The sequence below is a fragment of the Hyla sarda genome, chromosome 1 (genome assembly GCF_029499605.1).
Source record: "Hyla sarda isolate aHylSar1 chromosome 1, aHylSar1.hap1, whole genome shotgun sequence".
Taxonomy (NCBI): domain Eukaryota; kingdom Metazoa; phylum Chordata; class Amphibia; order Anura; family Hylidae; genus Hyla; species Hyla sarda.
Window position 1 is genome coordinate 164884892 of NC_079189.1, and position 288358 is coordinate 165173249.

The 288358-nt window shown below is 43.4% G+C and overlaps 1 long non-coding RNA gene across 1 annotated transcript; it reads left to right on the forward strand.

Annotated features, from left to right (window-relative positions):
* The first annotated feature begins 39832 nt into the window (after window positions 1-39832).
* Window positions 39833-41247, forward strand: LOC130303025 (uncharacterized). Its single transcript, XR_008853158.1, has 3 exons — window positions 39833-39882; window positions 40900-40937; window positions 41027-41247. It is a non-coding gene; the product is annotated as an uncharacterized LOC130303025 (long non-coding RNA).
* The last annotated feature ends 247111 nt before the right edge of the window (window positions 41248-288358 follow it).

Sequence of the window (288358 nt, forward strand, 5' to 3'; positions counted from 1 at the left end):
CGGAGAGGAACTACTCCATCGGGGATCGAGAGCTTCTAGCCATTAAATTAGCACTTGAGGAATGGAGGCATCTGCTGGAGGGATCAAGATTTCCAGTTATTATTTACACCGATCACAAGAACCTCTCCTACCTCCAGTCTGCCCAACGGCTGAATCCTCGTCAGGCCAGGTGGTCTCTGTTCTTTGCCCGATTTAATTTTGAAATTCACTTTCGGCCTGCTGATAAAAACATTAGGGCCGATGCTCTCTCTCGTTCCTCAGATGCCTCTGAAATTGAACTCTCTCCTCAACACATCATTCCTCCTGACTGCCTGATTTCCACTTCTCCAGCCTCCATCAGGCAAACTCCTCCAGGAAAGACCTTTGTTTCTCCACGCCAACGCCTTGGGATCCTCAAATGGGGTCACTCCTCCCATCTCGCAGGTCATGCGGGCATCAAGAAATCTGTGCAACTCATCTCTCGCTTCTATTGGTGGCCGACTCTAGAGACTGATGTGGTGGACTTTGTGCGAGCCTGCACTATCTGTGCCCGGGATAAGACTCCTCGCCAGAAGCCCGCTGGTTTTCTTCATCCTCTACCTGTCCCCGAACAACCTTGGTCTCTGATTGGTATGGATTTTATTACTGACTTACCCCCATCCCATGGCAACACTGTTATTTGGGTGGTCGTTGATCGATTCTCCAAAATGGCACATTTCATCCCTCTTCCTGGTCTTCCTTCAGCGCCTCAGTTGGCTAAACAATTTTTTGTACACATTTTTCGTCTTCACGGGTTGCCTACACAGATCGTCTCGGATAGAGGCGTCCAATTTGTGTCTAAATTCTGGAGGGCTCTCTGTAAACAACTCAAGATTAAATTAAATTTTTCTTCTGCATACCATCCTCAATCCAATGGACAAGTAGAGAGAATTAACCAGATCTTGGGTGACTATTTACGACATTTTGTTTCCTCCCGCCAGGATGACTGGGCAGATCTTCTACCTTGGGCCGAATTCTCGTATAATTTCAGAATCTCTGAATCTTCCTCCAAATCTCCGTTTTTCGTGGTGTACGGCCGTCACCCTCTTCCCCCCCTCCCTACCCCCTTGCCCTCTGGTCTGCCCGCTGTGGATGAAATTTCTCGTGATCTTTCCACCATATGGAAAGAGACCCAAAATTCTCTCTTACAGGCTTCTTCTCGCATGAAGAGATTCGCAGATAAGAAGAGAAGAGCTCCTCCCATTTTTTCCCCTGGAGACAAGGTATGGCTCTCCGCTAAATATGTCCGTTTCCGTGTCCCGAGCTATAAGTTGGGACCACGCTATCTTGGTCCTTTTAAAGTTTTGTGTCAAATTAATCCTGTCTCTTACAAACTTCTTCTTCCTCCTTCTCTTCGTATCCCTAATGCCTTTCACGTCTCTCTTCTTAAACCTCTCATCCTCAACCGTTTTTCTCCTAAATCTGTTCCTCCCACTCCTGTTTCCGGCTCCTCGGACATCTTCTCTGTCAAAGAGATTTTGGCCTCTAAAAAGGTCAGGGGAAGAACTTTTTTTTTAGTGGATTGGGAGGGTTGTGGTCCAGAAGAGAGGTCCTGGGAACCTGAGGACAATATCCTGGACAAAAGTCTGATCCTCAGGTTCTCAGGCCCCAAGAAGAGGGGGAGACCCAAGGGGGGGGGTACTGTTACGCCGAGCGCTCCGGGTCCCCGCTCCTCCCCGGAGCGCTCGCTACACTTCCCTCACTGCAGCGCCCCGGTCGGTTCCACGGACCCGGGGCGCTGCGTTACTACCTCCGGCCGGGATGCGATTCGCGATGCGGGTAGCGCCCGCTCGCGATGCGCACCCCGGCTCCCGTACCTTACTCGCTCCCCGTCAGTTCTGTCCCGGCGCGCGCGGCCCCGCTCCCTAGGGCGCGCGCGCGCCGGGTCTTTGCGATTTAAAGGGCCACTGCACCGCTGATTGGTGCAGTGGTTCCAATTAGTGTTTACACCTGTGCACTTCCCTATATCACCTCACTTCCCCTTCACTCCCTCGCCGGATCTTGTTGCCCTAGTGCCAGTGAAAGCGTTCCTTGTGTGTTCCTTGCCTGTGATTCCAGACCTTCTGCCGTTGCCCCTGACTACGATCCTTGCTGCCTGCCCCGACCTTCTGCTACGTCCGACCTTGCTTCTGTCTACTCCCTTGTACCGCGCCTATCTTCAGCAGCCAGAGAGGTTGAGCCGTTGCTAGGGGATACGACCTGGTCACTACCGCCGCAGCAAGACCATCCCGCTTTGCGGCGGGCTCTGGTGAAAACCAGTAGTGACTTAGAACCGATCCTCTAGCACGGTCCACGCCAATCCCTCTCTGGCACAGAGGATCCACTACCTGCCAGCCGGCATCGTGACAGTGCTTTCAATATAGAAGTAATAAGAAAAGAAAAATGCAAAGACAATGTATCAGAAATAAGATCAGTTTCCCTATATTAGATTGTACACATTAATTTGCTTTACGGCCTTCGTTTCAAAATATCTGAAGGTCATTTCAGTGCTATTTTCTGCAGCTTACATTAAAATTGTCACACGGGAAATAATGGGTTCGTACTTTTTATGCATATATTATCAATAGACAATGAAACAGATTATTTAATTAAATGAAATACTCCTTGTAATGGGAATCAGATAGCTTTTTCTCTGTAACAAACACCTTGCATTTCAGCAGAACTAAGTATCATGTTTGCTTTTGAGGAACTAGTCATAGGAATCTATTAACAGAAAGTTAGATTTATTTTATATTTTCAATATGTTTTGGGGGATTCAGTAGTATAGGGTTGTCTAAATCATTTTTTTTTTTAAATAGTAATATATTTTATGCAATAATAGGAAAAATAATGGTGGTAAAGAATTTTAGCACACACTTTATATACAAAACAAAAATGAATGGGCACTACACAAATGGGACTAAGATGGGGTGCAATAATTTGCCAGTTATTTAGCACAAAAATAGTAACAAAGAGACAGACTAGCAAAGAGCAATTATAGCAACTAGCAATTATTATCTCATTTGTGATGTGCAAGCTTTGATGTTTGCTACTCTGTCTCTTTGTTACTATTTTTACCACACACTTTGTGACAATTCTACAATATTAATAATATGGTGCATGAACATGTCAAAACATCTCTAAGAGATCTACATATTTGGTTTAGGACGCTTCACAAACTCTCATTGCTTTCCATTCCACTTGTATGCATGTAAAGTGTACACTGTCACTTCCACACCTAGCATAGCTTATAGCACAGCAGCCCCTTTAAACAACAAGCACTGCTATCGCTCATGCAAGGATGGAGAAAAGTCATGAGCTTGGTGGACAAGAGCGGTGATGTGTATAGTCAAAACAGTGTAGGAAAGTGTCCCATGGTGAAAAGTGATGCTATTGGCAGCAGTTCTGAAGAGAGTAGTTGGGCAATTTATAAATGTTGTTTAGGCAACATTTAAAGAGAGTTGTATGACTATAGACATTTCCCTGCTGTGGATGTTGGCCATCAGGACCACCACAGTGGCTGCTGTAGCAGAGAGAATGAAAGGAAAATGCTGCCAACAGTAACAAAGCAAATGCTACACAGACTGTGCCAGGCCGCCTCTAGAATTGAGAGCAGGAGGGTAGAGGATCTCCTGTTTGTATGTGCTTTTTAGGGTCATCAAGAAGAAGACAACTGACCGGCTGTTAGTAGTGGTGAACTAAATCGTACTAGTAAAATCCATTAGATCTCCTCTGCTGAATTTTTCTATAATCTACCTAGATGACAGAGTCATATTACTCTTAGATACCAGTATTTTTATTTAGGATCATTTCTACAAATGCCCTAAAAATTCGATATACCGTGTAAGATTTTTACACTGAGCGTGAAGGACGTTTCCAGTTGGTAAGTGGACAGCCAATATTACAGAAAAAGCTGAAATGATGTGGGGTCCACGTGTATGTCCATGTCAATTAGCCATAGACATAAGTGCCATCCCATTGACATATGGGACTTCTCTCTCTGTTCAATCTTAAACCGGAATTCAACTCATTGAGAAGTTCGGAAGTTCAGCCAGCTCTAGCCTTTGGAAATTATAAAGAGCTTTAAAAAGTCAGTAAAAACTTAATACAATCAGGTGAACTACTTGTGAATTTTTTTTTCTGTGTTTTTAAATTTCCTCCCACACTTAAAAAAAATATGCTAATAGTGGACAGGAATCTTTGTGAGTAATGACTATCTCTGTAAAGTCCTGGGGAATATGTTGACACTTAACCCCTTAAGGACCCAGGCTTTTTCTGTTTTTTCATTTTAAATTTTTCCTCCTTAACTTTAAAAAATCTTAACTCTTTAAAATTTTCACCTAAAATTCTATATGATGGCTTATTTTTTGTGTCACTAATTCTACTTTAAACAAAACTTGAGAAAAAATAGATAATTGGTTTTATCAACCCAAAGATTGATAGAGATATCCCTTGGTGAAAATAAATAATATGTATCATGAGCGAAAATCACCAATAAGGCCTAGATATCAAACAATGCTTTACTTGGATATAAAAAATATTAAAAAATATTACAAAAAGTGTTGACTAATGGTGGGAAGGGGGTAGGGGTACAGGTGAGTGCCTACACTCGGAGCCCTACCTATCTGGAGGGGCTCCTAAACTAAGTGTGGATAGGGGCAGGGAACATAGAGACAATATATACAGATAGGTTAGCCTCTTTTACCAATGCGTTTTGCCTAATATGGATACATAGGCTTATCAGGGGACAAGAGGACAACAAATATAAACAACGATAAGAAGATTTAGTACAATAGAGCGTTAGTGGGTTAGCGTTAGTGGGTTATCCCCTTCCCACCGTTAGTTAGCACTAATTCTACTTTGTAATGACATTAGTCATTTTACCCAAAAATCTACGGTGAAACGGGAAAAAAATCAATGTGCGACAAAATTGATGAAAAAACACAATTTTGTAAGCTTTGGGGGCTTCCGTTTTTACGCAGTACATTTTTTGACAAAAATGATACCTTATCATTATTCTGTAGCTCCATACAGTTAAAATGATATGCTACTTGTATAGGTTTGATTTTGTATCACTACAGAAAAAAATCATGAATACATGCAGGGAAATGTATACGTTTAAAATGGTCATATTCTGACCCCTATAAATTTTTTATTTTTCTGTGTTCAGGGTGCTATGAGGGCAAATTTTTTGCGCCGTGATCTGAAGTTTTTAGCGGTACCATTTTTGTTCTGATCAGACTTACGCCATTGAACGTGCGGTTTAAAAAGCAGTATATTTTTATAATTCGGACATTTCCACATGCGGCAATACCACATATGTTTATTTTTATTTACACTGTGTTTTTTTATTCTTGGAAATGCCGGGTGATTCAAACTTTTATTAGGGGAAGGGATAATTGAAAGGGTTAATGATTTTTTTTACACTTTTCTTATGCGATATTATAGCTCCTATAGGGGGCTATAACATTGCATTAACTGATCTTTTACACTGATTGATCCATCTCCATAGGAATGGATCAATCAGTGTTTTCGGCGATTGAATGCTCAAGTCTGGATCTCAGGCTGGAAGCATTCATTCGGTGATCGGACAGCGCAGGAGAAGGTAAGAAGACCTCCTCCTGTACTACAGCTGTTCGGGATGCCGTGATTATACCGCGGAGATCCCAAACAGCTCCCTGAGCTAGCCGGGCACTTTTACTTTCGTTTTTAGCCGCACACTCAGATTTGAGCACGCGGCTAAAGGGTTAATAGCGCACGGCACCGCCATCAGTGCCGCGCGCTATTAGAGGCGGGTCCCGGCTTCACTATGACGCCGGGCCCGCAGCGATATGATGCGTTATATCGCAGGATCCGGACCCAGGACATACCCATACGTCCTGGGTCCTTAAGAGGTTAAGAAAATGTTAAAAAGTATTAATACGGCTGGGTTTTCATATGTCCGGCATAGGTGAAGTCAGCCTAAATCTTGACATAACTGATGCCGCAACTGATGACAACGTGCATCAGTTGTAATCAGTTGTATGGCTGTAACGGCGAGCGCTCCGGGTCCCGCTCCTCCCTCGGAGCGCTCGCTGACCGGGAGCGCTGCTCTGTGTCCCCCAGCGGGATGGGATCCGCGTGGTGGGACGTGCCTGCCTGCAGGTCGCATCCCGATCATCTCATCTGCCCCGTCCTCCTGCTCAGTCCCGGCGCGCGCGGCCCCGCTCTCTAGGGCGCGCACGCGCCGGGTCTCTCAGATTTAAAGGGCCAATGCACCATTAATTGGTGCCTGGTCCAATCAGTTTCTAATCACTCCCTACACATAAAAAGCCATTTTCCCATCCTGTCCTTGCCGGATCTTGTTGCCTTGTGCCCTGAGAAAGCGTTTAGTGTGTTCCCTTGCCTGTGTATACAGATCTTCTGCTGTTGCCCCTGACTACGAACCATTGCCGCCTGCCTTGACCTTCTGTTACGTCTGACCTCGCCTTTGTCTAGTCCTTGTGTACCATGCCAGTCTCAGCTGCCAGAGAGGTCAAGTCGCTACTGGGGGACACGACCTGGTAGTTACCGCCGCAGCAAGTCCATCCCGCTTTGCGGCGGGCTCTGGTGAACACCATTAACCAGCAAGCTGTGTTCCCCTGTCTGGTGCTGGATGATTGTGAACTGTCCCATTCAAATGAATGGGATCAGTTCTAGCATCAGTTTTCCTCCAGTGCATGCCGGAGGGAAACTATGCCGGACAACTTATATATGTGAACCTAGCCTACCACCACTCAGCAAGTAGTTAAGTATATTTTTTGTCATTTCTAAAAATTTGCTGCTTTTTTAACAAGACAACCCTGTTAAGCAATGCATGTGGATTTTTTTTATTAAGGATTTTTTTTTATAGACAAGGTTTATCCTATTAAGTATTGTTTGATTGCCTTACATCTTCATCCTAGTTAGATACAGAAAGTTCTTTATGAGTATGCTATCCTTCAAATTCTAAAATCCCTGTCCTTTATGCTGGGTTCACACATTGTAAAATCAAAACCAAAAATCTGCAGTAAAATACATTTTTACATTGTGTGAACTAAGCCTTAATGTGACATAGACTGTGGCAGTTATTATTTTAAGGCAATATTCTAACTGTGAACAGATTCATTATTTGTAGACAGCAGAAACTACAGTATTTTTAGGTGACAAAGGCAGACATATGCTTCAGTGTTAAATTCTACACTTTTAATTACATTTCTTATTTTTATTTGATGAATCATCACATTAGGACTAAAACAGTGTATGTAATGCTGGCACAAGATGTGATTTCTATGAGAACTACAAATACATTCATTACAGCTGTGAAAACAAATTTTATGTCACCGTTAATTACTATGCATTTTTCTATTATGTTTTCCATATGATCGTGTGAAAAATGTTTTGTTTTTTAACTAGCATGTGTTTTGCATAAATACACAAATTAGCCATTACATAACATTGTGCAGATAACCCTCTGGCTGCCAAAACAGCTCTAACCTGTTGAGACAAAGACTATTGAATGAGCGTATATTGTTGCCAAAAAGGAGTGTTTTTAGTCTGTAACAATATTTAGGTGATATGTGTCAAAGTAACATCTATATGACTGAAAGGATCAAAACATTGTCTAGAGCAGGGGTACTCAACTGGCAGACCGTGGTCCAGATCTGGAGCCCAGACACCAGTCATCCGGGCCGCCCGCCAGATTTCCCCTTATTCATTTGTAGTGGTCTCTTAAAGACACCGATACAAATGAATAGTGGCGGCTCGGAGCAAGGGAACACTGTGTCCTTGCCTGGCCATGCTTCTCCTGTGATGCATCTGTTCTGGCCAGGCTTGACAAGAAGAAGCCAGAGCAGTGGAACAGTGTGGGACCTGGGACGGCGAGCCAAAGCTCTCAGGTAAAAATTTGTGTCCCCCCCCCCTCACCTGTGACTCTCCAGTTGTTGTAGACCTGTGGCTCCCATCATGACCTTTTGTCTTTGCATGATGGGAGTTGTAGTTTTCAACAGCTGGAAAGTTTCAGTGGCAAAGTTCATGTGGGGGCACAGGCTATATGGGGGCACAGTAGCATCATTAATTTTGTGGCCAGAGTGGCATAATTCATTCTGTGGGGCACAGTGGCATCATTTATTCTGTGGGGCACAGGGGTGTCATTAATTCTGTGGGGGCACAGTGTCATTTATTCATTCTGGGGCACATTGGCATCATTCATTGTGGGGGCACAGTGGCGTCATTCATTATTTTAAGGGACATAGAGGTACAATTAGTCCGTGCAGGGCACAGTGTTTGTTGAAAATTTATTTGGGAGCATAATGTGTGGCAGTAATATAACAAGGGAATAGCATGTGGCAGTAATATTGCAGGTGAATAGTGTGTGGCAGTAATATACTAGGGGCATAGTTTGTGGCAGCAATATACTAGGGGCCCATTGTGTGGCAGCATTATATTCAGGGGGTGCAGTGTGTGGCAGAATTATTTTTAGGGGCACAGTGGGTGGCAGTATTATATTCAGAGGTACAGTGTGCGGCAGTAATATACCAGGGACACAGTGTGTGGCAGTTTTATATTTAGGGGCACAGTTTGTGGCAGTATTAAATTCAGGGGTAGATTGTGTGTCAGTAATATACCAGGGGCCCAGTGTGTGGTAGTTTTATATTCAGGGGGTGCAGTGTGTGGCAGAATTATATTCAGGGGGCACAGTGTGTGGCAGTATTATATTCAGGGAGTACAGTGTGTGGCAGTTAGATACCAGGGGCCAAGTGTGGGGCAGTAATATACCAGGGGCCCTGTGTGTGGCATTATTATATTTAGAGGGTACAGTGTGCTACATTACTCTTGTCAAACATACTCCACATTTTAGTCGCTCATTTGCTACTTCCTTCAATATTGTGATGGAATTATAAATAAAGTTGGATTTTATGCTATTTTTCATTCCATTGAGGGCCAGATACATTTTTCCTACCAGAATGATCCCATTTAGATGTGTCTATAATAAAATTTTGCATTCAAATGTACAGTGGATAATGTAAAATGCCAACATGTTTCTGGCTTAAACATCTCTTAGTCATGCATAAATAAAACAAGACATTTGGCCAGATTTATCAATCAGCCTGAAACCCTAATTGTCTGGTTTTGCCCATAACAACCAATCACAGCTCAACTTTCATATCTTAATGAGCTCTGGTAAAGTGAAAGTTGAGCTTTGATTGGTTGTAATGGTCTAAAACCAGACAATTTGGGTTTCAGGTTGAGTGACAAATCTGGGCCATTGACTTCCATATAAGCACAGACATGTAAATTAGTATCAGTAACACCTTTTTAAAGCAACAGTGTGCAATACTGGTGTAGTGTGTGCATAGACTAAATATATTAAAATTACATGATAAGACAAATTCACAAAATAGAATCCGTTTTAAATTAGAAAAATGTGCCTTAATATCGGAATTGCAGAGATACCACTTCCACACTTCAAATCCTAAATAAATGCAGATGTACATAAGGTACAAAAACACAAAAATACATGCAAGAGTTTACACCTTATGCACGTATTTAAAATTCCAAGTGGCAAAATGTAGAAGCTGTGTCCATGCACAGTGTTTTATATGGGCATATAAGGTAATCTAATAGCCCTCGTTAAGGAACTTACACATATAAGGCTGGGTTCACATATATCCGGCATCCAGCATAGGTGAACTCAGCCTAGATGTTGACGCAACTGATGCCACAACTTATGACAGGTTTTATCAGTTGAATGCCTTCCAGCATCCTTTGTTTCTGCATCGCGGACGAGGTAATGCAGTAAGCTCCGGCGTATCAAACCAATCGGTGTCAAAATTGAGACGCCGGATGATTGTGAATAGGGATGAGCGAATCAAATCCAAATTAATTTCAGGAAAAATTTGCTTTGCAAGGAATGTGAATATCACCATGATTCAATTGCACGAATTGCTTCATTAAACTCCATTTAGTGCGGTCCAAGCTCCAGGGCATCTAAGTCGGCGGCTGCACATGTCAGTACATGGGGCAAGGAATGCTGGGAAGGTGGGAACATGGGTAGGCGGGATGACCCTGAATCACTTGCAGCAGGCAGACTATAAGCAGCCAGCCACCCCTGTGATGTCACAGCCCTATTTAATCGGCAGCCATCTTGCGGCCACTTACATCAGCGTTCTATTGCAGAGAGATAGAGAGGGACAGAGAGCAGTGTGTGTTGCACAGAAAAGCATTTTTACAGCAGCGATTCACCTCAAGCCCAAATCCAGCCTAGAAGCACTGATAGGGAAGGGAGAGAGATTGAGAGAGAAAGTGGTGTACTATTTTGTTCCTGTTAAAGTCTTTATGACCTAGTTACCGTGAAAGGCTAGCCAAAAGTACACACCTGCTTGTGTTCTACAGGGTGGGTCATTTATATGGATACACCTTAATAAAATGGGAATGGTTGGTGATATTAACTTCTTGTTTGTGGCATATAAGTATATGTGAGGGGGGAAACATTTCAAGATGGGTGGCGACCATGGCGGCCATTTTGAAGTTGGCCATTTTGAATCCAACTTTAGTTTTTCAATAGGAAGAGGGTCATGTGACACATCAGACCTATTGGGAATTTCACAAGAAAAACAATGATGTGCTTGGTTTTAACGTAACTTTATTCTTTCGTGAGTTATTTTCAAGTTTCTGACCACTTATAAAATGTGATCAATGTGCTGCCCATTGTGTTGGATTGTCAATGCAACCCTCTTCTCCCACTCTTCACACACTGATAGCAACACCGCAGGAGAAATGCTAGCACAGGCTTCCAGTATCCGTAGTTTCAGGTGCTGCACATCTCGTATCTTCACAGCATAGACAATTGCCTTCAGGTGACCCCAAAGATAAAAGTCTAAGGGGGTCAGATCGGGAGACCTTGGGGGCCATTCATCTGGCCCACGACGACCAATCCACTTTCCAGGAAACTGTTCATCTAGGAATGCTCGGACCTGACACCCATAATGTGGTGGTTCACCATCTTGCTGAAAAACTCAGGGAACGTGCCAGCTTCAGTGCATAAAGAGGGAAACACATCATCATGTAGCAATTTCGCATATCCAGTGGCCTTGAGGTTTCCATTGATGAAGAATCCCCCCACTATCTTTGTACCCCATATACCACACCATACCATCAATTTTTGTGTTCCAACAGTCTTGGAGGGATCTATCCAATGTGGGTTAGAGTCAGACCAATAGCGGTGGTTTTGTTTGTTAACTTCACCATTCACATAAAAGTTTGCCTTAACACTGAACAAAATCTTCTGCGTAAACTGAGGGTCCTGTTCCAATTTTTGTTTTGCCCATTCTGTAGCACCTAAAACTACAGATACTGGAAGCCTGTGCTAGCATTTCTCCTGCGGTGTTGCTATCAGTGTGTGAAGAGTGGGAGAAGAGGGTTGCATTGACAATCCAACACAATGGGCAGCACATTGAACACATTTTATAAGTGGTCAGAAACTTGTAATTAACTCATGAAAGAATAAAGTTATATTAAAAAACAAGCACATCATTGTTTTTCTTGTGAAATTCCCAATAAGTTTGATGTGTCACATGACCCTCTTCCTATTGAAAAAACAAAAGTTGGATTCAAAATGGCTGACTTCAAAATGTCCGCCATGGTCACCACCCATCTTGAAAAGTTTCCCCCCTCACATATACTAATGTGCCACAAACAGGAAGTTAATATCACCAACCATTCCCATTTTATTAAGGTGTATCCATATAAATGGCCCACCCTGTAGACAAATGCGGTTTTAAGCGTAGTGGAGCTCATTGTACTCCCCTCATAAGGGCATACCACGTACGTAAATCTAAGTGGTCTACCATTTTGTTCCTGTTAAAGTCTTAAGGGCCTAGTTCTTGTGAAAGGCCAGCCAAAAGTACACACCTGCTGGTGTTGTAGACAAATACTGTTTTAAGCATAGTGAAGCGTATTGTACTCCCCTCATATACGCACTAAGTATGTCAGGCAGAGAAGTGCCAGGATGTCCACAAAGGATTGACAGAGGCCCAAATTAATCAGGCGCAGGCAAAGGTTGCAGCAGACTAGGGGCGAGTGGCAGCAGGCGTCACAGCGAGAGGCCTGAGCTCCCGATATCTGCTAGCGGTCATGTCTCGATCAGCAACTTATCTGCCGTCATTGATTAGTTAACACAGTCATCCCTTTCATCATAAGTGATATCTAATACCCCCAGTCAACAGTCAGTGGGTTCCTCAGACAACAACAGCAGTCCCTGTCCTCCCATTGCCTCTGTCCTATGCTGTTCCCTCCCCCACAGAAGTATGTTATGCTGTGGGTTCATCTCCACTATTTAGTGAAGACGATCCAGAGGACAGTTAGCAGCTACTGCCCAGCCAAGAAGTGGAGGAGACCTCGCCATTTCCTCTGCTAGGCGGACACGTAGTGATGAAGAGAGTGGCGTGGGAGGTGATGTTGCGCGTGTTCAGGCTCCTGAAGCAGACACTGTTGAGGAACCTGAGGAGGACATGCATGACGTGCAGACACAACTCGAAGTTGATGAGGACGATCGCATTTGGGAGCTGGTTGCAGAAGGGGCTTCATCATCATCAGGAGAAGAGGGTTGCAGGTTGAACGTGAGGCAGCAGCTGAGCCAGCAAGGTGGTAGCATGGTTGCAGAAGTGGAAAGTCTGGAGCCAAACATGCCCGGGGTAGACAACCTGCTTTGCGGCAGCCTACCTTCCTGGGAGGTAGTGGAACAGGGGCTCCTGGAGTCGGCGGCAGTAGCAGTCAATCAGTGCGGACTGTTGGTTGGAAAATCAGCTACTCGGCGATGTGGTGGTTTTTCATTAAGCATCCGGAGTAGGTTAACATGGCCACAGGCAAAATATGTCGGCAGAAAGTGTAGCATGGCAAAGGTCCCAATGTTGGAACCACGGCCCTGCGCCAACATATGCAGTGTCACCATAAAGTGGCCTTCGAGAACCATGGCTCCGATGTAGTGGTCCAGCCTGATGATTCACCCAGTGAGACACTGCTCCCTGTTTCAGCCAGCCAAGGCTCCATCACCTCAGCCGAAGGGAGCTGTGTGTCTTACCCATCTCCTGTCGCTCCAGATGCTCCTGCACCTCCTACTTCGAGTCAGTCATTCTGCCAGCAATCCATCGGCGAAGCCATGTCCAAGAGACATCAATATTTGCCCACTCATCCAACGACGCAGGAGCTGAATGTGCTCCTGCCCAAGTTGATGGTGCTGCAGTCCCTCCCTTTTCAAGTGGTGGACTCTGCACCTTTCAGATAACTGTTGGCTTGTGCCAAGCCAAGGTGGAGAGTCCCAAGATGTAATTTCTTTGCGGAAAAGGCAGTGCCAGCCCTGCACAGTTTTGTGGAACAGAAGGTGGACCAGTCCTTCAGTCTGTCGATGTGTACCAAAGTGCACGGCAGCGCCGACATGGGGAGCTGTAACTACTGTCAGAGACAATACATGGCCCACTGGATGAATGTCGTTCCTGCATAGCCACAAGAGCAACTTGGACAGGTCTCGCAGCTTCTGCCTCCACGCTCTCAGGCCGTTGGTTCTGTGACAGTGAACAACTCCGCCTCCTCCACCATCTCCACAACACGGACAAGTCACAGTGCCCCTCCAGCATACCATGTGTGCAGGGCATGGATGTGTCACGCTATTCTTCACAAGGTTCCCCTTGGCGAACGGAGTCACACAGGGGAGGAACTACTAAAATTCATTCATCAAGAAATCGATTCTAGGCTTACCACACTAAAACTAGAAATGGGTACCATGGTGACCGACAACGGGAAGAGCATCTTCTCTGCGCTGCGAAAAGGAAGCCTGAGCCATTCGCCCTGCAGGGCACACGTGTTCAATCTAGTTGTCAAGCGGTTCCTGAAGTGTTCCCCCCATCTGGGAAGGAAACTTTGCATGCACTTCAGCCACTCATACACCGCAAAGCACACGCTCCTTGAGCTGCAGAATCAGAACGGTATCCCCCAACAGAGTCTGATTTGTGATTTTCCCACAGGTTGGAATTCCACCCTCCATATGTTGGACCAACTATACAAACAGAGAAAAGCCATCACTGATTTCTTGATGATCCAAGTGGATTGGGGCACTCCTTTGTGTAACTTCAATGTCAACCAGTGGCAGCTCATACGTGACACCTGCTGTTTGCTCAGAACCTTTAAGGAAGCCACATTATTAGTCAGGATTACAGGATGAACAACATCATTCCACTGCTTCATTTACTACAACTTGTGTTGGAAATGGTGGCTGGTCAGGGCACTGGAGATGTGGCACCTACATCTCATGGCCACATGAGCCCTGTGGGGGCTGAACTGGAGGAGGAGTGGGGGAGGGGGGGGGAGCACAGTGGAGAACAGTTTAGGTTTCATGAAATGGGTGGTTTTTCTAGTCATCTGACAGGAGAGTAGGAGCAGGAGCAGCCAGAGGAGCTACAGGGTTATGAGGAAGGCAAGACAGAGGACCCAGACACACTGTAGCAGTTTGCAGTGGAGATGGAGGCAGGGAGTCCCTCCGAGTCACTTGCACAAATGGCACAATGCATGCTCAATTGCCTGCGCAGTGACCGCTAAATTGTCACCATTCAGCAGTGGGATTACTTCTGGCTCTCCACCTTATTGGACCGTCTCTACCGGCACAAAATGGGGGCCTTTTTTACACCCACTGAGAGGGAGGACATCCTACATAGTCAGTTAGCCGATGCCTATCTGTGCCATCCTCCATCCTCTCGCAGGTCTTACTCGGGGGGCCCTCTGTGCTCACCTTCCACTGCCATGGCTGCTGGGGAGGGGTGGGGTGGCAGGAGCAGTACCAGCTACAGTCGCTGATGAGTAGCTTTCTTCACCCGCATAGTGAAGCAACTCATCAGCAGCAGGTAGACCTGGACCTGAACCCGCAGGTGGTGGCATACCTTGACATGACCATGTCAACACACCTTGAAGATCCGCTGGACTTCTGGGCAACCAAACTTGATTTGTGGCCGCAACAAGCAGAGTTTACCCAGGAAAAGCTCTCCTGCTTGGCTAGTAGTGTGCCATCAGAGCGGGTGTTTAGTGCTGCTGGGGCCATAGTAATCCCAAGGAGAACTCATCTGTCCATGAAAAATGTGAAGATACTGAGCTTTGTGAAGATGAATCAGGCATGGATCAGCCAGGATTTCCACCTACCAATGCCTGATGCATCAGAGTAGATTGACCATAGTGCCACACCAACACTTCACAAAATTGGATAGTGCAAAACATATTTAAAGTGCTGCTCCTCAGTTAAAGACATTCCTTGGCATCACACCACAAGTAAGTATTGAGTATATGCATTAGCTAAAACTTAAAGGGGTATTCCAGTCAAAAACTTTTTTTTATATATCAACTGGCTCCGGAAAGTTAAACAAATTTGTAAATCACTTCTATTAAAAAATCTTAATCCTTCCAATAGTTATTAGCTTCTGAAGTTTTCTGTCTAACTGCTCAATGATGATGTCACATCACGGGAGCTGTGCATGATGGGAGAATATCCCTTGCATGATGGGAGAACATCCCCATAGGAGCTGGACAGCTCCTGGGACGTGAGTCATCAGAAAGCAGTTAGACAGAAAACAGCAACTCAACTTCAGAAGCTAATAACTGTTACGCCGAGCGCTCCGGGTCCCTGCTCCTCCCCGGAGCGCTCGCGGGGTTCTCCTCTCTGCAGCGCCCCGGTCAGACCCGCTGACCGGGAGCGCTGCACTGACACTGCCGACGGGGATGTGATTCGCATAGCGGGACGCGCCCGCTCGCGGATCGCATCCCAATCCACTTACCTGTCCCGGTCCCCGGCTGTCACGTCCTGGCGGGCGCGGCTCCGCTCCCTAGGGCGCGCGCGTGCCAGCTCTCTAAGATTTAAAGGGCCAGTACACCACTAATTGGTGCCTGGCCCAATCAGTGTAATTAGCTTCCACCTGCTCCTTGCTCTATATCCCCTCACATCCCCTTCCCTGTATAGCTGGATCTTGTTGCCCTTGTGCCTAGTGAAAGCGTTTCCTGTGATTGCCATACCAGTGTTCCAGACCTTCTGCTATTACCATTGACTACAAACCTTGCCGCCTGCCCTGACCTTCTGCTACGTCTGACCTCGCCTCTGTCTAGTCCTTCTGTCCCACGCCTTCTCAGCAGTCAGCGAGGTTGAGCCGTTACCGGTGGATACGACTTGGTTGCTACCGCCGCAGCAAGACCATCCCGCTTTGCGGCGGGCTCTGGTGAATACCAGTAGCAGCTTAGAACTGGTCCACCGATACGGTCCACGCCAATCCCTCGCTGACACAGAGGATCCACATCCAGCCTGCCGAATCCTAACAGTAGATCCGGCCATGGAGGTCCCGCTGCCAGTTGTCGCTGACCTTACCACGGTGGTCGCCCAGCAGTCTCAAGAGATAGAGCAACTAGGACAACAGTTCGCCCAACAAGGACAGCAGCTGTCGCAGTTGACTGCCATGCTACAGCAACTTCTGCCACAGCTACAGCAGCAACCATCTCCTCCGCCAGCTCCTGCACCTCCTCTGCAGCGAGTGCTCCTAGCCTCCTCTTGTCTCTGCCGGACAAATTTGATGGGGACTCTAAACTCTGCCGTGGTTTCCTGTCTCAATGTTCCCTACACTTGGAGATGTTGTCGGACCGATTCCCCACAGAACGGTCTAAGGTGGCTTTCGTAGTTAGTCTTCTGTCTGGAAAGGCCTTGTCATGGGCCACACCGCTCTGGGACCGCAATGATCCTGTCACTGCCCCTGTCCAGTCCTTCTTCGCTGAAGTCCGGATTGTCTTCGAGGAACCAGCCCGGGCCTCCTCTGCCGAGTCTGCTTTGCTGAACCTTGTCCAAGGAAGTTCCTCTGTAGGCGAATACGCCATCAAGTTTCGTACCCTCGCCTCTGAATTATCTTGGAACAATGAGGCCCTCTGCGCGACCTTCAAAAAAGGCCTATCCAGTAACATCAAGGATGTGCTGGCCGCACGAGAAATTCCTGCCCACCTGCATGAACTTATCCATTTGGCCACCCGCATTGACATGCGTTTTTCTGAAAGACACCAGGAGCTCCGCCAGGAAAAGGACCTTGATCTCTGGGCACCTCTCTCCCGAAATCCTTTGCAGTCTACCCCTGTGCCTCCCGCCGAGGAGGCTATGCAAGTGGATCGGTCTCGCCTGACCCATGAAGAGAGGTCTCGTCGTAGAGATGAAAATTTATGTCTGTACTGCGCTAGTACCGAACATTTCCTAGTGGATTGCCCTATTCGTCCTCCACGTCTGGGAAACGCACGCTCACACCCAGCTCACGTGGGAGTGGCGTCTCTTGGTGTGAAGTCTGCTTCTCCACGTCTCACTGTGCCTGTGCGGATTTCTCCTTCTGCCAATTCCTCCTTCTCAGCTGTGGCCTTCTTGGACTCTGGTTCTGCGGAAAATTTTATTTTGGCCTCTTTTGTTAATAGGTTCAGCATCCCAGTGACCCGTCTCGTCAAGCCGCTCTACATTTCTTCGGTCAACGGAGTAAAATTGGACTGCACTGTGCGTTACCGCACATAACCCCTGCTTATGAGCATTGGACTGCATCACGAAAAAATTGAATTTTTTGTTCTGCCCAACTGCACCTCTGAAGTCCTCCTCGGTCTGCCATGGCTCCAACGTCATTCTCCTACCCTTGACTGGACCCCCGGGGAGATCAAGAATTGGGGTCCTTCTTGTCACAAACGATGCCTCACATCTGCTCCCACTTGTCTAACTCGTGAGGTTCTACCCATACCGGCTCCTCCCAAGGCTTACCAGGAGATTTTCGGCAAAAAGCAAGCTGGGATTTTGCCTCCTCATAGCCCCCTTCCTGGTAACACTCTGCCCCGTGGCAAGCTGCACCCTCTACCCCCCCCTCCTCATTCCCACTTCTTCTGGATTGCCTGCCATTGATGAAGTTACCCAGGACTTCTCTGTCTTCCGGAAGGAAATTCAAGAAACGCTCCCAATGGCCTCGTCTCCTATGAAGGGACAAGCAGACAAAAAGAGGGGGAGACCTAAGGAGGGGGTACTGTTATGCCGAGTGCTCTGGGTCCCTGCTCCTCCCTGGAGCGCTCATTGCGTTCTCCTCTCTGCAGCGCCCCGGTCAGACCTGCTGACCGGGAGCGCTGCACTGACACTGCCGACGGGGATGCGATTCGCATAGCGTGACGCCCCCCCGCTCGCGGATCGCATCCCAATCCACTTACCTGTCCCGGTCCCTGGCTGTCACGTCCTGGCGTGCGCGGCTCCGCTCCCTAGGGCGCGCACGTGCCAGCTCTCAAAAATTTAAAGGGCCAGTGCACCACTAATTGGTGCCTGGCCCAATCAGTGTAATTATCTTCCACCTGCTCCTTGCTCTATATCACCTCATTTCCCCTTCCCTGTATTGCCGGATCTTGTTGCCCTTGTGCCTAGTGAAAGCGTTTCCTGTGATTGCCATACCAGTGTTCCAGACCTTCTGCTATTACCATTGACTACGAACCTTGCCGCCTGCCCGGACCTTCTGCTACGTCTGACCTCGCCTCTGTCTAGTCCTTCTGTCCCACGCCTACTCAGCAGTCAGCGAGGTTGAGCCGTTACCGGTGGATACGACCTGGTTGCTACCACCGCAGCAAGACCATCCCGCTTTGCGGCGGGCTCTGGTGAATACCAGTAGCAGCTTAGAACGGGTCCACCGGTATGGTCCACGCCAATCCCTCGCTGACACAGAGTATCCACATCCAGCCTGCCGAATCCTAACAATAACTATTGGAAGGATTAAGATTTTTTAATAGAAGTAATTTACAAATCTGTTTAACTTTCCGGAGCCAGTTGATATATAAAAAAAAAGTTTTTGCCTGGAATATCCCTTTAACTTTTCTTAGGATAAAATATATGGACCCCAATTTTTTTTTTTTTTATATCTAAGAAAAGGAAACATGCGCAAAAAACATCATGTGCCATCAACACCACCAAGTATGCAAAGACCTCTAAAAGGTGGAAGGGAACAATGTATAGTCCATTGTAACCAGTAGGGCTAAAAACTTCCCCAGTAGGGCCCTACTCTCGCATTGTTAATTCCCTTCTTGACAAGTGTTACTCGCCCTAAAAAGGGTGGCCCCACGCAGGAACCTCTCCCTATTTCTACTTACAAACACTGCCCTTTCCCAGGGTTTTAGGTGGAAATAGGGAGAGGTTCCTGTGTGGGGCCACCCTTTTTAGGGCGAGTAACACTTACCAAGAAGGGAATTAATAATGCGAGAGTAGGGCCTTACAGGGGAAGTTTTTACCCCCACTGGTTACAATGGACCATACATTGTTCCCTTCCTCCTTTTAGAGGTCTTTGAATCACATCAATACTTTGTGGTGTAGTTGGCACATAGTTTTTTTTGCACACCTTTCCATTTGTTTGATTTAAAAAAAAAAATGGGTACATATATTTTATCCTAAGAATATTATCAAAAGTTAAGTTTTTGTAATGCATATCCTTAACTCCTTAAGGACGTAGGGTGCACCTCTACGCCCTAAGCCCAGTCCCAGTGTTTAAAACGGGGTCAAGCCGTGACCCCGCATCACATCGAGTCGGTCCCAGCTGCTAATCATAGCCGGGACCCTGGGCTAACAGCGCGGCATCGATCATTGTGCCGTGCGCTGTTAACCCTTCAGACGCGGCGATCAAAGTTGACCGAAGCATCTGAAAACGAAAGTAAACGCTTCCCGGCAGCTCAGTCGGGCTGATCGGGACATCGCGATAAAATCGTGATGTTCCGATCAGCTGGGACTCAGGCGGAGGTCTCCTTACCTGACTTTGCGGTGTCCGATCGTCGATTGATTGCTCCAAGCCTGAGCTACAGGCTTGAGCAATCAAGCCCCTATCTCACTGATCCGTGAAAAGCTATGGCTTTGCAGGGATCAGCAAAGGAGATCAGTGTATGCAGTGTTATAGGTCCCTATGGGAGCTATAACACTGCAAAAAAAAAGTGGAAAAAAAAGTTAACAATGAGTCCTCATACTGGCCCATATTCGGAAAAATAAAAAAGTTATAGGGGGTAGAAGATGAGAATTTTTAACATATAAATTTTCCTGCATGTAGTTATGATTTTTTTACGAAGTACGACAATATCAAACCTATATAAGTAGGGTATTATTTTAACCGTATGGACCTACAGAATAAAGGTAAGGTGTTATTTTTACCAAAAAAATGCACTGCGCAGAAACGGAAGCCCCCAAAAAGACATTTTTTCTTCAATTTTGTCGCACGATTAATTTTTTTTCCGTTTTGCCGTGAATTTTTGGGTAAAATGACTAATATCACTGCAAAGTAGTATTGGTGGCGCAAAAAATAAGCCATCATATGGAATTTTGTGTGCAACATTGAAAGCGTTATGATTTTTAGAAGGTGATGAGGAAAAAATGAAAATGCAAAAACGGAAAAACCTTGTGTCCTTAACCTCTTAAGGAATAGGCCATTTTACACCTTAAGGACCAGAGCGTTTTTTGCTAATCTGACCACTGTCACTTTAAACATTAATAACTCTGGAATGCTTTTACATATCATTCTGATTCCAAGACTGTTTTTTCGTGACATATTCTACTTTAACATAGTGGTAAAATTGTATGGTAACTTCCATCCTTTCTTGGTGAAAAATCCCCAAATTTGATGAAAAAAATGAACATTTAGCATTTTTCTAGCTTTGAAGCTCTCTGCTTGTAAGGAAAATGGATATTCAAAATAAAAAATGTTTTGGTTCACATATACAATATGTCTACTTTATGTTTGCATCATAAAATGTATGAGTTTTTACTCCAGAGGGCTTCAAAGTTCAGCAGCAATTTTGAAATTTTTCACAAAATTTTCAAACTCACTATTTTTCAGTGACCAGTTCAGTTTTGAAGTGGATTTGAAGGGTCTTCATCTTAGAAATACCCCAAAAATGACCCTATTATAAAAACTGCACCCCTCAAAGTATTCAAAATGACATTCTGTAAGTGTTTTAACCCTTTAGGTGTTTCACGGGAATAGCAGCAAATTGAAGGAGAAAATTCAAAATCTTCATTTTTTACACTCGCATGTTCTTGTAGACCCAATTTTTTTATTTTTTTCAAGGGGTAAAAAGGAGAAAATTTTTACTTGTATTTGAAACCCAATTTCTCTCGAGTAAGGATATACCTCATATGTCTATGTTAATTGTTCGGTGGGAGCAGTAGAGGGCTCAGAAGGGAAGGAGCGACAAATGGTTTTTGGGGGGCATGTCACCTTTAGGAAGCCCTTATGGTGCCAGGACAGCAAAAAAAAAACAAACAAATGGCATACCATTTTGGAAACTAGACCCCTCGGGGAACATAAAAAGGGGTAAAATGAACCTTAATACCCTACAGGTGATTCACGACTTTTGCATATGTAAAAAAAAAATGCTTGGTTTCCCAAAAATTTTACATTTTTAAAAAGGGTAATAGCAGAAAATACCCCCCAAAATTTGAAGCCCAATTTCTCCTGATTCAGAAAACATCCCATATGGGGGTGAAAAGTGCTCTGCTGGCGCACTACAGGTCTCAGAAGAGAAGGAGTCACATTTGGCTTTTTGAAAGCAAATTTTGCTCTGGGGGCATGCCGCATTTAGGAAGCCCCTATGGTGCCAGAACAGCAAAAAAAAAAACCACATGGCATACCATTTTGGAAACTAGACCCCTCAGGGAACGTAACAAGGGGTAATGTGATCCTTTATACCCCACAGGTGTTTCACGACTTTTGCATATGTAAAAAAAAAAAAAAAAATTACCTAAAATGCTTGGTTTCCCAAACATTTTACATTTTTAAAAAGGGTAATAGCAGAAAATACCCCCAAAATTTGTAACACAATTTCTCCCGAGTACGGCGATACCCCATATGTGACCCTAAACTGTTGCCTTGAAATACGACAGGGCTCCAAAGCGAAAGAGCGCCATGCGCATTTGAGGCCTAAATTAGGGGTTTGCATAGGGGTGGACATATGGGCATTCTACACCAGTGATTCCCAAACAGGGTGCCAACAGCTGTTGTAAAACAGTCAGTGGCTATCTGGCAATACTGGGAGTAGTTGTTTTGCAACAGCTGGAGGCTCCGTTTTGGAAACAGTGGCGTACCAGACATTTAAAATTTTTATTGGGTGTATGTGTAGGGGTATGTGTATATGTAGTGTTTTTTACTTTTTATTTTATTGTGTGTTAGTGTAGTGCAGTGTTTTTAGGGTACAGTCGCACGGGCAGGGGTTCACAGTAGTTTCTCTCTGGCAGTTTGAGCTACGGCAGAAAATTTGCAGCAGCTCAAACTTTCAGCCGGATACTTACTGTAAACCTCCACCCATGTGAGTGTACCCTGTACGTTCACATTGGAGAGGGGGGAACATCCAGCTGTTGCAAAACTACAACTCCCAGCATGTACGGTCTCTCAGTGCATGCTGGGAGTTGTAGTTTTGCAACAGCTGGAGGCACACTGGTTGTGAAACACCGAGTTTGGTAACAAACTCAGTGTTTTGCAACCAGTGTACCTTCAGCTGTTGCAAAATCTACAACCCTCAGCATGTACAGACAGCAGAGGGGCATGCTGGGTCTTGTAGCTATGCAACAGCTGGGGGCATGCTACTTTGGCTGTGGATTGTAGTTATGCAACAGCTGGAGACACACTGGTTTGCTATTTAACTCAGTGTTTCACAACCAGTGTGCCTTCAGCTGTTGCAAAACTACAACTCTCAGCAGTCACCGACAGCCCACGGGCATGCTGGGAGTTGTAGTTATGCAACCAGCAGATGCACCACTACAACTCCCAGCATGCACTTTAGCTGATTATGCAAGCTGGGAGTTGTAGTTATACAACAGCTGAAGGTACACTTTTCCATAGAAAAAATGTGCCTCCAGCTGTTGCAAAACTATAAGTCCCAGCATGCCCATAAGGGTCTGCCTCCTGCTGTTGCGTAACTACAGCTCCCAGCATGCCCTTTTTGCATGCTGGGAGCTGTTGCTAAGCAACAGAAGGAGACTGTGACTCACCTCCTACTGCTGCTCCACACTGCAGGTCAGTCCCTCGCCGCCGCCGCCGCTCCTGGGGCCCCGATCCCAACATTGACACCAGGGATCGGGGTCCCCAGCTCCCGGGGTCTTCTTCCTGCACCCGCTCACGTCCTCCGGAAGAGGGGCAGAGCGGGTTGCGGGAGTGACACCTGCAGCAGGTGCCCTGATTGGTCGGCCAGTAAACCGGCCGACGAATCAGGGCGATTGTGAGGTGGCACCAGTCACCGGCTAGTGGCGGGGGGCCGGGAATGGACAGGACGTACTTCTACGTCCTCGGTCCTTAAGGACTCGGAAACGGGGGCTTAGGAGTACGTCCATTGATGTTAAGGGGTTAAAGGGGTACTCAGGGCGAAAACTTTTTTTTTTTTAAATCAACTGGTGCCAGAAAGTTAAACAGATTTGTAAATTACTTCTATTAAAAAATCTTAATCCTTCCAAATTATTTTATTTTTGGAACACAGAGATCTCTGCTGACATCACGAACACAGAGCTCTCTGCTGACATATCTGTCCATTTTAAGAACTGTCCAGAGTAGGAGGAAATCCCCATAGCAAACATATGCTGCTCTGGACAATTTCTAAAATGGACAAAGATGTCAGTAGAGAGCACTGTGCTCGTGATATCAGCAGAGAGCACTGTGTTCCAAAAAGAAAATCATTTCCTCTGTAGTATTCAGCAGCTAATAAGTACTGGAAGGATTACGATTTTTTAATAGGAGTAATTTACTAATCTGTTTAACTTTCTGGTACCAGTTGATTTAAAAAAAAGTTTTCCACCAGAGTTCCCCTTTAAAACTTGTGCGCACTAACACTTTTACAAAAGAGACCATTTCTACCTGCCTCAGCTACTATTCTGTTCCTGCTACCCACCTGATGCCACATATCTGATGCCAAGTTCACCTTTTTTTCACTCCCCTTCATCACCGGGTACTGGTTATGCCACCCACCACCCCACTATGTCACCGAGTCACTTTCAGGACTTCAGGGCTGTCTTATTCTGCCACTATATGGTCTCCTTGTGCTGCCGCCACCTCCACACTGTGTCATTCAGCCAATATATTGTCTCCTCATGCTGCCCCCCTCCACGCTGTGTCATTCAGCCACTATATGGTCTCCTCATACTGATGCCACCTCCAGGCTCTGTCATTGTGCCACTCTGCGACAGTGATTCTAATAGCTACGCCTCTAATCTGCATGTCATACTGAATAACAGTGTTATTTCACTAACCCAGCACACACCCTATGCGTGTTACAGAAAGACAAAGTGCAAAGTGTTCTACACCCATATTGGGGCTCTCTGTAGGCCAGAAATAACCGTTTTAAATAGCCGAATCAAATTTGTGGCAGAATTTTACAACGTCTTTGAGAAACCCGCACGTGCCTCTTCTGCTGAGACGGCTTTGCTGAACCTCTGTCAAGGGAATTCTTCCGTTGGTAACTATGTGGTTCAATTCCGCACTCTAGCCACATAACTTGCATGGAATGATGAGGCCTTGTGTGCCACATTTAAAAAAGGACTGTCAACCAGGATTAAAGATGCCCTCGCAGCCCGTGATCCTCCATCTTCTTTGACTGAACTTATCTACTTGGTAACACGCATTGATATGCGTTTTTCTGAGAGACAGGAGGAACTACGCTTAGAGAGGGAACCAGCCCGAACAAGGAGATATCCTCGCCTGGCACCTCTGTTTCAACGTCCACCTCTTCAGTTTCCTGCACCTCTTGCCGAAGAGGCATTGCAAGTGGATCGTTCTCGTATTACACAACAGGAGAGGTCATGACGACGCAGTGAGAATTTGTGCCTGTATTGTGCTAGCCAGGAGTGCTTCCTCAAGGACTGTACAGTTTGTCCACAGCGTCCGGGAAATGCCCAGACCTAGGGTACATTGGAGAGGCGTCCCTGGGTGTGAATACTACCTCTCCACGCTCAAAGAGTAGCTCCCACCATCCTTTTTTTTTTCTTTTTTTGTCCCTGCCTATTGCGCATCCATTCCTAACCCCCTCCCTGCCTTTAATTTTTATTTATTTTTTTACTATCTGAGAAATGCCTTTTCGTCTACCTGGTAGTGAGCTCACTTACCATGCAGACAGGCAGACTTCCCCAAGAAGGCGCGATGTCACTGATGCCTGTGGGGGGTCTGACTTCCGCCCTTAGCTCATCTATACAGGGTGCCTCCACCTGTTTCACGACTACAACTCCCAGCTTTCTGTGACTTCTTTTGGCTGTCAGGGCATGCTGGGAGTTGTAGTGGTGAAACAACTGGAGGCAGCCTGTGTTGAAAACAAAAACTTTATGGCCATGGCCGTGGCGGCCCCCCGAACCCTGCTCTCAGTCTCTCCCCCCCGAACCCCGCTCTCGGTCCCTCCGAACCCCACTCTCAGTCCCCGTCCCCCCCAAACCCCGCTCTCCATCCCCGCCCCTCCAAACCCCACTCTCAGTCCCCCCAAAACCCGCTCTCAGTCTCCCCCCCGAAACCCCGCTCTCCATCCCCGCCCCTCCAAACCCCACTCTGAGTCCCCCCAAACCCCGCTCTCATACTGAAGTGCAGGACAGCAGCAGCGGCATATATGTTGGGAGGTGGGGCCGGCGTCTGAGGCCAGGGAGTCAATGCGCGCATCCTCTGTTCTCAGCACTCACTCCCACCTGTCTGATTGACAGGCAGGGAGCGAGCACAGGCTGACTGAATTAGGACCGATTGCCCGGCCGGCATCGGTCCCAATTCACTAGTGACGTCTTGTCAGGCTGCAGCCGGCCATTAGGAGGGAGACCCCTAGTTGCCTTTTTTTAAATGTAAATTACACTATTTTAAAATAATGAAAGTATATAAGAGATATGTTGTAGTACATAAGTATTACAAGATATTAAAAAAAAAAGTTTGGTGACAGTGCCAATTTAAATATTTCTGTACAAGTCTTTGCTAAAGTCAAGTCTTCCTTCAGTGTCACAGCATTTTTGGATTCTGGATCAGCAGGTTACTTTATTGATGCGGCTTTAGTCCACAAGTATCATCTTCCTGTCACTCGGCTTGCCAAGCCCTTGTTCATCTCCTCCGTTAATGGACTGTATGGTTCACTTTCGTACAGAATCTCTCGTCATGCAAGTGGGTGTGTTGCATAAATAAAAGATTGAATTCTATGCTCTACCACACTGTACTTCAGAGATTCTTCTTGGCCTTCCTTGGCTGCAATGCCATTCTCCGCAACTGGATTGGAGAACTGGAGAAATAATTAGCTGGGGACAGTCCTGTCAAAATCTTTGCCTCCAACCAGTTCAGCCTAAAGTTGTTTCTTGTCTTCTTTCTTTACCTGGCCTGCTGCCACCGTACCAAGATTTCTCTGATGTATTCTGCAAGAAACAGGCTGAGTCCCTGCCTCCACATCGTCCTTACAACTGCCCTATTGGTCTTCTGCCTGGTAACACTCCTCCTCGTGGAAGGATATACCCTCTATTGGTTCCTGAGACCAAAGCTATGGCTTAGTATATCCAGGAGAATCTATAAAAGGGATTTATCCATCAGTCCTCTTCTCCTGCTGGAGCTGGTTTCTTATTTGTAGGGAAGAAGGATGGCTCACTCCGTCCATGCATTGACTACAGGGGACTTAACAAATTCAAATTGTCAAGATATCTTCTGTGATCTTCTCTACACCTGTTGTGTCGTATACCTAGATGACATCCTGATCTTCTCTTCAAACTTCTCTCCCAACGAACATCGTGCTCATGTTCGTCTGATTCTTCAGTGACTACGGAAGAATCATCTCTTCGCCAAACTGGAGAAATGCCTGTTTGAGAAAGTCTAGTCTTCCGTATCTTGGCTACATTGTTTCTCATCGGGGCCTGCAGATAGATCCAGATAAATTGTCTGCAGAATTGGAGTGGCCTCATCCTTCGGGCCTACGTGCTATTCAACGCTTTCTGGGATTCACTAACAATTATCGTCAATTTATCCCTCATTTTTAATCTTTAGTTGCTCCAATCGTGGCTCTCACTAAGAAGGCATCTAATCCTAAGTCTTTGCCTCAAGAGGCTGAAGAGGCCTTCTTCGGTTTAAAGTCTGTGTTTGCCTCTGCTCCTGTGCTTGCAAGACCAGATCCGGAGAGGCCCTTTGCTTTGGAGGTTGATGCCTCATCTATTGCTTACTCAGAAAAACGCCAAGGGCAAGACTGTAACTTGTGGGTTCTTCTCCAAGACCTTCTCTCCTGCATTACTCTATTGGAGATCATGAACTCCTAGATATCAAGCTAGCTTTAGAGGAATGGTGAAATTTATTGGAAAGTTCTTCTCATCCGGTCAACATCTACTCAGACCATAAGAATCTTCTATACCTTCAGTTGGCTCAGTGTTTGAACCCCCACCAGGCAAGGTGGTCACTGTTCTTTACTGGGTTCAACTTTTTTATCCACTTCCGTACCAGCATATAAGAACACCAGGGCAAATGCTCTCTCCAGGTCCTCGGATGTCATTGGTTTGGACTCCACGCCTACGCATATTATTCCTCCTGACTGTTTCGTTCCTGCCGCTCCTGCTGAAATTCAGCAAGTTCCTCCAGGAAAATCCTTTGTGCCCACCAGATTGAGATGCAAGGTACTGAAATAGAGTTATTCTTCCTTGACAGCAGGTCATCCTGGTATATAGAAAACTCTACTTGTAATCTCCTGGCATTACTGGTGGCCCCATCTTGAACGTGATGTTTCTGATTTTGCTAGTTCCTGTGAAACTTGTGCTCATGACAAAACTCCTCAACAGAGAGGTGCAGGACTCTTACAGCCGTTACCCATTCCAGAGACTCCCTTGTCCCACATCGCCATGGATTTCATCCCCGATTTGCCTCCATCTCATAATAACAGTGTCATTTGGGTTGTTGTAGATCGGTTTTCCAAGATGGCTCATTTTATTGGTCTAACAGGTCTTCCTTCTGCCCCACAGCTGGTGAAGTACTTCTTGTTGCATGCCTTTTGTTTACATTGTCTTCCTAAGCATATTGTTTCGGATCGGAGTGTGCAGTTTGTCTCTAAGTTCTGGCGAGCCCTTTGTAACTGTCTGGACATTCTGGACTTCTCCTCGGCCTACCACCCTCAGTTCAACGGTCAGATGGAGAGGGTAAATAAAATTCTTGAGACTTATCTTCGACATTTTGTTTCAGCCCGTCAAGATGATTGGGTCGACCTTCTCCCCTGGGCTAAATTCTCATATAATCATAAGGATTCCGTGTCCACAAGGTCATCTCCCTTTTTTATTATCTACGGACTCCATCTCCGTTATCCTCTTCCTCTCCCAGTTTCCTCCAGTGTGCCTGCTGTTGATGAGCTGGTCTGTGACTTCTCAACCATCTGGCAACAGACCTGACAGTAGTTATTCCAGGCTTCCTCACGCATGAAGTTGCAAACTGATAAAAGTAGAAGACCTCCTCCGTCCTTCTCTCCTGGTGACATAGTGTGACTTTTATCCAAGTACATCCACTTCAAGATACCCTGTTAAAAGTTTTGTTCTTGCTACCTTGGTCCCTTCCAGATTCTACAATAAATGTATCCTGTCTCCTACAAACTCCGTCTACCTGTTATATTATGTATTCCCAATTCCTTCCACGTCTCTCTCCCCACACCTGTCTCCGGCTCTTCTGATGCCTACAAAGTTAAAGAGATCCTTGCCACTAAAACTGTGAGGTAAACTATTTTTTCTGGTCAACTGGGAGGGTTACAGTCCTGAGGAGAGATCTTGGGAGTCTGAGGAGAATTTCCTGGACCGTGACCTTCTCAGCAGCTTTCTGAAATCGTAAAAGGAGGGGGAGACCAAAGGGGGGGGGTACTGTTACGTTATGCGTTCCAGCCGCACACGCTGGCCATGAGCGCATGGTCCTGTTACCTGCTGCTGCTGGCAGGGCTGGTATACACATCATGGAACGCACCCGCATGCAAATCCTGGCACGTCACTCACCTGTTGCTTTTCCTGCCCCCGCCTCTGCATCTCTGCTCGCGGGTCCCTGTCCACTAGGGCACGCATTAGTGAAGTAACACCTGTGGCTCATTGATAAATTCCTACACCTTCCACACTTCCCTGCCGGATCTTTGTTGCCTTAGTGCCTGACAGAAAGCGTTCCTGTGTATTGCCTTGCCGTGTATCATACCCTTTGCTCTGTGACCTGACCTTGCTCCTTTGCCACCTGCCTACTGACTACTTGCTACGTTCCTGACTACGCTACTGTGCCACCTGCCCTGACCTTCTGCTATCCTGACCACAAGTTGCCATATCTTACCTGTACCTCGAATTCCTCAGCCGCCTGTGCGGTTGAGCCGCGTTAGGGGTAGCGACCTGGGTGCCGCCTTCCGCAGCAAATCCATCCCACTTTGCGGCGGGATCTGGTGAAAGCCAGCAGCACCTTAGACTCCGCATCTGGTACAGTCCATGTCATCTGCCACACAGGTCCATCGGATCCACATCCACCAGTGTTCCTGTCTGCTGAAATGTGAGTGTTACACTCAGAAGTAAAAACGAATCAAAAATGGATTGAAAAAAAAAGGATGCATACGGATGGCATTAAAGGCTCATCCATTTTCCGTAGACTTCAATATAACATTTATTATATCTGTTTTTGACCATTGTAGCATCTTTACATGTGTCAGAAAGTTCAAATTGTTTTTGTACATGCAAGGTGCTATTGACACTTCCACAATATGAATCAGTGTGTGCTTATTATAGCTGTTTAATCTAGAAACATTTTAACATTTTATATTGTACATTTGTATACTGGATTTTATTAATGTGATTGAAATAAAGAAGTGAATTGTAGAAGTACTCAGTTCTGGGTGATCATTTAACACAGCTACATGGAATCAATGGGAGGACGATGCATGGGACAGAGCTTACGTTGCACTGCCAGTGTTTAGACACTGTGGAAATTGCATATCTGTTATGGTATAATCATTTTAGAATGAGATGGGTTTTCCTTTTTTTAAATCTCTCGGGAACAGTTAGAGGAGTCTTTAAATGATTTATGTTTCAAATGTCAAATGCATAAATGTGTGTTCTTACATGTAGTATGAGAATGCCACAAGGTTACTCTATTCTGGTCTAAAATTATTGAATTTCATAATCATAATTTCCAATGTCCCAGAGAGGTCTCTCTGAAAGTCTCTCTCTTGGGGATCAGATGTTCTGTACAAGGTTCATATAAAAATCAGCTTTTAGACTGGTCTTTTTTAATGTTGGAAATGAACAGTAGTAATAAATGCATTCAAGTCAGAAGATCAGCCTGTGAAGTCTTGTTTTTTAATACATAAGCTGCTGTATTTGAAAAGAGGCTGTACACCTTCATGGTAGCTTAGTCTGGATGTATTTCTAAATGTATATTTGATATGAGAAATGTATTCCTTATGTTATTACAATCCATATATTTTGATAATGTTGGTGGAGGAAGGAGAGGTTGCAAAAGTAGGTTATTTGTGGTATTGGTGGAACTGCTGGTGGGTATAATGTAAGCCATCATGGTGGATATTCTAAGGGGGAGCAAAGACCCCATGTGTGCCTTTTAACACCAGCAGGCATCTGCCAACAAAAAAGGATACTTTATGCAGCTGTATTTTAGTGTTAAAAAGCATATAAAATCCACTAGTGCAGTGTGCTTTTAAACAAGCTGTTACTTACCATGGGTTACCAAATGTTACCATTACTTTGACATTACCTTAGCCTCTAAACTGCTTTAAAACTCATTAAATACATTTCTAGGTGAGCCTAGCAGTATCATATAGGGCGTAGAGGTCATAGGCAGTGTTCTACACAGCTTTAGAGCTCTTAGGCAGTGTTCTACATGTGTTTTGAGGCTTATTTCCCTGCCCATTTGCAGAGAGCCAGTTTGCCACAAACCACATTTTTTGAGAGAATTCAGAGAGCCTGCCGAGCCGGACTTTTGAAAAGTTCCCTCAACTCTACTAGTGACTATATATATATATATATATATATATATATATAGATAGATAGATAGATAGATAGATAGATAGATAGTATTTCCCTAAAACATCAAATGCCATTTAGTTGCCAAAAAATGTTGAAACAGATTGCTTGAGTGAATGGTACATTAGCTTGTCAGCCCTTCAATTTGTAAGTACATATTTTAAATCTTGTTAACGTTCTCTCTTTTAGGCAGTAACATAAAATAATAAATTACATATGTGTGCAACAGGGCATATAACCAATTAAAAGTACTTCATTATCTTATATTAATTAGAGCCAATTAGAATATCATTTATTTTATCAAGGAGTTCATTTGGAACTATAGGCTGTTTTTAGTTTAGCTAAATTGAAACACATTTTCCATGTCTGTGCTGGGATAAACAGCTTCCCATTTTTTTATTGTATCATTTTTCTTAATACAATAAACTTATTGAGGGCTTGTATTGAGTTTTGTTTTTTATTTTTTATTTTATTTGCCTTATATTTCTTGAATTTTACATGTTGGCCCTGATTTACTATTGTAAACCCAACATGGAATTCTATCTGTGCCAGAATGTGTGCCAGAATTGAAAAGAAAACCCAACTAACTCAATTTTACTGAGAAAACACCAAAAAGGGGCATGGTCATTGGGGAAAGGGGGTGTGACCACCAAAAGGGACATGTCCTTGATATTTTCACAAAAACCCAACATATTTACTAAAGGTTTCCGTAGAAATTGTGGTGGATTTGAGCTGAGGAATACCCGATAGATCAGAGCAGGTGTAAAAAAAAAAATAAAAAAAAGCAAAATGTTGGAAAAAATGCAAAATGCAGGGAAACCTCAGTAAATATCATGGGAAAAAATTGTAGGGAATTAAAACCCACAAAGAAAACTACACTCCACTCTTAATAAATCAGGGCCATTGTGCCTGTAATAGCTTAGAAATTAGAAAAATTGTCACGATGCCGGCTGGCAGGAGGTGGATCCTCTGTGCCAGAGAGGGATTGGCGTGGACCGTGCTAGTGGACCGGTTCTAAGTCACTACTGGTGTTCACCAGAGCCCGCCGCAAAGCGGGATGGTCTTGCTGCGGCGGTAGTAACCAGGTCGTATCCACTAGCAACGGCTCAACCTCTCTGACTGCTGAAGAAAGGCGCGGTACAAGGGAGTAGACAAAAGCAAGGTCGGACGTAGCAGAAGGGCGGGGCAGGCAGCAAGGATCGTAGTCAGGAGGTCTGGAACACAGGCTTGGAACACACAAGGGAACGCTTTCACTAGGCACAAGGGCAACAAGATCCGGCGAGGGAGTGCAGGGGAAGTGAGGTATAGATAGGGAGTGCACAGGTGAAGACACTAATTGGAACCACTGCGCCAATCAGTGGCGCAGTGGCCCTTTAAATCGTAAAGACCCGGCGCGCGCGCGCCCTAGGGAGCGGGGCCGCGCGCGCCGGGACAGGACCGAGGGAGAGCGAGTCAGGTACGGAAGCCGGGGTGCGCATCGCGAGCGGGCGCCACCCGCATCGCGAATCGCATCCCGGCTGGAGGCGGTATCGCAGCGCACCCGGTCAGTGGATCTGACCGGGGCGCTGCCGTAGCGAGGATGTTGCGAGCGCTCCGGGGAGGAGCGGGGACCCGGAGCGCTCGGCGTAACAGTACCCCCCCCTTGGGTCTCCCCCTCTTCTTAGAGCCTGAGAACCTGAGGACCAGACTTTTATCCAGGATATTGTCCTCAGGTTCCCAGGATCTCTCTTCAGGACCACAGCCCTCCCAGTCCACTAAAAAAAAAGTTTTTCTTCTGACCCTTTTGGAGGCCAGTATCTCCTTTACGGAGAAGATATCTGAAGAACCGGAGACAGGAGTAGGAGAAATAAGTTTGGGAGAGAAACGGTTGATGATGAGTGGTTTAAGAAGAGAGACATGAAAGGCATTAGGGATACGAAGAGAATGAGGAAGAAGAAGTTTGTAAGAGACAGGATTAATTTGGCACAAGATTTTGAAAGGACCAAGATAGCGTGGTCCCAATTTGTAGCTGGGAACACGGAAGCGGACATATTTAGCGGAGAGCCATACCTTGTCTCCGGGAGAAAAAATGGGGGGAGCTCTTCTTTTCTTATCAGCAAACTTCTTCATGCGTGATGAAGCCTGTAGGAGAGAATTTTGGGTCTCTTTCCATATGGTGGAAAGATCACGAGTTATTTCATCCACAGCGGGCAAACCAGAGGGCAAAGGAGTAGGGAGGGGGGGAAGAGGGTGACGGCCGTACACCACGAAAAATGGGGATTTGGAAGAAGATTCAGAGACTCTGAAGTTGTACGAGAATTCGGCCCATGGAAGAAGATCTGCCCAGTCATCCTGGCGGGAGGAAACAAAATGCCGTAAATAATCACCCAGGACCTGGTTAATTCTTTTTACTTGCCCATTGGATTGAGGATGATAAGCAGAAGAAAAGTTTAATTTAATCTTGAGTTGTTTACAGAGAGCCCTCCAGAATTTTGACACGAATTGGACGCCTCTATCCGAGACGATCTGCGTGGGCAACCCGTGAAGACGAAAAATGTGTACAAAAAATTGTTTTGCCAACTGAGGCGCTGAAGGAAGACCAGGAAGAGGAATAAAATGTGCCATCTTGGAAAATCGATCAACGACCACCCAAACAACAGTGTTGCCACGGGATGGGGGTAAGTCTTTAATAAAGTCCATACCAATCAGAGACCAAGGCTGTTCGGGGACAGGCAGAGGATGAAGAAGACCAGCAGGCTTCTGGCGAGGAGTCTTATCCCAGGCACAGACAGTGCAGGCCCGCACAAAATCCACAACATCCGTTTCCAGAGTCGGCCACCAATAGAAACGAGAGATGAGTTGCAAGGATTTCTTGATGCCCGCATGGCCTGCGAGATGGGAGGAGTGACCCCATTTGAGGATTCCGAGGCGTTGGCGTGGAGAGACGAAGGTCTTCCCTGGAGGAGCTTGCCTGATGGAGGCTGGAGAAGTGGAGATCAGGCAGTCAGGAGGAATGATGTGTTGCGGAGAGAGCTCTACTTCCGAGGCATCCGAGGAAAGAGAGAGAGCATCGGCCCTAATGTTCTTATCGGCAGGGCGAAAGTGAATTTCAAAATTAAACCGGGCAAAGAACAGAGACCACCTGGCCTGGCGAGGGTTCAGCCGTTGGGCAGACTGGAGATAGGAGAGATTCTTGTGATCGGTGTAAATAATAACTGGAAATTTTGATCCCTCCAGCAGATGCCTCCATTCCTCAAGTGCTAATTTAATGGCCAGTAGCTCTCGATCCCCGATGGAGTAGTTCCTCTCCGCCGGAGAGAAGGTCCTAGAAAAAAAACCACAAGTAACAGCATGACCAGAATTTTTTTGTAGAAGAACCGCTCCAGCTCCTACTGAGGAGGCATCAACCTCCAATAGGAAGGGTTTAGATGGGTCAGGTTTGGAGAGCACGGGAGCAGAAGAAAAGGCAGACTTGAGCCGTTTAAAGGCGTCTTCCGCTTGAGGAGGCCATGACTTAGGATTGGCATTCTTCTTGGTTAAAGCCACGATAGGAGCCACAATGGTGGAAAAATGTGGAATAAATTGTCTGTAATAATTGGCGAACCCCAAAAAACGTTGGATAGCACGGAGTCCGGAGGGGCGTGGCCAATCTAAGACGGCAGAGAGTTTGTCTGGGTCCATTTGTAGTCCCTGGCCAGAGACCAAGTATCCTAGGAAAGGAAGAGATTGACATTCAAACAGACATTTCTCCATTTTGGCATAAAGTTGATTGTCTCGAAGTCTCTGAAGAACCATGCGGACATGCTGGCGGTGTTCTTCTAGGTTGGCAGAAAAAATCAGAATATCGTCCAGATACACAACAACACAGGAATATAAGAGATCACGAAAAATGTCATTAACAAAGTCTTGGAAGACGGCAGGGGCGTTGCACAGGCCAAAGGGCATGACCAGATACTCAAAGTGTCCATCTCTAGTGTTAAATGCCGTTTTCCATTTGTCCCCCTCCCTGATGCGGATGAGATTATAAGCACCTCTTAAGTCCAGTTTGGTAAAGATGTGGGCACCTTGGAGGCGATCAAAGAGTTCCGAGATAAGAGGTAGAGGGTAGCGGTTCTTTACCGTGATTTTATTAAGTCCGCGGTAGTCAATGCAAGGACGTAGGGAGCCATCTTTTTTGGACACAAAGAAAAATCCAGCTCCGGCAGGAGAGGAGGATTTGCGGATAAACCCCTTTTTTAAATTTTCCTGGATGTACTCAGACATAGCAAGAGTCTCTGGGGCGGACAGAGGATAAATTCTGCCCCGGGGTGGAGTAGTGCCCGGGAGGAGGTCAATAGGACAGTCATAAGGCCTGTGAGGAGGTAGAGTCTCAGCTTGTTTCTTGCAAAATACGTCAGCATAGTCCATATAGGCCTTAGGGAGACCGGTTACAGGGGGAACCACAGGGTCACGGCAGGGAGTACTGGGAACCGGTTTAAGGCAGTCCTTGAAACAAGAGGTACCCCAGCTCTTGATCTCCCCTGTGGACCAATCCAGGGTTGGGGAATGGCGTTGAAGCCACGGTAGTCCAAGGAGAATTTCGGAAGTGCAATTGGGGAGGACCAAAAACTCAATTTTTTCATGATGAGGTCCGATGCACATTAGGAGGGGCTCCGTGCGGTAACGTATGGTACAGTCCAATCTTTCATTGTTAACTCAATTGATGTAGAGGGGTCTGGCGAGACTGGTTACCGGGATGTTGAACCTGTTGATGAGAGAGGCCAAAATAAAGTTTCCTGCAGATCCGGAATCCAAGAAGGCCATAGTAGAGAAGGAGAAGGTAGATGCAGATATCCGCACAGGCACAGTAAGACGTGGAGAAGCAGAGTTGACATCAAGGACTGTCTCACCTTTGTGCTGAGTCAGCGTGCGTCTTTCCAGGCGGGGAGGACGGATAGGACAATCCTTCAGGAAGTGTTCAGTACCGGCACAGTACAGGCAGAGATTCTCCATGCGGCGTCGTGTCCTCTCTTGAGGTGTCAGGCAAGACCGGTCAACTTGCATAGCCTCCACGGCGGGAGGCACAGGAACGGATTGCAGAGGACCAGAAGAGAGAGGAGCCGGGGAGAAAAAATGCCTCGTGCGAACAAAGTCCATATCCTGGCGGAGCTCCTGAAGCCTTTCGGAAAAACGCATGTCAATGCGAGTGGCAAGATGAATGAGTTCATGTAGATTAGCAGGAATTTCTCGTGCGGCCAGAACATCTTTAATGTTGCTGGATAGGCCTTTTTTAAAGGTCGCGCAGAGGGCCTCATTATTCCAGGATAGTTCAGAAGCAAGAGTACGGAATTGTATGGCGTACTCGCCAACGGAAGAATTACCCTGGACCAGGTTCAGCAGGGCAGTCTCAGCAGAAGAGGCTCGGGCAGGTTCCTCAAAAACACTACGAATTTCCGAGAAGAAGGAGTGTACAGAGGCAGTGACCCAGAGCGGTGTGGCCCATGACAGAGCTTTTCCAGACAGAAGGCTGACTACGAAAGCCACCTTAGACCTTTCAGTAGGAAACTGGTCCGACATAATCTCCAAGTGCAGGGAACATTGTGAAAGAAAGCCACGGCAAAACTTAGAGTCCCCATCAAATTTATCCGGCAAGGATAGTCGTAGGCCTGAAGCGGCCACTCGCTGCGGAGGAGGTGCAGGAGCTGGCGGAGGAGATGATTGCTGAAGCTGTGGTAGTAGCTGCTGTAGCATCACGGTCAGTTGAGACAGCTGGTGGCCTTGTTGCGCTATCTGTTGTGACTGCTGGGCGACCACCGTGGTGAGGTCGGCGACAACTGGCAGAGGTACTTCAGCGGGATCCATGGCCGGATCTACTGTCACGATGCCGGCTGGCAGGAGGTGGATCCTCTGTGCCAGAGAGGGATTGGCGTGGACCGTGCTAGTGGACCGGTTCTAAGTCACTACTGGTGTTCACCAGAGCCCGCCGCAAAGCGGGATGGTCTTGCTGCGGCGGTAGTAACCAGGTCGTATCCACTAGCAACGGCTCAACCTCTCTGACTTCTGAAGAAAGGCGCGGTACAAGGGAGTAGACAAAAGCAAGGTCGGACGTAGCAGAAGGTCGGGGCAGGCAGCAAGGATCGTAGTCAGGGGCAACGGCAGGAGGTCTGGAACACAGGCTTGGAACACACAAGGGAACGCTTTCACTAGGCACAAGGGCAACAAGATCCGGCGAGGGAGTGCAGGGGAAGTGAGGTATAGATAGGGAGTGCACAGGTGAAGACACTAATTGGAACCACTGCGCCAATCAGTGGCGCAGTGGCCCTTTAAATCGCAGAGACCCGGCGCGCGCGCCCTAGGGAGCGGGGCCGCGCGCGCCGGGACAGGACCGAGGGAGAGCGAGTCAGGTACGGAAGCCGGGGTGCGCATCGCGAGCGGGCGCCACCCGCATCGCGAATCGCATCCCGGCTGGAGGCGGTATCGCAGCGCACCCGGTCAGTGGATCTGACCGGGGCGCTGCCGTAGCGAGGATGTTGCGAGCGCTCCGGGGAGGAGCGGGGACCCGGAGCGCTCGGCGTAACAAAAATATTGCACTCCAACATGCCCCTTTACATTAGAATGGAAAGGTGCAAGAGCACCCAGTCTGGTAAATGAAGTGAGCAGTGAGGCATACAGGACTGGGTGCATTGCCGCTGAGCTTTTTCATCTGGGCCATGCACTGGGTCTACTAACCACAATGTAGAGTCTCCCCGCTTAATGGTGGGTATTAAATCTATATGTAGCTTTGAAATACATTACCTTCACCAGTATTATTCTGATATTTTACATTCTTGATATATAATAGTGGTCCAAACTGACCCAAGGAAAGGGATGTGTTTTTAGATTAAATGTAAGTAATTGTGAAAAACTAGGTTTTATTAAAGGCGATCAAGCTGTATGTAAATATATAACTTCAACTGTATATAGCTCTTTCATTTTTGAAAAGGCCTGTGAAAAATGAAAGAAGCGATCTGATTGGTGGCTATGGGCAATACAAATTTTCTGCTGGACAAGTTTTGATAAATCTCCCCCTTTGTCATAATTTTTTTGTTTTTTCCCCATTTATATGCTTTTTGATGTTTTTGATGGTATATTCACATATACAGTATCCTGCACCTATTTGCTGCAGATTTTATGCTGAAGATTTCCATATAAACTAAATGACTGAATACAGCTTAAAATCCTGTGCATCAAATATGCGCAGGATACTGTAGATGTGAATGGACCCTAAAAGAGTTTATTATCACAATGTAGTGTACTAGAATATAATTATGTTTCTACTTTTATAATATTAAATAAAAGGACTCAATATTCCAATCAAGGAGGGGCTGGGAGGGCAAGTGAGAAGGCATGCTAGGCTGTGGCATTTGACCAGCTCAGCTCCGCCATCTCTCCGTCATCTCCAGAAAAGGCACAGTTTGCTTTCACACCCTAACAACTATCCAGTAGTGTCTAAAACTCTTAGCAGCAAATAGAGTTGACAGATTCCCTTTATACAAGTGAGATCTGTTTGATATCCTTACTGTGAAAGCGATGGCTTTATTCACTTACAATTAGAAATTAGTGTACAACTTGCCAATATTCAGAATTGCTAGCCCACTTCTTTTAATTAGCCCTCTGGTCTAACATGTTTAATAATAAGCTGAATATTTAAAAACTGCACATAAAAGAGATTAGAGCTTCTGAGTTCATTTATGTTACCCTGATTGTTTCTTCAACTAATTCTAAATTTCTCAAGAGAAGGCAAGAACACAACAGTGGCTTTCTGTCTGTCAAAATGTAAAGATAATTCACATGCCTCTGGGTATAAAACAACAAACTGGTTATGTAATTATGCAGATTAATTTGTTTTTACACAACATGTTAAGGTAATGAAATTGTTTTTCTTTTTGTAATTTTACTAGTTAAGATGCTAAATGTGAAAAATCCCCCATGGTAAAATATTGATTTAAGAGTTTTCAGATATAATAGTAGCATATACAATAGTATCTAGTACATAAAATGAATTTATTGATGTTGTATGAATAAAATGAAAATATAGATGTTAGAAAGTAATGTTAACCCCGCAGTGCATGCATTCACTTCTTCTTGGCAATCGCAGCCAGTTGTTAGTTCAAGTGTCTGACAGCTGTTGATAGCTTAGGGGTAATACTATACATAAATCACACTTCTGAGGCTTGTTGTACATCTTATAAATGGTGTAGAACAGAATAAGGATGGACACTGCCACAAGAACATTGATTAAATAGCCATTAGATTGACATAGCAGTATTACATAATCTTCCGTTAGTGCCTTGTTTATTGACCGCCTGTGCACAAGTAAAGCTAAGACTGCTTTCAAACTAAGATATTTTGCATCCATATTTCATCCATTTTTGCAGACAGTTATATGGAGCTAATGTAAATATCTGCAGCTAATTACCATTTTTGAGATGAAGAAAGCTTATTAAGATCCATAGAGACTAAAATATAAATGCACAAATGCATCTATATATGATCCCTATTTAATCTATACTGGATCAGTATGTCACCACCAGTATTTTGTTATCTATATTTTTTAGTGTAGTTTAACTTCCTGCCTAGAAGACTGTCCATGAAAGAAACTTACCTGTCCACACTCCTGTACCACTCCCAGTCCTAGCTCCTGCAAGTTGCCTAGCTTCTGCAGTGTGCTTCAAGAGACATCCCCTGGTTGTCAGGGAAATGAGTACCATTCAACATGGCAACACTAGTCCGTGTGATAGGCAGGCCATACTGGCCAATCCGGAGGCTAGGGTGCCGGGCCAATCAGAGCCAGAATTGGTGTCCCTTGCTTCCTAACTGTAAGTGTATTTAAATTGGTGTCTGTTGGCCACCATGATTGTTCTTTCTCAGCCTTCACTAGTGTTTACCAGGTATTCAGCTTTCCCTGGATCCTAACCATCTGCCTTGTTCTCTGACTCTTCTTTGTGTTTTTGCCTCCAGTTCCGTTTCTGTACTGTGATTCTATCCTCGTTCTGACCCCTTTGTTTTCTGGTTACACTCTTTTGTCCTGCCTATTATTTACCTGGCTTTTCTTTTTTTTTTCTGCCTCCCTGTGTCAAAATGGGATGCTGACATAGACGAGCATAAATAGTAATGGGCCCCATAGACAGAAAAGGACCAGAGCAGCTTACCCCCATCCTTCTGTCCTTAGTATGAATGATATGTGTAGTGCATAGATCAAAGCTCCTGTCATGTCACTGGTGATCACAGGGAAACAAGGAGGAAATGATCAATTTTATAACCAAGTATGCCTTTTTTGTCAAATGGAAAAATAAGGGTGATTTTTTTTATTTATTTATTAGTGGTGAGGGTTTTATATAATTTTACTAACATTTTTTAAAATTTATTTTACACTTATAGGGGACTTTTATTTGCAATCATTAGATTGCATCTACTTTATAATGTTATGCCTGTGCATAGCATTACACAGTATGATCAGTGATCCACTGATATAGCCCGGCTAAACCCAGGCTACATCATTGGATTGGCGATCGGCGGCAGGATGACGTAAGGGAACCCTCCTCCGTTATTTTAGCCCCATTGACCCATTGAGCAACCGACAACTATCACTTTCAGTTTAGACGCTGTGATTGGCATTGATCATGACGTCTAAAGGGTTAATTGCGATCTTGCCCAGCATAAGCAGTGAGTGTCTGGCTACTCACTGCTCTGAAATGAGCACAGCTCCTGCGCTCACTTCAAACCTGCTTAAAGACTCAGGGTGTACAGGTGTGCCATTTGTCCTTAATACCAGGACACAAGTGCGTACCTGTACACCCAATGTCCTTAACGGGTTAAGCTTACATGTTTTTCAACCTATATACTTCAATACAATACAGGGAACATTTTACCTGTTGTATCTGAATAAAACTTTGTGTCATTCCCAGTAGGCAAGAGTACCTGGGCATAGCACTGCTTCTGTCAAGTAAGTATACATACAATGAGATGGTCTGTCAAAGATTATTCACAGACTCCAGAAGAAGTGATCTTCAGATTCTTTTTTATTGCTTTCAGACTTTCTTCAAACACACGGCATGCATGATTCCATAGGTATACAAGATGTAAACCCACAGTCAGATGACTAACGACAGCTCCAGCCTGCTGCGTGATGCTCCAGGGGAACACTATTTATTAAAAAGAGCATTGTTAATTCAAAAACATATACGGTTATATATGTTTCCCATAAGAAAAAAGGTTAATTGTAACACCTCATGTGTAATCTACTAAACCAAGTATACAATAAACATATTGCAATATATACATGACCGCATGCTCTCTGCAATTTTACCTTACATCAGAGATGAACACCATGGTAAGATTTAATCTATTTTTGTAGACCCGGTGAAGAGAGTTTTAAGACCAACAAGTGACTAGACCAGTAAACTTTCCAATAGAGAGGCTTACTTAATCATGCAAATGGATACCCATGCCCCACTTGGTTTTAGTAAGCACACAGGTATAATACATATCTATTACGATAGCATTTAAATGCATAGTACTTGTTGGTGACGCATTGGGCCGGATCTCCTTGCTACAGTTCAATTGCAGCCATGAGATTCTTTGTCCCAACACATATTAATAGAGCCTGCGGCACACTCAACCTATAGAGAGTAGATTTCATAGATCAATGCAGTACTGCATTGATCTGCATAGGCCATCTATTGATGGTTCATACGAGTCTCCTATTTGACAAAACTACCCATTTGTCAAATAAAAAAGTGTAACAAAAAATGTCCCATTCGTCCAATAAAAAAATGTAACAAAAAAAAAACCATATTTGGTTTTGCTACGTGTGGAAATGTCCGAACTACTAAAATAAAACATTAAAAACTGCAGGGTGAATGGCATAAGTGTAAAAAAAAAAAAAAATTATATATGTGAAAGGTTGAATGACAACCTGGGTTTATGGGAGGGGCCTGGGTGGTATAAATACCAGCACGTGCAGGTTCAGGTGCACGTTGGACGTCACGCTGTAGGGGATCAGCTGACACGCCAGTCAGCTGATGCACAGGAGTCACGGTTTTCAGGGTAATGGTAAGCGGCCGGGGCCGGCCGGCGTGCCGACATCTGCGGCAGCCCACTCTCCGGAGGTAAGCCGGAGCACGGAGGGCGCCCTTGGTCAGCCCCGGCCACGGTTTCAGCACCTCCAGTCTTTTTATTATGTTCCCACTTACGCACCGGGTTCCCGTACTCCGTCCCCGATTCCCCCGTCCCGAACTCTCCTCCGCTCTCTTTGCGGTGGCCCCTGGACACCCCCCCCCCCCGTTGCCGTTTTAACTCTGCTGGAAGGTGCATGGGGAGGGGCCTTGGCGGCTACAGGGTTGCCGGAGCGGCGGAGGAGATTCTGACCTCTGCGGGTGGGCCCGAATCCCTTGCCTGGGAGTTTTACCGGGGTTCCCGCCACCCGTGAGTGGCTGAGTGGCAAGATCGGTTTACCCCCTGCCCCCCCACCCCGATCACCAGTGCCGTGCCGCCGGGTCACATGGTGGGCGGGGGGGCGGTGCCCACTGCCGTCTCGGTGCCCGGCTGGTCCTTCACCTGGATTTCTGCGCCGGGTCACCTCCTCCTCTTGCTCGGCCTCGTTCGGTCGCCCGGCCGCGTGGTCCGGGGGGGCGGAGCCCATGACTGTCATGGTGCCTGGAATGGTTCTCGTGCCGGGCTCTCCTCCTCCTCACTCCCCGTGGCTCAGGGTGGCAGGATCGGCGTCCTCCCCGTTTGCTGGGGGCGGCATCGCCGGGCCGCGTGGTATGCAAAGGGGCGGAGCTAAAACTGGCAAGCGGGTCAATACACCGGCTTCCCTATAGACGGGGGACTCATCTAAGGGCCCGGCTCCCCGCGACCACAGGGCCGCGGGTATGCCAAGGGGGAAGTCTCCGGTGCAATTCCCCCCTCCACTTATCACACCCGAGGTTTCCCTGCCGGACGCAGGGTCCCCACGGACCATGTTTAATGGTGGCTGACGGTTCACGTAGCGGCCATGCCATGCAGCCGCTCACAAAGTTGTGCCATACAGTCACTCATAACAGTTGGTAATGCACAGTCGCTCACAGAATTTTATTTCGTACAGTCACTCGGCATTCATACCTGGCAGTCACCTAGCATTTATACCGTCCAGTCACTCATAGCTTTCACTCCGTGCAGTCACTCAAAGCATTTACACCGTGCAGTCATTACATGTTACCATACAGTATACACGCATATATTTTAGTTCAGTATACACTTACATTTACTACACGGCATACACACTTGCATTTACCATATAGCATACACACTTGCATTTCCATACAGTATACACGCTGGTATTTTCCATACAGTATACACGCTTGTATTTTCCATACAGTATACACGCTGGTATTTTCCATACAGTATACATGCTGGTATTTTCCATGCAGTATACACGCGTGTATTTTCCATACAGTATACACGCTGGTATTTTTTCCATACAGTATACACGCTGGTATTTTTTTTCCATGCAGTATACACGTTTGTATTTTCCGTACAGTATACACGCTGGTATTTTCCATTTAGTATACACGTTTGTATTTTCCATACAGTATACACGCTGGTATTTTCCATACAGTATACACGTTTGTATTTTCCATACAGTATACACGCGGGTTTTTTTCCATACAGTATACACGTTTGTATTTTCCATACAGTATACACGCTTGTATTTTCCATACAGTACACACGCTGGCATTTTTCCATACAGTATACACGTTTGTTTTTTCCATACAACATACACGCTTATAATTCCTTACAATATACACGCTTATATTTCCATACAGTATACACGCTTGTATTGACCATACAGTATGCACGCTTGTATTGTCCTTACAATAGAACATGCTTGTATTTTCATACAATAGAACATGCTTGTATTTTGTTCAATAGAATACGCTTGTATTTTCGTACGATAGAACACACGTGTATTTTCATACAGTAGGACACGCTTGGGTTTTCATACAAGGACACGCCCGCATTGCCATACAGTATGACACGCTTGTATTTTCAAGAACACGCTTGGATTTTCATACAGGGTACACGCTTGGATTTGCATACAGTGTGTACGCTGTGCGTCCTACAGTGTAAGTGCTTTTATCATCCAGGTAGAATGCACGCTTGTCTTGCATACAGTATAGATGCTTGTATTTGCATACAGTATACACTCTCGTTTTCTCTAGAACATGTGATGGTATTTGCATACAAATATGCGATTGTACATTTACACAGTATACGCGCTTGTAAGGTAGGCACGCTTGCATTTTCCATATAGATTACACGCTTGGGTTTCTTACGATGTACACACTCGTGTTTCTCATGCAATATTTACACTGGTGTTTCATACGGTACACATGACTGTAATTCGTACAGTATGAACGCTTACTCTTTCACACAGTGTACATGCTCGTATTTCCAGTACAGTATACATGCTCGTATTTCCAGTACAGTATACACGCTAGTATTTCCAGTACAGTGTTCTCGTATTTCCAGAACAGTATACACGCTCGTATTTCCAGTATAGTATGCATTCTAGTATTTTCAGGTCAGGATATACGTTCGTATTTCCAGTACAGTAGACACACTCACTTTTCTATATAATATACGTTCGTATTTTCTTTATACAGTATACACGATTGTATTTTCTGATGGTATTGTCTGAACGGTATGCATGATTGCACTTTCCATAAAGAATACGCGATGGTATCTTCGGTACAGCAGGCACAATTGCATTTTCTGTACAGTATACATGATTGCACTTTCGGTACAGTATACATGATTGCTTTTTTCCGTACAGTATACATGATTGCACTTTCCATACAGTATACGCAATTGTATCTTCTGTACAGCAGGCACGGTTGCATTTTCCGCTCAGTATACATGGTTGCATTTTCAGTACAGTATACATGATGGCATTTTCCGGACAGTGTACATGATGGCATTTTCCGTACAGTATACACAATCGCATTTTCCGTACAGTATACACGATGGCATTTTTCCGTACAGTACACACGATGGCATTTTCGTAACGGTATACACGATGGCATTTCCATTCTGTAGGCACGCTCGTGGTTGCCATGCGGTGTGAATGCCGGTGGTTGTTGTGGGTGCATTCCGGCAGTTGTTGTTGTGGGTGCGCGCACTGGGGTCTACTGTACGGCGGGCATGCCGGTGTTTTCTGTACGGTGTGCCCGCCTGTGGTTGGCATACGGGGTGCGCGCGGGTGTTTTACCTTTCGGTGTGTGTGCTGGTAATTAGCACACAGTATACATACTTGTATGTTCCATTCAGTTACACGCTCAGTTACCATTAGGGATAACACGATTATGGTTTAGATGGTGTGACTCTCAGGTTTCCGATGGCTTAAAACGTTGATGTTGCATTACGAGATTTCATTCATATTCCCATATGCCATGGCATACTATTGTTCACCATAGGGTACAACACGCTCATGTCACATACGTGGCATACGCATAGGTTTCCACACGTTATCATACGCTTAGGTGTCTATACGGCATAACACGTGGTGTTCCATACGATTAATGCGATCAAATTCCATATAGCTTACACATACCCGTAGGCCTTCCATACGGTATTACACGCTTACCGGGCTATAGTATAACTGGATCATGTTTTCTCACCGTGGTAAGCATAGGTGTCTATGGTAGTTGGGTTAGACATGTCTTACTGAGTGCATTTTCACCATTTTGGGTCATGTCCCGTTTACAGGTTGTGGATATTCTAAACCTGCCTGCCACGTCTGCAGGGGAATACATCATTTGGGCTATTGTTTCAGACACATTTTCCTGAGCAATAGCAGCAGCACACATAGAGGAGTATATACCTGATATGCCTGACTCATTCTCAGGTGGGATATACTACTTGGTTATTGTTGCTGACACGTTTTCAGAGCAATAACATCACCACACATAGGCAGCTGTATACCTGTTATGCCTGTCACGTCCTCAGGTTGGGATGCACTGTATAGTCGTATGTTCTGACACGTTTCCAGGATACGACTGCCATACCGGTATTAAAGGGATCATTTACGGGTGTACTGAGTCTGGTTGCTATAATATGGGTATGTATACCTTATGTAATTTGGCTTACTATCATAGCATTTACTACGGCACATGCGCCACGTAAGTTCGGGCATTCTACGTATAAGTTACTACTTGCATGACGCGATGCTTATCTGCCCTTTTGTTTCGGGTACCCAGTAAAGGTCTTCGTACACGTACGTTATTTTAAGCAGGTTACTTAGTCCTGATTCTACGTTCATGAATAGGTCAGGTTACGTTAACATACCACCGTTATAGGTTCTACGTCAAGCTATCTTACTTTGCATACAGTAGTCATACGCTTACGTCATTGTTGCGGGTATGACACTACGTGCTAGGCATAGTGCTTACTTTCATGGTAACCACAGTGCACGGATATTACACGTGATGGTCATTTGCATCAGGCACATAGGCGCATTATCAACCATTTTGAATCGGGTTACGTTTACAGGTTACGGATATTCTCACACTGCCTGCCACGTCTGCAGGGGAATATATCATTTGGGCTATTGTTTCGGGCACGTTTTCCCGAGCAGTAGCAGCAGGACACATAGAGGAGTATATACCTGATATGCCTGACACGTCCTCAAGTGGGATATACTACTTGGTTATTGTTGCTGACACGTTTTCAGAGCATTAACGGCACTACACATAGGCAACTGTATACCCGTCATGTCTGTCACGTTCTCAGGTGGGATGCACTGCATAGTCGTATGTTCTGACTCGTTTGCAGCATACGACTGTTATACCAGTATTAAGTGATCATTTACAGGTGACCTGGGCACACATGTGAACATGGTTCAGTTAGTTGTTTTCTCCCATAGTTATGGTCGTTGATTTAGGGAATAGTTCGTGGTATCGGCAGTATACATCTGCAATGTTCTGTGTCTCATGACACTTGGGTTTCTTTTTAGGGCTCCCTACGGTTGTCAGGTTTTGGCCATAATCCTGGAAACTACATACTAGGTTTACGGATAGTGGGTCATGTGGTACAGTAGGATAGGGAGCGGGTTGGTCAGTCCATTCAGCAAGTTCGGGTGGCGAATATGCACATGGTGTCTAGATGGTAGCTAGGGCTTCTGGTGAGGTAGGTGTCATCATAGGGATGTCCGCAGTAATATCGGATATTCGCTGAGGGGGTTGGGAACATGGCCTGAAGGCTGGGTCGGCAGCTCAGGCTCTGGTATCACAAGGGCATATTATACCACTCCCCTAGGCATGCTGTTTTTTGCCCACTTAAGGTGTACCCTCCGACGGCGGCACGGGCACACCTCTGCCGCAGATTAGATAAGGTAGGTTATGTCCGGTATTCTTGTTACAGGATAGGAAATAGGGTTATAGTTATCATGGTATGTTAGGTTAGGTAGGCGTACGTTCCATACGCACTGAAAGGCCCTGACCATAAATATATATATATATTTGTGGTCGGTGCTCATAGAAATAGCGAGCCTACCTAACAGAACCTCATACCAAACTCCTATTCCTATTAATCCTGTAACCTATCTAGGCAGTTAGATGTGTGCCATATACTGCCGCGTAGGAGTACACCTGAAAAATAGAGGGCATACCCTGATGTGTAATGATAGTCATGGAGTGAAATGATATTGAGGGAGGGTTGGGTGGGACGTGAAGAACCCGCGGCATCAGACACAGGAGCTGCCGCGGGTTCTTATAGCGAAATCCCCGCCCCTCCCACAAACACAGGCTAATAATAATTAGCCTTCACACTTGTGGTCGGTGCTCATAGAAATAGCGAGCCTACCTAACAGAACCTCATACCAAACTCCTATTCCTATTAATCCTGTAACCTATCTAGGCAGTTAGATGTGTGCCATATACTGCCGGGTAGGAGTACACCTGAAAAATAGAGGGCAAAACTCATAATGAGAACAAAGCGCTATTAACTCACATAGTAATCACCACACCGATAATTGAAATGCATCATCCATTTCTGACTATGGTCTGGGGGTGCAGTGCACGTAATAATGGATTTCTAATGCCCCCTATTTCTTATTCACGTTAGCTGGCACATCATGACGTGGCGTTGGAACAGCTGCCCCAAAGCCTGGCGAGTGGCTGAATACAATGGACGGATCACAACCAAATGATTTAATAAGAATACGTACATGTTTGACAAACCGCGTAGTGGTGGTGAGTGCCGCCCCCCTAAACAACTACAGCGGCGGCAGCTCCCCGTCGAATCCTTGACGTGCTGAAAGCAAGCTGCAACACTCGAGCTGAGCGCCACTTGTGTAATTTGGAAATACCGTATGATGATAACTTGACCGAGCAATGACGTTTCGCTACTACACAATTTCAATGCGTAATGATCTGCATCCCATCAAAGTGCATGTAACTTCTGCCATGCATCTGCAAGTAAATTCCTCAGGCCTTAACTTTAGCCGTCCGATAGCCAAATGGGGAATTACCTAAGGCTACAGCTAACCAACCAGCCAAAATCATGCGAACCTCCCTCTTTGTGTACCCATCAAGGCAGAATGATGCATGGGACACAAATAATGATGTCCTGTCAGGGCAAAACAATGTGGTATTATTCTGGATACCTTGAAGAGTGGCAAAACCCGATGAATACAAATAGGAATGGAATGGCATGCGAGACATCATCTGGGTATCGATTGCAAAAATGTAGCGTGAGTATTCAAGGCTGCGTGTAGGAGGCTCTCTGTGAGCTGTAGACGTGACAAGCCTAAGAGAACAAACCCTATGCCCGTATGCACCACGTGAAGTGGCAACTTTTTTTTTTTTTTTTTTTTTTTTAAATAACTACCTAGTCGCCAACCTAGACCTGTGACAGGTTGTCACTGTAACCAACCTGTGAATGTGATCGGCAATGCGACCACTTAAGCCGAAAACGTGACGATGAGACTCAACCAACATGTAATTACTACCATCGTCAACCTAAACCGATACAAACAAAGCTCTACTGAACCAAGCTATGTCCCTGTATGCAGACCCGAATGCTAATTAAACAAATGAAAACGTAATGATGTTGTCACCCACCTGAAGTCGTGTCAGGTAGAAACTGAACCGACCTGTGACAAGCCGAAAATGAAAGACTCAACCAAATATGTAACTAATAGTACAACCGTTAACCTGAAGCCAAGACAGGTTTTAACCATGATTAAAATATAGACGAGGCAACTCACAATGAAAATAAGCTATATCCCTTGTAGCACCACCCGACTACTGAATAACACAACACATAACATGACATTGCCGACAACCTGAAGTCGTGTCAGGTTACAGCTGAAGCGACCTGTAGACGTGACAGGCCGAAAAAACGAAAGACTCAAGCAAATATGTAACTAATAATATGACCGTAACCTGAAGCCACGATGGGTTGTAACCACGACAGTAACAAACTAAGCAATTCTCAATGAACAAACGCAATATATAATGACATTATTGCCAACCTGAAGACGAGTCAGGTTGTATTCGGACTGACCTGTAGACGTGACTGGTCTAGCCGAATAAAAGCCTCATCCAATATATATAGCTACTAGTATTTACGTGGCAAATAATAAACTGAAACCTATACCCTCGTATACACGACCCAAATGTTAACAAAACATGGTGACCCACTGAATAATGCGTGCCCGGACTCGCACAATGCTGAAAAACCTGCTCAGTCTCAAAGACATGGGTAAATTGCCTAAACATCATAACATAACATATGCATGAGCGAGCATATGTAGTGAAAAATTATGAGAAGATACACCGAACAACTTAAATCAACTACAAGAGCATATCCATAGAACAGATTAAGTGAGTACGCACAAAACTTTGAGCGTGTGCACTTGACAACTATGTAAGCGAATATACAGAACAAACTATTTGCGCGCACGCACAGGACTAAATCAACGTATGCCAAAACAACTATGCTCGTATGCACAGAACTAAGTGAACATATGCCGTACAAATGTGTGCGCGTATGCATAGAATAACTCGGAGCGTACATACAGAACAAGCTATATGGGCATAAGCACAGACTAACTATGCGAACATGCAGGAACAAACTACATGCTGGTATGTACGGAACATGCTATGTGGGCACCTAATAATCATGTGAGCGTACGCACCGTACAATATTATGTGCGCGTATCCAAAAAATGAACTATGGATGTATGCCCGAACTACTGTGCACATATACACCGGATGACCCGTATGCGGGTATGCAGGGCTGCCACGACAACTCAAGAACAGGGCGATGAGAGTATGCACTGAAACCCTGAGCGTATAGACCGAATAAATTATGTGCGAATACACAAACAAACTATATGAGCGAACGCCCAGAATAAACTATGCACGTAAACCCGGCGCTACTATACACAAATATGCACAGAACAATTATGTGCATATGTACAGAAACTATGTTGTAAAACAGCCATGAGCGACTGTACCAACAAACTTGACGAACTTATAGTCATGCTAACCACATGCGCACATGCACAACCAAAGCGCATGCACGTTTGGTCAACACCAATAACCAACGAAATGCATGGATGCAGTAATTATATGACCACATGCCTACGCACAAGACAACACTCCGTGCACTGTACGAGCATGTGTGTGGTACAAATGCTACAAGCCCAATAACCCGCGCAAACACTGCAGTGTATGTAGCACGCATGCCACGAGCGCACGCACAGCATGGCTCCCACGAACACCCGTGCAATACAACCCTACGAGCGTGCACCATAAAAACTTACGAGCGTGTGTACCGTACAACACCTATGAGCGAGTGTACAGTATAAATACTACGAGCGTGTGTACCGTACAACACCTACGAGCGAGTGTACAGTATAAATACTACGAGCGTGTGTATCGTACAACACCTACGAGCGTGTGTACTGTCTAAATCCTACGAGCATGTACAGTACAAAACCCTACGAGCGCGTATACAGTATAAACCTACAAGCGTGTGAAGCATATATATATCCTACGAGCGTGTGTACTGTATAAATCCTACGAGCATGTACAGCACAAACCCTACGAGTGTGTGTACAGTATAATCCTACGAGCGTGTGTACAGTATAAACCTACGAGCGTGTACACAATATAATTCCTACGGGAATGTGTACAGAATCAACCCAACAAGTACGTGTGTAGTATAATCCTACCAGCATGTACAATATAAACCCTACAAGCATGTGCAATTGTGTACAATATAAACCCTACAAGCATGTGCAATTGTGTACAATATAAATCCTACAAGTATGTGCAAGCGTGTGTACAGTATGAATCGAACGAGCGAGTGTACAATATATATGCTATGAGCGTGTGCCGTATAAATGCTACGAGTGTCTGTACAGTATAAATGCTACGAACATGTGTACAGAATTAATGCTACTAGCGTGTGTACAGAATAAATGTTGCTAGTGTGTGTACAGTATAAATGCTACGAGCGTGTGTACAGTATTAAAGTAGTGAGCGTGTGTACAGTATAGATGCTACTAGCGTGTGTACAGTATTAATGCTACTAGCGTGTGTACAGTATTAATGCTACTAGCGTGTACAATATTAATGCTACGAGCATGTACAGTATTAATGCTACGAGCGTGTACAGTATTAACGCTACGAGCGTGTACAGTAAAAAATGCTACGAGCATGTACAGTATAAGTGCTACTAGCGTGTACAGTATAAACGCTACCAGCGTGTGTAGTGTGTAAATGCTACTAGGGTGTGTACAGTATGAGAACTACAAGCGTGTGTACAGTATATAAGCTACTAGCGTGTGTACAACAAAGAAATGCTACGAACATGTGCACAGTATTATTGCTAGGAGCGTGTGCACAATATATAATTTCTACGAGAGTGTGTACAGTATAAATGCTGCAAGCGTGTGTACAGAACGCCCACTGCAACCTAACAATAACCTAACTTACACAATCAACTGACAAAAGCGAAGATCGCACCACGATGGAAAGACCACCTACTAGCGCCCCCCTTTTTTTTTTTTTTTTTTTTTTATACCCCTACTGTAACGTGCAAAGCGGAGCAGTCAGAGAGCGAGCTGACATATAATTAACCCCTTACAGAAATGCGCAGAGCAGAGCAGTCAGAGAGCGAGCTGACATATAATTAACCCCTTACAGTAATGCGCAGAGCGGAGCAGTCAGAGAGCGAGCTGACATATAATTAACCCATACTGTAACATACAGAGCAGAGCAGTAAGAGAGCGTGCTGGCATATATTTAACCCCTACTGTAATGTGCAGAGCGGAGCAGTCAGAGAGCGAGCTGACATACCATAAACCCCTACTGTAACGAGCAAAGCGGAGAGGTCAGAGAGCGAGCTGACATATAATTGACCCCTTACAGTAATGCGCAGAGCGGAGCAGTCAGAGAGCGAGCTGACATATAATTAACCGCTTACAGTAATGCGCAGAGCGGAGCAGTCAGAGAGCGAGCTGACATATAATTAACCCCTTACAGTAATGCGCAGAGCGGAGCAGTCAGAGAGCGAGCTGACATATAATTAACCCCTTACAGTAATGCGCAGAGCGGAGCAGTCAGAGAGCGAGCTGACATATAATTAACCCCTACTATAACATACAGAGCGGAGCACAGTACTACCAGCGTCCACGCAGATACTATAAGCGCATGCACTACATGAACGCTACTAGCACAACATTGAGACGTGGCCTGAACCAGCCCATATGTGAATGGCATAGCCCTAGCTGGCTATCCAGCCCCAGGCCCTGTCATATAACAAAACATTATAGCATGGCCCGAGCTGGTGACTACCCCACATTGAATGCCGTGTTTATGTAGCGTGGCTCAGGCTGGCAACTACCCCATATTAAATGCCGCGTTTGTGCAGCGTGGCCTGAGCTGGCAACTATCCCATATTAAATGCTGCGTCTATGTAGCGTGGCCCAAGCTGGCAACTACCCCATATTAAATGCCGTGTTTATGTAGCGTGGCTCGAGCTGGCAACTACCCCATATTAAATGCCGTGTTTATGTAGTGTGGCTCGAGCTGGCAACTAACCCATATTAAATGCCGTGTTGGTGTAGCGTGGCTCGAGCTGGCAACTAACCCATATTAAATGCCGCGTCTGTGTAGCATGGCTCGAGCTGGCAACTAACCGATATTGAATGTTGCGTTTATGTAGCGTGGCTCGAGCTGGCAACTAACCCATATTAAATGCCGCGTTTGTGTAGCGTGGCTCGAGCTGGCAACTAACCCATAAAAATGCCGCGTTTATGTAGCGAGGCTCGAGCTGGCAACTAACCCATATTAAATGCCGCGTTTATGTAGCGTGGCTCGAGCTGGCAACTAACCCATATAAAATGCCGCGTTTATGTAGCGTGGCTCGAGCTGGCTACTAACCCATATTAAATGCCGCGTTTGTGTAGCGTGGCTCGAGCAGGCAACTAACCCATATTAAATGTTGCGTTTATGTAGCGTGGCTCGAGCAGGCAACTAACCGATATTAAATGTTGCGTTTATGTAGCGTGGCTCGAGCAGGCAACTAACCGATATTAAATGTTACGTTTATGTAGCGTGGCTCGAGCTGGCAACTAACCAATATTAAATGCCGCGTTTATGTAGCGTGGCTCGAGCTGGCTACTAACCCATATTAAATGCTGCGTTTATGTAGCGTGGCTCGAGCTGGCTACTAACCCATATTAAATGCCGCGTTTATGTAGCGTGGCTCGAGCAGGCAACTAACCCATATTAATGCCACGTTAGTGTAGCGTGGCTCGAGCAGGCAACTAACCCATATTAATGCCGCGTCAGTGTAGCGTGGCTCGAGCTGGCAGTTATCTATTTACTAAACACTGCGCTATGTAGCGTGGCCCGAGCCGGCCGCAGAATGGGCCGGGCTGAACGGGGGGACCCCCGTGCTCTGACTTACCTTCAGAGCAAAAGGAAGGCCAGGATTCGCTACCCCCGCTCAGTCCGGCCGCTTAACCACACCTCTAATAATCGAGCCCCCAGAAAATTATAAACACCAGGGCTGGACTGACTGAGGTCCCCCCGAAGCTGCGGCTTACCTCCGGAGCGAGGAGGGCGCCGCCGCATGCCTCAGTCAGTCTCAGCCACTTACCCACGCCAACTCGGAGCGAACTTCCGGTCAGCTGACCCGACAGTCAGCTGACTATCGATGACGTGAAGAACCCGCGGCGTCAGACACAGGAGCTGCCGCGGGTTCTCATAGCGAAATCCCCGCCCCTCCCACAAACACAGGCTAATAATAATATATATATATATGTAATTTTTTTTTTTTTTTTTTTTTTTGTTTCAGAGTATATGTTATATAAAAATGAAAGAAGTCTTTACAAAGTACAATTGGTTCTGCTTTAAGTAAAAAAATAAAAGAATTATAGCTATTAAAAGGCAAAAAGCCCAATAGACTTAAAGGGGGTTTTAGTACATACCTGCCAGACAGTAATGGACATGCTTAGAATGGATTTGCGCTTGTCTTGGGGCTAAATGGCTATGTTGTGAGATTACCATAACATTTTGGCTAGCTTTTATGTGAACTGGTATTTCCTGATTGAGTTTTTTTCTTTGCCTACAAATCCCATAATTAAATTTTCCTCCCTCCCACACATCAGCCACCCCATCCATCGAAACATAAATGAGCTGCATCCATTCAAAAGACCTGTGTTTTTCAATCAAGGTGCCTACAGCTGTTTCAAAAATAAAATTAGTTGCAGATTGATCTCTCTCTCCCACCAAGCGATCACTCTACCCTTTGAGGCAGACAGGCTCCTTGTCATCAGCTGACAAGTGATGTCATGTCTCTGCCGCATTGCAACCTGGGAAAAATCTGAGACGACAGTCATTTTGTATGCTGTTAAAAATAAATATTGGGGTGAAAATCACAGAATTGTGAGACCACCGTCACACACAGGTACAGACACTATATTATGAACTACTCTAACTTTACAGCCCCTGTAGCATAGTAATACATAAAATCCTGAAATACACCTTTAACCCCTTAAGCATGCAGCCCATTTTTACCTTAAATGGGCACTGTCAGATACAAAATGTTGTAAAGAATGCAAAACCAATAGGTTTTGCAATTGCCTTCATTAGAACATTTTCCTTATTTCATAATGAAAAACCCAGTCAAACAACTGCCCCCCTGCCTGCTTGGACACATACTAGTCCTGCTGTGTCCATGCGTCATCACCTGTGTCATGGACCCACTTCTTTGATTGACAGCTGTGAGCGCAGGGCTCACAGCTGGAGGAAAATACTCCCACTGTCAGCTTGTGTCCCGCTACTGTCAGTGAGCACAAGCTGGGAGTTGTAGTTTTTCTAATGCTAGGGGAGATGTGAGCAGACAGCATACTGAGGGAGGGGCTGGAGACCTGCACAGTAAGGCTATGCCCCCTCAGTTTATGTTAGTGGTAAATGTTGATACTTCCATGATTTCTTGGTGAAAAATTCCAAAATTTCATTAAAACAATTTATTTTTTGCATTTTTCTCAGTTTGAAGCTCTCTGCTTGAAAGGGAAATGGACATTCCAAATAAATTATATGTTGATTCACATATACAGTTTGTCTAGTTTATGTTTGCAAGCATAAAATTGACATGTTTTTACTTTTTGAATCCATTAGAGGGCTTCAAAGGATAGCAACAATTTTCCAAATTTTCAGGGGACGGTTCAGTTTGAAATGGATTTGAGAGGCCTTTCTTTAAGAAATCCCCCATAAATGAACCCATTATAGATACTGCACTGCTCAATGTATTGAAAATGACATTCAGAAAGTATGTTAACCCTTTAAGTGTTTTAGAGGAATAGCATCAAAGTAGAGGAGTAAACTCAAAATCTTTATTTTTTTAAATGTTCTTATAGCCTAATATATATATATATATATATATATATATATATATATATATATATTATTTTTTATTTTTTATTTTTTTTTTATTTTATTTTTTTTTCCTTTTTACAAGGGCTAGAAAAAGCCCCACAAATTTTGTAACACAATTTCTCTTGGGTAAGGAAATACCTCATATGTGGATGTTTGGTGGCTTTAACTCAGCGTTCTTGTAACTATCTTACTCCCGGCCAAATCCGTATACAGAATGTATTATGTATTACGTGTCTCTCAACTTCCTGTAACTGTTTCACAAGTCACTTTTGTTCAGTCTTCACACGATGGTGGGGGCCAAGATGGTGGGAGCAGAGGGGGAAAACATATGGGGAAGGGGCCTCCTAAATGAAATTTTTTTTTACATAGATAAATCTATTACAAGCCCCCCTAAAAATGGTCATTCTACCTTTCCCTAATTTCCATCATCCTAACTCATCTGCCCCAATGTGTTTTCTTGAACGTTTCACTGTACTTTAAACGACCCATGGCTTATCCATGGACCCCCTTAGCCTCAGACTTTACACATATGGAGTCAGATGCTGTCCCTATGGGTCACTGGTGTTATAGATGGCATTGAAGCTCTGTAATGGGGTATAGGCTTCTTCTGTAATCTCAAAGTCCACATTTGTCATCACTGGCGTGGCATTCTTGTCGGTCGTCTCACACTTTTTCTTTAGGCAAGGCAAAACACAACACACAACAAAGCAAGATTATTAGAATTATAAGGATGGTTATTTTACTGGTCCTATATTGGCTGAGATATATGCGTAACAAGTCTCCCAAACATCTTGTATACCCCCCTTTTTCCTTTTACACCATACATCATATCTAATGCCTTACCATTTTGTAATATTATAGCGGATGTGACTCTTAGTTGTTCGGTCTAACCTTGAAGAGCATTTACAAAGAAATGTATTCATCTTTGTTGATTATAATAGATATAATTAATTTCACTCATTGAAATCTGGGATATTATTGACTGAACTCCGGCTTTTTACTTGACCTATAACTATAAAACTCATCTGGGGGCCTCCTTGGGACTCCTTTAACATCAATATACACAAGGGATCAAAACTCCCAGCAGGGGCTGCACATTTACCTCTAAGGTGTGGTTTAGATTTCTTTGTAGCTTCAGCAGTGGAAGTATGTATAGGCAGACGTGTCTTGACTAATGTGTATCCCCCAGTTTAATTCCTTTCTAATTTAACTCTAAACTTCATATCCCCAAGTATCCCATACTTTACGATAGTTACCACTTACTCAACCCGCTAGCTAGGTCTATCCTTTCTATAATCTTACACCAAGTATTCCTTTCCTTTATAACATTATTACTCACTGAAATACTTGTTGCACCCTGCTATTTGTACATGTTCACCTACTGATTCTCCTCATACGTCACCTTCTAACAATCCGTTATGATTATCTTTCCCTTTGGAACAACCATGGTTATCAGTTATCAGAGATACATCTATACGGGATCATCGTATGCAATCTTCTCTTTCCTCACTTATTTCCTGCATAGGTTTTGAAGAAAGGGGTGACAATTACAGAATCTGAACTAGGTACAGTTTTACAAAAGGTTCTTAATTGTATACTTTACTGTATCTATGGTTAGGGAACAGTACAATTAGACAAGGAGATACTGATATTGACCTACCCCAGGCAGTTAGATGAAGTCTACTCATAGTCTCTGAAACAGGTAACATGTTTATGGAGCGTGTTGGTCAGGTACCTTTATTGTTTTTTACCTAGGTCATATGTCAGATGTTAATGATGCCGTCTGTACAAACCTTCTTTCTGCATTGTTGAATCCTGAGGCGACCCAATGTACTGATATTACTATGCACATAGCTCCCCATTGCTTAGTGTATGGAGTCATATATGTTACCATGGGGTACAAGACTGCTGGCACATTCATTTTCTTACCAACTCTTTCCGGATGCCGTCTTTGCCCTGTACCACCTCTTTCTTCTTCCATTGGTCTCTCTCAGCATGTGTAGCTGGTTCCTGCAAGAGACCTAACCAGAAAATTCCACATTGCCCATCCACCTGTACACTTTGTATCATCATTGTGGGGGAACAGGAGTGCTGCAGCCTTGGCAGCCTCCTCCCCCATTCAGTCTCCTTGGCTTCTGGGGCTGTTTCCTTCATGTGTCTCTGATCTTTATGATGGCCACTTTCTCTGGACGCTCTCGGACTTTGAACACTTGAATTACAAATTTACAGATTGGTTCGCTCAAGGATTCAACAACACTCTTACTTCAATAGGCCCATACTTGTGGGCGATAATTAAAGTGTACCCGTACGCATTGTGTCATACCTTCAGATATCTTTCACATCTCAGTGAACCACCAGCTCAGATCGAGTGGTTTATTGCAGTAGAACTTCATTCTGCGTGTGGTCACCATATATCCTGTCTTATGTATTACATCTTTACATTACTTAGAACAAACTTACATTTATCACTCAGCATTAACCATGGATTCTCCGATATCCTATCAAGGCTCTTGACATTTTTTTTTTTTTTATCTTATAAGTTCAAGACAATCAGCATGTTCGTATTGCACTAAATATGATTATAAAGTTATCCACTTAAAATTGATGTTATTCAAATAAATACAATGTAGAATGTATAGTTATATCACGTTGTGTATGCAGGTACTATAACACATTCAAGTTTAAACTGTAGTTTCTTCAATTTAATGTGACTGTGTTTCATTAGACCAAGGCTGTTCTGTCAATCTTCCTATAAGCCCCGCCTTTCTCCTCCCACTCTTCTATGTCACTGGTCACCACCCCTTTGAGTCTGGCTTTTTGTCTTCCTTTCAGTTTGGCATTCCTCAAACATTTTTGAGCAATCTGTGCCTACATGGAGACATAACATACACATGTAACATGTAATAATGCCAACATTTAAAAATACGCGACATACAACACACACAGACAGGGCCCACATTCTCACCAAAAACAAAATGTAAAAGAATAAAAATATACAGAGCTCTTTCAAAAATTGGGAAAAAAAATCATCTTCAATGCGCATTATTTATACTCAATAAACCATTAGCTGATTTTAAATGCTTAAAGTAATATTCATTAATTAAACAGTGATCACTTTTTCATTTATTTTACATTTTATTTTATTCTCCTTGGCCAAACTTCTCTCATTACTCCTATATTATAATCAGACAGTTAATTGCATTTCCTTATAAATTTCCTTTTTTTTGTCCATCTTGCACTCCTGCAAAAACAAACTTATTGAGAGATTAATAAAATATCATCAAGTAGTTTAATTATGACATAATCATGTACATACACAGTTTCACCTAAATCCATTCACTGGTCATACTCCGTGTATTCCTAATTTATCATATGTTTCACTTGACTAGGTGTGTTAAAATGGCTGCAGGGGAGTGGAGGTGAGAACTAATTGCATGAGCTAAAATGGCTGCTGGGGGAGGAACTTCACTTCTGGGAGTGGTAACATGGCTTCCCTCCATACAGAATAAGCATGTGGCAGAGGCTAGCAGCCTCATGGCTAACTCCAGAAAGCGAGAGAGAGAAAGAAAGAAAGAAAGAGAGAGAAACATGTAATAAAGAAAGGTAAAATCTGGGTTATGATCTTAAGGTGTCACTCCATAAGGGATTCTTAGCTCCATAATAATAATAATAATAATATTATAGAGACAGTTCAATTTTCACACTCCCTCCCCCTGCTTAATACAAAGACTCTCTTAATTGAAAATATGATAATTTTCACCATCCTATGACCAGTTTATAAACAAATGTATGTCTGTACATCGGTGTTAACTTCAATACCTAAATAGTTGCATCATACTTTCAGCCAACACCTTTTGCCTATCTATTCACCTTACATTCTATTGCCTATCTATATTCATTCAGAGAACTACAACATAACTAAGTCAAATCCCAATTGTTCTCAAGAATCACACTGTTATATATAACTGTATGTCAAACCTTCTTGGTTCCTATCAACCATCAATATATTTCAAACTTGCAACTGCCTTAATATCTATAATTTATCAATTTGATTTAACCCCTTAAGGACCAGGCCATTTTACACCTTAGGACCGGAGCGTTTTTTGAACATCTGACCACTGTCACTTTAAACATTAATAACTCTGGAATGCTTTTACCTATCATTCTGATTCCGAGATTGTTTTTTCGTGACATATTCTACTTTATGTTATTGGTAAAATTTTGTCGATACTTGCATCGTTTCATAGTGAAAAATTTCAAAATTTGCTGAAAAAATTGAAAATTTTGCATTTTTCGAACTTTGAAGCTCTCTGCTTGTAAGGAAAATGGATATTCCAAATAAAAAAAAAAATTTATTCACAAATACAATATGTCTACTTTATGTTTGCATCATAAAATTAATGAGTTTTTACTTTTGGAAGACACCAGAGGGCTTCAAAGTTCAGCAGCAATTTTCCAATTTTTCACAAAATTTTCAAACTCACTATTTTTCAGGGACCAGTTCAGGTTTGAAGTGGATTTGAAGGGTCTTCATATTAGAAATACCCCACAAATGACCCCATTATAAAAACTGCACCCCCCAAAGTATTCAAAATGACATTCAGACAGCATTTTAACCCTTTAGGTGTTTCACAGGAATAGCAGCAAAGTGAAGGAGAAAATTCACCATCTTCATTTTTTACACTCGCATGTTCTTGTAGACCCAATTTTTGAATTTTTACAAGGGGTAAAAAGAGAAAATTTATACTTATATTTGCAGCCCAATTTCTCTCGAGTAAGGACATACCTCATATGTCTATGTAAAGTGTTCGGCGGGCGCAGTAGAGGGCTCAGAAGCGAAGGAGCGACAAGGGAATTTTGGAGAGTACGTTTTTCTGAAATGGTTTTTGGGGGGCATGTTGCATTTAGGAAGCCCCTATGGTACCAGAACAGCAAAAAATCCCCACATGGCATACCATTTTGGAAACTAGACCCCTTGGGAAACGTAACAAGGGGTAAAGTGAACCTTAATGCCGCACAGGTGTTTCACGACTTTTGCATATGTAAAAAAAAAAAAAAAATTTTCACTAATATGTGTGTTTCCCCCCAAATTTCACATTTTTGCAAGGGTTAATAGCAGAAAATACCCCCCAAAATGTGTAACCCCATCTCTTCTGAGTATGGAGGTACCCCATAAGTGGACCTGAAGTGCACTACGGGCGAACTACAATGCTCAGAAGAGAAGGAGTCATATTTGGCTTTTGGAGAGCAAATTTTGGTCGGGGGGCATGTCGCATTTAGGAAGCCCCTATGGTGCCACAACAGCAAAAAACCCTCACGTGGCATACCATTTTGGAAACTAGACCCCTTGAGGAACGTAACAAGGAATAAAGTGAGCCTTAATACCCCACAGGGGTTTCACGACTTTTGCATATGTAAAAAAATATATATTTTTTTTCACTAAAATGTGTGTTTCCCCCCAAATTTCACATTTTTGCAAGGGTTAATAGCAGAAAATACCCCCCAAAATTTGTAACCCCATCTCTTCTGAGTATGAAGGTACCCCATAAGTGGACCTGAAGTGCACTACGGGCGAACTACAATGCTCAGAAGAGAAGGAGTCATATTTGGCTTTTGGAGAGCAAATTTTGCTCGGGGGGCATGTCGCATTTAGGAAGCCCCTATGGTGCCAGGACAGCAAAATAACCCCCACATGGCATACCATTTTGGAAACTAGACCCCTTGAGGAACGTAACAAGGTGTACAGTGAGCATTTACCCCCCACTGGTATCTGTCAGAACTTTGGAACAGTGGGCTGTACAAAATTTTTAATTTGCACAGCCCACTCTTCCAAAGATCTGTCAGACACCTGTGGGGTGTAAATTCTCACTTCACCCCTCATTATATTCCGTGAGGGGTGTAGTTTCCGAAATGGGGTCACATGTGGTTTTTTTTTTTTTTTTGCGTTTGTCAAAACCGCTGTAACAATCAGCCACCCCTGTGCAAATCACCTCAAATGTACATGGTGCACTCTCCCTTCTGGGCCTTGTTGTGCGCCCCCAGAGAAGTTTGCGCCCACTTATGGGTTATCTCCGTACTCGGGAGAAATTGCATTACAAATTTTGGGGGGCGTTTTTCCCTTTTACCTCTTGTCAAAATGAAAAGTAAAGGGCAACACCAGCGTGTTAGTGTAAAAAATTTATTTTTTTACAATAACACGCTGTTGTAGACCCCAACTTCACCTTTTCATAAGGGGTTAAAGGAGAAAAATCCCCCCAAAATTTGTTAGGCAATTTCTCCCGAGTACGGCGATACCCCATATGTGACCCTAAACTGTTGCCTTGAAATACGACAGGGCTCCAAAGTGAGAGTGCCATGCGCATTTGAGGCCTGAATTAGGGACTTGCATAGGGGTGGACATAGGGGTATTCTACACCAGTGATTCCCAAATAGGGTGCCTCCAGCTGTTGCAAAACTCCCAGCATGCTTGGACAGTCAACGGCTGTCCGGCAATACTGGGAGTTGTTGTTTTGCAACAGCTGGAGGCTCCATTTTGGAAACAGTGGCGTACCAGACGTTTTTCATTTTTATTGGGAGGGGAGGGGGGCTGTGTAGGGGTATGTGTATATGTAGTGTTTTTTACTTTTTATTTTACTTTGTGGTAGTGTAGTGTAGTGTTTTTAGGGTACAGTCGCAGGGGCGGGGGATTACAGCGAGTTCCCGCTGCGAGTTTGAGCTGCCGCGCAAAATTAGCTGCATCGCAAACTTGCAGCCTGATACTCACTGTAAGCCCCCTGCCCATGTGAATGTACCCTGTACATTCACAGGGGGGGACCTCCAGCTGTTACAAAACTACAACTCCCAGCATGCACAGTCTATCAGTGCATGCTGGTAGTTATAGTTTTGCAACAGCTGGAGGCACACGGTTGGGAAACACTGAGTTAGTAAACAGACAATGTTTCCCAACCAGTTGTTGCAAAACCACAACTCCCAAACATTCTCAGGAATGCTTGGAGTAGTAGTTCGGCAACATCTTTAGAGCCAGATGTTGCCGATCTACAACTCCCAGCATGCTGGGAGTTGTAGTTTTGCAACATCTGGAGGACTACAGTTTGCAGACCACTAATACAGTGGTTCCCAATCTGTGCCCTTCCAGATGTTGCAAAACTAGAACTCCCAGTATGCCAAAACTGTCCAGGCATGCTGGGAGTTGTAGTTCTGCAACATCTGAAGGGCCAGATGTTACAGAACTACAACTCCCAGCATGCCTGGACAGTAAGGGCATGCTGAGGATGTGTAGTTTTGCAACATCTGGAAGGGCACAGTGGTCTCCAAACTGTGGACCTCCAGATGTTGCAAAACTGCAACTCCCAGCATGCCCAGACGCCAAGGGCTGTCTGGGCATGCTGGGAGTTGTAGTATACACGGTCCCATTACAGCAATGCATGTCGCTTTACGGCGACGTGCATTGCTGTAAAGGGCCTGACCGCGGCTGAAGATCTACTCACCTGTCGCCGCCGCCGCCATCTTCCTCGCCGGGATCCGGGTCTTCAGGGACGAGGTAAGTACCGGGGCCGGTCCCCAGCACTCCCCCGTCCCCCGCCGCGTCCTCCGGTCTTCCTCCCGTCCTCTCCGGACTTCAAGGGGCCGGGCAGGACGGGAGGAAGTAACCCCCCCCCCTCCTGCGATTGGTCGGTTAACTAACCGACGGATCGCAGGGGATCGGAGGAGGTGGCAGGTTTGCCACCTCGCTCCGATACTTCAGCATGGTCCTGGCTGTCTGTGACAGCCGGGATCATGCGAAATTACCGGGTGGTCGGGTCCAAGAGACCCGATCAGCCCGGTATCGCCGCAGATCGCAAGGGCGATTTCCCTTGCGATTTGCGGCGATCGCCGACATGGGGGGCATACATGGCCCCCCTCGGCGTTTGCCCTGGATGCCTGCTGAAGGATTTCAGCAGGCATCCAGTTCCGATCTCTGCCCGGCGAGCGGCAGAGACCGGAAATATAACAGGACGTTCTCTAACGTCCTTGGGCATTAAAGCCCAGGTAGTGAGGACGTTAGAGAATGTCCTATGTCCTTAACAGGTTAAAACTCACCACATGCTTTCCATCTAAATTCCATTTTCTTTCTATACAACTCCGGGCAATTCCCTTCTCCCACTTCCTCTCCATATGCAATTCTATCAGTAAAATCAGGTTACTTCTGCACATTCCAAAGTCCCCCCTTGCAGCTATAGCCCCCTCTGTCTCCAAAAAAACAGAAACCAACAAGCTCTAGGGTGTCACCAGCTGTTGCCAACTAAAGCCCTCTCAAAAACCTCTTACTTTTTAGGAGATATCCTTAAAACACTAATCCATTAGATCTAGTATTAGAAGGGAAGTTATTTCCTCCTCTTCGTCTGAATTAGCTAATTTAACAATAATCCATGGATACATTAAAGGGGTACTCCGCCCCTAAATATCTTATCCCCTATCCAAAGGATAGGGGATAAGATGTCAGATCACTGCAGTCCTGCTGCTGGCGACCCCCGGGATCGCCGCTGCGGCACTGCGCTATCATTACTGCACAGAGCGAGTTCGCTCTGTATGTAATGATGGGCGATACAGGGGACGGAGCAGCGTGACGTCATGGCTCCACCCCTCATGACATCACGGCCCGTCCCCTTAATGCAAGTCTATGGCAGAGGGCGTGATGACCGCCGCGCTCCCTCCCATAGACTTGTATTGAAAGGTGCGGGCCATGACATCACGAGTGGCGGAGCCATGACATAACGATGCTCTGGCCCCTGTATTGCCTGTCATTACGTGCAGAGCGAACTGGCTCTGAGCAGTAATGATAGCGCTGTGTCGCAGAGGCGATCCCGGGGGTCGCCAGCAGCGGGACCGCGGCAATCTGACATCTTATCCCCTATCCTAGGGGCGGAGTACCCCTTTAAGACAAGACAAGACACATATCACATATTCTATCAGTTATAATGGGACAAGGTCCCGAGGATATGTTATTTTTGGGGAGTCCCTGGAAACATGTTATTTTAAGACACACTTTCTTAGATGACAGTCTACCCCAAAAGTCAATTCCCCCAAAGGACATAGGCCCGTTTAATCGGCGTCCAGCACCAAAATTCCACTGATACCCTCTCTTCGGATCATCAGCTCACCACAAATAAACCAATCCCCCAAGGCGACCAAGGAAAGAGTCCCAAGAATCTGTAACTTTTGGGAGTCCCTGGAAATCCCCCAAGAGACCTCATACCCCAAAAATGCAATTCTCCCAGGCTGACTCAATCAACTCCTCCCCAACAGGATCCTGCTTACTCACTCACATTTCATACACACTCGGGCAGTAAGATACCTACATTATGCATTATGATAACAGGCACATGGGTAATTGGCTTTGGACGAGAATTTATCTATCTTTCTCTGTTAGGTCACATGTAAGTCGGCTAGATCAGCATGACAAAACAAAGGGGAGACATGGGTACTAGAGATGAGCGAATCGAACTTGACCAACCCGAATTCGTTACGAATTTCATGAAAAATTTGATTCGCAATGAAATACGAATATCGCCGTGATTCTATCGCACGAATCGCTTCATTAAACTCCATTTTATAGCGTTCCAGGCTATTGTAGAGCTAAGATGGTGGATCCACATGTGAGTACATGGGGCAGGGGATTATGGGAGGGCGGGAAACAGCGGCGGGAATAAAGGTAGGCGGGCTGACCCTGAACCACATGTGAGATGCAGCCTATCAGTGATCACTGACCCCTGTGATGTCACAGCCCCTATATAATCGGCCGCCATCTTGCCTCTCTTCATTTCATCTATGCACTCAGATGGAGAGGACGGGACTGTGTGTGTGTGAATAGCTCATACCACAGCATTACACTGCAACTGCTAGTCACATCAGCATTAGGGAAAGGCAGGAGTGCAGAGTCCTGTGCTGTTACACTGAGAAGGATCATTGATTGCTAAATCTCCTATTCACGTCATTGAGCATTGCAGCAGAGAGGGGCAGATAGCTGTCAGCTGCCTCATACAGATCTCCAAGCTGCCTGAACTTTCTAAAGCATCTTATCTCCTCATTTTTCAGCTCTATTGAGGTTTTTTTGCTCCACAAATCTTCTGCTGCTCAAAATTGTGTAACAGAGTGCAATTTAGGGTTTAATCCCTGTACTTTTTTTTGTTGGTTGTGCTGCACTGTTGGGTCCTGCTGCTGTTCAGAAATAAGTCATATTAGTGTGGACTTTAGTGCCTTTTTACCATTTTTCACCTGTTACTCTGTCTCTGTGCTAAATTCAGTGTTATACCACACGTTATACACCTGCCGGTGTATTAAAGAAAAAAAGGTTATCCTGAGTACAAATACGCTTAACAGTGGCCTTATCATTGCAAAGGGCCTAAATACAATCAAATATCGTACCATATACTACCTTTTTTTCTGGCTCTGTGCTAAATTAAGTGTAATACCACACGTTATACACCTGCCGGTGTATTAAAGAAAAAAAAGGTTTTCCTGTGCAAAAATACGCTTAACAGTGGCCTTATCATTGCAAAGGGCCTAAATTCAAGCAAATAGTGTACCATATACCACCTTTTTTCTGTCTCTGTGCTAAATTAAGTGTTATACCACACGTTATACACCTGCCGGTGTATTAAAGAATTTTTTTTTTTCCTGCGTACAAATACGCTTAACAATGCGCTCATCATTGCAAAGGGCATACATACAACCAAGTAGTGTACTATTTAGTACCTGTATTTCTGTCTCGGTGCTAAATTCAGTGCTATTCCACACATTAGTATACACTGGCTGGTGTATACAACAAAAAAAGAGTTTTTTTCTGCGTATAAATACGCTTAACAGTGCGCTCATCATTGCAAAGGGCATACATACAACAAAGGAGTGTACTCTTTAGTAACTATTATTCTGTCTAAGGCCTATATACTTTGAAAGGACAGCCATAAGTAATCGCCTGCTGCTGTTCTATACCCTCATAAACGCACTAAGTATGTCAGGCAGGGAAGTGCCAGGACGTGCACAGAGAAGGGGCAGAGGCCTACATACGTCAGGCAGAGTTGGCAGCAGACTTTAGGCGAGTGGCAGCAGGAGTTGCAGCAATAGGCCTGAGCTCCCGTTAACACCCAGCGGTCGTGTCGTCGACCCATCTCTCCTCGTCAATTGGTTTGCACAAACATCCCCATCATCACAAGCGACATCTGACAACCCCAGTCAAGAGTCGGTGGGTTCCTCAGACACAACCCTCAGTTGGCATGGCCCGGGAGCAGTCCCCGTAATCCCATTGCCTTTGTCCTATGCTGTTCCCTCTCCCAAAGAAGTATCTCATACTTTGGGTTCAGCTCCACTATTTAGCGAGGACGATGTAATAGAGGACAGTCAGCATCTAATGGGCAGCCAAGAATGTGAGGAGACATGCGTCCCTTGCTCCGCAAGGCGGCCAAGTATTGATGCGGAGAGTGACGTGGGAGGCGGTGTTTCAATTGTTCAGGGTACTGAGGTAGACACTGTTGTGGAACACGAGGAGGACATCAGTGACGTGCACACATTTTTTGATGATGATGAAGCCGATCGCAATTGGGAGCCGGGTGCAGAATCCGGGGCTTGATCATCATCATCAGGAGAAGAGATTTGCTCTTTGTCTATGAGGCAGCAAAGCGGTAGCACGGTTGGCAATCAGCGTGGTGGTGGCAGTAGTGGAAATTCAGGAGCCAAACGTGCCAGGGGGAGACCACCTGCTACCATTCAGGGAGGTAGTGGAACAGGGGTTCCTGGAGACGGCGCCAATAGCAATGAAATAGTGCGAACTGCGGGTGGGAAAATCAGCTACTCTGCGGTATGGTTGTTCTTCATAAAGAATCTGGAGGACCTTAGCGTAGTCACATGCAAAATCTGTGGGCAGAAAGTGAAGAGTGGCCAGGGTCCCAATCTCGGCACCACGGCCCTGCGTCAACACATGATTTGCCACCATAAAGCGGCCTGGGATAACCGTGGCTCCGAGGTAGTGGTCCAGCCTGCCGCATCACCCAGTGGCCATCCGCTCCCTCCATCATCCAGCCAAGGCTCCACCACCTCAGCCGAAGGGAGCATTGTGTCAAACCCTCCTTCTTGCGCTCCTGCTTCCTCCGCTCGTAGTCAGCCATTCTGCAAACAATCGTTCGGCGAAGCCATGTCCAAGAGACAACAGTATGCGCCCACTCATCCAACGGCGCAGAAGTTGAATGTGCTCCTGTCCAAGTTGCTGGTGTTGCAGTCCCTCCTTTTCCAACTGGTGGACTCTGCAGCTTTCAGGGAATTGATGGCTTGTGCCGAGGTGGAGAGTCCCAAGCCGTTATTTCTTTGCGAAGAAGGCAGTACCAGCCCTGCATAAGTTTGTACAAGAGAAGGTGGGCCAGTCCTTGAGCCTGTCGTTGTGTTCAAAAGTGCACGGCAGCGCCGAAGTGTGGAGCTGTAACTACGGACAGGGACAATACATGTCTTTTACGGCCCACTGGGTACATTTTGTTCCTGCAAAGCCACAACAGCAACTTGGACAGGTCACACCGCTTCCTCCTCCACGCTCTCGCTCCCAGGCAGTTGGTCCTTTTACAGTGTGCGCCTCCTCCTCCCCCGTGTCCTCGGCCTCCACTGCTCATCCAAATCTAGGTGGCCCTTCATCGTACCACATGTGTAGGGCACAGCGGTGTCAAGCCGTCCTTCACATGGTTTGCCTTGGCGAACGGAGTCACACAGGGGAGGAACTGCTGAAGTTCATTAGGGAAGAAATCCGAATATGGCTTACTCCACGAAATCTGGAAATGGGAACCATGGTGACCGACAATGGGAAGAACATTGTGGCCGCGTTGCGACAAGGAAGTGTGAACCATTCGCCCTGCATGGCACACGTGTTGAATCTGGTTGTCAAGAAGATCATCAAATCTTCACCCCATTTGCAAGATGTCCTGACAATGGCAAGGAAACTGTGCATGCACTTCAGCCACTCGTACACCGCTAAGCACACTTTGCTTGAGCTGCAGCGTCAGAACGGTATCCCACAACATAGTCTCATTTGTGACGTTGCCACACGTTGGAATTCCACCCTACATATGTTGGACAGACTATGCAAACAAAGAAAAGCCATCACAGATTTTTTGATGATACAAGCAGATAGGAGTACTCCCCTGTGTAACTTCAATGTGAACAAGTGGCAGCTCATACTTGACACCTGCCGTTTGCTGAGGCCCTTTGAGGAAGCCACATTTTTTGTTAGTCGCTCGAATTACGCCATGAACGACGTAATTCCACTCCTACATTTACTCCAAAATATGAATGAAAACATGGCTGGTCATAGCAATGGAGATGTTGTGCCTACATCAGAAGGCTACATGAGTCCTGTGGGGAATGAACTGGAGGAGGATGATGAGGGGCAGAGCGGAGCACAGTTTACGGTGGATGAGATGGCCGGTGTTTCTGGTCATTGGACAGGAGAGGAGGAGCAGCCAGAGGAGCTGGAGGGTTATTACGAGGGAGGCGAGACAGAGGACCCAGACACACCGTGGCAGTATGCAGTGGAGATGGAGGCAGGTAGTTGCAGCGAGTCACTGTCACAAATGGCATGATTCATGCTGAGTTGCTTGCGTAGTTACCCCCGAATTGTCAAAATTCGTCAGCGCGATGACTTCTGAATCTCCACCTTATTAGACCCTCGCTACCGCCCCAGAATGGGGGCCTTTTTTACACCCACTGAGAGGGAGGACAAACTGACCTACTTCAGGGAGCTTCTACGTAGTTGGTTGGCCGATGCCTATTGGCCACATGGTCCATCCACTTGTAGGTCTGACTCGGGGTGCCCTCTGCGCTCACCTTCCACTGCCACGGCTGCTGGGGAGAGGAGGGGTGGCAGGAGCAGTACCAGCTCAATCAGCAGCAGCCTGAAAATACAGTCGCTGATCAGTAGTTTCCTTCAGCCGCATAGTGAAGCTACTCATCAGCAGCAGGTGGACATGGAGCAGGACCTGAACCAGCAGGTGATGGCTTACCTCGACATGACCCTGCCAACAACCGTTGAAGATCCACTGGACTTCTGGGCAGCCAAACTCGATTTATGGCCGCAACTAGCGGAGTTTGCCGTGGAAAAGATGTCCTGCCAGGCCAGTAGTGTGCCATCACGGCCAGTTGTGTGCCATCAGAGCGGGTGTTTAGTGCGGCCCAAGGCGAACTCGTCTGTCCACTAAAAATGTGGAGAGACTGACGTTTGTCAAGATGAATCAGGGATGGATCAGCCAGGATTTCCAGCCACCAATGACAGATGGGTCTGAGTAGATTGACCATGCTCCTACAACATAATTTTCTCTATTGTGGTTGGTTATGAAACCCTCTGGGGCAGATCTGGGGATTGTACGGCCCGCTTGTCACATATGGCCCTTTGATTGGCTCTGACCGGCCCGCGCTGATTGGGGGACAACTATGCTGCCTAATCTGGGGGACAAGTATGCTCCTAATCTGGGGGACATCTATTCTGCCTAATCTGGGTGACATCTATGCTGCCTACTCTAGGGGACAACTATGCTCCTAATCTGGGTGACATCTATGCTGCCTAATCTGGGGGACAAGTATGATCCTAATCTGGGGGACATCTATGGTGCCTACTCTGGGGGACATCTATGCTGCCTAATCTGGGTGATATCTATGCTGCCTAATCTGGGGGACAACTATGGTCCTAATCTGTGGGACATCTATGCTGCCTAATCTGGGGGACAACTATGCTCCTAATATGGGGAAAACTGAAGCTTCTGGTCTTGGGCCTATAATTTTTTGAAGTTTAGCAGTAGCTTAATGCAAATGTCAACATTGATCTTTAAATGTAAGGGGTTATGAAACCCTCTTGGGAAACCCTCTTGTGTGGTTTATTATATTATAGAAGAATGCCTTTGGGTGGTCCACCATCCTGCATTACAGAGTCTTCTGAACTGCTGTTTATGCACTTTAAAAAAAAATAAAAGGTATTTTGTCAGACAATTTCGATAAAATGTTGCGTTTTTTTGGGGTGGATTGTGAAGCCCGGGTGATGGGTGTGTAGTGTGTACTCGTGCATCAGTCAACTCCAGTCTGTGTTCGTTAGGCAATATATGGGTTACTGATGCAGCAGAGGTGGGGCCTTGGTCTTGGAATTTCAATTATTAAAAAAAATTGAACATATTGTGTGTGGTTTATTATATTATAGAAGAATGTCCACCGTCCTGCATTATAGAGTCTTCTGAACTGCTGTATATGCGCTTGTTTTAACAAAAAGGTATTTTGTCAGACAATTTAAAAAAAATTTGCGTTTTTTTGGGGTGGATTGTGAAGCCCGGGTGTGTACTCGTGCATCAGCCAACTCCAGGCTGTGTCTTTCAGGCAATCTATGGGTTACTGATGCAGCTGAGGTGGGGCCTGGGTCTAGGAATTTCAATTAAAAAAAAAAAAATTCAACAATTGTGTGGTTCATTATTTTTGAGAAGAAAGTCTTTGGGTGGTCCACCGTCCTGCCTTATAGAGTCTTCTGAAATGTTGGATATGCGCTTGTGCTTACACAAAGTTGTAAATAAAATAAAAATAATTATACAATTTTGTTGATTTTGGGGCGGATTGTGAAGCACTGTGTGTACTGGTGCATCAGCCAACTCCAAGCTGTGTCCTTCAGGCAATAAATGGGTTCATGATGCCGCAGAGGTGGGGCCTGGGTCTGGGAATTTAAAATTTTTGGATTGCGGGTGCTACAAAAAAAGATGGACACACCCTAATCCGTTCAGTGGAGCGCGCCTGCGGCCCCTGACATCTGAGGGCATAACACACCTGTTATTGCTCGATCTCAGGAGAAGGTGGTTCATCATCGGGAGAAGAGAGTTGCAGGTTGCCCTTGAGTCAGCAAGGCGGTAGCACGGTTGGCAGTCAGCGTGGTGTGGCAGTAGTGGAAATTCTGGAGCCAAACGTGCCCGGGGGAGACAGCCTGCTTCGCGGCAGCTCAGCTTTCTGGGAGTTAGCGGGTTACCAGCACCGGTCGATGAAAGATAGAGACACGCTAATCCGTTCAGTGGAGCGCGCTTGCAGCCCCGGAAATCAGAGGGCGTAACACACCTGGTATTGCTCGATCTCGCAATTGATCGTGCAAAGGTAGGGGGTTATTAAAGCCTCTTGGGTACTGCTGAGGCCTACTCTTGACTGCTCCTGGTGCAATATATGGGGTAATTAAACACTCTTGGGTAGTGTTTTTTTTTTTTTTTTAATTTACTGATAATTTTATCAGTAATAAAATTTAATTTTCCAGAATGCTAATCATTACACAACGGAACGCTTGTTGCGTGTGATTTTTTAATGAAAATTAAAAAAATAAAATAAAATACGGACAGGGATTAACTCTGCTTCATCATTTTGGGCGAAAAAAGTCCTTTGGTGATCTGATCTTTTGGAGACAGATGCGCTTACACACATATTGAATTAGTTTTTGTAAAAAAATTTCAAACATTGTGTGGTTTATTATTTTTGAGAAGAATGTCTTTGGGTGGTCCACCGTCCTGCATTATAGAGTCTTGTGAACTGTTGGATATGCGCTTGTTCTTACTCAAAGGTATTTCTTTAAAAAAAATTCAAAAATGTTGTTGTTTTTTGGAGGGGATTGTGAAGCCCGGGTGTGTACTGGTGCATCAGACAACTCCAGGCTGTGTCTTTCAGGCAATATATAGGTTCCTGATGCCGCAGAGGTGGGGCCTGGGTCTGGACATTTCAAATTTTTGGATAGCGGGTGCTACCAATGAGAAATCTTTGACAAAAATTTCTCATTGTTTTTGATTTTGAAGGGGGGATTGTGTAGCCCTGGTGTGTACTGGTGCATCAGCCAACTCCAGGCTGTGTCCTTCAGGCAATATATGGGTTACTGATGCCGCAGAGGTGGGGCCTGGGTCTGGAAATTTCTCATTTTTGGATAACAGGTGCTACCAATGAGAAATCTTTGTCAAAAATTTCATATATTGTGTTGTTTTTTCAGGGGGGATTGTTAAGCCCTGGTGTGTAGTGTACTAGTGCATCAGCCAACTCCACGCTGTGCCATTCAGCCACTAAATGGTCTCCTCTTGCTGCCAACATGTCCACGCTATGTCTTTCAGTCACTATATGGTCTCCTGACACTGATGCCACCACCAGGCTCTGTCATTGTGCTGCTGTGCGGCAGTGATTCTAAGAGCGATGCCGGTAATCTGCATGCTATTCTGAATAACAGTATTATTTCACTACCCCAGCACACTCCATATGCGTTTTAGGACACAGCAAAGTGTTCTATACCCCTACAGAGGCTGTATGTAGGCTAGAAATAGCCTTTTTTAACATCGATTCGCCGCAAATAAATTCGGATCGAAACAAACTTTTCAGGAAAATTCGGCGAATCGGCCGAATCAAATTTTTTAAAATTTCGCTCATCTCTAATGGGTACTTTTGGCTAGGTACAAGTATGTCTTACCGTACGCCTGAAGTTAAATCCCATCTACGTCCGCCTTTGTTCAATCGTCTGGTCTGGGTATTGCGACTTGCACATGAGGCCTATAGTCCGAGCCCCACGTTGGGCGCCATCTGTGGTGGCTTTAACTCAGCGTTCTTGTAACTATCTTACTCCCGGCCAAATCCGTATACAGAATGCATATACCGAAATAAATCAGAAAGAGCCATTGTGCTTTAGCGTTCTCTGTGTGCTGTCCACTCCCTTTATTTCAAATCTTTCAAACTTATATCACCTTTGTCATTAACATAAGTTCCCACTCTCCCTAGTGGGCTGTTCTAGCATATAGGGAGTGAGCAAATAGCATGGGTTATGTGCCTTGTCCTCGTGTCTCTCAACTTCCTGTAACTGTTTCACAAGTCTCTTTTGTTCAGTCTTCACACGATGGTGGGGGCCAAGATGGTGGGAGCAGAGGGGGAAAACAGATGGGGTAGGGGGGCCTCCTAAATGAACTTTTTTTAAATAGATAAATATATTACAGATGTAAACTGTTTTGTGAGTTAAGGATCTAGTGGTAGAGAATAGGTTAAAAGATTGGAGTACACTAAAAAGGGAATATAACGTAAATCAGAAGAGTCACTTCCTATATTTACAAACGAAGAGCACATTTGAGAAAGAAAAAAATAATTCTAGATGGGTAATAGATAGACATACATTAATAGACTATATATTTGGTCTAAGGGCCTCAACCACAAAGGTGTTGGGTAAAGTATATAAGGGTCTGGTAAGAGCTTCCCTTGAAAAATCAGGCCCAAAAGATAGAGCAAAGTGGTCTCTGGAGGTATGTCAGGTAGGAATAGAAGAGTGGGAGGAGGTCTTTACCAACATTGCATGTTCCTCTTTAAATATGAACCACAGAATTTCGCTGATAAAATTGGCACCATTATTTTTATATAGGATAGGGAAGAGAGATGATTCAAAATGTCCAAAATGTCACACGGAGGGGGCAGATTTGATGCATATGGTGTGAGCTTGGCCTGCAGTAAACAAGTTGTGGGTGGGTAGAGATATATAGGAGAGTAGAAGAAAGGCTGGGAATAAAGTTAAAGTTTGATATTAGAACAGCTATCTTGGGGATTGGTTTAAGAAAGCAGGCTAGGAATAAGGTTATTATAAACATTTTTGGAATTACAAAAATATTAATTCTTAGGAGATGGTTTGCCCCGGAGGGACCATCCAGTCGCGAATGGCAGAGTGCAATAGAACAGATGAGAAGATACGAGGCTATTTAGTACAGAGGGAAAAAGAGCGGGCCAAAGATAGAAAATGAATGGAGAAAACTGAAAACTGGAGGAGACAACCTAGCTGGTAGAGGGTAAGGGGGGGGAGGGGATCAGGGGTATGTTTGTGTTTTCTTATTTATGTATTTAATGTTATAAATTTATAATAAAAATATGAAATATAAAAAATAAAAAAAAACTGCTTTGCGGGTGCACTAGAGGGCTCAGAAGGGAAGGAGCGACAATGGGCTTTTGGAGAGCGAATTTAGCCAAAATGATTTTTGAGGGGTGTGTCACATTTAGGAAGCCCCCATGGTGCCTAAACAGCAAAAAACTCCCCACATTGCACACTATTTTGTAAACTACACCCCTTAATGAACATAACAAGGGGTACAATGAACATTAACACCACACAGGTGTTTGAAGAATTTTCGTTAAAGTTGGACGTGAAAGTAAATTTTTTTATTTTTTAACTAAAATGCTGGTGTTATCCTATAATTTGTAACACCATTTCTTCTCAGTACATAAATACCCCATGTGTGGACGTAAAGTGCTCTGCTGGCGCACTACAGGGCTCAGATGAGAATGAGCGCCATTTGGAGAGAGAATTTGGTTGGAATTGAAGGCCATGTGCATTTACAAAGCCTCCATGGTGCCAGAACAGTGGACCCCCCCCCCCACATACACACACATGTGACCCCATTTTGGAAGCTACATCCCTCAAGGAATGTAATAAGGGGTGGAGTGAGCATTTACACCCCACTGATGTATGACAGATTTTTTGAACAGTGATACATGAAAAAAAAAATTTAGTTTTTTATTTGCAGAGCCAAAAGTCTGTAAAACGCCAGTGGGTGTAAATGCTCACTGTACCCCTTATTTCATTCTGTGAAGGGTTTAGTTCCCAAAATGGGGTCACATGTGGGGGAGTCCACTGCTCTGGCACCATGGGGGCTTTGTAAACGCACATGGCCCCTGACTTCCATTCCAAACAAATATTCTCTCCCAAAGCCCAATGGTGCTCCTTCTCTTCTGAGCCTTGTAGTGCTCCCCCAGAGCACTTTACATCCTCATATGGGGTATTTCCATACTCAGAAGAAATGGGGTTACAAATTTTGGGGGGCATTTTCTCCTATTACCTCTTGAAAAAAATTGTAAATTTCAGAAAAAAAAAGAATTTTAGTGGGGAAAAAATTTACACATCCGACTTTAAATGAAAAGTACTCAATCACATGTGGGGTGTTAAGGTTCACTATACCCCTTTTTACGTTCCTTGAGGGGAGTAGTTTCCAAAATAGTATGCCATGTGGTTTTTATTTGCTGTTATGGCACCATAGGGGCTTCCTAAATGTGACATACCCCCAAAAACCATTTCAGCAAAATTTGCTTTCAAAATACCAAATGGGGTTACAACTTTTGGAGATCATTTTCTCCTATTATCTCTTGTAAATGTGGTAAATTTTGTGAAAAAAATGAATTTTTGTGAAAAAAATTAATATACACATATGACTTTACCAGAAAGTCATCAAACACCTGTGGGGTGTTAAGGCTCACTGTACCCCTTGTTATGTGCCATGAGGGGTGTAGTTTCCTATATAGTATGACATGTGGGTTTTATTTTGCTGTTGTTGCACTATAGGGGCTTCCTAAATGCGACATGCCCCCCAAAAACCATTTTAGCAAAATTTACTCTCCAAAATCCCACTGTAGCTCCTTCGCTTCTGAGCCCCCACTTTACGTTCACATATGAAGTATTTCCTTACTCAAGAGAAATTGAGTTGCACATCTTGGGGGGCTTTTTCTCCTTTTACCCCTTGGAAATGTGGTGCTCGGGGATGTGGAGTGAACAGAGGTGTTGCAGGGTAGTGCTGCTGGGTATAGGATTAACCCTTGATTGTCGTGACGCCAGGGTGCAGGTTTTCTCAATGTATGTATATGTCCTACCGCCACCCGTCCCAGGAACGATAGGGAGGAATAAAGGATTGTCCACAGCCGGAATTGTATTGAACTTGAAATAACTTTACTGCAGCTTTTATGCAGGATGCAATTAACAACTGTCTGTACAAGAGGACCAGAACTTAGGCCCCTCACAGGTTGGCTGGGACCTTGTAGGGAATTAGCTTTGAATCCTTGCTTTACGCTGTTCCACTGAATTTAGGGGTATATTTTAGGTTCAGTAGTCACGTAGGATTTTAGGATGGAGTTGGATAAACTCATGGATTAGTATGCGGCATAAATTGGTAGGCTTCAGGCCTAATTTGCTTGTATAATTGTACAGAACTCTGCTCGCTGTCATATCCCAGAGGAAAGAGAGCGATCATTGGATACCATGCCCTTACATCTGAAGGGGCAGGCTCAAAGCTTATTGATTCCCCAAACCAGTCAGTCCTAGTACAAAGGATTGTGGTTATAACACATGACCTAGTCACATGACCCGAAGGTCCTTAACCTACAACATAACACAAATATCATTGATCACGTGACCTAAGGTCCTGTACATTACTTACACTATGTTATAATATATTAAATATATACAATTTTAAGAACACTAGGAGGTGACTAGGGACTATCCCACCAGGAGAGGCCTATTAGCATGAGGAACTCTGACTATGGGGACTTATAACCAAAGGTACGGGACCGAGTCCAGTTCCGGGACACCACATAAAAATTCAAAAACTGAATCTACAAGAACATGTTAGTGTAAAAAATTGAGTAAAAGTAAAAATAAAAATGTAAACATAAAGTAGACATATTGTATATGTGAATTCATATATAATGTATTTGGGATGTCCATTTTCATGGTGCAAGTATCTACAACATTTTACCACTAACATAAAGTAGAATATGTCACAAAAAAACATTCTCAGAATCAGAAAGAAAAGCAAAATTAAGCCAGAGTTATTAATACTTACAGTGACAGTGGTCAGATGTGCAAAAAATGCCTGGGTCCTTAAGGTGAAAATGGGGTGGTTCCTTAAGGGGTTAATAGACTTGGTGCTCCTACACATTGTCAGCACACAAAAAAAGGTGTAGAAAAATGCTTCAGTTACACCTGAAATGACGAATGCCTCCCAACATCCTTTTTAGCAGTCAGCAAAAACTATTAAACATTTTAAATGGAAAAAATAAACTTATTGTCAATTTAATGCTGCTGTAAGGGGAAATGTTCTCTGCATGGTAATAATAGTAGGTGGAGGACTCAAATGACAGAATGTCAGCTCTATTGTTCTCTTGATACGTCTAGATAAACATGGTCTAGACAGGCAGAGGCAATGACAAGTGGAAAAAATCATGGAGGAAAAGAAAGAATTGTGTTAAGGGAGTGAAAACATGACAAATATACCTAAAGATTGACACTGCTGTTGTATAACATTATATACAGTTGCATCGTATAGTATTATAGAAGTGAGATATTGCATGCTCAGACCCCCTAGTGTCACTTATAATGGTTAAAAATATTCAATTAAAAGATATGGAATAAAAATTACTTATCACCATATTTTTACTTATCACCATATTTTTTATTTAAAAAATAAAATAAAATCAGTACACCAAAGGATTTAAACTTTAAGATTAGTTTGAATCTACAACCTATGCCTCTGAATCTAAGGTTAGAATGTTTCCCAAGAAACATACTTAGGGGTTAATATATCAGTTAAGACTACAAAGAGTGCCATATTCAAAACTCTTCACGTCCAATATTTTCGGTGCAGAAAGTTATCAGATATTCAATGTGTTTTACATGAGAATGATCCAAGGTTTACACTAGTCATGCCAGTTTTGCAAAACATTGGCATGTTTATGTAAATTTAATGTTTTACATGATATTTTCAAAGGGGTGAGAGTTATTTTTTGATCAAAAATTTCACACCAACTCTTTGCTAGTGTAGAAATCACAGAAATGATTGTTGTTCTTTTAGTTTTGTCTTTTTCTTTAGTACTTTCAGAATTTTCCAGGATTTACAATTTGATACAAAAATTGAATATGGAGACAGAAAAAAATGTTGGTGCCAAATTCAACAATTTTTGGTGCAAAAAAAAAAAAAAGTGGCGAGAAAATAAATGCTCACATATTTTCATAACAAAAAAGAAGGGAGATCAGCTCATCCAGCGTAGACCTGCTGCAGCACGGACAGGTGCGGATTCACCAATGTGCAATCAGGAAAGGAGGAGGTCCAGCGCAGCAATTTCAAACAGATATGTGGTTTATTTTATCATGCAAGCAGCATACAGGACAGCTATGGAGGTGACGCATTTCACAGAACATTTATGATGAATTTGGCAGTTTTCGGACTTGAAGGAGAAAAGATTGTTTCAAATTATTACGGGCATGAAATATCCAGGGAGCAAGTAGTATGTGCATCTCTAGTAGTGTAAAATTACGTCTTATCTCTTGTTCATGCCTTTAGGGAACTGTGTATCAAGCTCTAAAATCCAGAATACTTCTCTATCTAGCAATTTCTGTTCATGGTCTCCTCCTCGGGTGGGTACATTAACTCTTTCAATTCCTTGCAATTTTATTGTTGCCGTACTACCGGAATGATGTTCGGGGCAGTGACATGTAATCATTGAAACATTCTGGAGTTAAAATGATTTACATCAGATAAATGTTTTCGGATTCTGACCTTTAGGGTGTAGGACGTGTAACCCACATATTGGACTCGGCAACCCTCACAAGACATCAAATATACTACAAAAGAGGTATTACAGTTGATGTATTGTTTTATGGAATATGCTCTCCCTGTGGAATAAGATGTAAAATGAGTGTTGATATTCATTATATTACAGCAGATGCATTTATTATGTCCGCATTTGTAGGAACCTGGAACATTAAAGGGGTTATCCAGGAAAAAACTTTTTTTTATATATCAACTGGCTCAAGAAAGTTAAACAGATTTGTAAATTAAAGAGGAAGAAATATGTGCAGCTCACAATTATATCACCAACCGAGGACAAATGGGTAATGCACCTATACCTATGGTGCCAATAATAAATCTTAGAAAAAGAGACAAAAATACCCAAACCTCAAGGAAAGTAAACTACATGAATCAATTGAAGGAAACAAGGATCGTGCTTCAATTATAATAGGATATACAGATTTATAAAAAATGTATATAAAATATAAAATATTCCGCCTCACAAGGGGCCCCTTGTGAGAGGAGTAGACAATGACCTAAAATAGACTATCACTGGTAACTAATTAATATAACAGAATGCAGTATTAAACTGGAACAGTTATAGACAAATTGCACTGAAATAGTGAAGGCAAAATATGCTGATATGGACTGAAAGAGTTAAAGACCCAAGAGACTTTCCAAGAGACTTTCCGGCAATTCAAAGGTCTTTAACTCTTTCAGTCCATATCAGCATATTTTGCCTTCACTATTTCAGTGCAATTTGTCTATAACTGTTCCAGTTTAATAGTGCATTCTGTGATATTAATTAGTTACCAGTGATAGTCTATTTTTGGTCATTGTCTACTCCTCTCACAAGGGGCCCCTTGTGAGGTGGAATATTTTATATCAATTTTTAATAAAATCTGTACATCCTATTATAATTGAAGCACGATCCTTGTTTCCTTCAATTGATTCATATAGTTTACCTTCCTTGAGGTCTGGGTATTTTTGTCTCTTTTTCTAAGATTTGTAAATTACTTCTATTAAAATATCTTAATCCTTTCAGTACTTATGAGCTTCTGAAGTTAAGGTTGTTCTTTTCTGTCTAAGTGCTCTCTGATGACACGTGTCTCGGGAACCGGCCAGTTTAGAAGAGGTTTGCTAGGGGGATTTGCTTCTAAACTGGGTGGTTCCCGAAACACGTGTCATCAGAGAGCACTTAGACAGAAAAGAACAACCTTAACTTCAGAAGCTAATAAGTACTGAAAGGATTAAGATTTTTTTAATACAAGTAATTTACAAGTCTGTTTAACTTTCTGGAGCCAGTTGATATATATATATATATTAAAAAATGGGTGGGTTTATTCTTAACATTTGATTGGAAGAGGCTAGGGGAAATGGCTTGTCCAATAGTGGGTGCACGTCTAGATACACATTTGTACCCCAATTTAAGAGCCGGAGAAATGGCCAGATCAGCTAGTATGATGGGCATATAACGGTGTATAATGTTCCAGATCTGTGCATAATCATCACTAAATTGTGTGGAAAAAACAATGGGATTGGATTCTGCAACATTGGATGTTTTTGTACGGGTATGGGAAGAGAGAAGTAAGTTCCTATGTTTGTTACTAGCTATTGTTTTAGCTCTCTCTATATTCCATAGTAGGTAGCACCTAGCTGTAAGGTGGTGAGTAATTTGTTCTGCTTCACGTTCAAACTGCAGCTCAGAGCTACAATTGCGGTGTGCTCTGATCATCTCTCCTGTTGGTAAATTTTTGGTTACATATCCTGGGTGGCAGGATGAGGCATGTAAAATAGAGTTAACTGCGGTTTCTTTACAGAAAGTGTATGTTATTATTGTGCCATCATTCTGTTTACCCACAAGGCATAGATCCAAAAAGTAAACTTGGTTGGAACTAAAATTAACTGTCAATGAGAGGTTGAAGGTGTTATTGTTGAGGAAATTGGAGAAATTGGGTATGACCACTATATCGGAGTTCCAAATAAACAACAAATCGTCGATATAGCGATCATAGCATTGAATAGATGAAAAGAATAAATAACTGGGGGAGAAGAGTGTCCCCCTCTCCCACCAATACATGTAAATGTTGGTGAGAGAGGGGGGGAACTTCACCCCCTTAGAAGTGCCCGTTATCGGCAGATAGCAATTGCCATCAAACATGAAGATATTATGGGTTAACAAAATTTCATGTTTTCACATTTTCAATGCAGCGCAAGAGACCTTTGAAAATGTGAGGAGAAAAAAAAGTCTGATTAATATTGCTGTAACAGAAATTGCAGCAGTTTTTGAATATCTCCCCAAAAACTACAAAATAGAATAACACGTGTACACATAAACAGTTCAAGTAATACATAATCATGGGTGTATCAATAGGGGTATAGATGCCCATGACAAGGAAATAATTCTACTGCTGTACAAATCACTAGTCAGACCACACATTGTACAGTACAGTACTGGGCACCAGTGTACAAGAAAGATATAGTGGAGCTGGAGAGGGTTCAAAGACGGGCAACCAGGGTAATACGGGGAATGAGAGGACTACAGTACCCAGAAAGATTATGAGAATTAGGGTTACTTCGTTTATTAAAAAAAAAGAAGGCTTAGGGGACAACTAATAACTATGTATAAATATATCAGGGGACAGTGCAGAGATCTCTCCCATGATCTATTTATACCTAGAACTGTATCTATAACAAGGGGGCATCCTCTACGTGTTCTACACCAGCTCAAACGGGGGTTCTTTACTGTAAGATCAGTGAGACTGTGGAATTCTCTTCCTGAGGAGAAGGTCATGGTTAACTCGGTATACTGCTAAAAAGGAAATCAGTATTCCTCCATCAACTATATCCAATTATGGAGTGCTTTAGTGTCATACAAGCACATCCATCCACATAAGGAGTGCTATGTCAAAGCACATCCAACCTGATTTGACTATCCTCCTTGGGTCACTCAGCAAATAACTACTCCCTCAGTCATCCAATGATAATGACTGAATCTCCCAACGCGTTTCTATCGCCTATTGCAGCAATGTCATCAGGGGGGTATTGACGCGGGAATCAATCAAAGACTGTCAGGGTATGATATCACCTGAGCAGACTATATCAAGGGACTACAGCATGTCCATATCCATGCCATGCGGCAACCCCTTAATCAAGTACTTAGATATATATAAAATGTCATGTAAAAAAATTTCATAGAGCCATATGGATGTATTCCTTGAAGTCCGGTACCAATGGAGGCCTATCTTGAATACCTCCAATATGCTGCCTGTTGCATGACTTCAAACAAAAATAAGCCGGGGCTCACACTCTCACAGTGGCGAAGAGGCTGGCTGACATCTGCACTGGGCTGGATGTCAGCCTGCCTCTTCGCCACTGCGAGAGTGCGCGCCCCCGGCTTATTTTTGTTTGAAGTCACGCAACAGGCATTTAAGATAGGTGTTTAAGATAGGCCTCCATTGGAAGACCTTGGAGGCCAATCAACTGGCCCACGACCACCAATCCACTTTCCAGGAAATTGTTCATCTAGGAATGCTCGGACCTGACACCCATAATGTGGTGGTGCACCATCTTGCTGGAAAAACTCAGGGAATGTGCCAGCTTCAGTACATAAAGAGGGAAACACATCATCATGTAGAAATTTCGCATATCCAGTGGCCTTGAGGTTTCCATTGATGAAAAATCCCCCCACTATCTTTGTACCCCATATACCACACCATACCATCAATTTTTGTGTTCCAACAGTCTTGGAGGGATCTATCCAGTGTCAGTTAGTGTCAGACCAATAGCGGTGGTTTTGTTTGTTAACTTCACCATTCACATAAAAGTTTGCCTTATCACTGAACAAAATCTTCTGCGTAAACTGAGGGTCCTGTTCCAATTTTTGTTTTGCCCATTCTGTAGCACCTGAAACTACAGATACTGGAAGCCTGTGCTAGCATTTCTCCTGCGGTGTTGCTATCAGTGTGTGAAGAGTGGGAGAAGAGGGTTGCATTGACAATCCAACACAATGGGCAGCACATTGAACACATTTTATAAGTGGTCAGAAACTTGTAAATAACTCATGAAAGAATAAAGTTATGTTAAAACCAAGCACATCATTGTTTTTCTTGTGAAATCCCCAATAAGTTTGATGTGTCACATGACCCTCTTCCTATTGAAAAAACAAAAGTTGGATTAAAAATGGCTGACTTCAAAATGGCCACCATGGTCACCACCCATCTTGAAAAGTTTTCCCCCTCACATATACTAATGTGCCACAAACAGGAAGTTAATATCACCAACCATTCCCATTTTATTAAGGTGTATCCATATAAATGGCCCACCCTGTATTTTAAATTGAGATACTAATAAAAGTGATGTTTTAAAGCCACCTCTATTCACTGGTGAAGGTCAGCTGGTGTTTATTATTTATTCTGATACTTTGCTTAGAAGCTTGATTTGATCGGTCGTGTACAGGACCTTATTTGTGTGCAGTCTTTTTCATTCTAGATCTATTGGGACAGAAGGTTGATCCAGGGATTTATTCTGACAGCCATATTTAGATTTGGGAAGTAATTTTTATCTCTAGTATCAGGGTTTTTTGCCTTCCTCTGGATCAACTCAGTAGGGACTCATTAGGGTTATAGGTTGAACTTGATGGACTCTGGTCTTTTTCCAACCTTATGAACTATGTTACTTTGTTACTATTACATCATATACATGTGTATTGTGCATAACTTAGGTGGTAAAAAAATAATATATAAAAAATAATGTCCAATTATTGAGAAACCATTTTCATAATATCAAGTCTGATGACATTTTTTTCTTTTATTTATAGGGTTTGTATATGGTTGGTTATGAAAAACGAAGGATATTATATTTTCTTCTAATCATTTATTTAGAAACAGCATTTTTTTTTTCATTTTTTTTTTTTATTAATATCAACAAGGCATCATCCAGAGCATTAAATTGCAAATCTGGAAGAAAGGATCAAAATACCTGGTCGGTTACAATGCTCAAACTATAAGAACAAATAGGCAAGCACGTTAATACAGAATAAACTAAAGTGAACATGGAAATGTAGCAGGCAATCGAAGGAAAAAAAACTGCAACCAATAGCAAGATGCTACCTTTTTTTCGACTGGTGCCAGAAAGTTAAACAGATTTGTAAATTACTCCTATTAAAAATTTGTAAACCTTCCAGTACTTATTAACAGCTGTGTACTACAGAGGAAATTATTTTATTTTTGATTTCTTTTCTGTCACGACACAGTGCTCTCTGCTGACACCTCTGTCCACTTTAGGAAATGTCTAGAGCAGGATAGGCTTGCTATGGGGATTTTCCCCTGCTCTGGGCAGTTCCTGACATGGACAGAGGTGTCAGCAGAGAGCACTGTGGTTGGGAAAGATAATAAATAGTATACAGCCGCTAATATGTACTGGAAGGATTAAGATTATTTAATAGAAGTCATTTACAAATCTGTTTACCTTTCTGGCATCAGTTTATTTAAAAAAAAAAAAAAGTTTTCCACCGGAGCAAAATGTTGTTTCTAGATGGCACTGAGGCATGGGAAGGTTATGAAGCGAGCTCAGGAGCTGAGCTCGCATCATACCCCCACGGTCCCGGCTGCTATTAGCAGCCAGGACCCGTGGCTAATGCCGGACATCGCCGTTAAGGCAGATGTCCAGCATTAACTCTTTAGACAAGGCGGTCAAAGTTGATTGCCGAGTTTAAAGTGAAAGTGAAAGCTTCCCGGCAGCTCAGTTGGGCTGATCAGTACCATTGTGGTAAAATCGTGATGTCCCGATCAGCTAGGACGCATCAGGAGGATGCCTTACCTGCCTCCTGTGCGTCCGATCGGTGATCAATTGCTTTAAGCCTGAAATCCAAGCTTAAGCAATCAACTGCCGATAACACTGATCAATGTATTTCAATGCAATGGCATTGATCAATGTATTGAATCAATGTACTGCATGATATAGTCCCCTATGTGGGCTATAACATTGCAAAAAAAAAAAAAATGAAACAAAAAGTTAATGAAGATGATTTAAACCCTTCCCTAATAAAAGTTTGGATCACCCCCCCTTTTCCCATAAAAAAAAAAAACTGTGTAAATAAAAATAAACATATGTGGTATTGCCGCGTGTGTAAATGTCAGAAATATAAAAATATATTTTAATTAACCCCTTAACGACCAGGCCATTTTACACCTTAGGACCAGAGCGTTTTTTTGCAAATCTGACCTCTGTCACTTTAAACATTAATAACTCTGGAATGCTTTTAGTTATCATTCTGATTCCGAGATTGTTTTTTCGTGACATATTCTACTTTAACTTAGTGGTAAAATTTTATGGTAACTTGCATCCTTTCTTGGTGAAAAATCCCCAAATTTGAAGAAAAAAATGAAAATTTAGCATTTTTCTAACTTTGAAGCTCTCTGCTTGTAAGGAAAATGGATATTTCAAATATATTTTTTGGGGTTCACATATACAATATGTCTACTTTATGTTTGCATCATAAAATTTATGAGTTTTTACTGTTGGAAGACACCAGAGGACTTCAAAGTTCAGCAGCAATTTTGAAAATGTTCACAAAATTTTCAAACTCGCAATTTTTCATGGACCAGTTCAGGTTTGAAGAGGATTTGAAGGGTCTTCATATTAGAAATACCCCATAAAAGACCCCATTATAAAAACTACACCCCCAAAGTATTCAAAATGACATTCAGTAAGTGTATTAACCCTTTAGGTGTTTCACAGGAATAGCAGCAAAATGAAGGAAAAAATTTGCATGTTCTTGTAGACCCAATTTTAGAATTTTTGCAAGGGGTAAAAAGGAGAAAGTTTTTACTTGTATTTGAAACCCAATTTCTCTCGAGTAAGCACATACCTCATATGTCTATGTTTATTGTTCAGCGGGCGCAGTAGAGGGCTCAGAAGGGAAGGAGCGACAAATGGTTTTTGGGGGGCATGTCACCTTTAGGAAGCCCCTATGGTGCCAGGAGAGCAAAAAAAAAACACATGGCATACCATTTTGGAAACTAGACCCCTCGGGGAACGTAACAAGGGGTAAAGTGAACCTTAATACCCCACAGATGATTCACGACTTTTGAATGTAAAAAAAAAAAAAATTTACCTAAAATGCTTGGTTTCCCAAAAATTTTACATTTTTAAAAAGGATAATAGCAGAAAATACCCCCCAAACTTTGAATCCCAATTTCTCCCGATTCAGAAAACACCCCATATGGGGGTGAAAATTGCTCTGCTGGCGCACTACAGGTCTCAGAAGAGAAGGAGTCACATTTGGCTTTTTGAAAGTAAATTTTGCTCTGGGGGCATGCCACATTTAGGAAGCCCCTATGGTGCCAGAACAGCAAAAAAAAAAAACACATGGCATACCATTTTGGAAACTAGACCCCTCGGGGAATGTAACAAGGGGTGATGTGAACCTTAATACCCCACCGGTGATTCACGACTTTTGCATATGTAAAAAAAATAAAAAAAATTTTACCTAAAATGCTTGGTTTCCCAAACATTTTACATTTTTAAAAAGGGTAATAGCAGAAAATACCCCCCCAAAATTTGTAACACAATTTCTCCCGAGTACAGCGATACCCCATATGTGGCCCTAAACTGTTGCCTTGAAAGACTACAGGGCTCCAAAGTGAGAGCGCCATGCGCATTTGAGGCCTAAATTAGGGACTTGCATAGGGGTGGACATAGGGGTATTCTACGCCAGTGATTCCCAAACAGGGTGCCTCCAGCTATTGTAAAACTCCCAGCATGCCTAGACAGTCAGTGGCTATCTGGCAATTCTGGAAGTAGTTGTTTTGCAACAGCTGGAGGCTCTGTTTTGGAAACAGTGGCGTACCAGACGTTTTTCATTTTTATTGGGGAGGGGGGCTGTGTAGGGGTATGTGTATATGTAGTGTTTTTTTACTTTTTATTTAATTTTTTGTTAGTGTAGTGTAGTGTTTTTATGGTACAGTCACACGGGCGGGGGTTTACAGTAGTTTCTCGCTGGCAGTTTGAGCTGCGACAGAAAATTTGCCGCAGCTCAAACTTGCAGCTGGATACTTACTGTAAACCTCCGTCCATGTGAGTGTACCCTGTACGTTCACATTGGGGAGGGGGGAACATCCAGCTGTTGCAAAACTACAACTCCCAGCATGTACGGTCTATCAGAGCATGCTGGGAGTTGTAGTTTTGCAACAGCTGGAGGCACACTGGTTTTGAAACACCGAGTTTGGTAACAAACGCAGTGTTTTGCAACCAGTGTGCCTTCAGCTGTTGCAAAAGCCACAACCCCCAGCATGTACGGACAGCGGAAGGGCATGCTGGGTCTTGTAGTTATGCAACAGCTGGAGGCATACTACTTTGGCTGGGGATGCTGGGGATTGTAGTTATGCAACAGCTGGAGACACACTGATTTGCTACTTAACTCAGTGTGCCTTCAGCTGTTGCAAAACTACAACTCTCAGCAGTCAACGGGCATGCTGGGAGTTGTAGTTATGCAACCAATAGATGCACCACTACAACTCCCAGCATGCACTTTAGCTGATTGTGCAAGCTGGGAGTTGTAGTTATACAACAGCTGAAGGTACACTTTTCCATAGAAAAAATGTGCCTCCAGCTGTTGCAAAACTATAAGTCCCAGCATGCCCATAAGGGAATGCTGGGAGTTGTGGTGGTCTGCCTCCTGCTGTTGCAGGTGGCCTGCCTCCTGATGCCCTTTTTGCATGCTGGGAGCTGTTGCTAAGCAACAGCAGGAGGCGGTCACTCACCTACTGCTGCTGCTCCACGCCGCATCAGGTCAGTCCCTCGCCGCCGCCGTCGCTGCTCCTGGGGCCTTGATCCCAACATTGACGCCGGGGATCAGGGTCCCCAGCACCCGGGGTCTTCTTCCCGCACCCGCTCACGTCCTCCGGAAGAGGGGCGGAGCGGGTTGCGGGAGTGACACCCGCAGCAGGCGCCCTGATTGGTCGGACGGTAAACCGGACGACGAATCAGGGCGATCATGAGGTGGCACCAGTGCCACCTCACCCCTGCTGGCTTTGACGGCCCCGATCAGCCAGTAATTCCGGGTCACCGGGTCACTGGAGACCCGATTGACCCGGAATCACCGCAAATAGCTGGACTGAATTGTCTAGCGATCTGCGGCCATCGCCGACATGGGGGGGCATAAAATGACCCCCCTGGGCGATTTGCCGCGATGCCTGCTGAACGATTTCAGCAGGCATCGGGCACCGGCTCCCCTCCGGCTAGCGGCGGGGGGCCGAAAATGGACAGGACGTACTCCTATGTCCTCGGTCCTTAAGGACTCGGAAACGGGGGCGTAGGAGTACGTCCATTGTCCTTAACGGGTTAAACCGGGCAGTCATAGGCGTATGCGCAAAAAAAATTCCAAAGTCCAAAACAGCATATTTTTGGCAACTTTTTATATCATAAGAAAATGAGTTAGGATTATTTAGGATTTTTTTCAGAAGTAATACAAAATCAAACCTATATAAGTAGGGTATCATTTTAATCATATGAACCTACAGAATAAAGATAAACCTACAGAATAAAGACAATGTTTTACCAAAAAATGTACTGTGTTTAAATGGCAGCCCCAAAAGTTACAAAATGGTGTTTTTTCTTCCATTTTGTCACACAATGATTTTTTTTTTCTGTTTTGCCGTAGATTTTCCGGTAAAATGACTGATGTAATTACAAAGTAGAATGTGCAAAATTGAAAGGGTTATGATTTTTAAAAGGTAAGGAGGAAAAAACGAAAGTGCAAAAATGGAAAAATGTCCTTAAGGAAAAATAGTAAATTACATGAGGACATAAACAAGCAACAAGGGACAAAGACACCAAAAATGCAGGTATGAGAAAGAAAAATTAAAGGAAAAACAGAAGAAAGAGAGAAGAAAGAGGGTGAGAAAAAGGAGAAATGTAAGGGGAAATAGAGCAGAACGAAGGGAGGGAGGGGAAGGAGATAATGGAGAACCAAGCAAGCAACAAAGCCAAAGGGGTCTAAAAGAGGCCGCTACTAGTGACCACAGCACACTGCTGGGACGGGAAAAAATTAAAAGGGAAATGCTAGATCATTGTACGATAACAATCTGACCAGGATAGCTGGGTGGAGGAGTATCGATCCATATCACTTAGGGCAACTGCAAGGAATTCCTCCATATGTTGAGTCAGGGCCACCTCAGCAAACTATTCATTTACATTGGGGGTGTTCAGAGGAGCTCCAATGTTGTGGATTGACAGTTTTAGCCACCTGGAGGAGATGACGTAATAGGGAGTTTTTTTTTATCTTGATACTGCCATCGAGAACATGAATAGCAAGATGATGCCAGCGTTCCAAGGGACCCACATTCTGGTTACAACAGTGACTATTGGAAGGACCGAATCCCACAACAAGGTCAGGGCCGGACAGCCCCACCAAATGTGCATCATGGTGCCCATGATAGATCCACATTGACAAAAAGAGTCCAGCACAATCAGGAACCAACAAGGAAGCACCGATGGCACCTGGTACCATTGAGAAAGGATCTTGATGCTGGTCTCCTGAGCCCTGGTTGCAATGACCGCTTTATGAGTAAGGCAGAACCACCTGACGCACTACTCAGGAGTGAACTGCCTACTCAATTCAGCCTTCCACGCCGCACAGTAGGGAGGGAGGACCTGTGATCTGGGACAGAGAAGCAGAGCATAGATGTGTGATATGGAGTGCCTGGGGCAGGACAAAGCTATACAAAAGGAGTGAGGGAGCGGTGCCAATCTGTATCACCAGGCAGATGGATAAAGAAGGGATCAGACAGGGACCCATTCATTTTAAGATAGGTCGCCAGGGACAGATTCAGCGCTAGAATCTTGTCCGTAAATATTGGATCAATCTAATGTGCTAGAGAGCCTGTGCCAGGGAGGACCAGGATATGTGACCAAAAGCTTTTTTCTGTGTAAAAGGATAGGACCGTCAAAGGGATCTCCTGCGTATGAACATAGTGAATGATATCTAAAGTTTTAATTATTGTCCCTGGCTTCCCTCCAGGAACAAAACCCACCTGGTCAAAGTGAATGAGTGAATAAAGGATGAAATTTAAGTGGCTGGCCAGTAACTTGGAATAGATCTTCACGTTTATGTTCAGAAAGTTTATGGAATGGTAGCTCCCACATAACTACGGGTCCTTTCCGGGCTTGGGGATTACTACATACGGAAGAGAGTAGAGGCAGACCGGAAGGGAGAAGAGAGAGAGAGAAAAATGAAAGTTGAAGACATGAGAGGGACAAAGAAGACTCCAAGACTTTGTATAACTTAGCCGTTCAGCCATCTGGGCCTGGGCTCTTGCCCCATGGAAGGTCCTTGGGATAGTTTCTCGGTTGAGACAGGAGCCTCCAGCAGATCCACAGTGTCTAAGTAAAGGAACAAAATAGGAGAAGGAAGGGGTGGAGGGGGGAATCTGCTGGGGTGGGAGGAAGGTTATAAAGATCAGAAAAGAAAATGTGAAAAACAGAAAGAATGTCAGCAATGGTGTAAACGGGTGGGCCTTAGGGTTGCTTAATGCAGGGGATATGGGATTGGACGAGTCTGGATCGCAATGCCCTGGCAAAAATATCACTCTTATTGTCATAGTCATAAAATTTGTTCCGGCCCACCTACAAAAGGCGATGCCAAAAGGCCTCAAGAAGGTACTTTTCCTCCAGCCTGGCGAGTTCCAGGCCTCTAAGAATCAACTGAGAGAGAGATCATTTGTGGGCCAGTTAGAAGGAGGAGACTTTGGAAATGGCAGACTGCAGGGTGTGGGCCTTCTGCTGTTTAAGTCTTGAGCCATGCTACACCAACAACCCCCTAAGTACACATTTGAGATCCTTCCAGCAGACAGGAGGCAAGGTCGTGTCCACAGCATGATCACTAACAAAATTGGAGACAGCCTGGGAAAGTTCAGCAACGCAAACAGTATCAAGAAATAAAGATTTGTTCGACCTCCAAGACCCCTCAGAGCCAGACAAGAAGGGAACCATGATAGAGCAGAATACACTTACATGATCCGATCACAGGAAGTTCCCATTAAAAGAGTCCGTAAACCAGGGCAGGGTGCTATGCTGGACCAAGACATAATTTATCCAACTGTAAGAGTCCTGTGGGGGTGATAAAAAAAACTGTAGTCCTTAACAGAGGGGTGCAAGAGACGCCAAGTGCTGAACAGCTGAAGGAGGGTTGTTTAATAGATGCATAGGACATGTCGAGTTATCCAAGGTGGTGTCAAGAGTCAAGTTCAAATTCCCGCAGAATACCATAGTTTTCTGAATCAGGGGAAGAACAGTATCAACTAACTGCACATGGAAGTCTGCCTGACAGTGATTAGGGGCATAGGAATTAATTATCTTGAATTCCCTTCCACCCAGAGACACTGAGAGGATCAGTTATCGAGCAGCAGGATCAGCAGTGACAACCAGAACCTGGTGCTCCAGGGACTTATGAATAGCAATGACCACCCCCTTAGACCTGGAGCAGGGCTGGCCTTAGGGATGTGCGAGCTGTGCGGCCGCACAGGGCGCCATAGCAACAGGGGCGCCGGGCGGCCGACACAGCTCGCACCAGGTATATGTAATTTGTATTGCCCAACGTGCAGTCCGAGCGTCCTCCGACATTTTGCGCTGCTTCGGGCAAGCAGCGCTAAATGCAGGTGTAATGAAGAAACTGTGCCCTGTAGCGGAATGTGACCATCTGCACAGGGACACAGTTTTCTGGTTTGCAGGCCACTCCCTCTCATTCCATTCCCACTACCCTTCCTCAACTGTGTCCCTATGCGGAGGGTCACATTCCGCTTCAGGGCACAGTTTTCTTCATTACACAGGGAGGTTTTACTTACCCCGCCCTCCTCCGCGTCTCCGGTTGGCTGGCTGGCCCGAGTCTGACGAGAGACGTTGCGCATGTGATGTACCTCTGCAGACCCGCACAGGAGGACGTGACGTCACTCGTCAGGCCGACGCCGGAGAGAAGCGCAGCGCAGGTGTCTATGTGTGTGTGCATGTGTGTGTGTGCGTGTGTGGGTGGGTGTCTGTGTGTGTGTGGGTGTCTGTCTGTGTGTGTGTGTGCGTGCATGTGTGGGTGTCTGTCTGTCTGTGTGTGTGTGAGTCCGTGGGGGGGGCGCTGTAACCTGCTACTTCCTAATGTGGGGAACCTGCTACTTAATGTGGGGAACCTGCTACTTCCTAATGTGGGGAACCTTCTACTGCCTAATGTGGGGAACCTGCTTCTACCTAATGTGGGGAACCTGCTTCTACCTAACGTGGGGAGCCTACTACTACCTAATGTGGAGAACTATACTGCACCTAATGTGGGGGAACTATACTGCCAACCTAATGTGGGGGAACTATACTTCCCCTAATGTGGGGGAACAATACTGCACCTAATGTGGGGGAACTATACTGCACCTAATGTGGGGGAACTATACTGCACCTAATGTGGGGAACTACTGTATACTACACCTAATGTGGGGAATTACTGTATACTGCACCTAATGTGGGGGAACTATACTGCACCTAATGTGGGGAACTCTACTGCCCCTAATGTGGGGAACTACTGTATACTGCACCTAATGTGGGGAACTACTGTATACTGTACCTAATGTGGGGGAACTATACTGCACCTAATGTGGGGAACTATACTGCACCTAATGTGGGGGAACTATACTGCACCTAATGTGGAAAGCTATACTGCATCTGATGTGGGGGAACTATACTGCACCTAATGTGGGGGAACTATACTGCACCTAATGTGGGGGAACCATACTGCACCTAATGTGGGGGAACTATACTGCACCTAATGTGGGGGAACTATACTGCACCTAATGTGGGGGAACTATACTGCATCTGATGTGGGGGAACTATACTGCACCTAATGTGGGGAACTACTGTATACTGCACTTAATGTGGGGGAACTATACTGCATCTGATGTGGGGAAACTATATTGCACCTAATGTGGGGAACTATACTGCATCTGATGTGGGGGAACTATACAGCACCTAATGTGGGAAACTATACTGCACCTAATGTGGGGGAACTATACTGCACCTAATGTGGGGAACTATACTGCATCTGATGTGAGGGAACTATACTGCACCTAATGTGGGGAACTATACTGCACCTAATGTGGGGGAACTATACTGCACCTAATGTGAGGAACTATACTGCATCTGATGTGAGGGAACTATACTGCACCTAATGTGGGGAACCACACTGCATCTAATGTGGGGGAACTATACTGCACCTAATGTGGAGAGCTATACTGCACCTAATGTGGGGGAACTATACTGCACCTAATGTGGAGAGCTATACTGCACCTAATGTGGGGGAACTATACTGCACCTAATGTGGGGGAACTATACTGCACCTAATGTGGGGGGGGACTGTACTGCACCTAATGTGGGGAACTATACTGCACCTAATGTGGGGGAACTATACTGCCAACCTAATGTGGGGGAACTATACTTCCCCTAATGTGGGGGAACGATACTGCACCTAATGTGGGGGAACTATACTGCACCTAATGTGGGGAACTACTGTATACTGCACCTAATGTGGGGAACTACTGTATACTGCACCTAATGTAGGGGAACTATACTGCACCTAATGTGGGGAACTCTACTGCACCTAATGTGGGGAACTACTGTATACTGCACCTAATGTGGGGAACTACTGTATACTGCACCTAATGTGGGGAACTACTGTATACTGCACCTAATGTGGGGGAACTATACTGCACCTAATGTGGGGAACTATACTGCACCTAATGTGGGGGAACTATACTGCACCTAATGTGGAGAGCTATACTGCATCTGATGTGGGGGAACTATACTGCACCTAATGTGGGGGAACTATACTGCACTTAATGTGGGGGAACTATACTGCACCTAATGTGGGGGAACTATACTGCATCTGATGTAGGGGAACTATACTGATAACCTAATGTGGGGAACTATACTGCACCTAATGTGGGGGAACTATACTGCATCTGATGTGGGGAAACTATACTGCACCTAATGTGGGGAACTATACTGCATCTGATGTGGGGGAACTATACTGCACCTAATGTGGGGAACTATACTGCACCTAATGTGGGGGAACTATACTGCACCTAATGTGGGGAACTATACTGCATCTGAAGTGGGGGGAACTATACTGCACCTAATGTGGGGAACTATACTGCACCTAATGTGGGGGAACTATACTGCACCTAATGTGGGGAACTCTACTGCACCTAATGTGGGGAACTACTGTATACTGCACCTAATGTGGGGAACAACTGTATACTGCACCTAATGTGGGGGAACTATACTGCACCTAATGTGGGGGAACTATACTGCACCTAATGTGGAGAGCTATACTGCATCTGATGTGGGGGAACTATACTGCACCTAATGTGGGGGAACTATACTGCACTTAATGTGGGGGAACTATACTGCACCTAATGTGGGGGAACTATACTGCATCTGATGTAGGGGAACTATACTGATAACCTAATGTGGGGAACTATACTGCACCTAATGTGGGGGAACTATACTGCATCTGATGTGGGGAAACTATACTGCACCTAATGTGGGGAACTATACTGCATCTGATGTGGGGGAACTATACTGCACCTAATGTGGGGAACTATACTGCACCTAATGTGGGGGAACTATACTGCACCTAATGTGGGGAACTATACTGCATCTGAAGTGGGGGGAACTATACTGCACCTAATGTGGGGAACTATACTGCACCTAATGTGGGGGAACTATACTGCACCTAATGTGGGGAACTCTACTGCACCTAATGTGGGGAACTACTGTATACTGCACCTAATGTGGGGAACAACTGTATACTGCACCTAATGTGGGGGAACTATACTGCACCTAATGTGGGGGAACTATACTGCACCTAATGTGGAGAGCTATACTGCACCTAATGTGGGGGAACTATACTGCACCTAATGTGGGGAACTATACTGCACCTAATGTGGGGGAACTATACTGCACCTAATGTGGAGAGCTATACTGCATCTGATGTGGGGGAACTATACTGCACCTAATGTGGGGGAACTATACTGCACTTAATGTGGGGGAACTATACTGCACCTAATGTGGGGGAACTATACTGCATCTGATGTGGGGAAACTATACTGCACCTAATGTGGGGGAACTATACTGCACCTAATGTGGGGGAACTATAATGCACCTAATGTGAGGGAACTATACTGCATCTGATGTGGGGAAACTATACTGCACCTAATGTGGGGAACTATACTGCATCATATGTGGGGGAACTATACTGCACCTAATGTGGGGAACTATACTGCACCTTATGTGGGGGAACTATACTGCACCTAATGTGGGGAACTATACTGCATCTGATGTGGGGGGAACTATACTGCACCTAATGTGGGGAACTATACTGCACCTAATGTGGGGGAACTATATTGCACCTAATGTGGGGGAACTATACTGCACCTAATGTGGGGAACTATACTGCATCTGATGTGGGGGAACTATACTGCACCTAATGTGGGGAACCACACTGCATCTAATGTAAGGGAACTATACTGCACCTAATGTGGAGAGCTATACTGCACCTAATGTGGGGGAACTATACTGCACCTAATGTGGAGAGCTATACTGCACCTAATGTGGGGGAACTATACTGCACCTAATGTGGGGGGAACTATACTGCACCTAATGTGGGGGAACTATACTGCATCTGAAGTGGGGGGAACTATACTGCACCTAATGTGGGGAACTATACTGCACCTAATGTGGGGGGGGGACTGTACTGCACCTAATGTGGGGGGGGGGCTGTACTGCACCTAATGTGGGGAACTATACTGCACCTAATGTGGGGGAACTATACTGCATCTGATTAAGGGGAGCAGGGGACTGGTGAAGGGGTACATGGGACTGATTAAGGGCAGGGGACTTATTAGATATAAAAATATTTGTCACAAATATATTTTTCCTCTTTGTGTACATTTATGGGGGGGGGGGCACAAGGTTAGCTTGCCCAGGGCGCCTGAACACCTAAGGCCGGCCCTGACCTGGAGTCAGGGTTATTCGCACAGAATGAACCAGGGTAGAATTTGTTCTTGAGGATGGGGGAGTGTCCTTTCTTAAAATGTGTCCCCTGAAAGCATGCAATGTGTACCTTATGGCTATGGAAATTATAAAGGCTAGCTTAGACAGGATATTCAGTTCCCTCGCTTTGAAAGAGGAGATGTTAGGGGCCGCCATCGGGATGCTGGAACATGGGCAACTATAGCCGCTGGGACCAGTCAGTCGTGGATAACTCAAGGACCCCCTGGTCAGGGAAAGGACAATAAAGGAAGAAGAAGAAGAAAAAAGAAGAAAAACAGAACTTGAGTGCAAAATAAGAACGGACCGGACAATTAGCAAAACAAACAGAAACACACACAGGACATGACAAGGATAAACAAATGGAAAATCATAAAAAAAGCAGAGGGACTGCCGCCATAGATACTAAATGGGACATAAATATATTAGGAAAGCACACACCAAGTCCTGGTGGTGTCTCCTACCTATGGGGGGAGAATGCGAAAATGATCACCCGGGAAGCACAAGTTATTGAATTAGGGGAAAAGGGCTTAGGGCCAAAGAGCATATGAAGGACGACAGAGAGACAGGGGAGAAAACTGGGAAAGGGTGACACCTACCAATTGTTCTGATGGAGGGGAGGCGGAAGCCTGTATAGCAGACTCCAGGGCCAGGAGGGGGTAAACCTAACAGGTGCTAGGTCAGGTAAAGGGTGTTCCCCAACTGCTTTTATAATCAGCCAGACACCAACCAAGCAGCAACAGCCTTATATTACCAGGGTTATAGATTTTTGTTATTTCCCCCTTAACCCCTTAAGGACACATGACGTACTGGAACGTCATGTGTCCACTCCCGATCTATAACGCGGGGCCACGGCGTGGCCCCGCGTCATAGCGGGTCGGGCCCGGCCTCTAACAACGGCCGGGACCCGTGGCTAATAGCGCGCGGCATTGATCGCTGTGCCGCGCGCTATTAACCCTTTAGACGCGGCGTTCAAAGTTGAACGCCGCGTCTAAAGTGAAACCGAAAGCATCCCGGCTAGCTCAGTGGGCTGTTCGGGATAGCCGCGGTGAAATCGCGGCATCCCGAACAGCTGACAGGACAGCGGGAGGGCCCCTACCTGCCTCCTCGCTGTCCGATCGCCGAATGACTGCTCAGTGCCTGAGATCCAGGCATGAGCAGTCATGCGGCAGAATCGTTGATCACTGGTTTCTTATGAGAAACCAGTGATCAACATAGAAGATCAGTGTGTGCAGTGTTATAGGTCCCTATGGGACCTATAACACTGCAAAAAAAAAGTGAAAAAAAAAAGTGAATAAAGATCATTTAACTCCTCCCCTATTAAAAGTTTGAATCACCCCCCTTTTCCAATAAAAAAAAAAACACAGTGTAAATAAAAATAAAAATAAACATATGTGGTATCACCGCGTGCGGAAATGTCCGAATTATAAAAATATATCATTAATTAAACCGCTCGGTCAATGGCGTGCGCGCAAAAAAATTCCAAAGTCCAAAATAGTGCATTTTTGGTCACTTTTTATATCATTTAAAAATGAATAAAAAGTGATCAATAAGTCCTATCAATGCAAAAATGGTACCGTTAAAAACTTCAGATCACGGCGCAAAAAATGAGCCCTCATACCGCCCCATACACGGAAAAATAAAAAAGTTATAGGGGTCAGAAGATGACAATTTTAAACGTATTAATTTTCCTGCATGTAGTTATGATTTTTTCCAGAAGTCCGACAAAATCAAACCTATATAAGTAGGGTATCATTTTAATCGTATGGACCTACAGAATACATATCAGGTGTCATTTTTACCGAAAAATGTACTACGTAGAAACGGAAGCCCCCAAAAGTTACAAAACAGCGTTTTTTTTTTCAATTTTGTCGCACAATGATTTTTTTTCCCGCTTCACCATAGATTTTTGGGCAAAATGACTGACGTCATTACAAAGTAGAATTGGTGGCGCAAAAAATAAGCCATCATATGGATTTTTAGGTGTAAATTTGAAAGAGTTATGATTTTTTAAAGGCAAGGAGCAAAAAACGAAAATGCAAAAACGGAAAAACCTCCGGTCCTTAAGGGGTTAAAGGGGTTCTCCGGTGCTTAGACATCTTATCCCCTATCCAAAGGATAGGGGATAAGATGCTTGATCGCGGGAGTCCTGCCGCTGGGGACCCCCGGGATCTTGCACGCGGCACCCCGTTTGTAATCAGTCCCCAGAGCGTGTTCGCTCCGGGTCTGATTACCGGCGACCACAGTGATAGCTGTCACGCCCCCTCCCATAGGCTTGCATTGAGGGACGGAGCATGACGTCACACGGGGGCGGAGGCGTGACATCACACGCCGTCGCCCCTGTGGTCGCCAGTAATCAGTCCCAGAACACGCTCCGGGGACTGATTACAAACAGGGTGCCATCGTGCAAGATCACGGGGGTCCCCAGCGGCGGGACTCCCACGATCAGGCATCTTATCCCCTATCCTTTGGATAGGGGAAAAGATGTGTAAGCACCGGAGAACCCCTTAAACCCCTTAAGGACTCAGGGTTTTTCCGTTTTTGCACTTTCGTTTTTTCCTCCTTACCTTTTAAAAATCATAACCCTTTCAATTTTCCACCTAAAAATCCATATTATGGCTTATTTTTTGCGTCGCCAATTCTACTTTGCAGTGACATTAGTCATTTTACCCAAAAATGCACGGCGAAACAGAAAAAAAAATCATTGTGCGACAAAATCGAAAAAAAAACGCCATTTTGTCACTTTTGGGGGCTTCCGTTTCTACGCAGTGCATATTTCAGTAAAAATACACCTTATCATTATTCTGTAGGTCCATACGGTTAAAATGATACCCTATTTATATAGGTTTGATTTTGTCGCACTTCTGGAAAAAATCATAACTACATGCAGGAAAATTTATACGTTTAAAAATGTCCTCTTCTGACCCCTATAACTTTTTTATTTTTCCACGTACGGGGCGGTATGAGGACTCATTTTTTGCGCCGTGATCTGAAGTTTTTATTGGTATGATTTTTGTTTTGATCTGACTTTTTGATCACTTTTTATTCATTTTTTAATGTTATAAAAAGTTACCAAAATACGCTTTTTTGGACTTTGGAATTTTTTTGCGCGTACGCCATTGACCGTACGGCTTAATTAATGATATATTTTTATAGTTCGGACATTTGCGCACGCGACGATATCACATATGTTTATTTTTATTTTTTTTACACTGTTTTATATTTTTTTATGGGAAAAGGGGGGTGATTCAAACTTTTATTAGAGAAGGGGTTAAATGACCTTTATTAACACTTTTTTTTTACTTTTTTTTTGCAGTGTTATAGGTCCCATAGGGACCTATAACACTGCACACACTGATCTCTCATCCTGATCACAGGCGTGTATTAACACGCCTGTGATCAGCATTATCGACGCTTGACTGCTCCTGCCTGGATCTCAGGCACGGAGCAGTCATTCGCCGATCGGACACCGAGGAGGCAGGTAAGAGCCCTCCCGGTGTCCGATCAGCTGTTCGGGACGCCGCGATTTCACCGCGGCGGTCCCGAACAGCCCGACTGAGCAGCCGGGATACTTTCAGTTTCACATTAGAAGCGGCGGTCAGCTTTGACCGCCACTTCTAAAGGGTTAATACCGCACATCGCCGCGATCGGCGATGTGTGGTATTAGCCTCGGGTCCCGGCCGTTGATTAGCGCCGGGACCCACGCGATATGATGCGGGATCGCGGCGCGATCCCGCTTCATATTGCGGGAGCCGGCGCAGGACGTAAATATACGTCCTGCGTCGTTAAGGGGTTAAAGGGGTTGTGCGCTGCCCTAATTTTTGGAACTCCGCTCACAGCATCCGGAAGTTCATTACTCCGTCATGCCCGGCCCCTCGACCGCCCCCTCGCCCGCCCCCTCGTGACATCTCGCCCGCCCCCTAGTGACGTCACGCCAGCCCCCTCTACCAAAGTCTATGGGAAGGGGGCATGGCAGCGGTCGCGCCCCCTTCCCATAGACTTTTGTTGAGGGGGCGGGCGAGATGTCACGAGGGGGCGGGCGAGACTTTGCGACGTCACGCCCGGCAGCTGCGAATACGGAAGCCCGCACACAGCGTTTGGAGTAATGAACTTCCGGATGCTGTGAGCGGAGCTCCGAAAGTCAGGGCAGCGCACAACCCCTTTAATAGAAATCCTTATGTAAATTGCAACATATGATAAACTTTATTTATCAATCATTATTAGTCATTGGTTTCCAGTTGGTTTTACCATATTTAATTAATTGCCATATTCTGACCTGTATGAAATATAAAAAAATTATTTTAGGGTAGGTCACATGTGCGGTATTTTGCTGCACTTTTGCTGCTGCATATTTTCCAACCAATTGAAGTCAATGGGTAGAAAAATCAGCTGTGTATTTTACCACCGATTGACTTAAATGGGTAGGAAAAAACGCAGCAACAAATATGCAGCAAAATACGGCATGTGTGACCCTACCATAAGACAGCTGTTTTGGGCTCTTTTTCTCGTTATAATGTGTAATTTTGCCATCATTTTGAGGTTGATTTGACTTTCTGATATATATTTTTTTTTATTTCATATATTATGGAATGCAAGGCAAAAAAAAAAAAAAAAACATTTTGACGTTTGGTGTTTTTTAACCCTTAAGGACGCAGGCTGTTTTTCCCCTTAAGGACTAAGCCCTTTTTCACAATTCTGACCACCGTCGCTTTACGAATTAATAACTCGAAAACGTTTTTACCGAATATTCTGATTCTGAGATTGTTTTTTTGTGACATATTCTACTTTATTTTGGTGGTAAATTTTCGGCATTACTTGCATAATTTTTCTAACTTTGAAGCTCTCTACTTGTAAGGAAAATGGATATTCCCAATAAATTTTATTTTTATTCACAAATACAATATGTCTACTTTATGTTGGCATCATAAAATTGACATATTTTAACTTTTTGCAAAAATTAGAGGGCTTCAGAACTACAACTACAAACCCCAGCATGCCTGGCAACATCTGGAGGGCTACCGTTTGGGCACCACTGTAACAGTGGTCTCCAAACTGTGACCCTCCAAATGTTGCAAAACTACAACTCCCAGCATGCCCAGACAGCCTTTGGCTGTCTGGGCATGCTGGGAGTTGCAGTTTGGCCTTCCTAGTGGTTGCCACAGTAAAGATCACTTTACTTTCACTTTCATTACCCCCCCCCCCCCCCCCCATGTAGTTTCCCTACCTGTGCCTGTCTCCGGCGACGATCGGTGGTCCCCAGGCATCTTCTCCTCCAGGTGCCGGCCTCCATCTTCTCCCCACATTCCCCACGACATCCAGGGGTGGGCAGAACGGGGGTTGCCATGGCAACCCACTGTCCTGCGCTGCCATTGGTCAGAATCAGTTCTGACCAATGGCAGGAGATAGGAGGAGATCGCAGCACTGCGACCTCGCTCCTAGCCCTCAGGATGATCGGGCTGTCACTGACAGCTCCGATCATCCCTATTTTCTGGGTGATCGGGTCACCAGAGACCCAATCAGACCGGAATAGCAGAAAATCGCATGTCTGAATTGACATGCGATTTTCTGTGATCGCCGACATGGGGGGGTCTCAGGACCACCCTGGGCGATGTGCCGGGATGCCTGCTGAATGATTTCAGCAGGCATCCCGGTCCCCAAGCGGCTAGCGGCTGGGACCGGAATTCCCACGGGCATATGCATACGCCCCACGTCCTTAAGGACTCGGGATGCAGGGTGTATGCATACGCCCGGTGTCCTGAAGAGGTTAATATAATTTTTATTTTAATAGTTCAGACATTTCCACATGCAGTGATACAAATTATAAATTCTTCTTATTATTTTTTCTTTAATTATTTTATTTAAAAATAAAGAGTGATTTAACTATTTTTGTATTTTTATTTTTTTTCTTTTACTTTTTTTCCCCATTTGATTATACAGTACACTGCAATACCAGGATCTCTATCTGCCATGGCACATTATTGGCACACTGGAAATGCATTGGAAGTTTGCTAATCAGGGGCGTACCTAGAGCATTTGGCACCCGGGGCAGACCCTTTGTTTGGCACCCCCCCCCCCCTGACACACACACACGCACCCCCCCCCCTTAATTACACCCCCTCCCTCCCCTCCCCCCAGGGGCAGACTGATAACACTCAAGGCCCCCGGACCAAAAAAATGCAAGGGCCCCTGCTAGGCTCTGCAGCTCCTCAATCTTCTGCCACACCCCTATTCTACCCAAATCCCACACACACACAATAAATTTAAATGTATATATGTAAGAAACACTTTAACGTAGGTAAATTTTCAATATCAATAATACTGGTATACAAGGAGCAAATATATATCACCACACAACAACTTGATAATACCGCCATACTGTACTGAATTAAACCACTATACACAGACCAGTATACTATAAAGAATCTGTATACAAGTGATTATATACAGGACCATATTGTGGTAGAGATCAGCTGTACACAGGATGTATATACCATATAAGTGATTACAGTTACATTTTGGGACTCACAATTGCGTCTTTTCTGATCAGCGGCATCCTACTTCCTTTTCTTCTCCGTCCGGATAAGACCGCCATGTGGATCTCTTAACATCTGCAGGAAAAACATGTCAGACTGCATTTTTTCTGTGCCCTCCCCTCCTCTACACAATCTTCCCATCTATAGGCCCACAAACTGTAATAATGCCCTCCTTGGTGTAGCCAGGTAACCTCCTCTTTCCTATAGGTATATGCAGTTACACCCCCCCCCCCCTCTTTCCCATAGGTATATGCAGAGTTACACCCCCCTCTCTTTCCCATAGGTATATGCAGAGCTACGCTGCACCCCCCCTCTTTCCCATAGGTATATGCAGAGCTACACCCCCCACCCTTTCTTACCCATTGGTATATGCAGAGCTACCCCCCCTCATTCCCATAGGTATATGCAGAGTTACACTCCCTCCTCTTCACCATAGGTATATGCAGAGTTAAACCCCCCTCTTTCCCATAGGTTTATGCAGAGCTACCCCCCTCTTTCCCATAGGTATATGCAGAGCTACACCCCCCCTCTTTCCCATAGGCATATGCAGAGCTACAACCCCCCTCCTCCCCATAGGTATATGTGGAGCTAAACCCCCTTCCCCATAGGTATATGCAGAGCTACACCCCCCTTCCCCATAGGTATATGCAGAGCTACACCCCACCCTCTTTCCCATAGGTATATGCAGAGCTACGCCCTCCCCTTTCCCATAGGTATATGCAGAGCTACACCCCCTTTTTCCCATAGGTATATGAAGAGCTACACCCCCCCCTCTTTCCCATAGGCATATGCAGAGCTACAACCCCCCTCCTCCCCATAGGTATATGCAGAGCGATACCCCCTCTTCCCCATAGGTATATGCAGAACTACACCCCCCCTCTTCCCCATAGGTATATGCAGAGCTACACCCCCCTCTCCCTCCCTTTCCCATAGGTATATGCAGAGCACCCCCCTCTCCCTCCCTTTCCCACAGGTATATGCAGAGCACCCCCCCTCTCCCTCCCTTTCCCATGGGTATATGCAGAGCACCCCCCTCTCCCTCCATTTCCCATAGGTATATGCAGAGCACCCCCCCTCTCCCTCCCTTTCCCATAGGTATATGCAGAGCACTCCCTTCCTGCCTTTCCCATAGGTATATGCAGAGCACTCCCCCCCACTCCCTCCCTTTCCCATAGGTAAATGCAGAGCACACCCCCCTTCCCTATAGGTATAGGCAGGGTTAAGAAAAAAAAAAGGATGCTCACCTGATATCCCACGCAGCGATCTCCTCAGCTGCAGGGCCCGCGTCTTCTCCCCTCCACAGTACAGGCGCCGATGAGTGACATCACCGGCGCCTGTACTGCGTGCTGCATGGGGGCGGAGGTCATGTCTCCTCTGTGTAAGCTGCAGAAGTGGCTCACACAGAGGGGACGGCTTCTCCTGTATGTGTGTGTATCGCGCATACAGGAGAAGGCACCGCTGTCTGCTGGGGATCTGGGACGAGTGTCCCGGACCTCAGCAGCAGCGGTGGTGGCGGGTCAGTCCGCCCCTGGCACCCCCCTTGAGAGTGGCACCCGGGGCCACCCCCCCCCCCCCTTGGTACGCCACTGTTGCTAATTGGAGCTCTGACAGAATTTGAACTCTTGACAGCACATTTCAAATAACCATCTAGATGCTTGGCCTGCAGGCTAGAGATCAAACATCTTATCCCCTGTTCTTTGGATAGGGGATAAGATGTTTAGGGACAGAGTACCCCCTTTAAAGCAATGCAAAAATGTTATTATACAATTCTTAAGCTTTACTTAAAAATAGCTTAATTAATATAATGGTCAATAGCCTTTCAACAATCAATAGTAGAAGCAGCTATAACAAGCTTTGTATTTTTCCTTATCAGGAAAAAAAAGTGTCTCTCCCCACTGAATTAATCATCCATTCAAAAAATTGTTAAAAGTCCATCTTGAATGACAACATAGACTAACAGCTCACTGTGGGTGCAAATTACAGCTGCCCTTACATGTCTACAGGGAAGGAGAAAGAGGAGTTAGGCTTCTTTCACACCACAAAATTACTCTGTTTTAAAGATCCGTACGAAGTTCCGTCTGAAAATCAGCTGAGAACGTCAGTTACAAAATCCTATAAGGACGTTAGAAAATCCCATTATAGTCTATAGGATTTTTCTAATAGCTGTTTTAACCCGTTATAGCCCGTTATTAATAACATCGGTTATTTTGTGACAGAAGATAGTAACGGGAGAAATAGTACATGCACTATTTCTCCCGTTACTATCTTCCGTCACAAAATAAAGTCTGTTATTAATTACGGGCTATAACTGGTTAAAATGGCTATTAGAAAAATCCCATAGACAATAATGGGATTTTCTAATGGCCGTATAGGATTTTGTAACTGCCATTTTACAAATTATTTTCATACGGAACTTCGTACGGATCTTCAAAATGGAGTAATTTTGTAGTGTGAAAGGGGCCTTAGACACACGGAGAGGAAACACACAGAGAGGTTGCATCAATGTGTAGTCATTTGTATACCTCACACCAGTGCTTGAATCACAGCTTTCTTGAAACACAGCTCAGTAGTGCTCAGAATTATATTTTATGCTGTTGCTCCTGCTTCTATTGATGAACTATTGAGATATTGTTATATAGTTAGGTAAGTACTACAGACCAAAGAGTTATCTACAGTCATCAGAAAACCTGGGGTGTGGCAAGAGCACATCCCTCACACCTTAATGCCCCATCTACCAGCTATAAGTGTTGACGGCTTATAGTAAGGGGTCATCATTACATGATATAACAGACATCTGGATTTATATGATTAGTCAATGTGTTTCCACTGCCAAGTGATACAATCCTTGCACTCTTTTGCCCACTGAATCCTTTCCTTCCTGTATCTTTAAACAATAATGATAATCAAATAGATTTTCTGTTGTCACATCCCATCTGTGCTAAGGAATGGCAAGTTGTGCATTTGAACATTTTAGATGAAGTAACAGTGTTGTATTTGTCCACCGTTTATTAAAGGGGTACTCCGCCCCTAAACAACTTATCCCCTATCCAAAGGATAGGGGATAAGATGTCAGATTGTCGGGGTCTCGCTGCTGGGGACCCCGAGATCTCGGCTACAGCACCCCGTTATCATTACCGCACAGAGCAAACTCGCTCTGTGCATAATGAGCGGCGATATAGGGGCCGGAGCATCATTATGTCACGGCTCCACCCCCTCGAGACATCACAGTCCGCCCCTTAATGCAAGTCTATGGGAGGGGGCATGATAGACGCCACGCCCCCTCCCATAGACTTGTATTGAGGGGGCGGAGCCGTGACATAACGATGCTCCGGCCCCTGTATTGCCCATCATTACGCACAGAGCGAGTTTTCTCTGTGCAGTAATGATATCGGGGTGCCGCAGCAGAGATCCAGGGGGTCCCCAGCAGCTGGACCCCGGTGATCTGACATCTTATCCCCTATCCTTTGGATAGGGGATAAAATGTCTAAGGGTGGAGTACCCCTTTAACTATGCATTACCTGTTCATCAGAAAGATTCTTGAATAGGGCCACGGGGTCTTATTTTACTGGATGTTTTTGCTTGATCACAACATTGTTGTTTGGACTCTTGAAGTGGTTGCATATAAAAGGTTGGCAGTTTGTTTAAGACTCTGGTTAGTCTAGTGCTGATGTACATGCGCCATTCAAAGCCACTTAGTTGACTTAATTTTCTAATTCCAATGTGGATTCATACTGAAACTGATCCACCAAAAAATGGCTTACTTGATGCTATGTTGCACTCTGAGGTCACTTGTCTTATATTCATACAGAAAAGTTCCAATCGGGAATGGGTAAAAATTTCTAATAGAGTAATAACTATAAGAAAAAGGTAAGTGGCACCAATACCTTAGTAATACAGCTTCCTGAGATTGATTGTGGCATGACACTACAGGTGACCAGGTGAGTCCAACCAGCGGTGGTGCTAGGACAATACGAAGTAGGTATCAGCAATAGTAATAAAAGAAACGGACAGGTGTCCTGCACTCACCGAAAAAGTTCTGGTCACTCCACTCCAATCTTGGGCAATTCCTCAGGGAGGGCTGGCAAGGTAACCAGCCCGCCCGGAGGAACAGCCCGAGATGGGAGCCCGGAGGAACAGCCCGAGATGGGAGCCGAGAGACCAGAACTTTTAATAGAGTGGCCAATCAGTGTAAATAATAAGTACTTTATTGTCAATTATGAAAATGTAAGCCTGTTAGATCATTAATCCTAAAATTCTTGCTATCATCTTCAATAACTCCTCTGACCCTAATTATTTATTATTATAATACAATGTTACTAAATAGCTACGGACGTTCATTAAAGTTAATAAAACTGACATAGAATTGACAGAGAATCTTCCACTTGCACACTTGAATACATATTAAATCTAATTATAGATATGAAATGTATAACTATATGTGTGTGTTTTTTGACTGTATATGTTGTATACTACACATAGTACCCAGACACACACATACACACACACAGGCACACAATTGTGCGTACTTTTCTTTCAATTATTTCTGGAAATATTCTCAAAGAATGTTTACTAACCTCCCTTCCTCTTTTCCTCTGGGTGAATGTTTCATCTTTTTCTCTAGCACACTACCAGTGCATGATGCGTTATTTGACAGATTTCTTTCTTTTTTTTTTTTCAAAACAGCTTTTGATAATTGAAAAAGAGAATCTGCTAATGGCCATTTGGATGGAACAATTTCACTTTTGGGAACTTAGAAAAAACAGTCAATCTCATCCTCATCATCAGTGTCTATAAATTGTTTGACAGTTTTGATAGACCATTATAACAGATAAAAATTCTTATTCCTGGTACATTTCAGCAAATATGACAAAGTTGTGACAATAAGTCAAATGCAATAGATCTTTTGGGCATTTTCTCTGTTCATAGATCATTATTTTGGTACCTATGATGTCGACTTTTTTATGATAATGTGCATTTAACAGACTTTTATTTTTCTCTCTATTTTATTTTTTTTATTTTTATTTAAACATCTCCTTGGTTACAAGTCTGGTGCTGAGTGAAGTATGAGAGGTTGTGAACAGCTCCGCAGCATTCAATATTTCCACATAATTGCAAAAGTTTTTATACTTCATTGGGCATTATTTATTTATTATTGAATGGTAAAATGTACACTTTTTTTTCTTAACAGAAATGTGATGGATTTGTTATTTTACTAACTAGAACTCAACTTCTTGACACAATGTTTTCAGTACCACCGAAGTGTACTAGATTGTGGTGTAATTCCATGTTAAATGCTGTAGCCATAATACTGTTTTCTGAATACAAAAATAATATTTTGGCCTGCCCCCCATAATTGTTTAGGAATACACAGCACAATGTTTATGTTGTTTACCTGTTCTTAAAATTTCCCAGATCTACATGTGATTGAATGTCTGTGGGATGTACTGTAAAAGCAAGGCTGGTTCAAGGAGGTCCCCCTATAAAGCTTGCTGGTCTCAAAGCTTCTCAACAAACATCATACCCTAGGACACCTTAAGAGGGCTTATGGAGTCCATGCCTTGACTGGTCAGAGCTGTCTGGTGGCAAGAAGTGGGATATACATATTATAAGCTATAGAACTATAGGGTCATGGTAAAGTTTTTGTTAACTGTCTACTTGGTGTGGGGTGGGATGAATTTAACCAGAGTGACATGGAACAGTGGGTCTGGTCTGAAGAAGTGTTGTTACAGCTCAAAATGTCTGTTACCAGTTTTGTTTTCCTGGTGTCTGTTCCTATTTTCCTAATAATACATTTGAGCATGTTGGATCAATAAAAAGTTCCATATAAAGGCTTCTCTATCCTGGATATACTACTTGTTACGCTGCAGGAAGATAGACAGATAGCTAGATAGATAGGATGACAGATAGACAGATAAACAGATAGCTGATGGACAGGTAGATAGAAAGATAGATAGAAAGAAGGAAAGAAAGAAAGAAAGAAAGATAGAGATGATCAACTGGTGCCAGAACGTTTAACAGATTTGTAAATTACTTCTATTTAAAAATCTTAATCCTTCCAGTACTTATCAGCTGCTGTATACTACAGAGGAAGTGTGACACTCACGTTTCAGAAGACAGAAACTCCCGTTGATGTGAATCTGCTGGACCTGTGTGGTAGATGACTCAGACCGTACCAGGGAGCAGAGTCTAAGGTGCCGCTGGTTTTCTCCAGAGCCGGGGTGGACTTTCTGCGGCAGGCGGCACCCAGGTCGCTATCCCTAGCACGGTTCAAGCACACAGGCGGCTGAGGAGATGCGAGGCACAGGAGGGATAAGGCAGCTTGTAGTCAGGATAGCAGAAGGTCAAGGCAGGCGGCACAGTAGCGTAGTCAGGGCGTGGCAGGGGGTCAATAGGCAGGCGGCAGAGGAGCAAGGTCAAGTCACAGAGCAAAGGATCAGATACACGGCAAGGCAACTCTCAGGAATGCTTTCTCTCAGGCACAAGGCAACAAAGATCTGGCAGGGAAGTGAGGAAGGTGGAGGAATTTATCAATGAGCCACAGGTGAATTACATTAATGAGCGCACTGTCCCATTAAATCTAAAAGCTCCAGCGCGCCCTAGGGGACGGGGACACATGCGCCGGAGCAGAAAGGCAGAGGCGGGGCAGGAGAAGCACCAGGTGAGTGATGGACTGGGGCTCGCATGTGGGCGCGACCCGCGATGCGAGTCCCACCCAGCCTCGACGGCAGCAGCAGGTAACGGGACCATGCACTCACAGCCAGCATGTGCGGCCAGAGCACATAACGTAACAGGAAGTTCTTTTCTGTTTGAATTGATTTTCTTTCTGACCACAGTGCTCTCTGCTGACACCTCTGTCCAGGTCAGGAACTGTCCAGAGTAGGAGCAAATGTCCATAGCAAACCTACAGCAGCTGTACTGTACTGGAAGGATTAAGATTTTTATATACAGTGGGGGAAAAGTATTTAGTCAGCTACCAATTCTGTAAGTTCTCCTACTTAAAAAGATGAGAGAAGCCTGTAATTTTAATTTTTGTAGGTATACCTCAAATATGAGAGCCATAATGAGAAGAAAAAATCCATAAAATCACATTGTCTGATTTTTAAAGAATTTATTTGCAAATTATGGTGGAAAATAAGTATTTGGTCACCTACAAACAATCAACATTTCTGGCTCTCAAAGACCTGTAACTTCTTTTTTAAGAGTCTCCTCCTCCCCTCATTACCTGTATTAATGGCACCTGTTTGAACTTGTTATCAGTATATAAGACACCTGTCCACAACCTCAAACTGTCACACTCCAAACTCCACTATAGCCAAGACCAAAGAGCTTTCGAAGGACACCAGAAACAAAATTGTAGACCTGCACGAGGCTGGGAAGACTGAATCTGCAATAGGCAAACAGTTTTGTGTGAAGAAATCAACTGTGGAAGCAATAATTAGAAAATGGAAGACATACAAGACCACTGATAATCTCCCTCGAGAACCACACAGGGGGACGTAGTGAATGACCTGCAGAGAGTTGGGACCAAAGTAACAAAGGCTACCATCAGTAGCACACCATGCCGCCAGGGACTCAAATCCTGCAGTGTGAGATGTGTCCCCCTGCTTAAGCCAATACATGTCCGAGCCCGTCTGAAGTTTGCTAGAGAGCAATTGGATAATCCAGAAGAGGATTGGGAGAATGTCATATGGTCAGATGAAACCAAAGTAGAACTTTTTGGTAAAAACTCAACACGTTGTGTTTGAAAGAGAAAGAATGCTGAGTTGCATCCAAAGAACACCATACCTACATGTGAAGCATGGGGGTGGAAATATCAGCAAAGGGACCAGGATGACTGATCCGTGTAAAGGAAAGAATAAATAGGGCCATGTATTGTGAGATTTTGAGAGAAAACCTCCTTCCATCAGCAAGGGCATTAGAGATGAAACGGGCTGGGTCTTTCAGCATGACAATGATCCCAAACAAACTGCCCGGGCATCGAAGGAGTGGCTTCATAAGAAGCATTTAAAGGTCCTGGAGTGGCCTAGCCAGTCTCCAGATCTCATCCCCATAGAAATCCTCTGGAGGTAGTTGAAAGTCCATGTTGCCCAGCGACAGCCCCAAAACATCACTGCTCTAGAGGAGATCTGCATGGAGGAATGAGCCAAAATACCAGCAAAAGTGTGTGAAAACCTTATGAAGACTTACAGAATACATTTGACCTCTGTCATTGCTAACAAAGGGTATATAACAAAGTATTTAGATGAACTTTTGTTATTGACCAAATACTTATTTTCCACCATCATTTGCAAATAAATTCTTAAAAAATCAGACAATGTGACTTTATGGATATTTTTTTTTCTCATTATGTCTCTCATAGTTGAAGTATACCTATGATGAAAATCAAAGGCCTCTCTGATCTTTTTAAGTGGGAGAACTTGAACAATTGGTGGCTGACTAATTACTTTTTTTTGCCCCACTACAGAAGTAATTTCCAAATCTATTTAATTTTCTAGCATCAGTTGATTTAAAAAAATGTTTTTTTCCACCGAAGTACCCCTTTAACTACTTCAGGACGCAGGGCGTACGCATACGCCCTGCATCCTGAGTCCTTAAGGACGCAGGGCGTACAGTACACACCCATGGGAATTTCCGAACTGGGATGCCTGCTGAAATTATTCAGTAGGCACCCCCCCCCCCTCATGTTGACAATCACCGGAAATCGCCGGTCAATTCAGACCGTCGATCTGCAGTGATTCCTGGTCATACAGGTCTCCGTTGACCCGGAAAATAAGACACCCCCAATCCCCCTGAAGGGATAGGAGTGAGTTGGCAGGTGTGCTACCCCTCCTATCCCTGCTATTGATCAGTCAGAAGCGACTGACCAATGGCAGATAGGGGGCGAGGGGATTAAAGTTTGGTTTCCCAGCTCTGTCCACCCACGTTAGTGAGGGCAGAGCGGGGGAACTGTGATGAGAGCGGTGGCGGTGGTAGAGGTCCCTTACCTGGCAGCAATCGGCGGTGGCAGGTGGCGATCCTCCAGCTTGCGTGGCATGCGGCGATCCTGCTGCAGGAGGTGAGTAGTTGCCTAGCAACATCTGCAGGGTGACAGTTTGGAGACCACTATGCAATGGTCTCTAAACTGTAGCCCTCCAGATGTTGCAAATCTACAACTCCCAGCATGCCCAGAGAGCTGTTTGCTGTTTGGGCATGCTGGGATTTGTAGTTTTGCAACAACTGGAGGACCACAGTTTTGAGATCACTGTGTGGTGGTCTCTAAACCGTTGCCCTCAACATCTTGCAAAACTTCAACACCCAGCATGCACAAACAACAAAAGGCTGTCTCGGCATGCTGGAAGTTGTCATTGCGTGCCTCTAGCTGTTGCATAACTGCAACTCCCAGCATGCCCTTCGGTGATCAATATATATGCTGGGAGTTGTAGTTTTGCAACAGCTGGAGGCACACTGGTTGGAAAATACTGAGTTAGGTAACAGAACCTAACTAAAGGTTCTCCAACCAGTGATTTTTCTCCTCATACACTGCTATATATAAATTGCTCAAAAAAAATAAAGGGAACACTTAAACAACACTTCAGGTACATATAAGAATCCGACCACAACTCCAAGTCAATCACACTCCTGTGAAATCACACAGTCCACTCAAGAAGCAACACTGATTGACAATCAATTTCACATGCTGTTGCGCAAATGGAACAGACAACAGGTGGAAATTATAGGCAATTAGCAAGACACCCCCAATAAAGGAGTGGTTCTTCAGGTGGTAACCACAGACCAATTCTCAGTTTCTATGTTTCCTGGATGATGTTTTGGTCACTTTTGAATGCTGTCAGTGCTTTCACTCTAGTGGTAGCATGAGATGGAGTCTACAACCCACACAAGTGGCTCACGTAGTGCAGCTCATCCAGGATGGCACATCAATGCGAGCTGTGGCAAGAAGGTTTGCTGTGTTTGTCAGCGTAGTTTCTAGAGCATAGAGGTGCTACCAGGAGACAGGCCAGTACATCAGGAGACGTGGAGAAGGCCATAGGAGGGCACAGCCCAGCAGCAGGACCGCTACCTCCACCTTTGTGCAAGGAGGAGCAGGAGGAGCACTGCCAGAGCCCTGCAAAATGACCTCCAGCAGGCCACGAATGTGCATGTGTCCACTCGAAGGGTCAGAAACAGACTCCATAAGGGTAGTATGAGGGCTTAACGTCCACAGGTGGGGGTTGTGCTTACAGCCCAACACCATGCGGGACGTTTGGCATTTGCCAGAGAACACCAAGATTGGCAAATTCGCCACTGGCGCCCTATGCTCTTCACAGATGAAAGCAGGTTCAAACTGCGCACATGTGACAGAGGTGACAGAGACATTGATGCTATGGACTATTCTGCCTGTTCCCCAGACCTGAATCCAATCGAGCACATCTGGGACATCATGTCTCGCTCCATCCACCAATGCCACGTTGCACCACTGTCCAGGAGTTGGCAGATGCTTTGGTCCAGGTCTGGGAGGACATCCCTCAGGAGACCATCCCCCACCTCTTCAGGAGCATGCCCAGGCATTGTAGGGAGGTCATATGGGCACGTGGATGCCACACACACTACTGAGACTCATTTTGACTTGTTTTAAGGACATTACATCAAAATTGGATCAGCCTGTAGTGTGGTTTTCCACTTTGATTTTGAGTGTGACTCCATATCCAGACCTCCATGGGTTGATAAATTTGACTTCCATTGAAAATGTTTGTAAAGATTAGTTTATTCATTCAGATCTAGGATGTATTATCTTAGTGTTCCCTTTATTCTTATATACATATATATATATATATATATATATATATATATATATATATATATATATATTTGATGCAGATAGGGTCAGGCTGCTCACCACTCTCGCGTTTGCTGCACTATCTCGTGCTGCGGACACCGGTACCGCTCCCGGCTTAGTAGAACTCTCACAGAAAAGAAAACGTCCGGCACTCGAGAAGATGCAGGTAAAACTTGTCAATGGCTTTATTCACACGCTTAGGCAGGACACAATCTGACGCGTTTCGCACCCTCAGGTGCTTAATCGTAGATAGACATACATTCAATAATGCAGGTTAAAATACACATGAGTTTGGTCACATGACCACATTCAAGTTTGAAATTTTACTTAAAATGTGAAAGCCGCATTGATTGCATCCTGGTGTGAACTCTCTTTGAACGATTAAATGTGATCATGATTCCCAATGCCATGTTTTGTAACCAACTGTTTTTAATTAAGATCCATGTGGTCATGTGACCAAACTCATGTGTATTTTAACCTGCATTATTGAATGTATGTCTATCTACGATTAAGCACCTGAGGGTGCGAAACGCGTCAGATTGTGTCCTGCCTAAGCGTGTGAATAAAGCCATTGACAAGTTTTACCTGCATCTTCTCGAGTGCCGGACGTTTTCTTTTCTGTGAGATATATATATATATATATATATATATATATATATATACACATTTGTAGACAAAATAGAAAAAAAAATATTGGGGGCGGTGTTGCCTCTGCACCGTGCATTTTTCAATAAAAATAATGTTATCCTTATTCTGTAGGTCCATAATATTACAACTAGAGATGAGCAAATCGAAGTTGACGAACCCGAATTTGTTACAAATTTCATGAAAAATTTGATTTGCAACGAATACGAATATCGCCGCGATTCTATCGCGCGAATCGCTTCATTAAACTCCATTTTACAGCGTTCCAGGCTATTGGAGACCTAAGATGGCGGATCCACATGTGAGTACATGGGGCAGGGGATTATGGGAAGTCGGGAAACAGCGGCGGGAATGAAGGTAGGTGGGCTGACCCTGAATCACATGTGAGATGCAGCCTATCAGTGTTCACTGACCCCTGTGATGTAACTGCCCTATATAATCGGCGGCCATCTTCCTTCTGGTCATTTCTCCTATGCACGAGATAGGGAAAGTAAGTGACTGCACGTCTGTGTGCTGATCGCATACAATGGCGTTATACAGCATATATGTAGCGGTGACATCAGCATTAGGGAAAGACACAGGGCACAGTGTTGCTGCACTTCTGACCGAGAATGATTCTAGCAAAACCTCGTATTCTTGTTACTCAATATAGCAGGCATAGAGGTGCTGCATAGCAGTCACCTGCGTCATAGATCTCACAGCTGTTTTACCTGTATGGAGCATCTAATCTCCTCTTTTTTCAGCCCAATTGAGTTTTTTCTGTTGCTCCACAAATCTGATTCTCACAATTGTGTGACAGAGTGCAATTTAGGGTTTAATCCCTGTAAAAACATTTTTTCTGTGGTGCTGCCCAGTTGGGTCCTGCTGCTGTTCAGAAATAAGTCATATTAGTGTGGACTTTAATGCCTTTTTATCATTTTTCACCTGTTACTCTGTCTCTTTGCTAAATTCAGTGTTATACCACACGTTATACACCTGCCGGTATATTGAAGAAAAATTTTTTTTTTCCTGCATACAAATACGCTTAACAGTGTCCTTATCATTGCAAAGGGCCTACATACAAGCAAATAGCGTACCATATACCACCTTTTTTTCTCTCTGTGCTAAATTCAGTGTTATACCACATGTTATACATCTGCCGGTGTATTAAAGAAAAAAATAGTTTTTCCTGCGTACAAATACGCTTTTTCAGTGGCCTTATCATTGCAAAGGGCCTACATACAAGCAAATAGCGTACCATATACTACCTTTTTTTTTTGTCTCTGTGCTAAATTAAGTGTTATACCACACGTTATACACCTGCCGGTGTATGAAAGAGGAAAAAAAGTTTTTCCTGCGTACAAATACGCTTAACAGTGCGCTCATCATTGCAAAGGGCATACATACAACCAAGTAGTGTACTATTTAGTACCTGTATTTCTGTCTCTGTGCTAAATTCAGTGCTATTCCACACATTAGTATACACCGGCTGGTGTATACATTAAAAAAAAAGAGTTTTTTTCTGCGTATAAATCCGCTTAACAATGCGCTCATCATTGCAAAGGGCATACATAGAACCAAGTAGTGTACTATTTATTACCTGTTATTCTGTCTCTGTGCTAAATTCAGTGCTATTCCACACATTAGTATACACCTGCCGGTGTATTTTTAAAAAAAAGTGTTTTTTCTGCATAGAAATACGCATACCAGTGCGCTCATCATTGCAAAGGGCATACATACAACAAAGGAGTGTACTATTTAGTAACTGTTATTCTGTCTCTGGCCTATATACTTTGAAAGGACAGCCGTAAGTAATCGCCTGCTTCTGTTCTATACCCTCATAAACGCGCTAAGTATGTCAGGCAGGGAAGTGCCAGGACATGCACAGATAAGAGGCAGAGGCCTACATACGTCAGGCAGAGTTGGCAGCTGACTTGGGGCGAGTGGCAGCAGGAGTCGCAGCAATAGGCCTGAGCTCCCGTTAACACCTAGCGGTCATGTCGTCGACCCATCTCTCCTCGTCAATTGGTTTGCACACTCATCCCCATCATCACAAGCGACATCTGACAAGCCCAGTCAAGAGTCGGTGGGTTCCTCAGACACAACCCTCAGTTGGCATGGCCCAGGAGCAGTCCCTGTAATCCCATTGCCTTTGTCCTATGCTGTTCCCTTTCCCAAAGAAGTATCTCATGCTTTGGGTTCAGCTCCACTATTTAGTGAGGACGATGTAATAGAGGACAGTCAGCAGCTAATGGGCAGCCAAGAATGTGAGGAGACATGCGTCGCTTGCTCCGCAAGGCGGCCAAGTAGTGATGCGGAGAGTGATGTGGGAGGCGGTGTTTCAATTGTTCAGGGTCCTGAGGCAGACACTGTTGTGGAACACGAGGAGGACATAAGTGACGTGCACACATCTTTTGATGATGATGAAGCATATCGCAATTGGGAGCCGGGTGCAGAAGCTGGGGCTTCATTATCATCAGGAGAAGAGAATTGCTCTTTGTCTATGAGGCAGCAAGGCGGTAGCACGGTTGGCAATCTGCGTGGTGGTGGCAGTAGTGGAAATTCAGGAGCCAAACGTGCCAGGGGTAGACCACCTGCTTTGCGGCAAGCTACCATTCAGGGAGGTAGTGGAACAGGGGTTCCTGGAGACGGCGCCAATAGCAGTGAAATAGTGCGGACTGCGGGTGGGAAAATCAGCTACTCTGCGGTGTGGTTGTTCTTCATAAAGAATCCGGAGGACCTTAGCTAGTCCCATGCAAAATCTGTTGGCAGAAAGTGAAGCGTGGCCAGGGTCCCAATCTCGGCACCACGGCCCTGCGTCAACACATGATTCTCCACTATAAAGCGGCATGGGATAACCGTGGCTCGGATGTAGTGGTCCAGCCTGCTACATCCCTCCGTCATCCAGCCAAGGCTCCACCACCTCAGCTGAAGGGAGCATTGTGTCAAACCCTCCTTCTTGCGCTCCTGCTTCTTCCTGCTTGAGCCATTCCACCAACAATCGATCGGCGAAACCATGTCCAAGAGACAACAGTATGCGCCCACTCATCCAACAGCGCAGAAGTTGAATGTGCTTCTGTTCAAGTTGCTGGTGTTGCAGTCCCTCCCTTTCCAACTGGTGGACTCTGCAGCTTTCAGGTAATTGATGGCTTGTGCCGAGCCGAGGTGGAGAGTCCCAAGCCGTCATTTCTTTGCGAAGAGGGCAGTACCAGCCCTGCATAAGTTTGTACAAGAGAAGGTGGGCCAGTCCTTGAGCCTGTTGGTGTGTTCAAAAGTGTACGGCAGCGCCGACGTGTGGAGCTGTCACTACAGGCAGGGACAATACATGTCTTTTACGGCCCACTGGGTAAATGTGGTTCCTGCACAGCCACAACAGCAACTTGGACAGCTTCCTCCTCCACGCTCTCGCTCCCAGGCAGTTGGTCCTTTTACAGTGTGCGCCTCCTCCTCCTCCCCCGTGTCCTCGGCCTCCACTGCACGTCCAAATCTCGGTGGCCCTTCATCGTACCTCGTGTGCAGGGCACAGCCGTGTCAAGCCGTCCTTCACATGGTTTGCCTTGGCGAACATAGTCACACAGGGGAGGAACTGCTAAAGTTCATTAGGGAAGAAATCCGAGTATGGCTTACTCCACGAAATCTGGAAATGGAAGTCTTCACCCCATTTGCAAGATGTCCTGACAATGGCAAGGAAACTGTCCATGCACTTCAGCCACTCGTACACCACCAAGCACACTTTGCTTGAGCTGCAGCGTCAGAACGGTATCCCACAACATAGCCACACGCTGGAATTCCACCCTCCATATGTTGGACAGACTATACGAACAAAGAAAAGCCATCACAGATTTTTTGATGATCCAAGCAGATAGGAGTACTCCCCTGTGTAACTTCAATGTGAACGAGTGGCAGCTCATACGTGACACCTGCCGTTTGCTGAGGCCCTTTGAGGAAGCCACATTTTTTGTTAGTTGCTCGAATTACGCCATGAATGACGTAATTCCACTCCTACATTTACTCCAAAAAATGATTGAAAACATGGCTGGTCACGGCAATGGAGACATTGCGCCTACATCAGAAGGCTACACGAGTCCTGTGGGGGATGAACTGGAGGAGGAGGATGAGGGGCAGAGCGGAGCACAGTTTACGGTGGATGAGATGGCCGGTGTTTCTGGTCATTGGACAGGAGAGGTGGAGCAGGAGCAGCCAGTGGAGCTGGACAGTTATTATGAGGGAGGCGAGACAGAGGGCCCAAACACACCGTGGCAGTATGCAGTGGAGATGGAGGCAGGTAGTCCAAGCGAGTAACTGCCACAAATGGCACGATGCATGCTGAGTTGCTTGCGTAGTGACCCCCGAATTGTTAAAATTCGTCAGCACGATAACTTATGGATCTCCACCTTATTAGACCCTCGCTACTGGCCCAGAATGGGGACCTTTTTTACACCCACTGAGAGGGAACACAAACTGACCTACTTCAGGGAGCTTCTACGTAGTCGGCCACATGGTCCATCCACCCGCAGGTCTTACTCGGGGGGCCCTCTGCGCTCACCTTCCACTGCCACGGCTGCTGGGGAGGGGAGGGGTGGCAGGAGCAGTACCGGCTCAATCAGCAGCAGCCTGAGTCTACAGTTGCTGATGAGTAGCTTCCTTCACCCGCATAGTGAAGCAACTCATCAGCAGCAGGTGGACATGGAGCAGGACCTGAACCAGCAGGTGGTGGCTTACCTCGACATGACCCTGCCAACAACCGTTGAAGATCCGCTGGACTTCTGGGCAGCCAAACTCGATTTATGGCCGCAACTGGCGGAGTTTGCCCTGGGAAAGCTGTCCTGCCCGGACAGTAGTGTGCCATCAGAGCGGGTGTTTAGTGCAGCCGGGGCCATAGTCACCCCAAGGCGAACTCGTCTGTCCACTAAAAATGTGGAGAGACTGACGTTTGTCAAGATGAATCAGGGATGGATCAGCCAGGATTTCCAGCCACCAATGACAGATGGGTCTGAGTAGATTGACCATGCTCCTACAACAAAATGTTCTCTATTGTGGTAGGTTATGAAACCCTCTGGGGCAGACCTGGCCGTTGTACGGCCCGCTTGCCACATACGGCCCTTTGATTGGCTCTGACCAGCCTGCGCTTATTTGGGGACAACTATGCTGCCTAATCTGGGGGACAACTATGTTCCTAATCTGGGGGACATCTATGTTGCCTAATCTGGGGGACATCTATGCTGCCTAATCTGGGTGACATCTATGCTGCCTAATCTGGGTGACAACTATGCTCCTTATCTGTGAGACAACTATCCTCCTAATCTGGGGGACAACTATGCTCCTAATCTGGGGGACAACTAAGCTCCTAATCTGGTGGACATCTATGCTGCCTAATCTGGGGGACAAGTATGCTCCTAATCTGGTGGACATTTATGCTGCCTAATCTGGGGGACAAGTATGCACCTAATCCGGGGGACATCTATGCTGCTTACTCTGGGGGCCAAGTATGCTCCTAATCTGGGGGACATCTATGCTGCCTAATCTGGGGGACAACTATGCTCCGTATCTGGGGGACAACTATGCTCCTAATCTGGTGGACATCTATGCTGCCTAATCTTGGGGACAAGTATGCTCCTAATCTGGGGGACATCTATGCTGCATACTCTGGGGGACAAGTATGCTCCTAATGTGGGGGACTTCTATGCTACCTAATCTGGGTGACATCTATGCTGCCTAATCTGGGGGACAACTATGCTCCTAATCTGGGGGACATCTATGCTGCCTAATCTGGGGGACATCTATGCTGCCTAATCTGGGTGACATCTATGCTGCCTAATCTGGGGGACAAGTATGCTCCTAATATGGGGGACATCTATGCTGCCTAATCTGGGGGACAAGTATGCTCCTAATCTGGGGGACATCTATGCTGCCTAATCTGGGGGACAACTATGCTCCTTATCTGGGGCACAACTATGCTCCTAATCTGGGGGACATGTATGCTGCCTAATCTGGGTGACATCTATGCTGTCTAATCTGGGGGACAACTATGCTCCTAATATGGGGAAAACTGATGCTTCTGGCTTTGGGCCTATAATTTTTTGAAGTTTAGCAGTAGCTAAATACATGCTTAATGCAAATGTCAACATTGATCTTTAAATGTAAGGGGTTGTGAAAACCTCTTGGGTACTGCAAATGCATGATCCAGACTCATTCTGTGTCTTTCAGGAACTACTTGCCTCCCTGGTGCCTCTGGCCTTGGGCCTTAAATTTTTGGATGTTTAGCAGTAGCTAAATACATGCTTAATGCAAATGTAAACATTGATCTTTAAATTCTCGGCGCTCTGCCAGGGCCTTCTCCTACCCCGCCTGGGCCGATCCGAGGACCTCACTAACCAACTCACTGCTGAGGCCTACTCCTGACTGATCCTGGTGTAATGTATGGGGTAATTAAACACTCTTGGGTAGTGTTTTTTTATTTTTTATTTACTGATAATTTTATCGGTGATAAAATTGAATTTTCCGGAATGCTAATCGTTACACAACGGAACGCTTGTTGCGTGTGATTTTTTAATGAAAATAAAAAAAATAAAATAAATACGGACAGGGATTAACTCTGCTTCATCATTTTGGGCGAAAAAAGTCCTTTGGTGATCTGATCTATTAGAGACAGATGCGCTTACACACATATTGAATTAGTTTTTTTTTTTTTTTTTTTCAAACATTGTGTGGTTTATTATTTTTGAGAAGAATGTCTTTGGGTGGTCCACCGTCCTGCATTATAGAGTCTTGTGAACTGTTGGATATGCGCTTGGTCCTACACAAAGGTATTTCTTTAAAAAATTTCTAAAATTTTTTTGTCTTTTGGAGGGGATTGTGAAGCCCGGGTGTGTACTGGTGCATCAGCCAACTCCAGGCTGTGTCCTTCAGGCAATATATGGGTTGCTGATGCCGCAGAGGTGGGGCCTGGGTCTGGAAATTTCTAATTTTTGGATAGCGGGTGCTACCTATGAGAAATCTTTGTCAAAAATGTCATATATTGTGTTGTTGTTATTTTTTTGGTGGGGGGAATTGTGAAGCCCTGGTGTGTAGTGTACTAGTGAATCTGCCAACTCCACGCTGTGCCATTCAGCCACTAAATGGTCTCCTCTTGCTGCCAACATGTCCACACTGTGTCATTCAGCCACTATATGGTGTCCTCATGCTGCCAACACCTCCATGCTGTGCCATTCAGCCACTATATGGTGTCCTCATGCTGCCAACACCTCCACGCTGTGCCATTCAGCCACTATATGGTGTCCTCATGCTGCCAACACCTCCACGCTGTGCCATTCAGCCACTATATGGTGTCCTCATGCTGCCAACACCTCCACGCTGTGCCATTCAGCCACTATATGGTGTCTTCATGCTGCCAACACCTCCACGCTGTGCCATTCAGCCACTATATGGTGTCCTCATACTGCCAACACCTCCACGCTGTGCCATTCAGCCACTATATGGCGTCCTCATGCTGCCAACACCTCCACGCTGTGCCATTCAGCCACTATATGGTGTCCTCATGCTGCCAACACCTCCACGCTGTGCCATTCAGCCACTATATGGTGTCCTCATGCTACCAACACCTCCACGCTATGTCATTCAGTAACTATATGGTCTCCTGACACTGATGCCACCACCAGGCTCTGTCATTGTGCTGCTGTGCGGAAGTGATTCTAAGAGCGATGCCGGTAATCTGCATGCTATTCTGAATAACAGTATTATTTCACTACCCCAGCACACTCTATATGCGTTTTAGGACACAGCAAGGTGTTCTATACCCCTAAAGAGGCTGTATGTAGGCTAGAAATAGCCTTTTTTAATATCGATTCGCCGAGAACAAATTCAGATCGAAACAAACTTTTCGGGAAAATTCGGCGAATCGGCCGAATCAAATTTTTGAAAAGTTCGCTCATCTCTTATTACAACGATACCAAAAGTATACAGATTTTATTTTACAACTTTTGGAAAATAACTTTTGTAAGAAATTAGTTTACCCAATTTGCCATAGTTTAATTAACATTATATTTTCAGACATTTGTCCACATGCAGTGATACCAAATATTTTTATGTTGGTCATTTTTGTTTATGTTATTCTATTTGAAAAATAGGAAGGGGGGATTTAAACATGTATTAAGGAAGGGGCTTATTCACATATCGTACTGATATTCTGAATTGTCAGACAAACTATGAATCCACATATCTTGGGAACAGAAGGGTCTATCAAGAAACTGTAAACAGATGTGTTATCAGAGCACTAAAGTGTACCTGTCAGATCCAACAAAAAATAAATTGATATATCACTCAGTACCTAATCCTGACCATGTACATCTATTTTTTATCCCTCTATTACCTATGTTTATTATGAAAAACACCTCTTTCCATTAGCTCACAGTGTTACAAATCCTCCCAGGGGAAGGGGTGTGTCCCTACCTTGTGGTGGGAGTTGATTGGTGTATCTGCTCATGCAGCATTGATCAAGAGTCATCTCTTGTCCATGACTCATGGACAAGCTTGATGCTGCTGCAGGACTGCTTAGTGTTCCAGTAGGTATGGGGTTGGATTTTCTGGAGCTGTTTTCTTTATTAAATATTCAACATTTTTGAAACCACCATAGTAGAACATGTCTTTAAAGGGGTACTTCACCCCAAGACATCTTATCACCTATCCAAAGGATAGGGGATAAGATGTCTGATCGCGGGGGTCCCGCCGCTGGGGACCCTCGCATTCTACCATGCGGGACCCACCTGTAACGGCTTCCGGAACCGCTGGAGGCCCTCAGGCTAATACCATCCCGACCATGAGGACGTAAGTTCGTGACGTCACGACTCCGCCTCCGTGTGACATCACACCCTTTTCTTTTCATGGGGATCCTGAATGAGGGATTTTTTCCTATTAACTTAACATACTCAAATAAGGTATTTATATTTGTTTCTAAACATAGAACACCTATCAAAGATGATTAATGAATCCCAACTGACACTTCCTTTTATTACGTCATGCCAATTTAAGTTCTGAAAAACAGATATGAGACAGATCCTCATAATCAAAACATTTTTAAAACATAACCTTTAATGTACTAATATAAAACCACAAAAAATCTAATAATTAAATCTAATGGTGCTACACCAAATCTAATAGTGCTACCTGCAGGGTCCACATGATGGACACAGATACACCAGTCATGACTTTGTGAATTGCAAAACTAGCAACGCGATGTATGTGTGCCAATGCCCATGCCCTCTGTTGTACATGGGTAAAACGAAGAGCGAATTGCATCGCCGAATTTTAGAACACGTGGGCGACATTAACCACCCGAGAGACGAACCTCTCTCAAATCATATGAGATCTGTACATGCGTTTTCACCTCGGGCAATCTCATTTCAAGTGCTGGAGGTTGTTCACGCTAACATCAGGGGCGGTCATTTAGATCGCCGACTTTTACAAAAAGAAACACAATGGATATATAGATTGGGGACTGTGTCTCCTGGTGGTTTAAACGGGTGCCTGTCTTTTTGGAAAAAATTAAAAATCAAAAACTTAAAAGGATATTGGAGTAAGTTTGCAGCTACCATCACACTCTAAAATCTGCATTAATTAGGCTACTCGCAATATCCCCCTTTAAATCCAGGATAATATAGTCCACCTTCTAGTATATATGCTATGTAGGTTTATTACCCCGTTTGTTTTATTCATCTATTTATATATACAATTTTTTATTTTTATCTTCTGACAGCATATTTAATATCCTGATATGTCCCATTCTCTATCACTATATCGTAATTGGATCGAATGGGCATTGCTACTGGCCATATATATTGTCCCAGTATATTCACTTTAACCTTAAGATGTACTCTATATGATTAATATATAGCAGCCTGTACTGTATGTTATCCAATGTGACATTCATAATACTGGCTCATTTCAGGTTCACCTGCACTATCTATTTTTCTATATTTTTATATTAATTATATATCCACAGTAATCTGACCGGTTGTCAGGTGATTCGCGCTCAATATAAAACACGCTGACAGAGATCTTTTTAGCCACATCGCAGCATGTCACCAGCCGGACGTACTTACCATCTGGTGTCCCAGCACTGCATCTCATGGGGGTGTTAAGTATCATTGCTGTTGGGGTGCCACTACACTCCACCAGTGCCTTCTTTATATTTACTAACACTATGTTAACCTTTGGCTATTATGCCATGAACATCTGTGTACTAATATTATCTGCTATCTTGAACATCCAGGTGTATGTTTGTTTATGGCTACCCCTAGACCCCTAGAGCTGTCTCGTTATACTGTGCTGGTGCATATATATATATATATATATATATATATATATATATATAATCCCCCTTTAACCCATTGTTGCAAATGTCATCTCTATTTACTGTGGATTTGAGTTAGTATTGTTATTACATATAGTGTATTTAAACAACCTCAATTATCTTTTTGAGCTATCATTGCTATACTGCATTGTGTACTGAGATACTTTTAAATATTTTTGTAATGATAGGCTAGTACTGTATTGGTGTGTTTGTAACATTGTGTATCCCCCACTTGGGGTGTTAATAATAGCCTGCCTTATCTGGCTATTGATACATTATCTCTCAAATTGTATGCTGCTTTTTAGGGTGCACTTTAAATATCATTAGCGCACGATATCTACACCTTTTTTTTCTTTGTTTGTGCCAATGTTTTTCCCTGATGATCCTGTATTGATATGACAGGTGAAACGCGTTGGAATTGGGATTTTTTTCTGGTTTTTTTGTGACTATTTTCACAATTGTGGACACTATTTTTTGGAGCCCCGGGGTGTGTATCCAATCCTCTTGTATTATCTCATCAATGTGGTTGTTTTCTCCCTCAATTAGTGAGCGCAGGGAACATCACCGTGGTTATGTCCATCCTGTTAAGGAGGTGGGTCCCTAAAAAGGCAGGGAAAGAGGGATGGGTATCTTTATCTTAGAGGGCACTTACCACTTCATCCTTCCAACCGATTGCCTCACAGCTATATAACAACTTATGTACTTTGCTGTTCAGTAACACCTCCAACCATTTTTTGGAAAGCTATCTGCTTCATCTGCTAAATAAGAGGTGTAATTATCTATCTCTGTTCATAAAAGATTAGGATAACACACCTCTGGGCTCCCCAGCACATTATTTTGGTGTAGCACTATTAGATTTATTTGTGGTTTTATATTAGTACATTAAAGGTTATGTTTTAACTATTTTTTGATTAAGAGGATCTGTCTCGGTAATATTCTTGTGTTAATATCCTTATGACTTTCATCGGTGTATAACTATAGGACCACATAACAAGTTAGTGGTCCCTAGGTTTTTGATTACAATTTAAGTTCTGCTCTTAACTTTGGAGCATGTTGGTATAAACTGACATCGGAAGCATTTCTCATCAATAACCGATGCTTCCAGCAAAGGAACTTCCCTGAATGGCTAACCTAGAAAATTCTTTTAAATGTATATATATTTTTTTTATTTCTACTTATAATTATATATTAAATGTATCTAATATTCAATTTACTATTAAGTGGCAAGGCAAGTATAATGTACTTAATATGCACAATAGGCACATTTCAGGTAGGTGTCCAAAGCGGTCAAACACAGTTGGGAATTAGTTAAAAATTTAAGTGTGCTATATTATGTTCAAGGATAATATCTAAGTTCTTCCTTGAATTTTCTTTATTGTTAGTACATTGTGATATCCCTATAATGAGGATATATAGTGATAATCATGATTTTAAAAAGATATTACAATGTACCAATACAAGATAGCATAATGATATTGCATATTAAGCCAGGAGCTTGAGATAACTGGAGTGAGCCATGTCATTCCATGTTTGTAAAACTGCTGGCACTTCTGTAATTTCTTGGCATCCGCTCATTCCAGGCAATTTAGTCATGAATTATAGGCATCAGTCAACAAAGTTTCTCCAGGCTACTGACAGAGGTGCTGGGACTGAATACAAGAACTCACAGCTACATCTGCTTTTCCAGTCAGCATTTACTGTGGCATAAGTTTAGACTGGCATTCTACTGAAGCCTGGAGTGTTATCTGCCAGCTCTGGAACCAGCATCATAACCAGAAACCATGCCACTCTCTACTGAGCAGGTCATCACTGACAAAGCCTGGTGGTTTTCTGATTTCATTTAGAATTGGGAATTCTAAGATACGCCAAGGCAAAATACAAAGCTTGAAGGATCCAAGACCCCAATAAAATGATTTCAGCAAACTCATCAACAGTGTTTATATGGAATGTATTATGTAGAGCTCTTTCTACAGTCAAGAAATCCCAAGCAAAGAGTAGTTATGAAGAAAACATTTAAGTAGTATACCCCTATGGCCAGTTATGTATATTTAAGTGCTAGAATATGTTTATTCTATAAAAGAATATTTGGAGACGAACACATATTACATTATTTGGGCAGACTGGATGGACCAAATGGCTCTTATCAGCCGACACATTCTATGTTTCAATGTTTCTATTTAAAATTACTTAAAAAATATAAAACATTGAATAAATATGAACATATATCTGTTTAAAAAAAAATCTGTTCATCGTTCACAGTATAAATATCAGCTCAGCATGTCATTAAAAGTAATCTGTACTGCACGAAACATTGGTGCCTGTATTAGTATAGACAGAAAGAGTTCTATTAAAATCATTTTTATTTAATATGTTGTCCTTTTGCTAACTACTAGATATATTTAGAAATTGAATCATGTTCATTTCAGTAAAGTTTTTTTTTTCCAATTTCAGAAAGTGATAAGATATTGCTGGGAAATGTCATCACTTTATGATAATTGGGAATATGACCTCTGGGATCCCAAGAACAGGACACGGTTCTGTGGTACAGATGCGTCCCCTTGTGCCGAGGGCTGCAGCTTGTACCAATCACTTCAATGGGATCATGCTGAAGTTCCCTGAACTGCATGGCCAGATAACTGGAGGCCACTGAGCAAGGTAAAACAGTTAACGGGTGATGTTTCCTTCTCAAGAGTTTAGATTGTTGGGAGTCTCAGGAGACCATCACAGCCATCATTTTACAAGATTAAAACACCATTATGTAGGAATTAAGACTAACTCTGCATGGATGGTAAGGCTTCATCTGTATATTCACAGTTTGCATGAGTTACGCACTTGGAATTTGACAATATATGGGTCTGGGTCATAATCAGCAGCAGGAGATATCTGCTAAGTAATAAAGGACATCAGAAATCGCTCCAATATCTGTCAATTTAATTGTTAAATGCTGTAATGAATAGTGATCATGGCATTTAAACATTAAATGCTGGTAATCCCTGGTGTCTAGGGGGACCATCAGCACCCCTACAATGTAGTCCTACATATCATTTATAACATAATGTACATTTTTTCATTTGATTTGTTTTTAACTATTCAAAAATTATTCAAGACTATCACAAAACACAAGATTTTTTTTAGCAACCCTCCCTTTCCTACTCTGTGTCTCCCCTCTTTACAATGGTTTAACTTTAAGCCGACGTCTCATCTTTCATAGATGCCATATACAAATAATATCATAAACATACCACTTCCTTGAGCTTCTACTCCCACAATTCCCTCCCAAAATGTAATCATTCTGAATGTCTATCAAGATTCTTACTGTAATTGTTCTAAGTATCCATCACCTCTATCTTGGCATCTATCTTGGCAACACCTGGAGAACCGGAGAGAGAGAGAAGTGGAAAGCAGAGGAAAGGGGTAGGCAAAGAGAAGGGAGGAAAAAAAGTACATCTACATATATAAAACTCATTGGGGGAGATTTATTGAAACTTGTGTAGAGGAAGAGTGGTGTAGTTGAAGATGTCAACCAATCAAATCACTTCTTTCATTTTTTACAGGCTTCTTTGAAAATGAAAGAAGCAATCTGATTGGTTGCTATCGGAAACTGCATCACTCTTCCTCTACACAGGGTTTGATAAATCTTTCCCTATGTGTGTGTGTGTATGTTCCAGCATCACTTCCAAACAGCTAAAGATATTTACATGAAACTTGGTACACAGGTTACTTATATGTCAACTACAATCACAGGATAGGTAAATTAACCCTTATTCACCCCATACAAGTCTATGGGAAATATATATTACTGCATACCTTCCAAACAGCTGGAAATATTTTGATAATACTTTGTCACGTTGCTTATATGTCCACTAAAAATATAGGATAGTTAATTTAATCCTAACGTACCCCAATTTGCAAGAGTCGAAGTTTTTGTTTAACCCCTTAAGGACACAGCCAATTTTATTTTCTTGTTTTTGTTTTTTCCTCCTCGCCTTCTAAAATTCATAACTCTTTAATATTTCCATTCCCAGACCCATATGAGGGCTTGTTTTTTGCATGACCAGTTGTACTTTGCAATGACATCACTTATTTTACCCTATAATGTATGGTAAACCCCCCCCCCCCCCCCCAAAAAAAAAAAAAATTTGTGTAAAAAAATGTAAACAAAAATCATAATTTAGCAAATTTGGGGGTGTTCATTTTTTTTTATAACTGTTTATGGGGGTGTTCATTTTCGCGCTGTACACTTTACGGTAAAACATGTTAATTAGATGCTTTCTTTATTCTCTAGGTCAATACGATTAAAATGATACCCATGGTTACATACATTTCTATTATTGTACTACTTTTAAAAATTCTTAAACTTTTTTTTTACAAAATTAGTATGTTTAAAATTGCCCTATTTTGACCACCTCTTACGTACTTATTTTTCTGTATTCATGGATGTGTGGGGGAACATTTTTTGTGCCATGATCTGTAGTTTGTTTTGGTACAACGTTTGCTTATATGTGAATTTTGAAAGCTTTTTATACATTTTTTTGCAGTTTGATGTGACAAAAAAGCAGAAATTTTTTACTTTTCTTTTTTTTACGTTTATGCCATTCGCCGTAGGGACATTTTTTATAGTTCGGACATTTCTGCACGCAACCATACCAATATGTTTATTATTTATAGTTTTTCTATGCTTTTTTGTGTTAATATGGGGAAAAGGGGTGATTTAAAACTTTATTCGGGAGGGGCTTTTTCAAATTTTTTTCAACTTTATTTAACTTTTATTTTACACTTTTTTAGTCTTCATAGGGGACTATTTATAGCAATCATTAGATTGCTAATACTGTTCAGTGCTATGCATCTTCTGCTCTGGTCTGCTGGAAGGCAGATCAATGCAGAAGAACCCGGGAGACAGACGGAAGCAGGAGAGGGGACCTCCTTCCGCCATCTTGGCTGATCTGATCCCGGCGGCAGCGCTGCGAGCGATCAGATCAGCCATTATAAGTGCTGCCGCACTGCCGCAGATGCCGTGATCTGTATTAATCACGGCACCAGAGGGGTTAATGGCAGACATCAGCATGATCGCTGATGTCCACCATTACCCATGGGTCCGCAGCTGCTGACTGCGGGAATGAAACGAGCACAGCTCCTGCGCTCGTGTCACAGCTGCACCGTAAATGTACGGTGCTGTGTGCTAAGCGATGCTATACAGCGCCGTACATTTATGGCGCATGTCCTTAATGGGTTAAAGTCCCATGCAAATCTATGAGAAATGTATGTTCCAGCACATCTTCTATACGGCTGGAGATATTTCAATACCTGGTACACATATTACTTATATGTCAAATAAAAATATAGCATAGTTAAATTAAGCCTAACCTACCCTCTTATGTAATGAATGAGGTTTTTATTTCAAGTCACATGCAAGTATATGGGATTTCTGGTACCTTACTCCACAAGCTCCTCTCTGCATCTTCTAGTGGGTGCGTCAGTCCGGCTGGCATTCCCCACCTTCCCGCATGCCACACCCATCTTTCAGAACCCACAGTTTAAGCTACACCCCTTTTTTTCTAACCTTATTGTGTATGGTCTGGTAAAAAATGCCCACTCTCACAAAGCCACGCCTACTTCTATTTTCGGCTTACAATATCTTCATCACAACTTAGCTCCACCTGAGGACAGGATATGAGGATGGGATATGAGGTCAAGATATGAGGACGGGATAGGAGGATGGGATAGGAGGTCAGGATATGTGGACGGTATTTGAGGTTGGGATATGAGGATGGCATAAAAGGACAAAATATGAGGATGGGATATGAGGTCAGGATATGAGGATGGGATATGAGGAGGGGAGTTGGGGTAAGGATATGAAGAGGAGATTTGATGTCGAGATATGAGGAGGGGATTTGGGTTCAAGACATGAAGATGGTATATGAGGACAAAATCTTTCTCCTTTGTTGCTTTTCCTCCCCCACAAGGATTAGGTAGGAAAAACCGGGCAACACTGTGTACTCAGCTAGTTATATTATAAAATAAAGCGTGGCAGTAAAATGTACAACTTGTCCCATAAAAAAGAATGTGAGAAAAAACCTAAGCCACAAATAAAAATTTAACCCCTTAAGGAATCATAACCCTTTCAATTTTCCACCTAAAAATCCATATTATGGCTTATTTTTTGCATCACCAATTCTACTTTGCAGTGACATTAGTCATTTTACCCAAAAATTCACGTCGAAGCGGAAAAAAAAATAATTGTGCAACAAAATCGAAGAAAAAAAAGCCATTTTGTAAATTTTGAGGGCTTCCGTTTCTACGCAGTGCATATTTCGGTAAAAATGACACAATATCATTATTCTGTAGGTCCATACGGTTAAAATGATACCCTACTTATATCGTTTTGATTTTGTCGTACTTCCGTAAAAAATATAACTACATGCAGGAAAATGTATACGTTTAAAAATATCATCTTCTGACCCCTATAACTTTTTTTATTTTTCCACGTACAGGGCGGTATGAGGACTAATTTTTTGCGACGTGATCTGAAGTTTTTATTGGTATGATTTTTATTTCGATCTGACTTTTTGATCACTTTTTATTCATTGGTATAAAAAGTGACCAAAAATACGCTTTTTTGGACTTTGGAATTTTTTTGCGCGTACGCCATTGACCATGCGGTTTAATTGAGGATATATTTTTATAGTTCGGACATTTACACACGCGGCGATACCACATATGTTTATTTTTATTTACACGGTTTTATTTTTTTTATGGGAAAAGGGGGGTGATTCAAACTTTTATTAGGGAAGGGGTTAAATGACCTTTATTAACACTTTTTTTAAACTTTTTTTTTGCAGTGTTATAGGTCCCATAGGGACCTATAACACTGCACACACTGATCTCTCATGCTGATCACTGGCGTGTATTAACACGCCTGTGATCAGTGTTATTGGCACTTGACTGCTCCTGCCTGGATCTCAGGCACGGAGCAGTCATTCGTCGATCGGACACCGAGGAGGCAGGTAAGGGCCCTCCCGGTGTCCTGTAAGCTGTTTGGGACGCCGCAATTTCACCGCGGCAGTCCCGAACAGCCCGAGTGACTAGCCAGGATAGTTTAACTTTCACTTTAGAAGCGGCGGTCAGCTTTGACCGCCGCTTCTAAAGGGTTAATACCGCTCATTGCCGCGATCGGCGATGTGTGGTATTAGCCGCGGGTCCTGGCCGTTGATGAGGGACCGACACGATGTGATGCGTCCTGAGTCGTTAAGGGGTTAAAGGGTTGTGAAGGGGTTATTAATCCCTTTAGGACTCAGCCCATTTTGGTCTTAAAGGGGTACTCCAGTGGAAACATTTTATTTTAAATGAACTGGTGCCAGAAAGTTAAACAGATTTGTAAATTATATCTATTTAAAAATGTTAATCCTTCCAGTACTTACCAGCTGCTGTATACTACAGAGGAAATTCTTTTCTTTTTGAATTTCTTTTCTGACTGACCACAGTGCTCTCAGCTGACACCTCTGTCCATGTCAGGAACTGTATGAAACACAAAGGGACAACACTCCTGGGGAGAAAATTGTAGTAAAGCAGTCACGCCAGCAGTGTGGCATTGGAAATATCATATATCCTATAGCACCCCAGTTACAAGTATGGGCCATAAATATGTGAACTCCATAAATAGAACACCAAAAACCAAAGAGAACAAAATGAAGTCACTTTTGAAACAAATTATGTGTCACATAGAACACCAGGTTTGTAATTTCTATAGAAAAGAGCAGTGCAAATACAATAAAAAAACATATAATGAGAAGAGGAATACAGCAAAAAAAACAAAAAATAAAAAAAACGGTGACATCACCAGCTCTGCACTTGTGATATAAAACGTAATATGTACAGAAATGTTGCATCCTAGGGCAACTATAGGGTTAAATATATCATGTGAACATAGAGAGTAATGGCTACAGCACACTTATTGCACATATAGGTTATTGCACATCTTCATATAGATATCCTATAAATCTCGAGTGAGGACAATGTGCTACATATAATAAAGGTGCACGGTGCATGTAAACAACCAATGTGAACGTGCTGAATGATAAAGCACAATGGCAGATACGGGATAGCACCATTCCAACGTATGTTTCGGTACGTCACCTTCGTCTGGGAGTTATCCTCACTCGAGATTTATAGGATATCTATATGATGATGTGCAATAACTTATATGTGCAATAAGTGTGCTGTAGTAATTACTCTCTGTGTTCACATGATATATTTAACCCTATAGTTGCCCTGGGATGTGACATATCTGTATATTTTACATTTTATATCACATGTGCTGAGCCAGTGATATCACCGTTTTTTTTTTTTTTTTGCTGTATTCCTCTTCTCATGATATGTTTTTTATTGCATGTCAGGAACTGTCCAGAGCAGGATAGGTTTGCTAAGGGGATTTGCTCCTGCTCTGGACAGTTCCTCAACGTATAGATACAAGACAAGGCTTCAGTATAGAGTGCAGGAGTAAATCGGCGCTGAACGGACCCAGGACACAGCAGGTAAGAAGGTAAAATCCAATTTATTTGATGCAACATGTTTCCCTGCGCAAGCGCAGATTCATCAGGCAATGCTTGATGAATCTGCGCTTGCGCAGAGAAACGCGTTGCATCAAATAAATTGGATTTTACCTTCTTACCTGCTGTGTCCTGGGTTAGTTCAGCGCCGATTTACTCCTGCACTCTATACTGATGCCTTGTCTTGTATCTATACGTTGTGGAATCCACACCAGGAGGGCTGCAGACGGACCATTGTATCCAAGCGCTTTCAATTGTTGTGTATGAGGCTACACAACTATCCAGGGTGAGCAGTTTAAAATTAGCTTTTACTCTCCCCTCCCCCCATCTCCAGTGGTATTACCCTATGGAGCGCCTTCTCTCCTGTTTTTAGAACTGGACAGTTCCTGACATGGACAGAGGTGTCAGCAGAGAGCACTGTGGTCAGACAGAAAAGAAATTCAAAAAGAAAATAATTTCCTCTGCAGTATACAACATCTGATGGAGCATACAGCAGATGATAAGTACTGGAAGGATTAAGATTTTCAAATAGAAGTAATTAAAAATGTGTTCAACTTTCTGGCTCCAGTTTATTTAAAAAAAATGTTTTCCACAGGAGTACCCCTTTAAGGACCCACTTTTTTTTTCCTCCTCCCCTTCTATAAATCATAACACTTTCAATTTTGCACCTACAGACCAACATAAGGGCTTGGTATTTGCATCACTAATCTTACGTTGTAATGGCATCCCTTATTTTATAACATAATCTGCATCAAAACTGCGGGGTGAAATAAAAAAAATTAAAAAACATCACTTTGTAAATTTTGGGGGCTTCTGTATCTAAACAGTGCAGGTTTCTGTAAATATTACACTTTATCTTTGTTTTGTAGGTCCATAAGGTTACAAGGATACACAATGTATGTAGGTTTTTATTTTACTACTTAAAATTGTTTTTAACTACATGCAACAAAATTAGTATGTTTAAAACTGTCATATTTTGACCCCTATAACTTTTTAATTTTTTCACATATGGGGCTGTATGGGGCTCATTACTTGTGTTGTGGTCTGCAGTAAATTTTTAATGTATATGAAGTGACCTGAAATGCGCAATTTTGAACTTTGGTATTTTGTTACATGTGCGCCATTGACCGTGTGGTATAATGAACCTTATGGTTTAATAGTCCAAACATTTACACACCAGGAGTACCAGGATGTACCAGGATGCAAGGACGTACCCATACAGGCCTTAACAAGTTAATAATAGAAAAATAATAACCATAGTAATAATACAATAATAATAATAATAACAATAATAAGGATTTTTCAGAGTTTACAATCTTTTATATCAAATACAATTCAGAATGCTGCATTTTTAGGGAAACTCTTTGAGCTAATCTTGAGGGGTTGTCATGGGATTTAGCTGGACTGTAACAGGACTTTTATTCTAGAAATAACAAAGCAATGAATTTTTTTTTTTTTTTTTTTTAAGGAATTCATTAGATGAGAGAGACATCATTCACTAGATAGACTTACTACATTACAGTCCAAGAGCTTGGCTGTTCTATAATTAACTCATAGGGGTAAATGAATAAACACATTTTGTCAGATTACTCTGCTGGGGGCATTGAGAGGTTAATGGGGGTTAGGATCATTAAAGCTAGGAGACTACAAGTTCCATTTTCTTTACAGGAAAGTAATGACTGGACCGCAAACATAAAGTATATAAATCATTAAAATAAACATGTATTGTAAACTGTATAGGTGACTTGCATGTACTGTAGATACAGTATCTGCATACAGCTTGTTATTTATACATTCTCTGATCAGTTTTACATACATATAGGTGATTGTGTGTCCTAAAACAAAGTTTTTATTTTATTGCCATATTGTTAGCTAGATCCCAAGCCACATTGTAAGGTAATGTTAGACCTCTCTAAAGATTATCATAATGCAATACTGTATTGTTAGAAACAAAGACAGTTTTAGATGTAACAGGTTTAAAACACATTGAATGGTTTATGTTATATACACTGCTCAAAAAAATAAAGGGAACACAATCAACACAATATAACTCCAAGTCAATCACACTTCTGTGAAATCACACTGTCCACTCAGGAAGCAACACTGATTGACAATCATTTTCACATGCTGTGTGCAAATGGAATAGACAACAGGTGGAAATTATAGGCAATTAGCAAGATCCCCCTTATAAAGGAGTGGTTCTGCAGGTGGTGACTACAGATGACTCCTCAGTTCCTATGCTTTCTGGCTGATGCTTTGGTCACTTTTTAATGCTGGTGGTGCTTTCACTCTAGTGGTAGCATGAAACGGAGTCTACAACCCAGACAAGTGGCTCAGGTAGTGCAGCTCATCCAGGATGGCGCATTAATGCGAGCTGTGGCAGGAAGGTTTAGTGTGTCTGTCAGCGTAGTGTCCAGAGCATGGAGGCGCTAACAGGAGACAGGTCAGTTCATCAGGAGATGTGGAGGAGGCGGTAGGAGGGCAACAACCCAGCAGCAGGACCGCTACCTCTGCCTTTGTGCAAGGAGGAGCAGAAGGAGCACTGTCGGAGACCTGCAAAATGACCTCCAGCAGGCCACAAATGTGCATGTGTCCACTCAAACGGTCAGAAACAGACTCCATTATGGTGGTATGAGGGCCCGACGTCCACAGGTGGGGGTTATGCCTACAGCCCAACACCATGCAGGACGTTTGGTGTTTGCCAGAGAACACCAAGATTAGCAAATTCGCCACTGGCGCACTGTGCTTTTCACTGATGAAATCAGGTTCACACTGAGCACGTGACAAATGTGACAAAGTCTGGAGATGCCGTGAAAAATGTTCTGCAATATCCTCCAGCATGACCGGTTTGGCGGTGGGTCAGTAATGGTTCGGGGTGGCATTTCTTTGGGGGCCACACAGTCCTCCATGTGCTTGCCAGAGGTAGCCTTTTGGTACCGAGATGAGATCCTCACACCCCTTGTGAGACCATATGGTGGTGTGGTTGGCCCTGGGTCCCTCCTAATGCAAGACAATGCTAGATCTCATGTGGCTTGAGTGTGCCAGCAGTTTCTGCAAGAAAAAAATGCATTGATGTTATGGACTGGCCCGCCCCCATTCCCAAGACCTGAATCCGATTGAGCACATCTGGGACATCATTTATCGCTCCATCCACCAATGCCCCGTTGCTCCAAATACTGTCAAGGAGTTGGCCAACACATCAGGAGCATGCCCAGGCATTGTAGGGAGGCCATACAAGCACATGGAGACTACACACACTACTGAGCGTCATTTTGACTTGTTTTAAGGACATTACATCAAAGTTGGATCAGCCTGTAGTGTTGTTTTCCACCTTGATTTTGAGTGTGACTCCATATTCAGACCTCCATGGGTTGATAAATTTGATTTTCATTGATAATTTTTGTGTTATTTTGTTGTCAGCACATTCAACTATGTAAAGACGAAAGTATTTCATACGATTAGTTCATTCATTCAGATCTAGGATGTGTTATCTTAGTGTTCCCTTTATTTTTTTTTTAACAATGTGTATATATATTGGTAATGCCTACTTACCTAAAAATGTCATATATTACATGAAAAGTTTTATATTATTGTGTCAAATGACTAACTTATATTTACTACTACCTGTATTACACTGGAAAACTAAACTCAGCAGTTCTCATAGTACTTGAGAGTAAACTTGCCAAAATAAGTTAAACATAAGCTGCATTAACAGATGTTTTTAGAATATACGTAATACATTTGAAATGTAAGTTTAAGTGTTTTGCGTGAATCTAAAACCAAGTAAACAAGTTTTCTGGCTTGAGGGTGACTTGATAGGGCCAAAGAAAATAATGGCATGCAAATCTTAAATCACAGGACTGTTCTATAAACAAACAATACTTCCTCCGTCTTTTCTATCTTAATTCCTCACACTATGCTCCAGTGGTTTGTAGACCCATGTGACATTTGAACTGTGGTCTGCAGTATCTTGTATGGCAACGGCTGATATCCTGGGAATTAGATCTTGCCAACAATCAAGAGGACAACAGACCTACACATCAGTAATCATATTTACAATGTTTAGCATCTGGTAGACTCATTTAATCTCCTCTGGCTTTGCCAGTCTACGCATTTATCTCTGGCCAAAAAACAAAATAGGATAATGATGTCAGAAACAAAACCCAACAGTTACTGAGAACAAAGTTTAAGGTACAACTTTATGACAGAAAAAAGAAAGCTAAAGAGAAAAGTATGGTAACTTTTCTCTTTAGTTTTCTTTTTCAGGAATAATGTATAACAGAAATATTATGGGTTCTTCCTCGCCAAAGTAAAATTATGTTCTTAAGATTGAAATAAGCACTTGGAGGCCTAAGCCAAAAAGGAAGCATTGATTATTCATTTTAACACATCGTACTGCGTAGATAGGTCTATCTTATCTGTTATACCGTATATACTCGAGTATAAGCCGAGTTTTTCAGCACGATTTTTCGTGCTGAAAACACCCCCCTCGGCTTATACTCGAGTGAACTCCCCCACCTGCAGTGGTCTTCAACCTGCGGACCTCCAGAGGTTTCAAAACTACAACTCCCAGCAAGCCCGGGCAGCCATCGGCTGTCCGGGCTTGCTGGGAGTTGTAGTTTTGAAACCTCCGGAGGTCCGCAGGTTGAAGACCACTGCGGCCTTCGACATCATCCAGCCCCCTCTCACCCCCCTTTAGTTCTGAACAGTACTTACCTCCGCTCGGCGCTGGTCCGGTGCTGCAGGACTGTCCGGAGAGGAGGTGGTCCGGTGGGATAGTGGTTCCGGGCTGCTATCTTCACCGGAGAGGCCTCTTCTAAGCGCTTCGGGCCCGGCCTCAGAATAGTCACGTTGCCTTGACAACGACGCAGAGGTGTGTTCATTGCCAACGTACTTCTGCGTCATTGTCAAGGCAACGCCTCTATTCCGGGCCGGAAGCGCGGAGAAGAGGCGCCCCCGGTGAAGATAGCAGCCCCGAACCACTATCCCACCGGACCACCTCCTCTCCGGACAGCCCTGCAGGACCGGACAAGCGACGAGCGGAGGTGAGTACTCAGAACTAAAGGGGGTGAGAGGGGGCTGGATGATGTCGAAGGCCGCAGTGGTCTTCAACCTGCGGACCTCCGGAGGTTTCAAAACTACAACTCCCAGCAAGCCCGGACAGCCGATGGCTGCCCGGGCTTGCTGGGAGTTGTAGTTTTGAAACCTCTGGAGTTCCGCAGGTTGAAGACCACTGAGGGCGAATGATGAGAAGAGGATGATGAAGGGGGGGGGGGGATGATGACAAGAGGATGATAGAGGGGGGGGGTGGGATGATGAAGGGGGGATGTGTGGGATGATGACAAGGGGATGATGAAGGGGGGATGTGTGGGATGATGACAAGGGGATGATGAAGGGGGGATGTGTGGGATGATGACAAGGGGATGATGAAGGGGGGATGTGTGGGATGATGACAAGGGGATGATGAATGGGGGATGTGCGGGATGATAAGGGGATGATGAAGGGGGGATGTGTGGGATGATAAGGGGATGATGAAGGGGGGATGTGTGGGATGATGACTGGCGGTGCTGATGATGAGGATGTTAATGACGGGTCTGGATGATGACAGGGGGGATGATGTATTTCCCACCCTAGGTTTATACTCGAGTCAATAACTTTTCCTGGCATTTTGGGTTGAAATTAGGGGTCTCGGCTTATACTCGGGTCGGCTTATACTCGAGTATATACGGTATATATATATATATATATATATATATATATATATATATATATATATATATATATATATATATATATATATATATATATATACATATATATATATATACATATACATATATATATATACATATATATATATATATATATATATATATATATACATATATATATATATATATATATATATATATATAATTTTTTTTTTTTTTGTTATTTGTTTTGTTTTGTTTCACATGCAGTTTGAAATATTATTATATTTTTCTAAAGGATTGACTTTAAAGTGATGAACCTCTCCTAACATAACTGTTTTAATAAAAACTTGAGAACCCCATGAAAAAATATTGAAATACCCTTTCTCAGAACTCCACATTGTGCCGATCCTCTGTGCCAATTCCTCCCAGAAATGAATAAGTTGACAACTGGGTTCCCTCAGGAATTAGGGTGGGTCCTCAAATGGTCTTGTTATGGCGAATGAAAGTATTTGCTAAAACAAATATGTCAGGAAACTTGACAGATATTCTTGCAGTTTCATTAATATGAGTTGCTTTCTAAGCTGAATGTTACAGGTCTAGCTGCTTAACCCTTTAAGGACTGAGTTTTTTTTTAACGTTTTTGCACTTTCGTTTTTTTCCTCCTTACCTTTAAAAAAATCATAATTCTTTCAATTTTGGAACTAAAAATCCCCATGATGGCTTATTGTTTGCACCACCAATTCTACTTTGTAATGACATCAGTCATTTTATCCAAAAATCTACAAGGAAACGGAAAAAAAATCATTATGCGACAAAATTGAAGAAAAAAGAATTTTTTTTTTAATTTTGGTGGCTTCCATTTCTACACAGTACATTTTTTGTTAAAAATGACACCTTCTCTTTATTCTGTAAAATGATACCCTATGTATATAGGTTTGATTTTGTCTTACTTCTGGAAAAAATCAGGAAAAGGAAAAGAAAAAATCAGGAAAATTTATGCTTAAAATTGTCATCTTCTGACCCCTATAACTTTTTTATTTTTTTATGTACGGGGCAGTATGGGGATAATTTTTTGCTCCATGAACTGAAGTTTTTATCGTTACCATTTTTGTATTGATTGGACATTTTGATCACTTTTTATTCTTTTTTTCACTATATAAATAGTGACGAAAAATACGCTATTTTGGACTTTGGAATTTTTTTGCTCATACACCATTGATTGTCAGGTTTAATTAACAATATATTTTTATAAATCAGACATTTCTGCATGCGGCAATACCACTTACCGTATTTTTTGCCATCAAGACGCACTTTTTCTTCCCCAAAACTGGTTGAAATCGCGGGTCCCGAACAGCTTACAGGACACCAAGAGGGACCTTACCTGCCTCCTCGGTGTCTTCTCCGTGCCGGGATCCCCTGCGCTCTCCTTCGACATCATTACGTCGTCACGCAGGCCGTCATCCAATAGCAGCGGCGTGCGTAGCTGCGTGATGACGGAGAGTGTGAATCACGGGGAAGAAGAAGTCCGGAGCATCGGGGACACCATGGGGACAGCGATGGAGCGACATCCAGGGCACCGGTGACGCATCCGGAGCGGCAGGGACGCGTGAGTACTACCTCCTATACCAGTGGTCTTCAACCTGCGGACCTTCAGTCAACGGCTGTCCGGGCATGCTGGGAGTTGTAGTTTTGCAACATCCTGAGGTCCACAGGTTGAAGACCACTGTTGGGTTCAGAATCTTTATTTTTTTGGATTTTGCACCTATAAATTGGGTGCGTCTTATACACCTGTGCGTCCTATAGGGAGAAAAATACGGTATGCTTATTTTTATTTACACAGTTTTTTTTTTTTATGGGAAACAGTTTTGCTGACTAAACAGACTTTTCCATCATTAGCAGTGCCACATCCACCTTCTATTTTATTTTATTGTTTTGCCATTATGGTCCAATGGCATAAGAATTGTAACTTATTCGCTCTAGTGATGTTATATTGCATGTTTATTTAAGGTAATTTTTAATTTAAATTTTAATAAATTTTCCACATTTTTCAAAGGAACTGTTTCCACTTATTTTCATTGTATGACCAGTAGGGCAGTGTCCTTGAGGTGCGGTTAATTTGTATGTATTATTTATTAAACTTTTGATCGATGGGGATCGATCTTTTAGCCGCAATAAGCCTCTGAGACTTGGTTGTGAACTGCACACATTCCTTTTCTTTTTGTCCATATTTGTAAATTACTTCTATAAAACATTATTTATCATTCCTGTACTTTTGAGCAGCTGTATGCAACAGAGGAAATTCTTTTATTTTTTAATTTCTTTTTTGTTTTGTCCACAGTGCAGAAATTTTCTCTGTAGCATGCAGCTGTTAATAAGTAACGGAAGGATAAAGATTTTTTATTAGAAGTAATTTACAAATCTGTTTAACTTTCCGGCACCAGTTCATAAAAAAAATATGTGCATACAGAGACAAAAAAAAAGACATGGTTGCACATTCACAACATGCACAAATGATCTAACGCTTCTCAGCAATATCTATAAAACAAACAGGTCGTTTGTGTACTTTATGATCATAAAGTGCATGAATCCTGCCAGCCTCGTCACGGCCACCTGGATGTGGCGGGTCCCTAACATCCCTATCATAAAATGGCTCGGCACTACGTGGCGACCACCACAGCCACGATACCAGTGCCCACGGGAGGGGGACAGCCCACTGACCGAGCAGCCCCAAATGCCACTCGAGCCAGCCCACAGGACGCCCCCCCCCCCCATGCAGACACGGGGCCACGGTGGGAGCAGCCGCCACGCAGTACCACACCAATGTGAACAGGGTGTAATGGTTCACTCACCATGTGCCTTCAGCCAGAGACTGGAAGCCTAGCCAGAAAGGGAGGGGCCCTAGAGCACTTCCTGCTCACTTATATGTGCAAGGGCTATGGAGGAAGGGTGAAGTGCAGACCAAGCAAAAACAAAAAAAATGGAAAGGAGAATACAAAAATGTGGATACAGAGACAAAAAAAAGACATGGTCGCACATTCACAACATGCACAAATGATCTAACGCTTCTCAGCAATATATATAAAACAAACAGGTCGTTTGTGTACTTTATGATCATAATGTGTATAAATCCTGCCAGCCTCGTCACGGCCACCTGGATGTGGCGGGTCCCTAACATCCCTATCATAAAATGGCTCAGCACTACGTGGCGACCACCACAGCCACGATACCAGTGCCCACGGGAGGGGGACGGCCCACTGACCGAGCAGCCCCAAATGCCACTCGAGCCAGCCCACGGGACGCCTCCCCCCCCATGCAGACACGGGGCCACGGTGGGAGCAGCCGCCACGCAGTACCACACCAATGTAAACAGGGTGTAATGGTTCACTCACCATGTGCCTCCAGCCAGAGACTGGAAGCCTAGCCAGGAAGGGAGGGGCCCTAGAGCACTTCCTGCTCACTTATATGTGCAAGGGCTATGGAGGAAGGGTGAAGTGCAGACCAAGCAAAAACAAAAAAATGGAAAGGAGAATACAAAAATGTGGATACAGAGACAAAAAAAGACATGGTCGCACATTCACAACATGCACAAATGATCTAACGCTTCTCAGCAATATATATAAAACAAACAGGTCGTTTGTGTACTTTATGATCATAAAGTGCATAAATCCTGCCAGCCTCGTCACGGCCACCTGGATGTGGCGGGTCCCTAACATCCCTGTCATAAAATGGCTCAGCACTACGTGGCGACCACCACAGCCACGATACCAGTGCCCACGGGAGGGGGACGGCCCACTGACCGAGCAGCCCCAAATGCCACTCGAGCCAGCCCACGGGACGCCCCCCCCCCATGCAGACACGGGGCCACGGTGGGAGCAGCCGCCACGCAGTACCACACCAATGTAAACAGGGTGTAATGGTTCACTCACCATGTGCCTCCAGCCAGAGACTGGAAGCCTAGCCAGGAAGGGAGGGGCCCTAGAGCACTTCCTGCTCACTTATACGTGCAAGGGCTATGGAGGAAGGGTGAAGTGCAGACCAAGCAAAAACAAAAAAATGGAAAGGAGAATACAAAAATGTGGATACAGAGACAAAAAAAAGACATGGTCGCACATTCACAACATGCACAAATGATCTAACGCTTCTCAGCAATATATATAAAACAAACAGGTCGTTTGTGTACTTTATGATCATAAAGTGCATGAAGCCCGCCAGCCTCGTCACGGCCACCTGGATGTGGCGGGTCCCTAACATCCGTAGCATAAAATGGCGCGGCACCACGTGGCCACGACACCAGTGCCCACGGGAGGGGGACGACCCGCTGGCCGAGAAGCCCCAAATGCCACCAGAGCCAGCCCCGAGTGGGCTTTGTACCTTTTGATCAAAACATATATACTAACAACCTGTTAATTTTTGTAATTATGCTGAGAAGCAATTAGATCATAATACAAAATTGTGAATGTGCGGCCATGTCTGTTTTTTTCTACCAGGATTCACATTCACAAAACAATGTTTCATGAATAAATAGTATATTCTATTTATGCAAAATAAGACAACTGTACAAGAGCAATATTGTTGAAATCAGATGTTACTCAGTATATACTCCATCATATGTATATGTAAGCATGTATATGTGTTTGTACAACTGTATAAAGATGCAAATCATAAAATGTTGCAGTATCTTGTAATACTTTTTTTATTGGACTAACAGCATTTTGTAGAGACAAGCTTTTGGGATTCCTCCCTTTATCAAGTCTAAAGGGAGGAATCCCGAAAGCTTGTCTCTACAAAATGCTGTTAGTCCAATAAAAAAGGTATTACAAGATACTGCAACATTTTATGATTTGCATCTGCATCACTGGACTAATACGGCTACTCAAATTTACTACAACTGTATAATAAAGATGTATATATATATATATATATATATATATATATATATATATATACCACTCCACAGTAGGGAAAAATCAACCAATCACAAAAGACAGGGGCATAGACCATGTCTAAAGCTATTTGTGTTTATGTTTAATTTTTAAAGTATAGACTTCTGGTTCTATAATACAAAGGCATTCCTAAATGTAATATGTATACAGGGGACAGTATGGGATGAGCAAAAGGCAATAACAATTATAAAATACATAAAGTTAATAATGCTAAATCACTTCTTGCCTTCTGTTCATACCCATGGGGTACCGGGTGCAGAGCTTCATGATCCAAAAAACCTTGTGGTCTAATAGTTTTTGCGTATGGTCTCCCCACCCCCCACCCCTTATAGGGGTACTCACTCTCTCTATTCCCTGCAAGGATAAGCTCTGGAGACTGCCATTATGGTGGTCTGCACAGTGTTTGCTAACCATATATATGTGCCAGGAGTTGAAATGTGGTATATCGGACAGATATTTACGTATCCTCACCTTTAGAGCATTTGTGGTACATCCCACATATTGAACAAAACACTTGGTTTCTCAAGCCTTCAGAAGCATCCTGGAGAAGCAGAGCACCATCGGGTTGAAGCAGAGGAAGGTGAGGTACCTCCAGCCATCTTGTTGGCTAATCCCACAATCAGGATCCCACAATTACACTGTGGAGGTCTTGATCAACTTCCCTTAGTGACTAACACTTTGATTATAAAATCTAAGGAGTTATTGCTGGCAATTGACGTGATTGCCGATGCCTGGCCATAACTCACTGTCTTTGAATCGAGCTCAGCTTATGAGCTTGCTTCAAAGTCCCCATAGTCGTAAAGGGTTAAATCCACTTATATATAAGTAAAACCGATAGAAGTGATACAGTACATTGTATTTCCAACCATAACTCTGTTGTGCATACCTCTGGGGACCTACAATGTAAGTTTGTTTAGTGAATTGTTGCAATTATTATGAAACTGCTTTCTATTTCTGTTAAAAAATACAAAAAAATAAATAAATTGCAATAAAAAGATTGAAAAATAAGTAACAGCAGTAGATAAAAAACAGATTTTTACAGGAAAATTTTGTGAAAGTAATTAGATTGCTTTAATTTACCTTGTTTTCAAGTTTAATAAATTATTTGACCGATTCTAAAAGCAATTAGAAAAACAGTTTAGAAATAATGACAGGATGTTTCAATTATCAGCCATGGTAATTTTAAAAGTTATAGACATCTTTGACAAGGAAAGACTTCAGGGTTCACATATATCAGTTGTCCGGCAAAGTTTCCCTCCGGCATGCACCAAAGGGAAACTTATACTAGAACCGATCCCATTCATTTGAATGGGACAGTTCACAATTATCCAGTGTTCAAATTTTGACACCGGATGGTTGGACACGCCGGACAACACCGGACAGCAGATGCCATAGAACTGATGACAACTAATGCACATTGTCATCAGTTGCGGCATCAGTTGCATGGAAATTTAGGCTGAGTTCACCTTACTAGATGCAGGACATATGTGAACCCAGCCTTACATATGCCTTGTTAGTGGTTACCAAAAAGGGGTACTTCGGAGGAAAAAAAAATTCAGGTCAACTGTTGCCAGAAAGTTACATTGATTAGTAAATTACTTCTATTTAAAAATCTTAAGCCTTCCAGTGCTTGTCAGGAACAGTCCCGTCGCTACAGGACAGGCAAACCAAGAAATTGCTTGGGGCCCCGAGCTGGCCAGGGGCCTCGAGCAGAGCCAGTGCTTTCCCGTCCTGTACCGACAGGGCAATTCCCCCATCACTATTAAGGACATCCTGAAAGATGTTTTCGGGACACAGGGATTCCCCCGCATCGGGACACAGGAATGCAGCCCCGTATTAAGTTTAAAAACGCAGGGGCACCAATAGCAATGGAGGCACAGAAGACCGGAGCATCGAGGAGGAGGAAGACACGCGCTGGCCAGCTTGGTAAGTGACCAGTGGGACGTCATCTGTGGTGTTCTGACCACCGCTTCTCCGGTCCCAGTAACTAATGCTATGGCCGGACCGGAGGAGCGATGGTCGGAGCACTGAAGTGGGGCAGTACACAGGTATAGAGCCTCCAGTCATACACTGTATATGGCTGGAGGCTGGATGTCTGTGGGGAACACTGCCTATGTAATGTGGGGGAACACTGCCAGCCTAATGTGGGGGAACAGTGCCAGCCTAATGTGGGGGAACACTGCTGCACCTAATGTGGGGGGAACACTGCTGCACCTAATGTGTGGGGGAACACTGCTGCACCTAATGTGGGGGGAACACTGCTGCACCTAATGTGGGGGGAACACTGCTGCACATAATGTGGGGGGAACACTGCTGCACCTAATGTGGAGGGAACTCTGCTGCACCTAATGTGGGGGTAACTCTGCTGCACCTAATGTGGGGGGAACTCTGCTGCACCTAATGTGGGGTGAACTCTGCTACACCTAATGTGGGGGCCTCGTATCGAAGTTCACTCACGTCGAGCTCCCAGAATTTAAGGGCCGGCGTTACTACGTCCTGACGCCAGCCCTAGAGCGTGACGTGAGTGAACATCGAGGGGGGGGGGGCTCCATGTCTATTTTGCTTGGGGCCCCCAAATTCTCACTGAATTTATGGACCACCAAATCCAATTTAGCTAAATTATATCAGAAAGCCAACCAAGAGTAGCTAAAAATGTACAACTTTTATTGAAATCATGTTAAAACCTACAACAGTCAATATAAAATGAATACAGAGTCAAGGGTCTCAAGGTAAGGGGACTCTACTCAGGGTCAATCCCCTATTTTACACCCTCTTTACACCCAACGCTTTTCCCCATAGGTTAGATACATCTACGGTTCATCAGGGGTTACAACTTCAACCCAGGACACAATGTGGAGTTATATGTGTTACAAGTTATTCCATTCTATAAATGATACACAATAGACAGACAATAAAGCAACACATAGCAAGCAGATTAGAATATAAAATAAATATAATGTGGTATATAAGTTCCTTCTTTGTGGGAGAGCTCCAGATAGATTTGGCATCCAAAAGACCCTAGGAGGTTTATGTATACTGTCCAAGGATAGTTTTAGAACCTGGATGCCAGACTTAGGCACTTCTATGTATATCCATACATAATAGAGTAGGTAAACAAATAGTTATTTTCCTTCTCATCAATGGCCCCTATTCACTCCGTGTGTATGTCTAGATAAAAAATATATTACTGTAACTCCCAAAGGGAACTTTACTACTGGTCTTCACTGTACATGGCTTGATATGACCAAATATAACCTTCACAGTGCTACTATAAGCCGGAGAAGAATGATCTTTTCCTCGACACTCCCTGACTGCAATAAATCCACAAAATACATGGAGAAGAGGAGACCTCTCTTGTTGCCATGTGACTATTCTGCCTTGCCATTTAATAGGCAGAATAGTTACATGGCAACAAGAGAGGTCTCCTCTTCTTCGTGTACTTTGTGGATTTATTGCAATCAGGGAGTGTCGAGGAAAAGATCATTCTTCTCCGGCTTATAGTAGAACTGTGAAGGTTATATTTGGTCACATCAATCCATATACAGTGAAGACCAATAGTAAAGTTCCCTTTGGGAGTTACAGTAACATATTTTTTATCTAGACATACACATGGAGCGAATAGGGGCCATTGATGAGAAGGAAAATAACTATTTGTTTACCTACTCTATTATGTATGAATATACATAGAAGTGCCTAAGTCTGGCATCCAGGTTCTAAAACTATCCTTGGACAGTATACATAAACCTCCTAGGGTCTTTTGGATGCCGAATCTATCTGGAGCTCTCCCACAAAGAAGAAACTTATATACCACATTATATTTATTTAATATTCTAATCTGCTTGCTATGTGTTGCTTTATTGTCTGTCTATTGTGTATCATTTATAGAATGAAATAACTTGTAACACATATAACTCCACATTGTGTCCTGGGTTGAAGTTGTAACCCCTGATGAACAGTAGATGTATCTAACCTATGGGGAAACGCGTCGGGTGTAAAGAGGGTGTAAAATAGGGGATTGACCCTGAGTAGAATCCCCTTACCTTGGGACCCTTGACTCTGTATTCATTTTATATTGACTGTTGTAGGTTTTAACATGATTTCAATAAAAGTTGTAACTTTTTAGCTATTCTTGGTTGGCTTTCGGGCCCCCAAATTCCTTCAAACGGCCCTGGTCAGGAACTGTTTAGAGAAAGAGCAATTTCCCATTGGAAATCTCTACTGCTCTGGACAGTTCCTGACATGGACAGAGGTGGCAGTAGAGAGTACTGTGGTCAGACTGGAAAGAACTATAAAACTTTCTCTGTAGTATACAGCAGCTGATAAGTACTGAAAGGCTTACGATATTTAAAGAGAAGTGATTTACAAATCTTTTTAACTTTCTGGCACCAGTTGGTTATATTTAGAGATAGCAGGTATTCAGTGAAGATCTCTGTGAGGGACACAAAGCAGTCTACAACAAATATAGGAGAAGGACCCCACATATATAATAATTGCAGTAAAGCAGCAGAGAGTGCCCTACATCTGTTCTTTCACAGCAAAATCTGTTCCATTTGGAAATTAATTGTGCCACTGTGCCAATTTTTTTTCCTTTTGTTTTACACTAATTGTGAAAAAGCAGTGCATGGGGGGTTTTGGGTTACTTTTGTGCACAGTTTAGGTCACATCTTGTTGCTATGCCCCAACTTAAAAATTATATGTGACCCAACAGCGTTATGCAAGGCTTTTAGGACTAGCTTTTTGGAGGATGGATTGTATTTTGTAATGATACCTGTCATTTTACCAGAAAAAATACTGTGAAACTGAAGGAAAAAAGAATTAAAGAAAAAACTATAAAAAAAATTGTGGGGCTTTTTCAAAGTACGCATTAAAACTGACATGTTATCTTTATTCGATGGGTCAGTACAATGACGAAGACACCCAATTTATGTAGCTTTTGTTAATTTTCAGGCTTAATAAAAAAAATCTATGATCAATATCTGAAAATTCTGACCTCTATAAGTTTTTTTTTTTTTTGTCTACAGTGTATCATAAGGGGTACATTTTAAAGGCTGTAGTTTTTATCTGTACCATTTTGTTAACACCATTCACTGTGTGGCATCAGTAAGATTATGCCCATCATTAACCTTTTGCATGTAGTGATTAATACATGGCATCTGAAGCATAAAAGGGGACTTTGAGAGACTCGTCGTACCACTCGAGGCACAATTGCAGGGGTTTGAAGAGTCAACATGGTGACTGGCGTGTCACCAGCTCCTCAGCCGCTCCAGTTATCTTCTTCTATGAATTGCTTTCTGACAGACCTTAGAGGTAGATTGCCAATTATACTGATCAGTGCTATGCCATCCGGAGAACAAAACAAATGTAAAAAATGCCAAAAAAGTCACACATACGGAAAAGTGGTACCAATGAAAACTACAGATACTCCTACAGCTGCCTATATGAAAAAATGAGAACGTTATAGGGGGTTAGAATAGGGCAATTTTAACCCCTTAAGGACCAAGGACGTACCGGTACGTCCTTGGTCCTGCTCTTCTGATATAACGCGGGGTTACACAGTAACCCCGCGTCATATCATGGCGGGCCCGGCGTCATAGTGAAGTCGGGACCCGCCTCTAATAGCGCGCAGCGCCGATCGCGGCGCCGCGCGCTATTAACCCTTTAGCCGCGCGCTCAAAGCTGAGCCGCGCGGCTAAAAGTGAAAGTGAAAGTTCCCGGCTAGCTCAGTCGGGCTGTTCGGGATAGCCGCGGCTAATCGCGGCATCCCGAACAGCTGACAGGACAGCGGGAGGGCCCCTTCCTGCCTCCTCGCTGTCCGATCGCCAAATGACTGCTCAGTGCCTGAGATCCAGGCATGAGCAGTCATGCGGCAGAATCGTTGATCACTGGTTTCTTATGAGAAACCAGTGATCAACATAGAAGATCAGTGTGTGCAGTGTTATAGGTCCCTATGGGACCTATAACACTGCAAAAAAAAAGTGAAAAAATAAAGTGAATAAAGATCATTTAACTCCTCCCCTATTAAAAGTTTGAATCACCCCCCTTTTCCAATAAAAAAAAAAACACAGTGTAAATAAAAATAAAAATAAACATATGTGGTATCACCGCGTGCGGAAATGTCCGAATTATAAAAATATATCATTAATTAAACCGCTCGGTCAATGGCGTGCGCGCAAAAAAATTCCAAAGTCCAAAATAGTGCATTTTTGGTCACTTTTTATATCATTTAAAAATGAATAAAAATTGATCAATAAGTCCTATCAATGCAAAAATGGTACCGTTAAAAACTTCAGATCACGGCGCAAAAAATGAGCCCTCATACCGCCCCATACACGGAAAAATAAAAAAGTTATAAGGGTCAGAAGATGACAATTTTAAACGTATTAATTTTCCTGCATGTAGTTATGATTTTTTCCAGAAGTCCGACAAAATCAAACCTATATAAGTAGGGTATCATTTTAATCGTATGGACCTACAGAATACATATCAGGTGTAATTTTTACCGAAAAATGTACTACGTAGAAACGGAAGCCCCCAAAAGTTACAAAACAGCGTTTTTTTTTCAATTTTGTCGCACAATTATTTTTTTTCCCGCTTCACCATAGATTTTTGGGCAAAATGACTGATGTCATTACAAAGTAGAATTGGTGGCGCAAAAAATAAGCCATCATATGGATTTTTAGGTGTAAATTTGAAAGAGTTATGATTTTTTAAAGGCAAGGAGCAAAAAACGAAAATGCAAAAACGGAAAAACCTCCGGTCCTTAAGGGGTTAAACACACTTATTTTGCTAAAGAAGAGTTGTTTTTTTTTTTTTGTTTGTTTTTTAAAGCAGTGCAATAACATAGACATCATTGTAATCATACTGACCCAAAGAATAAAGACAATGGCCCAAATTTATAAATCTGCCTGAAACTCTTTTTCTCACAGCAACCAATCACAATTCAACTTTCATATCTTAACAAGCTATTGTAACATGAAAGTTTAGCTGTGATTGGTTGCTATGAGAAAAACCCCAAAAGTTGCAATATTTTTAATGTGTTTTTTAATTTCCCACAAATAATATTTTTTTTTTTGTTGCATCCTATATTTTATGGTAAAAGGAAATTTGACATTACAAAGTATGATTGGTTGCACAAAAAACAAACACTTATAGGGGTCTGTAGAAAGGAAAGGAGGAAAATGAAAAAAGCTAAAGTGAAAATTATCTATGTCCCCAAGACAAAAATGGTCTGTATCCTTAAGGGGTTAATAGGGTAAAATGATATTAGCGTGATCGCTGATGTTGGTCATTTACATTTACTGCTGGTTGATGACAGTAGCTGGCACACTTCATTGTAAGGGCACAGCCTTCATATGTGTGTGTTAGGGGTTAATATGGTGGGCACTGTACTAGAGACAGATATGTTATAATGAAATTAGCTTATGGGATTCTAGAAGAATATAGGTATATAAAAACAGATAAAGCAGATCAAGATATTTGATGCCAAGATTTCCTTAGGGTATGTTCACACGTATGCAGATTTGATGCGCAGGATTTGATGCACAGGATTTTCTGCTGCAGATTTCAATGAAAACTAAATGACTGAGCACACCTTCTTAACTGCAGTTACAAATCCTGTGCATCAAATCTGTGCAGGATCCTGTATGTGTGAACGTACCCTTAGAGTTATTTTGGTGAGTCAGTTGGGTTAACAAACTACTTGTATTATTTCCTTTGTTAAAAATAGTTTTGCAGGGCAGTGTTTGATATCTTGTGTAGATGAAAAAGATTTGCTTGTCAACCTGGAGTCATCCTTGTTGATTGTCATCTCTGGAATCAACAGTATTGGTTTCGTACATTCTCGTACAGGGGCTGTGAGTTCCATTTCTCTCCTGTTAGATTCTTTTTTGATTAAAGAAATAGAAGAATGTGAGCATCCTTACTACTAGACCTTATGGAAGTAAGACACAATAGTTATAATAGTTTCTGTTGGAAAAAAAAAATAAACTTAATTGATCCAGAAACCTGTCCTGCTGCTCCATTGCTGACTGGTTGGCGCACTGTGCTTACACTATCATTCTGGCCAATACCTCACCTTTCACAACTACTGTCTGCCAACTGTGATGCTGCTTATGTGTTGGTGGATAGACGCACTTCTCTCCTTTTTAATAAGACCTCTGCAAAATGAAAGAAGCAATCTGATTGGTTGCTCTGGGCAACTCAGCAACTTTTTCTCTGGACAGGTTTTGATAAATTTCCCCCTATATCCTTTTCTAACTCTTCCAATCTCTCTTCCATAGGCTTCCTTTTCTTCTGTTTCTACTCTTTTTTTAAGGTGTTTCCCCTACTATATAAGCCCAAAATGGAGGAAGGCTTAGGGATACTTCACTTTGTGGCCTCTCACCTAACTCAGGTGATTCATTGGCAAATACACTCAACAACAAAAGTATGGGTTTTGAAGAAGGGCCCTTGTCACAGTCTCTGTTGGTGTCTCAGTGGTTGGACCTGAGCAATTCATTTTCCTCTTTGTCATGCTATTCGTTCTCCAACACTGAAACTCTGTGATAAGTTTGTAAGAGGTATCATCTGGTTCCACACCCATCCCTGATATATTTTACACTCTAGAAACCATGCTTTCCATAAGGGGTAACTACAGGCAGAACTACCTTAGAGATGGGTTGTGGCTTCCAGTTGAAGAACTTTTATGCCTGGGAGCAAGGGGTGGATTTAGGGGTGTTTTTTTTACCCTCTGAGTAGCCCCCTGTTCCATTGAGTAAATGCCTTGTTAGCGTGAGGCAGCATATACAGTAAGTTGCTTGCCTGATGGTACAGAATACCCTCCCACCTCCATAAAATCTCTCCGACAGTCTTGCTCAGTTGTTGGAGGTTGCAAAAATCTTCACCGCCCTGCATGCTCAAATCCTCACTTGGCTAAGTGATGAACGCTGCAAACAATAAGGAAGAAAATCTCAATTCATCACTGCTAAAATGTCTATGTTTATTGAAATCTTTTAAAACAACATGTAATGGAGACAACAAACCACCATGCCACACATACACTTCAGCTAGAATGGACACGTTGAATTTAAAGTGAAATGCTTCTAAAAACATGTGAGAATACAACACCATTAAAAAGCAACAAATACACTAATACAGATAAGGCTGCTTTCACACCATAAAATTCATCCGTTAAAAGATCCGTTATAAAAATCCGTTAGAAAAGCTTTAAAAAAGGATGTTAAACGTCCATTACAAAATCCAATTAAAGTCTATGGTATTTTTTGATTATCCGTTATGAACCGTTATAGTTCGTCATGACTAACGGACGTTAGTTGTGACTGAAGAATTCACAGAACATGCACTAAATTTTCTTCCGTCACAAGAAACGGATTAATTTACGGCCGTTATTTTTAAGATTGAAGTCTATAGCAAATGGATGAGCCTTTATGTCATTCGTTTGCACCTGGTTCGTAATATCCATTTTTACTACTGAGCATGCTCAGAAGAGGTGACATCAGCAGACTCCTGCAGTGCTGAGGGACTACTACTACTCCCATCATGGAACAGACTTGTTTTCTTGATGGGAGTAGTATTTCCCGGGCTGCAGGAGTCTGCAGACAGCTGAGGAGGCTACATTAGTGTTTGTACTACTATCCACAGAGTCTGTTCCATGATGGGGGTTGTAGTACAGGGGCTGAGGGATTGATCGCTCGGGTTCCACTTCTGAGACCCGATGCAATCCATTGTTATTAAGCAGGGGAGCGGGCGGCAAGCTCCACAACCCTGCGATGTATGGTGTGTTTCAACTTTCATTTTTGAATCCCCCACTGGGAGCCCTGAATGGTCGGTGCTGAGGAGCCATTCAGGGCTCTCCGCTGGGTTTTTAAAATGAACATTGTGAGTGGCAGCAGGGGCAATGGGGGGAATTTATCATTGTATATAGAGCTATTTTGTGTCAATTTTTTTGCGCAAAAAATTTTGATAGAATTCTTCATCACCTTTTCTACGGTTAATTCTACCATAGAGCATTTTCTACTGTAGAATCAATTTACGAACTGTGTTGTTTTTTTATTTTATTTTTTAGCGCAAAAAAATGCGCAAACTGCATTTTCTTGTGCAAATATACACCACCTCGGAGGACACGTACCAAAGTGTCTATTTTGGCATGGTAAGGACTGCTACTCCCATCATGGGAAAGACTCTGCCTATGATGGGAGTTGTAGTCCAGGGACTGAGGTGCAGATCGCACCTGGTCATTCTCCAGAGACCCGCTGCGATCCGCATTTATTAACTGTAAAAGTCGGTGGCACATGTGGCTACATCGCACTGCCACCGACTTCTATATTCACTGTCATAATTCATAATCCCCGCCGCCGGGAGAGGGGAGCTCTGATTGGTGGATAGCTATTAACCAATCAGAGCTCCTCTCTCCCGGCAAGGATTATGAATTATAAGAGCTGTATATAGGAGCCGCGGGCAGCGCACTGTAGACGCATGTACTGCTGGCTTCTATAGTTAATAAATGCGGATCGCAGCAGGTCTCTGGAGAATGATCTGCTGCGATCTGCCCCTCTGCCCTTTGACTACTACTCCCATCATGGGACAGAGTCTGTCCCATGATGGAGGTAGTTGTAGTATCGCGGTGCTGCTGAGGGATGACACTTGCACATCCCCCGGCTGCCGGGCATTTAGAACTACTACTCCCATCATGGACAGACTCTGCCCATGATGGGAGTTGTATTCCAGAGGCTGAGGTGCAGATTGCACCGGGTAATTCTTCAGAGACCCGCTGCGATCCGCATTTATTAAATGTAAAAGTCGGCGGCACATGCGTCTACACTGTGCACCCGCCGGCTTCTATATACACTGTCATAATTCTTAATCCCCGCCGCCGGGAGAGGGGAGCTCTGATGGGTCAATAGCTATCCACCAATCAGAGCTGCCGGCGGGGATTATGAGTTATGACAGTGTACTGTATATAGGAGCCAGTGGCAGCACGATGTAGCCGCATATACTACCACCGGCTTTTTAATTTAAATGCGGATCGCAGCAGATCATTCTGGAGATCTGCTGCGATCCGGGTTTATAAACGGCATTCAATTAACCCGGCGATGCGCGGCATCGCACAGGTTAACTGGCAGAAGTCCGTCTGTTTCCAGCAGGGGACAACTTCTGCAACACCCCCAGGACCATCTGTCGATGGTCATGGTCAACGATCACTGTGATTGGTCCCTGTGGACCAATCACAGTGAATGAGCTGACTGGGGGGTAAAGTTAATTTCCCCTGCTCTGCCCGCCGCTAGAAGTCAGGACACAGCAGGGGAGATGACGACGCCGAGAGCTGCGGTGGGGACCGCGACACTTACCAAACAGCTGGAGGCACACGGGTTGGCGGCTGCGGCGGCAGGTAAGTGGAGGAGGCGGCGGCGGCATCTGCATCAGAGGCAGCAGTGAAGCTCTTCACTGCTGCTTCTGGTAGTTTAAAAACTACAACTCCCAGCATGCCCGGACAGCCTTTGGCTGTCTGGGCATGCTGGGAGTTGTAGTTTTGCAACATATGGAGGGCCGCAGTTTGGAGACCACTGTGCAGTGGTTTCCAATCTGTAATCTTCCAGATGTTGCAAAACTACAACTCCCAGCATGCCCAGACAGTCCAGGCATGCTGGGAGTTGTAGTTCTGTAACATTGGCCCTTCAGATGTTGCCGAACTTCAATTCTCAGTATGCCTTGGCAGTCTGGACATGCTGAGAGTTGTAGTTTTTCAACATCTAGAGGGCTACGGTTTGGACACCACTACACAGTGGTCTCCAAACTGTTCTCCTCCAGTTGTTGCAAAACTACAACTCTCAGCATGCCCTTTGGCTGCCTGGGCATGCTGGGAGTTGTAGTTTTGCAACAACTGGAGGCACACTGGTTGGGAAACATTGTCTGTTTCCTAACTCAGTTTCCCTACCTGTGTGCCTCCAGCTGTTGCAAAACTATAACTCCCAGCATGCACTGGCATACATGCTGGGAGTTGTAGTTTTGCCACAGCTGGTGGTGCACGGGTTGGGAAACACTGAGTTAAGTAACAAACTCTCAGTGTTTTGCAACCAGTGTGCCTCCAGCTGTTGCTTAACTACAGCCCCCCATGATGGGAGTTGTAGTTTAGCAACAATTGGAGGCTCCCTTGTGCGCTCTTTCCAGGGGAGAGCACAAAAATGTACTAACCCATATTTCTTGTTTTTCTTCTCATTTCAGATACGTGAATGCAGAGGACGACGTCAGATTCGGTGGACTGCAATGATGACCAGCGTTTTTTTTTTTAATTTCAATAAAAGGGTTAACGAGGGCTGTGGGGGAGTGTTTTTTTAAATAATTTTTTTTTCAATGTGTCCGTGTTTTTTATAATTGAATTTTCAGGGTTAGTAGTGGAAGCTGTCTTATAGACAGAATCCATTACTATGCCAGGGCTTAGCGTTAAGCCCCAAAAACAGCTAGCGCTAACCCCCAATTATTACCCTGGTACCCACTGCTACACAGGGGTTCTGAAAAGAGCCAGTACCAACAGGCGTCAAAAATGGCACCCCTGGGCCTAGGCGATAACAGGCTGGCGTTATTTAGGCAGGGGTGGGCCAGTAACAATGGTCCTCCCCCACCATGGTAACGTCAGGCTGTTGCTGCTTTGTTGGTATCTGGCTGATACTGAAAATAGGGGGAACCCAATGCGTTTTTTTTTAAATTAAATAAATAAATTAAAAAAAGTGTGTGGTTCCCTCATTTTTTCAGTATCAGCCAGATACCAACCAATCAGCAACAGCCTGATGTTACCAGGGCAGGGAGGACCATTGTTACTGGCCCTGCCCAGCCAAAATCCTGTTACTGCCTAGGCCCAGGAGCGCCATTTTTGATGCTCCGGGCCTGTTTGTACCGGCTCTTCCCGGCACCCCTGTGGTGGTGGGTACCGGGGTAATATTTGGAGGTTAGCGCTAGCTGTTTTGGGGGCTAACGCTAAGCCCCGGCTTAGTAATGGATTCTGTCTACAAAACGCCTTCCACTACTGAGCCCGAAAATTCAATTATAAAAAACACAACACATAAAAAAAAAAAAAACACTCCCCCACAGCCCTCGTTAACCCTTTTATTGACATTTTAAAAAACGCTGTTCATTGTCGCAATCCACCAAATCTGACATAGTCCTCCGCATTCATGTATCAAAATTTCAAAGAAAAAAAAAAAGTTTAGTTCATTTTTATGTTTCCACACACCAGCTAAAACGCTAGTAAAAAAACACAAGAAAAACTGACAAAACACAGGAAAAAGCTGGGACAGTTTTCTGTCATTTTTGCTGATGGACAAAAAGCCTCAATGGAATCCGAGCCTGAAAGCAATAGAACAAAATCCCTACGTCCACTTTTCCTGTGAGGTAGAGAAGGAGTGTACGGTAGAGCGAGAGGGGGCATTTCTATATTTGCACAAGATTTATCAAAGGAGTGTACAGCCTTAGTAAATTCTGAGCAAGAGTGTACAATAGACAAGCAGTGTAAAGGGGTAGAGCTGTGTCTACAATAGACAAATAATGATAAATTCCCCCCAATATGTATATTTAAAGCGCTTTGGGGGGCAAGATATAGAGCGCTGCAGGGGGGGGGGGGGGGGCAGACATATAGCCTATATATCTATCCCCCAGCACATTTATAATATGCCCCCTGCAGCACATTAATAAAGATATGACCCCCGCCGGCACATTTATAAATATATACCTCCCACAGCGCATTCATAAATATATATCCCCCGCAGCACATGTATAATGTACCCTCCGCAGCACATTTATAATATACCCAGCGCAGCACATCTATATACATATGCCACCGCAGCGCTATATGTGAAAAGATTTCTAGCAGCAGCATCGGCCGGCCCAATGCGGCTGATAGAAATACTTTTCATACATAGCACTGCGGCAGCATATGTATATAGAAGCGCAGAGGGGGGCAGATTATGCTATATGTCTTCCCCCCCCCAAGCGCATCTATATACATATATCCCTGCAGCTCTATGAATGAAAAGTAATTCTATTAGCAGCGCATAGTACCAGCAGCTGGCTATATTATACATGCGCTGCGGGGGACACATTATATATGTGCTGCGGGGGGTTTGTATTTATTAAAGCGCCGGTGGGGGGTATATATTTATAAATGCTCCGGCGGGGGGCATATTTTTATTAATGCGCTGCAGGGAGCATATTATAAATGCGCTTGGGGGCTAGATATGTAGGCTATATGTCTGCCACCCCTGCAGTGCTCTATATCTTGCCCCCCCTACAGCGCTTTTAATATAGATATGCCCCCCCCCCCTCCCTGCTACTCACAATGTTCATTTTAAAATCCCCCAGCAGGAGCCTTGATCGGCTCCTCGGTAACGGGCATTCAGGGCTCCCCTGAGGGATTTAAAAATTAAAGTTACACGATACATCGCAGGGTTGCGGACCATGCCGTCCGTTCCCCTGCTTAATAACTTCTGATCGCATCGGGTCTCAGAAGTGAGACCCGATGCGATCAATCCCTCAGCCCCTGTACTACAACCCCCATCATGTAACAGACTCTGTTCCATTATTGGGGTAGTAGTACAAACACTAATGTAGCCTCCCCAGCCACCGGCAGACTCCCTCAGCCAGAGAAATAATACTTCCATCATGGAAAGAAGTCTGTTCCATGATGGAAGTAGTAGTAGTCCTGGCTGTGGGAGTCTGTAGGCAGAGGTGTTAAAACGGCCATAAATGAGGGATGTTATAACTGGCCTTAACGGATGAATATTTATTCAGCCATTAGCACCCGTTATTTCATCCATTACTATACATCTGTTTTCCCACAGAAAACGGATGTTTAATAACGGATGAATGCTCATAGTGTGAAAGGAGCCTAACAACTAAGGTTGTACCTTCTTTCTTATTGATGTATTGAGTATTGATGTAATGATGTACTGATGGTCTTTTTTTTTCTTACCCAGATTTCTATTTTTCCCTTTCTGATGGTCTTTGACCTCTGTCCCTTTGTGGAGAGACAGTTTTGTATTTTTTATTAAATGTTTTTGGCTTAAAAAAAAGGGGGGGGGGAAAGGAATAATAATAAAAAAGCTAGGTTGGCATTGTATCTGTTTGTCAACACTAATAGAATGCAGATCTATAAAATATATATTTTGATGCAAAAATATTCTATGCTAGTGTACAATAATCAGACAATAATATGTTGATTTGACTTCATTGATGGAGAATCCAATTTAGATTAAATAACAATGTTTATGAAGCAGCTCCGAGATGTATTAGTTCAGGCTGATAACTCATCATTGGAGTCGCAGGAATTTGAGCAGAAAAGTTAATTAACAATAAGTTTAAAACTGCCAAAAGCCACTATAGGTGCAGGACGAAATAAGCGTGCAAATGTGTTCTGAATAAAGAGAGAGCTGAAGACAGTTTCATCTTGCTTCGCCGGTCATTATGAAGATAAAATAAACACAATTGATTCTGATGTTTTAATCATAAATAAGACGAGTCTGGTATGCATGATTGCTAGTAAAATGCCTGTCAATCAGGGAAAGGATACATCTTCACGTTAAATTAGATCCTTAATACATTCATTAACAAAAAACACATTTTTAGGGCTGGGTGTAGAGAATCATTTCACATGTTGTGTCAAGTAGGCATAATGATGATCCAAAGATGGGCAAGATTAAATTCTTCTTTATGTAACACCGGAAAAAAGTCTCAATCATAAGGCCGAGCAGTTAAAGAGCATTCAGGGTGTGTTCACATGTACAGATTTTTAATCACAATTATTGAATACAAAGTCATAAATTAACGGGTTCTCCCGTGGAAATTTTTTTTTTTTAAATCAACAGGTGCCAAAAATACAGATTTGTAAATCACTTCTATTAAAAAATCTAAATCCTTCCAGTATTTATCAGCTGCTGTATGCTCCACAGGAAGTTCTTTTCTTTTTGAATTTCCTTTCTGTCTGACCACAGTGCTCTCTTGGACATTTTGGACATCTCTGTCCATGTCAGGAACTTTTGCGGCACTGATCGCGGTGCCGCGCGCTATTAACCCTTTAGTCGCGACGTTCAAAGTTGAATGCTGCATCTAAAGTGAAATTAAATCATTGCCGGTTAGCTAGAGAGCTGTTCAGGATCGCCGTGGCATCCCCAACAGCTGTGACACAGAAGGAGGGTCCCTTACCTGCCTCCTGGTGTCCGATCACCGAATGACTGCTCAGTGCCTGAGATCCAGGCATGAGCAGTCAAGCGGCAGAATAATCGATCACTGGTTTCCGATGAGAAACCATTGATCAATGTAAAAGATCAGTGTGTGTCCCTATGGGAGCTATAACACTGCAAAAAAAAAGTGAAAAAAGTGAATAAAAATCATTTAACCACTTCCCTAATAAAAGTTTGAATCACCCCCCTTTTCCCATTTAAAAAAAAAAAAAAAGTGTAAATAAAAATAAACAAATGTGGTATCACCGCGTGCGGAAATGTCCAAATTATAAAAATATATCAACAATAAAACCGCACGGTCAATGGTGCACGTGAAAAAAAGTTCCAAAGTCCAAAATAGTGTATTTTTGGTCACTTTTATATCATGAAAAACTTTATAAAAAGCGATCAAAAAGTCTGATCAATGCAAAAATGAAACAGCTAAAAACTTCAAATCATGGCACAAAAATGAGCCCTCATACTGCCCCATACGCAGAAAAAAGTTATAGGGGTCAGAAGATGACAATTTTAAACGTATACATTTTCCTGCATGTAGTTATGATTTTATTCAGAAGTACAACAAAATCAAACGTATAAAAGTAGGGTATCATTTTAATTGTATGGACCTACAAAATAAAGAGAAGGTGTCATTTTTACCAAAAAATGTACTGTGTAGAAACAGAAGCCCCCAAAAGTTACAAAATGGCATGTTTTTTTTCAATTTTGTCTCACAATGATTTTTTTTTCCGTTTCGCTGAAGATTTTTAGGTAAAATGACTGATATCATTACAAAGTAGAATTGGTCACTTGACCCAAATCAGTAATTTTACCCAAAAATCTACAGCAAAACGGAAAAAAAAATAATTGTGCGACGAAATTGAAGAAAAAACGCCATTTTGCTAATTTTGGGGGCTTCCGTTTCTACTCAGTAGATTTTTCAGTAAAAATGACACCTTGTCTTTATTCTGTAGGTCCTTACGATTATAGGTTTGATTTTGTCGTACTTCTGGAAAAAATCATAACTTCATGCAGGAAAATGTATACGTTTAAAATTGTCATCTCCTGACCCCTATAACTTTTTTATTTTACCTCTTATGGGGCGATATGAGGGCTAATTTTTTTGCGCCGTGATCTGAAGTTTTTAGCGGTACCATTTTTGTATAGATTGGACTTTTTGATGGCTTTTTATAAATTTTTTCATGATATAAAAAGTGACTAAAAATATGTTATTTTGGACTTTGGAATTTTTTTGCGCGTACGACATTGACAGTGCGGTTTAATCAATGATAACCCCTCTGATGCTGTGATCAGTACAGATCACGGCATCTGCGGCAATGTGCAAGTTAAAATAGATGATCGGATCGCCCGCAGCGCTACCGCGGTGATCCGTTTATCTGTAATGGCGGACGGAGGTCCCCTCACCTGCCTTCGTCCTTTTCCCAGTGTCTTCTGCTCTTGTCTGAGATCGATCAGACCAGTGCAGAAGATAGCCGATAATATTGATCAGTGCTATGTCCTATGCATGGCACTGAACAGTATTAGCAATCAAATGATTGCTATAGATAGTCCACCTATGGGGACATAAAAAGTGTAAAAAAAAAAGTAGAAAAATTTAAAAATAAAAAGTAATAAAAATGAAAATTGTCCGTTTTTCCCATTTTACGCCTCAAAGCTAGAAAAATGTTTTTATATAAACATATTTGGTATCGCCGCATGCGTAAATGTCCAAACTATCAAAATATAATGTTAATGATCCTGTATGGTGAACGGCGTAAATTTTTACATCTGACCACTGTCACTTTAAGCATTAATAACTCTAAGATGCTTTCACCTTTCATTCTGATTCCGAGATAGTTTTTTTGTGACATATCTTCATGTAAGTGGTAAATTTTCGCCAATACTTGAATCATTTCTTGGTGAAAAGTTCAAAAATATGATGAAAAAATTGAACATTTTGCATTTTTCTAACTTTGAAGCTCTCTGCTTGTAAGGAAAAACAGACATTCCAAATAAATTATATATTTTTTCACATAAACAATATGTCTACTTTATATTTTCATCATGAAGTTGACATGTTTTTACTTTTGGACAACATCAGAGGGCTTCAAAGTTGAGCAGCAATTTTCCAATTTTTCGCAAAATTTTCTAAATCGGAATTGTTCAGGGACCAGTTCAGTTTTGAAGTGGATTTGAAGGGCTTTTTTATTAAAATTACCCCATGAATGACATTATAAAAACCACACCACTCAAAGTATTCAAAATGACTGTCAGAAAGTTTGTTAACCCTTTAGGTGTTTCACAGGAATAGCAGCAAAGTGAAGAAGATAATTCAAAATCTTCATTTTTTACATTCGCATGTTCTTGTAGACCCAGTTTTAGAATTTTTACCAGGGGTAATAGGAAAAAAAGCCCCCCAAAATTTGTAACCCAATTTATCTCGAGTAATGAAATACCTCATATGTGGATGTCAAGTGTTCGGCGGGCGCAGTAGAGGGCTCAGAAGGGAAGGAGCGACAATGGGATTTTGGAGAGTGATTTCAGCTGAAATGTTTTAGGGGGGCATGTCCCCTTTAGGAAGCCCCCATGGTGCCAGAACAGCAGTAAACCCCCACATGGCATACCATTTTGGAAACTGCACCCCTCAAGGCACGTAACAAGGGGTCCAGTGAGCCTTAACACCCCACAAGTGTTTGACGACTTTTCGTTAAAGTCGGATGTGTAAATAAAAAAAAAAATTGTTCACTAAAGTGCAGTTTTCCCCCCAAATTTATCATTTTTACAAAGGGTAATGGGAGAAAATGCAACCCAAAATTTGTAACCCCATCTCTTCTGAGTATATAAATACCCCATGTTAGGACGTAAAATGCTCTGCGGGCAAACTAAAATGTCACATTTAGCTTTTTGAAAGCAAATTTTGCTGAAATGGTTTTTGGGGGGCATGTCGCATTTAGGAAGCCCCTATGGTGCCAGAACAGCAAAAAAAAAAAAAAAAAAACACATGGCATACTATTTTGGAAACTACACCCCTCAAGGAATGTAACAAGGAGTACAGTGAGCCTTAAAACCCCACAGGTGTTTGACGACTTTTTGTGAAAGTTGGATGTGTAAATGAAAAAATTATTTTCACTAAAATGCAGTTTTTTCCCCAAATTTTACGTTTTTACAAGGGGTAATAGGAGAAAATGATCCAAAAAATTTGTAACCCCATTTCTTCTGAGTATGGAAATACCCCATGTGTGGACGTCAAGGTATTGTTGAGTGGCATACGCCATATTCGAATTAGCGATATTTTGCGAATATATGGACAAATATTCATCATATATTTGAAAAATTTGCATACTCTTAACATCTGCGTTTTATATTCGCATATGCGAAAATTAGCATATGCTAAAATATGCTTATGCGAAAATTAGCATATGCAAAAATAAGGATATGCACATTTTCGCATATCTGAAAATTCACATATGCGAAAATTTGCATATGCAAATTTTTGCAAATGCGAAAATTCGCACGCCAGTCTCACACAGTAGTATTAGAGCCTTCTTTTACACCACCAAAGCTGGTAGCAGAGAGGGATGATCACTGTGATGTGTACTGTGAAAAAAAAAAAAAAAGAATATTCGTAATTGCGAATATATAGTGCTATATATTCGCAAATATGCGATGTTCGCGAATAAAATTCGCATTGCGAATATTCGTGAGCAACACTACGTCAAGGGCTCTGCTGGCGCACTACAATGCTCAGAAGAGGAGGAGCACTATTGAGCTTTTTGAAAGAGAATTTGTTTGGAATTGAAGTCGGGGGCCATGTGCTTTTACAAAGCCCCCCCGTGGTGCCAGAACAGTGGACCCCCCCACATGTGACCTCATTTTGGAAACTACACCCCTTACAGAATTTAATAAGGGGTGCAGTGAGTATCTACACCCGACTGGCATTTGACAGATCTTTGGAACAGTGGGCTGTGCAAATGAAAAATAAAATTTTTCATTTTCACAGACCACTGTTCCAAAAATCTGTCAGACACCTGTGGGGCGTAAATGCTCACTGCACCCCTTAATACATTACATGAGGGGTGTAGTTTCCAAAATGGGGTCACATGTGGGGGGGGGGTCCATTGTTCTGGCACTATGGGGGCTTTGTAAACACACCTGGCCTTCAATTCCAGACAAATTTTCTCTTCAAAATCCCAATGGTGCTCCTTCTCTTTTGATCATTGTGGTGCGCCAGCAGAGCACTTTACATCCACATATGGGGCATTTTCTTACTGTAAATGGTTTTACAAATTTTGGGTGGCTTTTTTCCTATTTTCCCTTGTGAAAATGAAAAATTTAGGGTAACACCAGCACTTAAGTGAAAAAAAAAATGTTTTTTTCATTTTCTCATCCAACTTTAATGAAAATTTGTGGGGTGTTAAGGCTCACTGTACCCCATGTTATGTTCCATAAGGGGTGTATTTTCCAAAATGGGTTCACATGTGGGTATTTATTTTTTTGCGTTTATGTCAGAACCGCTGTAAAATCAGCCACCCCTGTGCAAATCACCAATTTAGGCCTCAAATGTACATAGTGCACTCTCACTCCTGAGCCTTGTTGTGCGTCCGCAGAACATTTTACGTCCACATATGGGGTATATCCGTACTCAGGAGAAATAGCTTTACAAATTTTGGGGTCTTTTTTTGCTTTTACTGCTTGTGAAAATAAAAAGTATGGGGCAACACCAGCATGTTAGTGTAAAAATGACATTTTTTTTTACACTAACAGGCTGGTGTAGCCCCCAACTTTTCCTTTTCATAAGGGGTAAAAGGAAAAAAGCACCCCAAAATTTGTAGTGCAATTTCTCCCGAGTACGGAAATACCCCATATGTGACCCTAAACTGTTTCCTTGAAATACAACAGGACTCCGAAGTGAGAGAGCACCAAACGCATTTGAGGACTACATTAGGGATTGCTTAGGGGTGGACATAGGGGTATTCTATGCCAGTGATTCCCAAACAGGGTGCCTCCAGCTCTTGCTAAACTCCCAGCATGTCAGTGGCTGTCCGGAAATGCTGGGAGTTGTTTTGTAACAGCTGGAGGCTGCCATTTGGAAACACTGCCGTACGATACAGTTTTTCATTTTTATTGGGGGGGGGGGGGGATAGTGTAAGGGGGTGTATACGTAGTGTTTTACCCTTTATTTTGTGTTAGTGTAGTGTTTTTACATTCACACTGGCGGGCGTTTATGGTGAGTTTCCCACTAGAAGTTTGCGCTGTGGCGAAAAAAATTGCCGTAGCCCAAACTTGAAGCAGAAAACTAACTGTAAAACCGCCCGTGTGAATGTACCCTGTACATTCACATGGGGGGGGGGGGGGGCAAACCTCCAGCTGTTTCAAAACTACAACTCCCAGCATGTGCTGACAGACCGTGCATGCTGGGAGTTGTTCTTTTGCAACAGCTGGAGGCACACTGGTTGGAAAACCTTCGGTTACCTAACTCAGTATTTTCCAACCAGTGTGCCTCCAGCTGTTGCAAAACTTCAACTTCCAGCATGTACTGATCGCCGAAGGGCATGCTGGGAGATGTAGTTATGCAACAGCTGGAGGTGTGCAACTACAACTCCCAGCATGCCGAGACAGCTGTTTGCTGTTTGGGCATGCTGGGATTTGCAGCTTTGCAACATCTGGAGGGCTGCCGTTTAGAGACCACTGCACAGTGATATCCAAACTGTGGCCCTTAAGATGTTGCAAAGCTACAAATCCCAGCATGCCCAGACAGCAAACTGCTGTGTGGGCATGCTAGGAGTTGTAGTTTTGCAAGTTTTGGAGAGCTACAGTTTAGAGACCACTGTTGCAAAACTACAAATCCCAGCATGCCCAAACAGCTGTCTAGGCATGCTGGGAGTTGTAGTTTTGCAAAATCTGGAGGGCTACAGTTTAGAGACCACTGTATAGTGGTCTCAGACTGTAGCCCTCCACATGTTTCTAGGCAACTCACTGGCTTCCGTAGGATCCAGGGAGTCGCACAGCCGTCCTCTTCTTCCGCCGATCGATCATCGTCCTCTGCCATCTCCGATGGTTGAGTGGACCTCGCCCCCGGTCCTCTGTCGGTTTCCCTGTCCTTTCCTGCCTATTGTGGGTAGGGAGAACGGGGAAACCGAAAGTTAACTCCCCCACCCCCGATCTGCTATTGGTTATCGCGTCTTGACGACCATGAGCAGGGATAGCAGGGGTGGCACCTCTGCCATCTCACTCCTATCCCTTCAGGGGGATCGTGGGTGTCATGGACAACTGCGATCCCCCTTATATTCCGGGTCATTGGGGCACCATAGACCCGTATGACTCGGAATCGGCGCAAATCACAGGTGTGAATTCACTTGTGATTTGTGCCAATCGCCGACATGGGGGGGTCTGCTGACCCCCCTGGGCATTTGCGCGGGGTGCTTGCTGATCAACATCAGGGACCAGGGACCCGAAGGCGTACTTGTATGCCTTGGGTCCCTATGTGGTTAAGGACCAGGGGTTTTTCCATTTTTGCACTTTCATTTTTTCCTCCTTACTTTTAAAAAATCATGACTCTTTCAATTTTGCACCTAAAAATCCATATGATGGCTGATTTTTTGCACCACCATTTCTACTTTGTCATGACATCAGTCATTTTACCCAAACATCTATGGCGAAACGGAAAAAAAATCATTGTGAGACAAAATTTAAAAGAAAACACAATTTTGTAACTTTTGGGGGCTTCTGTTTCTACGCAGTACATTTTTTTTGTAAAAAATGACACATTCCCTTTATTCTGTAGGTCCATACGATTAAAATGATACCCTACTTTTATAGGTTTGATTTTGTCGTAATTCTGAAAAAAATCATCTTCTGACCCCTATAACTTTTTTATTTTTCTGCATATGGGGCAGTATGAGGGCTCATTTTTTGCGCCGTGATCTGAAGTTTTTGGCAGTACCATTTTGTATTGATCGCTTTTTGTAAATTTTTTCATGATATAAAAAGTGACCAAAAATACACTATTTTGGACTTTGGAATTTTTTTGCACGTACGATATTGACTGTGCGGTTTAATTAATGATTCATTTTTATAATTCGGACATTTCCACACGCGGCGATACCACATATGTTTAATTTTATTAATTTTTTACACTGTTGTTTTTTTAAATTGGAAAAGGGGGTGATTCAATTTTTTATTAGGGGAGGGGTTAAATGATCTTTATTCACTTTTTTTCACTTTTTTTTTTTTGCAGTGTTATAGCTCCCGTAGGGACCTATAACACTGCACACACTGATCTTTCACATTGATCACTGGTTTCTCATAGGAAACCAGTGATCAATGATTCTGCCGCTTGACTGCTCATGCCTGGATCTCAGGCACTGAGCAGTCATTCGGCGATCGGACACCAGTAGGCAAGGTAGGAGACCCTCCTCGTGTTCCAGAGCTGTTGGGGATGCCACGTTTTCGCCGCGGACATCCTGAACAGCCCCTGAGCTAACCGGCAGTGATTTACTTTCACTTTAGACGCGGCATTCAACTTTCGATCATTGCCGCGCGCTATTGGCCACGGGTCCCGGCCGGGCCCGACCCGCTATGACGGGGGGCCACGTTGTGGCCCCTAGTTATAGAAAGGGAAAGACTCAGGAAGTACGTCCTTGGTCTTTAAGAGGTTAAGGACCAGGCAAATTTTTGTTTTTGCACTTTCTTTTTTTCCTCCTCTTCTTCTAAAAATCATACTGCCTTCAATTTTGCACCTACAGACCTATATAAGGGTTTGGTTTTTGCGCCACCAATTGTACTTTGTAATTACATCAATCACGTAATAACAAAATCTACCGCAAAACCAAAAAATATATATTTGTGGGGTGAAATAAAAAAAAATGTGTAACTTTTTGGGGCTTCTATTTCTACACAGTGCAATTTTTGGTATCAATTACACCTTATCTTTATTCTGTAGGTCCATACAGTTACAAGGATAACCAATTTATGTAGGTTCTATTTTATTTTACTACTTTAAAAAAATCCTAACTACATGCACCAAAATTAGTAGGTTTAAAATTGTGATCTTCTGATCCCTATAACTTTTTCAATTTTTCCGCATACGTGGGAATGTGAAAGCGAATTTTTTTTTGCGCCGTGGTCTGTAGTTTTTATCAGTACAATTTTTGTTTTGGTGGGACATTTTGATCGCTTTTTATTAATATTTTCTATGGTATATGAAGTGACCAAAAATGCACAATTTTGGACATTGTTTTTTTTTTTTTTATACGTATACTACATCGACCGTGCAGTTTAGCTAACCTTATATTTTATTATTTAGGACATTTATGCACGTGGCGGTACAACATGATTATTTTTATTTTTTTTACATTATTTTATTTAACCCATTAAGGAAACAGGGTATTCAGGTACACCCTGACGTCCTGGTTCTTAAGGACACAGGGCGTACCTGTACGCCTGTGGGAATTCTGGTCCCCGCCGGAACAGGATCGGGATACCTGCTGAAATCATCTGCGATAGCCATTGAATTCACACCGACGATCTGCAGCGATTATGGTCATACGGTTCATGTGTGACCCGGTGACCTGGAATTAGAAGGTGATCAGCGGTGTACTATACACCAAAAAATCACCTCCTGTTGCTGGAGGGAGGTGGCAATCACTTCACCTCCCCAGATGAGCTGCTATTGGTCGGACCATCATCCAACCAATAGCTGCTGGCAGAGGAGGGGTTAATGTTCCCTTCGCTCAGTTCTGCTAGCCCACCAAGTTTAGTCAGTGGGCAGAAATGAGAGAAGGAGCCAGGGACCTCCCCTCTGACCAGATCAGTGCCACACAGGGCAGAAGAAGTGGCCTCCTGCCATCTGTAGCTCAGGGTGAATTTGTGTGCAGGGACAGGTAGGAGTTTAAAAAAAAGTTTAAAAAAAATGTAAAAAATGTAATAACGGTGTGTGATATTTTATTTTGCACCATACACACACACTTCCCTGTGTTCCAAGAAGATGTCCTAAGGGTCCTTTGGCTACTTGGAAAGAGCAGGCAAAAGTTCCCAAGGAACTTGAAATATAGGTGCTAGGATCATCCCGGGCCAGCACTTTCCAGGTGAGGTCCCCCACACTGGAAAGAAGGGACGATCACAGAAATAATGCAGTGTATCACAAGAGGAGGATACGGAAGGACACCACCCCTCAATGTGACACTTGCCCCGATCATCAGGGCCTCTGCATTAAAAATAGCTTCAAGGAGTATCACACTTCCATGGAGTACTACATTTTCCCTATTTATTTTAATTTCCCATAATTTGACCCCATTGTACCAAATCCAGAGTACATTCCAAATTTTAACCCAATAAACCACAAAAAACTCTTTCAAAAAATGGGTCATGGATACTGAGTCACTATCATTGGGGACTTTTTATGTTGCCTCAAATGCGCAGCGCTCTCTCTCCACCGGGACGGCCACACACATCACATTCCCAGAATGATGATTTAGAGCATAGGGTTTTGGGTGGGCATATTTTTTAATTTTGGCTAATTTTGGCCATCATTCTGGGAACATAATTGGCATAACAGTAGTAAAATTGCAATTTTCACCCCCCCCCCCCCCCCCATCCCATAGTACACTGCATCCATTCCTAGAAAATAAAATTAGGGAACGCTTGTCTGTTCGAATTCCCTGTGGCCCCCTATGCACCTTCCCCAAGGAATGTAGTGTGTGGAATGGGGTCACATGTGGGTGTTACTTTCTGTTATTTTCCGCTGAATGTATGTAACCGTCAGCTACTGATATGCAATAGGCTTAAAATGCAAACATAGCTCTATCCCTCTTGAGCCCTGTTGTGCGCCCGCACAGCATGTTACATCCACATATGGGGTACTTCCATACTCAGAAGCAATGGGGTTGCAAAATTTGGGGGGAATTTTCTCATATTACCCCTTGTGCAAATGAAAAATTTGCGGTAACGACAGCATTTTTGTGAAAAAAAAACTAAATTTGTCATTTCATGGCCCACTGTTCAAAACACCAGTGAAGTGTAAATATTCACTGTACCTCTTGTTGTGTTCCTTGAGGGGTGTAGTTTTCAAAATGATGGCACTTGAGGGGGGTCCTGCTGTTCTGGCTCCATTGTAGCTCTGTAAATGCTCAAAGCCACTGACAAAATTCTCCAAAAGCTGACTGGCGCTCCTGCTCTTCTGAGACCTGGTGTGCACCTGCAGAGCAGTTTACGTCCAACTATGAGGTATGTCCTTACTCCGAAGAAATGTATTTGCTAATTTACGGAGACATTTTCTCCTATTGCCACTTGTAAAAATGAAAAATTTGGGGTAACCCCATCATTTTAGTGTAAAAAATCAAATTTTTCCTTTGCATATCCCAATTTAATGAACATTTATCAAACACCTGTGAGGTGTTAAGGCTCACTGTACCCCTTGTTACATTCCTTGAGGAGTGTAGTTTCCAAAATGGTATGCCATGTGTTTTTGTTTTTGTTTTTTTTAAGCTGTTCTGGCACCATAGGGGCTTCTTAAATGTGACATGCCCCCCAAAAGCCATTTTAGCTAAATTTGCATTCCAAAAGCCAAATGTGTCTCCTTCTCATCTGAGCATTGTAGTGCGCCCGCAGTGCACTTGACGTCCACACATGGGGTATTTCCATACTCAGAAGAAATGGGGTTACAAATTATGGGGGGCAATTTGTCCTATTACCCCCTGTAAAAATGTAAAATTTGGGGGAAAACCAACATTTTTGTGAAAAAAAAATTTACACATCCGAATTTAACGAAAAGTTGTCAAATACCTGTGGGGTGTAAAGGCTCACTGTACCCCTTGTTACGTTCCTTGGGGGTGTAGTGTCCAAAATAGTATGCCATGTGTTTTTTTTTTTGCTGTTCTGGCATCATAGGGGCTTCCTAAATGCGACATGCCCCCTAAAAACCATTTCAGCAAAATTTGCATTCCAAAAGCCAAATGTGACTCCTCTTGTGAGCATTGTAATGCATCCGCAGAGCACTTAACTTCCACACATAGGGTATTTCCATACTCAAAAAAGATGAGGTTACAAATTTGGGGGGCATTTACTCCTCTTACCTTTTTTAAAAATGTAAAATTGGGGGGAAAACTGCATTTTTGTGAAAACATTAAAATTTTAATTTGCACATCCGACTTTAACAAAAAGTCTACAAACACCTGTAGGGTGATAAGGCTCACTGTACCCCTTGTTACATTCAATGAGGGGTGTAGTTTCCAAAATAGTATGCCATGTAGTATGCCTTACTCTAGAGAAATTGGGTTAGAAATGTTGGTGAGAATTCTCTCCTTTCAAAAACAAAGAACATGCGAGTGTAAAAAAATTTGATTTAGAATTTTCTCCTTCACTTTGCTGCTATTCCTGTGAAACACCTAAAGGGTTAACACACTTTCTGGATGTCATTTTGAATACTTTGAGGGGTTCAGTTTTTATAATGGGGTCATTCATGTGGTATTTCTAATATGAAGGCCCTTCAAATACACTTCAAAACTGAAGTAGTCCCAGAAAAATTCTGATTTGGGAAATTTTGTGATCAATTTGAAAAGTGCTGCTGAAATTTGGAGCCCTCTGATGTCTTCCAAAAGTAAAATCATGTAAACTTTATGATGCCTACATAAAATAGACATATTGTATATGTGAATCAATATATAATTTATTTTGGATTTCCATTTTCCTTATAAGCAGCTTCAAAGTTAAAAAAAAATGCTACATTTTCAATTTGTTCATAAAATTTTAGAATTTTTCACCAGGAAATGAGGCAAGTATCGACAAAAATTTACCACTAACATTAAGTAGAATATGTCTCAAAAAACTCTCTCGGAATCTGAATGAAAAGTAAAAGCATCCCAGAGTTATTAATGCTTAAAGTTACAGTGGTCAGATTTGCAAAAAATGCTCTGATCCTCAAAGGTGAAAATGGGCTTGGTCCTTAAGGGGTTAAAAAATGGGAAAAGGGGGATGATTTGAACTTTAAATAGGTTAGGGGTTAATGAACTTTAATTAACTTTTTTTTTACAGCTTTTTTTTTTAGCCCCCCACAGGGGCTAAAGCATGCAATCTTTTGATTGCATATACTGATCAATGCTATGCCATAGCATAGCATTAAAGGGGTATTCCAGGAAAAAAAAAACTTTCAACTGGCTCCAGAAAGTTAAACAGATTTGTAAATTACTTCTATTAAAAAATCTGAATCCTTCCAATAATGATCAGCTGCTGAAGTTGAGTCATTTTTTCTGTCTGGCAACAGTGCTCTTTGCTGACATCTCTGCTTGTCTCGGTAACTGCACAGAGTAGAAGAGGTTTGCTATGGGGATTTGGTTCTACTCTGGACAGTTCCCGAGACAGTTGTCATCAGAGAGCACTTAGACAGAAAAGAACAAGTCAACTTCAGCAGCTCATAAGTACTGAAAGAATTAATATTTTTTAATAGAAGTAATTTACAAATCTGTTTAACTTTCTGGAGCAAGTTGATATATACATTTTTTTTCCTGGATAACCCCTTTAATCTGTGTAACCGGCGCTCTGCTGCTCTAGCCAGCTGTGCAGGCACGGAACAGTAGATCGCCTCAGAGAGGCAAGTTAGGACCCTTTCATCGTCCAGTAAGCAGATTGGGACATCACGATTATGTCGCAATAGTCTCGATCAGCTCTGCTGAGCTGCCGGGACAGTTCCACTTTCATTTTAGATGCCACAATCATCTTTGATCACGGCGTCTAAAGGGTTAATACTGGGCATTGGCCCGATTGGTGGTGCCCGTCATTAGCCTTTGGTTCTGGCTGCCCGTAGCAACCGGGACCCACATGAATTAACACAGGGATTATCCAAAGGATATAGGATAAAATGTCAGATTGCCGGGGTCCCACTGCTGGGGACCCCCGGGATCTCAGCTGCGGCACCCCGCTATCATTACTGCATAGAGCAAACTCGCTCTGTGCGTAATGAATGGCAATACAGGGGCCAGAGCATCGTTACATCACGGCTCCGCCCCCTCATGATGTCACGGTCCACCCCCTCAATACAAGTCTATGGGAGGGGGCGTGGTAGCCATCAAGCCCCCTCCCATACACTTGCATTAAGGGGGGGCCGTGACATCACGAGGGTGCGGAACTGTGACGTCATGATGCTCCCGCCCCTGTATTGCCGGTCATTACGCACAGAGCAAGTGTGCTCTCTGCAGTAATGATAGCGGTGTGCCGCAGTGGAGATCCCGGGGGTCCCCAGCAGCGGGACCCTGGCAATTTGATAGCTTATCCCCTATCCTTTGGATAGGGGATAAGATGTATAGGGGCGGAGTACCCCTTTAAGCCTTCCAATACTTAGTACTTAAGAGGAAAAAAATATGTTTTTATATCAACTGGTGCCAGAAAAGTATACAATTTGTAAAGTATGTCTATTTAAACATCTTAAGCCGTCCAATACTTATCAGCTTTTGTCTGCTCCAGAGGAAGCTGTGGAGTACTTTCCAGTCGGACCACTGTGCTCTTAGGAACTGTTCAGAACATGAGCAAATCTTCATAACAAACTTCTACTGCTCTGGACAGCTTCTGATACAGTACTGGAAGGCTTAAGATTATTTAATAGAAGTAATTTACAAATCTGTACAATATACTGCCACCAGTTGATTTGAAAACATTTTTCCCTCACAAGTATCCCTTTAATTCCTATGATGGCTGGCCAACAAAAACCTGAGAGCAAGGGCGAGTAAGAGCATAGATACGACTCCTGGTACAACTTTCCATGTTTTTATCCCATGAATCATGGTTTATAAGACTCAATATATCAGTTTTATGGTCCCTTCAGAGAGGCACACTACTCCCTCAGTCCCAGATTTAACAACAAAATGTAATACACAAGTGCTCCAGACTTTTGTAATTATACAGTGCATGCCTACTATGCGTGAATAGAAATTCAAAAAGTTCCATACCTAAGAATTTCTTTTTAAGTATAACAAAATCACAGAAGCACCTTTCCACACCTTTGATGTGTGAATAAGCCCAAAGACTGAATAATAAATGATATCGTGAGAGCTTGACTATGACTTAAAATACAAAATGAAAATCATTGATCATATAAATATACTGAAAATGCAAGGCTCATAATATTTCTTTGTGATGAGAAAAGAAAGCACAGAAAAAAAATATTTAGATTCATTTGTGTGTATTAGCATTCATGAGTTCACAGTAGATGCACCTAAATATCAATGGCTGAGCAGTTCACTGTTTTTATGAACTGCTGCAATCTAATAAAGTAGGAATGTAGTGCACCAGCCATTAAAATTAATAGCCATTAGTAGGATCGAAAAAACATAGTCAGAAGTCTCACACAGCAGAGCATGAATATTAGCCTTCTTAGTAACAGTTATGACTGCATGAATTCATTTACTGCTACTTGCATGAGTTTATGAAAAAAACGTGCTTGAGTTCATTTCTGCTCATTTATAGTTTACTTCATATTTAATGACTACTCAATTTAAAATGCTTATTCATTTATTGATAGTGTTCATAATTTGGAAACAGTAAGGATTCCATCACACATAGGTTTTGTTTTTGCATTTAAAGATGTATGACAAATGCATTTAAAAAATAGGCACATACATTTAGCTGTATACAGCATGCAACTAGCATCGGAGGTTTGTGTACTAAGTTCTACTGTGTAATGGTGGTGGTTTCATAACGCAGTCAGTAAGTACAGTTGTGCAACTACTTGTCATCTGAAATCTGACAGACTACATTTCCTGCACAGTATGGTGGTCTACCTACAGATGGGGGCACAGTATAGGGGCATAGTATGGGGGCTAATTTACAGCAGAGGACACAATGTGCTGCACAAAAGGGAGGCAAATTACTGTTTGCAAGGCATTACTAGATCAAAATAGGTGATAACAGAGAGTTTTGTAAAAGTAAGGAACCTTGGTACCATCTTAAAAAAGTCTTCATGGTGGTTTCAAATGGATGGAGAAGAAAAAGAGAGAGAACTACTCTGATCACATAAGGTTTCCTCTGTAAGTCACTGAATGTAAATGAGCTGTAATAATTTACAGAGTCTTAATAACTTATGTAGTACTGCTATCTATCGCTATGTGTACAATGGTTCTTATTTGGTAACAGTATGGTTGTACTATTGAGTCACTATTAGAGATGAAAGAGCCTAATACGGCTAACCCGGATTAGACCTGAACTTTAGGATTTTTCTGGCTTGGTGAGCACTCAGGCTTCTACTGGATCGGCTTACGCGAGCCAGTAAATAGTGTGAAAAACCTGGAACCATGTTTTTTTGGAGGACTGGAGAAGCAGGGCGGGCAGGGGGCAGTGAGATGACGTAGGGACATCAGCAGGTCCCATGATAATCAAGATCTATCATGTGATTTGCTGCTTACTGTGTCAATCAGTACAAAGGAGAGAGAGAGAGAGAGAGAGAGAGAGAGAGAGAGAGAGAGAGAGAGAGAGAGAGAGAGAGAGAGAGAGAGAGAGAGAGAGAGAGAGAGAGAGAGAGAAAATAGGATTCAATCTCCGTACAAAAATCCTATAGGGGCTCCTATACAAAAAACCAGCATATAAGGGGACATCTTAATCACAGCTTTTAAAAGGCTCTTCTTTTGCTACCACAAATTCAAAGCCTTTTTAAAGACTCATACCGGCATTGAATAGTGTTCATACACCAGATACAGTTGCCAGTAAGGTGCATTGACCTGTGCCACCCACTCACATAGCGCATTCAAGTGGCACCTACATACCTATAGGGCCTGTCAGCACAGTGGTGAATATAATAGATTTCCACAAACACCTTTAATGCGCATTGTGCTGTCATCTCTGCAATGCAAAAAGTGTGTTAAAGTTACACATATCTAGCCTGTAATGTTATATGGTCCTGGTGCATCTAATATTGTTCTATAAACACTTTCAGTACTCATTGTGCTGTCATCCCTGCCATGCAAAAAGTGTGTTGAAGTTACTCATATCTAGCCTGTAGTGTAAACCCAGTTCTGGTGCATTTCATATTGCTCCACAAACACCTTCAGTACTCATTGTGTTGTCATCCCTGCAACACAATAAGCATGTTGAAGTTACACATATCTAGCCTGTAGTATGAATACAGTTATTGTGCATTTCATATTGTTCCACAAACACCTTCAGCACTCATTGCGCTGTCAACCCTGCCACTCAAAAAGCGGGTTGAAGTTGCACGTATCTAAGCTGTAGTGTTATACAGTTTTGGTGCTTTTAATATTGTTCTCCAAAGACCTTCAGTACTAATTGTGCTGTCATCCCGGTAATGAAAAAAGCATGTTCAAGTTACACATATCTAGCCTGTAGTGTTATACGGTTTTACGGCATTTAATATTGTTACACAAACATTTTCAGCAATCATTGTGCTGTCATCTCTGCAACACAAAACGCGTTAAAAGCGCTGAAACTGAGGCTGGTGAAAATTCATCCAAAAAGGATAAAACTAACAATAAAAATATAACATGCCTGGAATCAGGTAGAAGCAGCGGTCGAGCCCAGCACAAGCGGGACTGGTAGGATACTGTAAGGCGTCATGGTGGCTATGCTGAGGGTGAGCAAGGAGCCCAAGAGGTCAATGCAGAGAGGAGTGGCGTGAATGATGAGTAGTTTAATGTTGATGATGATGTGGTGTTGGACAGGATCTGGGAACCACCTGGGCATCAGCTGGTGTGTTCAGAGCAGGAGGGCAGTGGCAGTGTCAGCAAACAAGAGCATAGCCAAGTTTGGGGAAGGAAACCTGTGAAACATAACAGGCATAGGGCTGCTGGTCTGATGAGCTCGGGTGACAGCGACCCTGCTGCATGTTCAGGTTCTATTTAAAAAATAAACATCCAGAGAAGGGGCACAGTAAGGTGGTGCAGCTTCTTTCCTATATTCTGAGGTTTGAAACTTCTTTTATACCTTACCTGATACAGAGAATGTGGCAATATGTCATTTCTGCAAACAGAAAGTAAGTAGTGGCCAGGGTCCATGTTTAGGAACTACGACTCTTCGTAGGCATATGGAGAGTAACCACAAGGCTGCGTGGGACAGTAGAGACACCAAACAACATGAGGAAAATGTTGCTGCTGCTACTGATGATTAGTGTTGCTCGCGAATGTTCGCATATTCGCAAATTCGACAATATTCGCGAATATAGCACTATATATTCGTAATTACGAATATTCATTGTTTTTGTTTTTTCACAGTACACATCACAGTGATCACCCCTCTCTGCTTCCAGCTTGTATGGTGTAAAGAAGGCTCTAATACTACTGTGTGAGACTGGCGTGCAAATTTTTACATATGCGAAAATTTGCATATGCTAATTTTCAAAAAAGCTAATTTTCGCTTATGCTAATTTTTGTAGATGCTTATTTTCTCATATGTTAATTTTCGCATACGGGAATTTTCGCATATGCGAAAATAAAATGAGAATATTACGAATATGCGAATTTAGCGAATATATGACGAATAGTTGTCCATATATTCGCAAATTCGAATATGGCCTATGCCGCTCAACACTACTGATGATCCTACAGATCCCTCCCAACTGTCTAACAGCCTGGCCTCCTCTACAGACAGCACATTTTCGAGAATTGCCTCATCAGTGTCGTGCCCTCCTCTTCCCTGATCCTGTCAGTTATTCATTGGGGAATCCATGTTCTCTAGACAACAGTATTCCCCCAGTCACCCTGTTGTAGTGCACCTCAATTTGTACCTGGCCACGTTGTTGGTGGGGCAAGACCTCCCATACCATCTTGTTGACTCCACGGCCTTCAGCCACTTCAGCCAACTAATGGTGTGTGGCCAGCTCATGTGGTGTATACCTAGTCGCCATTATTTTGCAAATAAAGTCCTTTCTAATTTGCACAATCATGTGGTGGAGAAGGTGGGCAACTCCATTAACTTATCTGTGTGCAGAACAGTGCATTCTACAGTTGATACGTGGAGTAATAACTACGGCCAGGGGCAATACATGTCCAAAAAAAAGTTTTGCTCCATCACTGTGTTCTGTCAGGCCTGGGCTGCTTGGCTAGGGCAAAATGTTAATTTATTGTGTTTGCTTTTGCAAATGCCCTGCAGTCTGCCAGGGCTGCTGGCCAAATTAAAATAGATTTTTTTGGCGAACCTGTTACTTCTAGCCAGGCCTGAGCTGCCTGGCTGGCTGGAAAATATCACATTGATTTGAAGGTTTCTCAACCTGCTGCTGTATGCAGGATACTACTACTTCCTCCAGTAAACCACTGTGACATGCTGAAGATTGCTATTGCAACCTCCCTCCCTCCAGCCAGCCAGGCCTGGGTCACCTGGTTGGCCACATTTGAATTAATTTTAAAGGTGTCTTAACCAATACTACAACATCATCCAGTAAGTCACTATAACATGATTTGCTGCACAACCATTGCACGTCATTATCCCAAGTCCGGGAACCATATCATTGCATTTTTATGTCAATTTCAAAATTTGAAAAATGTAATTGAAACATTTTCAAATTGAATTTAAAAACCACCAACTTCCTGCTACTACCAGTCCGCCATCTCCCGCTGTATGCTATTAACATAAGACCCACCATCGCATGCTGTATACTAGTAACATCAGTCAGCCACCCCCTGCTGTACATTGGCTATTACTAATAACAACAATCCACCATTACCATATTCCTGCCAAGTCATCATCCACAAAAAAGGCATCATTTTTGGCACGCTTGAAAAAAGCCACTGCGTTTTCCCATTCCTCTGTGCGCATATTAACACTGGCAGACATCTACCGATGACCAGGGATACTTGATGCTGCTTTATTTTGGTGTGAATAAGCCTAACAAATGGGAAAGCTTTAACCCCTTGGGGACGGAGCCCATTATGACCCTAAGGACGGGAGCATTTTTTGCAAATCTGACCACTGTCACTTTAAGCATTAATAACTCTGGGATGCTTTTACTTATAAATTTGATTCCGAGATAGTTTTTTCATGACATATTCTACTTTATGGTAGTGGTAAATTTTCGTCGATACTTGCATCATTTCTTGGTGAAAAATTTAAAAATTTGATGAAAAATTAGAAAATTTAGCATTTTTCTAACTTTGAAGCTCTCTGCTTGTAAGGAAAATAGACATTCCAAATAAATTATATAATGATTCACAAATACAATATATCTACTTTATGTTTGCATCATAAAATTGACATGTTTTTACTTTTGGAAGACATCAGAGGGCTTCAAAGTTCAGCAGCAATTTTCCCAAAAAATTTCAAAATCGGAATTTTTCAGGGACCTGTTCAGTTTTGAAGTGGATTTGAAGGGCCTTCAAATTAGAAATACCCCACAAATGACCCCATTATAGAAACTGCACCCTTCAAAATATCCAAAATGACATTCGGTAAGTTTGTTAACCCTTTAGGTGTTTCACAGGAATAGCAGCAAAGTGAAGGAGAAAATTCAAAATCGTCATTTTCAAATGTTCTTGTAGACCCAGTTTTTAAATTTTTACAAGTGGTAATAGGAGAAAAAGCCCCCCAAAATTTGTAACCCAATTTCTCTCAATTAAGGAAATACCTCATATGTGTATGTCAAGTGTTCGGCGGACACAGTAGAGGGCTCAGAAGGGAAGGAGCGACAATGGGATTTTGGAGAGTGAATTTTGCAGAAATGGTTTTTGGGGGGCATGTCACCTTTAGGAAGCCCCTATGGTGCCAGAACAGCAGAAAAAAACCCACATGGCATACCATTTTGGAAACTACAGCCCTCAAGGCACGTAACAAGGGGTCCAGTGAGCCTTAACACCTCACAGGTGTTTGACGACTTTTCGTTAAAATCGGATGTGTAAATGAAAAAAAAATATCTTCACTAAAGTGCAGTTTTCCTCCAAATTTTCCATTTTTACAAAAGGTAATGGGAGAAAATGCAGCCCAAAATTTGTAACCCCATATTTTCTGAGTATGGAAATACCCCATGTTAGGATGTAAAATGCTCTGCTGGCGCACCACAATGCTCAGAAGAGAAGGAGCGCCATTGGGCTTTTGGAAAGCGAATTCGTTTGGAATGGTAGTCAGGGGCCATGTGCGTTTACAAAGCCCCCCCGTGGTGCCAGAACAGTGGACTCCCCCACATGTGACCCCATTTTGGAAACTACACCCCTCAGAGAATTTAATAAGGGGTGCAGTGAGTATTTACACCCCACTGGCATTTGACAGATCTTTGGAACAGTGGGCTGTGCAAATGAAAAATACAATTCTTCATTTTCACGGACCACTGTTCCAAAAATCTGTCAGACACCTGTGGGGCGTAAATGCTCACTGCACCCCTTAATACATTACATGAGGGGTATAGTTTCCAAAATGGGGTCACATGTGGGGGGGTCCATTGTTCTGGCACTATGGGGGCTTTGTAAACACACGCGGCCTTCAATTCCGGACACATTTTTTCTTCAAAATCCCAATGGTACTACTTCTCTTCTGAGCATTGTAGTTCGCGCACAGAGCACTTTACATCCACATATGGGGCATTTTCTTACTCAGAAGAAATGGGGTTACAAATTTTGGGGGGGCTTTTTTCCTATTTTCCCTTGTGAAAATGAAAAATTTTGGGTAACACCAGCATTTTAGTAAAAACTTTTTTTTTTCATTTTCCCATCCAAATTTAATGAACATTTGTCAAACACCTGTGGGGTGTTAAGGCTCACTATACCCCTTGTTACATTCCATGAGGGGTGTAGTTTCCAAAATGGGGTCACATGTGGGTATTTATGTTTTTGCGTTTATGTCAGAGCCGCTGTAAAATCAGCCACCCCTGTGCAAATCACCAATTTAGGCCTCATATGTACATAGTGCGCTCTCACTCCTGAGCCTTGTTATGCGCCCACAGAGCATTTTACGCACACATATGGGGTATTTCCGTACTCAGGAAAAATTGCTTTACAAACTTTGGGGGTCTTTTTTCCTTTTACTGCTTGTGAAAATAAAAGTATGGGGCAGGACTTCCAGTTCCGGCGCGGGGATGTGAGAACGCGTTCGCAACAGCTCCCACAAGTGGGACCGTCACACACCCTGCCACCGCTTTCCTACCCGCATCCCACAGCCACCAGTTCGGGGGAATTGTAGAGAGGAAGGTCCCGGTCAGTGATATATTGACCGCTTTCTCACCAGGCCGTCCTGCAGCCAGCACAACTCGGGCGGCTCTCCTTCGGCCTCAGATCACGGTGCAGTTAAGATGGCCGCGGCGCCCACAGTTCAGGGGACCGCTCCCGTCACGGATTCTCTGCCACACTCAGATGCCGCAGATGAACTACAGGGGTCTGACATGGACATTGCCATACCCCCCTACCCCAGATCTTTACCTCCTAACACCGGCTGATGATTCCGCGACTCCCTGCTTGAACGCTGAAGGTGAGAGGGGTACTGGCTTCAATGGCGTTGATTTAAAACAACATGCTGCAGCAGTGGCAGAGCGCCTTTTTCCTGAGTTACGTACAGCTATGATAGAGACACTGTCGGCTACGCTCCACAGCCTGCAGACGTAGCTCTCCCAGACCACACAGAGGGTTGCTACAGTGGAAAATAGAGTGCAGCAATTCTAACACTGCCTTTGTGCCTGCTGTTAAACATATCCTTCATGATACTGCATATTTGAAGGACCACATAGAAGATTTAGAGAATAGGTCCAGAAGGATTAATCTAAGATTAGTGGGCTTGCCTGAGACAGTGAAACCTCAGCAACTACAACAGCTTTGTGAGTCAGAACTAACTGCAGCGTTGGGTCTTACGCAACAATGAAGAGTGGAAAGGGCGCACAGAATAGGCCCCCCTTTACCGCCACAGAGTGATGGTGCTATGCAGAAGGACTCCCGTCCTAGGCAAGTGATCATGCGTTTTCTGGACTATAATGATAAGGAAGAAATACTGCTCACTTTCAGAGCTCGCAAAGATCCGCTGTTAATCAGAGGCTTCAAAGTAATTCTGTTTGCTGACTACTCTGTAGAAGTTACTAAGAAGAGAAAAGCATTCAGTGTGGTATGCTCATTCTTATATAAGAAGGGGCTCAAGTTCCGCCTACAGTACCCGGCGATACTTCATGTGCAGACAGCTGACGGCATTGCTCAAAGCTTTCATCATCCCAATGATGCTGCTGCATTTTTTCACCTTACCTCTGACCCTCAAAAGCAGCTGGAAGCCGTCTCTCAACTCATTAATCCTGTGGCTGTGGCATCTTTCATCAGCCCTGAGAAGAAACGGAGCAAGAGGCAACCACACTCCCTTCCGCCTAGAACCTACCCCTTCCAGTGGTCACAAGTGACTGTTCCTGATTGCGCCCCTGCTGTCCCACCTGCTTTGGGCCCACATCTTGATACAGGCTGTGCTCCGGCCTCACCAACTTGAACACATAACCTGGTTATGCTGCACGTAGCACTAAGCTACTTTCTACAGTGTCCTGAGGACTCTCCTACTGTATAGGCACCGGGTCCTTGATGGCCTTTTTTTTGAGAGGACGTATGTTTATGTTGATGTGATAGATCCCCGCTTTCACCATACGTGCCTTTCTTCTATGTTACTATAGTGGCTCTTACATAATCTTCCTTGTCCATTCTCGGATGCGACTATCCAGGTAAAGATATCAATATTATTTTAATTTATGAGGATAGTTTCATGGAATGTTAAGGGATTTCGCTCCCCCCAGAAGCGTATGATGATTCTTAGGCATCTCCATAAGCTGAAAGCAGATGTTGCCTTACTACAGGAGACACTACAGGAGTCTGATTTCTTTAGACTGAAAAAACTATGGGTCGGTACTGTCCTAGGTTCGGCCTCAAACAATCGTAGGGCTGGTGTGCTTACACTGATTAGCAAACATTTCAACCATAAGGTTCTGCAATCATTGACGGACTCAAAAGGTAGACTACATCATTTGATTATAGACTCCCCTAACGGAACCTATAGTATATACAATGTCTATGGGCCCAATGACGCAAATGAAATGTTCTTTGCTTCCTTGGAGTCCAGGATCCTGGTAGATTCTGTACCTGCGAAGATAGTTGGAGGTGATTTCAACTCTGATAAATTATCTAGAGGATAGATCCCTTGTCACAGATAGGACAGAGTGAAGGCGTGATCAGGTTCTAAAACCTATTATGGAACATACATCTTTACTAGATTCTTGGAGGGTCCATAATCCGGCAGAGAGACAGTTTTCTTTTTTCTCTCATGCACAGGACACCTGGTCGTGCATTGATTCGGTGTTGATCCACTCTTCTATGGGGTCTCGAGTCTTAGATACGCGCATAGAAAATATGGTTATCCCGGATCATGCTCCTATCATGCTTCATCTAGCCGACCGCCACCCACATGGCACTGATATCATCTGGAGGTTTCCAGCTGCTTTGTAGAAGGATGACTCTTTTGCAGAGTTACTGAAAGGTTGGTGGTTGGAATACGTGATGCATAATGGAGCACACTCTCAGAATACGGTTTAATTCTGGGACACCGAGAAAGCGGTTTTACGAGGTCATATTATATCTTATGTAGCTGGGAAGAAGAAAGAATTAACTATTAAATATGCTAATGCGAGTGGTTCCCTGCAAAAAGCATATACAGCTTTTTTATTGGACCCCTCTCCTTTGCACAAACAAATCTGGATTGCGGCTAAGGGTGACTTTGACAGCTGGCTGGCAGAAAAGAGAAAATTATTATCATATGCAATTTCAAGCTCTTTTACACAAGTTTGGTAATAAATCAGGGCGCCTCCTGACTTCTCTGGCTAAAGGTCAAAACCCACCTGCTTCCATATTATCACTTAAAACCTCTCAGGACACCATTCTTACTGATCCTAAACGCATTTCGGAATATATGGGTAAATACTATGCTGACTTCTATTCTACTACATCCTCCCACTTTCAACCTTTAGATACTATCCTTAGCAAGGTTACCCTACCGACTGTAAGTGAGGAACAGTTGGCATACCTTAATGCTCTCATTTCCCCGGAATTGGTTTTACAGACCATTAAACATCTCAAAAATTTGAAATCTCCTGGCCCGGATGGCCTGATCGGGGAGTTTTACAAACTTCTCCAGGAACAAGTCCATACAACACTCGCTGATTTATTTAACCAAATTTTACATGGGCGAGCTTCCTGGGAATCGGCTTCCATGTCTTATGTTAGACTTATACCTAAACCAAATAAGGATCCACTAGACCCTGGCTCGTATAGGCCTATATCCCTTATCAATGTAGATTCGAAGATTCTTTCTAGCATTATGGCAGATAGGTTAGGGGCCCTTATGCCTTTCCTTATTTCCCCAGCTCTGCCAGGCTTTGTGAAACAAAGAGCTGCTGTTACAAATATACGTACAGTCTTAGCTGTTTTGGATACAGTCCGACACTCTTGGTTGCCCTTCGTTGCTCAAGCTAGATGCCGAAAAGACATTTGATAACGTCAGCTGGGAGTGGTTGGATGCGGTGTTGGACGCTATGCAAATCAGGGAATCCTTCCGAACCCTGTTACACTCCATTTATCGCTCTCCTAAATCCAGAATACACTTACCAGGTTTTCTATCTCCCATTTTCCCTATATATAAAGGCACCCATCAGGGATGCCCGTTGTCCCCCCTTTTATTTAATATAGCATTAGAACCTTTGACGAGATACCTGACTACATCCACGCTGTTTAGGGGCATCAAGGTTGGGACTGCAGTGGTCAAAGCTTCTCTATATGCAGATGATGTAATCCTCTATATGCAGGATCTCGTAAGAGATGTACCTGGAGTTCAGGATGCCTTGGAGAAGTTTGGATCTTACTCAGGTTACAAGATAAATGCACATAAGTCCTCCCTTTTACTATTGAAACGACCACTTCCCAATTACTCCCGACACATACTCTCCTTGGGGCTTCCAGTTGATCCCCGACACATCACATATTTGGGAATTAATATTGGAAAACAGCCCCACTCACTATACACCCTAAACTACCCACCGTTGCTCCATAGGATTCAAATGGAATTATATAAATGGCATAGTCTCCCTATATCGCTCCTAGGAAGGTGTCACCTGATTAAAATGTGTAGCTTTGCAAAATTATTGTACCCTCTCCAAACTATACCACTGCTGCTAAAGCATTCCGATGTTAACCTGTTAACTTCCACGTTCACAAAATTCATCTGGGCTGGGAAGAAACAGCAGATAGCTTTGCGGAAATTAATGCTTTTTCCTGCTGCGGGTGGAGTAAATTTCCCAGACATCAGATCTTATAATCTAGCATGTTTACTAAGACATATTATGGACTGGTACCACAACTCGTCCTTTTACTCCAACCTACACTTGGAAACAGCATTCACTACACCATGGCATCCTTTTGCGTTACTTCATTGCCCGTTTTCGTCTCTGCCGCCAGCTGTCAGGCGCTACCTAGTGTTTAAAGACACGTGGGCCACATGGAGGGAGCTGAGAAGACAAATTACATTACCTTTTCTGTGCTCAAAACACTTATCCTTATGGGCTACACCTGACTTTACAGCTGGTCAGGAAAGTTATTTATTTACCTTGTGGTGTCAGAGTGGAGTCAATTATGTGGGTGATCTCATCCATCCTACTGAGAAGAGATGGCACACGTTTCAGGAATTGACCGAACGATATGCCATTCCTACCTCACATTTTCTCCAATATAACCAGATTAGCTCCTTCTGTAGGTCTAAACTTAGAGACCCTACCAAGGAAGCAGACCCTACTGAATTTGATTCCATTCTCACTTCCACAACGGATAGATCCATCTCCGTGTTATATCATAAACTACACAAATGGTACATCCCCCCTCCTACAAAAGCCATAGGATCGAAATGGGCAACCATTCTAAAAGATGCTGATGCCCCTGATCATATTTTGGTAGGATGGTCGGATTTTAGGAAGCATGTAACTAATGAGAAATGGAGAGATTCCCAACTTAAACTCATACATTCTGCTATATATGCATTCACTTTGCCACCTTCTATAAGTAACCCATCTAGGATTGATTATTGCCCGAAATGCTAATTACCACATGCTGATCTGTATCACTGAATATGGCTATGTCCGCAAGTTCAGGCCTATTGAGGACTAAGATCGAATTTCCTTATACCGCTGCAGGTGGCCGATGCAAATTTACCTATAGGCCCCTATGAAGCCCTTTTTCATATTACGGTAAAAAGGTTAAATGAAAGTTACACTTGTCGCCTTTGTCGCCTGTTACGCATACGGTCATATTTCTTGCTAAATTAAATTAACTGCGTGAATGGCTTTTGCCCTCAGTCCCTACTATTGCTCATTTAGTGGAAGCATTGAAACACCTTTTTGATTTGGAGAGGAGGGAGGCTCTACGTCATAAAGAACGAGAGGCAAAAAAATTGTTTAGAAAATGGCACTTATTTCTGACTAAAAGTTATACTGCCTCTGAAATTATACCTATAGTTCGCCCCTTTGCATCTACTCAATGGTATACTATGGCGGCTATGGCTGGATCTCTGGGGGCGTTAAAAATTCCTTGAGGCTCTATAAATCCCCATTACTAAGTATTTTCTGTCCCTTGTTGCCTTAGGCACCGATTCTGGATATACTGTTGAAGGTAGTGGGCGGTTAGGTACTGGATGGCGGCTGCTTGTCTGTCCTACCTGTTTGTATGGATTGTTTGTCGCGTGTGTCACCCCCTGTATGTCCTTTAATATTCTAGAATTTATATTTCTGGGAATTTTTGTTTTTGAGCTACTACAATTCTTCTGTTGTTTTTTCTCTATTTACCATCTCCCATTTTATGTCTCTGATATTCCTAAACCAAAAGAAGCAAACTAGAGTACATACCGAACATCACATATAACCATGATTGATCTGATTTCACCTAGTAGAATTGAGCAACGCCTACATATTTACTTATTTCACGACTGTGCTCTACATATATAGAAAATGGGAAAAGTCTTACTTATCATTCTCTATGCTTCTGTTTTGGAGGACCTGCGGGCCCTCTTTTTGTATTCTCATACTGGTTACACTCTTGACTGGTACTGCATTTTTGGCAATCTTTTATACTTACTACTTGAGAAAATAAAAATTGTTATTTAAAAAAAAAAAGTATGGGGCAACACCAGCATGTTAGTGTAAAAATTATTTTTTTTTTTTTTACACTAACAGGCTGGTGTAGCCCCCAACTTTTTCTTTTCATAAGGGGTAAAAGGAGAAAAAGCCCCCCAAAATTTGTAGTGCAATTTCTCCCGAGTACGGAAATACCCCATATGTGGCCCTAAATTGTTTCCTTGAAATACAACAGGGCTCTGAAGTGAGTGTCATGTGCATTTGAGGACTGAATTAGGAATTGCATAGGGGTATTCTACACCAGTGATTCCCAGACAGGGTGCCTCCAGCTGTTGCTAAATTCCCAGCATGCCTGGACAGTCAGTGGCTGTCCGGAAATGCTGGGAGTTGTTGTTTTGCAACAGCTGGAGGCTCCGTTTTGGAAACACTGCCGCACGATATGTTTTTCATTTTTATTGGGGGGACAGTGTAAGGGGGTGTATATGTAGTGTTTTACCCTTTATTATGTGTTAGTGTAGTGTAGTGTTGTGTTTTTAGGGTACATTCGCACTGGCGGGTTACAGTGAGTTTCCCGCTAGGAGTTTGCGCTGCGGCAAAAAATTTGCCGCAGCCCAAACTTGAAGCAGGAAACTTACTGTAAACCTATCCATGTGAATGTACCCTGTACGTTCACATGGGGGGGGGGGGCAAACCTCCAGCTGTTTCAAAACTACAACTCCCAGCATGTATTGACTGAGGAGTTGTACTTTTGCAACAGCTGGAGGCACACTGGTTGGAAAACCTTCAGTTAGGTTCTGTAACCTAACTCAGTATTTTCCAACCAGTGTGCCTCCAGCTGTTGCAAAACTACAACTCCCAGCATGTACTGACAGACCGTGCATGCTGGGAGTTGTACTTTTGCAACAGCTGGAGGCATACTGTTTTGAAAACCTTCAGTTAGGTTCTGTTACCTAACTCAGTATTTTCCAAACAGTGTGCCTCCAGCTGTTGCAAAACTACAACTCCCGGCATGTACTGATCGCTGAGGGGCATGCTGGGAGATGCAGTTATGCAATAGCTGGAGGTACTCAACTACAACTCCCAGCATGCCGAGACAGCTGTTTGCTGTTTAAGCATGCTGGGATTTGCAGTTTTGCAACATCTGGAGGGCTACAATTTATAGACCACTGCCCAGTGATCTCCAAACTGTGACCCTCCAGATGTTGCAAAACTACAAATCCCAGCATGCCCAGACAGCAAAGAGCTGTTTGGGCATGCTAGGAGTTGTAGTTTTGCAAGATCTGGAGGGATACAGTTTAGAGACCACTGTATAGTGGTCTCAAACTACAGTCCTCCAACTGTTGCAAAACTACATATTCCAGCATGCCCAAACAGCAAACAGCTGTCTGGGCATACTGGGAGTTGTAGTTTTGCAACATCTGTAGGGCTACAGGTTAGAGACCACTGTATAATAGTCTCAGACTGTAGCCCCCCAAATGCTGCTAGGCAACTTACCGGCTTCCGTAGGATCCAGGGAGCCGTCCTCTACTGCCCTCTACGTCCTCTACATCATCGCCGCCCGCCGATCACCGTCGCTCCATTGCCTCCGGACGGGTAAGTGGACATCGGCGCATGGTCCTCTTTGTTTTCCCCGTTCTGCCCCGTCTATTGTGGGTGAGCAGAAAGGGGAAAACAAAAGTAAACCCCCCCCGCCCACCGATCTGCTATTGGTGGTCGCGTCTAGACCAGCAAGAGCAGGGATAGGAGGGGTGGAACCTCTGCCACCTCACTCCTATCCCCTTCAGGGGGATTGTGGGTGTCTTAGACAGCTGCGATCCTCTTTGTATTCCAGGTCACCGGGTCACCATAGACCCGGAATGACCTGGAATTGGCGCAAATCGCAAGTGTGAATTCACTTGCGATTTGCACCGATCACCGACATGGGGGGGGGTTGATGACCCCCCTAGGCATTTGCGCGGGGTGCCTGCTGATTGATATCGGCAGTCACCCCGATCCGGTCCCCACCTGGCGCGCGACGGGGACCGAAATTCCCAAGGGCATATGGATACGCCCTTCGTCCTTAAGTACCAGGAACGCAAGGGCATATGCATACGCCCTTCGTCCCCAACAGGTTAAGAACCCAGCCCATTTTCACCTTAAGGACTCGTCCATTTTTTGCAAATCTGACCACTGTCACTTTAAGCATTAATAACTCTGGGATGCTTTTACTTTTCATTCTGATTCTGAGATTGTTTTTTCGTGATATATTCTACTTTATGTTAGTGGTAACATTTTGTCGATGCTTCAAAAAATTCCAAAATTTGATAAAAAATTTGAAAAATTTGCATTTTTTTTTACTTGAAGACTCTCTGCTTATAAAGAAAATGGACACCCCAAATAAATTATATATTGATTCACATATACAATATGTCTACTTTATGTTTGCATCATAAAGGTGACATGAGGGCTTCAAAGTTCAGCAGCAATTTTCCAATTTTTCACAAAATGTTGATGTGGATTTCAGTTTTGATGTGGATTTGAAGGGCCTTCATATTAGAAATACCCCACAAATGATGCCATTATAAAAACTGCACACCTCAAAGTATTCAAAATGACATTCAGTAAGTGTGTATACCCTTTAGGTGTTTCACAGGAATAACAGTGAAGGAGAAAATTCTAAATCTTCATTTTTTAAACTCGCATGTTCTTGTAGACCCAGTTTTAGAATTTTTACAAGGGGTAATAGGAGAAAAAGCCCTCCAAAATTTGTAACCCAATTTCTCCCGAGTAAGGAAATACCTCGTGTGTATGTAAAGTGTTTGGCGAGCGCAGTAGAGGGCTCAGAAGGGAAGGAGCGACAATGGGATTTTGGAGAGTGAATTTTGCTGAAATGGTTTTTGGGAGGCATGTCACATTTAGGAAGCCCCTATGGAGCCAGAACCCTATAGCATACTATTTTGGAAACTAAATCCATAAAGGCATGTATCAAGGGGTCTAGTGAGCCTTAACACCCCACAGGTTTTGGATGACTTTTCATTAAAGTCGGAGGTGTAAATGAAAACAGTTTTTTTTCCCCATAATTACCATTTTTACAAAGGGTAATGGGAGAAAATGGCCACCAAAATTTGTAACCCCATCTCTTCTGAGCATGGAAATACAAGTCACATTTGGCTTTTGGAAAGCAAATTTTGCTGAAATGGTTTTTGGGGGGCATGTCGCATTTAGGAAGCCACTATGGTGTCAGACCAGCAAGAAAAAAACATGGCATACTATTTTGGAAACCACAACCCTCAAGGAACGTGACAAGGAGTACAGTGAGCCTTAACACCTCACAGGTGTTTGATGACTTTTTGTTAAAGTTGGATGTGTAAATGAAAAAAATAATTTCCCCCCCCAAATTTAACATTTTTACAAGAAAATTACCCACCCAAATATGTAACCCCATTTCTTCTGAGTATGGAAATACCCCATGCGTGGACTTCAAGTGCTCTGCTGGCACACTACAATGCTCAGCAGAGGAGGAGCTCTATTGAGCTTTTGGAGAGATAATTTGTTTGGAATGGAAGTCAGGGCCCATGTGCATTTATAAAGCCCCCCCCCGTGGTGTCAGAACAGTGGACCCCCCACATGTGACCCCCATTTTGGAAACTATACCCCTCACAGAATTTAATAAAGGGTGCAGTGAGTACCCTTATTACATTACATGAGGGGTGTAGTTTCCAAAATGGGGTCATATGTGTGGGGGGGTCCATTGTTCTGGCACTATGGGGCTTTGTCAGTGGCGTTGCGACCCGGGTGACACTTAATGGGGTGACACCAAGACGCTCCGCAGCACCCCCCCCCCAGCTACACCGACACCCCCCGTCTGTACCCGAGCGGCAGCACCCCCCGCCTTCACCTGCGCTGTGCGCCCGTCCGTCAGCTGCCCCCCCGGCCTTCATCGCCGCTGTGCGCCCGTCCGTCAGCTGCCCCCCCCGGCCTTCATCGCCGCTGTGCGTCCATCCGTCAGCACCACCGCATGGGACGTCAGTGACGTCACTTGCAGGGAGCAAGGAGAGAAGGAGCGCTGCGCTGGATGGGTGAGTGTGTGTGTCTGTCTCTCTGTCTGTGTTTGACTGTCTGTGTGTAACTCTGTGTGTGTGTATGTATGTGACTGTGTGTGACTCTGTGTGTGTGTGTGTGTATGTGACTGTGTGTGAGTGTCTGTGTGTGTGTTGCAGGGGGACCCAGGAGCGCTACACCCCTGCCCACAATCATTTCTTGTATTGGAATTATGTAGGAGGCCTTCTGGTGTGCCAAATATGCCTAATTTTCTGTGTGTGTGTGTGACTCTGTGTGTGTGTGACTCTCTGTGTGTGTGTGACTGTGTGACTGTGTGTGTGACTGTGACTCTGTGTGTGTGTCTGTCTGTGAGTGTGTGTCTCTCTGACTGTGTGTGTGTTTGTGTGTGTGTGTCTGTCTGTGTTGTATGTGTTTTTTTTTGTGGGGGGGGGGGGGGGGAGTAAACAGCGATCTAATGTGGGAAGACTTTGACCCATTGTGGGGAACCTGCAAGGGAACCTGCGGTCTAATGTGGGGTAACTACTACCAAATGTGCGGAGTCTATGCTACCTAATGTGGGGATTCTATGCTACCTAATGTGGGGAAACTGCTACCTAATGTGGGAAATCTGTGCTACCAAATGTGGGGAGTCTATGCTACCTAATGTGGGGAATCTGTGCTACTGAATGTGGGGAATCTATGCTACCTAATGTGGGGAAACTGCTACCTAATGTGGGGACTAGGTGCTTCCTAATGTGGGGAAATTGCTATCTAATGTGGGGGAACACGTACCAAATGTGGGGAATCTATGCTGCCTAATGTGGGGAAAATATGCTACCTAATGTGGGGGAACTGCTGCCTACCTAAAGTGGGGGAACTGCTGCCTACCTAATGCTCCCCCCCTGGCAGTAGCACCCTCATCATCCACCAGCAACAAGCAGTAGCACCTCCATCAGCAGATCCTGATGGTGGACGATGGCGGTGCTCCTGCCAGGAGGATGATCCTGCGGATGGATGATGGGGGTAATACTGCCAGGGGGGATGGCCAGTTGCACCCTCATCATCCTCCAGCAACACCCCCCAGTAGTAGCACCCCCATCATCCACTAGCAACACCACCAAACCCCCCCTCCCGTGGTAATAGCATCAGCTAACGGATGTTGAGGGGTGTTACTGCGGTTGTGGTATTATATTCAGAGGGTGCACTGTATGGCAACGTTATATTCAGAGGGTGCAGTTTGTGGTAGTATTATATTCAGAGGGTACAGTGGGTGGTAGTATTATATTCAGGGGTACAGTGTGTGGCGGTATTATATTCAGGGGTACAGTATGTGGTAGATTTATATTCAGAGGGTACAGTATGTGATGGTATTATATTCAGAATGTACAGTGTGTGGTGGTATTATATTCAGAGGGTACAGTGTGTGGCGGTATTATATTCAGGGGTACAGTATGTGGCAGATTTATATTCAGAGTGTACAGTATGTGTTGGTATTATATTCAGAATGTAAAGTGTGTGGTAGTATTATATTCAGTGGGTATGGTGTATGGAAGGTTTATAATCAAAGAGTATAGTGTATAGTAGTATTATATTTAGAGGATACAGTGTCTGGCAGGTTTATAATAATACTTGTTTTCATATAGAGGATGAGAATGCGCTGACATAGTGAGGAGACGTCTGGGCGTCACATTCTGCAGACAGAAGTATTAGCTGGACCAATCGGTATGTACCATCTGAATTAGATAAGGAAAGACTATAGAGAAGACGTCACCTGTAGTCACTGATATCATTGTGTATTCTCCTCACAATAGAGAAGACATCACCTGTAGTCACTGATATCATTGTGTATTCTCCTCACTATAGAGAAGATGTCACCTGTAATCACTGATACCATTGTGTATTCTCCTCACTATAGAGAAGACGTCACCTGTAGTCACTGATATCATTGTGTATTCTCCTCACTATAGAGAAGACGTCACCTGTAGTCACTGATATCATTGTACATTCTCCTCTCTATGTCCTATCAGAGCTATAGTCACTTGTAAGTTCTACAGTTATGGTGAGTGAAACTACAACTCCCAGCCTAACCTCACCACTGCTCAAAGGGGTACTCTACTGGAAAACATTTTTTTTTATCAATTGGTGCTACAAAGTTAAACAGATTTGTAAATTACTTCTATTTAAAAATCTTAATCCTTCCAGTACTTATTAGCTGCTGTATAAGTTATTCACAGGAAGTTCTTTTATTTTTTAATTTATTTTCTGTCTGACCACAGTGCTCTGTGCTGACACCTTTGTCCATGTCAAGAACTGTCCATAGTAGGAGCAAATCCCCATAGCAAACCTATCCTGCTCTGGACAGTTCCTGACATATAGAGATAGAGGTGTCAGCAAATAGCACTGTGGTCAGACTGGAAAGAACTACACAACTTCCTGTGGAGCATACAGCAGCTGATAAGTACTGTAAGGATTAAGATTTTAAATAGAAGTAATTTAAAAATCTGTTTAACTTTCTGGCACCAGTTGATATAAAAGTAAATATATTCCAGTGGAGTACCCCTTTAAGTAATTCTGGGAGCTGCATATTTAAATGGTGAAAACATCTTTAACACTTTCCTATTCTGTGGCAACTGGTATATCTGATTATTATACTGGAATTTCTCACAATGCGCTACAACAGTGGTGTCTGTCACAACAGGCTAAAAACTTACTGAGGGGGGGGGAGGTATGGGGTGACACCATTTTCTACCGCACCGAGTGACACCAACCCTAGCAACGCCACTGGGCTTTGTCAACACATGTGGCCTTCAATTCCGGACAAATTTTCTCTTCAAAAGCCCAATGGCGCTCCTTCTCTTCTGAGCATTGTAGTGCGCCCACAGAGCAGTTTACATCTAAATGTATGTTCTTACTTAATGAAAATTCTTCAAACACTTGTGGGGTGTGAAGGCTCAGTATACCTCTTGTTACATTCCGTGAGGGGTGTAGTTTCCAAAATGGGGTCACTTGTGTTTTTTCTTTTTTGCATTTATGTCAGAACCGCTGTAAATCAGCCACCCCTTAGCAAATCACCAATTTAGGCCTCAATTGTGCGTCCGCAGATAATTTTACGCCCACATATGGGGTATTTCCGTACTCGGGAGAAATTGCATTACAAATTTTGGGGGTCTTTTTTTCCTTTTACTGTTTGTGAAAATAAAAAGTATAAAAATATTTTTTCCCCCCACTAACAGGCTGGGGTAGCCCCCAACTTTTCCTTTTCATAAGTGGTAAAAGGAGAAAAAGCCCCCAGAAATTTGTAAGGGAATTTTTCCCGAGTACGGAAATACCCCATATGTGGCCCTAAACTGTTTCCTTGAAATACGACACGGCTCAGAAGTAAGAGAGCGCCATGCACATTTGAGGACTAGATTAGGTATTGCATAGGGGTGGACATAGGGGTATTCTACGCCGGTGATTCCCAAACAGGGTGCCTCCAGCTGTTGCAATACTCCCAAGCATGCCTGGACAGTTAGTGGCTGTCCAGAAATGCTGGGAGTTTTTGTTTGCAACACTGCCGTATGAAACGTTGTTAATTTTTATTGGGGGGGGGGGGCAGTGTAAGGGGGTGCATATGAAGTGTTTTACCCTTTATTATGTATTAGTGTAGTGTAGTGTTTTTAGGGTGCATTCGCACAGGGGGGTTATGGTTAGTTTCGCGAAAAATTTGCCGCAGCTCAAACTTGAAGCAGGAAACTCCCTGTAAACCCGCCCATGTGAATGTACCCTGTTCTGTTACCTAACTCAGTATTTTCCAACCAGTGTGCCTCCAGCTGTTGCAAAACTACAACTGCCAGCATCTACTGATAGCCGAAGTGCATGCTGGGAGATGTAGTTATGCAACAGCTGAAGGTACGCAACTACAACTCCCTGCATGCCGAGACAGCTGTTTGGGCATGTTGGGATTTGCAGTTTTGCAACATCTGGAGGGCTACAGTTTAGAGACCACTGCACAGTGATCTCAAAACTGTGGCCCTCCAGATGTTGCAAAACTACAAATCCCAGCATTCCCAGACAGCAAACTGCTGTGTGAGAATGCTAGGAGTGGTAGTTTTGCAAGATCTAGAGGGCAACAGTTTAGAGACCACTGCACAGTGATCTCCAAATTGAAGCCCTCCAGCTTTTGCAAAACTGCAAATCCAAGCATGCCCACACAGAAAACAGCAAACAGTTGTAGTTTGGCAATATCTGGAGGGCTACAGTTTAGAGACCACTGTATTGCGGTCTCCAAATTGTAGCCCTCCAGATGTTGCTAGGCAACTCATCGGCTTCCATGGGATCCAGGGTGCTGCATCGCCGTCCTCTGCTGCCGCCGCCGATGGTAAGTGGACCTACGGTGCAGCTCACCGTCGATTCCCCCGCTCTGTCCGGACTACAGTTGGTTGGCAGAACGGGGGAACCGAAGGTTAACCCCCCTGCCCCCGATCTGCTATTGGTTGTGGCAACTGAATGACCAATAGCAGGGATAGGAGGGCTGGTACCCCTGCCACCACACTCATATCCCTTCAGAGAGATTGGACAACCCCGATCCCACTTATTTTTCAGGTCACCGGGTCACCGGAGACCCGTATGAACTGGAATTGTGCAAATCTCCGGTGAATTCATTCATTTGCGGTGATTGCCGACATGGGGTTCCTGCTGATAGATATCTGCAGTCACCCCGGTCCGATCCCTGTCCGGCGCGTGGTGGGACTGAGACCTGACTCACTAGTCAGCTGATGACAGGGAGACGGTCTGCTTCAATGGGTGGAGGGATCGCTTGGTGGGAGAGAGTTCAATCTGCAACTAATGCTACAGCTGTAGGCACCCTGATTGAAAACCACAGGTCTTTTGAATGGATGCAGCTAATTTATGATTCAATGGGTGGGGTGGCTGGTGTGTGGGAGGGAGGAAAATGGAATTTTGGGATTTGTAGTAAAAAAAAGAAATGTCAAACAGGAAATACCAGTTCACAAAAAGCTAGCCACAGTATTATGATAATCTCACAACATTGCCCTTTAGCCCCAAGACAAGCGCAGATCCTTTCTAACCATGTCCATTACTGTCTGTCAGGTACATACTAAAATCACCTTATGGTGGATAACCCCTTTAAGGGCAGACAAAGTAGGAAGAAGAAAAAAAAGAGCCATTAACATCCGTTTGCAACAGAGCCTCAAACACCATGTGAAAGAACCCTAACAGGGGGTTTAGAGCTTTTAGGCAGTGTTATAAACCTGTTTAGGGGCTTATTTCATTCCCAGTTCGAGTTGAACCGAGCTGAACCGAACTCTCGATTTCTGAAAAGTTCAGCGTGTCCGGCGAACCTAGATTTTTATAGTTGACTGTGCTACAGAGGCTTTAAAATTGGTGTAGTTCATAATATATTGTCTGTACCTGTGTTTGATGGCTGGTCGTGCAATTATTATGTGATGTGATCTTTACCCCACTGTATATTTTTAACAGAATACAAAATTAATGTTGTCTCTGGTTTTCTCAGGTTGCAGTGCTGCCTGAGACATTACATCACTACTCAGGTGTTGAAAGGGAGCCTATCTGCTTTAATGGGTGGAGTGACCTCTTAGTAGGAAGGAGATCCTTCTCCACAAGGATGCCTGCAATTGTCGTTTTATGAACAGCACACACAGCTCAACTGTGCTGCAAAGGGTGGGGTGACTAATGTGTGGGAGGGAGAAAAGTGACCTTACACTTACGGAGGTCCCTCACCTGCCTCCACCACTCTCCAGAGGTCTTCTGCTATGATCTGCCTTCCAGCAGACCAGAGCAGAAGATTGCCGCTAATATTGATCAGTTTTATGCCTATGCATAGCAATGAACGGTATTAGCAATCTAATGATTGCTATAGATAGTCCCCTAAAGGAGTTAAAAATAAAAATAAAAAAAGGTTAAAAAAAATGTAAAAAGCCCTCCCCTAATAACAATTTTAATCACCCATTTGTTCCCATGTTACTCAAAAAAGAGTAAAAAAAAATAATAATAATAATAATAAACATACCGTATTAATTGGGGTATACCACACACAGGCCTATAGCACGCACCCTCATTTTACCAAGGATATTTGGGTAAAAAAAGTTTTTTACCCAAATATCCTTGGTAAAATGAGGGTGTGTGTGTGCATGCTTATACCCCGATACACCCCCAGGAAAGGTAGGGGGAGAGAGGCCGTCGCTGCCCGCCAGGTAGACAGGGGTAGAGAAGGGGCAGCAGCACCCATTGCCGGCGCCGCTGCCCCATTGCCTCCCCCATCCCCGGGTGCATAATTACCTGTTGCCGGGGTCGGGTCCGCGCTGCTTCAGGCCTCCGGTGTGCGTCCCATGCGTCGCTGCTATACACTGCACGGCGCAGCGCAATGACGAGTGACGTCATTGTGCCACGCCGTGCAGCGCATAGCAATGACGCAGGGGACGCACACCGGAGGCTTGAAGCAGCGAGGACCCGACCCCGGCAACAGGTGATTATGCAACCAGGGATGGGGGAGGCAACGGGGCAGCTGCGCCGGCAATCGGTGCCGCTGCCCCTTCTCTCCCCCTGTCTGTCGGCGCCACTGCCCCATTGCCGGCACCGCTTCTCTCCCCCTGGCTATCGGCTCTGGCAATGGGGCGCCGGCACCAATAGTCAGGGGGAGAGAACGGGCAGCGGCGGCGATAGCCAGGGGCAGAGAAGCCGACAGCGCTGGCGGTCTCTGCACCTGCAAAGCCGCAGCAGTTCATTGATTTAAAGTGCCCGCTTTAAATCATTGAACTGCAGCGGCTTATCGGCGTATAACACGCAGGTAGACTTTAGGCTAAAAACTTTAGCCTAGAAAGTTTGTGTTATACGCCGATAAATATGGTATTTGGTATCGCTACATGCGTAAATGTCTATCAAAATATAATGTTCATGAATCCGTACAGTGAACGGCGTAATGTAAATGTAAAAAGAAAAAGTCCAAAATTGCTGCTTTTGGGTCACATCACATTCCCCCCAAAAATGTATAAAAAGGGATTAAAAAGTCATATATACACAAGTATACAAAAGTATACAAAAGTGGTACTAAAAAATCAGCCCTCATACAGCCCTGTATACATAAAAATGGAAAAAATAGAGGTGGTCATAATAGGACGATATTAAACATACTTATTTTGCAAAAATGTTTGCGATTTTTTAAAAGCAATACAGTAATAAAAAAAAAAGCATATATACATGGGTATCATTTTTATCGTATCGTAAAGGTCAATTTTACTGTATAGTATAAAGCATGAAAATGAAACCCTCCAAAATTTGCATAATTGCGGATTTAGATTACATTTCCTTACACCGAACATTTTATGGTAAAATGAGGGATGTCACTGATAATTGTAATTGATAACTGTAAGAGCCCACAATGCACATGATTATAAAAAGCAAACTAGTTGGGAGAACCAGCAATACCCATGGGTGAGCATTAAAGGGGTGTCCTGAGGAAATTGCTAGGCGATGGAAAGTGTGGGGTCTTCTTGTGGCCCCGTTCCTGCTCACCCATGTGTATTGCTGGTTCTTCAGACTGGTTTGCTTTATATCATCATGTGCATTGTGGGCTCTTACAATTATCATTATTTTGTTGGGTTTAGTAATGTATATATCCATTATCATGTGAATAACAATATTGCCTTCAATATTTAGTCTTTATGTTCTCTTAAAATATACATTTTTTGCAAACATTAGTCACAATACTGTAGGAATTGGGCAGCACTATTACCTTTGTATGAGAACATGCTGGTGGTCTATTTATAGCATAGTAATAGGAGCACCTCTATATTTATCATTATTCATCTAGCAGGACCGGGTCACTACCTTAGGAGGTGGGGTCCATGACCCTGCTCCGTGGTTGTGTTGTGTCTCTTAGTGAGATTTTTAATTGGTTTTAACTGTCCCTTTGTATGGGACTTATTGTTAATATTTTGATATTAAATAAAGCAATTTTGTAATTCTATATGTATTTGGTGGTGTGCACTTTATATTCAGTGATTGTTTATCTTGGATGTGGTATGTACATATTTTTTTCACTGAAAGGAGCACCCCGATGTTATGTTATATAGTGGTTGAGCCCCCCCTTATCTTTTCTATGTGAACATACACACATACATCCATACATATATCTATCATCTATCTATCTATCATCATACGTACATACATCTATCACACATACACATATTCATCACATGTATACACATCCGTTACACATACACACATCCATCACACATCCACACATCATACATACACACATCCATCATACATGCACACATCATACATACATCCACACATAATACATACATACATCACATGCACACATCATACATACATCCACACATAATACATACATACATCACACATACACACATCTATCCCACATACACACATCATACATACATACATACATACATACATCTATCATATACACATCTATCACACATAAATACACACATTCATCAAATATACATATCCCCCCATCCATCCTCTTACCCTAACCGAGATCAGCCCAGCGGCCCACCACTCACCAGGGTTGCAGTGGGGTCCAGTACAGTGAGATAGGGCAGAGACACTTGCACTTTAAGAGCAGCAGTTCTTCGTGAGCAAGCATGTCCCTCACGTCAAGGTTGTATCCCTTCCCTGGCTTCTCCACTCAGAAAAGGAGGAAAACCCAGAGACTCACTCGCCATCACCAAGAGCTGCAGCCTGCCACACACATTGAGCACCTAGCCTCCTCTACAAAAGGAGAAGGAGCATGCAGGGTTGGGGGGTCAGAGGAGTATGAACGAGAAGGGGAAAGAGAGGTCTGGGGGGCATAAAAGTGTGGAGGAGAAAGACAGGGAGGTATGGGGGGGGGGGGACAGGAGCACTTAGAGGTCTGGGGAGCAGAAGGTTCCAACTGCTGGGACACCCACCAAAAAATAATGGGTTGCATAATTTAAAATGCCCCGGCCTATTTTGGGTCCCAGTTTGACCCTGTAGATATCATATATTTAAGGATGTAAACACATTCATTCTAGTTCCTGTAGTACATTGATTGTACCTTTTTTTGTGAAAAATATGTTGTTCTACTGATTACAAAATTAACATTCTTTTGTGTCACACAGTTCACTGATATTTACTTGACATTGATTATCATTATGTATATATTTTGGCAGTTGCCACTTCTTAATTAAATTTTAATGATACAAATCATTACAGTAAATAGAAACACAGAGAGTAATAAAATGGATTTTAGCCAAGATGTTACAAGATCTAATTTGTCCAGGTATAATTTCAAAAGTTTAAGAAGGGAGCTACTTTTGTTTGCAAATCACCTTGGAATAAAAGGTCAGATACCATCAGATGCATTACAATAAAGGAAAAAGTACTTCAGTTCTTGTCAAAAATATATCAGTTCTCCTCCTTTTAACAAAGAACGGATGTTCAAGAAAATAATAAGATACAGTAAAGTTGAGTAGATATAAAATAATTATTATATACTTGTGCATTCAGGGCAAAACTATAGCAATGTATTGTAATTTTACTCTTGAGAAGATCTTGTTATCTTTTATGTAGACATATTCTTCCCTGATAAGAGATGAATAAATTGGTTTTTGATTAACAGATTTTGTTCTGAATTTCTACCAAAAAAATCTGATTTTTTAAAATCCGATTTTTTGGGATTTGCTTCAGGGAAAGGGTTACAGGAGTTAAATCTGAATTAAATAGTTGAATCTATTTTAAATTTTTACACAATACATTTTTGCAGATTTAGGGTGTGTTCACATGGCCATCTGTCCTTGTTTTCTTTTTCCCCATTTAGATTCCGTTGTTGCTGCTTGAAAACAGATTACAAATGGTTGTAAAATAATTCCATTAATGGGATTTTTTTTACAATCCTTTCACATCCGCTTGCACCCGTCTGCGCTCATTTCCATTTTATTTTTATGGAAGAAAAGACGGTGCATGCAATATTTTTTCTCCCATTAAAAAAATTGAAGAAAAAACAGATACAGTAAATTTAACATAGAAGTCTATGAAAAACGGCTGAGCCTTTAATGTCATCCGTTTGCATCAGTTTTTTCAATCCTTTTTTTACCTGTTTTTACTTCTGAGCATGCTCAGAACAAAAAAATGTTTTTTTTTGGTTAACTGAACAAAAACGGTTCCAAACATATTCAAATGGATAACATCCATTTGCATGCGTTATTGTCATTTTTCTTTTTTTATGGGAGAAGAACAGTACGGGTCTAGATGGCCGTGTGAACGCAGCCTTACTCTAGTTTTGATCAGTTATGTTATACAATCTAGTTTTAGCCACTACCTGCCAAACAGTAATAGACATGCTTAGGAAGGATCTGTCCTTATCTTGGGGATAAATGGCTGTGTTGTGAGATTACCATAACGCTGTGGCTAGCTTTTTGTGAATTGCTGCATTTCGTTCTCTGAAACTACACATCCCATAGTTTCTTGTTTGTAAGTTTGAGGACACTTTCCTCCCTCCAACACATCAGCCACCGCACCCTTTGAAAAACAAATGAGCTGCATTCCATTCAAAAGACCAGTGTTTTCTAACCAGGGTACCTACAGCTGTTGCCAAATGATCTCTCTCCCACCCATTGAAACAAGACAGACTCCCTCTGATCACCTGACTAGTGATGTCACTTCTCTACGCACTGCAACCTGGGAAAACCCGAGACCTGAGTAACTTTGTATGCTGTTAAAAAATAAATATCGGGTTGAAAATCACAGAAGAATTGCGAGAATATCGTCACACACAGGTACAGACACTATATTATGAACTACACTAAAAAAAATCATAATTACATGCAGGAAAATTTATATGTTTAAATTGTCATCTTCTGACCCCTATAACTTTTTTATTTTTCCGCCTACGGGCCGATATGAGGGCTCATTTTTTGTGCCATATTCTGAAGTTTTTATCGATACAATTTTTGCATTGATTTGACTTTTTGATCGCTTTTTATTCATTTTTTTATGCTATAGAAAGCAACCAAAAATATGCTATGTTGCGCGTACGCTTTTGACCATGTGGTTTAAGTAACATTATATTTTTTTATAGTTTGGACATTTACACACACGGCGATACCACATATGTTTATTTTTATTTACACAGTTTTTTTTAATGGGAAAAGGGGGGTGATTCAAACTTTGATTAGGGAAGTGGTTAAATGACCTTTGTTAACTTTTTTTTTCACTTTTTTTTTGCAATGCTATAGCTCCCATAGGGTTTGCAATTATAGCTTATTGTATGCTGCATCTGGACTTGCCATTGTTAATAGTTGCAAGCCCATGTGCAATTAGTTGTAGTCGCAAGCATCAACCACTACCTCATTGTGCATAAGAACCAGAAATGTGGATTTTATGGGGGTGTTTTCAGCCATATTGCTTTGGGCAGCATGCACCCTAAATACAGCCCTGACTCAAAAACTCATATTACAATAATTGTAAATATATTACAATTGTATTTCCACAGTGGCCCATAACAACCAACCAGATCAATTCAAGGAATCGAACAGAAATAATTGTTTACAGAACAAATTACATGGGAGAAGCTTATTTCCATCTGTCTGCTAGAAGAGTATGGAATGCACTTCAAATGAGAAGGCAAAAACCTCCAAAAAGATTAGTCTTTAGGAACCGGGGTAAGAATGAATAGGAACAGAGGCAAACATAGGCTAAGGATGATTGAAGCTTTTAAGATGATAGAATAAAAAGTTTTGGCTTTTTAACCCCTTAACGTCCACGGACATCCATTTACGTCCTGTACATGACCATGAGCATCGGAGCGGTGCTCGCGTCATGCTCGCATCAGCAGCCAGGGAACCACCAGTAATGGCGGAAATCAGTGATCATGCTGACGTCCGCCATTAACCCCTCAGATGCCGTGATCAATGCAGATTTAGCACATTTAAATAGATGATTGGGTCGCCTGTGGCATTGCCGCCGGGATCCGATCAGCTAAAATGGTGGCCAGTGGTCCCCTCACCTGCCTCCGGCCATCTTCTGGGGTCTTCTGCTCTGGTCTGGATCTTCTGCTCTGGTCAAGCAGACCAGAGCAGAAGAAAGCTGATAACACTGATCAGTGCTATGCCCCATGCATAGCACTGATCAGTATTAACAATCAAGTGATTGCTATGGATAGTCCCCTATGGGGACATAAAAAGTGTAAACCAAAAGTAAAAAAAAAAAAGTAAAAACAAAAAGTAAAATAAAATGTGAAAAATCCTCTCCCCCAATGAAAATGGAAATTGCCCCTTTTTCCCATTTTACCCCCAAAAAGACTAAATAAAAAAAATAATAAACATATTTGGTATCACTGCATGTGGAAATGTCCTATTTATCAGAATATAATGTTAATGATCCAATACAGTGGACGGCGTAAATAACAAAATTGCTGTTTTTTTGTATAATTTTATTCCCAAAAAATGAATAAAAAGTGATTTAAAGGTTTTATATAGCAAATGTGGAATCAAAAAAAGTACAGATCACAGCACAAACAATGAGCCCTCATACTGCCCTATATGTGGAAAAATGAAAAAAGTTATAGGTGATCAAAATAGGGGGATTTTAAACATACTGATTTTGTACAAAAGGTTTAAGATTATTTTAAGCAGTACAATAATAGAAAAGTATGTAACCATGGGTATCATTTTAATCATATTGACCCACCGAGTAAAGAAAACATGTCATTTTTTTTCCATAAAGTGTACAGTGTGAAAACGAAACCCTCCAAAATTAGCAAAATCGTGGTTTTCATTTACATTTTTTTTTTAAATGGGCTTGGTCCTTAATGGGTTAATTATATAGTGCAGAAAATCTTATGTAATATGGATTAACTCTTCGGGCATAGTGTAAAAAAAAAACAACCTATGTACCAAAATTTGGATATGGTTCAGGCCGCTGTACTTTCATGCATGTGAACATATTAACAAACTAATGATACATTAACATAAACCCATTAACATTTCAATTTAAAGGTGGCAAAAAACAATGGTCGTAGTATTCAAAAATCTTCACGTCATAAATTTTGTGTTTGCGCCAAAATTTTGGTGCAGAATTTTTTCCATCAGATATTTAAAGTGTTTTACATGAGAATGATTCAAGGTTTACACTAGTCACTAATGTATATTTGCAAGAAACATTCAAGAGCCTGCAAGGGGCTCAGTCCTCCCAGCATTAAACTAATATAGAAAATCCAAATAGGAAAATATGGGGGTGCTTTAAAACATAGCTTTTAATATTAATACACTAAAATCACACCTCAAAAGTATATTAGTGTATAATAATGCCCAACACCAAAATCATAAATTTAACTGATACCGAGATTCATACCACTGTATGTGGTTTTGTGTATGAACAGCCACACCACACTTGTTACTCCCTACGCGTTTCAGCCCCTATCTTGGGCATCATCAGGGGATTTACCATAAACAATATTTGTGTGGACTTGAAAGTAATTCTACATATAAAAGCAGTTACTTAATTTGAGTAGCACCCGATACAAAATGCTTTACCCGAAGGGTGTAGGGTTCCTGTAGCGGATATTGATACAAAGGACCTGTAAAAAATCCATAGAGCCACGTAAATATACAGCATCTTATCCAACACCATTATTGTTGTGCTTTGTATCTGACTCACAGTTCCTTATGGTGTCCCGAATACCTGTAAAAGAGGCACACAATGGACAACCTATAAATAAAGGTCCGATGTTCCTGTAAGAGAAACTAGCTGAACTGCCGCTAGTACGCTACTCACAGTTAACCGCTATTGCATCTGGGCCGGAATCCCGGATGGCGCACAAACCCGCAGTGGCGGGGAGCCGTACTGTCTGACGGCTACACTGTGCTCACCGTCCGGGATCCCGGCATCTGGCGTCATATCCGGTCAAACCCGGAACTACGTCAGTGGCAACGCCCCATAGTGACGCTAACAGGGGGCGGGACAATGCCGTGATGTGGGGCCGGAAGTAAACAAAGGTAACTACGGCTAGCTAAATAATATCTATGTCTAGTAACGGGTAACAATATGACAGGACCAAAGTGATAAGGTCTCTCTAGCTGTTACAGATCTCTCAAACATATAATTAGCAATTTATTCCTAAATGATGGAACATAATGTCCCATATAAAGTTGGTTAGGGCATATAGGGATGCTATCCGAACACTACTAGGAACAAACATTATAGGCTGTCAGACAGCCATCAGTGAACACCGGCATGGGGCCAGGACCAGGTATCCCAATTATCAGACGGATACAGGGTACCGTCATCTTACTTGTCAGTGACCCCATGCCCGTGAGCACCGATAACAACGTCTGACCCTATCCCAAATCATGTTCTAAGCATTATATAGGACGCAGACAGGGGCTATTCCCGGAATAGGATCATGTGATTTTCATTTTAATATATATATATATATATATATATATATATATATATATATATATATATATATAACTATAAATTCCCAAAGAACACCCAGATAAGAGTTTGAATTCTATGTCATAACGACATTCTTAAAGATGCAAAATAGAGTGATGTATTTCACTTTTAATCGCAGTGGTCCCCTCCAGGGAGGCCTATTTACTAGGGGGATTGGGAGCAAATAGGGGCTTAGGGAACCTTCATCATCCTACTATATCTCTCAAGCCCTAACCCTAGGCGGAGTAGACGCCCTAAAAAGGGCGGCCCCGCTCACCAACCTCCTGCTTGGCCTGTTGAACCCCTACATCTAGCGGTGACCCTTACTCAAGACCCACTAGGGTCTCCCCTAGCTACCTTACTGTCACCGAAGAAAGAAGGGGACCACTATCATCTAGATGAAACTAGCAAAGTTCAATTGGTCATTGAGACCATTCGGGGATAGAGTGCCCAACTCATAAATCCACCTACATTCTCGTTGCAGGAGGGTTTGATCAAAGTCCCCTGCTCTAGCTGGTGGATACATTTTTTTCAAGACCAAAAAACTTGAGTTCCTGTTCCCTGCCTCTATGACAGTGGTTCATGTGTCGGGCTAAGGGGGTGTCTCTATCTCTCTGTATGTCGCCCAGATGTTCCAATACTCTTTTTTTGATCTCTCTAAATGTTTTGCCCACATATCTTTTGGGGCATGGACAGACCGCCATGTAGATAACACCACGTGTATTACAATTCATAAAGTCACGGATAAGATATTTTCTACCAGTGTGTTCATTAATGAATTCCTTCGTTCTGATCATGTTATAGCAGGCCTTACAATGACCACATGGGTAACTACCTGGCGGTATAGGTCCTCTATTTAGCCAGGTGGTACTATTAGTGGTGTTTGGGGAGATATGACTGTGTGTTATTAGGTCCCCAATATTTTTACCTCTGCGATAAGTAATCTGGGGGAACTCCGGTACAATTTCCCTCAGATCTGGGTCCATCCGAAGGACATTCCAGTGTTGCCCCAAAATATCCCGCATGTATGTAGCTCCACTGTCAAATGAAGCTATAATTCTCATAGGGTTTGTTTGGTTTTCTGGTTGTTTGGACGTTAACAAAGTCTCTCTGGATGCCCTCAGGGCATGATGATAAGCTGTACGCAAAACATGGTCGGGATAACCCCTATCTAGAAATCTGCGTTTCAAATCCCTTGCCTCTTTTTGGAAATCGGCTTTTTCAGAACAGTTCCTCCTGAGGCGGAGATACTACCCACGCGGGATCCCCCATTTCAGGGGTCCCGGGTGGCAGCTCTCCCACCTCAGGAGGCTGTTCGTAGCTGTACTTTTCCTGTGTATGGTAGTCCGTAGATACCCATCTGTTTTTTTATGGATGCAGATATCCAAAAAGGGTAATTTTGTTTCATTGTACTCATAAGTAAAAGCCAAACCAATAGAGTTACAGTTCAGTTGTTTAACAAATTCTTCAAAATGTTTAATGTTGCCTTGCCATAAAATAAAAATATCATCAATGAAACGTGCCCATAGAAGGGCACGCTCACTGAATGCTTCCCTATCTCCCACAAAAACCTGGGTTGATTCTCACCAGCCCAGAGTGAGGTTCGCATAGCTGGGGGCACTAGGGCTCCCCATGGCGGTCCCTCTGAGCTGGTGGAAAAATTTGTTGTTAAACATAAAGTAGTTGTGGGTTAACGTGAAGTTCAATAATTCCAATACAAATTCACTATGAGCTTTCATCTGGATGCCCCTAAATGACAGGAAATATTCTACAGCCTTGAGTCCTATCTCATGTGGAATTGATGAATATAGCGCTTCCACATCTATACTGGTTAACAGGGTGTCTTCATCGATAGTGATACCATCAATCTTTTGTAAAAGGTCCATGGTGTCCCTTGTATATGATGGTAGGGACACCACAAACTCTCTAAGAATCTGGTCAATGTATATACTCGGGGTTTGTCCCAAACCTCCCATGCCCGCCACAATCGTCCTTCCCTTAAGTGGCGTAACCCACTTGTGGACCTTCGAGAGGGCAAAGAAGGTTGGGACAGTGATATTTTTTGGCAACATGAAGTGGTACTCAGAGTCACTGATCAAGTTTTTCCCTTTTGCTCTCAAAAGGATTTCTGCTAGTTCTTGTTTAAAATTAACCGTGGGATCCTTAGTTAGAATTTCATAGGTAGATCTATCATTCAGCAGATTATTGCACATTTGTATATACTTTTTGCGGTCCATTAGAACAATGTTCCCTCACTTGTCTGCGGATTTTATAACCAATTCTTGGTTATTCTGTAGTTGTTTTATTGCCATTTTCTCTCGATGAGAAAGATTGGTTCTGTCTTTACACTAGTCACAACAGTTGTGCAAACATTTTTAAATTTTTTATTGTTAGTAAAATACCTCAACATAGAATATGAAAAAAGTAAAAGGGTCGAAGGACTTCTCAAATGCATTGTATATAATTTTTTCATTATTGGTATAGCCAGTTTAAGTGAGATACTGTGCTTTTAAGTCCTGGTATTCTAGTTTTAACTTCATGGAGAAGGGATCTTAATGAAAAAATATATTTATATAACTGTATTATATCATACACATGTTGAATAAATAGTTTTATTTTGAGATTAATTAAAGTAATTGTTTATTTCTGCAAGAAGTTATTGTATTGATAACTATCCAAATTGACACCTTTTCAATTGCGAGTATAATATGAAGTTCAACAAAGGTAGTATTAAAGAAGTAATTTAAAAGTTAAGAGGTTAATGTTCATGTGAAACACCTGCATGCTTCAAGTTTTAATGGACACATTAGCAAAGCTATTATTTTAATGTAAAACTTTCTACTAATAGTTAAATAGTTGTATAACCACTGAAGGGGCTAAGTCCGCTCCTCCAGAATAACTTTTCCACTAATAGGTAAGTATAAAATCTAACTTTTAGAAAATATATCTTATTAAAGCTGGGTAGATATACAGCTAGATATGCAGCAATAAAAGTAATCATCATCTAAAGACTCTCCACATATGAAATATATGTTTTATGCTTTTTAAGAGAGGGATTGCAATGTCCCTATCGATCGCACAATATTTATGTTTAAGTTCTTACTTAAAGGGGTACTCCACTGGAAAACATTTTTATTTAAATCAACTGGTGCCAGAAAGTTAAACAGATTTGTAAATTACTTCCATTAAAAAAAATCTTAACCCTTAAAGTACTCATCAGCTGCTGTATAGTCCACATGAAGTTATTTTCTTTTTTAATTTCCTTTCTGCCTGTCCACAGTGTTCTCTGCTGACACCTCTGTCCATTTTAAGAACTGTCCAGAGTAGCACAAATCCCCACAGAAAACCTATCCTGCTCTGGACAGTTCCTGACATGGACAGAGGTGCTAGCAGAGAGCACTGTGGTCAGACAAAAAAGAAATTCAAAAAGAAAATAACTTCCTCTGTGGCATACAGCAGCTGATAAGTCCTGAAATGATTTAGATTTTTAAATAGAAGTAATTCACAAATCTTTCTGGCACCAGTTGATTAAAAAAAAATGTTTTCCAGTGGAGTACCCCTTTAAGGGCTTAAAGATCATGAGATAGACCTCCAAATAATCTGTGGGTGCCATCTTTTAGAGTGAAGCTTGTACTGCACCCTTAGGGTTGGTTGTGCACCTCCAGTCTCTTGTATGCCAGAGCTTTGTTCTGAAGTCTGCTAAGCTAATATTATATTGGCCATCTTTTCCAACAACAACCTGTTTGCCTCATTTGCTTGTTTCTAATGTGTGATGACATTGGTAAGTACTGGAATTCTTGTTGCTGTATACTGACTTGTTTCGGTTGCTTTTGAAGTGGAAACAGGGTGTAGGGGTTAAGAACATTGCATCTTAGGAGGGTGACATTGTCAGGTATTGAGAGTGAGCACTGCAGTCTGAGATGTCTTGCTGTGGACAGATGTTTTTGCTGAGTTTTTGCATAGATGGCATGAGGAGCCAGAAGAATGAGATCATGACCAATAACTAGGTCAGAAGTTTTGTCGAGGAGTGCCTTTGCAGCAAAGACAGCTCTAAGGCAGGATGGGCCTCCTCTGGCCACAGCATCGAGTCTGCAAGGGTAATATCCAATAGGTCTTGTCCTGCTGCCATGAAACTGGGCTAGGAGACCAGTCGCATGTCCCTGTCGTTCCAAGTCAAAGAGCTTGAAGGGTTTGTCATAGTCTGGCAGGCTAAGTGCAGGTGCTGAGGAGATGGTATCCTTGAGTTTCAGGAAGTTGGAGATAGCCTCCTCAGAGAGGTCAAAGGGGTCCATCTTTAAAGCATCATAGAAAGGTTGCATCAATAGAGAGGCTTCTGGGATCCTTGACCGACAGTAGGAGATCAGTCCAAGGAAGGCATGTAAAGCCTTGGGTCTTGCTGGTACAGGGATATCCTGTATGGCTTGAATTCTGTCTTGAGTAAGGTGTCTGGTGCCTTGTGAGATGCAGTGGCCAAGGAACACAACTGAGGTGGAACACCACTGAAGATTCTGTCTTGAGGCTTTGCAGCCTTGGTCAGCTAGGTAACAGGGGAGACTTTCAGAATGTTTTTCTGCAGATGGGAGGTCCTCGGCACATAAAAGAAGATCATCCACGTAGCTAAGAAATACCATGGATGGGTTCTGTTCTTGCCCGGTGGATAAGATGAGAGTCATGGCTTTACCAAACTGGCTAGGTGAATTTTGGGCTCATTGGGGCATGACAGTCCAAGTGTACTGCTGTCCTTCGTAGGTGAAGTTAAATAAATACCAGCACCTGGGATCCAAAGGTATGCTAAATAAAGCATTGCTGAGGTTGGCAATAGTGAAATACTTTGCAGTAGGGGGCCCCCTTGACAGCAGAGTATGGGTACTGTGGCTTCATTCACGGCTCTAAGATTTTGAACAATCCTGTACTTCTCAGGTTCCCCTTTGGCAGTCTTTTTCTTGACTGGTAATTGGGGTGTGCTGCAGGGGGAGGTGCATGGCGTGAGAGCCCCATTGCTGACCAGTGTCTTGACTTGTTTAGAGATAGCCTCAGATTGGGCAATCTTAAGTGGGTACTGGGGTTTTCTAGGCAGCAGGGCTCCTGGCTTGAGAGTGACCATGACAGGTGGGACCTTAAGTTTGCCAATGTCTTCTGGACCAGTTGACCAGAGACTGACTGGTATACGGGCATGTACATCTGATGGGATTGTGGAGGTGGGAGTTTTATGGAGAGCCAACATGATCAGGATGGAGCATAGAGCAAAGACATCCTCAATCTCCAGAGGGGAAAAGATGGATGTAGTTCCATCTTTGCTAAATTTAATGGAGGCTTGGGGTCTGGAGAGTACATCTGCTCCTAACAGGTTGAGTGGACAAGTGTCTGAAACTACAAATCTCACCAGTAGGTGGGGGAAGTTGGCTATGCAGAGAGGCTTTGTGAGGGGATTAGTTCGGGGGACACCATCAACCACTACACATGACGCATCTATATTTGAGAGAAAATATTCAGTTGGCAGGTTTTGGGCCCTAATTACACTTCTGGCTGCACCTGTGTCTATAAGAAAGGTTGTAGTGTGCCCTTCAATGGGTAGTGTCACTTTAGCCAGAGGGCCATCCATGTTGGTTGAGGATACTACCATAAAAGGTGAGTGAGACACAGGCTGGCCCAAATCCTATGGTAGCAGATCCAGATGATCCTGTGTAGGTCTTTGCCCTTTGTTTGGGGAGTATCCAGAGGGCTCTTGAGGACCAGGTGGGCCATTGGGTTGTTGGTATTGGTAAGTGGCCATGTATTGACCTTGTGGGGGTCCAGATCTTCTTTGGGATCTGCATGCACGTTTATAGTGGCCAGGCTTGTGGCAGTTGTAGAAGACTAGAGGTTGGCGCCGTCCCGGCGGTGGGCGCTTGGTGGGGAGATCCCAGTCATCATAAAAGGGGCAGGTTTCTTGGTGAGAGCTTGGCTGGACTCTAAGAGTTGGGTATCAAGTGTAAACACTCTGCATTTTGGGCATGTGAGAACAAGGCCCTTCTTTATTTAGGCCATTGACAAAAGCAGAGGATAACATTTGTGAATGTGATTTGTTGCATGAGTCAAATCCAAGGTCATGAAAGAGTTGCTTGAGTCGGGCATAGTATTTTACAACAGATTCACCTTTGTCTTGGCTAATATCATGCACACTAGTTGCTTGATCTGCTAATCTGTCTTGGGCCCATTTTAATAAGCGCTCACAGAAGTAGGTGCCTGACTGTTAGGTTGTTTCCTCAGGGTAAATTCCTTTCTAGAGATGCGGTTCCATAATTGGCCAGTAAGCATCACCAGCCTTAATCTGACATAGGCTCTGTAGATCCTTAAATGAAGAAAAGGGCATTGGTTGTTTCTCTGGGTCAGGGAGTTGAGATACAAGGGTAGCTGCTTGGGATGGGTTAAAAGTAACATACATAGTGGGGGCATCAGGAGGGGCATTGCCCCATGCAAGCCGCATCGGGGTATAAAAGGTATTTCTGATAGGGGTCTTGGAAGAGCTGGCTGGATTAAAGGGTGACATACAGAAGAGAACGGGTGTAATCAGGTCCACTTGCTACTTGGGATGGCTAAAGGGTGCTTCAGCACCTGCTATGAGGGCAACCCCTGGAGTGGAAGCATAGCCGCCCACTAGGGGTGGCTGCATTAGGGCTAGTTCTTTACCTCTGGTGGCTACATTGGTCTTGTTGTCTTCTGAGAATTGCTCCTCCCCCCCCATTAACAGAGTGATGGAGGATGGGTGTAGGAGGAACATGGTAGGAGCCATCAGGATTAAGCACAGGATACATGGGAGTAGATCTTCTGGGTATAGCAAGATGGCTGCCAGTGGATTGGCTGGAGGTAGGGTAAGTAGGAGTATTGGGTGGCCCAAGATGGCCACCAGGGGCAGAAGTGGGAGTACCAAGATTTCCGCCAGTTCCGGATATGGAAGGGGCAGGTGTTTTCAGGTAATTACTGCGGACGGAAACTGGGTGTGGCCTATGGGCACCACAACTATAACACGTATATCGCCAGGGGGTGCTCTGGGCACCACAATTAAAACATGTCCACCCTGGTTTGCCATTATAGGGCGGTGGCTGACTAAAAACATTGATGGGGGTCAGTGGCATTTCATCAGTATTAAGACATTTGTGGTACACATATACCTTCTTATCCCCATGTTCTATTTCTTGTTCTAACCAATTTCCCTTGTGCACAAATTTAGCTGTATTAAACCATGCTTCTACTGTCTTCAGCAGATTATTATCAACTAATAATCTCTTTTCCTCCTTTCTGGATGCAACCTTTTTCCCTTTACTGGTTGCATATCACATATTTTCATCAGTTTACCCAACTTTTCACATTTTCTTCATCCTCTCTTTCTGCCACCAGATCACACGCTAAAATACCTCTCTCTGGCTTCACCTGTTTCTGTCCCATCCTTATTTTGGACCTCCCAGTTGAAGCCCAAACAGATCCACTGCTCTATTTTGTTCTTCTTTCTAACATTCCTCTGGCTGTTCTTGGTGACAGGAGCACCTAACTGGCTCAAACCCCATCTCTCTTGCTTTACCTTCTATTTCCTCCAAAGATAGTCCCTGCTCCCAATCCTCTATTAAAAAAAAGTGCACATTCAGTCTGAAAACCACTAAATCTTCAAACTCTGGTATAATTGGGTGACGTCCCAACAATTCACTCGGATAACCTGAGCTAATAACTTTAAGCAAGCTCCAACCCTCATCTGAAACTGCTAACATTAATCCACAGACACAATTAGGACATGCCATGACATAAATACAGATAACATACAATATGCACACTAGGACAAGTAACAGAGATATCTTAGAGAAATCGCCTGCGCGTGTACATATCTGAAACAATAACTATACACTGTGTCTCTCTTCAACTACTGGCAACATGCCAAATTCACTAATATCTTCTCTCACAGACTAACTGGAGTTGATTATTATCTTTCTCTGGAACTCAAACCCTCAGAGACTTTGGCCTTCTGGGATTCCATTCACACACATAAACAGTTATGACAAGGAAGGTCACAGAAATGTCTTATAGACAGAGGAACTCTTGTGTTATACTTTTCTGTATACAGTGCACTGCGGTGGCTGTTTGAACTACTGGTGTCCAGCACCTATCTACTAATACTCTAACTAACAGAGATATCTTCTGTTGCAGCAGTTATTAGTGCCCCCTCCTATTCAATCTCCATGAGACCCAGCCCTTTTCTCGAGAACACACACACACACTCAACACATACCAGGGCAACAGATAGTCACTTTATGACAGGTTCAGCAAAAAATATCTCCGAGCAAGAAATATTACCTGTCTCTTTTGTGGCCTGTAAGCCAGTCGGCTAAGTCATAAGGCAGACAAAGTGGGGAGACAGAGTACTGGCTAGGATACAACAAGAAATGTGTCCTACTGTACTTTTGGAGTTGATCAGGCTCGTCTGTGTTCTGTCTACAATTCGGTTGGTCTGGCTCAATGCCTTGTCTAGTGACTGCCTTCAGGTACCAATACTCAGAGTCCCTGTATGGGCACCAACTGAAGTGGATCTCTTCTCAGAGACCTAGTGGATATCTGTTCCCATCCAAATCTATTATTATTAGAGTTGATGCATGCATCGGAGTGAATAACACACACAATCTGTTCAGAAAAGAAATTCTTATTCACTTTAGGTTTATATAGAATTCAGAATCAACATAAATTACCACCCACATTATTGATTAATTATCAGTGATGTGTGTGTGTGTGTGTGTGTGTGTAAGATACGTGTACATAGTTTTTGTCATGTGCAAGATGATTTATTTGCTTCTAAGCGCTGAGCAATTATTAACCTTGTTCTTTTTCCCAAATGTCATTTTGACATTACTTTATCTCTCAGCAAACAGTTAAATCTTGATTGTCAGGCTGCACTGGGGAAGGGGGAGAGGCTGATTTCTGTCAGGTCAGCTAATACTGAGCAAAGGACTAAGCAGATGTAAAAGAAGTCCTTTTATCAATTAATATATATATGTATATATATATATATAGAGAGAGAGAGAGAGAGAGAGAGAGAGAGAGAGAGAGATTTTATATATATATATATATATATATATATATATATATAAAATACATTACAGGTAGGGTCTGTAGGGCCAAAGTCGGGGTGTCCTCCACCCTGCTTCCACTTCCTTAGAGGGGAAATGAAGGTGACAAAGAGGATCAAGGTATAGGGGATCAGTCCCATGATTGTTTTGAGCTGATTAAGATGGAAACAACACACTTGCCATCTGTAGCTGAAACGCTACTGCCCAATCCAGACCTTACCATCTTTGTAGATGGCTCGAGATTAGCAGACGTGCATGGGAGATACCATACAGGATATGCTGTCACCACAGAAGATACAGTCCTAAAAGCAGAGGCCCTACCTCCTACTATCTCAGCACAGGAAGCATCATGGCATTCAAATTGGCAGAAAGCCAAACAGCGAATATGTACACTGATTCCGCTTATGAATTTGGCGCCACCAACAATTTTGGATTACTGTGGAAAACCAGAGGCTTCCTGACAGCAGCAGCAACACCAGTAAAACACAGCATGGCCATCAAGGATCTGATGCTTTACTCCTCCCAACTCAAGTGGCAGTTCTGAAAGTGAAGGCCCATGGACAACTGAACTCTAGGGTAGCAAAGAGCCACTACCCAACAGACTCTGCAGCCAAACAAGCAGCCAGAAACTTACAGGAAGTGAAAAGCAGAGTGGAGGACACCCTGAAGTTGGCCCTACAGACGATCTCGCATGAATAATGGGGTCCGTCCCTGAAACGTTGGGCCATGACTGGTGAAACTGTATATGGTGCTATTTTCTGCTGCTAAAATGCTATTTTAAAGGTCCTGCGAGACCAGCCGATGTGCAATATGAAAAAAGAAAAGTAGAGCAGTAAGAATTTTCCTAAGAAATTGTGTGTTATGTTTTAAAGGGGTACTCCAGTGGTTTAGATTTTTGGCTATATTGCATCTTCTTTTAATGTTCATCTTTTTTGCAATTGACATGTATTATATGTTTGTGTAGCATGTGTCTTCTTTTCTTACCTGTTTGTGGGCCAGGAAGTTCTGTAGTTCTGTGTTGGATCTCTTACTGTTGTCCACGTGTTAGGATTAGGCTGTGGACAACATGTCATGGCTTTTTTTTTCTCTGTTCTTTCAAAACTGCATGAGAGAGATAAGCCACGCCCCCTCATCTCCCCCTCCCGGAGGACGCACTTGTGCATGACAGAAAGATGCTAGAGCAGGGGGAGAGAGAGGACATACACAGCTCCTCATCTCCCCTTCCCCTGCTCTGTCTTCTGAGGACGCAGGTCTGCACTGAAAGAAGACAAAGAAGATAAAAGTGTTATCTGAAGGGGAGGATAACGAAGTGCACAGTATAGACTGCAGGGGAATAAATCTCTCACTGGGGACATTTTCTATGTGTGAAGGGGGGACTCCTGAATGACACATGCTGGGAGTTGTAGTCCCTGTTATGTGTGTATGCTAGTGTTTTCAAACCAGTGTGCCTCCAGCTGTTGCAAAACTACAACTCCCAGCATTCCTGGACAGACTTTGGGCATGTTGGGAGTTGTAGTTTTGCAACAGCTGGAGGCACACTGGTTGGGAAACACTCTCCTAGCCTATTCAGCAGACACATCATGTTGCACCATTGTTTCTAAACCAGTGTGCCTCCAGCTGTTGTAAAACTACAACTCCCAGCATGCCCTGACAGTCTTTGGGCATGCTGGGAGTTGTAATTTTGCAACAGCTGGAGGCACACTGATTAGGAAACACTGGCCTAGCCTATTCCGTATATTACACACAAGGTGCATTGTTTCACAACCAGGGTGTCTTTAGCTGTATCAAAACTACAACTACCAGCATGCCCGGATAGCTTTTGGCTGTCCGGGCATGCTGGTAGTAATAGTATTGCAACACTTGAGGCACCCTGGTTGGGAAACACTGGTGTATGCCCTATTGAGGTGTGGTGAACTACAACCCCCAGGAGACTACAGAGGCAGCATGCTGGTGTTATACCACAGACTGAAGACTCGTGAATGACACATGCTGGGAGTTGTTGTCCCTTTTGTGTGTGTATGCCAGTGTATCCCAACCAGGGCTGATTATATTAGTGTGCTGTGTATAATGGGGACGACCAAGGAAAATAGGAGGGTGGGTAAAGGGAGGAACAAACAAAAAAAAAATAAAAAGCATGTGACATGCTGGTGTGGTAGCCCTTGGGGGGAGGGGGGATATAATACAGTGGGGGTGTTGCTTCGGTATTTGAGGGGTTAATTTAACCCCTGTCATTCGTGACGCCAGGGTGAGGGTTAATACACTGAGGTAAATCTTTGGCCTATCGCCACAAACGAAACGATAGGTGCGTGCTTAAATGAATGAACTTCCATAAACTTTACTGAAGTTCTTGCGGTACATCCAATTAACAGCAACAGTCTTAGTAATACAGTCTCTATACAACTCAGCAATGATTGACAGATGCTGCGGACCATTGACTCATCCAAGGATTACTAGAATTAGGATTTGTGCAGAGATCCGTCCGGATTTAGGGGTCTGTTTAGGTCCGGTGATCTTGCGAAGTTAACAAGGATTGAGATAACTCACAGTTTTGTATGAATGGCCGTTGCCGCAAGGCATGGGCCTAGTCACTGCGGAAGATAGCTGCGCAGATCCGTCCTCATCAGCAGCGCAGGAACAAGAGAGCGATTAATGGCCGCCGCTCCCTTATGTGGGCAGGGCCATTTTGGATTGGTCCGTGTCACCTGTCACTCACCGTTACAAAGCATGGTGGGTGAACACGTCACTGGGACCTCCTAAGGTCCTAAAGCAAAACCATAGAGTTTTCCACCTGATCGCATGACCCGCATGTCCTGTTACGCTACAAACAGGTAGACAATTCAATATATACACTTTTTATGCTTATAACTGTATAAATAGCAGATATAACTACTATACATTTAGTGGCTAAGTGAGAGCTGACAAGGGGAAGACTAGAAAAGAGGGACCCCGACGTCCTAGGGACTCTGACTGTAGGGACCTCTACATAGGAAATGTATAAAATACGGTACCGGGACACCACAAACCCCCTTACTTAAAATAAGTTGACCTCGACGCAGTGATGAAGCTATCTAACCTTTCGTTTCTAGCTCCTTAAACATTTATCATAGCTCTCTATAACATTTAGCTTCAAGCTGACTATACATTTTGAAATCTCACACATTTTTTTCTTTTTGCCAACAATTAGAGATGAGTGAATCGAAGTTGACGAACCCAAATTCATTAAGAATTTCATGAAAAATTGGATTCACAACGAATATGAATATCGCCGCGATTCTATTGCATGAATCGCTTCATTAAACTCCATTTTACAGCGTTCCAGGCTATTGGGTACCTAAGATGGCGGATCCACATGTGAGTACATGGGGCAGGGGATTATGGGAGGGCGGCAAACAGCCTATCAGTGTTCACTGACTCCTGTGATGTCACAGCTCCAAATATAATCGGCGGCCATCTTGCCTCTCTTCATTTCATCTATGCACTCAGATGGAGAGGACGGGACTGCGTGTGTGTGTGAATAGCTCATACCACAGCATTACACTGCAACTGCTACTCACATCAGCATTAGGGAAAGGCATGAGTGCAGAGTGCTGTGCTGTTACACTGAGAAGGATCATTGATAGCTAAACCTCCTATTCACGTTATTGAGCATTGCAGCAGAGAGGGGCAGATAGCTGTCAGCTGCCTCATACAGATCTCCAAGCTGCCTGAACTTTCTGAAGTATCTTATCTCCTCATTGTTCAGCACAATTGAGTTTATTTTTATTTGCCCCACACAACTTCTGCTGCTCAGAATTGTGTGACAGAGTGCAATTTAGGGTTTAACCCCTGGATTTTTTTTTGTGGTGCTGCACTGTTGGGTCCTGCTGCTGTTCAGAAATACATGATTGTTCAGTGGACTGTAGTGCATTTGCACCATTTTGTACCTGTTAATCTGTCCAGGGGCTGGCTACATACTGTGCAAGTCCAAAAAATTCTATTCACCGGCTGTTTTTTTTAAACATTTTTTCTGCGTATAGTTACGCATATATAACTTCCCTCATCAGTGCATACCGCATAGGTACATGCAAGTATTGTACCATTTAGTACCTGTTAAGCTGTCAAGGTGCTCCATACCGTCAAAGTCCAAACAATAGTATCCACCGGCTGGTGTATTACAAAAATACAGAGTTTTTTCTGCTAATAGGCCCTCATCAGTGCATACCGCATAGGTACATCCAAGTATTGTACTATTTAGTACCTGTTAAGCTGTCAAGGTGCTCCATACCGTCAAAGTCCAAACAATAGTATCCATCGGCTGTTGTTTTACAAAAATACAGAGTTTTTTCTGGTAATAGGCATATTACTGCACTCATCAGTGCATACCGCATACGTACATCCAAGTATTGTACCATTTAGTACCTGTTAAGCTGTCAAGGTGCTCCAAACCGTCAAAGTCCAAACAATAGTATCCACCGGCTTGTGTATTACAAAAATACAGAGTTTTTTCTGCTAATAGTTAGGCATGTTACTGCCCTCATCAGTGCATACCGCATATGTACATCCAAGTATTGTACCATCTAGTACCTGTTAATCTGTCAACGTGCTCCAAACCATCAAAGTCCAAACAATAGTATCCACCGGCTGGTGTATTACAAAAATACTGAGTTTTTTTCTGCTAATAGTTAGGCATATTACTGCCCTCATCAGTGCATACTGCATACGTACATCCAAGTATTGTACCATCTAGTACCTGTTAATCTGTCAAGGGCCTACATACTGTTCAAGGACAGCCGTAAGTAATCACATGCTGCTGTTCTAGACAAATACTGTTTAAAGAGTAGTGTAGCGAATTGTAGTACCCTCATAAACGCACTAAGCATGTCAGGCAGAGAAGTGCCAGGACGTGCACAGAGGAGTGGCAGAGGCCTAAATACTTCAGGCAGAGTCGGCAGCAGACTTGGGGCGAGTGGCAGCAGGAGTCGCAGCGAGAGGCCTGAGCTCCTTTTATCAGCCAGCGGTCGTGTCTCAACCAGCAACCCATCTGCCGTCGTCGATTGGTTAACACGCTAATCCACATCATCACAAGTGACATCTGACATCCCCATTCAACAGTCAATGGGTTCCTCAGACACAACCCTCAGTTGGCATGGCCCGGGAGCAGTCCGTGTCCTCCCATTGTCTTTGCCCTATGCTGTTCCCTCTCCTAAAGAAGTATCTTATGCTGTGGGTTCAGCTCCACAATTTACTGAGGACGATCTAATAGAGCACGGTTTGCAGCTACTGGACAGCCAAGAAGGGGAGGAGACATGCGCTGCTTGCTCCGCTAGGCAGCCAAGTAGTGATGCGGAGAGTGACTTGGGAGGCCGTGTTGCAAGTGTTTACGGTCCTGAAGCAGACACTGTTGGGGAACCTGAGGAGGACATCAGTGACGTGCACACAACTGTTGATGATGATGAAGCCGATCGCAATTGGGAGCCGGGTGCAGTAGGGGCTTCATCATCATCAGGAGAAGAGAGTTGCAGGTTGCCCTTGAGGCAGCAAGGCGGTAGAGCGGTTGGCAGTCAGCGTGGTGGCAGTAGTGGAAATTCAGGAGCTAAACGTGCCCGGGGGAGACCACCTGCTTCACGGCAGCCTACCTTTCCGGGAGGTAATGGATCAGGGGTTCCTGGAGACGGCGCCAGTAGCAGTCAATTAGTGCGGACTGCGGTTGGGAAAATCAGCTACTCGGCGGTGTGGAAGTTTTTCATAAGGCATCCGGAGGAGGTTCACGTAGCCACATGCAAGATCTGTCGGCAGAAGGTGAAGCGTGGCCAGGGTCCCAATGTCGGCATCACGGCCCTGCGTCAACACATGCTTCGCCACCATAAAGCGGCCTTGGAGAACCGTGGCTCCAATGTAGTGCTCCAGCCTGCTGCATCACCCAGTGGCCATCGGCTCCCTCCTTCATCCAGCCAAGGCTCCACCACCTCAGCCGAAGGGAGCTGTGTGTCAAACCCTCCTTCTGTCGCTCCTGCTTCTCCCGCTTTTAGTCAGCCATTCCACCAACAATCCATCGGTGAAGCCATGTCCAAGAGACAACAGTATGCGCCCACTCATCTAACGGCGCAGAAGTTGAATGTGCTCCTGTCCAAGTTGCTGGTGTTGCAGTCCTTTCCTTTTCAAGTGGTGGACTCTGCACCTTTCAGAGAATTGATGGCTTGTGCCGAGCCGAGGTGGAGAGTCCCAAGCCGACATTTCTTTGCGAAGAAGGCAGTACCAGCCCTGCATAAGTTTGTACAAGAGAAGGTGGGCCAGTCCTTGAGCCTGTCGGTGTGTTCAAAAGTGCACGGCAGCGCCGACGTGTGGAGCTGTAACTACGGGCAGGGACAATACTTGTCTTTTACGGCTCACTGGGAAAATGTGGTTCCTGCACAGCCACAACAGCAACTTGGACAGGTCCCACCGCTTCCTCCTCCACGCTTTCGCTCCCAGGCAGTTGGTCCTGTTACAGTGTGCGACGCCGCCTCCTCATACTCCACTGTATCCTCGGCCTCCACTGCACGTCCAAATCTCGGTGGCCATTCTTCGTAGCATGTGTGTAGGGCATGGCGGTGTCAAGCCGTTCTTCACATAGTTTGCCTTGGTGAACAGAGTCACACAGAGGAGGAACTGCTAAAATTTATTCATAAAGAAATCTGAGGATGGCTTACTCCACGAAATCTGGAAATGGGAACCATGGTGACCGACAACGGGAAGATCATTGTGTCCGCGCTGCGACAAGGAAGTGTGAAACATGCGCCCTGCATGGCACACGTGTTGAATCTGGTTGTCAAGCACTTCCTCAAGTCTTTAACCCATTTGCAAAACATCCTGAAAATGGCAAGGAAACTGTGCATGCACTTCAGCCACTCGTACACCGCCAAGCACACCTTCCTTGAGCTGCAGCGTCAGAACAGTATCCCACAACATAGTGTTATTTGTGACGTTGCCACACGTTGGAATTCCACCCTCCATATGTTGGACAGACTATACGAACAAAGAAAAGCCATCATTGATTTCTTGACGATCCAAGCAGATAGGACTACTCCCCTGTGTAACTTCAATTTGAACCGGTGGCCACTCATACGTGACACCTGCCATTTGCTGAGGCCCTTTGAGGAAGCCACATTATTTGTGAGTCGACTGGATTACGCCATGAACAACGTAATTCCACTCCTACATTTACAACAACAAATGATTGAAACTATGGCTGGTCACGGCAATGGAGACGTTGTGCCTACATCTCAAGGCTACATGAGCCCTGTTGGGGCTGAACTGGAGGAGGAGGATGATGAGGGGCAGAGCAGAGCACAGTTTAGGTTGGATGAGATGGCCTGTGTGTCTAGTCTTCGGACAGGAGAGGAGGAGCAGGAGCAGCCAGAGGAGCTGGAGGGTTATGAGGAAGTTGAGACAGAGGACCCAGACACACCGTGGCAGTATGCAGTGAAGATGGAGGCAGGTAGTCCCTCCGAGTCACTGGCGTAAATGGCACGATGCATGCTGAGTTGCTTGCGTAGTGACCCCCGAATTGTAAAAATTCGTCAGCAGGATGACTTCTGGATCTCCACCTTATTAGACCCTCGCTACCGTCCCCAAAAGGGGGCATTTTTTACACCCACTGAGAGGGAGGACAAACTGACCTACTACAGAGACATTCTACGGAGTCAGTTGGCTGATGCCTATCGGCCACATGGTCCATCCACTCGCAGGTCTGACTCGGGGGGCCCTCTGCGCTCACCTTCCACTGCCATGGCTGCTGGGGAGGGGATGGGTGGGAGGAGCAGTACCAGCTCAATCAGCAGCAGCCTGAGTCGCTGATGAGTAGCTTTCTTCACCCGCATAGTGAAGCAACTCATCAGCAGCAGGTAGACATGGAGCAGGACCTGAACAAGCAGGTGGTAGCATACCTTGACATGGCCATGCCAACAACCATTGAAGATCCGCTGGACTTCTGGGCAGCCAAACTTGATTTATGGCCACAACTAGCAGAGTTTGCCCTGGAAAAGCTGTCCTGCCTGGCCAGTAGTGTGCCATCATAGCGGGTGTTTAGTGCGGCCGGGGCCATAGTCACCCCAAGGCGAACTCGTCTGTCCACTAAAAATGTGGAGAGACTGACGTTTGTCAAGATGAATCAGGAAGGGATCAGCCAGGATTTCCAGCCACCAATGCCAGATGCCTCTGAGTAGATTGACCAAGCTGCTACACCAACATTTGCCAATTATGGTTGGTTATGAAACCCTCTTGGGTTATCAATTAGGGTTATGGAACCCTCTTTGGTACTGTGATTGCCTTCTCCTGGTTCATCCTGTGTCTTTCAGGAACTACTTGCCTCACTGATGCTTCTGGCCTTGGGCCTATAATTTTTGGATGTTTAGCAGTAGCTAATTATATGCTTAATGAAAATGTCAACATTGATCTTTAAATGTAAGGGGTTATGAAACCCTCTTGGGTACTGCGAATGCCTGTTCCACACTCATTCTGTGTCTTTCAGGAATTACTTGCCTCCCTGCCCTCAGGCCTTGGGCCTTCAATTTTTGGATGTTTAGCAGTAGCTAAATACAGGCTTAACCCCTTAAGGACCCAGCCATTTTACTCCTTAGGACCTGGCCATTTTTTGCACATCTGACCACTGTCACTTTAAACATTCTAATTCCGAGATTGTTTTTTCGTGACATATTCTACTTTAACATAGTGGTAAAATTTTTTGGTAACTTGCATCCTTTCTTGGTGAAAAATCCCCAAATTTGATGAAAAATCTGAAAATTTTGCATTTTTCTAACTTTGAATCTCTCTGCTTGTAAGGAAAATGGATATTCAAAATAATTTTTTTTTTTTAATCACATATAAAATATGTCTACTTTATGTTTGCATCATAAAATTGATGTATTTTAACTTTTGGAAGACACCAGAGGGCTTCAAAGTTCAGCAGCAATTTTCCAATTTTTCACAAAATTTCCAAAATCACAATTTTTCAGGGACCAGTTCAGGTTTGAAGTGGATTTAAAGGGTCTTCATCTTAGAAATACCCCACAAATGACCCCATTATAAAATCTGCACCCCCCAAAGTATTCAAAATGACATTCAGTCAGCATTTTAACCCTTTAGGTGTTTCACAGGAATAGCAGCAAAGTGAAGGAGAAAATTCACAATCTTCATTTTTTACACTCCCATGTTCTTGTAGACCCAATTTTTGAATTTTTACAAGGGGTAAAAGGAGAAAATGTATACTTGTATTTGTAGCCCAATTTCTCTCGAGTAAGGACATACCTCATATGTCTATGTAAAGTGTTCGGCGGGCGCAGTAGAGGGCTCAGAAGCGAAGGAGCGACAAGGGGATTTTGGAGAGTACATTTTTCTGAAATGATTTTTGGGGGGCATGTTGCATTAAGAAAGTCCCTATGGTGCCAGAACAGGAAAAAAAAAACACATGGCATACCATTTTGGAAACTAGACCCCTTGAGGAACGTAACAAGGAATAAAGTGAGCCTTAATACCCCACAGGTGTTTCACGACTTTTGCATATGTAAAAAAAAATGTTTTAAATTTCAACAAAATGTGTGTTTCCCCCCAAATTTCACATTTTTGCAAGGGTTAATAGCAGAAAATACCCCCCAAAATTTGTAACCCCATCTCTTCTGAGTATGGAGGTACCCCATAAGTTGACCTGAAGTGCACTATGGGCGAACTACAATGCTCAGAAGAGAAGGAGTCATATTTGGCTTTTTGAGAGCAAATTTTGCTCGGGGGGCATGTCGTATTTAGGAAGCCCCCAGGGTGCCAGAACAGCAAAAAATACCCACATGCCATACCATTTTGGAAACTAGACCACTTTAGGAACCTAACAAGGAATAAAGTGAGCCTAAATACCCCACAGGGGTTTCACGACTTTTGCATACGTAAAAAAAATTGAGTATGGAGGTACCCCATAAGTTGACCTGAAGTGCACTACGGGCGAACTACAATGCTCAGAAGAGAAGGAGTCATATTTTGCTTTTTAAAAGCAAATTTTTCTGGTGGGGCATGTCGCATTTTGGAAGCCCCGAACAGCAGAACAGCAAAATAACCCCACATGGCATACCATTTTGGAAACTAGACCCCTTAAGGAACGTAACAAGGGGTACAGTGAGCATTTGCCCCCCACTGGTGTCTGTCAGATCTTTGGAACAGTGGGCTGTACAAAATTTTAATTTGCACAGCCCACTGTTCCAAAGATCTGTCAGACAATAGTGGGGTGTAAATTCTCACTGCACCCCTCATTACATTCCGTGAGGGGTGTAGTTTCCGAAATGGGGTCACATGTGTTTTTTTTTTTTTTTGCGTTTGTCAAAACCGCTGTAACAATCAGCCACCCCTGTGCTAATCACCTCAAATGTACATGACGCACTCTCCCTTCTGGGCCTTGTTGTGCGCCCCCAGAGCCCTTTGCGCCCACATATGGGGTATCTCCGTAGTCGGGAGAAATTGCATTACAAATTTTGCAGGGCTTTTTTCCCTTTTACCTCTTGTCAAAATGAAAAGTATAGGGCAACACCAGCATGTTAGTGTAAAAAATTTATTTTTTACACTAACATGCTGGTGTAGACCCCAACTTGACCTTTTCATAAGGGGTGAAAGGAGAAAAAGCCCCCCAAAATTTGTAAGGCAATTTCTCCCGAGTACGGCAATATCCCATATGTGTCCCAAAACTGTTGCCTTGAAATACGACAGGACTCCAAAGTGAGAGCGCCATGTGCATTTGAGGCCTGAATTAGGGATTTGCATAGGGGTGGACATAGGGGTATTCTACTCCAGTGATTACCAAACAGGGTGCCTCCAGCTGTTGCAAAACTCCCAGCATGCTTGGACAGTCAACGGCTGTCCGGCAATACTGAGAGTTGTTGTTTTGCAACAGCTGGAGGCTCCATTTTGGAAACAGTGGCGTACCAGACGTTTTTCATTTTTATTGGGGAGGGGGGCTGTGTAGGGGTATGTTTATATGTAGTGTTTTTTACTTTTTATTTTATTTTGTGTTAGTGTAGTGTAGTGTAGTGTTTTTAGGGTACAGTCACACGGGCGGGGGGATTACAGCGAGTTTCCCGCTGCGAGTTTGAGCTGCTGCGCAAAATTTGCTGCATCGCAAACTTGCAGCCTGATGCTCACTGTATGCCCCTGCCCATGTGAATGTACCCTGTACATTTATAGGGGGGGGGGGAATCTCCAGCTGTTGCAAAACTACAACTCCCAGCATGCACAGTCTATCAGTGCATGCTGGTAGTTATAGTTTTGCAACAGCTGGAGGCACACAGGTTGGGAAACACTGAGTTAGGAAACAGACAATGTTTCCCAACCAGTGTGCCTCCAGTTTTTGCTAAACCACAACTCCCAAACATTCTCAGGCATGCTGGAAGTAGTAGTTCGGCAACATCTTTAGAGCCAGATGTTGCCGAACTACAACTCCCAGCATGCTTGGAGTTGTAGTTTGCAACATCTGGAGGACTACAGTTTGCAGACCACTAATACAGTGGTTCCCAATCTGTGCCCTTCCAGATGTTGCAAAACTACAACTCCCAGTATGCCAAAACTGTCCAGGCATGCTGGGAGTTGTAGTTCTGCAACATCTGAAGGGCCAGATGTTACAGAACTACAACTCCCAGCATGCCTGGACAGTAAGGGCATGCTGAGGATGTGTAGTTTTGCAGCATCTGGAAGGGCACAGTGGTCCCAAAACTGCGGACCTCCAGATGTTGCAATACTGCACCTCCCAGCATGCCCAGATGCCAAGGGCTGTCTGGGCATGCTGGGAGTTGTAGTATACAGTTTCCCAATACAGCAATGCATGTTGCTTTACGGCGACGTGCATTGCTGTAAAGGGCCCGACCACGGCTTAAGATCCACTCACCTGTCGCCGCCGCCGTCTTCATCGCCAGGATCCAGGTCTTCAGGGACGAGGTAAGTACCGGGGCCGGGCCCCAGCACTCCCCCATTCCCCGCCGCGTCCTCCGGTCTTCCTCCCGTCCTCTCCGGACTTCCAGGGGCCGGGCAGGGCGGGAGGAAGTAACCGCCCCCCCCCCCCTGCGATTGGTCGGTTAACTAACCAACGGATCGCAGGGGATGGGAGGAGGTGGCAGGCTTGCCACCTCGCTCCTATACTTTAGCATGGTCCTAGCTGTCTGTGACAGCCGGGATCATGCTAAATTACCGGGCGGTCGGGTTCCAGAGATCCGATCAGCCCGGTATCGCTGCAGATCGCAAGGGCGATTTCCCTTGCGATTTGCGGCGATCGCCGACATGGGGGACCTGCATGGCCATACTCGGCGTTTGCCCTGGATCCCTGCTGAAGGATTTCAGCAGGGATCCGCTTCAGATCTCCGCCGGGTGAGCGGCAGAGACCAGGAAAAGACCATGACGTATGCATACGTCATGGGTCCTTAAGACCCAGGGTGTGATGACGTATGCATACGTCATGGGTCCTTAAGACCCAGGGTGTGATGACGTATGCATACTTCATGGGTCCTTAAGGGGTTAATGCAAATTTCAACATTGACTTTTAAATGTAAGGGGATGGTTATGAAACCCTCTTGGGTACTGCGAATGACTGCTCCTGACTCATTCTGTGTCTTTCGGGAACTACTTGCCTCCCTGATGCCTCAGGCCTTGGGCCTTCAATTTTTTGATGTTTTGCAGTAGCTAAATACATGCTTAATGAAAATTTCAACATTGATCTTTAAATGTAAGGGGTTGGTTATGAAACCCTCTTGGGTATTGCGAATGACTGCTCCTGACTCATTCTGTGTCTTTTGGGAACTATTTGCCTCGCTGATGCCTTAGGCCTTGGGCCTTCAATTTTTGGATGTTTTGCAGTAGCTAAATACATGCTTAATGCAAATTTCAACATTGACTTTTAAATGTAAGGGGATGGTTATGAAACCCTCTTGGGTACTGCGAATGACTGCTCCTGACTCATTCTGTGTCTTTCGGGAACTACTTGCCTCCCCGATGCCTCAGGCCTTGGGCCTTACATTTTTGGAAGTTTAGCAGTAGCTAATACATGCTTAATGATAATTTCAACAATGATCTTTAAATTCTCGGCTCTCTGCTAGGGCCTTCTCCTACCCCGCCAGGGCCGATTCGAGGACCTCACTAAGCCATCCAATCGGTGTGTAAAAAGGGCAGGGACTTAATGAACCCGAGCTTATGATTAGTTGTGATTCTTCTTTCCTTGAAAATAATTGCAATCCCTGATCCCTATCGCGAAGGGGGTTCAGCGGGTTACCCGCACCTGTCGGTGAAAGATAGACACACGCTGGTCCGTTCAGTGTAGCGAGTGTGCAGCCCCGAACATCTGAGGGCATAACACACCTGTTATTGCTTGATCTCGCGAGTGATCGTGCAATGTAAGGGGTTATTAAAGCCTCTTGGGTACTGCTGATGCCTACTCCTGACTGCTCCTGTGTCTTTCGGGAAGTACTTGACTTCCTGATGCTTCTGGGCTTGGGCCTTTAATTTTAGGTTTTTTGAAATAAATACATACATGCTTAATTAAAATTTCAACATTTATGGTGCAATGTATGGGGTTATTAAACACTCTTGGGTAGTGTTTTTTTTTTCTCCAAATTTTCTGATAATTATCACAGTAATAAACTTGAATTTTCCACAATAATAAGTATAACCATTAAACCATTGAACGATTATTGCGTGTGATTTTTTAAGTAAAATTTTCCAAAAAAATATGCAGAGGGATGAACTCTGCTTCTTTATTTCATAAAAAATTCTTTTATAGAAGAATGTCTTTTGGTGGTCCACCGTTCTGCATTATAGTCTTCTGGACTCTTGGATATGCGCTTGTTCTTAAACAAAGGTACAAAAAACAAAAATGGCCGGTCAGGGCTATGGAGACGTTGCGCCCACATCTTACGGCCACATGAGCCCTGTGGGTGCTTGTGAGATTAGGTCCTTTGTACCCACACGGCTGGGTCCGGGATACAAATTTTGATTTAAATTTCAAATAAAAAAATCACACATTTCAATGGTCTCCTCATGCTGCAGCCAACTCCAGGCTGCGTCATTCTGGTAATATATAGAGAGCACTTGCTGTCCTAAATTTTCATTAACATTTTTCGTCAAAAATGTTTTGTATTTTTTAGTAGGGATTGTGAAGCTTTGGTGCGTACTCATGCATCAGCCAACTCCAGCCTGTGTCATTCAGGCAATATATGGTTTACTGATGGCACTGCTGGGCCTGGGTCTGGGAATTTCAAATTTTCTCATAGGTAGCACCCGCTATCCATAAGTCTTCTTCATAAATTTCTACAATTATTGTGGTTTTTTTTAGGGATTGTGAAGCCCTAGTGTGTACTCATGCATCAGCCAACTCCAGGCTGTGTCATTTAGGCAATATATGGGTTACTGATGCCGCTGTGTCCTAAATATTCTTAATTTTTTTTTTTAAATGGTTGTTTTTTCTTTGGGATTCTGAAGCCCTGGTGTGTACTCAATGCTGCTTCCTGCTACACTCTGTCAGCCCGTTGATCCTGCGACAGTGTGCTACTCCGCCTCCACATCCTCCTCTGTGTCTTAAGCCTCCACTGCCCGGACAAGTCTCAGTGGCCCTTCCATGTGTGCAGGTCACGGCGGTGTCACGCTGTTCTTCACATAGTTTGCCTTGGCAAGAAGTCTTGAAAACAATGGACGGTCAGGGCAATGGAGACGTTTCACCTAAATCTCATGGCCACATGAGCCCTGTGGGGGCTTGTTGGATTTGGTCCTTCCTACCCACACTCTGGGGTTCGGGACACGCAAAGGTTGTTTTAAATTTCAAATTAAAAAATGAGGGCGCTGCTGGGCCTGGGTCTGTTAATTTAAAATTTTCTCATAGGTAGCACCCGCTATCCAAAATCTTTTTCAAAAATTTCAAAAATTGTGGTGTTTTTTGGGGGGGATTGTGAAGCCCTGGTGTGAACTCGTGCATCAGCCAACTCCAGGCTGTGTCATTTAGGCAATATATGGGTTACTGATGCCGCTGTGGGGCCTGGGTCTGTTAATTTCTAATTTTCTCATAGGTAGCACCCGCTATCCAAAATCTTTTTTTTTTAATTCTAAAATTGTGGTGTTTTTTTGGAGGGATTGTGAAGCCTTGGTGTGTACTCGTGCATCAGCCAACTCCAGGCTGTGCCATTCAGGCAATATATGGGTTGCTGATGCCGCTGTGGGGCCTGGGTCTGGTAATTTCACATTTTCTCATAGGTAGCACCCGCTATCCAAAATCTTTTTCAAAAATTTCTAAAATTGTGGTGTTTTTTTGGAGGGATTGTAAAGCCCTGGTGTGTACTTTTGCATCAGCCAACTCCAGCCCGCTATCCAAAATCTTCGGTTTCAATTTCTTAATTCATATTTTAATCTTAGGGATTGTGAAGGCCTAGTGTCTACTCATGCTGCTGGCAACTCCGGGCTGTGCCATTCATCCACTATATGATCTCCTCATGCTGCCAACACCTCCATGCTGTGTCATTCAGCAACTATATGGTGTTCTCATGCTTCAGTTTCATCCAAGCTGTGTCATTCAGCCACTACATGGTGTCCTCATGCTTCAGCCTCATCCAAGTTGTGTCATTCAGCCACTATATGGTGTCCTCATGCTGCCAACATGTCCATGCTGTGTCATTAAGCCACTATATGGTGTCCTCATGCTGCCAACACCTCCATTCTGTGTCATTGAGCCACTATATGGTGTCCTCATGCTTCAGTTTCATCCAAGCTGTGTCATTCAGCCACTATATGGTGTCCTCATGCTGCCAACACCTCAACACTGTGCCATTCAGCCACTAAATGGTCTCCTCAGGCTGCCAACACCTCCATGCTGTCATTCAGTCACTATATGGTCTCCTGACACTGATGCCACCACCAGGCTCTGTCATTGTGATTCTAAAAGCGATGCCGGTAATCTGCATGTTATTCTGAATAACAGTATTATTTCACTAACCCAGCACACTCCATATGCGTTTTAGAACACAGCAAAGTGTTCTATACCCCTATAGAGGCTGTATGTAGGCTAGAAATAGCCTTTTTTAATATAGATTTGCCGCAAAAAAATTCAGATCGAAACAAACTTTTCCGGAAAATTCGGCGAATCGGCCGAATCGAATTTTTGAAAAGTTCGCTCATCTCTACCAACAATAAGTTACCTGTTAGTACACGAGCGGTATACTGGCTAGCCAGAAGCTAGGTCACAGTAAGAGGGCTGCTAGGTTCTATTGTCTACACGCTACTTACCTCTAGAGCACTTCCAAATAACCTACCTAGGTTACCTTTTTTACCTTTAGAAATACATGTTCAATTCTATACTCGCAAGAGCACCTACTGGCCAGGTAGAGCATCTCACACACGTAAAAAACGAGAAAAGACATATGAGTGTACCTAACAGTGGCAGGAATTGGACATCAATTAGCTACAATTCCTAAGTGTTTTTTGAATGTGAGATATATTTTATTTTTGTGTATGTACTGAAATAGATTGAGGTAGTACATTTAAGTGAGTAGTCTAGAGTACTTTGTGTGCAAGTACTATCTTAAGGGTAAGTTACCCTACTGTTTTTGTTGAGAAAGGTGCTAGCAATTGGCGACAGCAGCAATACTACCCTTGGATGATCCGGGGTGTCACCTATTAAGTAACTACTAAAACACCTTTTAGCATTTTTATATCTATGTACATGTGTACAAGAGTTATTTGCATTTTTGTGTTTGGTGTACACGTGCATATAGCGGACAATTTTCTGGGTACAACCTTGACTTACTTTTATGTACACAGACATGAAGGTATTCTTCTTGTGTACAAGAACCATATACATTTTTACTATACATTTATCAATATTCCAACAAGAGTCAGGCGCATATACCTGATAAGTGCAACATTTTGGCGAGTAAGTACTATAAATATGGGGTTATGTACATAAAACGCATCTGCAGTCCCCCTACACTAGGAGTCTATGGGAAACACGGCTTTACCACAATTTGCCGGGCACAAAACTTATAAATCTCCTACTGGCTAGGAGTCTCTTGACCTGATGGTTAGGCACAAAGCTTGATGGTTGAGTTGCTGAACTTGAAACTGGAACAATCTTAGCACAGTCCTGCTAGGCACATGTCTTGAACTTGGTTACTGTAAAACAAAAGTGGTTAGCACAGAAAAGCAATTAACATAACTTTACAGTCCTTCAAAATAAATTTCTTCTGAATCGTCTTGTGCCTCTTGTAGATCCCCTATATATATATATATGCTAACATCTGGAGCAGGCGAGGAGTTAATGTTACTCTTCCACACCACATTGGTGAGAGTTGAATGGTTAACAGTAGGGTTTAGAGTGGCCAAAGGCTTACTGGCCGGAATGTAAGTGGGGCAATAGGGCTTGAGCACCATCTCCAAGTTAGGAATGGGGCAAAACGCTTTCGTCGGTACCCTGGAAACAGCCAAACTCTCCATGTCAGAAGAGGGCCTGGGTACATAGGTTGGTACCTGTGCAGGAGGCAAACTCTCATTGCTCCGAGAGGACCTAGGTACGTACGATGGTACCTCTGGAACAGACAAACTCTCATTGCTCCGAGAGGGTCTAGGTACAGTCTTTGGTGCCTGCAATTTAGTTTTACTTTCTTGAACTTGAGCAGGACTTGGCACTTTACTGTACACAGAAGATGATTGATGTTATAGAGGCTCCTCCTCCTTGAGTATGTTGGTGGAGGCATCAGGAGCAGACCATTTTGGCCTCAGGTTGAAGGGATCTGATTCCAATCTGTAGACAGAAAGTATTTGAAGGGAAGCTGTGTTGGGGCTGTTGGTCTTGTGACCGCTACAGCCCATTCTCCACGCAGGCTCTGGACGGGGGTGTACTCCACAATTTCACCTACCTCCAAGGAGTAGAACTTTTTATGAAGATATGGCCTCTGTACTGCTCGCCGGTTTACGAGGATGGTTTGCCCAGTGTGGCAATCAAGAAGTGTCCCATAACCTCTGACCTTGTCAAACTTGGCCACAGTTGCTCTTCGTCGTTCTAGAGGCTCCTCCCCTTCTCGGGGATGGTACCACTTCCGGATGAATAAAGCTTCCATTTCTTTAGTATTCTCCTTGTAGCGGATTATTTCTTCAGGAGGCAAATGCACATGCTTAGGGGCATACAGTTCTCTGTGTCGGGCCTTTAATCTTTCCATCAGTTCAGCCAGCTCGGCTTCTTGATGGGCCCTTTCCCTCTGTGCGGCTGGAATTGGTGGGAGTGGCTTCCCAGGTATAGGTTGTAGAATCACGTGCATGTACTCGATGAGTCCCGGCTCGTCCCCAAAGATCCACTTGGGTAAATCTGGTGAGCACGGTCGTTCATTGACAAATTTGATTGTGGCATAGTTTCAGGGCTGGAGGAAGAAGAAAAATCCGCCTCCGGCGGGATACTCACTTCAGACTCCTCCGATGGGATCTCGGCCCACGAGCCCAAAGTTCTGTGGTGAGGGGACAGTCTCACCGGCGATGCAACTCCAAGTGTCCCTGCGCTCTCCGCTGGAGGTGTCTCTTGCCAATCGTCATCATCATCATCAGGCAGTGGGGGAAGATTGCAGGCCCTCTCTTCGTCTAATGACAACCGCTGCAGACGGTCAGCAAGTTCTTGGAAAAGTCGGGCTGCGACTGCCACAACTTTCCGCTGTTCCGTCACCATTTTGCCATCTTCACCACGTGGAACGCTGCTCTCCTCCATGTCTGTACTCTCCGGCTCCCTGTGCAGACTGAAGAGGTCGCTGTGCATGGTGTCTTTTATAGTGGGCTTCCCCAAAATGGCGGCCGGCAGGAAGGATGTCATTGGTGCAGCCCTGACTTCCGGTCCTTCCAGAGATGACTCCTGTATCTACAAGTTCCCTTTCGGCTGTGATACAGCAACTTGGCAGCCACGCCCAGGGGCGGGGCGTGGCGCAGCGCGGGCCTTCTTCGCGTGCTTTTCCAGAAGCAGTTCAGCTCCGCCTGTGCTGACCGGACCAGAGGATCGCAGCATGAATTTGTTGCGTAGTTTACACATCCTAGTTGCAGATAAATTTTCGCCTCCCCCCTTACTTTTCTTGTGGCCCCCTTCTATTGCGCACCACAGACACCGCTGCTGTTCACAACAACACGGTTCACAGCACATGAATAAAGTTTGTTACTTGGGGGGAGTACACTTTAACTAGTGGCAACTGTAGTAGGCACACACCCTAATCCTGTTCGTGCAACGCCAAAAAGGCTTTGTGGTAGCCCTTGGGGGGATATAATACAGTGGGGGTGTTGCTTCAGTATTTGAGGGGTTAATTTAACGCCAGGGTGAGGGTTAATACACTGAGGTAAATCTTCGGCCTATCGCCACCCTTCCCAGAAATGATGCGTGCTTAAATGAATGAAGGTCCACAATTGGGATGAGCTTGAACTTGCATAAACTTTACTAAAGTACTTGTGGTACATCCAATTAACAGCAACAGTCTTAGTAATTAGTGTTGAGCGGCATAGGCCATATTCGATTTTGCGAATATTCGCGAATATATGGACGAATATTCGTCATATTTTCGCGAATATTCGCATATTCGTAATGTTCGCGTTTTATTTTCGCATAAGTAATTTGCGTATGCGTAAATTAACATATGCGAAAATTAGTATATACAAAATTAGTAGATGCGAAAATTCGCATATGCGAAAATTCGCACGGTGGTATTAGAGTCTTCTTTACACCACACAAGCTGGAAGCAGAGAGGGATGATCACTGTGATGTGTACTGTGAAAAAAAATAAAAAAAATAAAAATTACAAAAAAAAAAAAAATATTCGTAATTACGAATATATAGTGCTATATTCGCTAATATTCGCGAATTCGCGAATATGCGATATTCGCGAATAAAATTCGAATTGCGAATATTCGCGAGCAACACTATTAGTAATACAGTCTCTATACAGCTCAGCAATGATTGAAAGATGCTGCGGACCATTGACTTATCAAAGGATTAATAAAATTAGGATTTGTGCAGAGATCCGTCCGGATTTAGGGGTCTGTTTAGGTCCGGTGATCTTGCGAAATTAACAGGTATTGAGATAACTCACAGTTTTGTATGAATGGCCGTTGCCACAAGGCTTGGGCCTAGTCACTGTGGAAGATAGCTGGGCAGATCCATCCTCATCAGCAGCGCAGGAACAAGAGAGCGATTAATGGCCGCCGCTCCCTTATATGGGCAGGGCCGTTTTGGATTGGTCCGTGTCACCTGTCACTAACTGTTACAAAGCATGGTGGGTGAACACGTCACTGGGACCTCCTAAGGTCCTAAAACAAGACCATAGAGTTTTCCACCTGATCGCATGACCCGCAGGTCCTGTTACGCTACAAACAGGTAGAAAATTCAATATATACACTTTTTATGCTTATAACTGTATAAATATCAGATATAACTACTATACATTTAGTGGCTAAGTGAGAGGTGACAAGGGGAAGACTAGAAAAGAGGGTCCCCGACGTCCTAGGGACTCTGACTATGGGGACCTCTACATAGGTAACGTATAAAATACGGTACCGGGACACCACACTGGGATTTGTAGTTTTCAGCACAGCAAGAAACAGGAAATAGAAGCAAAGATAGGAAAACAAAGTGGGGGATAAAAAGACAACAAAAAATGGAAATAGAGTTGCCTAAACAACAAGAATAGAAATGAAACAAAACAAATAGGGTAAGTCAAAAACAGAAAAACACGTTGACCACCGGAGTACCCCTTTAAATTTATACTCACCTATTGTGATTTATATAGTTGGCGTGCTGTCAGCATTTGTTTGCCCTACACACGTGTATTACTCAGATGATATAGTGGAGTGAAATGGAGCTCTGAAAGCTCTGTGGTTGAACTTTATATCTAGGAACTCAATTGTGTTGTTGCTATCTGGGTTGGCCCTACAGACACCAGTAGACAAATCCCAGTTGAAAGAACTACAAGAGACAGCAAGCCCTGAAGAAAAAGACATATGGAAACAGAAAGGAGCTGTATTGAATAGGAATAACCTAATTGAAAATAACAAGAAGCCCTGCTTACCAAGAAGTACGTACCAAGCAGTGGTGCAGGGGCACTTGGAGCTGCCCACTTGTCAAAAACTCTCATGAATGCCCTATATCAAAAGTACTAGACAGCACCAGGAATTACACCACTAACAGACAACTAAGCAAGTCCTGTGCTATTTGGGCAAAGTGCAACCCAAGCCATTTGGAGAAAACAGAAACATTTGGCCACACCACAGTGCCCGTTTAAAAGGACACAGATTGACCACATACCAATGCCAAAGAGCAGAAAATTTGATAATGCCCTTGTGGTGGTAGACATGTTCTCAGGGTGGCCTGAAGCCTACCCAGCTATTAACATGACAGCCAAGACCACGGCCACAAAACTCCTCAATTAAATTGTATGCCGGTATGGAGTACCTGAAGTCATAGAAAGTGACCTGCTTTCCCAACTACGGTGAAAAGAAATCTGGTCTGCTCTAGGAGTCATTTTATCCTTCCATACCCCCTATCACCCCCATAGCAGTGGAAAGGTTGAAAAAATTAATGGCTCTATAGAGATAGATACATTCCTAGAGAAAAGCATTCCCTATCCCCCTATGAGATTTTGTTTGGTACCGCCCATAGATTAGGGTGTCACTATCCTCAGCAATTACAAGTACAACCTGATGCACTAACTAATTATGTGGCCACATTATCAAGGGAGTTGACTAAAATACATGCCCGAGTGTTTTGTTCTATTCCAGATCCTGAAGCAGTTGCTGGGACTCATAAGATATTGCCTGGTGATTGGGTACTAGTCAACAAGTTTGTAAGAAAGAACCCTCTTGAGCCTAGATTTGATGGTCCATTTCAAGTTCTACTGACCACATCCACTTCAGTCAAGGTGAAAAGGAAGAACACCTGGATCCGCGCTTCCCACTACAACAAGGTGCCAATGCCAGAAGATGAGGAAACCCGTCCAACCCAATCATGAAGATCATACATATCCTTTGTCTAGTATCAATGGCACTAGGCGGCCCAGAGATGGCCATAACTATGAAAATAGGATGAATACGGTTCTGGTTTAATTCAGTAAATACCACTGTAGCCACATATGTTTTGATGCATGTGTAATGTCAGCTTGCCCAAGGGAAGCCAATGAATGGAGGTGGCATCGTGAAGGATATGGGGAAGAATATGTGTGTGTCACTGGTGGCCCATGAGGAGAAGATTGTAAGTCCTGGTCCGCAGCGGCCTGGAATTCTGGGTTCCATGGGGTAACAAACCTAAACAGACCACAGCTACGGACAGCAAGGAAAAGGAAGGTAGACCTTTGTGAGACCGCATGAAGTTGGTTAAAACAGGCCCCGGTATGCGGCTAACACTAACCATTCAGAATCCAGTCCCCAGTGATGCAGGGACTTATGTCCTTGGTTGGTGGTTTGGAGGGACTACCCAAGGTCACCAGAAAAGGTTTGAAATTAAGGATATATATAGCTCAGGGAAAGGAGAGACCCTAATGCACCCCAAATCGATTCTATAGAACAACATGTTCAGCCCTACAAGCAAATGGTATCTATAGCTAATCCCACCTTTGTAGACACCATGGCCATACATGATATTCAGATGTTCACCTCTGGCTCGAGTGGATGAGGTATACAGCAGGGAAGAGTAATAGAGCCAACTGTTATGTTTGTGGTAGTGGCAGGCCTCATCTAGGTACAGTCCCATTATATATCCCAGAACAAGCAGAGGAATGCTTCCTCAGCCTATGTACCAATAGCTCTACAAATCACGGTGGAAGAAGGAATATCCTACAACCACTAAAATCTTTAAACCAGGCAAAGTTATTGCCATTTACCCTGGGTACTATACTTGCTATTCTATCCCAGGTAACCAAACCAGATTCATGGGAAACTTTACTGGTGGTTACTGTTCCTCATGTTGAGTTATAGATAAAACCAAACTACAAGGCCAAGTCCATTCTCTAGGTGATATTTACTTGAGATATAAAGCTTAGAACCCGGTTAGAAGGAAACTGGACTGGAGAATGCCTGTGCATATCTTTAACCATGAACCAATAACAGAACATGAACTCGCCATAGGAACAGGCGAGAAGTCCCCAAAAGGAGCCTTGACCACCATGTGTGTATTGATGCCATTGGAGTCCCAAGTAAAAGCAGGATTTGAATCTTTCTCTAGTCACCTTAGTCTAATCTACCCCTAGTCACCATAAATAAGAATGTGGACTAGATTAACTACAGTATATCTATTACAATCAACAAAGATTTGTAAACTTTTCAATTGAAGCCTTCAAAGGACAGGCTGAACAGTTTAGCGCCATATCTACTATGACGTTTCAAAATAGGATGGCCTTAGATATGATCTTAGCCAAGAAAGGAGGCGTAGGTAAAATGTTTGGGGATACCTGTTGTACATACATCCCAGATATATATCCTACAAAGAAAATGGTAGACTGAAAAATCTATGACGCAAATATAATCTTTATTGAAGTCACAGAATGTACAATAAAAACACATAAAAAGCACAGAACAACACAGCAAAAAAGTACCCACAGGTAAATGGTGGAGTCTACTGTGTGGAGAAAGGAATTCCCCCCCCCCCCCCCCACCCAGAATGCTAAATAAGATGTATAAATATGGTACTAATCATACAGACACAAGGGTAAGTATTACCAAAAAGTATATATTGCGATGCAAGGATCCCGGCAATGTAAAAGTGCCGCAGTGCATGTAAACATAACAATAAAGTACATTTATCATACGTCAGGATCTATTGCACACACCCTTTTGGCACCAAATACATCTGTATCCATAGAATAAATGGGCAGATGGCAGAAAGTAAAAGACTGGCAAGATATGTACCCCCCACTAAAACAGGAAAGGTCCCCCCAGTGCAGCACACAATGCCTGAGGATCATACAAAATGTTTCCCTAACGCGCGTTTTGCGTTACGCTTTGATCTCAGGGTCACGGTGTATAGTGGGGTGACTGTACCTGATATATAGGGGTCCGTATCACCCTCTCATGACCGCCACCCGTGGACGCCTCGCGCTCGTGCCGCGACTTCAGGCTCCAGGTGAAACGTCATTTAACCCCGTCACCACGCAAATCCCGTAGCGCTCCGGAAACACGGGATGACGCGGCCCAAGCAAGCACCCATCGCTTTCCTTGCTGGGACCGCGTCATCACGTGGTTCTGTGATTCATCGCCTAGAGTTGGAAGTCGTGGCACAGGCGCGCAAGGCGTCCACAGATGGCAGTCATGAGAGGGCCATACGAACCCCTATATATCAGGTAGAGTTACCCCACTATACACTGTGACCCTATGATCAACCATAACACGAAACGTGCATTAGAGAAACGTTCTGTGTGACCCACAGGTATTGTGTGCTGCACTGGGGGGACCTTTCCTGTTTTAGTGGGAGGTACATATCTTGCCAGTCTTTTACTTTCTGCCATCTGTCCATATTTTATATGTGGATACAGATGCATTTGGGGCCAAAAGGGTGTGTGCAATAGATCCTAAAGTATGATAAATGTACTTTACTGTTATGTTTACATGCACTGTGGCAATTTTTCATTGCTGGGATCCTTGCATCGCAATATATACTTTTTGGTAATACTTACCCTGGTGCCTGTATGATTAGTACCGCATTTATACATCTTATTTAGCATCCCGGGAGGGGGGGGGGGGGGGGGAAATGTTTCCTTTCTCCACCCAGTAGACTCCACCATTTACCTGTGAAATATATATATATATATATATATATATATATATATATATATATATTTTTTTTTTTTTTTATGAGTAGCATATACCATGTTTGCGAAGTAACCATAGCCATAAAAAAGTTAGAAAGCCTTTCATAAAGCCATGGACAACGCTACTCCTATGATGATGAACCTTGACTATGAAGAATACCATAAACCCCGTATATTAAACAGATTTGTAAATTACTTCTATTAAAAAATCTTTATCATTCCAGTACTTTTTAGCAGCTGTATGCTACAGAGGAAATTTTTTTTTTTATTATTACTTTTTTTATGTCTTGTCCAGAGTGCTCTCTGCCGACACCTGATGCCCGTATCAGGAGCTGTCTATGCTACTCTGGACAGTTCCTGACATGGACAGAGGTGTCAGCAAAGAGCACTGTGGACAAAACAAAAAAGAAATTCAAAAAGTAAAGAATTTCCTCTTTAGCATACAGCTGTTAAGAAGTACTGGAAGGATAAAGATTGTTTAATAGAAGTTATTTACAAATCTGTTTAATTTTCTGGCACCAGACTAACAACTTACAATTTAGAGATGCTCTGGCCATTTAGCCATCCCAATTTGGCCCTTGTCAAAGTAATTTACATCCTTAAATATCAAATTGTATCCTTCTTTCAACTTAAAGATCCAATTGTCTTCTTGTTATTTTATATATCCCAAACCCATGAAAGGTAGCATTGTACTGATTAGTGATGAGCGGCATAGGCCATAATTGAATTCACAAAATTTCGCGAACATATCGACGAATATTCGTCATATATTCGCGAAATGTGCATATTTGTAATATTCGTTTATTTTTTTTGTGCATATGCGAAAATGAATGTGCATATGCTAAAATATATTTGCATAAGCGCATATTTGCGAATATTGAGCCCTCCCTTCTTTAATGGTATTGGAACTTTGACCAGTGCATTAACTCTGTAATTTTTTTCCCATTGAAGCCAATAGGACCATTGTGGTCTATGGGGGTCTCATGGCATGTAAAACAGTAAGATAAGCAGGACTGTCTCGGCAGCACAGTGGAATGGGAGACCTCCACTGGTCCAAGTCCTGGGGTGGGACAGAGTGCTACAGTGTTGTGGTTAAACTTTACTTTCCTGGAAAAGTTTCTGAGTTGCCCATAGCAACCAATCAGATTGCTTCCTTCATTTTTCAGAGACTTTTTCAAAAATGAAAGAAGAGATCTGATTGGTTGCTATGGGAAACTCAGGAACTTTTCCTCTGGACAGGTTTTGATAAATCTCCCTCTATGGGGGAGATTCATCAAAACCAGTGTAGAGGAAGAGTTGTGCAGTTGCCCATAGCAACCAATCAGATCTCTTCTTTCATTTTTGAAAAGGCATCTGAAAAATGAAGGAAGCTATCTGATTGGTTGCTATGGGCAACTCAGAAACTTTTCCAGGAAAGTAAAGTTTAACCCCAACACTGTAACACTCTGTCCCACCCCAGGACTCAAACCAGTCGAGGTCTCTTATTCCACTGTGCTGCCAAGATAGTCCTGCTTATCTTACTGTTTTACATGCCCTATTGGTTTCAATGGGCAATAAATCACAGAGTTAATGCACTAGTCATAGTTCCCTATACCAATAAAGAAGGGAGGGCTCAATACTCGCAAATATGCCAATATGTGCATATGCACATACATTTTTGCATATGCTCAAAAAAAAGTGAATATTCGTAATCATGAATATATAGTGCTATATTCACAATATTCGCGAATTCGCGAATATTTGATATTCACAATTAAAATTCGAATTGGGAATATTCGCGAACAACACTAGTACTGATATAATCAATGTTATTTTATTTGAAATTTTAGTGTTAAGGGAGACTGGCATAAAGCTTAAAATATTCCACAATATAAATACACCAACAGTAAAACATGATGGAGAAAGTATATTAGCTTAAAATGGTTATCCAGGGACCTTAAAAAATAGAAAGAAAAAAAAGTCCACACGGTATGGAATGCAATTATGTAGTTCCCCTGGCTTGTTTCTTGAACAATTTACTGCTCCTCGATGCATTGTTCTCCTGTGCCCACTGCTCCATTTTTTTCACACTTACTTCTGCACACCCTATTAAAATTACATTTCCCAGCAGAACTGATTGCCGAGACCGTTAGAAAGGGTGTAATTTACTGATGTGATGTCAACAGGAGGTGTGGCCTGATGAGCCATGATAGAAGGGTGTGACTTGGTTGGACAATATTAGCAAGGGGCATGTACCAGAAATGGGCGTGATTTATAAGTGGAGGACACTGAAAGCCAGGACAAAGTGTCACATGATCTCTATCTCTGTTGGCAAGGGGGAGAGTGGAGAGAGGAGACAGAGTGGACAGAGGATGCCAGGCTTTTCTTGACTTATCACAACCAATAATCCAGCTACACAATACAATATTAATCATTCACCAAACCCATAACTACATAAACCTACAAAAAGATTGACATTCAATATCAGTACAAAATATAAACTTAATTCTCCCAAAAAATCTTACAAACAGACAAGAGCCCGCTCAATTTAAAATAACCCATCCTTAAAAAAACATCAACCCCATAAGCAACAGGTGGGGTGCACATTTACAACACCAGCAGTTAACCAGCCTCCACTATAATGTAACATGTGTATTTAAACATATTGTGCCCCATTCATAGTACCATAAGGTAATTACCTGTTTGGATAATAACCTAATCTTCCTCACTTATGCGTGTCACAGCATATTCCAGGAGGGGAAATAACCCAGTACTGGTAACAAGTGTATATTACAACACAGTTGGTCTGGCCATGAGAAGACAAAATATAAACATTTTTTCTATCCGGATAACGCCTTCAAGATGTGCATTGTGTGAAAAAATAATTTAAAACACAAGAGCAATGTATTTCTGACTTGTACCCACTGAGATGCCGAGATTTTACATGAGTAAAATAGTAGTTTGTGGTCAAAAGGTCTCTCATGGGGCTGAGATAAAAAATAATATTTTTCCATACTGATGTGAAAAAGTAAGATAATATTGAATCATCAGTGTTCAAGTTTAGTTCTTGCTGCTGTAAGTGGCACAAATGGTTATTTAAGTGACAATTTATTTTCTATTGGTGCTGGTTATTTAAGTCACAATTTAACAATTGTATTTGTCTACATAACATACTGCCAGAAAAAACATTCACTGTATAAAAATGTTTTCCTGTGAGAAAGAAAATTATTCATATTTACATTTTTTACTACATTGCACTAATTTTTCTCATGCAACCTGAGAGATATTTAGGAAATATTAAATGTACAGAATTGACATATTTCTAAACAAAATCATAGTTATGCCTTTTGGTTCCATAAAATTATTCTGCTTGTTACAAGCTGACTTCAGTAATGTGAATGCCTTCTGTTATAAGACATTATTATTGCACCAGTGAGCTTAAAAGCTATTTGGACTTTGGTGGCATACCGAATTTAAGGACATTGTGCAAAAGACTTAATTTTAATCCACTTTCTTAAATTACTTCATCTAGAATTTTTTTACGGTAAATAAAGCTAAGAATATATAGGTCTCTGCATGACTTGGTCTACCCGATGATCCAAGACTGATGTAAAATGTTGTGGACTGATTATAAAGTGGTTTACTGCATCTAGATAATTAGGACAAAAAAAAACATTTGCAGTAAATTTTGTTTTACAAAAAAATATATAACAAAAGTAAATATTAGCATTCATAATTATAACAAAATATTCCAATATAGAAACAAATTGTGTTATTCCATAAATTTAAATCTGTGTCAAAATAATAAAATGCTAATAAGGTTGCTCTAAAACAAACTCAAACTCCTGCTGGTATTATGGTTACGGTTTTATACACAAATGATTTTGCTAAAGCTTGTGCTCAGTAAGGACATTTACAATGTACAGTAATGTTAGGTACAGAGTCAATTTACATTATTATGGCAGTACACGTTCTAATATTGGAAAGTTAACATTGATGAGTAAGCCTTTTCAGTACAAGGACACATCTCAAAAACCTGGGACAGCATATGCTGAAGCGTCATTAAAATGAAAATGAAAGATAATAAAAAAAATATCAGGGATATTCATTGTACAGTATGTTATTTATACAGTAAATGTGCCTATTTCACATGCTTTCTGTATCTCACCAGGGCCAAGCTTTATGCTTCCAGAAATTTAACTAGTTTTGCTCTATTGCCTTATAAATCAAGTATGGTGCATGGTTTTCTGTAGTATGGTAGCTGTCTATAAAACATTAAATGGGTTATCCATGGGAAAAACTTATCTGATATTCACAGGAATTACATGTTGTTTTTCATGACAGTAAAGCTCTCTTATCCAGGTGTGTTTACTTCCCCGGTTTACTACTACATCCGGCCCAAAATGCCATGACTTATTCCATCCATGACTGCAGATTGTGTGGCCCGTATTAGTGCAACACATAGTAATATTGTCCTACTTAGGGTAGGTCTTAATGGCCACTATACTAGTAGTTCCCTCTATACCCCACACAGTCTTAGTAGCCCTAAGTGCCCTCACAAAAATGGTACTCCATTATTCCTTCTACCATAAGTGTGTGCCCACACACAGAGTGGCCTTAAACTTTGGACATTTCACTCAGTGATTGCGCCACCAGCTCAGTTATGCTCCTTGGTGCCCTTTTATTTTTTTATTTTTTTTTAGCTTGAATGGCCTTTAGTGATCCCCACACAATTATAATGCAGCTTTGTGCCCCCACTTAGTAAATATACTCCTTAATGCAATGCCCCTCTCTTAGTTATATTACCACTTAGTGTCTAACACTAAGCAATAATGCCCCTTAGTGCCCCTACACAAACCTAATGCCCTCTTAGTTCTCCCAAGCTCTGTTGTAAGGCTCCTTAGTGTTATCTATTTAAAGATTTTAGCCAAATTAAAGAAAAATCTAATACCTGTCCCCATCAACACAATGCCTTTCAGTGTCTGTTCAATCCTGCAGCCTATGATACCATTAGGATGATTCCACAGGCAGATGCATGTCCTCATATCAGTGTGCTAAACAGTGCAGGAATCTCATCACAGTTTCTCATAGGCTACAGGCCTGAAGTGCGTTCATCTCATACACATGAATGGTAGATCTGTCAGATCTCTGCTTTGCCTTGTATCCAAGAGAATCTGTAGGACTTGAAGTAGTGATAAATAGAGCATTCAGACTCTTAAAGGAGATCTGCAGTTGTATATATCTTATCCCCCATCTGCAAGATAGGGGATAAGTGTCTGATTGCGGGAGTCCGACCACTGGGATTCCCCATATGGAGACCTGGCACTGCTGCGGCTCTGCGTGGCTAGTGCTTGTGTCGTCAACCTCAGTGAGGTCGACAGACACACCACCTCCATTCAGCTCCATGGGAGAGGAAAAGATGCACAAACACTGTATCTCCGCCTCTCCCATAGAGATACATGGATGGGGCAAGTTGGCTGCTGGCTCCATACAGGAGATAATAGGGGTCCCAGTGGTCAGACCCCCCGCGATCAGACACTTATAAGTTTTATACCATTGAAGATCTCCTTTAATACAAATTCCTTTGCTCAAGCCAGGTGCCACATACTGTATACGGTCTCTGGGACTAACAGTGCAGGAGGTGGGGGATTGTGATCAGCAGTGTGGGGGCTCATAGAGGCAGATCTCAACTGCAGCCTGGCCTTCCATCCCACAGTCCCCATAGCAATTGTTTGGTCTGCCTCTATTTGTGGTATGCCACTAAAAATATATATCATGGGACATACTTCTTGAATTTAGTACACAACTCATGACAGAACTACAAGTCATTTTTTAAACTGTTTTACTCCTGATGGACCATATTGAAAAAGTAGATAAAATTGTTGCTTTCTTGTACAAAAATCGCTGCATGTATAATAATCAGAGGCATGAAGAAGTATACTACGGGTTTCAAATTGTGGTTCTGTATAGCATTAAGAGTGTAAAAAGCAATAATATTCTGTGTGCCTCAGCAATAATAAAAATGTAGCTAAGAAAATACAAAAGGTTTTAAGAATTATATAGATGTGCTCTTTGTTATCAAGTAAATCTTCCCTGCGATTAATTTCAAGCAATAGATACAAGCCTGTACGCTATTAACACAATGCTGCATAAAAAGACAATTAGTGATTCAAAGGAAAAGTAGATTCCATTTCCCTGCAATCCATCCAACTGTTATAACTTCCCATGCTTACTTGTGCTTGCTGTTTTAATTGAACGGCTCATTAAACAACATGGTAGGAATAATGCACTCCATCGTTCTGTTGAATATCTTAAAACAGTTGCTATCACATACTGCAGATCATATTTTCATCTGGTCAATTAAGTTGCCTGGGGATTTTGACTAATATATGTAATATCCATTTCCAACAGGTCTAGACACAAACATTTGTTTGAGGAAGGTTATCTGGAAAATTATCACATTTTTTTACACTTTATATATCAGGACACTCGGCGCTGATTGCAAATATTCCATAATGCATAAGGATAAAAAATATAAACCAGCCCCCAAAATAAAAAGTAATAAAATCTTTCAATCAGCTTAAGTATGCAATACAATGTAATAATGGCTCCAACTACTTTGCAATCACTGAACAGCTGCATCCTGTGGCGTAGTCCTTGCTTTAATTATTTATAGAAAGATGATGGTTTATTTTGAAAAATAATGCATTTATAGTATCATACTTTAATCATAATCAATATGTCTTACCATCATGTTAATTCAATAGGAGCAAAACAATCTTCTCACAAATTGCATTGAAATCTTCAAAAGCTCGGGATAACCTGTTATAAATGATGAAAAATAATCTAGGTATCTAATGGAATAAATGATAAAAATAAGCAAGGATAAATAGCCACAGGTATGCTGTACTTGGATGTCTAGTAGAATAGAAATATCACAGAATGGTCGTCAAAGGCAAAAGTTGGAGGCCCATCACAAAATACAGCCACAAGACTGGACAAAAAAAAAAATAGTATGTAGTATTTTCTTATCTGGTCAAATCTGGTTAATGGACACCATACCAGAAACCTGACAGACCCCTTTAAAATCCATAGGGTCCGTTGGGCTCCATTGTTATCTGACATGCCGCAGAATGGCTACCTCTCTTCACTGCTGTTTATGAGATCTGGTAAGAAAGTTCTGAATGGAGACATAGATGTGAACCTGGCCTTCACTGCCATTATAAAACCTCTTTCAGTCATGGATGATCTTTTTTCCCAATAAGGGAATATTGATGTCACAGATGTAGCCTTAATTAATGACATCAAGTTGTGAAATGTCAATAAGCTAAATTATGAAATTTTCATTTTGTAAGTATTTCTGCATTAATAGATGTAAATAGCTAAAATACAGCTAAATAGCTAATATACAGCTGAAATAAAAAAAAAAAAAGTATTTTGTCTACCTACTGGGATAACCTACCCACCAAAAAGGGGAAACTATCTACCTAATAGGAAACTTACATATTTAAGAGAATATCTACCTACCTACAGGAAGCCTACCTACCTAATGAAGGAAACAACCTACCTACTGTGTGGACCTATCTACAGGGTGGGTCATTTATATGGATACACCTTAATAAAATGGGAATGGTTGGTGATATTAACTTCCTGTTTGTGGCACATTAGTATATGTGACCAACTTTTGTTTTTCAATAGGAAGAGGGTCATGTGACACATCAAACTTATTGGGAATTTCACAAGAAAAACAATGTTGTGCTTGGTTTTAATGTAACTTTATTCTTTCATGAGTCATTTACAAGTTTCTGACCACTAATAAAATGTGTTCAATGTGCTGCCCATTGTGTTGGATTGTCAATGCAACCCTCTTCTCCCACTCTTCACAAACTGATAGCAACACCGCAGGAGAAATGCTAGCACAGGCTTCCAGTATCTGTAGTTTCAGGTGCTGCACATCTCGTATCTTCCCAGCATAGACAATTGCCTTCAGATGACCCCAAAGATAAAAGTCTAAGGGGGGCAGATCGGGAGACCTTGGGGCCATTCAACTGGCCCACAACGACCAATCCACTTTCCAGGAAACTGTTCATCTAGGAATGGGAGAAGCTGTCATGGTGGTCTGGGCCAAATAGGGTAGAAACAGGCTAGATAATAACTCCAAGAAGATATGACATATTAGTTACTGGCTGTTACTGCCCTCTTATCATCACTTACAGTTTGTAAGGCATCTGTGTAGAACTGGTAAGATATACAATATAGTCACTATATGAGAGAAATGTTGGTGTATGTGTGCTGCTGAATTTGTGTTATAATTTATGCTGTAGAATTAAAGGGGTTATCCACCCTAAAGGGCAGGGCTGGTGCAAAGATTTTTGCCACCCTAGGCAAAAGCTAATTTTGCCACTGCCTTGACTCTGCCCTTTGACATGCCCAACCTTATTACTGATGGGTGACACACTGTAACAAGTGCCCTCCTCATGTAATTAGCTTACTACTAGGGTGACACACTGTAACAAACTTCCTCCCCATGCTGCTGGCTGAGCGGGTGGTTTAGATACTAGTTGTCTAACTTTCTTGCGGCAGGCAGAGCGGCACCCCCATCAAGAGGGCGCTCTAGGTGGCTGCCTATTTTGCCTATAAGCAGAGCTGGTCCTGATAAGGGGATTTCAGTACCTACCTGCCAGACAGTAATGGACATGCTTAGGGAGGATCTGTGATTTTCTTGGTGCTAAATAGTGTTGAGCGGCATAGGCCATATTCGATTTCGCGATATTTCGCAAATATATGGACGAATATTCGTCATATAATTGTGAATTTCGAATATTCGTTATATTCGAGTTTATTTTTAAACATTGGGAATTTTTGGCAATTGCAAAAATAATTCCGAAAATAACTGATTGTGAAAATTACGTCGCTCGCGCGCATGCGCGCTATTACATCATGCCATAACAGAGATCGTTTCTTGGATGCTTGCCAGTGAGATCGCGATCGCGAATAAGCTAAGCAAAGCGAAGATGGTGGGAAGTAATTTCAGCGAAAGTGAGGAGAGAGTTCTGATTTGTGTAAGTATTTTCACCACGGTTAGTTAATTATATTTAACTGCATTTTAGACTAGATTAAAAGTTATGAGTCATAACTTTTAATCTAGTCATGATATAAGATCACACAGTGTTTCCCAAATGTGCTTTGAAAAAAGCAGTTGGGTCTTTTGCTTTGAAAAAAGCAGTTGGGTCTAAGGTAGTACTATGAAGAACAAAGCTCAAAGCTCAAAGGATGCTGAAAAAATGACAGAAGCACTCCACTCTCAAAACCACCATGTGAATCTGCAAGCAAATACTGGTGGGAGTGATCTCATATACTGGTCGTGCCAGCAAGTTTCCATTGGTTGCTAGGGAGGTTGCTAACCTCTGAGAACTGTGGTTGCAGAACTATCATTGGCTCAGAGGCATAAGAAGGGCGTGGAAAATATTCGCGAATATTCGCAATACGAATATTCGCAATACGAATATTCGCATGCACAAACTAATCGCCTTAGATTCACCCCCCATGGTCTCTAATCATACCTGCAATGCAATTATCCGTCGATGGAGATCACTATAAAGTGCTATATTCGCTACGAATATTCGCATTGTGAATATTAGTGAGCAACACTAGTGCTAAATGGCTGTGTTGTGAATCCGCCATAAGTTTCTGCTTTCTTTTTTGTGAAATGGCTATTTTCTGTTGGAGTTCCTTCCCTTCAACTACAAGTCACAGGATCCCTTGTTTGTAGGTGTGAGCTCACATTTCTCTCTCCCACACATCAGCCACCCCACCCATTAAAGCACACCTGAGCTGTTTTCCATGCTGTGCTGTAAACAATAAAAAGTGTTTTTTAACCAGGGTGCCTCCAGCTGTTGCAAAACTACTATTCCCTGCAAAATGATCTCCCTCCCACCCAGTGATTGTGCCACTTAATGAAGCAGACGGGCTCCCCTATAACACCTGGCTAGTGATGTAATGTCTCGAGCCGCACTGCAACTTGGGAAAATCTGAGACGACACTCATTTTTTTATTCTGGTAAAAATAAACGTGGGGGCAAAGATCACATAAGAATTCTGAGGCCATCCATCAAACACAGGTACAGACACTATATTATGAACTACTCTAACTTTACAGCCCCTATAAAATCCTGGAATACCCCTTAAATTAATAAAAAGTCTCAAACTAGAAGCCTTTGAGTATTTAAAAATAGGCTTTGTGTATGCCTATAGGCTTGTAAGAATAAGGTCAGTTTAAGAATTATTTTCATCTTTAAACATTTCACACACCATGTTTTGTGATATTTTGTTATTAAGTTTTTTAAACAAAACCAACACAAATATAGAAATTTTCCACAAGGACATACAGTCTTTGCTGGATTCACTTCTGGCATAGGCTCACATAAGTCAATGAAAAATTTCCCCAAACGATATTTATGAAACAATCCCTCATTCGCTTTCACAGATACCAATACACATCTCTATATACAAAAGTGTTGATTTCAAATTAAAGTGATGCTGCCTGGTCCAAAATGAATCCGCTGTCTCTGATAAGTTTTCTTTTCCAACATAAAACACACAGTAGGACAACCCATATTGGCAATAACTTTCTCACACCCTCCTCTGGTCCAATTTTACAATCAACATATTAAAGTCTTTTCATGAATGCTGGGCTATGGGGATTGACTGCTTCACTATTTTCAAAATAGTGACACCAATATTTTAGAACCATCTTGTGCTTTTAATGCTCAAAAAAATAGCAATACACAAATTTCTGTGCAATTGACTAAGATACTATTCAAATTATTATTATTTTTTTTTACAAATTATCTTTTTTTTCTGGTAATATTAAAGAATAAATACAAGACTACACATATTTTCTTGTACTGTAATTATGCAATGCAAATTCTTCAGAGACATTCCTGATATAAGCATAAAATAATAATGATATTTCGCATTCTCTTTGAAATATCTTTGGTAAAATGCCTTTAATAACAATAACAATTAGGAAACAATATGATCAATCGCATTATGGAGGTAATGTTCTTAAAATGTCAAGAATCTAAAACTTTCAGGGCCATTTGGATCTCCTGTCGATATTTCAACTGTGGAGATAATGCTTTCTTGTCCATTGTTTCAGATCTATAATTCAATTGGAACAATTCATTGTAAGGCATATGCGTAACTAATGTAATGACCTTGTATTCAGTACAGGGATATGTTCCAACTGAGAAAAAGTGATATGTCCATAACGCCATAATTGTAACAGACACAAAAGTAATGATTTCTTTAAACACGAATACATTGAATCTGTTATAAACAGTGAAATATTTCCCTGCATTTTGTCCATTTATACCAGCACCACCAGAGAAATAAGTATTGCTAAGAAGTACATATTTACTACTGTATTCTACAGGAAATGAAAGGGAGCCTTAAAGCATATTAATAATATACTTGTTTATATTCGTCTCCGCATAAAAAAAATATTCTAAGTAGCTGTTGTTTTGTTTTATTGTGCTGTGGAAGAAAATTCTATTATATTTTGACAATGTTCACAATAACTCTAGCTTATTCGGGTATAAATGTCTGATTAGTTAGGGGAAATAACACTTTATGTTATGAATGCTATGACTCCAAAATTTTTCCTGCAATTTTGTTAATAAGGAAACAAAAATTCAATAAATATCAAATATTTCCATTGCTGAAAAATACAATATTTACTTATGCTACCGTTATGCATATAGCATCAATATTGTGCAGGGCTTGTTCCGGTAAAGATTACAACTGGGGATGAGCGAATCAAATCTGACGAATCCGAATTTGTTACAAATTTCAAGAAAAATTTGACTTGCAACAAATGGTGGATCCATATGTGAGGACATGGGGCAAGGATTCCTGGGAAAGGGGGAACAAGGGTAGGTGGGATGACACTCAATCACATGCAGCATGCAGCCTATCAGTAGCCAGTCACCCCTGTGATGTCACAGACCTATATAACCGGTAGCCATATTGTGGCCAGTCACATCAACCTGTCATTGCAGACAGATAGATGGGGACAGACAGCGCTGTGTGTTTGCCAGAAAAGCTTTTTTCCAGCAGCGATTCACGTCCTAGTCACATCAGCATTCTGTTGGACAGAGGGATGGAGAGCAGTGTGTGTTGCACAGAGAAGCATTCTTACTGCAATGATTGACCTCCCAGCCATTACAGCATCATATTAGAGGGACAGAGAGCAGTGTGCTGCACAGAACAGCAGTGATTCACCTCAAGCACAAATCCTGTCTAGAAGCACTGATAGGGAAGGGAGTGAGAGAGAAAGTGCAATTTTGGGTGCAGTACACAGCGACTGTGTGCTGCAGCACTGGGATGTACTGCTAGTGTTGTACACAAATAGTTTTTTAAGCATACTGGAGCACATTGTCCTCCCCTCATGAGTGCTTACCACTTACGTACATCTAAGTGGTTTACTAGTTTGTTCCTGTTAAAGTCTCAAGGGCCTAGATACTGTGAAAGGCCAGGAAAAAGTACTCACTGACTGTTGTTGTAGACAAATACTATTTTAAGCATACTGTAGTGCATTGTTCTCCCCTCATAAGTGCATACCACATACGTACATCTAAGTAGTGTACTATTTTGTTCCTGTTAAAGTCTCAAGGGCCTAGATATTGAAAATGCCAGGCAAAAGTACACACCGGCTAGTGTTGTACACAAATACTTTTTTAAGCATACTGGAGCGCATTGTGCTCTCCTCATGAGTACTGCATACCACATACGTACATCTAAGTGGTGTACTATTTTGTTCCTGTTAAAATCTCAAGGGCCTAGATACTTTGAAAGGCCAGGCAAATGTACTTTGCAGCTGGTGTTGAACACAAAAACATTTTAAAGCATACTGTAGTGCATTGTCCTCCCCTCATAAGTGAATACCACATACGTACATCTAAGTGGGGTACTATTTTGTTCCTATTAAAGTCTCATGGGCTTAGATACTGTGAGAGGCCAGGCAAAAGTACTCACCGGCTGGTGTTGTACACAAATAGTTTTTTAAGCGTACTGAAGCGCATTGTCCTCCCCTCATAAGTACTGAATAACACATATGTACAGCTAAGTTCTGTGCTTTTTTGTTCCTGTTAAAGTCTCAAGGGCCAAGATACTGTGAAAGGCCAGGCAACAGTACACTGAGGCTGGTGTTGTACGCAAATACTTTATTATGCGTACTTTAGCGCATTGTCCTCCCCTCCTAAGTGCATACCACATATGTACATTTAAGTGGTGTACTATTTTGTTCCTGATAAAGTCTCAAGGACCTAAATTCCGTGAAAGACCAGGCAAAAGTACACACCGGCTGGTGTTGTACACAAATACTTTTTTAAGCATACTGTAGTGCATTGTTCACCCCTCATTAATGAATAGCACATATGCACTTCTAAGTGGTGTACTATTTTGTTCCTGTTAAATTTTCAAGGGCCTAGATACTGTGAAAGGTCAGGAAAAAGTAATCAAAGACAGGTGTTGTAAACAAATACTTATTTAAGCGTACTGTAGCGCATAGTTCTTCCCCCATAAGTGCATACCACAAACATACATCTAAGTGGTGTACTATTTTGTTTCTTTAAAGCCTCAAGGGTCTAATGTGAAAGGCCAGGCAAAAGTACACAACTGCTGGTGTTGTAGACAAATACTGTTTTAAGCATAGTGGAGCGTATTGTGCTCCCCTCATATACCAATAACTATGTCAGGCAGAGAAGTGCCAGGACGTGAACAGAGGAGTGACAGAGGCCTAAATTCATCAGGCAGAGCTCACAGCAGACTAGGGGCGAGTGGCAGCAGCAGTCGCAGCGAGAGGCTTGAGCTCCTGTATCAGCTAACGGCCGTGTCTCAACCAGCAACCCATCTGCCGTCATTGATTGGTTAACACGGTCATCCACTTCATCACAAGTGACATCTGACACCCCCAGTCAACAGTCAGTGGGTTCCTCAGACACAATTCTCAGTTGGCATGGCCCAGGAGCAGTGCCTGTCCTCCCATTCCCTCTCTCCTATGCTGTTCCCTCTAAACCAGAAGTATCTTATGCTGTGGGTTCGGCTCCACTATTTTGTGAGGATGATCTAAAGGACAGTCAGCAGCTACAGCCCAGCCAAGAAGTGAAGGAGACATCCGCTGCTTCCTCCGCTAAGCGGGTGGTGTTGCAAACGTTCAGGCTCCTGAAGCAGACACTGTTGAGGAACCTGAGGAGGACATCAGTGACGTGCAGAGACATCTCAATGATGATGAAGCCAATCGCACTTGGGAGCCGAATGCAGAAGGGGCTTTATCATCATCAGGAGAAAAGGTTTGCAGGTTGCCCGTGAGGCAGCAGCTGAGGCAGCAAGGTGGTAGCATGGTAGGCAGTCAGCATTGTGGCAGAAGTGGAAAGTCTGGAGCCAAACGTGCCAGGGGTAAACCACCTGCGGCAGCCTACCTTCCCGGGAGGTAGTGGAACAGGTGTTTCTGGAGTCAGCGGCAGTAGCAGTCAATCAGTGCCGACTGTTGGTGGGAAAATCAGCTACTCTGCGGTTTTGCAGTTAACATAGCAACATGCAAGATGTGTCAGCAGAAGGTGAAGTTTGGCCAGGGTCACAATGTTAGCACCACGGCACTGCGTCAACATATTCTGCGCCACCATAAAGTGGCCTGGGAGAACCATGGCTCCGATGTGGTGGTCCAGCCTGCTTCATCACCCAGTGGCACGCCGTAGTTCAGCCAGCCAAGGCTCCACCACCTTAGCCGCAGGGAGCTGTGTGTCATACCCTCCTTCTGTCGCTCCAGATGCTCCTGTTTCTCCTACTTTGAGTCATTCATTCTATCAGCAATCCATCGGCGAAGTCATGTCAAGAGACAACAGTATGTGCCCACTCATCCAACGGCACAGAAGCTGAATGTGCTCCTGCCCAAGTTACTGGTGCTGCGGTGCCTCCCTTTTCAAGTGGTGGACCTTTTCAAGTGGTGCCCCTTTCAGAGAACTGATGGCTTGTGCCGAGCCGAGGTGGAGAGTCCCAAGCCGTCATTTCTTTGCGAAGAAGGCCATACCAGCCCTGCACAATTTTTTTGAAGAGAAGGTTGGTTGGCCAGTCCTTTAGCCTGTCGGTGTGTACCAAAGTGCACGGCAGTGCCGACGTGTGGAGCTGTAACTACGGTCAGGGATAATACATGTCATTTACGGCCCACTGGGTGAATGTGGTTCCTTCACAGCCACAACAACAACTTGGACAGGTCACACGGCTTCTGCATCCATGCTCTCAGGCTGTTGGTCCTGTGACAGTGTGTGACCCAGCCTCTTCATCCTCCACTGTCTCCTCAGCCTCCGCTGCACGGACAAGTCTCAGTGCCCCTCCAGCATACCATGTGTGTAGGGCACGGCGATGTCACACTGTTCTTTGCAATGTTTGCCTTGGCAAACTGAGTCACACAGGGAAGGAACTGCTAAAAGTCATTCATAAAGAAATCAAATCATGGCTTACTCCACAAAAACTGGAAATGGAAACCATGGTGACCAACAATGGGAAGAATATCTTATTTGTGCTGTGACAAGGAAGGCTGAGCCATGCGCCCTGCATGGCACACGTGTTCATTCTGGTTGTCAAGCGGTTCCTCAAGTCTTCCCCCCCATCTGCAAGACATCCTAACCATGGAAAGGTAGCTTTGCATACACTTCAGCCACTTGTACACCGCAAAGCACACCCTCCTTGAGCTGCAGCGTAAGAACGGCCTCCCCCAACATAGTCTAATTTGCGACGTTTCCACACGTTGGCATTCCATCGTCCATATGTTGGACTGACTTTTTTGATGATCCATGCGGATAGGGGCACTCCCCTGTGTAACTTCAATGTCATCCAGTGACAGCTCATACGTGACACCTGCGGTTTGCTCAGGCCCTTTGAGGAAGCCACATTGTAAGTCAGTCGCCAGAATTATGGGATGAACGACACTGCTTCATCTACTACAACAGGTGTTGGAAACAATGGCTTATCAGGGCACTGGAGATGTGGCGCCTACATCTCATGACCACATGAGCCCTTTGGGGGCTGAACTGGAGGAGGAGGGGCACAGAAGAGCACAGTATAGGTTTTGCAAGATGGGTGGTTTTTCTAGTCATCTGACAAGAGAGGAGGAGTAGGAGCAGCTAGAGGAGCTAGAGGGTTGTGAGGAAGTCGAGACACAGGACCCAGACACACTGTGGCAGTATACAGTGGAGATGGAGGCAGGGAGTCCCTCCAAGTCACTTGCCCAAATGGCCCGATGCATGCTCACTTGCTTGCATAGTGACCGCCGAATTGTTACCATTTGGCAGCGGGATGACTTCTAGCTCTCCATCTTATTGGACCCTTGCTACCTGCACAAAATGGGGGCCTTTTTCACACCCACTGAGAGGCAGGACAAACTGACCTACTACAGAGACATCCTATGTAGTCAGTTTACCAATGTCTATCTGCGCCATTGTCCATCCTCTTGCAGGTCTGACTTGGGGGGCCTTCTGTGCTCACCTTCCACTGCCATGGCTGCTGGGGAGGGGTGGGGTGGCAGGAACAGTACCAGCTCCATCAGCAGCAGCCTGAGCCTACAGTTGCTGATGAGTGCCTTTCTTCACCCACATAGTGAAGCAACTCCTCAGCAGCAGGTAGACCTGAAGCAGGACCGGACCCAGCAGGTGATGGCATACCTTGACATGACCATGCCATGAACACACCTTGAAGATCCGCTGGACTTCTGGGCAGCCAAACTTGATTTTTGGCCGCAACTAGTAGAGTTTGCCCTGGAAAAGCTGTCCTACTTGGCCAGTAGTGTGCTATCAGAGCGGGTGTTTAGTGTGGCCATAGTGTGGCCATAGTGTGGCCATAGTTCCCCCAAGGAGTCGGACCTTTGTGAAGATGAATCAGGTATGGATGAGCCAGGATTTCCACCCACCAATGCCTCATGCATCAGAGTAGATTGACCATGGTGCCAAACCAACACTTCACAAATATGGATAGTGCAAAACATGTTTAACCCCTTAAGAAACAGTTTTTTTTTTCAGTTTTTGCACTTTCATTTTTTCCTCCTTACCTTTAGAAAATCATAACTCTTTCAATTTTGCACCAAAAAATCCATATCATTGCTTATTTTTTGTGCCACCAATTCTACTTTGTAATGACAGTCATTTTACCCAAAAGTATACTGCAAAACGGAAAATAAAAAAAAAAAAACGCCATTTTGTAAGTTTTGGGGGCTTCTGTTTCTACTCCGTAAAATTTTCGGTAAAAATGACACATTTTCTTCTGTAGGTCCATATGATTAAAATGATACCCTACATTTATAGGTTTCATTTTGTCATACTTCTGAAAAAAATCCTAACTATGTGCAAGAAAATTTATGTTTTAATGTTTAAAATTGTCATCTTCTGACCCTTATAACTTTTTTTATTTTTTCTGCATATGGGACGGTATGGGGGCTAATTTTTTGCGCCGTGATCTGAAGTTTTTAGCGGTACCATTTTTGTATTGATCGGACTTATTAACTATTCATTTTTTCATGATATAAAAAGTGACAAAAAATACACTATTTTGGACTTTGGAATTTCTTTGCACGTACGCCATTGACTGTGAGGTTTATTTAGTGATATATTTTTATGATTCAGACATTTATGCAGGCAGCGATACCACATATGTTTATTTTTATTTACACAGTTTTTTTATGGGAAAAGGGGGGTGATTCAAACTTTTATTAGGGGAGGGGTTAAATGATCTTTATTCACTTTTTTTTTCACTTTTTTTTTGCAATGTTATAGCTCCCATAAGGGGCTATAACACTGCATACACTGATATTTTACATTGGTCACTGGTTTCTCATAGGAAACCATTGATCAATGATTCTGCCGCTTGACTGCTCATGCCTGGATCTCAAACACTGAGCAGTCATTTGGCGATCGGACACCAGGAGGCCAGGTAGGAGACCCTCCTCGTGTCCCAGAGCTGTTCGGGATGCCATGATTTCGCCGCGGACATCCCGAACAGCCCCCTTAGCTAACCGGCAGTGATTTACTTTCACTTTAGACGCGGCGTTCAACTTTGAACGCCGCGTCTAAAGGGTTAATAGCGTGCGGCACCGAGATCAGCGCTGTGCCTTATTATCCATGGACCCCAGCCGTTGTTAGAAGCCGGGCCCGACCCGCTATGACGCGTTATAGAAAGGGAAAGGACTCAGGACATACCGGTACGTCCATGGTCCTTAACAGGTTAAGGTCCTGCTCCCTACTTACAGACATTGCTCGCCATCAGACCACAAGTAACTATTGAGGATATGCATTAGCTAAAACTTATCTTTTTTTTTAAATTAAACAAAAGGAAAGGTGTGCAAAAAACACCATGTGCCACCTACATCACCAAGTATTGATGTGATGCAAAGACCTCTACAAGGTGGAAAGGAAAAATGCATGGTCCTTTGTAACCACACAGGAACCTCCCCCTATTTCCCCCTACAAACACTGCCATTTGCCAAGAAGGGAATTAATAGAGCGAGAGTAGGGCATTACAGGGGAAGCTTTTACCCCCACCGGTTACAATGGACCATACGTTGTTCACTTCCACCTTTTAGAGATCTTTACATCACATCAATACTTGGTGGTGTAGGTGGCACATGTTTTTTGAACACCTTTCCTTTTGTTTAATTAACCCCTTAACCCCTTAAGGACGCAGGACGTAAATGTACGTCCTGGTGCGGTGGTACTTAACGCACCAGGACGTACATTTACGTCCTAAGCATAACCGCGGGCATTGGAGCGATGCCCGTGTCATGCGCGGCTGATCCCGGCTGCTGATCGCAGCCAGGGACCCGCCGGCAATCTCGCGGGCGTCCGCCATTAATCCCTCAGGTGCCGGGATCAATACAGATCCCGGCATCTGCGGCAGTGCGCGATTTGAATGAATGATCGGATCGCCCGCAGCGCTGCTGCGGGGATCCGATCATTCATAACGCCGCACGGATGTCCCCTCTCATTCCTCCGTGTGGCTCCCGGCGTCTCCTGCTCTGGTCTGTGATCGAGCAGACCAGAGCAGGAGATGACCGATAATACTGATCTGTTCTATGTCCTATACATAGAACAGATCAGTATTAGCAATCATGGTATTGCTATGGGGACTATTCAAGTGTAAAAAAAAAAGTAAAAAAATTTAAAAGTAAAAGTAAAAAAAAAAGTGAAAAATCCCCTCCCCCAATAAAAAAGTAAAACGTCCGTTTTTTCCTATTTTACCCCCAAAAAGCGCAAAAAATTTTTTTATAGACATATTTGGTATCGCCGCGTGCGTAAATGTCCGAACTATTAAAATAAAATGTTAATGATCCCGTACGGTTAACGGCGTGAACGAAAAAAAAAAGTCCAAAATTCCTACTTTTTTAATACATTTTATTAAAAAATAAAAATATTAAAAATGTATTAAAAGTTTTTTATATGCAAATGTGGTATCAAAAAAAAGTACAGATCATGGCGCAAAAAATGAGCCCCCATATCGCCGCTTATACGGAAAAATAAAAAAGTTATAGGTCATCAAAATAAAGGGATTATAAACGTACTAATTTGGTTAAAAAGTTTGTGATTTTTTTTAAGCGCAACAATAATATAAAAGTACGTAAAAATGGGTATCATTTTAATCGTATTGACCCTCAGAATAAAGAACACACGTCATTTTTATCATAAATTGTACGGCGTGAAAACGAAACCTTCCAAAATTAGCAAAATTGCGTTTTTCGTTTTAATTTCCCCACAAAAATAGTGTTTTTTGGTTGCGCCATACATTTTATGATATAATGAGTTATGTCATTACAAAGGACAACTGGTCGCGCAAAAAACAAGCCCTCATACTAGTCTGTGGATGAAAATATAAAAGAGTTATGATTTTTAGAAGGCGAGGAGGAAAAAATGAAAACGTAAAAATTAAATTGAGTCCTTAAGGCCAAAATGGGCTGAGTCCTTAAGGGGTTAAGGACCAGGCCATTTTACACCTTAGGACCAGAGCATTTTTTGTACATCTGACCACTGTCACTTTAAACATTAATAACTGTGGAATGCTTTTAGTTATCATTCTGATTTCGAGATTGTTTTTTCGTGAAATATTCAAATTTAACATGGTGGTAAATTTTAGTGGCAACTTGCATCCTTTCTTGGTAAAAAAAATCCCAAAATTTGCTAAAAAATTTAAAATTTAGCATTTTTCTAACTTTGAAGCTCTCTGCTTGTAAGGAAAATGGATATTCCCCCAAAAAAATTATTCACATATACAATATGTCTATTTTGTGTTTGCATCATAAAATTGACATGTTTTTACTTTTGGAAGACAATAGAGGGCTTCAAAGTTCAGCAGCAATTTTCCAATTTTTCACAAAATTTTCAAACTCACTATTTTTCAGGGACCAGTTCAGGTTTGAAGTGGATTTGAAGGGTCTTCATATTAGAAATACCCCATAAAAGACCCCATCATAAAAACTGCACTCCCCAAAGTATTCAAAATGGCCTTCAGTAAATGTTTTAACCCTTTAGGTGTTTCACAGGAATGGCAGCAAAGTGAAGGAGAAAATTCACAATCTTCATTTTTTACACTTGAATGTTCTTGTAGACCCAATTTTTGAATTTTTACAAGGGGTAAATGGAGAAAAGTTATACTTTTATTTGTAGCCCAATTTCTCTCGAGTAAGCACATACCTCATATGTCTATGTAAAGTGTTCGGCGGGCGCAGTAAAGGGCTCAGAAGCGAAGGAGCGACAAGGGGATTTTGGAGAGAACATTTTTCTGAAATGGTTTCTGGGTGGCATGTTGCATTTAGGAAGCCCCTATGGTGCCAGAAAAGCAAAAAAAATAAAAAACAACAAATGGCATACCATTTTGGAAACTAGACCCCTTGAGGAATGTAACAAGGAATTAAGTGAGCCTTAATACCCCACAGGTGTTTCACGACTTTTGCATCTGTAAAAAAAAAATGTGTGCTTCCCCCCAAATTTCCCATTTTTGCAAGGGTTAATAGCAGAAAATACCCCCCAAAATTTGTAACCCCATAAGTTGACCTGAAGTGCACTACGGGCGAACTACAATGCTCAGAAGAGAAGGAGTCATATTTGGCTTTTTGAGAGCAAATTTTGGTCGGGGGGCATGCCGCATTAAGGAAGCCCCTATGGTGCCAGAACAGCAAAAAAAAAAAAAAAACACATGGCATACCAAAAGGGGTACAGTGATCATTTACACCCCACAGGTGTCTGACAGATTTTTGGAACAGTGGTCCGTGAAAATGAAAAATTTAAATTTTCATTTGCTCAGCCCACTGTTCAAAAGATCTGTCAAATGCCAGTGGGATGTAAATACTCACTGCACCCCTTGTTACATTCCGTGAGGGGTGTAGTTTCCAAAATGGGGTCACATGTCGGTGTTTATGTTTTTGCGTTTATGTCAGACCCGCTGTAAAATTAGCCACCCCTGTGCAAATCACCAATTTAGGCTTCAAATGTACATGGTTCGCTCTCACTCCTGAGCCTTGTTGTGCGCCCGCAGAGCATTTTGCGCCCACATCTGGGGTATTTCCGTACTCAGGAGAAATTGCGTTACAAATTTTGGAGGTCTTTTTTTCTTTTACCTCCTCTGAAAATAAAAAGTATGGGGCAACACCAGCATGTTAGTGTAAAAAATTTTTTTTTGCTCTAACAGGCTGGTGTAGACCCCAACTTTTCCTTTTCATAAGGGGTAAAAGGAGAAAAAGACCCCGAAAATTTGTAGTGTAATTTCTCCCGAGTACGGAGATACCCCATATGTGGCCCTAAACTGTTTCCTTGAAATACGACAGGGCTCCAAAGTGAGAGAGCGCCATGCGCATTTGTGGACTAAATTAGGGATTGCATGGGGGTGGACATAGGGGTATTCTATGCCAGTGATTCCCAAACAGGGTGCCTCCAGCTGTTCTAAACTACCAGCATGCCTGGACAGTCAGTGGCTGTCCAGAAATGCTGGGAGTTTTTGTTTTGCAACAGCTGGAGGCTCCGTTTTGGAAACACTGCCGTACAATACGTTTTCAATTTTTATTGGGGGACAGTGTAAGGGGGTGTATATGTAGTGTTTTACCCTTTATTTTGTGTTAGTGTAGTGTAGTGTAGTGTTTTTAGGGTACATTCACACTGGCCGAGGTTTACAGTGAGTTCCCTGCTAGGAGTTTGCGCTGCGGCAAAAAATTTGCCGCAGTTCATACTTGAAGCTGAAAACTTACTGTAAGCCTGCCCGTTTGAATGTACCCTGTACGTTCACATGGGGGGGGGGGCAAACCTACAGCCGTTTCAAAACTACAACTGCCAGCAAGTACTGACAGACCATGCAGGCTGGGAGTTGTACTTTTGCAACAGCTGGAGGCACACTGGTTGGAAAACCTTCAGTTGGGTTCTGTTATCTAACTAAATATTTTCCAACCAGTGTGCCTCCAGCTGTTGCAAAACTAAAACTCCCAGCATGTACTGATCACCGAAGGGCATGCTGGGAGATGTAGTTATGCAACAGCTGGAGGGATCGCAACTGCAACTCCCAGCATGCTGAGACAGCTGTTTGCTGTCTGTGCATGCTGGGATTGGCAGTTTTGCAAAATCTGGAGAGCTACAGTATAGAGACCACTGCAAACTGTGGCCCTCCAGATGTTGAAAAACTACAAATACCAGCATGCCCTGACAGCAAACAGTTGTGTGGGCATGCTAGGAGTTGTAGTTTTGTAAGATCTGGAGGGCTATAGTTCAGAGACTACCATATAGTGGTCTCAAACTGTAGCCCTCCAGCTATTGCAAAACTACAACTCCCAGCATGCCCAAACAGCTGTCTGGGCATGCTGGGAGTTGTAGTTTTGCAACATCTGGAGTGCTACATTATAGAGACCACTATATAGTGGTCTCAGACTGCAGCCCTCTAGATGTTGCTAGGCAACTTACCGGCTTCTGTCGGATCCAGGGAGCCTGCTGCACGACATCGCCGGCCGCCGATCTTCGACGCCGATCGTTGCCCGCAGCCTCCGCAGATCGGTAAGTGGACTCCGGCGCTGGTCCTCAAAAAACGAAAGTTAACCCCCTCGCCCCTGATCTACTATTGGTGGTCGCGTCTAGACCACCAATAGCAGGGATAGGAGGGGTGGCACCCCTGCCACCTCACTCCAATCTCTTCAGGGTGATCGTGGGTGTCTTAGACACCCGCGATCCCCCTTATATTCCGGGTCACCGGATCACCATAGACCCGTAATCGCGCAAATCGTAAGTGTGAATTCACTTGTGATTTGCGCCGATCGCCGACGTGGGGGGTTTGATGACCCCCCTGGGCATTTGCGCGGGGTGCCTGTTGATCGATATCAGCAGTCACCCCGGTCCCTGCCCGGCGCGCGGCGGTGACCGAAATTCCCACGGACGTATGAGTACGTGTCTGGTCCTTAAGACCCAGGGTGCAGGGACGTACTCATACATGCTTGGTCCTTAAGGGGTTAAAAAAATAAAATTGGGTCCATATATTTTATCCTAAGCATATTAATAAAAATTAAGTTTGACGTAATGCATATCCTCAATACTTAGTTTTGCACACTACCACTTTTACAAAAGAAATAGTTTTCTTCTGCCTACTGGCCTCAGCTACTATTCTGATCCTGCCACCCGCCTGATGGCACATATCTGATGCCAAGTTCCCCTTTTTTCACCCTCTGGGTACTGGTATTGCCACCCACCGCACCACTCTTGATGTCTCATTCTGCCACCAAATGTTCTCCTCATGCTGCTGCCAAATCCAGGCTGTGTCATTAAGCCACTATATGGTCTCCTCATGCTGCCGCCAACTCCAGGTTGTGTCATTCAGCCACTACATGGTCTCTTCCTGCTTCCGTCACCTCCAGGCTGTGTCATTCAGCCACTATATGTTCTCCTCATGCTGCCGCCAACTCCAGGCTGTGTCATTTGGCCACTATATGATGCCTTCAACTCCAGGCTTTGCCATTCAGGCACTACACTCTCAGAGGCCATCGCATGTTGAAGGCAGCATCAACAAATGATGCATTTGTATGTCTGGGCCATCACATAAATGGCTATCCGGCAGCGCAGACTGCTTCAGCTGCCGCTGGATAGCCGTTTACGGTTCCCCATGTGCTCTAGTGATGGTCTCTTACCTGTCCTCGGGGCTCCAGAGCCTCCTCTTCGGGATCCCCTGCATCACCGGCACTCTCCTTCGTCGTCATCACGTCGCCGCGTACGCCGTCCAGTCATCCAATAGGAGCGGTGTGCATAGTGACGTGATGGCTGCAACGGAGAGCGAGGATCCCGGGGAAGCAGAGAGGTCCGGAGCGTCGGGGACACCCCGGGGATGCGGCGACAGCCATGGAGGGCGACATCCAGGGCAGCGGTGATGAATGGTGACGGGTCCGGAGCAGCAGGGACAGGTGAGTATGACTTCCTATTTTTTCCATTGAGGGACCACTATATATATATATATATATATATATATATATATATATATATAGTTGTCAGTGAAATTCACAGACCAAGAATAGTTACATTGGGTACAGCCCCTGGGTTTCTAAAGCTGACATATTACTTGTCCTTCCCAATAGTTGATGTACTGTACAACTGTACAGAAATAACTCATATATGTAATATGAATTCCTAGCAGTTGACATTTGCTCAGATTTTCTTGGACTGTGCAGTTTGGGAAGTGATGGAAAAGAAGCAGACATGCCCAACAAACTAAGTTCTGTTATGGGTCTACAGTGCGGAAATCAAGATCAGTTTAAGATAGGTGAAGCAATTTGCATTACACTTTACAGAACCAGCAAAACAGTCAGTAAATGTAATAGCTATTATAAAGGAGACAAGGCAGATTGAAGATGAAGACACGACCTTCCTCATTGTACTCTACTATATGAAACAGAATATTGTACTGTAGCTCAGCAAATAGTTCCTAGGTTTGTGACACAATTGAATTACATTAATCTAAGACCTTGGCTTCAAAACCTTGAAATGTAAATGCTAACCAGAGTTCCAGAAACAATGATCAGTAGTATATGAGATTGCCAAAAGCAAGTCAAGCATTATTTCATGGATCTCTATCAGGTACAGACTTAAATACAAAAAGCCAACAGAAATGTAAATATTTTCACATATACATTTATTGTACTTTGTTTTAAACTATTAACCTACAGAACATTAGCCCTCTGAAGCTGAACATTACATCCTTAAAACTCTTGGAATTCTCATTAACATGCAAAATACTGGTAGTTTTGCCATTCAAGGCAGTATAAAAATGTCTGACACTGCAAAGCAGACCAATTTCTAATGTAAATATTGGCCCAGAACAATGCTGACTATAATCCACTACATGCTAATTCCAGCAAATATTGATATACATCCACTTTCATATCTTAAATGAAAGTTTTTCATAACAAAACCATTATCCGTGTTTGCTGTTGCACATTTCTAAATGTTTTACCTAGTGGAAAAGTTAGAAATAACTGGGTCACAGTCTTGAATATGACTCTTAATAATTATGTTTTTCTCTAATGTTCAGGTAAAATACTTTTTTTTTTCCAATACAAAAAGTAATATTTATATTTTTCTTCAAACCTTTTTACTCATACCATTTCTTGCAGAAGAATTATACCATGTAACCTTATTTCCTTCAACTTAGGCCTCCCCAATTTTCCCTTAAGCAAATACCTTCATCTCCATCTTAGAACTGATTCAGTACCCACAGTTTAAAGGGAGACAAGCATTAGATTTTACCATATATAACACTTGGTAAAGTTATATATGGTAAAATCTTCCTCCTCACCATCCCTGGGGGATGTTTCTGCCCGCAGGGATGGTGAGGATAGGAAGTTTGGAAGTCTCCCTCCCTGCCCCATAAGTAGTTCTCTGGGCGGGCAGCTATACTTACCTAGTCCAGCTGCTCCAGCTGCAGTGATGCCCCCTCGACGTGATTAACAGCGCGTGTCTCCGCTCTGCTCCGTCAGCTAAGGGAGCAGAGCGATTACGCTTTAAACCACATTGTTATGACTTTATGGGAATAAAATATTAAAGAACATTCAAACAATAAATAATTTAAAATAATTGTGGCTTCATCATAGGCAGATTGATATATAAGAAATGTTTATTTTTTATTTAATGGATATGCTGCAAGAAATGGCAAATGCATTCTGCTGACAGATTGGTAGGTTGACTTAACATGAGATAGTGGAACCTTACTAAAGTAGGGTTAGGGTAGGGTCAAATGGAATGGATCCGCAGTGTATTTTACAATGCGGATCTGCTTATGATGTACCCTAGTGTGCTTCCAGCTGTCCCTGCTCCTAGCGGCAATGCAGACACACAGCAATCTACGAGTCACTGAATGCATGCACAGTGTACTAGCTCAGGGAGCAGAGGGAGCGTGGGCAACTCGCAAATCGGTGTGTTTGCTCGTAGTTGCAGATTGCCAATATGAGGAGGCACAGCTGGAGGCACAATTTAGGTTCCATCATCAGCGGACCCGTTCTGTGTGACCCTACCCTTAAAAGGATATTCCAGAGGTCAAAGAAAATGTTAATTTTACTGGTGCCAGGAAATTACACAGGTTTGTAAATGAAAAATCTTAAGTCTTCTAGTACTTTTCAGATGCTGTATGCTCCAGAGTGCAATTCTCTTTAGTCTGACACCTCTGTCCATGTGAGGAACTGTCCGGAGAATAGAGGTTTGCTATGGGGAATTGCTCATGCTCTGAACAGTTTCTGACATGGACAGAGGTGGCATCAGAGAACGCTGTGGTCAGACATAAAGAACTATACAACTTCCTCTGTAGCATACAGCAGCTGATAAGTAGGCATAATTTACAAATTTAGTTACATATTATTTACAAATTAAGTTACATAGTTTGTAAGGTTGAAAAGAGCCTATAAAGTTAAACCTAAAACTCCTTTGTGTTTATCCAGAGCAAGGCAAAAAAAAAAAAAAAAAAACTCCCATAAGGCTGATGCTAATTGCCCCATAACAGGAAAAATTCCTCCCCAATATCAGAATATGTCCCTGGATCCGTGTACTATTGCCATAAATCTCATATCCATGACAAAACATCCAGACCCCCTCTTGACATTATAGAATCCCTGTGATGATGGTGAAACCTTCTTTTCTGTAGCTGTAGAGGATGCCCACTTGTCATGGTTACCGGCCTTGGTATAAAAAGATCACTAGTAAAAACATGGAAAAGAATCCGACACCTTTTATCATCTCACATGATAATAACATGGTGGTGTCTAACATTATCCTATATTTGACATAAGTGGGACTCCACAACAAATATTATACCCAAGAAAAACAAGAGTTTACAAAAGCCACTTGTAATAAAACATATAAATCTTTATTGAAAAGTCTCTATTAACACAGCTCTCAACATATAGAACAAAGTGAATACAGAGATAGATTCCAGACTACATGTAGATAAAACTTAGTACACCGCTTTTGAATTAAATCAAGGTAACCGTATTTGCAATCCCAAAAATTATGACCTTTCTGTCCACATTGGACCTTCATCAGACCTAAGAATTATATGAACATAAACAGAAATCAGAAAAAGATATCTAGTAGCGTTGACATTTAGGAAAATTAGCAGGAGCTGATAGAAATCATCCGTACCACCTAAGTGAATCATATTAAAATATATAGAAAAAAACTGAAAAAATTACTATCTGTGTAGTAATGAAAAATACATCAAATAACACAATTTGACATATGTTGTCATAAGGAGTCATGAAAAACAAGCAGGAGTGAAACCATACAAACATACTATATTAAAATCTATTCTGGATATATATAAATAAACGGGGATCAGTATATCACATATAGTCAGTATAACAAACATGAGTGCAAATCGTGGTAAAAAAAAATAGTATAACCATAGAAAAATAAATATATAGTCAGCAATTTTACACAAAGTTTGAATCCATAAGGATGGATCGACATTGCAGAGCGGATATGTTAAGTAAAAGGTGTGATGGGAATTCACCGGATTGCTGCGCAGGTACACAAAAATGAAATTGGCATGTAGCCGTGTGCAGGGTATATGGTATTGCAACCTGTAGTTGAACACTGGGAGAAAGCCGCATTATATGGGGTTAGGGAAGTGATTAGAGGTGAGCGAATCGAAATTGATGAACCCGAATTCGTTACGAATTTCAGGAAATATTCAATTTGCTATTTTTTTTTTTATCTTAGGGATTGTGAAGCCCTAGTGTCTACTCACGCTGCTGCCAACTCCTGCCTGTGCCAGACACAATATGGTCTCCTGATGCTTCAGCCAACTCCAGGCTGTGTCATTCAGGCAATATATGGTTTACTGATGCTTCTGGGCAATAGCTACTATACATTTTCAATTGAAATTTCAAAATTCATCTTTTAATCTTAGGGATTGTGAAGCCATAGTGTCTATTCATGCTGCTGCCAACTCCAGGCTTTGTCATTCAGCCACTATATGGTCTCCTCATGCTGCCAACACCTCCAGGCTGTGTCCTTCGGCCACTATATGTCTCCTCGTGCTTCAGCCTCATCCAAGCTGTGTCATTCAGCCACTATATGGTCTCCTCATGCTGCCAACACCTCCATGCTGTGTCATTCAGCCACTATATGGTCTCCTCATAGTGATGCCATCTCCAGGCTCTGTCATTGTGCCGCTCTGCGGCAGTGATTCTAAAAGCAATGCCTATAATGTTATACTGAACAACAGTATTATTTAACTACCCCAGCACACTCCATATGCGTGTTAGGAAACAACAAAGTGTTCTGTATGCCAGAAATAGCAATTTTTAACCACTTAGGGACCCAGGGAGTACAGGTACGCCTTCGCTCTCTGGTACTTAAGGACCCAGGGCGTACCTGTATGCCCGTGGGAATTTCGGTTCCCACCACGGGGACCGGACCGGGGTGACTGATGATGTCTATCAGCAGGCACCTTGTGCAATTGCCCAGGGGGGTCCTGAGACCCCCCCCCCCATGTCAGTGATCGGTGCAAAAGATTTGCAGCGATTCTGGGTCATACGGGTCTCCGGTGACCTGGAAAATAAGGGGGATCGGGTTTGTCCAAGACACCCATGATCCCCCTGAAGGGATAGGAGTGAGGTGGCAAGGGTGTCACCCCTCCTATCCCTGCTATTGGCCATTCAGAAGTGACAACCAGTAGCAGATCGTGGGCGGGGGGTTAACGTTTGGTTCCCCTGCTCTGCCCAGCCTCTGTAGCCCTGACAGAGCGTGGGAACCGACGGTGACCGGTGCCGAAGGTCCACTCCCCATCGGCGATGGCAGCGGGCAGCAGAGGACGGCGATACGGCTCCCTGGATCCTACGGAAGTTGGTGAGTTGCCTAGCAACATCTGGAGGGCTACAGTTTGGAGACAACTATACAATGGACTCTAAACTGTAGCCCTCCAGATGTTGCAAAACTGCAAATCCTAGCATGCCCAAACAGCAAAAAGCTCTCTCGGCATGCTGGGAGTTGTAGTTGCATACCTCCAGCTGTTGCATAACTACATCTCCCAACATGCCCTTCGGTGATCAGTACATGCAGGGAGTTGTAGTTTTGCAAAGCTGGAGGCACACTGGCTCGAAAATACTGAGGTAACAGAACCTAACTGAAGGTTTTCCAACCAGTGTGACTACAGCTGTTGCAAAAGTACAACTCCCAGCATGCACGGTCTGTCAGTGCATGCTGGGAGTTGTAGTTTTGCAACAGCTGGAGGTTTACCCTCCCCCCCATGTGAATGTACAGGGTACAATCACATGGGCAGGTTTACAGTGAGTTTCCTGCTTCAAGTTTGAGCTGCGGCAAATTTTTCGCCACAGCACAAACTCCTAGCGGTAAACTCACCTTCAACCCTGCCTGTGCGAATGTACCCTAAAAACACTACATTAACACATAATAAAGGGTAAAACACTACATATACACCCCCTTACACTACCCCTCCCCCCCCCCCAATAAAAATAAAAAATGTATCGTACGGCAGTGTTTCCAAAACGGAGCCTCCAGCTGTTGCAAAACAACAACTCCCAGCATTTCCGGACAGCCATTGACTGCCCAGGCATGCTGGGAGTTTAGCAACAGCTGGAGGCACCTTGTTTGGGAATCACTGGCAGAGAGTACCTCTATGTCCACCCCTATGCATTCCCTAATTTAGTCCTCAAATGCAAATGGCGCTCTCTCACTTTGGAGCCATGTCATATTTTAAGTAAACAGTTTAGGGCCACAAATGTGGTATTTCCGTATTCAGGAGAAATTGTACTACAAATTTTGGGGGGATTTTTCTCCTTTCACACCTTATGAAAAGGAAAAGTTGGTGGCTACACCAGCCTGTTAGTGTAAAAAAGAAAAAAATGTTTACAACAACATGCTGGTGTTGCCACATACTTTTTATTTTCACAAGCGGTAAAAAAAAAAAAGACCCCCAAAATTTGTAATGCAATTTCTCCTATGAAAATACCCCATATGTGGGCGTAAAATTCTGGGGGAAATACTCCATATATGGGCGCACAACAACGCTTAGGAGTTAGAGCGCACTATGTGCATTTGAAGCCTAAATTGGTGATTTGCACAGGGGTGGCTGATTTTACAGCGGTTCTGACATAAACAAAACAAAAAAAATACCCACATGTGACCCCATTTTGGAAACTACACCACTCATGGAATGTAACAAGGGGTATAGTGAGCCTTAACACCCCACAAGTGTTTGAAGAATGTTCATTAAATTTGGATGGGAAAATGAAAGAAAAAATGTTTTTCACTAAAATGCTGGTGTTACCCTACATTTTTCATTTTCACAAGGAAAAATAGGAAAAAATTGTAACCCCATTTCTTCTGAGTAAGAGCATACACCATGTGTGGATGTAAAGTGCTCTGCGGGCACACTACAATGAACAGAAGGAGTGCCATTGTGCTTTTGAAGAGAACATTTTTTCGGAGTTGAAGGCCACTTGTGTTTACAAAGCCCCCATAGTGCTACAACAACGGACCCCCGTTATTTGACCCCATATTGGAAACTACACCCCTCATGTAAATTCAGGTAGAAGACAGACATGGTGCACATCTACAATCTTGCACAATGATCTAATTGCTTCTCAGCATAATTTCAAAAACTAACAGGTTGTTAGTATATACCTTTGATCAAAAAGTACAAAGCCCACTCGCCACGTCAAGGCCACCTATTTAGAGTGTGTCCCTAACGTCCCTAGCATAAAATGGCGTAGCACTGGGGGGCAACCACCACCACCGCGACACCAGTGCCCACAGAGGGAACAGCCCACTGGCAGAGCGGCCTCAATGCCACTCAAACCAGTCCATGGGTCGCACCTCCCCGCAGACACGGCGCCACAGCAGCAACAGACGCCGCACAGCACCACACCAGTGTGAACAGGATGCTACAGCTCACTTACCATGCTCTCCCAGTAAGACTGGAAGGCTGCTAGGAAAGAAATGGCCCATGTGTAGCTAACTATTACTTATATAGGATTTGGCTGAGGGGGTGGGGAAGAGTGTAGACACATGTTCAAACAAAAAAAAGAGGGGATGGAAAACACAATGTGAATTCAGGTAGAAGACAGACATGGTGCACATCTACAATCTTACACAATGATCTAATTGCTTCTCAGCATAATTTCAAAAACTAACAGGTTGTTAGTATATACATTTTGATCAAAAAGTACAAAGCCCACTCGCCACGTCAAGGCCCCCTATTTAGAGTGGGTCCCTAACGTCCTTAGCATAAAATGGCGTAGCACTGGGCGGCGACCACCACCGCCACGACACCAGTGCCCATAGGGGGAACGACCCACTGACAGAGCGGCCCCAATGCCACTCAAACCAGTCCATGGGTCGCACCTCCCCGCAGACACGGCGCCACGGCAGCAACAGACGCCGCACAGCACCACACCAGTGTGAACAGGATGCTACAGCTCACTTACCATGCTCTCCCAGTCAGACTGGGAGGCTGCTAGGAAAGAAATAGCCCATGTGTAGCTAACTACTACTTATATAGGGTTGGGCTTAGGGGGTGGGGAAGAGTGCAGACACATGTTCAAACCAAAAAAAAGAGGGGATAGAAAACACAATGTGAATTCAGGTAGAAGACAGACATGGTTCACATCTACAATCTTGCACAATGATCTAATTGCTTCTCAGCATAATTTCAGCTCACTCACTTACCATGCTCTCCCAGTCAGACACCCCTCATGTAATATAACAAGGGGTACAGTGAGCATTTACACCCCACAGGTGTACATGGCCCCTGACTTCCATTCCAAACAAATTCTCTCTCCAAAAGCCCAATGGCGCTCCTCCTCTTCTGAGCATTGTAGTGCGCCAGCAGAGCACATGATGTTCACACATGGGGTATTTCCATACTCAGAAGAAAGGGAGTTACAAATTTTGGGGGTCATTTCCCCATGTAAAAATGTAAAATTTGGGGAAAAACCAGCATTTTAGTGAAATATTTTTTTTTTATTTACACATCCAACTTTAACAAAAAGTCATCAAACACCTGTGAGGTGTAAAGGCTTACTGTACCCCTTGTTACGTTCCTTGAGGGGTGTAATTTCCAAAATAGTATGCCATGTGGTTTTTTTCTTTGCTGTTCTTCCACCATAGGGGCTTCCTAAATGCGACATGCCCCCCAAAAACCATTTCAGCTAAATTTGCTTTCCAAAAGCCAAATGTGACTCCTTCTCTTCTGAGCATTTTCGTTCACCCGCAGAGCATTTTACATCCTAACATGGTCTATTTCCATACTCAGAAGAGATGGGGTTACAACTTTTGGGGGCATGTTCTCCCATTACCCTTTGTAAAAATGGTAAATTTGGGGAAAAAACTTCCCTTTAGGGAAAAAAATATTTTTTTCATTTACACATCCGACGTTAACGAAAAGTTGTCAAACACCTGTGGGGTTTAAAGGCTCACTGGACCCCTTGTTACGTGCCTTGAGGGGTGTAGTTTACAAAATGGTATGCCATGTGGGGAATTTTCTGCTGTTCTGGCACCATAGGGGGTTCCTAAAAGTGACATGCCCCCCAAAAACAATTTCAGCAAAATTTACTCTCCAAAATCCCATTGTTGCACCTTCCCTTCATAGCCTTCTACTGCACCCGCCAAACACTTGACATACACATTTGAGGTATTTCCTTATTCGAAAGAAATTGGGTTACAGATTTTGGGGGGCTTTTTCTCCTATTACCCCTTGTAAAAATGCAAAAAATGGGTCTACAAGAACATGCGAGTGTAAAAAAAGAAGATTTTGAATTTTCTCCTTCACTGTGCTGCTATTCCTGTGAAACACCTAAAGGGTTAACACACTTACTGAATGTCATTTTGAAAACTTTGAGGGGTGACATTTTTATAAGGGGGTCATTTGGGGGGTATTTCTAATAAGAAAGCCCTTCAAATCCACTTCAAAATTGAACTGGTCCCTGAAAAATTCAGATTTTTAACATTTTTTGAAAAATTGGAAAATTGCTGCTGTACTTTGAAGCCGTCTGATGTCTTCCAAAAATAAAAACATATCAACTTTATGATGCAAACATAAAGTAGATGTTACGCCGAGCGCTCCGGGTCCCCGCTCCTCCCCGGAGCGCTCGCTTCACTCTCCCCGCTGCAGCGCTCCGGTCAGATCCACTGACCCGGGGCGCTGCGATTCCGCTGCCAGCCGGGATGCGATTCGCGATGCGGGTAGCGCCCGCTCGCGATGCGCACCCCGGCTCCCGTACCTGACTCGCTCTCCCTCGGTCCTGTCCCGGCGCGCGCGGCCCCGCTCCCTAGGGCGCGCGCGCGCCGGGTCTTTGCGATTTAAAGGGCCACTGCGCCGCTGATTGGCGCAGTGATTCCAATTAGTGTCTTCACCTGTGCACTTCCCTATATCACCTCACTTCCCCTGCACTTCCTTGCCGGATCTTGTTGCCATTGTGCCAGTGAAAGCGTTTCCTTGTGTGTTCCTAGCCTGTGTTCCAGACCTCCTGCCGTTGCCCCTGACTACGATCCTTGCTGCCTGCCCCGACCTTCTGCTACGTCCGACCTTGCTTCTGTCTACTCCCTTGTACCGCGCCTATCTTCAGCAGCCAGAGAGGTGAGCCGTTGCTAGTGGATACGACCTGGTCACTACCGCCGCAGCAAGACCATCCCGCTTTGCGGCGGGCTCTGGTGAAAACCAGTAGTGACTTAGAACCGATCCACTAGCACGGTCCACGCCAATCCCTCTCTGGCACAGAGGATCCACTACCTGCCAGCCGGCATCGTGACAGTAGATCCGGCCATGGATCCCGCTGAAGTTCCTCTGCCAGTTGTCGCTGACCTTACCACGGTGGTCGCCCAGCAGTCACAACAGATAGCGCAACAAGGCCAACAGCTGTCTCAACTGACCGTTATGCTACAGCAGTTACTACCACAGCTTCAGCAGTCATCTCCTCCACCGGCTCCTGCACCTCCTCCGCAGCGAGTGGCCGCTCCTGGTCTACGCCTATCCTTGCCGGATAAATTTGATGGGGACTCTAAGTTTTGCCGTGGCTTTCTTTCCCAATGTTCCCTGCATCTGGAGATGATGTCGGACCTGTTTCCCACTGAAAGGTCTAAGGTGGCTTTCGTAGTCAGCCTTCTGTCTGGAAAAGCCCTGTCTTGGGCCACACCGCTCTGGGACCGCAATGACCCCGTCACTGCCTCTGTACACTCCTTCTTCTCGGAAATCCGAAGTGTCTTTGAGGAACCTGCCCGAGCCTCTTCTGCTGAGACTGCCCTGTTGAACCTGGTCCAGGGTAATTCTTCCGTTGGCGAGTATGCCGTACAATTCCGTACTCTTGCTTCAGAATTATCCTGGAATAATGAGGCCCTCTGCGCGACCTTTAAAAAAGGCCTATCCAGCAACATTAAAGATGTTCTGGCCGCACGAGAAATTCCTGCTAATCTACATGAACTTATTCACCTAGCCACTCGCATTGACATGCGTTTTTCCGAAAGGCGTCAGGAACTCCGCCAAGATATGGACTCTGTTCGCACGAGGCGTTTCTTCTCCTCGGCTCCTCTCTCCTCTGGTCCCCTGCAATCTGTTCCTGTGCCTCCCGCCGTGGAGGCTATGCAGGTCGACCGGTCTCGCCTGACACCTCAAGAGAGGACACGACGCCGTATGGAGAACCTCTGCCTGTACTGTGCTAGTACCGAACACTTCCTGAGGGATTGTCCTATCCGTCCTCCCCGCCTGGAAAGACGTACGCTGACTCCGCACAAAGGTGAGACAGTCCTTGATGTCTACTCTGCTTCTCCACGTCTTACTGTGCCTGTGCGGATGTCTGCCTCTGCCTTCTCCTTCTCTACTGTGGCCTTCTTGGACTCTGGATCTGCAGGAAATTTTATTCTGGCCTCTCTCGTCAACAAGTTCAACATCCCAGTGACCAGTCTCGCCAGACCCCTTTACATCAATTGTGTAAACAATGAAAGATTGGACTGTACCATACGTTTCCGCACGGAGCCCCTTCTTATGAGCATCGGATCTCATCACGAGAGGATTGAACTTTTGGTCCTCCCCAATTGCACCTCGGAAATTCTCCTTGGACTTCCCTGGCTTCAACTTCATTCCCCAACCCTGGATTGGTCCACTGGGGAGATCAAGAGTTGGGGGCCCTCTTGTTCCAAGAACTGTCTAAAACCGGTTCCCAGTAACCCTTGCCGTAACTCTGTGGTTCCTCCAGTAACCGGTCTCCCTAAGGCCTATATGGACTTCGCGGATGTTTTCTGCAAAAAACAAGCTGAGACTCTACCTCCTCACAGGCCTTATGATTGTCCTATCGACCTCCTCCCGGGCACTACTCCACCCCGGGGCAGAATTTATCCTCTCTCTGCCCCAGAGACTCTTGCCATGTCTGAATACGTCCAGGAGAATCTAAAAAAGGGCTTTATCCGTAAATCCTCCTCTCCTGCCGGAGCCGGATTTTTCTTTGTGTCCAAAAAAGATGGCTCCCTACGTCCTTGCATTGACTACCGCGGTCTTAATAAAATCACGGTTAAGAACCGCTACCCCTTACCCCTCATCTCTGAACTCTTTGATCGCCTCCAAGGTGCCCACATCTTTACTAAATTGGACTTAAGAGGCGCCTATAACCTCATCCGCATCAGAGAGGGGGATGAGTGGAAAACGGCATTTAACACCAGAGATGGACACTTTGAGTATCTGGTCATGCCCTTTGGCCTGTGCAACGCCCCTGCCGTCTTCCAAGACTTTGTTAATGAAATTTTTCGTGATCTGTTATACTCCTGTGTTGTTGTATATCTGGACGATATCCTAATTTTTTCTGCCAATCTAGAAGAACACCGCCAGCATGTCCGTATGGTTCTTCAGAGACTTCGTGACAATCAACTCTATGCCAAAATTGAGAAATGTCTGTTTGAATGCCAATCTCTTCCTTTTCTAGGATATTTGGTCTCTGGCCAGGGACTACAGATGGATCCAGACAAACTCTCTGCCGTCTTAGATTGGCCACGCCCCTCCGGACTCCGTGCTATCCAACGCTTTTTGGGGTTCGCCAATTATTACAGGCAATTTATTCCACATTTTTCTACCGTTGTGGCTCCTATCGTGGCTTTAACCAAAAAAAATGCTGATCCCAAGTCTTGGCCTCCTCAAGCAGAAGACGCCTTTAAACGACTCAAGTCTGCCTTTTCTTCGGCTCCCGTGCTCTCCAGACCTGACCCTTCCAAACCCTTCCTATTGGAGGTTGATGCCTCCTCAGTGGGAGCTGGAGCTGTTCTTCTACAAAAAAATTCTTCCGGGCATGCTGTCACTTGTGGTTTTTTCTCTAGGACCTTCTCTCCAGCGGAGAGGAACTACTCCATCGGGGATCGAGAGCTTCTAGCCATTAAATTAGCACTTGAGGAATGGAGGCATCTGCTGGAGGGATCAAGTTTTCCTGTTATTATCTACACCGACCACAAGAACCTCTCCTACCTCCAGTCTGCCCAACGGCTGAATCCTCGCCAGGCCCGGTGGTCTCTGTTCTTTGCCCGATTTAATTTTGAGATTCACTTTCGTCCTGCCGATAAGAACATTAGGGCCGATGCTCTCTCTCGTTCCTCGGATGCCTCAGAAGTTGAACTCTCTCCGCAACACATCATTCCACCTGACTGCCTGATCTCCACTTCTCCTGCCTCCATCAGGCAAACTCCTCCAGGAAAGACCTTTGTTTCTCCACGCCAACGCCTCGGAATCCTCAAATGGGGTCACTCCTCCCATCTCGCAGGTCATGCGGGCATCAAGAAATCTGTGCAACTCATCTCCCGCTTCTATTGGTGGCCGACTCTGGAGACGGATGTTGTGGACTTTGTGCGAGCCTGCACTATCTGTGCCCGGGATAAGACTCCTCGCCAGAAGCCCGCTGGTTTTCTTCATCCCCTGCCTGTCCCCGAACAGCCTTGGTCTCTGATTGGTATGGATTTTATTACTGATTTACCCCCTTCCCGTGGCAACACTGTTATTTGGGTGGTCGTTGATCGATTCTCCAAAATGGCACATTTCATCCCTCTTCCTGGTCTTCCTTCTGCGCCTCAGTTGGCTAAACAATTTTTTGTACACATTTTTCGTCTTCACGGGTTGCCTACGCAGATTGTCTCGGATAGAGGCGTCCAATTCGTGTCTAAATTCTGGAGGGCTCTCTGTAAACAACTCAAGATTAAATTAAATTTTTCTTCTGAATATCATCCCCAGTCCAATGGACAAGTAGAAAGAATTAACCAGATCTTGGGTGATTATTTGCGACATTTTGTTTCCTCCCGCCAGGATGACTGGGCAGATCTCCTTCCATGGGCCGAATTCTCGTATAACTTCAGGGTCTCTGAATCTTCCTCCAAATCCCCATTTTTCGTGGTGTACGGCCGTCACCCTCTTCCCCCCCTCCCTACCCCCTTGCCCTCTGGTCTGCCCGCTGTGGATGAAATTTCTCGTGACCTTTCCATCATATGGAGAGAGACCCAAAATTCTCTCTTACAGGCTTCATCACGCATGAAGAAGTTCGCGGATAAGAAAAGAAGAGCTCCTCCCGTTTTTTCCCCTGGAGACAAGGTATGGCTCTCCGCTAAATATGTCCGCTTCCGTGTCCCTAGCTACAAGTTGGGACCACGCTATCTTGGTCCTTTCAAAATTTTGTGTCAAATTAATCCTGTCTCTTATAAACTTCTTCTTCCTCCTTCTCTTCGTATCCCTAATGCCTTTCACGTCTCTCTTCTCAAACCACTCATCCTCAACCGTTTTTCTCCCAAATCTGTTCCTCCCACTCCTGTTTCCGGCTCCTCGGACATCTTCTCTGTCAAAGAGATCTTAGCTTCCAAAAAGGTCAGAGGGAAAACTTTTTTTTTAGTGGACTGGGAGGGTTGTGGTCCTGAAGAGAGATCCTGGGAACCTGAGGACAACATCCTAGACAAAAGTCTGCTCCTCAGGTTCTCAGACTCTAAGAAGAGGGGGAGACCCAAGGGGGGGGGTACTGTTACGCCGAGCGCTCCGGGTCCCCGCTCCTCCCCGGAGCGCTCGCTTCACTCTCCCCGCTGCAGCGCTCCGGTCAGATCCACTGACCCGGGGCGCTGCGATTCCGCTGCCAGCCGGGATGCGATTCGCGATGCGGGTAGCGCCCGCTCGCGATGCGCACCCCGGCTCCCGTACCTGACTCGCTCTCCCTCGGTCCTGTCCCGGCGCGCGCGGCCCCGCTCCCTAGGGCGCGCGCGCGCCGGGTCTTTGCGATTTAAAGGGCCACTGCGCCGCTGATTGGCGCAGTGATTCCAATTAGTGTCTTCACCTGTGCACTTCCCTATATCACCTCACTTCCCCTGCACTTCCTTGCCGGATCTTGTTGCCATTGTGCCAGTGAAAGCGTTTCCTTGTGTGTTCCTAGCCTGTGTTCCAGACCTCCTGCCGTTGCCCCTGACTACGATCCTTGCTGCCTGCCCCAACCTTCTGCTACGTCCGACCTTGCTTCTGTCTACTCCCTTGTACCGCGCCTATCTTCAGCAGCCAGAGAGGTGAGCCGTTGCTAGTGGATACGACCTGGTCACTACCGCCGCAGCAAGACCATCCCGCTTTGCGGCGGGCTCTGGTGAAAACCAGTAGTGACTTAGAACCGATCCACTAGCACGGTCCACGCCAATCCCTCTCTGGCACAGAGGATCCACTACCTGCCAGCCGGCATCGTGACAGTAGACATTTTGTATGTGTGAATCAATATATAATTTAATTTGGATGTCCATTTTCCTTATAAGCAGAGAGTTTCAAAGTTAGAAAAATAAAAATTATTCCTTAAATTTTGGAATTTTTCACCAAGAAATGATGCAAGTATCAACAACATTTTGCCACTAGAATATATTACGAAAATACAATCTCAGAATCAGAATGAAAAAAAAAATCCTCCCAGAGTTATTAACCTGTTGGTGACGGAAGGCGTTCCTTTACGCCCTCTGCCCACTCCCTTTCTATAATGCGGGGCCTGACCTCTAACAATGGACGGGACCCGTCACTAATAGCGCGAGGCACTGATCACGGTGCCGTGCGCTATTATCCCTTTAGATGCAGCATTCAAAGTTGAAGGCCGCATCTAAAATGAAAGTAAACTGCTCCCGGCTAGCTCAGTGGGCTGTTCGGGATTGTCGCATCGAAATCGCAGCATCCCGAACAGCTGTAGGACAGCAGGAGTGTCCCCCACCTTCCTCTTCACTGTCTGATTGCCGAATGACTGCTCAGTGCCTGAGATCCAGGCATGAGCAGTCAAGCGGCAGAATCATTGATCAATGGTTTCCTATGAGAAAACATTGATCAATGTAAAGGATTGTATGGGAGCTATAACTGCAAAAAAAGTGGAAAAAAAAGTGAATAAGGATCATTTAACCCTTTTCCTGATAAAAGTTTGAATCACCCCCCTTTTCCCATTTAAATAAAAACCAATGCAAATAAAAATAAAAATAAACATATGTGATATCGCCGCATGTGGAAATGTCCAAATTATAAAAATATATTGTTAATTATACCGCACGGTCAATAGAGTACGCGCATAAAAATTCCAAAATATTGTATTTTTGGTCACTTTTTATATCATGAAAAAATGAATAAAAAGCGATCAAAAAGTCTGATCAATACAAAAATGCTACTACTAAAAACTTCAGATCACAGCGCAAAAAATTAGCCCTCATACCACCCCATACGTGGGAAAAATAAAAAAGTTATAGGGGTCAGAAGATGACAATTTTAAATGTATACATTTTCCTGCATGTAGTTATGATTTTTCAGAAGTACGACAAAATTAAACCTATATAAGTAGGGTATCATTTTAATTGTATGCACCTACAGAATAAAGATAAATTGTCATTTTTACTGAAAAAAGTACTGCGCAGAAACAGAAGCCCCCAAAAGTTACAAAATTGTGTTTTTTTTTCAATTTTGTCTCCCAATGATTTTTTTTCCGTTTTGCCGTAGATTTTTGGGTAATATGATCATATGGATTTTTAGGTGCAAAATTGAAAGGGTTATGATTTTTAAAAGGTACAGAGGAAAAAATGAAAGTGCAAAATCGGAAAAACCCTCCGTCTCCAAGGGTTAAAGGGACAGTGGTCAGATGTGCAAAAAATTGACGGGTCCTTAAGGTGAAAAGGGGCTGGGTCCTTAAGGGGTTAATATAGATTTGCCACAAATAATTTTGGATCGAACCAAATTATTTCGAAAAATTTGGCGAACCGGCTGAATCAAATTTTTCAAAAGTTTGCTCATCTCTAGAAGTGATGTTACTTTTGGTCAGAGATAGAGTTGGTAGAAAAGAAAGCTAACAAAAAATTAGGATAAGAGGAAAAAATAAGGGAAAAATAAAATAACAGAAAAATAAAAGGAATAAAAGGAGAAAAAAAGGGGGTCAGTCAGATGAAAGAAAGAATTTGAAATATAAAGAAAGTTAGTAGGGAGGTAGGATAGGATGCAGACACAGATAGGTGTCTGGAATATAAGGAGAAAAATAGACACATCATAACAAGGCGTGTGAGAGAAAACAATAGAATAGAGGAAAAGAAACTAGAAAATATGATAGATGGAAAAATTAGAAGTATCAATAGGAAAAAGTAAAGAGAAAAAAAGAGGAGAACACTGGAGAACACCAGTGGGGAGAAAAAGGAGGGGGGGGGGAAGAAGAGAGAGAATGAGGATTAGCAAGAGGAAGTTAGAAAAAAAAGGAATGGGTCTGGAATAGTAAGTTGGAATATACAAACTGTGATTCAATCCAAGCCATATGGGAGTTGGCATAGGGGGGGTGCCACTTTGGACCCATAGCCGTCCCTTGGATCTGTAAAAAGAAACTGTCCTGAAATAGAAAGTTGTTATTGTATAGAACTAGTTCCAGAATGTCTATGGAGAAATCAATGGTACCTGTTTCAAAACCAAAATCAATGAGTAAGTGTTTTATATCATGGAGTCCCTACTCATGTTTTATAGATGTGTATAGGCTGTTTACATCAAAGGTAACAAGGATAGTATCAGGAGGAATCTCTGCAATGTTACAAATTAATTCTAGAAAGGCTGAAGTGTCTAACAAAAAGGAAGGTGTTGAGTTGACAAGAGGTGTCAGGATTTTCTCGAGAATAATGGATAATGGGGAAAGTATGAATTCCGTTGAGGCCACTATGGGTCGACCTGGAGGATGCTGAAGATTCTTGTGTCTTTTGGGTGATTTATACAGAACAGAGGTAATTGGATGTTCTTTGAGAAGCAATGTATGGGTTTTTGAGTCAATGATACCAAAATCAAGGTATTGATCAATGCATGTATGGATTTTCTGTTCGATTGATCTTATCGGATCTGACTCTAATTTTTTGTACACATTAGTGTCCCTCAATTGTGAATGAATTTCACCACCCTTGTCTGCTGGTTTGATGACGATCGATCTATCTTTCTGTAGATCGAACAGGGCCTGTATTTCATCTGCTGAGAAATTATTGGGATAGTGTAATGCACCTTTTTCAATTTCTTTACGTAGGGACATAATGTCCCTTTTGATGAAATCAATGAATGTCTCTACAGCGAATGCTCCCCGTGGGGGTGTGAATCTGCTAGGGACTTTTATACCAAGTGTCTGAATACTGATAGGTGGTAATGTAGTGGTCTGTGAGGAAACTGCAGGGATCTGATCACTGAAGAAGGCTTTCAGTCTAATTTTCCTGATAAACCTGTGTAAGTCTAGATTTAATTGAAAAATATCAAACCTGTATGTGGGACAGAATGACAAACACTTTTATAGAAGCTGTACTTGTGGGGGATTCAGAGATTTAGAGGATATATTGACTACCCAAGGGGATGGTAGGGGGTAGGATGCATACCTGTGATCGCGTAGTTACACTGCTTTCAGATGTATTGATCCCACCACTGCAACCCCTTCTTCTTTGGGGATGGCATCTGACACCAAAATGTCCTCTAGAATAGTACGCTTCATTTCCCTCGGAGCTTGACGAAAGAGTCTTGTGAGGCTCCTCTATTGGAGTAGTGTGGTCTTTGCGTAAGGGGAGGGTCTTGCCATCTGTACACACGGTTTTGAAAATAGTCCTCTGTATCATGGACAAATTTGTTGCGTTTCTTTTGTTCCGAGTCCTTTTTGTGAGTCTCCAGATTGGGTACACTGTAGGGGCCATCATCAGCGGATCCGTTCTGTGTGACCCTACCCTTAAAAGGATACTCCAGAGGCCAAAGAAAATTTTAATTTTACTGGTGCCAAGAAATTACACAGGTTTGTAAATGAAAAATCTTAAGTCTTTTAGTACTTTTCAACTGCTGTATGCTCCAGAGTGCAATTCTCTTTAGTCTGACATCTCTGTCCATGTGAGGAACTGTCCTGAGAATAGAGATTTGCTATGGGGAATATCTCATGCTCTGAACAGTTCCTGACATGGACAGAGGTGGCATCAGAGAATGTTGTGTTCAGACATAAAGAACTATACAACTTCCTCTGTAGCATACAGCAGCTGATAAGTAGGCATAATTTTCAAATTTAGGTACATATTATTTACAATTTAAGTTACATAGTTACATAGTTTATAAGGTTGTAAAGAGCCTATAAAGTTAAACCTAAAACTCCACTGTGTTTATCCAGAGCAAGGCTGATGCTAATTGCCCCAGAACAGGAAAAATTCCTTCCCGACTCCAATATCATAATATGTCCCTGGATCAGTGAACTATTGCCATAAACCTCATATCCATGACAAAACATCCAGACCCCCCTTGATTTATTGAGTCAGACATCTTAACATCTTGTGCAAAAGAGTTCTATAGTCTCACTGGTCTTACAGTATAGAATCCCTGTGATGATGGTGAAACCTTCTTTTCTGTAGCTGTAGAGGATGCCCCTTGTCATGGTTACCGGCCTCGGTATAAAAAGATCACTAGCAAACACGCGGAAAATAATCCAACACCTTTTATTGTCTAACATCATAATAACATGGTGGTGTCTAACATTATCCTACATTTGACATAAGTGGGACTCCACAACAAATATTATACCCAAGAAAACAAGAGTTTACAAAAGCCACTTGTAATAAAACATATAAATCTTTATTGAAAAGTCTCTATTAACACAGCTCTCAACATATAGAACAAAGTGAATACAGAGATAGATTCCAGACTGCCACAGAGGAACTATAAATATGTAGTATTACTAACACAGCACTTAAACATCATTGCACATATGCCCCATAGAGTAAAATCCCCCGTCATTGATTGGTGCATGTAAAAAATAATAATTAGTCACAAAGGCCAGAACTTAAAATTATACACATAATAAACTGCAGCACCTACTAGCAGGTATAAAATTGTATAATCAGTCTGGACTAACTTGATAACTTCCATGAACTGGCTCACTCCCCAATTATATAAACGGAGCACTCTAAAGATGCATGTGAGAGAATAACCCATCACTAAGTGCCTGCAGCTTATCCATGGTAATAATGTTGTGCCTCTGCGCAGATACTAGCAATTAGCAATACTACTGTATAGAGTTATAGTTCCTCTATGGCAGTCCGGAATTTATCTCTGTATTCACTGTGTTCTATGGGGGAGATTTATCAAAACCTGTTTATAGGAAAAGTTGCTGAGTTGCCCATAGTAACCAATGAGATTGCTTCTTTCATTTTAAACTGCCTTTTTCAAAAATGAAAGATCAATCTGATTGGTTGCTATAGGTAACTCAGCAATTTTTCCTCTGGACAGGTTTTGATAAATCTTCCCCTATATGTTGAGAGCTGTTTTAATAGACACATTTCAATAAAGATTTATATGTTTTCTTAAAAGTGGCTTTTGTGAACATCACTGTCCATACATATAGTTGTACATTGTTATCAAATTTCCCATAAGATGTTTTTTTCTCCAAACTTAAAGGGGTACTCCACTGGAGAAAAGAAAATGTTTTAATCAACTGGTACCCGAAAGTTAAACAGATTATTAAATTACTTCTAGTTAAAAATCTTAATCCTTCCAGTACTTATCAGCTGCTGTATGATCCACAGGAAGTTGTTTTCTTTTTAAATTTCCTGACCACAGTTCTCTCTGCTGACACCTCTGTCCATTTAAGGAACTGTCCAGAGCATAATAGGTTTGCTATGGGGATTTGCTCCTTCTCTGGACAGTTCCTAAAATGGACAAAGATGTCAGCAGAGAGCACTATGGTCAGACAGAAAGGAAATTCAAAATGAAAAGAACTTCCTGTGGAGCACATAGCAGCTGATAAGTACTAGAAGGATTAAGATTTTTAACCCCTTAAGGATGCAGGGTTGTTCCATTTTTGCATTTTCATTTTTTCCTCATCACCTTCTAAAAATTATAACGCTTTAAATTTTGCACCTAAAATTCCATATTATAGCTTAGTTTTTGCAACACCAATTCTATTTTTCAGTGACACTAGTTATTTTACCCAAAAATCCATGGTGAAACAGAAAAAAAAATAATTGTGTGACAAAATTTAAGAAAAAATTCAATTTTGTAAGTTTTGGGGTCTTCCGTTTCTACGCAGTGCATTTTTCGGTAAAAATGACACCTTATCTTTATTTTGTAGGTCCATACAGTTAAAATGATACCCTACTTATATAGGTTTGATTTTGTCGTACTTCTGAAAAAAATCAAAACTACATGCAGGAAAATGTATACGTTTAAAATTGTCATCTTCTGACCCCTATAACTTTTTTATTTTTCCACATACGGGCCAGTATGAGGGCTCATTTTTTCCGTGATCTGAAGTTTTTATCGGTACCATTTTTGTATTGATCGGACTATTTGATCGCTTTTTATAATTTTTTTCATGATATAAAAAGTGACCAAAAATACACTAGTTTGGACTTTTGAATTTTTTTGTGCATTCGCCATTGATGGTGCGGTTTAATTAATGATATATTTTTATAGTTCAGACATTTCTGCACGCGGCGATACCACAAATGTTTGTTTTTATTTACACAGTTACTTTGATTTTTTAAAATCAATCACCAATCGGACGCGACGGAGGCAGGTAAGGCACCCTCCGCTCGCGTTGTAGCTGATCGGGACATCTCGATTTCACAGCGATGGTCCCGATCAGCCTTACTTTCATTTTAGACGCGGTGATCAACTTTGAATGCCATGTCTAAACGGTTAATAGCACGCTGCACAACGATCGGTGCCGCACTCTATTAGCCCAGGGTCCCGGCTTTCATTAGTATAGGTATGCCCTGCGTCCTTAAGAGGTTAAATAGAAGTAATTTACAAATTTAACTATTTAACTAACTACTGTTTAACTATCTTGCACCAGTTGATTTAAAAAAAAAAAGGTTTTCCGGTGGAGCACCCCTTTAATAATCCCAATCTTGATAACGTGTTTTGGTATTACTCTAATCTACCCATACCTTAGTAATATCTTAGCAACAAGTGCATCCATGTCCTTTTTATATACAGGTGCACAAAATTGGACACAATACTCAGCTGCCAGCAAAGTACAAGTGCCTACTTCAATGCTCCATCCTGGTGTTCCTGCAGTTCAAATCTCATAGGCTGAAACTCATGAGATACATAACATTCCACAGAGGTTTGCCTCGTGTATAATGCGCATCATCAGCAACATTTGCCCTTTTGTACAGAGGTGAAGCCAGCTGTGACCACATAGAGTTAGTAAGACACATGCTGGCTTTAAAGGGGTACTTCTGTGGAAAAAATTTTTTTTCACATCAATTGGTTTCAGAAAGTTATACAGACCCTCACGATCTAACATCTTATTCCCTATCCTTTGGATAGGGGATAAGATGTTTCCAATGGAATACCCCTTTAAGGAAACAGACCATTCTGGCCTTAAGGACAGCCAATTTAATAATTGCCTTTTGGTTTTTCCTCCTCGCCTTTTGAGAGCAATAACTCTTTTTTTTTTCCATTCACAGACCCATAGGATGGCTTGTTTTTGTGTGACCTATTGTACTTTGCAATGGCACCTTTCATTTTACCATAAAATGTGTAACCAACCCAAAAAATATTCTTTGTTGCTACGTTATGCTCTCCGGCCACACATGCTGGCCGTGAGAGCATGGTCCCGTTACCTGCTCCTGTCGGTGGGGCTGGTATTCGCATCGCGTGACGTGCCCACATGCGAATCCCAAGCCCTCACTCATCTGGTGTTTCTCCTGGCAACGCCTCTGCCTCTCAGCTCCGGCATGCATGTCCCTGTCCCCTAGGGCTCACATGCGCCGGAACTTTAAGATTTAAAGGGCCAAGTGTGCCCATTAGTGACACCCATTAGTGCCCATTAGTGACAAGTAACACCTGCGGCTCATTGATAAATTCCTCCATCTCCAACACTGCTGCCGAATCTTTGTTGCCCTAGTGCCTGAGAGAAAGCGTTCCTGAGAGTTACCTTGCCATGTATCATACCCTTTGCTCTGTGACCTGACCTTGCTCCTTTGCCACCTGCCTACTGACCACTTGCTACGTTCCTGACTACACTACTGTGCCGCCAGCCCTGACCTTCTGCTTTCCTGACCACGAGTTGTCTTATCCCACCTGGGCCTAGTATCTCCTCAGCCGCCTGTGTGGTCGAGCCATGCCAGGGGTAGGGACCTGGGTGCCGCCTGCCGCAGCAAGTCCATCACGCTTGCGGCAGGCTCCGGTGAATACCAGCGGCACCTTAGACTTCGCCCCCTGGTACTGTCCGAGTCATCTACCACACAGGTCCAGCGGATCCACTATCATCAGTGTTCCGTCTACTGAAACGTGAGTGTTACATTTGTGGTGGGAAATTGAAAATGAAACTACAATTTAGCAAATTTTGGGGGGAATCATTTTTATGCAGTGCAATTTACAGTAAAATTTACATATTATCTTCATTCTGTGGGTCATTATGACTAAAACAATACACATGGTTACATGATTTACTTTTATAAGGGTAGGTTTCCACAGAGGTTTTTTTCTGGCATTTTTTTTTTTTTTATATCTGCAGCTGCAGTCTTTGAGCCAAAGTCAGAAGTGGATCCAGCAGGATGGAGAAGTATAAATCCTTCCCTTATATTTCCCATTCCTTCTAACTACACTTCTGGTTTTGGCCCAAAAACTGAAGTGGCAGTACTCCAAAAAATGCCCGAAAATAACCTGCGTGGAACTGCCTTGTACTGCTCAAACTTTTGGAGGTGTTTTTTCCTCCTCACTTTCTATTAGCCATAACGCCATGGTAAAGTTGGCCAGTACTGTTGGCTCTTTTACTGTTATTTGTAGATATAATTAGAATTTTGGTATTTATGTAATATGTTATTTTATGGTAAAGAAAATCTTAATTGAAAATTATTTAAGAATAAAAAGTTAATCTCAGGATTAATGTGGCAATTACCCATGACAACCAATCAGATTGCTTCTTTAATTTTTCAGAGATCTTTGCTCAAGGATTAATAATTTTCTCAGATTGTGTCTACATACACAGTAGTCATGGCTGAGTTTAGGGATAGGCAACTATACATACATTTCTAATAGTTAACTGGTGTGGAAAAAAATAATAAAGGGATTCTACTATTGATCTATTTGTTGTCATCAAATTACTTATCTACAGTATAATAGGGTTATTACAGAATTATATGTGCCAGGTAGTAAGACATTAACTTTACAAGGTTTTCCTGCCCTTGGACTATACTATCTTGTATTTACATATCCTAGGAACATTTGTAAAAGCACATATAATTAAAAAATGAAGGATTCAGAGGATCACAGACATATCACTGAAATATAACCTAATGTTCATAAAGCTGGAAAGACTAAGCTTGTGATTAAAAAGACTTCAGCAGAAATTTCCGACATGATAAAAGGGAAATTACACACAGAGAACACAAAGGTTTTAATTGGATTTAATCTCTTTTTTCATTCTCTTCTCTTGACATAAAAGGAAACTGGTATACTGTATGTTTTTAACCTTAAAATGACAGTACATTTAATGCAAATTGAATTATCTAAGGGTTCTGTCACTTATTTAATACATGTTATATTTTTAAAGTGCATCTGTCATCACTCACTTTCCACAAGTTCCTCTAAAGAGGTACAATTTTTTTTATTTGCCACCAAAGAGAAAATATATTTAAATTATAATACATATTTATTTTTCCCAAGTTACAACTATATGTAGGGGCATGCCTACAACTATTGGGCCTACAAGTATACAAGAGAGGTGCTATAAAATAGCCTCCAAATTCTACTCCACTGAGTTTTTTCTGTTCTACTCATGTGGGACATGTGGAACGATAGACTGATAAGATAGTTTTTTTTTTTTTTTTAACCTATTTTGTGTTCTTTTATTTTACCTATGTGCTGGCATTATCACACTAGAGTACCTGTTGCATAGTCTCCCTACTGCCATTATGTACATGCAGCGTTGTTT